This window comes from Danio rerio, chromosome 13 (assembly GCF_052040795.2).
Source record: "Danio rerio strain M-AB ecotype USA chromosome 13, GRCz13ab, whole genome shotgun sequence".
NCBI lineage: Eukaryota > Metazoa > Chordata > Actinopteri > Cypriniformes > Danionidae > Danio > Danio rerio.
In genome coordinates, this window is record NC_141033.1 from 47,347,293 (window position 1) to 47,635,650 (window position 288,358).

General features: G+C 37.1%; 11 protein-coding genes, 4 long non-coding RNA genes and 4 other non-coding genes across 52 annotated transcripts in view; 1 reads left to right on the forward strand and 18 right to left on the reverse strand.

Annotated features, from left to right (window-relative positions):
* LOC141377066 (uncharacterized) overlaps positions 1-5,555 on the reverse strand; it is a 12,870-nt gene extending 7,315 nt beyond the window's left edge. The window contains exon 1 of the long non-coding RNA XR_015506376.1: positions 5,290-5,555. This is a non-coding gene — a long non-coding RNA (uncharacterized LOC141377066). The remainder of the gene's footprint in view (positions 1-5,289) is intronic.
* Positions 5,556-13,947: 8,392 nt separating this feature from the next.
* On the reverse strand, positions 13,948-76,152 carry zfand3 (zinc finger, AN1-type domain 3). Of its 20 annotated transcripts, XR_015505275.1 has the most exons (10): positions 76,074-76,152; positions 73,934-74,031; positions 63,253-63,440; positions 27,827-27,867; positions 27,556-27,735; positions 27,061-27,126; positions 24,295-24,462; positions 21,241-21,377; positions 14,803-15,341; positions 13,948-14,745 (listed from the first exon to the last, which is right to left on the reverse strand). XR_015505275.1 is itself a non-coding variant. In XM_087278155.1 (9 exons), exons 5-9 carry the CDS (start codon positions 27,852-27,854, stop codon positions 15,187-15,189), a joined length of 597 nt encoding a protein of 198 aa, XP_087134281.1. In that variant the 5' UTR covers positions 27,855-27,867; positions 63,253-63,452; positions 67,202-67,325; positions 73,934-74,031; positions 76,074-76,152; the 3' UTR covers positions 13,948-15,186.
* LOC147841190 (uncharacterized) lies at positions 28,127-36,689 on the reverse strand. The gene is made up of 2 exons (XR_015506377.1): positions 34,891-36,689; positions 28,127-33,820 (listed from the first exon to the last, which is right to left on the reverse strand). It is a non-coding gene; the product is annotated as an uncharacterized LOC147841190 (long non-coding RNA).
* Positions 72,367-72,439, reverse strand: trnav-cac (transfer RNA valine (anticodon CAC)). The gene has a single exon. It is a non-coding gene; the product is annotated as a tRNA-Val (tRNA).
* Positions 72,948-73,020, reverse strand: trnav-aac (transfer RNA valine (anticodon AAC)). Its single transcript has one exon. It is a non-coding gene; the product is annotated as a tRNA-Val (tRNA).
* On the reverse strand, positions 73,694-73,766 carry trnav-cac (transfer RNA valine (anticodon CAC)). The gene has a single exon. It is a non-coding gene; the product is annotated as a tRNA-Val (tRNA).
* On the reverse strand, positions 74,272-74,344 carry trnav-aac (transfer RNA valine (anticodon AAC)). Its single transcript has one exon. It is a non-coding gene; the product is annotated as a tRNA-Val (tRNA).
* A 2,623-nt stretch (positions 76,153-78,775) lies between the features above and the next one.
* Positions 78,776-98,658, reverse strand: btbd9 (BTB domain containing 9). Of its 2 annotated transcripts, none has more exons than XM_087278004.1 (11): positions 98,468-98,658; positions 95,183-95,394; positions 91,788-92,151; positions 91,318-91,585; positions 90,823-91,045; positions 88,109-88,228; positions 87,041-87,150; positions 85,651-85,840; positions 83,075-83,182; positions 82,876-82,954; positions 78,776-79,589 (listed from the first exon to the last, which is right to left on the reverse strand). In XM_087278004.1, exons 2-11 carry the CDS (start codon positions 95,365-95,367, stop codon positions 79,428-79,430), a joined length of 1,809 nt encoding a protein of 602 aa, XP_087134130.1. In that variant the 5' UTR covers positions 95,368-95,394; positions 98,468-98,658; the 3' UTR covers positions 78,776-79,427.
* Positions 98,659-104,279: 5,621 nt separating this feature from the next.
* glo1 (glyoxalase 1) lies at positions 104,280-124,858 on the reverse strand. Of its 2 annotated transcripts, none has more exons than XM_087277639.1 (6): positions 124,630-124,843; positions 122,430-122,512; positions 120,451-120,591; positions 111,418-111,485; positions 108,074-108,163; positions 104,280-105,180 (listed from the first exon to the last, which is right to left on the reverse strand). In XM_087277639.1, the coding sequence occupies exons 2-6, from the start codon at positions 122,504-122,506 to the stop codon at positions 105,089-105,091; spliced, it is 468 nt and encodes a 155-aa protein (XP_087133765.1). In that variant the 5' UTR covers positions 122,507-122,512; positions 124,630-124,843; the 3' UTR covers positions 104,280-105,088.
* A 1,196-nt stretch (positions 124,859-126,054) lies between these two features.
* si:dkeyp-2e4.8 lies at positions 126,055-140,557 on the reverse strand. Its single transcript, XM_087279932.1, has 3 exons — positions 140,477-140,557; positions 134,778-138,819; positions 126,055-129,352 (listed from the first exon to the last, which is right to left on the reverse strand). The coding sequence occupies exons 2-3, from the start codon at positions 135,564-135,566 to the stop codon at positions 128,711-128,713; spliced, it is 1,431 nt and encodes a 476-aa protein (XP_087136058.1). The 5' UTR covers positions 135,567-138,819; positions 140,477-140,557; the 3' UTR covers positions 126,055-128,710.
* LOC147834302 (uncharacterized) lies at positions 130,380-133,261 on the reverse strand. 2 transcript variants are annotated; one of them, XR_015506373.1, is made up of 2 exons: positions 131,629-133,261; positions 130,380-131,050 (listed from the first exon to the last, which is right to left on the reverse strand). It is a non-coding gene; the product is annotated as an uncharacterized LOC147834302 (long non-coding RNA). The 2 variants fall into 2 exon arrangements; XR_015506374.1 differs by having other exon boundaries at positions 131,508-131,726.
* A 3,119-nt stretch (positions 140,558-143,676) lies between the features above and the next one.
* si:dkeyp-2e4.6 lies at positions 143,677-147,422 on the reverse strand. Of its 2 annotated transcripts, none has more exon segments than NM_001128283.2 (2): positions 143,677-144,610; positions 147,344-147,400. In NM_001128283.2, coding segments are annotated over 2 exon segments (804 nt in total). In that variant the 5' UTR covers positions 147,379-147,400; the 3' UTR covers positions 143,677-143,841.
* Positions 147,423-147,988: 566 nt separating this feature from the next.
* On the reverse strand, positions 147,989-151,274 carry si:dkeyp-2e4.5. The gene is given in 2 exon segments (NM_001423541.2): positions 147,989-148,854; positions 151,153-151,274. A coding segment is annotated over 1 exon segment (744 nt). The 5' UTR covers positions 148,812-148,854; positions 151,153-151,274; the 3' UTR covers positions 147,989-148,067.
* On the reverse strand, positions 151,166-154,523 carry si:dkeyp-2e4.7. Of its 4 annotated transcripts, none has more exon segments than NM_001441599.1 (2): positions 151,166-153,049; positions 154,441-154,523. In NM_001441599.1, a coding segment is annotated over 1 exon segment (705 nt). In that variant the 5' UTR covers positions 153,020-153,049; positions 154,441-154,523; the 3' UTR covers positions 151,166-152,314.
* A 2,547-nt stretch (positions 154,524-157,070) lies between these two features.
* On the reverse strand, positions 157,071-161,466 carry si:dkeyp-2e4.3. Of its 3 annotated transcripts, XM_087277238.1 has the most exons (5): positions 161,399-161,436; positions 159,887-160,028; positions 159,147-159,266; positions 158,409-158,527; positions 157,071-158,043 (listed from the first exon to the last, which is right to left on the reverse strand). In XM_087277238.1, the coding sequence occupies exon 5, from the start codon at positions 158,018-158,020 to the stop codon at positions 157,259-157,261; it is 762 nt and encodes a 253-aa protein (XP_087133364.1). In that variant the 5' UTR covers positions 158,021-158,043; positions 158,409-158,527; positions 159,147-159,266; positions 159,887-160,028; positions 161,399-161,436; the 3' UTR covers positions 157,071-157,258.
* Positions 161,467-164,723: 3,257 nt separating this feature from the next.
* si:dkeyp-2e4.2 lies at positions 164,724-168,759 on the reverse strand. Its single transcript, NM_001128570.2, is given in 2 exon segments — positions 164,724-165,658; positions 168,676-168,759. A coding segment is annotated over 1 exon segment (756 nt). The 5' UTR covers positions 165,629-165,658; positions 168,676-168,759; the 3' UTR covers positions 164,724-164,872.
* Positions 168,760-173,521: 4,762 nt separating this feature from the next.
* Positions 173,522-205,390, forward strand: tslig1 (tRNA splicing ligase complex subunit 1). Of its 4 annotated transcripts, none has more exons than XM_087277910.1 (7): positions 173,522-173,662; positions 176,929-177,010; positions 177,258-177,379; positions 185,651-185,733; positions 185,816-185,868; positions 202,142-202,178; positions 204,699-205,390. In XM_087277910.1, the coding sequence occupies exons 3-7, from the start codon at positions 177,307-177,309 to the stop codon at positions 204,783-204,785; spliced, it is 333 nt and encodes a 110-aa protein (XP_087134036.1). In that variant the 5' UTR covers positions 173,522-173,662; positions 176,929-177,010; positions 177,258-177,306; the 3' UTR covers positions 204,786-205,390.
* On the reverse strand, positions 192,539-195,879 carry LOC147841191 (uncharacterized). Its single transcript, XR_015506378.1, has 2 exons — positions 192,957-195,879; positions 192,539-192,729 (listed from the first exon to the last, which is right to left on the reverse strand). It is a non-coding gene; the product is annotated as an uncharacterized LOC147841191 (long non-coding RNA).
* A 6,278-nt stretch (positions 205,391-211,668) lies between the features above and the next one.
* The window catches only part of LOC797620, a 102,113-nt gene continuing 25,423 nt past the window's right edge, over positions 211,669-288,358 (reverse strand). The window contains exons 2-4 of one of the 3 annotated variants that reach the window (XM_087279743.1): positions 261,597-261,944; positions 250,423-250,698; positions 211,669-213,749 (exon numbers count right to left, since the gene is read on the reverse strand). In XM_087279743.1, coding sequence (XP_087135869.1) covers positions 213,610-213,749; positions 250,423-250,698; positions 261,597-261,944 — 764 coding nt within the window. In that variant the 3' untranslated portion in view covers positions 211,669-213,609. Of the gene's footprint in view, positions 213,750-235,606; positions 236,046-249,395; positions 250,699-261,596; positions 261,945-288,358 lie in introns of those variants that run through there. The other 2 variants (XR_015506365.1, XR_015506366.1) reach the window with 2 other exon arrangements.

Consider the following 288,358-nt stretch of genomic DNA (forward strand, 5'->3'; position numbering starts at 1 on the left):
TTTCGCAGAACTGGGTTATGACTGAAATGCTGGATGGTACAAAAGCTACGACAACTTTCTTTTCGGAATAGGAGCAGAAAATGTGTGTGTGGGGGGGGGTTGTCACTGACAAGGACTGGGGGGTTTAGGAATGGATGGTGTTTGGTTTGTCGCAGACTAAAGTGAAGGTTGGGGGGGTTGTAGGGATTGTCATGGACGGAAGTTATCAGCAGGGTGGAGTGGAAGTTGTCTCAGATAGAAGTGGAGAGTAGGGAAGTCACGGATTTTGACTACACTCTCAGAAATAAAGGTACAGTAGCTGTCACTGGGGCAGTACCTTTTCAAAAGGTACATATTTGTACCTGAAGGGTCCACAATGGTTCCTCAAAGGTACATTTGGGCACTAATATACACCTTTGAGGTACTATTGTGGACTCTTTAGGTACAAATATGTATCTTTTGAAACGGTACTGCCCCAGTGACAGCTACTGTACCTTTATTTCTGAGAGTGTAGGTTTGATTAGGCCCCCTAATAGTAATTAAATAGAATCATCCTAACTCCCCCACCCCCAAGCGGCACCCCTGCCGGAAGGGTATCATTTGCGTAAAAACATATGCTGGAATAGTTGGCGGTTCATTCCACTGTGGCAACCCCTGATAATAAGGGACTAAGCTGAAGGAAAATGAATGATTGAATGAATATAGTTCACATATTGTAAGGATATAAAATCCAGTCTAAATTTATAAATCGAACCTTTCAGATTAGGGCTGCACATTAATTGGATAAAATGTGTCATGGAGGAAACTTAAGAGCGGGAGGGTGGGGTGGTGTCGTGGACGAAGAGGGTTGGGGAGTTGCCAGCGAAGAGGGTTGGGGAGTCGCGGAAGAAAGTGAAGAGCGGGGTTGCATGCGAGAAGAGGGATCGGTAAAATGAGGTGCCAGATCAGATGTTTCAGAGATTTCCGGCTCGTTCCGGCACAAAATAAGCCCTGCTGAAACAATATATTGTGATAAATATATTAAAGATATATATAAATATATATTAAAATAAATAAATATTTTCTTATAATTATAATACTTTCGTTCATCATTCAATTTCCTTCGGCTTAGTCCCTTATATCAGGGGTCACCACGGTGGAATAAACCGACGACTATTCCAGAATATGTTTGTGCAGCGGATGCTCTTCTATCCGCTACCAATATTAAAAAACATCCATACATACTCCCATTCTCACACATACACTTTGGCTAATTTAGCTCATTCAATTCACCTTTAACACGTCTTCGGAACGTGGGGAAAACCGGAGGACCCTGAGGAAACCCACACCAACACAGGGAGAGAATGTAAACTACACAGAAATGCCAACTGACCCAGCTGGGACTCAAACCAGCAACCTTCTTGCTGATTATAATAATTTTTGGGTGGTTATTTTGATGGTCAAAAGGGCATTGATGTGGGGATACTAAGTAGACAAAAAGGTTTCATCATCAAATCGATTCGCATTTGACGTGTTTTTTTTTTTGTACAAACTGTATATTCTATCCCCTTCCCCTAAAATCAACCCTCAAAGGAAACAATCTGCATTGTTACGTTGTCAAAATACACTGTGCGAAATCTACAAAAAAAAACAAAGGACCAAATGTCCCCACAAGTATAGAAATTCCAGTGAATTTTTCCCTAGTGGAGACATTTCCCCACAACATGAGGAATTTAAGATACACACGCACTCTCTCTCTCCCTCTCACAAACACACACTCTCGCTCACTCCATTAATCCAGTGGTAATTTGCCTTCACTTGCGACCAGTCTGAACAAATTGTTCTGTCTCAGGAAAACATTTGCAAGAAGCGCAAGAGAAACATGAGGCTAATTGTGAGAGAGGAGCATTAGGACGCAGCGGGACGCCTGTTACCGGATGCCGTAGAGAATCTGCCCGGATTACAATCGCATAACACCGGCCAAACGCTGCCCGACAAAGGAGGATCAGGATCTGAGTGGATTACAACTGGACACCACGGCCCTCAAATCACAACAATATCCCATCAAGATAAGACTTCATAGGGATTTAGGATCTGAGCGCGCTCACACTAAGTCCACACCAATGCACAATACCATTCTGGCAATACTTACACGTTCTAGTCTTTATCTGTATGCTACTCTGCTATGTTCAACACAAAGCCAATGGTCTGTGCATGCATTTGGCCAGCTGGGACTGGTGTGGCACGTATGCATTATTGCTCTTTTGTTGATTTTTGATTGCTTCAATTGTCTGAGATGAATTTAATCATTTTTAAGAATTGATTTAAAAAGAAAAAAACACTTCACCTATTACGAACACCCTCTTTTCTATTCATAAAAAAATAATTGCTCTGGTTTTCGAACACTTTAATTTCTATTATATTTGATATTTCTTTTAATGGAGTATTTGCACACAGACTTTTAATTTCAGCCTGCCTGCCCCAGCGCTTCTGGTCTTTTCATTATAAAATCGCCATGTTTAAAAACTGTTTTAAAGTCTGATTTCTTTAAAAATCTGTGATCTGTACTCCCTGATAGATATACGATATAAAGTGGGTCTCAGATCGGACAAGACACACAGCATTAAATTCCATTTCCCCTCCACCATCTCTTTAAAATATGACCGTTTATTTTACCCCAGTGTTTTCAGTGGAGTTTCTGTGCTCGCTTGCTGATCCTGACTGCGCTACAGTTCACAGTGTCTTTCATCTCGTTTTACACTTGAACAAATAAATGGATGCTTAGCCCCGATTTTGACTTCCCAAAAGGTTTTGAAAAACTGCTAATTTCCTTTAAAGACTAGGTGAGCAAAATAAATACATTTTCTACCACACTAAAGGCTTCTTTTCTCATTATGTAGATAGACATATTACATGTCACTTGTCGCATGTGTTTGGTTGTGAGACATAGTTTGGACAAAGTTGTCGGCAATTCTTTTCAATACTTCCAATCTACCCCAATCTATAGTCATCCGAAAACATCCATGACACGACTACTTTGAAAATCATGCAGTCCAAGTTCGGTTTAAGAATGTATTGTAAATACATTACAACATTAATGCTGTAAAAGGAAACTTATGAAATTGGAAATTGATTAAGCTTTCACCGAAAGTTTATTATCGTCTGAAAACACAGTAGCTGTTCAAATAGCACACTGAAAAAAAGAAAATCTCTGGTGCTCTATGACCATCACCTCATCTATCTTTGATTCTGTCTTTGTTTTTATTAAAAAAATAAATAATGCAGCACTTTCATATACCATCTTCTGTTTTGTTTATATATACACATTCGTAAAAATTATACACACATATGCATATATACACACACACACATACAATACATCCAGAAAGTATTCTTAGCGCTTGACTCTTTCCACATTTTTTTATGTTGCAGCCTTATTCCAAAATGGGTTGAATCGGTTTATTTCCTTACAATTCTACACACAATATCCCATAATGACAATGTAAAAAAAAAACAGTTTTTGAAATTGTTGCAAATTTAAAAAAGAAAAAAAAAAAACTGAAAAATCAAACAAAGCACCAAATATTTTTAACTCAACCATTGGGCTTTTTAGAGTGTATGTAAATCACATTTCAATAATAACATGACAAATCATATAAAATAATGTGGTATTATACAATCATATTTTTAAAAAATCTAATCAAAATCAGTTTTGTGCCAACCTCGCCAGATTCTTGTTCTACATGTTCAACCACTGTGCTTATTTTCATATCACATTATTGTTTAATTTTTTTTAAATAGCATGCTAAATTATGGAAATACAATGTTCTTTACAGTACAGTCACATTAGAAAAAATCATTTTAAATCTAATTGCCAACTCTACCAGTTGTGCATGGCCTTGTTCTACACCCCCAGTCTGCCAACTTTGGTATACTATTCGATCGCAGCGATCGCCCGAAACCCAGTCCATAGTAAAGTTCCTAACCCAGTGTAGCAGTCGATTCTGTTCCCTTATGGAATTCTAGTTCCCCCTCTAAGAAGCGTGTCCACTAACAGCACACCCAAACATAACTGGATGTAAGGAAAGCGAAAAGGGACAAAAGTGTTGGCAATGATTTCATGTCTTGCAATGTCAAAGTAGCGTAATAAAATTAATCTAACACTCCTATTACATATTTTCTGTGGTTCTTGTTTGTATTCTTAGCTTTTGTTTTAATCTCTTGAGCTTATGCACCCTAGTTTAATATTGCGCATAGGCCTGCAGTTATGTTAGTCCTTTTTATTTTCAAGTTCGTAAAAAATATGTACTTTTGGAACCACTTTGCTTTCTGTACATAAAGTTGTGTTTAGGTGTGTCTGCATACTCTGTTAGCGGACACACTTCGTAGAGGAGGAACTGGAATTCTAAAAGGAATTGGCGACAAATTGCCACCACAGTCACTGCTTTGTGCAGTGATGATGTTCATATTCATAAAAAGTCACTTAGGTTAGCGTTAATTTACCTGAATTTATTTTTATATATACATTTTAAACAGGGGTTACTGTGAACTGCCACGTTTAGAACGATTTACATATATGTAAATCGCTATCGTAACAACTAACAATAAGGGAGAGTGAGGGGAATGTACTATTTTTCATAAAAACTATTTTAAAGGTTAATGCTTTAGACTGAAATACTGTTTTACTATGGTAACTGACACACAAGTGTGACCTGCGTCAAAGACTGTAGAATACTCCCTTAAAGGGGCTTAGCCTGTGTTCAATATCAGTTGGTATTTTGTACAAAGAACTATAAAACAATTATAGCATATTGATACTTTTGATCCCTTCATTAGGGACAAACGTAACATGCTCATAAGTAACCAACAATACAAAATAAAATGATTATTTTTATTAATGGCAATGGGCAATAACTTGATAAAACATCTAAAAGGAAACACAGCAAACTCTTATGTGAAAGTAAAAAATAAATACAGATATTAGCAGTGGTAGTCTACTTTCCTTTGTCCTGACAGGAACTTATGTAAAATCCATTTATACCGGATTTAATTTAAACTGGAATTAAATTGCTAATGTAAGGCCTTTATGTAGCCCTTACCTGTAGATTAAGCCTTACTCTGATCAATTTTGGCTTTGTTCAGTTACTTTTATCACCGCTTGCATATGGTAAGAACTCAGTTAGGGCTGTTTATCTTTAGGCAGTCAAATTAAAGTGATTTGTTACATCAACAATTGTTTTAATCAAACTAATAACTGCAATAAAGGTGTGGGAGGAACCAACTTAGGCTATAAAGCACAACAGATTAATCAAATCCACTGATAATACTCACGCAAATCTTCGTGCTGTTGAGCTCATGGAATCCCTCCAAAATGACACCACTTCCTGAGGGACGACGTCATTAATGATGCGGCTGTTAATTTGTTTTAATTATATATATAAATAATTATATAGGGTGTCCAAACTCGGTCGTGTCTTGCAAAGTTTAGTCCCAGCCCCAATCTGACACACCTGGCCTTGCTAATCAAGCTCGAACTAGGCTTCTAGAAAATCCGTGCAGGTGTGCTGAAGTCTGCCGGGCGCCGGCCCTCCAAGACCGAGTTTGGGCACTCCTGGTGAAAAGGATGAACATTGAAAGCTATACAAAGGTCGACAACAAACATAGCATTTTAATTAAAGTTAAAATAAGTATATTTATAAATTGCACACTTCCCATGATAAGTTAGCATAACAAAACAAGACTAAAAAACATAACATATTAATATTAAAAAAGTAGGTCATAAAAAAAGAATTGCCTGTTCATTATTGCAATGTTAAAGGATAATAATCTGTACAAAAATTGACATGACTGTACAAAAGCAAAGAAGTTAAATACAGCAATCGTAAAATTCCTTGACTTTACAAGACTTTTCCAGAACTTTCAAGCACATTTTCATGACTTAATGTTTCATGTCTACATATAATAATAAGATCATTATTAAAATAAATTCATTATTAAATAAATAAAAATAATTTATTATTAATAAATAAGAAGAAAAATAATGATGTTCAAATTAATTACGGCATATCAAAGAACACGCAACAATCTATTTTGTTTAAACTTGTTTTTATATCTATGTAACATTGATTTTGATAATGCTAAAACAGCACTAACAATGTGAGAGCATATAAGGACGGAAAATAAGTAAAGATAACTATCCTATATTCAATTTATTGCTGCAATATATATTGTTTTAGCATCGATATCGCAATGTGTGAATCAGCAATAGTCACATCGCAGGATATGCAATGTTGGAATTATAGTTTAATATAGAATTTAATTAGAAATGTTTATCATCTAATCCAGTGGTTCTCAAACTTTTTTTATTAAGTAGCATCTCAGAATAAAATTGTCTCTCCAAGTACCACTATAATCGGTATTAAAATACAGTAGCGTAACAGGCCCAGTAAAGCAGCTACAGCACTGCACAGTTAAAAAATGAGGCAGATTAATTCCTATTATTAGGATTATGTATTATTGTCAGCCACTTTAAACATTATAAATAGTTTGAACAATACTCTGTACTGTGCTTATATGTATAAAAAGTCAACATTTAAATAATAATGTGCTTTTAAAAGTAAAAAAATTAGTAGGTTACTGTAATTAAAAAGTAAAAATAAAAAAAACTCATGTGCTTAAATTTAAAGTATTAACATATAGTGGCCTATTTATCATTACCTGGAAATGTTGGTGGACCTCATAAATACAGGCTATATGCCATCATATTCATATATAAATATTTTCTGATAAATTTTTAATATATATAACTTTACATATGACATATTTGATTCCTCCACGTACCACTAGTGGTACACGTACCAGTTTGAGAGCCACTGATCTAATCGATTTTTAAACAGATAGTTCACCCAAAAATTACCATTTTCATCACACCCTTCACTTGTTTTAAACATTTATGAGTTTTCTTATTAAATAGAACACAAAATCAAGACAATTTAATAACTCCTACAGTATTGAAACAAGTGAATTGTGAGTGAATAGTGAGTACATTTTATTTTTTTAATATTTAAGTTTTTATTGCAGAGAGATACAATTCACAACATCGGTAGACATATGCCACTTTTACAGTTTTTACAATTTAAATTCCCCAATCTGGGACCAAAGAGAAAACACAAATTTCTTCAGGACAGCAACGGAACAGATCCCTTTGCCTTATTTTCTATTATTCTAATCAAAACTATTTACAAAAAAAAAGAGAGTTAAAAAAACAGCTTTGCTGTCTGGACTGTATAGCTGGGGGATTTTCGGTTTTGTTCTCCGCCGCTCTTTAGCGGGATCGGGCGCGGCGGGCAGGAAACGGGGCGGGTCGGGCAGCGGGACAATAAATTCTTAATATAAGCGGGAGCGGTCGGGTTCGGGCTAAAACCTGGCGGGTGCGGGCGGGAGCGGGATTCAAAATTTAGTCCCGCGCAGATCTCTACTTCAGGGCCTGTGACTGTGTGAACATTTCAATATTTCAGAGTTTAAAACATCCGACCGCAAGAAATGTTTTGTAACTTTAATAAAGATTAAATAATATACAATGAAGACTATGCAGTGTTGATTATTCAATATCTGTACCTGAATATAGAATACCTGAAATCTATAATTAACTTTTATCTTTACTATATTTATCTATGCTTGTAATTATTTTTTATATATTATTCGAGATTTATTCCTTTACAAAATCCTTCAATCAATCCAAATAAACCTGTTAAATCATCTGGTAAAACTGTATTAACATTGCAATATACATCACAGCAATACAAAATACGGTAATGTCAGATTTTTCCAATCTCGCACAGCCCTAATTCAACTATATACAGATATTTGTTAAACTAATTTCCATGACTTTTCCAGATTTTCCATGACCATATAAACCCTGTAAATAGTTTGAAATTCACCCGTGCATGTTTATTTTATTGTCATATGGTTTCCATCTATTTGTTTATATATTATATTTATTATTATATTATATTCAATATATTACAAGCACATGTACTGCATTGCATATGACCCCACACTGAGTTCAAGCCTCTTATTTAATTGTTCAGTATGCTGTACTGCACAGCATGCATTGCCTTCAGCAGAGCGTTTCAGCACAATGAGCCACGTATTTATCAAGAATCAGTGTTTATGAGGAATATTTAGTCTCCGTTTATGTGATTGATCTGCCCATCTGCCTCGTGTGAGTCTGCCAGCGCTGCAGCGGAGCTCAATCTGAAGGTGAGATCTGATCAGAGATTTCAGTTTTGCTGACAGAGAGCTGAGAGACTGATGAAAACACTGAACTCCACTTACCTTACATTCAGCACACAAACACACACTGACAGACATTCTCCATGAACAAGGCACAAATATAGCCTGCAGACTGTATTTATTTATTTATAGTTACTTGCAAAGATGACCAGTAGCAATGTTTTGTTTTGTGTCAAAGACCAGTTCTTTTTAGTTTTGGCGTGAAAGTGATTTCTTACAAACAAATCATATACAATCACCGGCCACTTTATTAGGTACACCTTACTAGTACCAGGTTGGACCCCCTTTTTCAACAAAGTACTGGAAATATTCCTCAGAGATTTTGGTCCATATTGACATGATAGCATCACGCAGTTTCTGTAGATTTGTCGGCTGCACATCCATGATGCGAATTGCTTGTTTCACCATCCCAAAGGTGCTCTATTGGATTGAGCTCTGGTCACTGTGGAGGCCATTTGAGCACAATGTCAACACGATGAGAACATCGTCATGTTCAAGAAACCAGTTGGAGATGATTCACGCTTTTTGACATGATGTGTTAGGTAGGCTGTGGTGTTGACACAATGCTAAGTTGGTACTAATGGGCCCAAAGTGTGCAAAGAAAATATCCCCCACACCATAACATCACCCAGTGGCGCCCCCAGAAAATGTTCTTAGGGGTGGCCAGAAGAGGCCACACTCAAGCTTGGGGTGGCATAAAAAAATGATGAATTCAGTGTAATGTTATATTTTTGTTTCTGGAAAATGAAATAATGTGGTTTTAATTAATTTAATTAATTACTCTTAAAATATCACAAGTAATTCTTTAAAAAAAATCAATAAATCAAATTCAATAAAATAAAAATCTATATGTAGTTAAAAAATCAGGGGTGAATCAGCTACGTCAGTGGCACCAATCAATCCACCATAATTTAGTGGCTGCTCTTTATTTATTTATTAAAATATTGTTAATTTATGCAAGTACATTTAAATTAATAATATCAACAGCAAAATCATATTGGGGTGACCACAGGGGTGGCCAGACTCTAAACAGGGGTGGCCCTGGCACCGCTGACACAACCACCACCAGCCTGAACCGTTGATCCATGCTTTCATGTTGTTGATGCCAAATTCTGACCCTACCATTCGAATGTCGCAGCAGAAATCGAGACTCATCAGACCAGGCAACGTTTCTCCAATCTTCTATTGTTCAATTTTGGTGAGCCTGTGCAAATTGTAGCCTCAGTTTCCTGTTCTTAGCTGACAGGAGTGGCACCCAGTATGGTCTTCTGCTGCTGTAGCCCATCCGTCTCAAGGTTTGATGTGTTGTGCGTTCAGAGATGCTCTTCTGCAGACATCGATTGTAACGAGTGGTTATTTGAGTTACTTTTGCTTTTCTATCAGCTGGAACCAGTCTGGCCATTCTCCTCTGACATCAACAAGGCATTTGCACCCACAGAACTGTCGCTCACGGGATATTTTCATATTTTCTCTTCTTCAGATCATTCTCTGTAAATCATAGATTGGTTGTGCATGAAAATCCCAGTAGATCAGCAGTTTCTGCAATACTCAGACCAACCCGTCTGACACCAACAACCATGCCACGTTCAATCACTTAAATCCCCTTTCTTCTCCATTCTGATGCTCGGTTTGAACTGCAGCAGATCATCTTGACCAAGTATAAATGCATTGAGTTGCTGCCATGTGATTGACTGATAAGAAATTTGCGTTACCAAGCAGTTGGACAAGTGTACCTAATAAAGTGTAAATACGTTTAAAGGTTGAAAAAATAAACAAATTATTTCTGCACTTATTAATTTATCTAAAACAAGAAAATAAGTGATTATATTGTTCTAAGACAATAATTGTTCAATAGGTTTAGAACAACTTAGCTTAAAGGTTTTACACTTATTTTATATACGTAATTGCTTTGTTTCTTGAAAACAAGGCTATAAAAACAAGACTATACACTTGCAGTATGTGCGTAATTAAGGTTATATGTATAATATTTTTTATTAACAAAAAACTTTATATATTCAGTCTATTAAATGAATAATAATCATTATGTAAAAAAAAATGGGTGGAAAATTAGAAACTTCCGAGACTGAATAATTGTAGCTAATAGTTATCAACGGCTAAAAATGTTACAGCTAGTGTTTTTCTCATACTGATAAATTCCGGTGACCAGTTATTGTGAGTTTTTTCATACCCAGCAAGCATTTTTTGTTTTTAAAAGACGTCTAATAGATGCCTAAACATAGTCGTCTTGGCTAAAACAAGGGTAAATTTGGGCTGTCAGTGAAAATCTAATAGATGTCTAAGAAGAGACCAAAACTAGACTAGTCATCAAATAAACAGAATTGGATGACTACACATATAAAGTCTGCCTCATGTCTATTTGATGACTAGTCTAGTTGTGGGCTATTCCTAGATTTGTACTGACAGCCCAAGTTTAGCCTTGTCTTAGTCAAGATGACTGTTTAGAAGACTATTAGACATTTATGGAGTCAATCTAGGGCCATATTTACTTGCAAAATAAAAGAAAGCTTTGCATACAAATAAATTAGTGTGCAAAAATAAATAAATATAAAAAATAAATCTTCAAAAATCGTAAAGTAATTTTTATAAGAAATAAACATTTATTTTACTAACAAAAATAAAGAATTGCAAAAGAAACGTTAAGTTTTGAGAAATAAAAAAGAAATTTGCAATAGAAAAAAACTGCAAATAAAAATTAAGCAGTGCAAAAAAAAAAAAAATCTAAAATATTTACAATAAAAAAACTCGATATATTGCAATGCTCATTGTGATTTGCTTTTTTAGGCGACAGTGAGTTTGCGATGTTCTTTTCACGTTGCACTTCACGTTTCTGCATGTTTCACTTTGTGTCCCTGATTTGACAAGGGGCCATAAATGCTCAAGTTCCCTTGACTCATCGCAAACTCACTGTAGCCTAAAAAAATCAAAATAAGGCAATCCTATAAAAATATTTTGCTATAAATAAATAAATAAATAAATATATATATATATATATATATATATATATATATATATATATATATATATAAATATAATTTTTTTGTGAATATTTTAGTTTTTTTGCACTGCTTGATTTTTATTTGCGGTTCTTTTTTTGTTTGCAAATTTCATTTTTATTTCTCAACTTTTCCGTTTGCAGTTCTTTTTATATAACAAAATAATACTTGCTGGGTATGCTTAAAATGGCTAATAAAAATTGCATTACTTCAGGGAACTCCTGTCTCATTAAAATATAGTTATCGCAAATGCCCATCACAATGCATATTTACTGAGTAAACTGCTGGAGTTTTAGCTCCTATTAATAAATTCTGTACAAGTATTGCTCAATGGTTCTCTCAGATCCATGATCAAACTCCTCAACTGCAGGTTTCCCATCACTGACCTTAAACAACAGCGCTTTATGAATGGCCGCTGTCAGACTCATATTTGTGGGCTTCGTGATGCCGGTTTTGTTGAAAGTGGGTCACAGGTGTTCATTCCGTCCAGGGGAATTTATGAAGCCATTCTTCTGGGCCGCTAATTTCTGTCTGTCCTGTGGTTGTGCTTCCAGCTTTCGCGGCGAACCTATTTGTCAGAGGAATTCACATTTGGCTTATGCTGGTTGACAATTTTTCTTTTTAACCACATTAAAAATATGAAGCTATGCTCCAATTCTGGCTCTGTTTACTCCCTGAACCTGCATGTTCATATTTGTGGTATTTCTGGCACATAAAAACCTGAACTGCACACAATGTAAAAACAATCCCTTTATGTCTCCCAACGCAAATCAATCAAGGTAACCTAATGGTTTATACCATTTTAAGTGGATTGAACAGAAAAGAATGAAGCTTTTCCCCCTAAAAAAAACTCAAGATATGTGTTCTTTCAGCTCATTTTAAGTAGCTAAAACAAGCAGCAAAGGTATTTTCGTGAGTGCAGGTACTAGCAATGAACTTTTTTTTATTAATAAAAGCTTTACTGAAAGCATTTGTTCCAAGTCTGAGAATATCCAAGATATTAACACAACCAAATAGATCAAAAGTAAAAGGTTTATGCAGTTAAAAACGTTTTCTATTGCAAAATAGTGATGATCCTTTGAGTTTTCTATTTATCAAATAACCCTAAAAATATACATATACCATCCATTCATTTTGCTTCAGCATAGTCCCTTTATTTATCAGGGGTCGGCACAGCGGAGTGAACCACCAACTATTCCAGCACATGCTTTATACAGCGGATGCTGTTCCAGCTGCAACCCAGTGCTGGGAAATACCCGTACACAACTTAGCTTATTCAATTCACCTATAGCACATGTCTTTGGACTGCGGGGGACAACGGAGAATCCAGAGGAAACCCATGCCAGCACTGGGAGAACATGCGAACTCCACACAGAAATGCCAACTGACCCAGTCCAGCACATGAACTAGCAACCTTCTTTCCGTAAGGCGACAGTGCTAACAACAACTTCATACTAATAAAATTAAATGTTATGCATTGTTGAGTTATGATGCTGAAAATTCATCTTGGCATCCCAGTATTTTTTTTGTTTGTTTGTTTTAAAATATATTAATATAGAATTTAAATTGTAATTATTAAAAAAAATGTTCTCATTTAAAAAATGTAAATGCAACCTTCTAAATGCCTTGAAATCTTACCAATCTCAAAACTTGTAGTATATGATTACAGTATACACTACCTGACAAAAGTCTTGTCGTCGACCCCAGTTGTAAAAGCAACACATAATAACTTGACTTCTAGTTGATCATTTGGAAAAGTGGCAGAAGGTGGAGTTTTCCCATGAATCATCTGTTGAGCTGCATCCCAATCATCACAAATACTGCAGAAAACCTGTTGGAATTAGCATGAACCCCAGATTCTAACAAAAATCTGTCAAATTTGGTGAAGGAAAAAACATGGTTTGGGGTTACATTCAGTATGGGGTAGTGGATGACAACATCAACAGCCGGAGGTATCAAGACGTTTGTGCTGCCCATTACATTACAAAACAGAGAAGAGGGGGAAATTCTTCAGCAGGATAGTGCTCCTTCTCATACTTCAGCCTCCTCATCAAAGTTCCTGAAAGCAAAGGTCAAGGTGCTCCAGGATTGGCCAGCCCAGTCACCAGACATGAACATTATTGAGCATGTCTGGGGTAAGATGAAAGAGAAGGCTTTTAAGATGAACCCAAATAATCTTGATGAACTCTGGGAGTCCTGCAAGAACGCTTTCTTTGCCATTCCAGATGACTTTATTAATCAGTGATTTGAGTCATTGCAGAAATGTGTGGATGCAGTCCTCCAAGCTCATGATGGAGTCAGACACAATATTCATTCTGTTTCCACTGCAGCGTAACTTTATATACTATATATTATGTCTGTTAATGACGAGTTTTGTTAAAGCAAGTCAGACCTTACTGTCCTAATTAAATAATTAAAAATCAAGGCATGATTCATCATATTTTATTTTGGTAAAATAAGCGAAATCAAGAGGCCTTTGCCTTTCATATATGCCACTTCTGATACCAAATGATCAACTAGAAGTCAAGTTATTATTTGCTTTTCGTAAAACTTGGATGGACGACAAGACTTTTGTCGGGTAGTGTGTAGTCATGAATTAGGTCTCTTTGCAGATTTCACACACATATTTAATAAAAATAAAGACCACACGTAAAGCAAACAAAGAAAATCATTCCACACGTCCTCTAATCCAGTTTTATTCTTTTTCAGCAAAAGAGGAAAGGGAAAAAAAGGAAAACGAGAAAACAAAAAAAGAAAGGCTACAGAATTTTATCTTATCCATATCTTCATTTTTGTATGTTTTTTTTAATGTTAACCTAAAAAGGGCAAAGTAATGCAGCTCTATGCTTAGAGTGAGAGTTAACCAGAAACACAAAGGAGGTTAAATAAGGATTTTTTTTTTCTTAAGATACACAATATTCATCTCTTTTTTTCAGTTCTGTCCACGTCGAAATCTCAACCGAAAACCGAAGTAGTAGCAAAACCAAAACAAATAAAATTAAAACAAAAGCGCAGGGTGGAGTCGGGGGGGGGGGGGGGGCTAAATTGAGACTCCGCCTTCCTCGTTCCCACCAGAGCTGAACACATCCCTCCATAATGCCATGATGAAAGGGAAGCAAAGAAAAGAAAGACGAAAAAATACAGAAAGAAAAGCTAGCATGAGCAGAAGCACAGGAACTAGTGAGAATAATGAGAGCAAAGAATGAGAGAGAGAAAAAAAAGCCGCCGAAATCTTCAGCTGCTTTAAAAGAGGCAGAGTGTATGACAACGCAAGGGCTGATGGGAGCTGTACGAGGTTACAGAGTGTGTTTATTCAGACCTGAACGAACTACAGTTCTCAGATGAGCTGTGGGCGGCCGTTTTTCCCAAGCCAAACCGATAGGGTACCGTTTGATTTCGCCAGAACGGCACATGAAAACACGGCTGTAAGTGCATATGTGTGAGCGAGTGTGTATGTGTGTGTAAAACGACCTCGGCTCTGAAGTGGCTCACACCAATAAGAGCCAAAACAGAGCCGAGGTTTATTTCCCGGGACAGGGGGTGACTCGTGTTATCCAGGTCACCCCTCTTCCCTCAGTTATCATCCGTCTGCGTGATGGAGCAGAAAAAAATCCCTAGAAGTCTGGACCGATCGATGTGTTTCCCCTGGAGTCGATCGCAGACCAGAGCAGTTCTCCGAAAAACGGGTCTGACCTGCTGACCTGCGCGTGTGAGGGACTGATAACAGAAAGTTAAGGCTGTGCGGGTTCGCCTGTGTTGCTGCTGAGGGGGTCACAGGTCAGAGGTCAGAGGTCAAGCAGGGGGTGCGGGGTCCTCTGAGATGTGTTGGAGGATAAAAGATGCCACTAATGGGTGAGTGTGATCGTTGGAAATGCATGTGTGTGTGTGCGTGTGTGTGTATATGTGTGTGGGTGTGTGTTCAAGAGCACTCCTCTCCAATGCGCTGGCAGGTTCGGCCCACCTTGCGGTCCAGTTTCACCATCTTCAGCACGGCTTCCTCTCGGCCGCGGCCCAGATGGTCAAACATACAGTCGTGCTGCTCTGGCAATCGGTGCAACATGCAGAACACATAACCTGGGAGCAAGAGAGACAGAGAAGCATCATAATGAGATGGAAGAACTGTATAACCTGCTCAAGGCTGCACTCAATTTAAAGAATGACTCACACATTTTTTGTAAATAGGCTAATTTTATGGATCCCCTAGAGGTAAACTGTTGAGTTTTACCATTTTTTAATTTAATTCGGTCATTTTTAGCTTAGCTTAGCATAGATCATTGAATCGGATTAGACCATTAGCATCATCTTGCTCAATTTTTAAAACAAGTTTTCTGTTTTTCTTTATTTTTTTCTTAATTTTTCTATTTATAAAGCTTTTGTAGTTACATGTTTTCTAGGCTGATATGGCTAGGAACTATACCAGGGTTTCTACAGGTTACATCAAATCAAATTTAAGACTTTTTAAGAACATTATAAATGAAATTTCAGACATACATAAGGATAAACTCTAAGGATTTTTTTCTAATGGCTCAATTAGAACTTTAAAAACATACGTTATTGTAAGAAAAACACATAAATTGTTCATAAATAAATAAAATATCTAGTAAAACTTTTATTAAGGTGGGGTTTTAGTGATCGGATGCATTGGGTAGCTTTACATGGACACAGGAAAATTAAGACCTTATTTAAAATGATTTAAGACCTACTTCATTGATTTTAAGACTTTTAAAGGCCTAAAATTAGTTTTTAAAAATTTAAGACGTTTTAAGACCCCACAGATACTCTGTATACTCTCATTTAGCGCCATAATCAAAAACCATCATTGAAACGGATTAGACCATTAGCATCATCTTGCTCAAAAATATCAAAAACGAGTTTAGATCATTGTCCTATTTATAACTTGACTTTTCTGTAGTTACATCATGTACTAATACAAATGAAAAATGAAAAGTTGCTATTTTACAGGCTGATATGGCTGAAAACTTTATCAGGGTTCCTACAGGTTTCATAAAGTCAAATTCAACACTTTTTAAGACCTTTTTAAAGACCATAATGAATTTAATTTCAGAGTTTCACCAGAATAAACGCTAAGGATTTTTTTCTGAATGGCCCAGTTAGAACATTAAATAAAACATATGTTAAGGAACAAACCATATTGGTAATAAATTGTTAATAAAGTAATAAAACATTTATTGAGGTGGAATGTTAGTGATTGGATGCATGTTGGCATGTTAAGACCTGTTTAAAATGATTTAAGACCTACAACATTGATTTCAAGACTTTTTAAGGCCTAAAATTTAGTTTTTAAAATTTAAGACTTTTTAGGACCCCACAGATACCTTGTATACTCACATTCTAGTGCCTCAATCAATGAAATTTTCTGGCATACTATGACTGCAGCAGGAGCAATGATATTACGCAGTACCTGAAAATAATCCCCAGTTAGGAAAACTGAGAAACAACACTGCAAAATATCCTTTTCCCTCGGGTGCAAACATGGTCTATTGTTTATTACGGAAGAATGAGAGTATAGTTCCTAGCCATATCGGCAGAGAAATTGCAGCTTTTCATTTTCCATCGTTACACAATAAAACTACAGACAAGTCAAGCTTTAAATAGAAAAACGATCTTATTGTTTTTTTTTTGTTGACATTTTTGAGTGAGATGCTAATGCTCTAAAATAATTCAATGATCTATGCCAAGCTAAAAGTGTTCCTGCCAGACTCAGAGACCTCAGACAGAGCGCTTTTAGCTTAGCTTAGCATAGATCATTGAATCGAATTAGACCATTAGCATCATCTTGCTCAAAAATATCATAAACGAGTTTGGATTATTTTCCTAATTATAACTTGACTCTTCTGTAGTTACATTGTGTAATAAAACAAATGTAAAGTTGCCCTTTTCTAGGCTGATATAGCAAGGAACTATACTCTCATTCTGGTGCCATAATCAAGAAATTTTTCTGGCATACTATGGCTGCAGCAGGAGCAATGATATTACACAGTGCCTAGAAATAATCCCCAGTTAGGTAAACTAGGTAACAGTGCTGCATAATATCATTGCGTAGCTGCAACCATTGTTCCTTTTTTATTACGCCAGAATAAGAGTATAGTTCCTAGCCATATCAGCTGAGAAACTGCAGCTTTTCACTTTCCATCGATACACAATGAAACTACAGACGAGTCGAGCTTCAGAATCGATTTTTTGACATTTTGAGGGTGATACTAATGGTTTAATCCCATTCAATGATCTATGCCAAGCTAAAAGCGTTTCCGTCAGATTGCGATCTCAGAGGAAGTTTATTACGCTAGAATGAGCGTATAGTTCCTAACCATAAGGGAGAGAAATAGCTTGAACAATGAAACTACAGATGAATCAAGATTTAAATAGGAAAATTATTTTAGAGCGCAATGCTAATGGTTTAATCTAATTCAATGATCTGTGATAAACTAAAAGTACTCCCGGAGATCAGTGGAAATGGATTAAAAAGGGTAAAACTTAACTGCTTAACTCTACATGAGATGAGCCTGTCAAGCCTATTTCCAAAAAAAAAAAAAAAAAAAAAGTGGAGTGTTCCTATAACGAATTTTAAAAGCATACTTGAGAGCACATCATGAGCGCACACACATCAGGAATGGCTTTTTCTTTATTACGTCACTGTTAACACTTCTGAAGTGTCGGTTTCTTTATTGAATGCCAGAGAGCTGGCAAAGAGATGTATAATGATCTTAGATCATTTCTAAGTGGGAAAAAAATACATTTCAGAGGTGCTTGCCCATGCAATGCATCGCTGACATGATGAAGTGGTGTTGTGGGTGGACACTGACTGGTCAAAGTGAAAAAAATGACTGATTCCTGAAGACAAATATGGCTCCGATGCAACCTTTAATGCAATTCAGCATGGGCGTTTTTTTAATAATACAAGGCTAAATAATATAAAACAAAAAAGCTAAAAAGTGAATACTTAATTGCTATTTACTCAAACATTTATGAGTTTCTTCTGTGATAAGATATTTTGAGGGCAGAATAACAGGAACCACTGACATCCACAGTATGAAAAACACATACTATGAAGTCTGGTTATTGGTTTCCAGCTTTATTCATTTAAAATGTCTTTGTGGTCAACCGAAGAAAGAAACTAAAAAGGTTTTAAACAAGTGAAGGGGAAGAAAATGATGACAGAATTTTCATTTTTGGGTGAACTAGCCATGTCAAAAAAAAAAAAAAATACCCAAGCCTCTATAATAGCGTCAACCATAGAGACAAATGGTGCAATGTGATAAAACTAAATACAATAGAAGCCACTACAATTAATGGTTTTGTTGACACTGAAAGCAGCACTTTAGACCCTCTACAGTTAGATATGGCTCTGGGCTCCCTATCAGAAAAATTCAATGAGATTTCTTTTTTTTTTCCCCACTCCAAAACTGATCAGTGTCAATTTACTTTTCTACTGTTTGACAAAAAAAAAAATGTCTGAAATTCAGATTGTGTGTGGCTCAGCTGTTAGAAGCTAAATAATTAAGGCTGCATGATATTGAAAAAACTAACATTGCAATATTTTTTTAATTCTGTGATATACGTTGCTATATGTACACAAATTCACTAGATGAGTTGAATAAATGTTTGTAATAATACAAAGTTTTTGTTTTGTAAAACAATTCAATAAAATGAACAATTATTAATGTTAAGTTACAGATATATTGTGCCCTAAAAATAAAGTAAAAATAAATAAATAAATAAATATATATATAATATTTTAAAAAATTTAGGAATTATTTATAAAATAAAATAAATACAAAAAAATCCCCAAGTTTCTTCAATATCCTAAAGATAGATATGGCTCTTGTCTCTCATTTGGTGCAATTCTATGGGATTTTTGGGGCCATTTTCTCCTTTCTCTTCCAATTTAGGGTTTTAATAATATGACAAAAAGCAGCATTGTCTTCAGATCAGCTGTTAGAGGCTAAATAATATGAAATGTGATAAAGAAAGAAAGGAATGATTGAAATACTAATAATTAAATAAATAAAAACAAAAAAGAAAAGGTACCACAACAAAAGAGTTTTTCTACATGACTTCTAAAGAGTTCTCCCACACATTTTGAGTAATAATTTATTATCAGACCACACTGAGAAAAAAAATATGTTAAAAAACACTACTAACCTTATATTAAGGCAATTAAAATATCCTATAATATACAAACAAGAAACTAGTAGCTACATAACTGAAAATAAAGCAATAAAATAAAGTTATAATTACGGTTGGGTCGATAGACAATGCCATGGTCCATCACCGATGGCCTTTAGACATCACGATGCTAAGCCGGCATCACAATCCTCCGCCTGCCCATGTAGCAGCAGCAACCCGCTCACGAAAAATACACACTTAGACCCCATTTGCACTAATTCGTATTGGAATGAAAACGCTCCACCTCCACATTGGCGTTTCATCTAGCATTTCAGAAGAGATCTCATCCACACTATACAGCTGAAAACGCGCATCACATAACCACACACACACTCTGGCATGCGCTGCAGCAGCATATGCACACGTCCGAGCTCTAGGCAGTCAGCGGGTGCTTTGAGCACAAAACCCCAAAGAGCAGTGCACGTTGGACAGTTTATCAAGGCTGTACCGCTGGATTGCGTCTCACTATAGTTGTTAAACGTGATATTTAATTCATCTTATCTCCATCTAACGACTCTTCTGTCTTTTGAACCTATCAGTTAACGTGTCACAGCATCAGTAAACTGCTTTCGCTTTCACGTTCATACTTTGTAATTTTAACGAAAACCTCAGATATTGTTGGTTTGTACCTTTTTGTTGAACCAAAGTTTGTCGACGCCATTCTAACGACACAGATCACTCTGCCTATTCATACCAGAGTCCCGTAGAAAAAAGTAATTGACCGGTGGTAATTTGTGTGCAACTTATCTTTCTTTATGTATTTACAGTAGGCTACAAATAATTAATTCGTTATGAATTAATTATTCATAAATAATAAATTCACCGCAACATACAATGACGATGCCTTCGTCCATCGTGATGTTTCACATTAGACATCGTACGATGCCAAATTGGTCAACATCGCCCAACCTTAGTTATAATATTAAAATAACACACACAAACACTTTTATAACCATTCATTCTGAAATTAGCATTACAAAAACATAAGCTACAATTAAATTAGGGGAGACCACAGTGTTATATGATTAGTAAGGTGTTTTTAATATTATTTTAATTACAGGAAAACCAAACGTAGATTGACTTCTTAGGAAGTGTAAAAACTGAGATCCAAGTTCATTTAAATGTAAATAAAACCCGCTCTGTGCACACGGAGGAGAATCCATTTTGTCTTAAGAGCCTCATTAAGAAGAGAGTCGCGTTAAGAAGTTTAATATATTCATTAATACACATGGTGTTTTTAATGAGTCTGAGATGATTAAAAGCTTACAATGTTTCAATTACAGCAGCCACAGAAGAGCTGCACACACCAGTGCATAATATAGCACTATTCAGGAGCAACTTCGCAAAATGTGCTTATATATATATATATATATATATATATATATATATATATATATATATATATATATATAAATATATATATATATATATATATATATATAAATATATATATATATATATATATATATATATATATATATATATATATAAATATATATATATATATATATATACATATATATATATATATATATATATATATATATATATATATATATATACACATATATATATATATATATATATATATATATATATATATATATATATATTGTAGATTAACTATCATTTTTTAAAGAAAAACACTTTATATTCATGTGTTTAGGTGTATATTGCATAAAAGCTGAATGGCACTGTCTGGAGATGTGCATGAAGTCTTCAGATGTGCAACAATACACTTTGCCTCATATCATTATACATCATGTAAATGGATAAATGGACTAACCAGCAGGCGATCTCAAGCACACCATCTCATAATGTTGTTTTAGTCATTCTGAAAAGCCAAAGTCTGTCATCAAAATGATTTGGTTAAATTTCCTCCCAGAAATGACTCACAAGGTTGTGTTCCCAAACATCAGGCATCTGAACACAAGATAACATGACAGTGTTTGTGATCGCACATGTCGCCTGCCACTCTGAGGCAGGGCTTTTTCCCCTTCTTGCTGTTTCTTTTTTTTTTAATGCAGGACAAAAAGAGGTGGTTTTTCAATATTGCTAAGAATAGTACTTAAATTTTTCATTTTAATCATCCGTACTAAATTCTCAATGACGTTTAAACAAATGATTTGCGCATTATTCTTTTGTATAAGCTAAATTCACAATATACGAATCAGTCAAATATTCTCTAATGGCCTGTTTTCACTAAGAAGAAGGTTCAGTTCAGTACGGTATGCTTTTGTTTCCGTTTCCGCGGTCAGAAGAGTTGAACAATTCACATGTATGACTTTAAGACCTTTTTAAACACCAAATTTAAATTAATTTAATTGAATTAAATTAATATACACAACAACACCCCCCAACACAAAGGACTTTTTCTAATGGTCCAACTTTTCAATTTAAAATATTTAAGATCTTGGGTCTGTCAGACTGAAAATAATTGTTGTGGGGTAATGTGAAAAAAAAATTAGAGGCATTTTAAGGTCTTCTATAAAGCACACTTTATTCAAGACATGAATGTACTCAACGTCACTCTGAAGAGCAAAATAGAAAACTGTACTGAACCATTTCATTGGGACCCTTTCATAAGAGTATCAAGCAAAAAAAATCGCAGTGTTAAGACTCCATGAATGCTATTAGTTCACACAGAAACTTTCTCTCTCTCTCTCTCTCTCTCTCTCTGTGCAAACTTGAGAATGCAAAAGATGCAAAATGTGAACAGCCCATATGGCTTTCTGCTTCTAATGAGAACTGATGTCAAATTTTCTGGTAAACACCATGCCTACCAAGTAAAGGCTGATTTATACTGCTGCATTGAGTGCATACAGATGGATCGGAGTAGTGTAGTCACGATACTGGAATTTCGGTACCAATTGGTACTAAAATTTTAAAAACATCCATTTCTCAGTAACATTTCCTAAACAGAAATAACTATAACTGGCCGTGAAGGTCGTCAGTTTACTGCTTATCAACAAGTACTAACACACTGACAATGGAGAGCTTCAAAGTCGCGTTGACCAGCTGTCAATGAGCTGACATCCCAGCGGTCCACTGATCTACACGTGTTTAAAACACCCCAATGTCCCTGTATCTGTGTTTGTGTTCGGTGAACTGATGACCTTCACAGCCAATCAGTCTTTTCTGTTGAGCACATGAACACAATGGCCAATCAGAAGTGTTTAAGTATGTGCTCAAATGTTTCAGTACCGAAATTCCAGTATCGTATCAACACTAGTCCAGCTTAGCCTTTGCCGTGGCTGATGACAACCCTGATGCACATCTCTCAAAAAAATTTACCCACACATCACGATGACGCATATCGCTAGCTCTCTGATTGGTTGGCTTGGAAGCATTTTCGAGTGTGGGTGATGCCGAGAGCTGCAGGCCAATAGAGCGAGTGTTTAACAATTGTCAAGTCCCGTGGATGATTCCATGTGGATACTTTTGCTTTGTGTTTAATTTATGATTAAAGTTGTAGCATGTCTGCCGGTTACCACCTCTGAACGAATGAGTTTAAGCTACTTGTACAGTAAAGCAGCATTATAGGTATTTCCGGTGTAAACAAAACACCCACAAAGAAACTCGACACAGAAAAACATTGAGAAACCTCACTGCTATCTAGCGCTTCGGAAGTGTTATTGCAGAGCAACACAAACAGAACATATACAGTTGAAGTCAGAATTATTAGCCCCCCCGTTTATTTCCCCCCCAATTTCTGTTTAATGGAGGGAAGATTGTTTCAGCACATTTCCAAGCATAATAGTTTTAAAAACTTATTTCTAATAACTGATTTATTTTATCTTTGCCATGATGACAGTAAGTAATATTTTACTTTATATTTTTCAAGACACTTCTATACAACTTAAAGTGACATTTAAAGGCTTAACTAGGTTAATTAGGGTAACTAGGCAGGTTAGGGTAATTAGGCCAGTTATTGTATATTGATGGCTTGTTCTGTAGATTATCAGAAAAAAAAATTAGCTTAAAGGGGCTAATAATTTTGTCCCCAAAATGGGTTTTAAAAAATTAATAACTCCTTTTATTCTAGCCGAAATAAAACAAGTAAGACTTTCTCCAGAAGAAAAAATATTATCAGACATACTGTGAAAATTTCCTTGCTCTGTTAAAAATAATTTGGGAAATATTTAAAAAAGAAAATCAAAAGGGGGCTAATAATTCTGACTTCAACTGTATGTATAAATGCATAGCTATGCAATCACTTGAAGCAGAAGTATAATTCAGTCTTAAGAGTATGTTGGCAGTGAAATCGCAAGCCTGATAAAGGTGACCCATAGAGAGTCATACTGTAATGTACTGTACTGCTCAGTGGAAACAAGACATTTTACTTTACTGTAGATTTATAAAAAAGAATTTCTGAAGATTTTCTAACCCTAGGATGACAACTCAGCAGAGTTTCAATAACTGCAGGAGTGCTGTCTAAGACAAACCCCGGCGGGATAATGACTCAGATGCGAGCTGTCATAGGAACAGTCGGATCCATAAGTGTATTAGCAGAGCAGTGGGAATTGTGATTAGACTGATGACTTGCAATACCACCTTCAGTTTAACAAAACAAGACAAAAAAAATAACCAGCACAGTCAAGAGAACTGATGTTAGCTGCGCAATTATGTTTAAACGCTCACTTTATTTAAATGACTGAGGGGGGTTAAATATATTTTGAATTTTTTTTAGGGATCTGAAGCTCACATGAAATCGAGAATAGGTCAGAAGAAACAAGGAATCGTTCGTTGTCCTAAATAAAGCTGTCCTGACTTTAATGTGAGTCAGGAAGTGTCATTTTTCTCGTTGCATCGTCTGGCAGAAAATGACAGTGATACTAACCACAGCGACAGGACCCCAGCTCCTGTTGTACGAGCTCCAGTTTGGTTTGGCAGCGATGGCACCGCCGACGGTTCTTCTGCTTGGGAACCCGTGGAGAGTCTTCAGAACATGAGGCTTCTCCCACACGGACACGCTTCTCCGGGGACGACTCGCTCTCTGAACCTGAGGCTGAAACACACACACACACATATATATAATGCTTGCGCAGCTGCAATGGCATAACAATTACTGCTGAACGACCTGAGGCCTGCACCGTGATTCTGGCTGAACAAACTCAGAAATACAGCATTAGTTTTGAGTTGAAAAAATTAGGGCAGTCAGGCTTTGTTTTTAACTTTTAAAGCCAAGTTACTAAACTCCCAAAATCATTTTGCATATATTTGTAAAATATATGGACAAAATTCTGCACAGAAATAACAAAAAATGTCCACAGATTCTTTCTGGCCCTTGTTATTAGTTCTAGAGAAGAACACAAAAGCAGTTGAGTTAAACAGCGCTGTTTTCCTCTTCGTCTCATAAACAAATTAGGATAAAGTATTTTGTCCTCACACTTTGTCTGGAAGATTTGAGGTAACGAGGATGAATGCACTTCCTAGGTGGTTGCTAAGGTGTTATAAATGGAAATCAAAAAGCTGGTGACAAGGGACCAATTAAAGCATGGCATAAACCGGAATCTGTCTCAACCTACTTGTGATCAAATCGTTGCCTTTAAGACATCATACGTGAATTTAATATAGAAATCCAATTTTCACACTGTTCATTTTCATTTAAGACATAAACAACTGTGTTTATGTGTATATTTATTTTATAAATTTTAAAGGGACAGTTAACAATTCCTGCCATCGTTTGCTCACTCTAAAAACATACTCTAAAACTGTTCTTTCTGTTTAACATAAATATACACTCACCAGCCACTTTATTGGGTACACCTTACTGGTAGAGGGTTGAACTCTACTTTTGCCTTCAGAACTGCCTTAAACCTCCGTGGCACAGATTCAACAAGGTATTGGAAATATTCGTGAGATTTTGGTCCATGACAGCAACATGCAGTTGCTGCAGATTTGTTGGTTGCACATCCATGATGCGAATCTCCTGGTTCTCCACATACCAAAGGTGCTTTATTGGATAGAAATCTGGTGACTGTGGAGGCCATTTGAGTCAGTGAACTCATTGTCAGGTTCAAGAAACCAGTCTGAGATGATTCACTTTTATGATATGGCGAGTTATCCTGATGGAAGTAGCCATCAGAAGATGGGTACACTGTGGTCATAAAGGGATGGACATGGTCAGCAACAATACTCGGGTAGGCTGTGGTTGACACGATGCTCAATGGGTACTGATGGGCCCAAAGTGAGCCAAGAAAATATCCCTCACACCATTAAACCACCACTACCAGCCTGAACAACTGATACAAGGCAGGGTGGATCCATGCTTTTATGGTGTTAACGCCAAATTCTGACCCTATCATACGAATGTTGCAGCAGAAATCGAGACTTTTCAGACCAGGCAACGTTTTTTATTCTTCTATTTTCCAATTTCGGTGAGCCTGTGCGAATTGAAGCCTCAGTTTTCTGGAGTGTCACCAGGTGAGGTGTTCTGTTGCTGTAACCCATCCGCCTTAAGGTTAGACGTGTTGTGCGTTCAGAAATGCTCTTCTGCATATTATTATTGGAGTTACTGTTGCCTTTCTATCAGCTCCAACTAGTCTAGTTCAGATCATTCTCTGTAAACCTTAGAGATGGTTGTGTGTGAAAATCCCAGTAGATCAGCAGTTTCTGAAATACTCTAACCAGCCCGTCTGGCACCATCAACCATGCCATGTACAAAGACACTTAAATCATCTTTCTTCCCCATTCTGATGCTCGGTTTGAACTGCAGTAGATCGTCTTGACCATGTCTAAATGCATTGAGTTGCTGCCATGTGATTGACTGATTAGAAATTTGCGTTAACGAGCAGTTGGACAGGTGTAATAAAGTGGCCAGTGAGTGTATTCTGAAGAATGTCATTAACTTCAATAGTATTTTTGTTCCTACTATGGATGTCGATGGCTGCTTTTTTCCCAACATTCTTCAGAGTATCTTGTTTTGGTATCAATTACAGAAAGAAATCCCACTTGAGTGTGAGAAAGTGGTGATGAAATTTCATTTTTGTGTGAACCATCCATTTTAACATGCTTGAAACTGACTTTGTACATGGTCTGAGAAGCAGCTTGCAGTCTACTTCTTCAAAAGTGTGTTAATGTGCATCTTTTTTTATTAACATGTCAATAATTCTAAGCAGTCTGGATATATTTATATACACAAAAAAATCCATCATCAGACACTTCATAACAGCACCACAAAATAGACTGTCATACCAGCCAACCCTAAGAACTGAGTACATCATAAAGCCCCTGCAAAGAGACGGCGGAAAGTTTGCAAATGCTCCAGACAGCGGGTATGGCTTGACCACAGCTTCAACTCTATTGATTTAGCTCTTTCTGACCTTCGTTAGTCAGTCTAAACCACAGCTTTCGGTGCTTTTAGAGCTTTAAAACTCTTCTTCTTTCTGGATGGAGAGGTGGTAATGTATAGGGAGAGAGAGAGGGAGAGGGAAAAAATGATGCATCAATTTAAAAACCTAAAAAACTGGATTTGATTAACTTCAAACAGCTGCTTTGAGACTTCCAACCCCCATTTGTACACTGCTGTACATTTACAACTCAGCGGTGTGATGTGCTAGGCTATCAAAAGCTGCCAGACACACACACACATACACAAGTGTACCTGAGTCGCAGGGTCGTTTTGTAGGAGTGGATAGCGTGCCGCGAGCAGTGTCTGTACTGGAGACTTCTGGGAGAGAAAAACAGAGAATGAGAGAAGATTTAGATTTATGGCGAATGCATTTATTCATTGTGACTTTGCATTGCATTTATCAGTTCATGCATTCCCTGGAATTCAAACCCGTGACCTTGGTGTTGCTATTTTGGGGTGTTTTTTTTTTTTGTAACTCACCATTTGAGATGCAGAACTCTCAGCACTCAGACTTTCAGGTTGTCTCAAACTTTATTCAGCATATCATATTGCCCAAAACTAATAAACAAACACTATTATAACGTGTCAGATGATCTCTTTAATCTGCAATATTCTTTTTCAGCAGTCTATCATTTTCCATGACTGCTGTGTAATATTAAAACGATTAGGGCCCATCTGAGCGTAGACGCAACGCACGGCGAAATTTCATCTTCGTTATTAAAGCCAAGACAGAAATCATGTCCTCACCGTCCTGTGCAGGAAGAGGCGTGGCTTCTGTCGAGGGCTCCTCGGAGCTGGCTGGCTTGGAGGACAGGGTTTGGCTACTGCTGCTGCTCGTCTCATTACAGAAGACTGCTGATTGGCTATTGCTGGAGCTGGGGGCGGGTTCTGGAGTGCAGTCCTCGTCTGGCTGTTTCTTCTGTATGTCTGATGGAGAGAGCAGAGTGTGTGTGTGTGGGAGTCTCTCAAAACACTCTGATTCAAGTGCAATCTTGAGTATATAGACAAAGTAACTTACCAGCAAAACATTTGGAGCAAAGATTCATGGTTTTGCTGGACCTGGAGAATGAAAACAAAGAAATTCTCTTGAATAACAGTATAGAATGAACAGTGAATTTATATTGATGGGAATTCCCATCCTAATACTAAATTAAATATTTGAAACGTCAATTGGTAACCATTTATTTTAAGGTGTCCATGTTACATATGTTCCATGTGGTTTTTAAATAAATTACTATATATATATATATATATATATATATATATATATATATATATATATATATATATATATATATATATATATAGAATATATATATTTTTTTCTTTTTTTAAAGATTTATTTTTGGCCGTTTTGCCTTTATTGTGTGGATAGGTCAGTATTTTAGACAGGAAATGAAGTAGGAGAGAGAGAGAAGGGGTAGGGACGGAAAATGTCCCTTAGCCGGGACTCGAACTAGGGACGCCCTGAAGTGCTACTGCACCATATATCAGCGCGCTAACCACTAGGCTATTGCGCCAACGAGAAATTACTGGTAATTATGCTAAATTCTACATTACATTTAGCAGATGCTATTCTCCAAAATGACCTTTATGCAGCTCAGCATTAACCTAACATTTGGTGTGTGTAAAAAAATCCATTGTTCAGTTTATGCGGATTTAGGGTGCTTTCACACCTACACTTTTGTTTCGGAACGTGTCTCGATTGCCCAGTTAGCGCGGTTCGTTTGGCATATGTGAACAGGGCAATCGCGCTCTGTTCCGCGCCAAAGTAATCGCTCCGAGATCGCTTGAATGAGGTGGTCTCGGCTCGATTGAAACGAACCCAGGAGCGGTTCGATTACAGTGAGAAAGCGATCCGATCCGAGCGCGGTTATATCAGTGTTTTATGGATATGTAATAGGCATACGGCTATATGAAGAGAGAATTATGAGTATGGCGGGAAGTTTTGTGAGTCTCCGGATGCACGCAAATGAGTGATGATCTCCCTGTAATCTCGCGTCTCCCTCCCGGTCCTCAAATAGGCTGCGTCGCGCACCCTTCTCACCCCTCCCCACTGCATCTCTCCTCAGACACATCACGCACGCGCACCCTGTCAATCACCATCAAACCACCACCTCTCCTGACAGTTTAGCGGGACGCAGCAAAATAAACCCTGACACTCTGACCAATGAGAGGAGAGTTTACTCGCACGTGACTTGTTTTGGCTCTTTTGGTCCGATTATAAATTTTGCAATGTGAAAGCGAACCGCTCCAAGAGCAACAATGTAACAATTGCAATCTCTGTTTCGGAACAACTGAATCGATTCACGGGTGTGAAAGCACCCTTAAAAGAAGTGTTGTACAAAGATTATGATGTCTCTGATTTAGAAGAGAAGGTGTGCCGTATTTAGTGAGTCACGTGACTGCGAATCAGTTCAGTTCAGAATCAACTGAATGAATCAATCGAGAGTTAATCAGTTCAGGAATGGTGATGTGAAAACAGAGGTCCAACAATCTCATCTGTAACTCAACAAATACAGTAGATTACTGTCTCATCCTGCAGCACCTAAACTTTGTGAACTACAGAAGACTGTATTATAATCTGGATTGACAGCGGATGGGTTTTAATAATGCTTATACGCGGTGCTGAAGTCACACTTGTGACGATCCTTGAAAGTGCGTCATTGAGAAGTATATTACATTATACCCTTACGATTGTCAGTTATTTCTGTTGAACTGATGTACTACTGCTGCATTATTGATGTAATATTTCAGTATTTAATGATGTCTGCATTTTGATAATCCAAATGCATGTTGTATGGCTGTGAAAGCACATATGTAGTGCTGCTGGTGTCCATCATACAATGACGGGACTTTATTACTGACCACCTTAATTTTTTCATTATAGAACCGCACATGTGCAAGAGTCATATGAAGCAGCTTCATAATTATTCAGCAACATCCACTACTGACTGAAATTCCTGCCCTTCTCATCGCAAGAGGATTCATTGTGCACCAACGGCCCTGAGACTGTAGCTTAAAGACCAGCTTCATTTCGACCTCCAGGTATCTGAGGACTTTTTTTTATAAAAGTTTCTTCGTTGTTTGATTTGTGAGCAATCAACATTATACCTTTACAACTTATATTGTGAGCTTTTCTTTCATTATTATTTTGCGCAGGCCTACGCTCATTTGATATACTTTTTTTGTTTCCTTTGGATAATATCGTTATTTGATCATGAATACATCTAATTTGAGTAAACACCAACAATTTAGTACATCTGTGTTTTTTTTCACAGTTATAAAACATCAATAGTGTTAAAAAACATACTGAGACGAGTATGTTCTTCATAGCACGACTAAGCAAATATGAAGCACATGCCATTTTCCTTAGCATCTTACTTATTTCACAACACTGGACGTCTGAAGCAATACCAACATTTGATATAGGTGGATCATGGAGTTTAAACTGTGGTGCATTGTGATTATAGCGTAGAAAACTGAAGCCTATTGAATAATTTGTTTATTACTACAGTCGTACCACAACAAAAATATATAATTACTATAACAGTTTAATTGAAGTAATAATCTATAGTATGCTTCCAAACACTATAGTATTAGAACCACATGGTTGAAAACAACCTATAGCTCAGCAAAAGAAAGTTTAATTTGATTTATTCATTCATTTTCCTTTGGCTTAGTCCCTTTATTCATCAGGGGTCGCCACAGTAGAATGAACCGCCAACTTATCCAGCATGTTTTACACAGCTAATGCCCTTCCAGCTGCAACCCAGTATTCGGAAACACCCATACACTCATTCACTCACATAGACTACAGTCAAGTGTATTTAATTCACCTATAGTGCATGTCTTTGGACTGTGGGGGAAACTGGAGCACCCGAAGGAAACCCACACCAACGGGAGAACATGTAATCTCCACATAGAAATGCCAAACGGCCTAGCCGCGACTCGAACCAGCAACCTTCTAATTGTGCTAACCACCAAGCCTCCTTTAATTTCATGCAGAATTAATTAATTCTACTCACTGAAAAGAACTTGAAGGAGCCTCAGAAAAATTAGCTCCTAAAAACATACATCGCTACGACTTCCAATCAGATGTTCCTCTACACTAAACTAATACTTATTTAATGAGATATTTTAGTGGGCGCGTTTGAAAAAACTAATCTGAATAGTTTGCAGTGTGAACAACAAAGCATCAGTTGCCTCTTCAGTGAAGTGCTCTTCACAGTTTACCTGCAGGCTGAAGGCGGCGACATATCAAACACTTTATTTACACAGATGCATGCACTTCCTGCATGAGACTCAAAACTCTCGCTCTCTCAGGATGCCACAGGTTAGCAATGAAAACAACATCAACAGACCTTCTTCAACACAATCAAGAGCAATCATAATCAGCGCCCAATCAAGGAGGCGGAAGGAAGCATGGGGAGAGAGAGCAGAGCATTGTGGGTAGGAATAATGCATATTAAGAAGATGAGTCTTGAAGAGCATATCACCGCATGAACACATCAACGGGGCAGCCATAAAAAGATTTGAAAGATGTTACTCACAGTGCTGACAGTGTAACGCATGATGGTTATCATGGAGATAAGCTAATACAGTTAAATCTGCACCGGTGCTACCAAGCAAAAAGGTTAATTTCGAGCCCTGCACACACCATTACACCACCACCACCAGCCTGAACCATTGATACAAAGCAGGATGGATCAGTGGTTTCATGTTGTTGATGCCAAATTCATGTTCATGAAGGTCATTCTCCTCTGACGTCACATCAACAAGGCATTTGTGGCCACAGAACTGCCTCTCACAGGATATTTTCTCTTTTTTCAGACCATTCTCTGTAAACCCTAGAGATGGTTGTGCATGAAAATCCCAGTAGATCAGCAGTTTCTGAAATACTCAGACCAGCCCGTCTGGCACCAACAACCATGCCACATTCAAACTCATTTAAATCACCTTTCTTCCACATTCTGATGCTCGGTTTGAACTGCAGCAGATCATCTTGACCATGTCTACATGCCTAAATGCAGAGTTGCTGCCATGCGATTGGCTGACTAGAAATTTGGGTTAACGAGCAGTTGGACAGGTGTACCTAATAAAGTGACCGGTGAATGTATACCATGTGTACATACTTAATTTAGAGCAGTAATTTACATCCAAGCTTATCATCTTGTCAGAATCTTATGCCTAGTTCAGACTGCGTGATTTTAGCCCCGATTTTGGCTCGCCGACAGGTTTTGAGGAATCGCCGACAAATGCCTGAAATCACAGGCAAATCGCTGCTCGTGCACGTGAGTGACAATCACACAGTATGAACTATCAAAGACGCGATCTGAGAGAATCGCCGATGAGTCGCCGATGCCTGTGAGATATTTGGCGTGCTGAATATCTGGAGCTGTCGGCGATTCAAATCATGCCGTGTGAATTGAGTTTTGACTGAAAATAACATCAGCGATCACCTACAGCCAATGAGAGAGCAGCTTTCACTTGTGTATAACTGCTGCAGGTCAGCGGGAGGCTGGGGGAGAAGTTAAAAGCGCTCTTTTTCGGTTTATTTGGACCCACGAAATGGAGGAAAAACTAGTGGAGGTTTGACAGGGCTCAGGAGCAACTGTGTCTGTTTGACGTTTCATACAGAAAGAAATTAGTTTATTATCAACGTTGAGGAGAAATAGCTAATTCCCTTTAAACCCAGGTGAGCAAACATGTACATGTTCTACCCCATTAAAGGCTTCTTTCTCATTATGTAGTTAATAACAAAAGGTATACTACGTGTTTTTGGCTGTGAGACGTAGTTTGGACGAAGTTGTCGGCGATTCTCCCTATAGTAAAGTCATGCAATGTGAATGTCCATGTCGCCGAACCATCTTGCAGTGTAAACAAAGCAGCGACGAAACGCTAGCCCAGATAGTCATGCAGTGTGAAAACATCTGTGACACGACTAGTTTGAAAATCATGCAGTCTGAACTCGGCATTATACCTGCTAACTATAACTGGCTGATTAATGCTGTAGTGCCTGCCTATTTTAGTTGTGAACTTTGACTTGTCTCACAACTTGAAGTAAGGTAGAACTTGGCAATTAATCCGCAAACATAATTGAGCAAAGGTGCACATCTTCTCAGAAAAGCACAGTTGTGTGACCATAATAAATCTCCTCTAAAGGGCAGAGGGAGCTCTCGTTTGGAAACTCTGAATGCAGGTGCCATACCCATTAAAAACACAGAAAGTTTCTAATAGAGTTGTATTATAAACAAGACTGAACTGCTTTCATAGATTACGCTGAACTAATATTTACTTGACAACAAAGTCATCTCACAGAAGAATTCATTTCAAACCCTCGACTGAAGCTATGAAGTTTAGATACAAAGCATGTTATTATAGGTGGCATTTTGATGTGCAGCATTTACTAGAAACTACAGAAAAAGCTGCCATTATATCGCAGAATGATTATCTTAACGTCCAATTACATTTAATACTGAAGTCATCAAGCTGGGTAAAAAATATTGAACGTTAAAGAGCCCCTATTATGCATTATAAAAGATCATATTTTGGTTCTTGAAACACTTTCATGGTCTTATAATATGCATTTATTTTTACCTAATTATCCCAACGACTTCCATATGATTTTTTAAGTGATTCATTTGCTAAACCCCTCCTTAGCGCGAGGATAATCTGCACTGATTGGTCCAATGACCCATTCTGTTGTGATTGGTCGACTGGGTTCAGTGAGAGACGAACAGAAACGGCCAAGAAGTAGTCAGAGCAGAGTGTATATGTGTGAACCCAATGCAGGAATGCATTAAAGCAATGCAGTTTAACACCAGTATATTGCTCTATTCTTAACCCTAACCCCAAGTAATAACAACACACATTTAGTTTTAATCCACAAAGTGGCAAGTTTAGAACTATTTTGAAAACTGACTCCGTCACGAACAGCTGATGGTGGCCATGACAACAACAAATGACAGAGGACAGAGAGTTCGCAACATGTTATCAAAGTGGTTTTGGACTAGGGTTGTAACGGTATGAATTTTTCACGGTATGATAATCGTCTAAAACAATACCACGGTTTGACGGTTTCGCGGTATACGGTATGTTACAAATGTTACAAAATAATAGAACAGTGAAGCAAATTTGACATTTTCCAAATAATATTTTTTAGTTACTATAAACAACACCACTTACAATGAACAAATAAAAATAAGAAAATAATAAATAATGTGTCAAAGTCCAAATAAAGTCCAAATAAACATGGTGCAAATCCTCAGTAAAAAATAGATATAAATATTTACTATACTATAAATAGTTACATAACGAAACTAGATTCAATATGGAACATCCTTAGGTTTTATGTGCCAGCATGGATATGGTTGTCTATCTATATGGATTTGGATATGGTTGTCTGCAATGCAGACAAACAGCTGCATCTTCATTTGCGTCTTTTGAAAACAGCAAGAGCAGCAGTTCGTCTTTGCTGTGTCACTGTTTTGTCATGTTTCTGTGCTGCTGTGCATGCAAAAGTACTTAGTATGAGAATTATTTCATGCAAAACTTTTTTTTGCGTTTTATTTAGCCGCGCATAAATGTATGCCTATCTCTCATTCCGTGTTGTTCAAAAAGCTTGGTCCACAAACAAAAGCGAAACCTATGCTTATTGGTTGTGATATAGCGAGTTTGAACCAATCTGGGCATGGAGGAGGGATAATGCATCAATGTATCATGTCTGATTTGTCCGGAGACACAGTGACGAGCGTTTCTTTGTCAAATCAGCGTTGTCAAATGTTGATGACGTAACCGCACTGATTCCGGAGCCTCTGAAAGTCCGCGAATGTTATGTGATACAGCACTGGAAAGCTGAGATTCTCTTCTTTATGCCAATCTTTGAATTGTATGAATCGGATCAGCGGATCAAAAGTTATTAAACATTTAAGAGCAATACTTATTTTTAGCCGCGGGCGGCTGTCTCGGTCTTTAAGGGTTAAAACCGTTGATATGCAATTGTTCATGGTATGATAATCGTGCACGTTCAAATCGTGGTAAACCGTCATACCGGTATATTGTTACAACCCTATTTTGGACACAATATGTGAAATAGGCCATAGAGGATACAGTACAAGCACTGATCTATAACAAATAGGTGATTACAAGCTGACCGGCGCGATTACAAGTTACAATTAAACATACAATTAAACACATATTTTGCAAACTACAAAAAACAAGGCAACCATTTTAAACACACTTTACTTTGGAAGAAGAAACACTTAGAGGATCTGGATGAAAAAGAAAGTGGTCCATACAAAGTCTCATACATAAGTAGTCTTTGCTTTTCCTTCCTTTAATAACATACAGTCAGAAAAGTCCCAAGCTACAGGGTAGGTTATTGTATCAATCATCAGAAAAATGACAGGAACAAACACAGCCCACGGTTAGCTATACTGTGGTATTGTTGTGAAAATGAACTTTAACCCTTTATTCCCCACAGTTGCATGTGTGGCCATCTCTCAGTGTTAGTAATTTTCACGTCATGATCAATCACGTGATCCATCACACTACGCTAGTATCTGAAGGGAAAGGCACGTTCACGTTTTACCAGATCTGGCAGTTCATAATTGGAATTGTTTCGTGTCAACGTCAATACGAATAGGCAAAAGATCCAGACGAACAACGAATCATTTAAACCAGTGGTTCTTAAACTTTTTTTTATCAAGTACCACCCCAGAATAAAATTGCCTCTCCAAGTACCACTATAACCGGTATTGAAATACAGTAGCGTAACAGGCCCAGTAAAGCAGCTACAGCACTGCACAGTTAAAAAATGAGGCAGATTAATTTCTATTATTAAGATTATGTATTATTTTCAGCCACTTTAAACATTACAAATAGTTAAAACATTAACACTTTACTGTGCTTTTAAGTAAAAAACGAAAATTAAATAAAACTTCAACATTTAAATAATAATGTGCTTTTAAAAGTAAAAAATTGGTAGGTTACTGTTCTTAAAAAGTAAAAAAAAAACAAAACTTGTGCTTAAATTTAAAGTATTAACATAGTAGTCTATTTATTAACACTTGGAAATGTTGCCTGGACCTCATAAATACAGGCTATATGCCATCATATTCATATATAAATAATTTTTTTATACATTTTTAAATATATGTAACGTTACATATGACATATTTGATTCGTCCGCATACCACAAGAAGAAAGCCCACGCACCACTAGTGGTACACGTACCACAGTTTGAAAACCACTGATTTAAACGACTGAGTCGACTCTATTATTTAAAAATAAAAATATTATAATTTTAAACAAGGTGCATTTTCAGATTTAAACCTCAAGCTGGATGTTCTCATTCACTTGTGTGTCGCAAACTGCATGGAAGGTCATTTAAAAAAAAACAACAATAGGTGCTCTTTTTGTTTTTTCATCTCAATATATTGTCTGTGAATTGATCGCAACAGCATTGCAATCATAATGTATTGTACAAACAATTATTTTCCACAAGTCCGCTAATCACACGGTCACAACCTATTGGCAAATTGACCTGAAAGAATCACACTGGTAGTACTAGACCAATTACAGGGCAAATAACCCTACGAATCATACAGCTGCAGCTTTAACATACCTGACACATACATAGCATTGTAAACAAATTGTGCAACTTTTTTTAACCATTTAAAACAATGCCAACAGAGTTTATGTGTGTGTGTGTATGCATGTGTGTGTCTCTATGGTCTTTTCACAAGATTCCAAGCCAATCAAGCAGACCTCTCTCCGGATTAATCTGACATCTCCTGTTAAATGTCATCTGCAATTACTGCTTATGAAAAGAAGCAACATCCCAATCAAGACTCCAGCGCGCGCACACACCTCAGCCCACCTTCTGAAGAGTCAACAACCCCAAAGAAGACAAATCACATCACACCATTAATCAAGCCATTTTACTAAATAACCACAATAACACAGAGTCTAATTCAGAGATGTGATTGATGCAACGCTTCGTGCAGAATAAACCTCCCGCCAAATAATTGGATCCAAATGCATATCAAACAAAACAAAACTAACATTTGGATAAGTTTTCATTTATTCATTTACAGAAAACTTCAAAAACAAAAGATGCGTAATTAAATCTGAATGACTTTCAAATACAATTTAAACAACAACTCAGAAGTTGGGTTGTTTTTGGATCGTTAATTTATACGAATTTATACTCTTTGCATTACTTTATATCAATAATTTTCTCATCCAATTCCACATCATTAGTGTATTTTATGCTCATGTTTGGGGTTAGAACCTTAAATCTGACATAATAATAGTTTAAACTGATTCACCAGTGTTCATGAAGGACCAATAAAACCAAGAGTTTCTTATTTGTTGGAAATACACTCATATATGTATAAATTAGGGACCAGAGTATCCTATTAGAATACGTGTTTCCATTTTCAAATTTGAGATTTATATATTCTCGCGGGACGAGGCATGCACTTCCGGCAAGTCTGCAGTTTATAAAAGGTTTATTAATAAATATCCATATTAAACTTGAACACAACACTACACTTCCTTTGATCCACAGTAGGGCTGCATGGTTCTAAAATGAGAATCACTCTATATACAGTTAAAGTCAGAATAATTAGCCCCCTTTTAATTTTTATTTTCCTTATTAAATATTTCCCAAACGATTTTTAAGAGCAAGGAAATTTTTACAGTATGTCTGATAATATTTTTTCTTCTTGAGAAAGTCTTATTTGTTTTATTTCGGATAGAATAAAATCAGTTATTAATTTTTTAAAAACATTTTTGGGACAAAATTATTAGCCCCTTTAAGCTAATTTTTTCCCAATAATTTACAAAACAAACCATCGTTATACAATAATTTGCCTAATTACCCTAACCTACCTAGTTACCCTAATTAACCTAGTTAAGCCTTTAAAAGTCACTTTAAGCTGTATAGAAGTGTCTTGAAAAATATCAAGTAAAATATTATTTACTGTCATCATGTCAAAGATAAAATAAATCTGTTATAAGAAATAAGTTTTTAAAACTCTTATGCTTAGAAATGTGCTGAAACAATCTTCCCTCCATTAAACAGAAATTTGGGAAAAAAATAAACAGGGGCGCTAATAATTCAGGGGGGCTAATAATTATGACTTCAATTGTATATATATATATATATATATATATATATATATATATATATATATATATATATATATATATATATATAGTGCGAGATTCTTTTATCTTTGCCATGATGACAGCGCATAATATTTTACTAGATGTTTTTCAAAATACACGCAATCAGATTAAAGTGACATTGAAAGGCTTAATTAAAGTAATTAGGCAAGCCATTGTATAACAGTAGTTTCTTCTGCAGACAATCAAAATTCTATTGCTTAAGGGGGCCAATAATTTTGACCTTAAAATGGGTTTCAAAATGTTTAAACCTGCTTTTATTCTAGTCAAAATAAAACAAATAAGCCTAGAAGAAAAAAATATTATAGGAAATACTGTTAAAATTCCTTGCTGTTAAACATCATTTGGGAAATATTTATTTAAAAAAAATTTCTCAGGAGCGCTAATAATTTTGACTTCAATTGATAATCGTTTCGAATAATCATGATTACAATTATGACCAAAATAATCGTGATTATGATTTTTCCCAAAATCTAGCAGCCCTACTATTTTTTGCAAAAAACATGAGGCAACAATAAAAATAAAACAAAGCCTAAAAATGCCCAAGCGTTCTAAAGATGTGACATGCACATTTACCCTACTTGGCCTGAAATCGTTCATCTTTAGATGTGGAGCAATGCATGAATTTATAAAGAAAAAACGTTGTACACACCACTAGCTGAAATAATGACAAGCACACCCAAAGCAACTTCAAGCAACACTGCGAAAGCATCACATTCGGTGCATTCACCCAGAAGAATTTGCAGATGCGTTGAAAATTGCATTTTGAGTTTAATAGCTTAAGTTAATAACTACCGAAGCTCCAAGGATTAAAAAAAATGGTATTCCGACCAGACCCAATGCAAATGCACTGATTTACTCAGGACATTCCAGAAGCAGGAGCTGTTCAATAACAGCATGTGAAGTCCTACCAATGTCAATTGAATACACACAGATAAAATCAAGCCATGTGTGTTTGTGTTCTAAAGCAGCTCAGCAAGCAAAAGAAGTGCTGCATGTTTTAAATAGTATGTGCTGTTCAAGGTTTCCAACACTACGGTCTGATATTACAGCACTTACAATGAAAGGCAATTAAAGCAACATTCAACCGGTGAAGGTTTTCTTTAGAAATAATGAGAGTATTCTGTGGGAATCACAGGGGACGGTGTGTCCAAACACAACAGATGATCTCACCATCCACACTCGCTCCCGGCCCGCGCTGGCTCCCAAAAGATAATGCATGCTTGAAAATGGGAAGAGCAATGTGCTAACAGGTGTTAAAATAGGAGATGCCAGATGGAAGCACGGAAATGGAATGAAAAATGAAATGCCACAGCTGCCCTTCACACTTCAGCCCCTTTGAACTGCGACGCCCTCTATCTCTACACAGAGAAATGCCTTCGAAAACAGAGCAAACATCATTCATTTAGGATTATATAGACTCTCTAACAAAAAACAACATCATTTTGCCTATTTGATTTAATATTTAGGGTCCAGCTTATTAAAAACATAGGACAACAGCAACAAATAAACACAATTGTTCATGTGAACAAACTAAGTGGCATTGCACAAGTCTTTCAAACCTTTGGCATTAAGGATGAATGGTCCCCAACCCCCAGGCCATGGTCTGGAACCGGTCCGGGGATAAATTGGTACTGGGCGGCAAAAGAAATCATTATTCTGAACGAGCTTTTATTTTGAAAAATAAACGTATTCTCTGTTACATTTCTGTCACTTGAGCGTCAAAATTTAACCCACAAGCAGCAAAATGAGTAAGAAACAGACGTCTTTGGAAAAAAAAAAAAAAATCGCAAAGGGGAAAAGGCCCAGTGAAGGGCCCCACAAACTGCTAGGAAATAAACCCACAAGCCACTTGTCAACAAATTAGGTGAATCCAGCACATTTGTAGAAGATCAACAACTAGAGATCTTTCTCAGTGATCATTCACATATAATGTCTTTTCCGTGCACAAGTTCAATATTTCCCAATGGGACTTCCAGGCACACCCATTTGAAAACATGTTTAGACTGCTACAAGCGTGATAAGAACTGACCAATCAGCTTTATTTTTTGTATGGAATATACGCATTTCAGTAGACTAATTTTGTCAAACACTGCCGTGCTTTCTTCATAAATACATTTTTTTGTCCGCTGAGAAAAAGGTTGATAGTTGCCTAGCAATCTTTATACATGCTCTGGGGATAAAATTGTCAAGTGTTGACTGATCCGCAGTGACAAACAGATTAGGGACCAACCTAAACTAATATAGTTCAAACATATTTAATTCACTATTGGCCCGTTTTCACTGAGTGGTACTGTATGGGTCACCTTCATCAGCCTTGCCTTTCCACTGCCAAAAGGGTACCAATGGTGAGCGTGGTGTACGACAAAGTCGACGTCATTCTCGCTCGAGGAAATGTCAAAGTAAAGCTGTACGGGTTGTTTACATATCATATGAGAAGTACTTCTCAAAAAACAGATGCTTTATACACATAAATGATCACTACTAACCTTTATATGAACATGATTTGATTATAACTGCAGATCAATGCAAAATAGCCTACTGTAATGTCTGCGATTATATAAAATAAATAAATGCAACATATATGAACACATACAGACCCTTAGTCTCTGATATGTTACCAAAACAGAAAAATTGCACACAACATACATTTAGTCCTTATTTGGGTTCAAAAACAACACTCAACATACAGCCCAGTCAGTGCAAACCTCTCATCTGCATCTTTAATCTTTACAAGCACATGTAATCTCTTATTAGAAAGTAATTCTGTCATTCCGAGTTCAAAATAGTCCAAAAGGTGATGATAATAGTTAAACATGGCAGTCTGTTCATCTTTTAGGTTGCTTAAAGGGCCATGAAACCCCTCGTTTCAGCAGGGTGTTTTCACACCTCTACTTTGGAAAAAGTCAGAAAAGTGGGCGTGTCCAGCTCTGTTTAGGGGGAGTGTTGGAGGAAGAAAAGTGGGATGGTGTGGGAGTGTCTATTTGGGCACGCGTGAGTTTCAGAGTCAAAATACACACACACATACAGGAGAAAGTGATGGTGTTTAACCTACATGGACATCTGTAGTCAAATTATTTGCCAAATTATTAAATGGTGGACTTTAACTGCAGTTTGACTCTTTCATTCAGGGAATTCATTCATGCCCCTAGATTCGATATGAACAAGCTGAATAAACAAAGAGCGCTGGTCGCTCACTTACCAAATCTGTAGAGACAGGACAATCACCAGCAACTAGAGCGGCGTCTTTATGAAGAGAATACTACAAGCGAATCCGGATCTCAGCGTTTGCAGATGAGAACAGCTCTCAGGTAAACAATGTTCCTCCTTAGACACGCAAGTTATTGTTGTCGAACGTTGCGTACACTGTTAATCCACACGTGAGTCTGAGCTCTCACAGAGAGAAAATAAAAACGAAACTTAACTGCAGCAAACTATAAAAGCAACACTTCACGCTTGTTTTGCCAATACAATGTGGCGTCTCTGCCGTGTAAACACTGTGACAGTTATGAATATTAATGAAGTTGCACAATAGAGCGCGCTGATTGGTTTGAACCAAGCCTTACTCATGCATTAATGCATCACACTGTAAGACGTAATAAGACTCACTCTGGCACAGACGTCCAGTCTGCACGCTGGAATACACACTATTATGTCATGACCGTGACGCAACTTAAAAAATTCATTTCAAACCAGAAGTACGAATTTGCTTAAAATAACGCAAAAACAACCAATTTACACTTTTTAGTGAAATATAGGTGTCCTAATAGTGTTTTTAGCAGTGTGGGACACATATACGACTGTCAACAGCTCAAAAAATGTCTTTTGGTGTTTCGTGACCCTTTAAAGAATCATTTGCTCCTTTGTTTTTTCGCGCTTCAGTCTCGTGTTTGTCCATTTCTGCAAGAATGTCAGAAGAACATGCACGTTATTACCATAAGCTCAAGAAGTTCGTTATTTCAAACATAGACGCATGGCGAGTGGAATTAGGCCAAAATTTACACCAAAACAGACACAAGCACATAATTATCTAATTCGTAAATTGCTATTACACATACAACAAAATAACTATCAGTTTTATGAGTTTATAAAATCCACAGTAGGACAAATGAACACTATGGAATCAATGGCTTACTGGTTTCCAGCATTCCTCAAAATATCTTCATTTGTGCAAATGATTGCAGAATTTTAAATGTTGAATAAACTATCCCTTTAAAATACCCCATATACACCTGTTTTTAGAATCGTAAACTTGATTGGATTGATGAAAACGCTCTTTAAATCATATGTAAACAGCACTCATTTGGGCATCTCAAAAACTGCGTTTCCACATTAACATTTAAATATTTCAGCAATAAACCTGAGATATACTGTGCCACAATTGTTGTTTGCTTATACTTTAAGCTATATTTTAAGCATACATCTTAAAAAAATAAACATTAAATAGCAGAAATATAACAGCAGCAGCAGCGACAAAAATAGTTTGCTAATGCTTTTTTTTTGCTCTTTTAACTCATAAAAAACTTGTCCCATCATATTGTTTTTAAGCGATCACTATATACTTGGAGTCTTTGCTATTATCCATGTAATAGTTAACCACATTTTCAGATAACGTTCTTCAAAAAAACATGTGCTGAGTTCACTCACGTGATTTACTATCAGATACAAGGGTCTAATCTGGACATGTTAGTAAAGATGTGCTGTTATTTTACAACTCAAGAACACTCTTTTTCTTGACTCTGGTTATCAAAACAGAGCCACATTTGCTTGTGTCATGAAACACCAGTTGGGCAAGTCCACACAAGGTACAAGGTTGAAGAAAGAACCACTCACGTTTTCACACTTGAAACAGGTTAGCCGAAACCTTTTCTCAAGTATCGGTTTGCTTGAATTTTACGTTCTGCACAATCAAAACAACTGCCCTACAAGCATGTTGTTCATGTATGCCAAGCAAGACAAACATAGGCCTATCAGACCTAGGGATGCAACTGTTAGAGATTTTTGTTGTACGTATATAGCCTGAGGAATAATCATGCAATTATTAAATTTAAAAGCTTACTAGTTTAGAAAAATCACATGAAACCTACTTGTATTGTAAAGTGTTATTTATTGCTGCTCGGTAACCTAATAATACAGCACAAAATAATAATAATATAAACAAACAATAGTCAATTTCTCTTTGGACTTAAAAATAAGTGAAAAAAGTTTGGCAATTAAACATAAATACTTATTTTACACTGAAAATAAATGACAGAACAATGAATAAATAAATACAAATAAGAATAAATTAACACAATTTTATTTGTCTAATGTAAATCTAAACTACATATTTCTTATAACGTGACTCGCGGCATTCTTTCAACTAGATGTGCCTGGAAAGCATGAGAGTCGCTCCCAATATGTGCACACAAGTCGCATTGCTCCATAGGAAATATTGAACTTGTGTGCGCAAAATATGTGATATGTAAACGGTCCTGTCCTTAGTTAATAGCTGCAGTTAGTTAATCCAGTGTGTGTGTGTGTGTGTGTGTGTATTAGCCTCTGTGTACTAGCTCGTAAATTTAAACCAGCGCACAGTTGGCATAACTTTGTTAAGATGCAGCAGTTTTGTTCCAAGCAGAAGCCACGGTGTTGAGTGACGAATTAAAGCACGTCTAATAAATGAGTTGGTCAACCGTTGCCTAATCAAGACTTTGATAGAAAGCAAATTATTTATGGGCTCAATTCTTAATGACTTCACAAACTATCGGTGTGTGAAATGTGCTGTAACTTAGCTTAAATGCAATAGATATAAAGATATAAAGTAGCAAATGCAATAGCAAAATAGCAAGTAAAACAAAACAAAAATTTAAAGCAATGAATTTAACTTAATGATTTGACATTCATTCCATTGTCCACCTAGAAACTTAGAAATCCCAAAAAATTCTTCACTTTTAAAAAAAAGAGCTAGGTAATACACACAAAATGATAAATAAATAGATAAATAAATAAATGCATTTTACTAATATGCATCTTGGATGACTTCATATTTTTTAATGGCCGTTTTGGTAGAAAAAAAATTTATATATATATATATATATTGCAACAACTTGCATGTTAAAAATTTTAATGCAAAAACAAAATAAAGTTTTAATGGTTCAACAATATTTACAAAAGATTCAGAAGATTGCGTAATTGTCATGATTTATATTCACCAAACTAAACAAAAAAGTCATACAATGAACCATATACACTCACCAGCCACTTTATTAGGTACACCTTACTAGTAGCAGGTTGGACCCTCTTTTGCCTTCAGAACTGTCTTAATCATTCTTGGCATAAGTTGAAAAAGGCACTGAAAATATTTATTAGAGATTTTGGTCCATATTGACATGATAGCATCATGGATTTGCTGCAGAATTGTCTGCTGTACATTTGTGATATGAATCTCCCATTCCACCACAATCCAAAGATGCTCTATTGGATTGAGATCTGGTGATTGAGGAGGCCATTTGAGTACAGTGAACTCATTGATATGTTCAAGAAACCAGTCTGAGATGATTCGCACTTTATGACACAACCAGTCTGGCCATTCTCCTCTGACCTCTGGCACCAAGGCATTTGCGCCCACAGAACTGCCGCTCACTGGATATTTTCTCTTTTTCAGACCATTCTCTTCAAACCCTAGAAATTGTTGTATGTGTGTGTGAGTGTGAAAATCCCAGTAAATCAGCATTTTCTGAGATACTCAGTCCAGCCCGTCTGGCACAAACAACCATGCCACATTTAAAGTCACTTAAATTACCTTTCTTCTCTTTTCTGTTGCTTGGTCTAAACTGCAGCAGATCGTCTTGACCATGTCTACATGCCTAAATGCATTGAGTTGCTGCCATGTGATTGGCTGACTAGAAATGTGTTAACAAGCAGTTGGACAGGTGTACCTAATAAAGTGGCCGGTGAGTGTAGGTTCACTGATATTTTAATGTAAATTTCCATGAAGAAATTATGCAAACAGCATGAACTAACACACACACACACACACACACACACACACACACACACAAATCTATGATTCACCAACTATTTCAAACCTGTATGATTTACTATTCATTGAACAACAAATTAAGAACTTCTGCAACAAGTAATGACAAACCTACAATGACTTTCAGGTCTACAACTTCTTGTGAACTTAATCCTCAGATTGTGCTAAAAGAAAAAAGAAACACTAAATCTTCACTGTTAGGAAAAAAAAGTTACTTTAAAACATTGGAAAATCTTAGGTTAAATGACAACAGATGTTTGAGGTAAACAAACTTGTTTAACAAAGTTTAAATAGTAAGCCTCTAAGTTGCACACTACGCAGACAAGCAATTTGTTACTACAGTAAACTGATTTAAACAACTGATTTACAAAGCAAACAGAGACACTTTCAGAACATTACTGTATCACTGCATGTCTCCACCACAAATTAGTCAAAGTCTGAATGGAAAAGCAGTCAAGGAATTAAAATAGAGATGGCTAATGTGTCCCAGAGATTTAAACCACAGTCCATTAAACATCTGTGACATTCTTGGAAAAACACTGATTCCCTTATAAAGCCAGATATAGTGTGGTGTTTATGTGAATCTTCAACGACATCAACCATGTTACTTCAAAAAGAAGATTCCAAAATAAACCACAGCTACTATTTAGGAGTCCGTCAGCCACACAAACATGACACATTTAAGGCGTTGAGCTGAAAATGACGAGCAATTATGATGATAAAAAGGCTAATTTGTACAGTATTCATCACGTGTCAGCTTGATTATCTACACACACCTATGTACACACACACCTGAATACACTTTGACTTCATTCCAGAACTCATACCTGAAATACTAACCATGACAGCAGCCAATTTACCCTTCAGTAAGCCCAGTTTACACATGGTATAGAGATGTGTTTTCGTCAATTCAACTCCAAGTGGATAATGGTTTAAACGTGGTGTAAAACATTTTCATTTTGTCAATTTTTTGGACTTTCCTGTGGTAGTCAAAAATGTATTAAATTGGATTGCCCTCATAGTGTATGATGCTTTGGTTAAATGCATTCAAAGGGGGATAAAAGACCACCTACTCTCTGCCTACTGACCTTATTTGTGATCATTACGAAACAGTTAGTGACAAAGCACACTATTTCGGTCAAAATAGCAGTCGACATCTACACAATTTGCCTGCACGTTTGCTTTTCCAGCCGCCTCTAAGCCAAATCAACTGAATATCAGGTAAATATAAATGAAACTCAGTTTGTTCGTGCTCATCTTACTGAGTACCCCTGGGAAATAATTTAGAGCGTGATAAAATAACAAAAGTGGCCCAAACAGATGCATGTTCATTCCTGGTGGAAATGGTAATGCGCCTTGGCTGACCACTTGGCTAAACTTGCATGTGAACACCAGGTGGAAACAGGTCCTAAGGGTCATTACTATACTATTTATTTTACAACTGCTTAGTCAAAACAAACAGAAGTGAACTAGAGATTTCCATGAAAAATGGATTTTTCAGTAACCACACGGTATGAGTGGTAAAAAGTATTCTCATGTGAGCTGGAATGGAGCCCAAAATTGCTTTTTCCATTTGCATCTGCCATTTTCCACCACTTGCAGGGCCCACGTCTTCAAACAGGTAGTCCTAATCACATCTCACAACATTTTTTGAGACAATCTTGCTTTGTTAGATTGTTTATACCTTAGTATAGAAGCCATCTCTATCACAATCAGTTCCATAAATCCCTAAGCTAACATATCAAGGACATCCTCAACAGACTTAGGCCCCGTTTACACTAGTGCGTTTTAGTTTTAAAACGGCGTTTTAGAATGAAAACGATCCGCGTCCACACTCGCGTTTCACCCAGCGTTTCTGAACAGCTCTCCGTCCACACCAAAACGCTGAAAATGCACATCACGTGACCACACACACACTCTCAGGCAAGCGCTGTAGCCAATCTACCCAGATGAGAGCTGTGCTAGTCGGACTTCTCATCAAGCATCTCCCGCTGGATCTAACCTCACTATATTTATTAAACGGAATATTTCTTTCATCTTGTTGTCTTTATTTAACGACATATTCATTGGACATTGGAATCTATTACTTGTTCTCAGGTAACGTGTTTTGGCTAAGCGCAAAGATAAGTTAATGATTAATGTAAGCACGTACATTCTGTATATTGACTGATCGCTTGCCTTTATTTCCTATAATGTATAAACTTATTGTATGTTATACTTTTATAATGGCCATTATCGATTAAAACTGATATTCAGCAAAGAGAGGCTGTGTTTCGTATTTTCACTGAAATTGAAAGGAGGCAGTTGTTGTAGGCTCCGTTTTGTTATAAATATGCACACAGTGAAGATGACGCTCATATTTGCAGCACGGCGCCTCAACATTTCTGCTGTCTGTTTAGTTGTTAATATTAAAATGAAAATAGGCAGTTCCTTATATCATGTTTACATTTTATTGTTGAGAAAGTAAAACAACGTAGCCAGGGTGATGTGAATGAAGTTATAAAGTACACTGTTCCCTTTGAAGATTTACCCGTGTCCTCGGTATAGTCTGTTTTTCCATATCAAACTGAGAAGAAGAGACTGCAGCCATGATCAAACTTGCGAAGTTTTAACTTACACGGAGAAGATGCAGGACTGAACTGTGCGTGTTAGGCTACTTAATATTCAGGAAAAGCCCCAATCAGAGAGGCGAATGTCTGCAGCCCCGCCTCCGTTTTCAAATGTCTCCGTTTTCCATCATCCACACTGAGACGGAGCAGCTGCGTTTCAGAATGAAAACGGCCTCTCCAGCGTTTTCGAAACGCTCCGTTTTCGGCGCTCGAGAACTCCGGCGTAGTGTGGACGGATGGCGTAACCGTAGCAAAACTTATGCGTTTTCAAACTAAAACGCATTAGTGTAAACGGGACCTTAGTCTAATTTACACAAAACAACTGGGTTTTTAATAACGGCGTAGTCTCTGTGAGCTTTATGTGAATAAATCACCTGATAAAGTAGCCAATGAAACATGTAATGATGCATCATCAAAATTTAATTGAGGTAAAGTTGATTTTATGTTCGCACATTTGGGCTTTTACCTCCTTAATATAATTTCAGAAAAGTTTTTGTTGCAAATTCCAAAGAGGCAAATCAATTAGCCAATGACTATCAATACAAATTTGTTTACTGCTTGTTACACTAAAAAAAATGATATGTTGGCTTTAATTAACTTTTTTATGTCAACAGGCTCAACGTAACAGAGTTAAGTTACCTTAAAGAAAGAATATTTATTTAAGTAACCTTAAGTTATTTACATAAAGGTTATGTAATGTTGTTTAGTTCAATCAACACATTTATAATTTAGCTTTAACCTTCCTGTCGTGTTCAGGTCAAATCTGACCGATTTACAACTTAAATCACTCATAAATATTGTGTTTTACATCTGATTGCCTCAAGGCCTTATATAATCCTCCACACTATGCACTTGAACATTTAAAAGTGATGATATCCTCTTTCATTGAATTTTGAGTGTTTTAATCAACCTTGTTACACCAGAAATATTAGTTATAGTTAATTAATAGTTCATTAATAGTTAAGTAAAGTGCTATTGTTGTTTTGAAGTCGTACTTACATGCGATTTCAAATCGAATATTCAAAGTAGCATGTCTCAAATTGTCATTGTTTAAAAATAAACCAATGTGTGAATATAAATCCAAACAGAAGTGAACTAGAGATTTCCATGAAAAATTTATTTTTCAATAACCACATTCTTTGACATTATTGAATTAAATAATTAAACAAGTATTCGCATGTGAGCTGGAATGAGGTCCAACATTGCTTTTTCCATTTGCTTTTACCATTTCCCACCACTAGCAGGGCTCAAACGCCAAACAAATTAAAGTCTTCAAACGGGTAGCCCTAGTCACATCTCAAGTTTTTCTGCCAACCTTGCTTTGTTGGATTGTTTATACCTTAGTATAAAACCCGTTTCTATAGCACTTCATTCCATAAATCCCTAACCTAACAAATCAAGGACATCCTCAACAAACAGTCTAGTTTACACAAAACAACTGGGTATGTAATAGTGGCTGGGTAATGTAAGAGGAGCTTCATGTGAATAATTCACCTGATAAAGAAGCCAATGAAACATGCAATTACTGGTGTATCATCAAAATTCAATTGAGGCAAAGTTGATTTTATAGTCACATAGGGTTGCACAATTTACCGGTACTATGGTAGTATCCCGATAATTACTGCCAGTGCCACTGTAGTTTGTAAACAGTAGGATAGTCAGTAATGGTTTATCTACAATAGATAATGTTGCATGTGGTCAAGTCACTAAAATGCTCACACGATTGTGCAACAATAAACCATTTTATGTAAATAGTCTGCGGAGCCCTTCAAGTTTGCAAAACTGCGTAGAATTTGCATCTTTTATGGTAGCCTATTGCACATTTTCTAACGCTTCAGTTAGAATGTACATCTGAATCGGTTTATTTCTGTTCCTGTTTAGGGTTGGACGATGTCGACCAATTTGGCATTGTACGATGTCTAACGTGAAACATTGCGATGGACGATAAGTTACACACAAATTATCACCTGTCAATCACTTTTTCCGCAGGAATCTGGCATGAATAGGTAGAGTGATGTGCTGTGACACCTTACCTGACAGATTCAAAAGACTGAAGGGTCGTTAGATAGAGACAAGATTAATTAAAAATCACGTTTAACTATAGCGAGACATGATCCTTGATAAACTTTTCTGACGTGCACTGCTTTTTGGGTTGACTGCTGGAGCTCAGAGGCTGCAGTACATGAGTGTGAAAGGAGGGCTTTTCAGAAATGCTAGGTGAACCGCCAGTGTGAAAATGGATCATTTTTGTTCTAAAATGCCGTTTTAAAACTAAGACGTGATAGTGTAAAAGGGGCCGAGTGTATTTTTCGCGAGCGGGTTGCTGCTACGACAGGGGTGGGGCAGAAGATTGCAATGGCGGCTCAGCATCGTGACGTCTATCGGCCATAGGCGATGGCATCATCTATTGACCCAACCCTATTTCTTTTCATATGATTTATTAGACCACGACCATCTTTTAAAAAGAACGACTCACAAAGTGAAATGTTGAATTACTTTGGATTGTTACCTGATTAGACTGAAAAAAGTTGATGAATATTTGACCTCTTCATGTAGCCTAATTTTATTGGAAAAATGCTCTTTTGTAACAAATTTGATTCAGCATAATTATTATCTTTATTTTAATGTATTTTTGTTGGTCAGTTATCTACAAAATAAACAAAACAGTGAACAAATTTTACGTGAAGTGGGGTGCAAATAATACTTTTCGGCCTTTAAGGGAATTATAAAATACATTCAGGTAGGTCTATTATAACATAAAACATAGTATTTCGGACAAAAAAAATCTTTATAATTTGAGTTATAAATTACAGTATCGCAATACTACTTGGTATTGTGATACTTTAGCTGGTATTGTAAGATTAATCAATGGTATCAACAACCCCATAGTCAAGACACTTTTAACTCTCACCTTCTTAATATAATTTGAGAGAAACATTTGTTGCAAATTCCACATAAGAAAATCATATAATTAGCCAATGACTATCAATATAACTTTATAGTGCGAATGTAAAACCAACTCAATCAAAATTTGATCAGACTACAACTTAGTTATTATTATTTCCAATCCAAATAGCTAATGAAGGCTGCTGAATGATCAACTGTCAGTAGCCTGTCTTGGTCTAGACCAGCTCTGGAGCATTTGTTTGCAGAACACAGGGCATGAAGTGTCAAATGACGGCACATGTGCTCCTGAGTCCTGACACATGCAGGAGGAAAAGCTCCTATCATAATCCTTCAATTCATATACATGTAAAAAAAAAACTATGAAATTCTACCCAGACAGCATTTTAAGGCATTAAATATCAAATGCCATTCACTAGGTTTTGATTTACAGCACATGAATTACTTCCGCAGTAATGTCAAACTATGCTGTAAGCACCCACAACATCCAAAATGCTTTCTAGGTCAGAATCACACTAGGTTTAAATATGTATTTTATACTATAAAATCTGAAAATTGTAATTAAAGATTTTTGATTCAAAGAGGTCAGTGTTTAAATAGTGTATAAAAATGTAAAATATAATTAAAAGAGATCAATAAAAAATTATAATTAATAAAAAAAAAACAATTCTAAACAAATATATTAAACAATGTAAATAAAATAACGTACAACTTTCATTCCTTAATCCAATTAATTATTTCTACGAAAAAACAATTAGGCCATTCATTAACCTGGAAAATACAGTAACATCAATATTAGGATGGGTGTCCCTCACGTAGCAATGATTATATTTGTGGGTCAATGGCATCTAAAAGGCTTTGAACACTCAATGTCCCATGTGATGCTATAAAAATGATTATAAATACTTGCAGCTAACCATGTTCTAAGATTCAGACCAAAAACATTGCCATGTATAATGGTTAAAATGTTACACACGCAGGCACAAGCTAGTCGAGCAGGCAGCACAGTGGGTTTCCAATATAAAAAACACAACATTATGCTAGCTATAGATTTTGTAATAGAAAAAACGACGTCCATTATGATGTCATAAATACATGCAAATGTATATGCCGCTAAAACGGTCAGTTCATCATGAGCTGAAAAATACCAACATCAATCTATACTGTCAAATATGCTGTCCTGATAAGGTTTTCACAGCCAATGACTGTGTTGGAGGACAGTATGATATCACTGATCTGTCAGTCCAGCTCAGAAGACTCGTTAAAAATCATTAGATCACCCAAATCTGCTTTCTAATTAGCCTTGAAGTTGGAACGTGATATACTTTTGAAGGAAGTATATGTTTTATGCGTGTATTTGAGGGGAAACAGCAGCTGTGGATGTGAAAAACAGGAGTGGTTGTTCCCCACCCCCATCCATCGGCCTACAACAATGAACAACAAACACTGCACATTTCATTGAAATTTATCGTCTTACCCACATCAAATTCGCAGCACGGGTACACTCACGTGTAAACTGAATCATCTTACCCCCAAAATCCACAAGGGCAGCGGGGAGGAATACTAGGCGGCTTGCTGCGCTCGCTTCCTGTGTCCCCCATGGTGGCGATGTGAAGGCGGCAGGTTTCTGCAGGAAACTTCGGGGATCCGCTCGCGGCCTAGTGCTTGTGCGGGAATTCCTCGGCTCGAAGTTTGATGAAAAATACCTTACAACGAAATCCCCGAGCAGAAAATGCAGCGTAAGAACTGTAAGATGCGGACACGAGCGGCCGCTACTATAAATTCGAGGTAATTTTGACAAAATGTAAGAAACCAACGGCCGCGTACAGTCCGACGGACCGCACCGGGAGTCGAGGCCGATCAGCTGGCGAGTGGAAGATACCAACTCATGAATAGGGTTTTGTTAATCATGATTAAAACTCATTTAAATCCACATACGTCGGATTTGCTACTTATACACAAAAACGTATTATAAAGCTAAATGTATATCATGATGATCAAACGTCTGTACACCACATATTAAAATAGCGTTTTATTAATGTTTTAGAAAACCAACATTCCCCCAAAATAAAGTGGAGCCGTCCAAGCTGTATTCCTTGTTTGTAAAGGGGATTTGTGCTTTAAAGCTGTTTAAGTACAAGACCTGCTGTAGACCCTACATACGATGAACTGCTCTCGCGGTGGCCTTGAATACTTCACATATTTATGCAAGTTGTACACTATGACATTGGAAGTATGAAATATCATTACAAATACATGACATTGAATATCACACTAGCAGCACACTGGCTCAAGGCCATACCGTAATGTTTCTTTCTCTCAGCTAACTGGAAAGTAGATTCTACACATTGAACGGGTAAATACACAGTGAATTGCAGGCCTTTTAGAAGAGATCGCAAAAATTGCTTTAGAAATAGCTGACTAGCCCTAATTAAATGAGCATTTGAGTTGAAATGTTAGATACGATGCCTTGTGTATTTATACATTAGCACACTGACATTGTCAAGGCAACATAAATATACATCATTACAAGTCAGGTGTACTGTCAGACCGGAACAAAATAAAGCAATGCACAATTAGAGATTCTAACGGTAATTTAATACAGTACAGTTAATATACACACAAAATAGTATATTTAAACAAGTTAGCTGTTATACACTTTTTTAAAGTGATTATTTTTTATATGTTGGTAAAATCAATTGCTTTATAAGCACATATACACTGCACATGCTGACTTTTTATGACATTTCCAACGAAATTGACATAACAGCAAAAATGTATGTATCAAATAAATAATATTGTAAAATTATAGTCTAATACACATTTAATATAATTGTAATTTTAAATTGAAACTAGGGAGGCACCGACAGTATTTATTTGATCTATATTGATTTTACAACAGCAATCGGCAGATTGCAATACCAATATTGACACTTGCTCACTTATTTAAACTTTTGTCAATTACATTAGTTTTGATCCTTAAAGGGCACCTATGATGAAAATAATCTTTTGTAATCTTTTTTGGACAGAACTGTGTGTAGGTATAGTGTTCACAGTCATATTGGGGTGATAAAAAGACAGCAAGTTTTTTTATTTATTTCCTGACATTAAAATAGAATCCAAATCCCTCCCATTTTGAGGCCCACCACAAAGTGACATAGGAGTGTGGTTTCCCCGCCCACTGAAGTGATTAAAATGTTTTTGTAGTAACGCGTATATTTATATCCAGGCCTTTACATTAACTTTTTTGATCACCAGCCACTGTGTAGATTTCAACATTACTAGCCACTTGCCATTTTCACTAGCCACAATTTTGTTGTTTGGAAAATATATTTTATATAAATAAATGTGACTTTGACATGGTAAAATTACTTGATTTAGATGTTGTGTTGTCCACATGCTTCCTCATTAATTTCACTGTTTGTGTGTGTGTTGTGTATGAGCTTGCTCACTATGCATGAGCAAATGGGTTGTGTCGCATTGCAATTGGTTTTTATTTCACATGACTTTTTAGGGCTCAGAATTAAGGTTTTACCAAATTCACCTCTAACAACACCAAAAAGAAGTAATTATTTCTTAGCCACATATTTTAAATGTTTCAAAACAAGCAAATATAAAGCTGTATACATGTACTTTTTATTCAACAAAACTTTTTTTTTTTTTAAGTTAACATTTAAAAAGATTCTAAAGTATGCACAGTAATCTGTCCTGGCTAAAGGTCCCAGATCACCAGTTACTACACACAAATGGAGAGTTAATCTCATATTAAAGAAATGTTATGGTAAAGGATTATAATTAAACTATATTAACAAAATAACTGTAAGCAAAAGAAAGTAGGTAAAAACATACCACGAGTGATAATAAAAGGATGATCACCTGCCTGAGAATAATTAAAACGACTGCTGCTGCTTACAAAACGATATATATATATATATATATATATATATATATATATATATATATATATATATATATATATATATATATATATATATATTAGGGTTGTAACGGTATGAATTTTTCACGGTATGATAATCGTCTAAAACAATACCACGGTTTGACGGTTTCGCGGCATACGGTATTAAATAGTAATTCTCATAGCAAAGACCCTGAAAAGAATAAGAACACGTTTTCTGACTGAACAAAGGTTTTATTTCAACAAACTTTTGAAAGAACCATTTTAATAGAACTATAGAAGTCTTTTATAAAAATAAACTGAAAAATCTCCCATTTTAATAAATTAAATTAGAAGGAATAAACAAGCAAGGTCTTTTAAGATTAGACAAAAATAAACTTAAACTGTCCTTCCTTATAAGCAGGATAAATGGGAGACCAAAAGTGCAATACCAAGTTTATGGCTGTAAACATGTATTTAAAGCGTTGTTTTTTTCAGGTTGTGATGAAGAAATGTAAGCATGTTGAGATTTTCAGGACTTAATCTTGACCGCTGAGGTGAGAGAATGTGTCCACTTGTACAATGAACAAATAAAAAAATAATAAATAATGTGTCAAAGTCCAAATAAACATGGTGCAAATCCTCAGTAAAAAAATAGATATAAATATTTACTATACTATAAATAGTTACATAACGAAACTAGATTCAATATGGAACATCCTTAGGTTTTATGTGCCAGCATGGATATGGTTGTCTGTGGATATGGATTTTAGCTGCACCTTCATTTGTGTCTTTTGAAAACAGCAAGAGCAGCAGTTCCTCTTTGCTGTGTCACTGTTTTGTCATGTTTCTGTGCTGCTGTGCATGCAAAAGTACTTAGTATGAGAATTATTTCATGCAAAACTTTTTTTTTTTGCGTTCTCTGCGAATCTCTCATTCCGTGTTGTTCAAAAAGCTCATGTTGGTCCACAAACAAAAGCGAAACCTATGCTTATTGGTTGTGATATAGCGAGTTTGAACCAATCTGGGCATGGAGGAGGGACAATGCATCAATGCATCATGTCTGGTTTGTCCGGAGACACAGTGACGAGCGTTTCTTTGTCAAATCAGCGTTGTCAAATTTTGATGACGTAACCGCACTGATTCCGGAGCCTCTGAAAGTCCGCGAATGTTATGTGATACAGCACTGGAAAGCTGAGATTCTCTTCTTTATGCCAATCTTTGAATTGTATGAACCAGATCAGCGGATCAAAAGTTATTAAACATTTAAGAGCAATACTTATTTTTAGCCGCGGGCGGCTGTCTCGGTCTTTAAGGGTTAAAACCGTTGATATGCAATTGTTCATGGTATGATAATCGTGCACGTTCAAATCGTGGTAGACTCATACCGGTATATTGTTACAACCCTAATATATATATATATATATATATATATATATATATATATATATATATATATATATATATATATATATATATATATATATATATATATTTGTTTTTCAATCTTGATCTCCTAAAAAGCAGCAGGACTGTGGGTACACGGTGTGGGTAGTCTAGTCTTTTTCAAAGAGAACTGATCGCACCAGTTGCGCCTCCTTTACACACGGTTGTTTCGCGCAAGTATAAGGGAGCGCGCGCACGCTTTTTAACAGTCGCACGCATTACATCAACTGTGACGATCAAATGTGATCAAGAATGACTTGTCCAAGTTTAAAACGTCTTTAAAACAGTGCATGTTTGAAATGAATTACAGCAATTTTACCATCTTTACTTCATCATCACAGCCGCATATCAGAACAATTATAAAAGAAGACGCTTCAATTCCAGTTGTGGACATTAAATCAGGTTTATTTTGCACATTACTATAACGGCCATCCATACAGCAGTGAATAATAATGTATATTCTGTCACATTTGCTGTGCAAAAACAGTGCAAAGATAAACGAGCAGGCTGTGTGTGTGTGTGTGTGTGTGTGTGTGTGTGTGTAGTGGACTGTCTGTGTGTATGTGTGTGACCTTTGTAATGACATGGTGTGTGACTCGTTGCAGAAAGGCTTGAATTAACTCCACAACAAACACATTAAATAATCATTGGGAAAGTTCTAACTGTAGTATTTCTCACAAACGTTACACGAGATCTGCTTCCTTCATGTCTGTCACTGTGCTGTTTATCTGTCGCAGCTGAGGCGGAGATTGAGACACACTCTAACAGGCACATGGGAACGGTGGGCCGGGAGAACTTTAAAGGCACAGGTCACAAAAACAGCTACACTGAGTTACCGTACGTTCACACCGAAAGCGGCGAGAGCGTCCAAGGTCGCTCTGGCCGCCCTGGCGACAACGCTGTCTGCCTTCAGCTCCGGCGGTGAGAGCGTCAAAACTCGCTACATTGATCTCGTACTTAAAGGAGCCATTGCAGCATTATCAGTTACATTCCTGCATAAAACATGTTTTTAGCGTGAAAATGTTGCGCACTTCTTATCAAATTCATATAACAATGGAAGATCAAGTTGCATGTGGTGTGGCTTTGCTCTATTTATCCAATATGTGTCCATATGTCTGAAATATCCTGAAGCAGCTATACTGTTTTGTACTGTCACATCGCGTGGGATTCCCGCTTTTTAAAGATAAATTTACATAACATTGATGAACATCAGTAACTCGCCAGTAACTTATTTAATGTATGTTCCTGTAAGAAAACATTGTAAATAATTGGAAATCCGGCGACCGCAATAATCAAACCCGTGGGAACAACTGTGGTCGGAACCAAAGTTCACAGGTCTGTGTTCCCTGAACTGCTATCAAGCGGTGGACGTCTTTATTCTGATTGCTTGCCGCCGAACCGCGTCATAGCTCATTACCATAAAGTTGACTTCATTTCAACTCTCCTCGACGCTCACGCCGGCGAAGACGCGCCGCGCTGCTCCTCGCCGCTTATCGTCGCCTATCGCCGCCGGCTCTCATTGAAAATGAATGACTTCCGGCTATTTTGACGCTCTCGCCGCTTTCGGTGTGAACGTACGGTTAAGAGCAAAACTTTCCAATATTCTGAAAGGTATAACAAATAATCTGAAGGGTGTTTTGAGCTGAATCTTTAAAGACACATTCTGGAGACACAAAAGACTGATCTTAAATCTTGAAAAAGAGGTAAAATAGGAGCCCTTTAAAGTCTCAATACATCTGCATCATCCAATCATTTTAGTATACATATGCAAATGACCACCTGCCTAATTTGCTGTTTGCTCAACATGTGCTGACAAAACACCGAGCTGTTGAGGCATGGACTCCTCCAGATCTCAGACGATGTCTTGTGGTTTCTGGCATCAACACATTAGAAGCAGATCCTTCAAGTCCATTAGGTAACGAGGTGGAGCTGCTATGGATCAAACTTGTTTGGTCCACACCACACAACAGCTTAAGATCTGGAGAGGCCACGGCGAGCTTAAACTCTTCGTCATGTTCTTCAAACCACACCCAAACAATGTGCAGCTCAGCAGGGTGCTTCATCCTGCTGAAAGAGGGCTTTTCCACCATTGTCATTGATGGGTGTACCTGATACAACCAATGTTTATATAAACAGCAGGTGACAAACTTTCCTCAAATTGAAGGACTGGACCTAGGGTTTGCCAGCAGAACATTGCCTATAATATCCCACTATCCATAGACTTGTCGACATCCTACAGGCATCCTGGTGCCATTGTTTTTTCAGGTAAATGGTACACACAAACACAGTCATTCAGATGATGTAAAGAAAAATTGCATTCATCTGACATTCACACATAGAATTGGTCAGCAAATATCACAAGCCTGAATAGCTGAAAATCATCATAGGCATTTGATTTAATTGCAGAGTAGGGCAGCACAATATATCGTTTCAGAATCGATATTTCATTGTGCGCATACGAAAAAATGACACATCGCAGTATCTGGAGCCAGTTAAAAAGAAGCCAAGGTATATCCATAATAGAGTACATATTTATCATTTGCATGTGTTTGTAAGGATTTCGGAAGAGTTTAAAGCATTCAGAGATGAGAAATGTTTACTTTGTAGTTGGGCTGTTCGATTTTGGGACAAATCATAATCACGATTATATTGGTCATAATTGTAATCACAATTATTCAAAACGATTATCAGTTAAACTCAAAATTATCAGCGCTCCTGAGAATTTTTAAAAATAAATATTTCCCAAATCATGTTTAACAGAGCAAGGAATTTAACAGTATTTCCTATAATATTTTTATATTCTGGAGAATGGCTTATTTGTTTATTTTGGCTTGAATAAAAGCAGTTTTAAATATTTTGAAACCCATTTTAAGCTCGATATTATTAGCCCCCTTAAGCAATAAATATTTTTTGATTGTCTCCTGAAGAATCTACTGTTATTCAATGACTTGCTTAAATACCCTAATTAAGCCTTTGAATTGCACTTTAAATCTGAATGCTAGTATTTTGAAAATAGTCTAATATTATTTACTGTCATCATAGCAAAGATGAAAGAAATCAGTTATTAGAAATGAGTTATTAAACTTTTATGTTAAGAAATAAGTTGAAAAAAATTTTTCTTTCCATTAAACATTGGGCAGGAAAAAGGTTGCTAATATTCAGGAGGGATAATAATTTTGACTTTAACTGCATATATACAGTCATTTTCCACCCTGCAAAGGAAAGAGAAATAAATACAATAGAATAAAAATATGAAACAAAATGTGCTTTAAGCATCTTCACTCTAAGAAAAACACTTAAGCTACAAAAGTTCTTCAGTCGAAAGCACTGAGGGATTTTCTCATTTTGTTGTTTGATTAATAATCATAAAAACAGGCGGCAGCAGTGATATTTCGCACTGTCACTTTAATGGTTTCTCTTTTTACGTCTTTTTGATTCTTAACTCGTTTGTTTATAACACAAATGAGGGTTAATATGAATAATCACTAAACACCGCGTTTTGACACCTATTTGACTATTAAAACGCTCACATTAAGATGACTTTAGGTGTGTGCGCTGACTGCGCTCTGCTCGTTTCAGTGTGCGAATGAGACCGAATGCTGACCGCATGCTTCTGTGTGTGCCACACACACACACACACACACACACACACACATAAGCATGTGGTCTTTCGCACTGCTAAGTTAATAATCATTTATCTCGATTAATGGTTATTTATAATTGTTAAAAGCTAAAATCGAAATCGGATTTTCGATTAATTGCACAGCCCTAGTTTGTAGTTAAACAAAGATTAAATGTATAGAATTATTAATACGATGAAGACTATACAGTGCTATTTTACATGTGATTATTCAATATCTGAAGCCGAATACTATTAAGACTCCCAATAAATGTGTAAAGCACTGTTCATATGTTTATCTGTTGTATTTACCAGTGATTGAAATAGGCATGGGAAGATAACCAGTTTCAAGGTTTACTTTTTGGAAAAGTCAAGGTTTTGAAACCCCAAACATTTTCTTTTATACCGTTCCTAAGGTATATGTAAGTTGTTTTTTGTTATTGTGTTTTTTATGACTTTTTCCTTATTTATTTATTTTTTTAGGCCAACAGGATCTACAGCAAAATGACCCTCCATATCAAAAGCTACTGGTCAGCCGACGATTCTGTCAATACACAAACACAGTAGTCAACATTTGGCAAATCTAGTAAACCAGGGATTCTCAACCAATGGGCCGCGAGATAGCTTAAAATTAACCTAAATATTACACTATAATTATTTGATTTCATTATTAGATATGTCATATTAAAATGATCCAAGGAATGGCATTTCCCGCTTTCTGTGAATTGAATAAGTTAATTCAGATTCGGTACAAAAACAGCCTCACTGTTAAATGCATACTGTGGCTTAAATTTCCAACCGCTGCACATCAACTAGGACTATGTCATCGGTTGTAAAAATCAAACTGTCACGAAAATGTAAAGGTAACGATGATTAGTTATAATAACCAGCTCGTGTGTGCCTCATGTCCGCGACTCGAACTGTATCAAGTCGCACAGGTCCGTTGATTCACAAACTATTCGTGTTCTCTTTGTGTGAAAGCTTTAAAATATCTGCATAGTTGTCCAAATTAACATCCTGTGCGTGTTTTGTAGCGAACACGCGCCTGTACAGTAGTATCCAGCGAGACTTGGTGGGGTTTCAATAGTGAACAGCTGTTCACTGTTCCTGTTAGCTAACCCCAATAATGTCCAGCTACAAACCAAACCACCTTCAGATCGATGTGTTTCAAAAGATTTAGCATGTTTTTACTGTGTTTTACATTCATTTTTAATGTACATGAAGAATAGATTAATAGATAAATAGTAGTCAGTCTAATTCAAAGCAGAAACTTTATTTTTGCCATCTCCTTTTCTCCTGTCAGGTTTTTTATTGAAGAAAAGACCCAAATACTCTGCAGTTGTAAAAAATAACTGAAATAAAGAATTCAGGAGCTTTGAACCTATCTGTTTTTTTATATAAAAAATATATATTATTATATTTTACATTATATATATATATTAGGGGTGTCAAATCGAAATCGATCGAAATTTATGCTCAATTTCAATTATCGAATCAAAAAATAGAAACGTTGATGCTGCAATGCCCCCATGTCATGTCAGCTTGGCTTGCCAAGCGGGAAAAAAACAGGCTTGTTGAAGTGCTTGTTAAACTGCAGAAGCAGGAGACCCATTTACAGAGCTTAAACCCTTTCCTCTTTCAATGAAGTTGTCGGTGTGTAAGCATTTTGGATTTCCAGTGAGTAATGTTGACAACGTTCGTGTTGTTGACAAAAAACACAGTTTTGCAAGCTCTCCTATGTACGTATTACGTACGGTTCGTCCGATAGACAACACCGGCATCACGATCCTCCGCCCGGCCCTGTTGCAAATCCGCTCGCGAAAAGTACACACTCAGGCCCTGTTTACACTGTCTGTTTTTAAATGGCATTTCAGAACGACAACGATTTGACATCCACAGTGGCGTGTAGCATTTCTGAGCAGCCCTCCTTCCTCTCTACTTCCGAAAATGCACATCACGTGACCACACAGACAGACGCACACAGCCATATGAGCTTGAGACAGCAGGTCCAGGCAGTCAGAGGACTGCTTCAATCTTTCACTCACTTGTACTTAGTCATTTTAGCGAACACCTCAGATACTGTTGGCTGGTTCCTGTTGGTTGTGCGTTTTTTTTACCGACGCCATTATAACGACACAGATCACTGCCTATTCCCGAGTCCCGCAGAAAAAAGTGATTGACAGGTGGTAATTATGTGTGTATCTTGCCTTTATTCATTTACTGTATGATTTGTTTATGGGTAAAACAAAGACCATGCAGGTCAGGTAGTTTAAACGGTAGGCTACAAATAATTAATTAGTCATTAATTAATTATTTATAATCGAAAATCGAATCGAATCGTGCTTTTAGAATCGAAAATGTAATCGAATTGAGGATTTGGAGGATCGTGACACCCTTAATATATATATATATATATATATATATATATATATATATATATATATATATATATATATAGTTAAGTTTTTTATATAAAATGATGTATACATACTAAAAGAACAATAGAATGCAAAATAAATGTTTAGCTAATAAATAAAGCTTAAAAATAAGCATTTTCTCTAGACAATCAGTTTGGGTTCTCAAAATTTTTTTTCAGAGAATGAGGTGGGTCTCGAAGTGAAAAAGGTTGAGAACCCCTGTATTAAACAACCACCATAAGGCAAAAATGAAGATTGTTTTATAGTTTCAGGACAACTTTGATGAAGGTTTTGAATCACTTCAAATGTTGAATACTGTACAAGCATGCTATAGACCTAAAAAGTGCGATGCTGTGCATAATTTTAAGGGGTGGAATAATTGACCCTTCGTTAAGCCCCACCCTCCTTAGTTACTGTTGCTACACCTGTCAAGCTTTCATGCCTGCCACATCTATTAGTGTGTATGCGTGTGTAGGGTTTTGGCGAACAGGTGAGATATCTGAGAAAGCCAGACAAAAATGCAATGAATATCATGTGTACCATCTTTTTTCATTTTTATTCACAGGGTCCCTTTGGCCCCACCTGAAATATTATATCATCAAATAATTAGAAGTATTCAGCTTCAATGTGATCCATCTGACAAGACATACTGCAAACATACATGTCATTCCCATAAGAAATAATGACTATTGTCATTAGTGTTTTCAAACACTAAGGGCCCTATCATACACCCGGCCTAATAAGGCGCAAGGTTTGTTGCTATTTTTAGACCAGCGCAACACTAATTTTCATGTTATTTGCCACGTTGTTTAAATAGCAAATTCATGTGTGCTACTTATATGGAGATGTGTGCCGTGATATGGAGATGGTATGAAAGCCATGATTAAACTTTGGTTTGGTAAAGATGGTTACATTTTTTTTAAGGGCATCCTGGGATCGGTGCTCACTGAACAGTATAATGTACCCATCAATATTAAGACCGACACAGATGAAGCAGCAAGCTAGCTTTCCCATGTGGTCTCCGATCCAGGTAATGACCAAGCGCAGCCCTGCTTAACTTCAGTAGGTGACCATGTGAGAGTTGCAGGGAGCTAGTTGCCACACAAATCAAAGTGGTGTGATGGTTGTTTTAGCACTTCTATAATGGTTTAAAATGTTTGGCTGATTTACATGCTAATATTTAGATGAATCCCAAACTACACTATAAAACAACTTTGCCAACTTTTTCATACGGCTTAACAAAAATGGCACTGTTGTGTTGCAAATACCCAAAGCATGAATCTAAACTTTATCTGCAGAATTTGTAAAGCAAATTTAGTCAGTGTTTCATGACCTACCAGATGCTGAAGCGATGTGTTCAGTATCACCGTGTGCTGTGCAACCATGCGATGATGTACACGAGCAGAGGGGTGGAACGATTCCCTTTCAAAGCAACATCTCCCTCATCACTGGCAAAGTCCAGCCTGAGGCCTCCAGGTCTCCTGAGACACTCCACACAACTTCAAAGGGAAATTTCCCCTCGTTTCTACACACAGAACTTTAGGAATTAATGAGAAACTGTTTCAAAGATGACAGAACTATAATGTAGCTTCAGCTACTCAAGAGTGACACAGATTTGCAGCATTTCATTGACTTGAGTCGCGCGCAAACACTGAACAGTCGCTTAGGAAAATAACGGGCTGACTGATACACATATTCATTAAGGGTTTACAACAGTTCATGTCAACTTTTCAACTTTTTGCAGAGTTAGAAATCCCCCTGTACCCTCTGTGTTGTTTCCTGCCTGAAGAAAGACTACAAAGACGACACGCTCTCAAAGGAGGTTTGATTATTTAATGGGGGAAATCAGGAGGTGCGGTGCAGCGGGACCTTGTAGATGCATTGATGTGCAAAAAAAAAGACAGAAGCTCAAGGTGCCTGGAAGAGCAGGAAAACAACTGATAATTTTTCTGTGAATTGATGAACATGGGTGAACTTTCATGCTTTTCAATAGCGCTGCAACAAGGCCTTTGGGTAGAATATGCTTAGATTTAACTTTTATCAAGGTAGGCACATTCAAATGCTTCAATAAGTGCTGCATTGAAAGGTAAAGCTTTCAAAGCTACATGCAGTCTACTCAATGAAAATTAGATCTACTACATCTACAAACACATTTCAAGCAAATTAGTATGAAGTGTCTTGTGCTTGCATAGACTGGAATGTTTATGGTTTACATAAGCTCCATTTATGGCTTTTATTTATGATGTTTTTATTCCGTCTGATCATTATTAGACAATGCTAAATGCATGTGTACGTTCAATATTACTTCTGCAGAGTTATATTGAAAATGATGAAATATGTGGTCAAAAAGATGTGGTAAAAAGAGTCTTCATATCACTCAACATTATTAAATGAATAGTTTTGTTGGTGAGCTTTTAAAGAGCATTTTAGCCATATGTAGAACATTTTTTTCAACTATAGAGTACATTTTGTGTAATGGAAAGATTTCATTTGTGACCCTGGACCACAAAACCAGTCATAAGTGTCAGTTTTTAGAAATTTAGATGTATACATCACCTGAAAGCTAAACAGATGTGGGGTCGCCACAGCAGAATAAACCATCTTATCCAGCATAGCGGATGCTCTTCCAGCTGCAACCTAACACTGGAAAACACACATGCACTACTGCCAATTTAGCTTATTCAATTCACCTATAGCGCAAATCTTTGGACTGTGGGGGAAACCGGGGGAACTCACGCGAACACATGGAGAACTTGCAAACTCCACACAGAAATGCCAACTGACCCAGGCGGGTTCGCACAAGCGACCTACTTGCTGTGAGGCGATCGTGCTATTAACCGTGACACCCATAATAATTTAATTTTAATAATAGAAAATATAGGTCAGGTCAGCATCTTCAGCAGTAAATTAATGGAGAACTTTTAAGCAAATGTTACTGTAAGGACAGTAATTAAATTTTAGTTTTTGATCATGAAGTTATATTGAGATGGATTGTTGGTGATTGTAATATCCCTCTTATGAGAAACTTGAGTTTTAATGGCCAGATTGGGTAACTATACATGAACAAAGGAAAATTAAGACCTGTTAAAAATATTAAGACCTACAACACAACATTTCAGTAGATTAAAGACTTATAAAGGCCTAAATTTAGCTTTTGAAATTTAAGACTTTTTAATACCCCGCAGATACCCTGAGATAAGCTTACCACTGATGTGGCATGTTCCAGGACAGGACAATATTTGGCCAAAAAACTACAATTTGAAAATCTGGAATCTAAGGGTTTTGATCTAAGGGTTTTAACATGTATTTGTAAATGTATACGTAAAAGATGTCAAATGCAAATCAAAATACTGAGAAAATCACCTTTTCACTTGTCTAAATGAAGTGCTTAGCAATGTACATCACTAATCCAAAAAAGTTTATATTTACATGAAATCTTAATGAAAACATGGTCTTTAATTAATATTGTAATAATATTCAGCATAAAATAATATTATTTTTGACCCTTGTGGATGGATGGATGGATGGATGGATGAATCTTTTTAAAAGCTTTCTTAGCACCACCTTAAAGAAAGAAGATAGACAGACAAACAAATGGTTGGTTGGTGGGTAGGTAGGTAAGTAGATAGATAGATATTTTAAAAAGCTTTGTTTGCACCACTTTAGTGCAATAATAAAAAAAATGAGAGAGAAAGAATAAATGCCATGTGTGCTGCTCTAGATGTCAATACAGCTGCTTGATTCATGAGGGCCAATTTCAGAGAAGGGATGTTTAAGATACAAACACCCATGGATTTCATGGGAAATCTTTATGTGTGCATGTCTCTCCATAAACGAGTGCTCCTCTTATCCTTTAATTCCTTCCCAAGAAAAAGCGAGAGCTTTATTGACAGCGCGCTAGCAGTGTTTCAGTGTTTATAGGGTTGTGGATAGGATAACACAAAGCATCCCTCTTATGAGAAACTTTAATCGGGTTATAACTGGATTGGACTCTTGTTGCAGTAATGCAATGTCTACAGTAATGTATTATGAGGTTACGTGTGTGTAATGTGCCTCTCTAACTGTGTTTATCATAACTTAACAAGAATAAGTGTTGAATTATTACATTTCAATGTTGATATATATATATATATATATATGCTTTAAGAATCAAAGTAAAATGAAAATGTGTTTAAAGATACATTAAGATGCTACAAAAAATATAGTTTGAATGGTTTCATGGTTTATTGACCATTTTATCTGATTATTATCACTACTTAAAATAACTAGTCGAAGACAAAATTATCAGCTTGTGAAATGTAAGTTATTTTTCTTATTCAGAAGTCTTGTTTGAAAGTGTAAGGATTTCCTTTCAGTGATTTCTATTATATTTTTTTCTGCTGAAGAACGTTTTATTTATTTTATTTTAGCTGTAATAAAAATCAATTTGAAAACTGCTGGTGTAAATTTTATTAGCCCCTTATGGAATACATTTTTAGCTATTTAACTTATTTTATTTATATGTTTTGATTTTGCTAATGCCTTTCAAAATGAACAGCAAGTAGCAAAGATAAAGAGATGAAATTTGATGGGAAGACCAAAATTCAGAACAAATGGAAAAAATATAGACGAAACATTGTTTGTTGCTTTAAATTATACAATGTATAATGACAGCTATAATGAAAGCCACAATAAGCACATATAAGCACAGTAAACAGTCTGTTCAATCATTCTGACCGATGGCTGATATTAATGACTCCTGAAATCTAAACAGTTGTGTTCTGACCAATGAGATAAGAGTTTACCTGTACTCAACAAATGTTGGTCTGTTAGAAATACATCCCTGTAAAAGTGAACAGACCAAAGAAAATGCAGTATTGTGACCATTTTAACCATCATATCTATTGACCTTATTCTAAAATGCGGAAGTGCGCCTGTTTTCGCGATTGTCTTAGAACTTCCGTTTCAGTCGCCTATGGGAGAAATGACAAGGAATAATAAACGGCAAAAAACGGTCAAACTACTTGCTCTACAAACAAATGTTTGCATGACTATACAGACCAAGTAGAATAATACAACAAGGAAATATCAGTTTGCAAACAGCGAAACGAGCAGTTTTTAATGTCTAAAAATGAATGGAAGTGAATGAGACCGGAAGTCTCGTGCCAAAAAGATTCAAATGGCAGCGCCCGCTCGTCTGCGGAGAATAAGGTCGATATGTTATCATTAAAACAAAACAAAAAAAGCTTATAGTGGTGTCCAGAACACAATTTAAAGTGATAGTTCATCTTATTGATTGACTCATACTCAAGCAATCCAAAATGAAGACGGCTCTTTTCTTTAGTTAAACAGTAAAGAAGATTTTCAGCTGAGGCTCTGGTCCTCTGCTATCCATATAATGGAGGTCAGTGGATGCCATCATTTTGAGTATCTAAAAAACATAAGAAACAAACCATAATTACTATGAGCACCTTGTAATATACGTACGTATTCAAATATATGTCATTATGCGATGAGACAAACATAGTGCATACTTTGTCAATCTGTTAACCATTATGAATTGTTTTTTATTTTATTTTTTTTATTCAAAATGATGGCATGAACAGAACTAGCTTTTCTCTCCTGTCTGCCTGATTTGCTGAATTATTCCACAATCTGAAATATTGTGATGGATTTTTATCATATTTCTTATGACTTTTATTGTTCTATGTAGCTGTGTTAATCTGCTTTTGCAGTCTACATCTAAAAGGTGCTATAGAATTAAGTTGAATTAAACTAATCAGTTCGTATGTGCCCTATCATGCATTCTTATGCTGCGTTCACACCAGATGCGGAACGCGCATCAAGCGCGAGTGATTTACATGTTAAGTCAATGCAAACGTGCTAATAGAAATCCTGCAGCACGATACGTGCGAATGGCTCGGCGCGAATGACGCAAATGGCGCAGGGCGAATTGAGCGTTTTGCGTGTTTGACGCGCTTAACGAGCGTTTCGCGCGAATCTCTCGAATTCGAAAATCTGAACTTCAGCGTACATTCGCGCTGCGTTAACCAATCAGAAGCTTGCTCTTGTGGGGGCGTGATTGTGACGTAGAACCTGTTGTCGGTGTTCCGAGGGAAATCCTCCAGCCTTCACCGACAACAGTTCATCAAACTGGGCTTGGCTCAGTCAGAAGCACCGCTGAAAGCCTCTGTCATCCAGGTTAAGTTTCTGGAGGAGTTTATGAGCTCACAGAGCTGGATGCACCTCTGAAAGGATGTAGTGGACTCAGACACGACCCTAAATGTATCGACGCTGTTTTTCAGTCTTCATAATGCACATTAACACTGTTATTTTCTTCATAAAATCCATGTTAGCCATTTAGCTATGAAGCTAGAGTCTTCGGGCAGACAGAAGCCCTGGCAATCATGCGAATCTGCGTCTGTTCTGAAGTGAATTTGACACGCGATTGAAGGGGATTTGACGCGCGAATGAAGCAAGTAAACTCAAATGTTCACGCGGCTATTTACGTGCGTTCCGCGTCTGGTGTGAACACAGCATTAGGGATTTGATAAGTGGTCAGTCATGACACATTATTGTTTTCAGCTGGTATTAATATGCATTCAAACGCATCTTATGTGCCCACTTGCATTCAGATGTCTTTGAGACCCTTCTCTCTTCTCTTGCCACACTCAGTCTATATACCGCATTTGCAAGAGCTCTACAAGTAATGCATGAGTGCTATTGAATCAACAAACCCGTTTATGCAGCTTAAGAGCCAGTAAGAAGGCAAGCAAATGAAAATGATGTTGGCAGTAACTATGATTTCTTTATCATAAACCATGTGTTTTGGTTTAATGCAGTAAAACTTACTTTAATGCAGTTTCTCACAACACAACCAACACCAGTAAGTAGGAGGAGAGTAGGTGGTGTTTAGTGGTTTTTCAAATGCAGTAGGCCACAGAAGCATTTACACTACAAAAAAAGCAATCTGATCAAATGCATTTTCAACAACTCCTGGATGTGGTCAAAATTGAACAAGCTCAAAACATATTAGACCAACCTGATGGTAAGGGGCGGAACAGTGGCTCAGTGGTTAGCACTGTCACCTCACAGAAAGAGGGTTGCTGGTTTGAGTCCTGACTGGGCCAGTTGGCATTTCTGTGTGGAGGTTACATGTTCTCCTCCTGTTCATGTGGGTTTCCTCCGGGCGCTCTGGTTTCCCCCACAGTCCAAAGACATGTGGTACAGGTGTATTTAACAAAATTGGCCGTAGTGTATGAGTGAATATAAGAGTATATGGGTGTTTCTCAAACTCTCTGCTTAAAACATATGCTGGAATAGTTGGCGGTTCATTCCTCTGTGGTGACCTCAGATATATAAGGGAATTTAATGAATGGAGGGAATTGGATAAATGAATGGTACCAGTCTTTAGTGTCTTTCACCTATAATCGCACTGACATAAACTAGGGCTGCATGGTATTGAAAAAAATCTGACATTGCGATAGTTTGTTTTGATGCGATGCATATTGCAATATATACGTTCCGATATGAATAGAAATTTCTCCAGGTGATTTAAATAGCTCTATTTGGAAAGATTTCTTACATTTAGATTAACTGAGATGATTAAGTCAAGCAGTGTATCTCCATGAAAAAACAACAAGCATACATAATTAACATAGTAAAAATAAAAGTGAAACAAACAGTACCTTAGAGTTTTCTTGGGAATGTAACAGTATTCAAGTACAGAAATTAAACAATAAAATGAAAAATGGTTTTAAAAATAATAATAAAAAAAATAAAATTAAAAAAAAAAAATATATATATATATATATATATATATACACACATACATACATATTTAAAAATGGCGATTTATTCCTTTAAAATAAAGACTAAGCCGAAGAAAAATAAATGATGATATACTTAATAATAGTGATGTGATGTTGTGCATGTTGAGGCTTCGAAGCATGTATCAAAAAAACTATACATCTCTCAGTGAAACAGTGTACTGGAGCTTGATTCATTTTGCCATCATTACGTGATCAGTGACATCCGAAGCTTCATTTTTGCCTATACCCACATGACTGCTTAGAATTTTGATTCAAAGGTTTAAACACCCTCATGGGCAGGGCCAGACGGAATCTGCAGACATTTTTTGCTATTTCTGCGGAGAATTTTGGTAAAAATCTGCGGATTTCTGCGGAATTATTTTGGGAGTATCCAGTGGAGTATCATAACTAAAACCTTAATATATTAAACAACAAGTAATAAATTACTAAATAAAAACTGAATAAATTCATATTTACACATTTACTCAAGTAAATAAAAAGAATTAATAATGGCCTAAAAATCTCCAGAAATCTGCGGAATTCTGCATGCGCAGATTCCGTGTGGGCCTACTCATGGGTTAGTAAAGTGTATAGCGAGAGATGACCATGGATTACATACATTTCTACTGTTTCAAAGCACTGCACCGGTCCCACACACCAATTAATTTAGTAATTAAACTAAAATACAATAGTAATTTATGTTAAAAAGGTTTTGAACCATACTAAAGTGTATTAGCGTATTTTTTACAACTATCTTTAAAGAAAACCACTGTATATCATAGTATAGTGTTTAACGGAGGCCAGCTGGCGAGTGCAGTTCGAAAGCAACACTCTCATAGCCTCCTTAGAGCATTCGACTCCTGTGCAGGAATCGCTGGTTCGATCCCCACTTGGAACAGGACTAGGAATATGATAAATGTATATACTTTTGAACACCTTGGATTTATCGGTGGTAGTCATCGGTGGTGTAAAGTTATATACCTTATGTGTAAAAACTACAGTAATTGAGTAATTTGTTTATATTACAGTTGTATTATTACATGAATGAGTTGGTCAGCAGTGAACATTTGACATTTTTGAAACACAGTGCTCTCCTTCACTTTAACCAGAAGATGTCCTCATTGAGCTCTGATTTATTTTTCCGATACGATTGAGTCGAGAGCTTCACTTGTTCAGAAAGCTTCATTTCACCATCACTAAATAATATCTTTATATTTTCATTAAATAAGTCTAATTTTACGATGTATCTATTGCCGATACACACATTGCGATATTGATGCTTAAACAATATATTGTTCAGCTTTCAGACTATCTTCTATTATCCAATTTTGGTGAGCCTGTGCGAATTGTAGCTTCAGCTTCCTGTTCTTAGCTGACAGGAGTCACACTCTGTGTGGTCTTCTGCTGCTGTAGCCCATTAGCCTCAAGGTTGTATGTGTTTTACATTCAAAGTGACTTAATCACCTTTCTTCCCCCTTCTGATGCTCAGATTGAAATGCAGCAGATCGTCTTGACAATGTCTATATGCCTAAAAGCATTGAGTTGCTGTTATGTGATTGGTGGATTAGAAATTTGCGTTAACGAGCAGTTGGACAGGTGTACCTAATAAAGTGCCGGTGAGTGTATTTTTACAATGCTTGTTATATTTTTAATACATTTCATGCATAATTCCCTCTCCAACAAAATCACCCTAATCAATCTAATAAATTCTTTCCAAGTAGAGCTATTCAATTTATCTGGTGACATTGTGTTCATGTTGCAATTAAAAGAAAAAAAACATTGCAGAAAAATAAATATTGCAATGACTAATTTTTCCAATATTGTACAGCCCTAATTGCCACCGTTTCCAATGCAGCCTATTTGCCATCAGATTCATTATATTTAAATGAGCTGATGTAAAACCCTTCACTGCTTGACCTGTTAATGAGATATATTGGGTTTTGCTGGCACGCTGAGTTGCTCTGTTCTCTGTGCAAATAAACAGACTGCAGCCTCTGTGGCACAGTGTACAAGTGAAACGACCCAGCAAGCATCAGGGCGGGCCGCTCCGCCATCGCTCAAACCGCTGATCAAAGCGCCTCTAAACTGCCAGAAACTACAGAAGGCAAACAAAAGTATTGCAGTCTGCGAATACTCAGAAGAGAGGGGAGGAAAAAACAAAGGGAGATGGACAGAACACGTCCATGTCTGGTCACGTGAACCTGACTGTGCCTGACAGGTCATCGGTGCCAAAGCTGGAGTCTTATTAGAGATTTTAAAGGGCATGGGAAAAGGAGGAAGAAAGATCAAAGGGAATACAGAGGGAAAATCTGCAGGAAATGCAATGTAGAGACTGAGAGATGTTAAAGCAGGATGAGTGCAGGGATAATAATGAGACAGACAGAGGTCATGAGGATCAAATCCATCCTGTATTCAAGAATGTTTTAGAAAGATCAACATGGTGTAAGAACCAGATAAATCCAAGACCACATACATGACTGATTTTACTGCGCCATCTGGTGGAGGAGTGGCTGTTTTACAGCCACTCCTTATTTTTTTACAAATAAAAAAAGTCATTTAAAGTAGAGTGCAGGGCTGTGAAAATCAAAATTTAAGACTTTGGGTATATAAGAGAGGATGGAGCAATTTAGACTGTAAAATCAACTGAAAATTGCAAAACATTGTTTCCGCCCGGTTTCGAACCGGGGACCTTTCGCGTGTGAGGCGAACGTGATAACCACTACACTACAGAAACCTGCATGTATGAAGCCATGGAACATGCAAATAAAAAGGATCTGTGAAAGAAGTTGTGCAAGCTTTGTTTTGTTTATTCTTAAAAGAAATCTATAATCTCTACATTACTTTTATTATAGCCATTTTTTTTGAAGCAATACATCTGCAGTTTACAACTGATCTCACAGCTCTGGTGCAGTACCTAACACTGAACACTGAACCATTAGTAAGCCAAACTAGCCATTTAGCAGCATCAACTAAAACACTTTTGTTACATTCACTTCTTTTAAAGGCTTTTACTGTTGAAAAATATTAAAGATATTAACGTGATTGTTTCATTTGTGAAATCAATATTTAGCAATTTATCTTTCTTAAGTGTGCAGCACAAATATAAAAAGATTCCCCATGTAGATCCTCATACAAAGCATACAACAGGCAAAGTTTTAGTACTATGAACGTGGCGACCAGGTTTGGGCCGTCTAAGTCTTTAACATATGTAATAATACAGTTATTAAAAAAATAATAATAATTGTTTCCGCCCGGTTTCGAACCGGGGACCTTTCGCGTGTTAGGCGAACGTGATAACCACTACACTACGGAAACTCACATGCTTCTTCCTGCACCTCAGTTGTTTATGTTACTCAGAACCCCGACAAACACTCTTAATGAAAAAATGCTTGTGCTTAATTTTGGTCTATGTCTACATACAGTGTACCTGCCGTGTACTTCATTTAAATCAAGTTAAAGTTAGGTTTAGAGGTAGGGTATTTGCCTTGTTTTGCAGTGCAGAAGTAAGCTATTTTCAGCAAATACTTAAGACTTCTGATTAATTTACAAAGTAAATAACTAGGATTAACAAATTACACTAAAGCAGGGGTCACCAAACTCGGTCCTGGAGGGTCGGTTTCCCTACAGGGTTTAGCTCCAACTTGCCTCAACACACCTGCCAGGATTTTTCAAGTATACCTATTAAAACCTTGAATAGCTTGATGAGGTGTGTTTGATTAGGGTTGGAGCTAAAATCTGCATGACACTGGCTCTCCAGGAACAAGTTTGGTGACCCCTGCACTTAAGAGTCAAACCAGATGAAAGCAAAACCTCAGAAACTACTGATTTTATTGCACCATCTAGTGGAGGACTGGCTGTTTTACAATATTATTTTTAAGTCATTTAAATTAGATTACAGGCCTGTGAAAATAAATTTTTAAGACTATTGTTAGATTTTTTAAAAAGATGAAATAATTTAAGACTGTAAAATCTATTGAAATGAAAACATTGTTTCCGCCCGGTTTCGAACCGGGGACCTTTCGCGTGTGAGGCGAACGTGATAACCACTACACTACGGAAACCTGCATGGATGCACCCATGAAACAAAGCAACAAAAATGACCCGCCTGGCCAGGGACGTCTCAGTAAAAACTTTTAAAAAATAAAACTGTATTTCCTACATTTTTATTTTTGCTTTTGCTATAACAAAATTTTAAAGCTATACATCTGCAGCTAAAAACAATACTCACAGTTTAGGTTTGCTCACTCTGAACAGTGAGCATGTAGCCATTGAGTAGTTTTCAACATGAAGTTTTCTTCTCACTTCCTAAAAGGTCACTTCTTTCTTCTGTTGAACAAGATGAAGGACATTAACGTTATTGATTTCTGAAAACTTGACTTTAATATCAAGTTGGGGCAAAAAATAAGATCTGTCTTTATGACAAACAGTTAAAAACTGAAAATTGTGCAAAATATGAGCACTATGAACTTAGCGATGACATTAGATTAATAATGTCTAATTTAACTTAATAAATTCAATAATGTACAAGTAATAATCATACTATTTATTTTAAAAAATAACAATAATTGTTTCCGCCCGGTTTCGAACCGGGGACCTTTCGCGTGTTAGGCGAACGTGATAACCACTACACTACGGAAACCTGCATGCATTGTACATGCCAAAATATGGTTTTGTACTGTACAACCACAGAAGTATTTAATACACACTTTACAATAAAGTACTACTATATAGGATAAACAAAAAGGACGATGATATCCAGAGACAGATTTAGGCACTGTACCTAGTTATTACCCAGTCCATGACTATGATACGAATCAGTATGTAACATTACATGTGTAACAAACAGTACAATTCCCTGTTATTTCCTATTTCCATAAAACTGCATAAAATCACCCCTGGTTTAACAAAGATAAAAACTAGTCACTGAATAAACAGCTTGAATAAAAAGTTCTACCGGTCTAAACTTAAAATAACTTGCAGTGAAATATCTTAAAACATGTCCCTGCCCTTGATTTGTGTAAAGATGCAAACTAGTAATTCGTTTTTTTTTCTAAGTTATTTTTATAAAAGCTGCTTAAATACACTAATTAGCTAAAGCTTTGTGCTTGCTTAAGCTAACCAGTTCTTCACGTTTTAATATTAAATAGTCTATATAAAGACTATTTTTAATTCTGCATTTACATCAATTGCAGTTTTGGTTCCTCGACAATGTAGTTTTTCACTTGCTTGAGGGGGGTCAGTGGAGCTGCTTTTCAGTGGATCGTTCTTTACATTACACTAAAGCAATACTAATCTAACTAGTAACATTAACGTAAGTTCACCAGTAACGTTATCTTACTACCGCCTCTAACGTTACTCCTCTCTCTGCATCAAATGCTGAGTATGAACCATAATTTTATACATTTTATTTTTCCTTAGATATAAAGCTGCTTAATCTACATGGTAAACAGCAAAATGTTCAAGGACATACTCAAACGACACTACGGAAACCCGCATGCATTGTAGATGGCAAAATTTGGTAATTTACTGTACATCTACATAATGAGTATTTAATGCTCAGCTAACTAATAAAGTACTACTATATAGGATAAAGAATAAGGTAGATGATTTCCAGTGGTAGATTTAGGGACAGTATCTAACTTAGTTATTACCCAGTCCAAATGACACTAACGTTAAATATTTGAAGCAAAAAAAAAGTGCACGTTATAGGTTAACTTGCGTGATTCAGTAACTCAAGTTAGGCCTATAACGTAGAATATCTTAATTAATCGCACGAGATAAAAAAATAACATTATATTCGAAAATATATTTGAAAATTTAGTAAAGGAATGCTTTGGGAACGTTTTGGAAACATTTAAAGAACGTTTCCTGACTTTTCTCCTCAGAAGATTCTTGTTAATCCTTCCAGTCCAAAGATAAAACAAAATGCGTGTAACATATGCATGAAACACCATGATTTTGTCCTAATCTTAGACTATACAGTAGTAGTTAAGAGCCATTTCACTCAAATATCGCATGAATTACGTTAGTTTTATCAACCCAAATGTTACGTTAACTTATGTTAGTGTCCCGCGCGGTATGAGGCCTAACGTAACTTAGTCGTGAAATGTGGTCCAATTACGACAAATTAACGACTAAATTCAATCTTAAACTTAAGTCGCTGTACTGGATATTGTTTTATATGTTCTATAAGTTACATATGTATGTACATAATTGTAATTAGCATTCAGATTTGACTGACAACCGTGTTTTGATAAGACGTGAACGTAGTCTAATGAAATTCGACGGTTAGAGCAAGTTAGTAAAAAAAACAGTTTATCCTGCATGTAAAAACATATTTAAGTGTTTATGGATATACTTTGTTTTACCTTTCGTAACTCTGTTCGTGGTTTTGTCGACGAGAGCATGTCGCAGGACCCATTCATGTGGCAGCCGTTAAGAAAAGATTCGTTGTTCGATCTTAACCGTAAACAACTCAGTGTTTAGCGAATCTTTTAAGTGAACGAGTCTTCAAAATGTTGACTCAAATTGCTTTATATTAGGTTTAAATGTGTATGAATCTTCAAACATATATATATATATATATATATATATATATATATATATATATATATATATATATATATATATATATATATTGCATACATGGATTTCTGCTTAGTATATTTGATTTGTTTTATTCCAGCGAGATGAAAATACAAACACATTCAAGAAAATATTACAAAAGAAAGGAATATACAAGTTATAATCAGAGAAAAGGTAAATTAAGGTAAAATTAAAATGTATAGAAATGCATCAAAATAAATAAGATCATTGCAGGATCAAATTTGATTAATCAGTATTTTATATATGATGCTGTATGATTATTCAGAAGACCAAACTGAGCAAAACTATACCATTTCTTGCAGATGTTTTTGTTTATATGGCCAAACAATATAACAAAATTATAATTTTATTAGGCTAAAGCTTGTACCACTACTGATGCTGGCATTTTACGTTTGTAAAACAAAAGCATACACACATAATGTATGGATCCTCATGAAAAGCCCGAGTTGCTCCAGTAAATATGATCATCAACATAAAAGTTCTGCTTAAATATAATTTAATAAACAATCACTAGAGCAAAGGCCGCCTCCACATCTATACAGTACAAACTTTTATAATGATTTCCTATAGCTTGCCTGATAGTAAGTACAAATTATCACACATATGACCGGAGTAGGCATGTAGTAGGTTGTGTGCATAAATGTTTTGATCCAGTTCATCATTTAGAAATCCACATATCCATTAAGTATATAGGGTTAAGATGGTCCTTTAATCCTAATATTCAACTTAACACTCATGTCTGTCTGTCATTCTCTTCCCCCAGGCCTTAGGGAAGTCTCCTGATTGCTGTGAGGAAGTCTGATAGGATACGTCTTGTCTAATGAAGGTGGTATTATGGTGTCACTCAATCATGTCTGATTAAATCCCAGTATTTATTAACGCTCCACAGAGAAAGAAGCATGTTAATATGTGATCTGACTAAAGAAACCCATTCACACAATCTCCTGCTCATCATAGTCCATCGAATAAAACAAAATTACAACATGTTCATTTATGATTGTCCTGAAAAAGACTGAAGTCTAAATGCAAATGAATTATTTGATACACAGTGCATCCGGAAAGTATTCATAGAGCTTCACTTTTTCCACATTTATTTTATGTTACAACCTTGGGAATTTTTCCTCATTTCTCTTTGCAGTACCTCTCATGCTCTATTAGGTTGGGTGGGAAGTGATGGTGTACAGCCATTTTCAGATCTTCCCAGAAATGTTAATAGGATTTAGGTCTGGACTCTGGCTGAGCCACTCAAGGACATTTACCGAGTTATTGTACTCCATTGATATTTTGGCGGTGTGTTTTGGGTCATTGTCCTGCTGAAAGAAAAACCATCGCCCCAGTCTGAGGTCAAAAGCACTCTGAAGCAGGTTTTCATTCAGGATGTCTCTGTACATTGCTGCATTCATCTTTCCCTCTATCCTGACTAGTCTTCCAGTTCCTGCTGCTGAAAAACATCTCCACAGCATGATGCTGCCACCACCATGTTTCACTGTAGAGATGCTATTAGCCTGGTGATGAGCGTGCCTGGTATTCTTCAAATGTAACGCCTGGCATTCTCTCCAAAGAGTTAAATTTTAGTCTCATCAAACCAGAAAATTTCGTTTCTTATGGTCTGAGAGTCCTTCAGATGCCTTTAGGCAAATTCCAGGTGGGAAGTGGCTTACATCTGGCCACTCTAACATACAGACCTGATTGGTTGATTGCTGCACAGATGGTTATCCTTCTGTAAGGGTCTGCTCTCTCGACAGAATGCTGGAGCTCAGGCAGAGTGACTATCTGGTTATTGATTGCCTCCCTGACTAAGGCCCTTCTCCCCCGATGACTCAGCTTAGATGTCTGGCCAGCTCTAGGAAGAGTCCTGGTGGTTCCAAACATCTTTCACTTACGGATGGTGGAGGCCACTGTGCTCACTGGAACTTTCAGAGCAGCAGAAATTTTTCTGTAGCCTTCCCCAGCCTTGTGCCTCGAGACTGTCTCAGAGGTCTACAGACAATTCCTTTGTCTTCATGCTTGGTTTGTGCTTTGACATGCACTGGGACCTTATCTAGACAGGTTAATGCCTTTTTTAAATCATGTCCAATCAACTGAATTGTCCACAGGTGAACTCCAATTAAGCTGCTGAAACATCTCAAGAATGATCAGTGGAAACAGAATGTACCTGAGCTCAATTTAGAGCTTCACGGCAAAGCCTGTTAATACTTCGGTACATGTGATTTTTCAGATTTTTTATTTTTAATAAATTTGCAACAATTTCAAAAATTATTTTTTCACACTCATTATGGGGTATTGTGTGTAGAATGTTGAGGAAATAAACTAATTTAATTTATTTTGGAATAAGGCTTTGACATAAACAAATGTGGAAAAAGTGAAGCGCTATGAATACTTTCCCGATGCACTGTATATAACTACCTAATGTAGTAATTTAGGATGGTAAAATAAAACACATCTGTAAAGAGGAAATCAGAAATGTTTTATAAACATTTACTTTTTATTGTAAATGATCAAACTCCATGATTTGTTAAGTGTGAATTTTCATTTGGTAAAAGCTAGCCAGATGCCAACGTAAAAAAAAGAACCAAACAAACGTTGCATATAAGTAAATACAACCCAGGTTATATTAAATACTAATTTGCATGCAATAAGAACAAACATTGTTTGTGCAAACCACAATATACAGTTTTTTTATTGTTAATATAACTGACAGAGCTAATAAATAAATAAATACAATTAAATTCAAGAAACCAAACCTCTAAAAGTCAAATCAATCTGTTATACTTCATCCTAAATAATTGATTTTTAAATTTGGCGCATGACAACTACAATTGATTTTTTTATTATTACAATAAACAATTTTAATCTAACAAATAAGACGCTACTCCAAAACCCACTAAGTCTGCAATACTTTTATTGTTACGTTTTGTTTGTAGTTATCTTAACATAATAAAATAAGTGCATGTGACACCAGCATGTTATAATCAGCTCAAGTAATTTCTCATTATAAATATAAACAGTTCTTTCTGTAGCAGCACGTAACCTTAAGACAACCTTGTAAAATCAGCACCCCTAGCATGTCTTGTCATACTTATGCGAGCAAGTGGCATGAAGAATTCATCCAGAATCTAAGCGTGCGAAGATGACGACGAGGGTTTTTGGGCCATAAGGCTCTGTGAATAGGAGTTCTGGGAGCTGGTTTCTGGTTTTGGCTGATCTGGTCCAGGACTTCCTTCTTTAACAACTGTGTCCATTTGTGCAGGGCACTCAAAGTGAACGCAGTGAAACACCTGGTGGAGCAAAAAAAAAAAAAAGTGCATTTGGGTTTCATAATTTCAAAATAAAATGTGATTAATTTGACAATTAATGCATTTGATTAATTCACCATTAAAGAGAAGGTAATAGGGGTATTTGAAAAATCTCTTATTTGCAGTCTAATGTAGCTGTTCCTCAATATAAACAAAAGATAAGTCACAATAAGAGTGCATGATAAAGACAGAGTCAGCTCTGAATCACCTTAACGAGTCATTAGAATTTTGAATCTTTTACTTGTTATCAATCTACAATAATCGCAACAAACACGATTTAAGTGACACATTTGCGTAAGCCCCGTGACATTCACGTTAGCCCTGTCTGTGAAACATGAACACTCTAAAATGGGCGTTTTATTTTTGACATGCAATAGATACAAAAAAACCATCAAAATCTAACTGACCAATCAGAGCAGCACCGATTGTTATTGTGCATTCACACCAGACACGGATGAAGCATTAAGCATGAGTGATTTGCATGATAAGTCAATGCAAAGATGCGATCAGACATCTTGTGGCACTATTTGCGCAAATGAGGTGGATTGAATGACGTGATTTGCGCAAATAAAGTGATGCGAATTGCGTGTTTTGCTTGAGTTGAACAATCTGAACTTTGGCGGACATTCGTGCCACATTGCTCTTGTAGGGGCGTGGTTATGACGTATCGCCTGTAGTTGTTGTCCCAACATGGAACAACAGCTCATCAAACTGGGCTTGGCTCAGACTGAAGCACTGCTGAAAGCCTCCATTATCCAGGTGTAGTTTCTGGAGGAGTTGATGAACTCACAGAGCTGGGTGCACTTCTGAAAGGATCTAGTGGACTCAGACACGGCTCCGAACAAATCTTCGGTTTTTCAGCTTTCCTAAAGCACAGTTAATCTCTAAATAAAATCCATGTTAGCCAACCTTGCAGACAGAAGCCCCATCCATGACATGAATCCGTAACAATCATGAAGTGAATTTCATTTGCAAATAAGGCAAATTTGACGTGCAAATGAAGTGTGTAAACTCAAAATGTTCATGCTGTACGTGCGAATAGCACAATTTATTTATTTGCGCAGGCCACATCTGGTGTGAATGCCCCATGAGTGTGCCTCACACAGGTGAGTGTGCTTGACAAAGCACCTGTAGAAACACTCCTCACTCTCAATAAAAACAAAACACTTCCCATTACTCTAGCAATTAAATGTAAATGTACTCTTTTTACTTTTATATACATACAGTGGTCACTTGCTATAACGCAGTTCACATTTTGCAGCTTCACTGATTTTTTTTCTACATTTTGACATGCTTTTTTTAACAGCACATTGTGTTCTGCGTCCTGATTAGTGCATTTTGTTCTGCATCCTGACTGGCTGTAGACCATCGTCAATCTGTCTCCTCGTGCCGTGTCTCCTGTACACTACAGAATGTGTCTAGCTTGCCAAATTTACATAAATCTTCGATCGCTAGCAGTGTGACTCTGAAGAGCTGTACTGTATGTTTGCAAGTTAAACCATAATGTTGATGAAACATTCTGCACCAATGGCACCTGCGGCATCACCCAAAAAGCAGAAGAAGATGCTAGCCATTGCACAAAAAGTTGGACTTCTGGACATGCTAAAGAAAGGTAGAAGTTATGCGGCTGTAGGGTGCCATTACGGAATTTGGTTTCATTCTATAATTGGTTTAATTCTATAATATTGGACTTATATTTCTTTTTTTTTACCATAATATTTTTATTTTTCATTTTCAGTTTGTACACATTGAAATACAACATTTTACAAACATTTCACAACAATAATAACCTTGTTGCATTTACAAATTATACAAAATATAAGGATATATATATATATATATATAATAAAAACTAAAAGCAAACAACAAACGAGCAAACAACAAAAAATAAATAAATAAAATAAAAATAAATGAACATAAAACTGCTCCTCTTTGTTTTTTAATAATGGTAATCTATTCAAACATGACAATTATAATCATACTGAGTACTTGGCAAAGCAAATATATATATAAGTAATGTATCAATGCAAAACTATAAAGCTGGAACTGCATTATCCATCAAAAATTATTCATTAACTTCTTCCTCTGTTAATTCCACTTCTTTGATATAACTAAAGGACTCCATGATTTCAAATGGACTTATATTTCTATGAAGGTTTGAATTTTGAGAAGAGAGAAAAGTTTGAAAATGTTAAGGCCTGTCTGAGAAAAGTGTGTAATGAGGGGTTTTACAGCCTTAAAACATCTATACACTGCAAAAAGTGCTTTTCTTACTTACATTTTTCTAGTCCAAATATCAACAAATTCTTAAATCAAGAAGCATATTCTAGACAAGCAAAACATATTGTCTTGTTTTAAGAAATAATATGCCAAAATGAAGTGAGTTTTTCCTTAAATCAAGCTAAATAATCAGCCAAAGCAAAATAATCTTATCACAAATCGAAAAACAAGATTATTTTGCTTACACCGTTGGCAGATTATTTTGCTTGATTTGAGGACAAACTCACTTCATTTAGGCATATTATTTCTTAAAACAAGACAATATGTTTTGCTTGTCTAGAAAATGCTTCTTGAATTAAGAACTTTTAAATATTTGGACTAGAAACAACACAAAAAAATCAAAGTAAGAAAAGCATTTTTTGCAGTGTAACTTTTGTAAATAAAAGAAGCTATGTCACAGATTGCAGGTTATTTTTAACCCCCACGATAAACAAGAATAGTTGTTAAACGATGTATCAATAGACTTCATTATTTTGTAAATATTTATTTTCCCTCATCAACTTTAATCAAACAGCATAACCTTCCCTCCCCCTCGAAATTACTTTATCACTACCGGTCACATGGAATGCCTTTAGGGAGGGGCTTTCAGTAATTCTGCTCTGCCTTCATCCATTTGTTAATCTTCTTTCATTTTGTTAGCAACATCCAACAATCAAATTGGTTTCCAAAGGATGAAATCATGCACCACCCTACATTTTTATCTAATTTGAGGACTACTTATAGTGGATGTATGTCATGATAGAGGAAAAAAGGACAAACTTCACTTCAGTTTCATGTTGACTTTGAGCCCTGAATTAATTCTACTGAACTATATTTAATATAGCAAAATGATTCTATTATTAAATGCATTTTCTGGAAATAACATTGTTTCCTGTCCTTGCAATTAAACCTGTTGAAGGAGACTCTAACTCACTATTAGGGCGTTTTAAAATGTAATATGATCCACACTTTAAAAATAAACCAGGAAAAAGTCCCAGAAATCGCTCACCTCATTAGCTGTGTTGTGAGTTCCTACAATACGAATAAAAGAAGCAGGCTGTCTGTCAAACGTCAGAGTCTGCCATGACCTGGAAGAATAACAGGGTGCAAAAACAAACAATATGTTAAACACTGAAAGGATAACAACATAAACATTTTAATGCAAGCAAATAAGAGGTAACATTATAAAAAGAAAAGTAGTGACTTACCTGCACTCATCTTTAGTGCGGTCTACAATCTTCACCCAGTTTTGTTGATTGGTGGACAGCTCAACATAATAACTATAGCTCCTCTCATCACAGTCCCACAACAACAACCTACAGACAGATTTCACAGATTAAGACTGAGTATGTTTACATGTATACTGATATGCTGAATTATTATTAGTGGAATAACCTGTTGTTCCTGTTTACATGCAAACTAATAATCAAGCAAAGCAAGTGACAAAAAATATAAAAATATGAATATATAATACTGAATATTTAGGTCAGGTAAAATAAATAATTCAAAACTGAGGAAAAGTTTTACAAAATACTTTAACAGGACATCATAATCAAAATAACCAACCAGGACCACCATAAATTAAAAATAATGGTGGTTAATATGTTTAGATAGATTTATACTGGAATTCAGAATAGCTCAACACAAGTGTAAGAAACTCTCTCCTTCTACCACGGTCACAGTTTAAGGCTTATCACAGCATATCAACTGCAAAATGGTTGAAGACACGCTTTCTATGCTAATTAGTTCCATGTAAAATATCAGTAAACTGACCACTGCTTTAGTAAATATTACGTAGTCCCACACAGAATCTGGGCATACAGATTTTAAGCAAATCATTCAATCTATTTATTTACTCATTTAAAGTGTGTAAATATACAGTCACTGGCCACTTTGTTAGGTACACCTGTCCAACTGCTCATTAAGGGTGCTTTCACACCTACACTTTTGTTTCGGAACGTGTCTCGATTGCCCAGTTAGCGCGGTTCGTTTGGCATATTTGAACAGGGCAATCGCGCTCTGTTCCGCGCCAAAGTAATCGCTCCGAGATCGCTTGAGTGAGGTGGTCTCGGCTCGATTGAAACGAACCCTGGAGCGGTTCGATTACAGTGAGAAAGCGATCCGATCCGAGCGCGGTTATATCACAGTGTTTTATGGATATGTAATAGGCATACGGCGATATGAAGAGAGAATTATGAGTAGGGCGGGAAGTTTCGCGAGTCTCCGGATGCCCGCAAACGAGTGATGATCACCCGGTAATCTCGCGTCTCCCTCCCGGTCATCAAATAGGCTACGTCGCGCACCCTTCTCACCCCTCCCCACCGCATCTCTCCTTAGACACATCGTGCGCGCGCACCCTGTCAATCACCATCAAATCTCTACCTCTCCTGACAGCTTAGCGGGACGCTGCAAAATAAACCCTGACACTCTGACCAATGTGAGGAGAGTTTACTCGCACGTGACTTGTTTTAGCTCTTTTGGTCCGATTAGAACCTTTGCAATGTGAAATCTCTGTTTCGGAACAACTGAATCGATTCACAGGTGTGAAAGCACCCTAATGTACATTTCTAATCAGCCAATCACATGACAGCAACTCAATGCATTTAGGCATGTAGACATTGTCAAGAACGTGGCATGGTTGTTGGTGCCAGTCCTTTCAGCTAAGCACAGGAAACTGAGGCTACAATTCACACAGGCTCAACAAAATTGGACAATAGAAGATTGGAAAAAAGTTGCCTGGTCTGATGAGTCTCGATTTCTGCTGAATAGGGTCAGAATTTGGCATCAACAACATGAAAGCATGGATCCATCCTGCCTTGTATCAACGGTTCAGGCTGGTAGTGGTGGTGTAAAGCTGTGGGGGGTATTTTCTTGGAACATTTTGGTTCCATTAGTACCAATTGAGCATTGAGTCAATGCCACAGCCTACCCGAGTATTGCTGCTGACCATGTCCATCCCTTTATGACCACAGTTTGCCCATCTTCTGATGGCTACTTCCAGCAGGATAACACGCCATGTCATAAAATGTGAATCATCTCAGACTGGTTTCTTAAACATGACAATGAGTTCACTGTACTCAAATGGCCTCCACAGTCACCAGAACTCAATCTAATAGAGCACCTTTGAGATGTGGTGGAACAGGGGATTTGCATAATGGACAAGCAGCTGACAAATCTGCTGCAACTGCAAGATGCTATCATGTCAATATTTCCAGTACCTTGTTGAATCTATGCCATGATGGATTAAGGCAGTTCTAAGGGCAAAAGGTTGTCTAACCTAGTACTGTAAGGTGTACCAAATAAAGTGGTTGGGGAGTATATATTTATTCAGTTTTTATTTTTAATTCCAGTAATAATATTGCATAACATGCAAATGTTTTAATTGTTTTTGACTTATGTGCAATATAGTTTGTAAAGTACTATTCTCTGTCTTTCAGTAAATATATTAGAGACATGCTTTGTTTACCAAACAAGTGCATTTGCATTGAGAAAACCTTAAATGAAACTTAAAAAGTTATTATTCTCATGTTATTATCTCATGTGCTATATCTGTAGTTACTATACTCCAAGTCATTTAGCATAAATCCACAGACAAATTATGAGCAGACATCACAAAAAATGTGCACAGATTCTGTGTGGAACCAATCACACAATGTGTAATGTAGCAGCATTGACAGAGAATACAATTTTAGATGGATTTAAACCTATACTAACAACCCGCAAAGCTAAATTAGGAACATTTAAGACATCATAATAATAATAACTCTTGTGATAAACAAAATACCGCATGGAGCCCAGCATGTATGGCTGAGCAAGCTGGATGACGATGGCTCCAGAGCCCAGCTGGTGACAGGTGTATCCCGAGTCCCAGTCGTAATGGCTGGTGTCTCCATTCAGCAGGGCGTTTCTGCTGCGACTCACACCCTCCACCACACTGGCACATGCCTGCACGGTCGCCACGTTCTCTGTGGGAACTGCAGGGAGAAAAAGGCATGGGATAAGTTTCAGTAGGTGATGTAGAGTACCAATAGAGTCATCAAACCCCTTTAAAACATTTTCTTTATTTGTCATACAGCCTGAAATCCAATCACACTCTAAATAACTTTCCCATCCTTAGTTTTTGTAGCCTTCTTCTAATCCGTGCCTTTTTACAACTTTTCCCTGAAAGTCTTTTGAAAGCTGGTGTACTGTGAGTAAAGGTATAGATTTTCACAGATGATTTTCTATTGACCTTTTTCTTCATGTACGAGCGGTGCAGCCTTTGGAATCTTTTTTTTTGGCTTGACATTCGCTTCCACTGATTTTGAGACATTTCAAGAGTTCACACTTAGCTAATAATCAATAAAGCGTATTTGGCATGCTGTCCCGGGAGAGAGCCCTGAGCTCGTAATAACCTCGAGCACGGGGCTCCCTCCCGTTAGAAGGGCGAGAGGGGAAATCGAGGTCAGGTAGGTCTCGAGAACTCCCCTGCTTGTCACCGTGAGAAGTGTAAACTAAGGTTGTATTGGGTGATAATTTGGTTTAGTCGATTGGCTATGGTTTATGTTTTTGGACGGTGGGAGGAAACCGGGGAACCCAGAGAAAACCCACGCGAACGCAGGGAGAACATGTAAACTCCACACAGAAACATCAACCGGCCCGATGGGTTGGACCGGCGGTGTTCTTGCTGTGAGGCAACAGTGCTAGCCACTGGGCCACCGTGTCGCTCGATCAGAAAAAGTGGGAGGATGTAGGGGTGGAAAGGGGGGGAGCTTCAAGACGAAGATAACTGGAGTGAAAAACTCAGGATATTTATAATCCTTCCGTAATCATCTAATCGGGATGATTACGGAGCTAACAAGGAGCCAGCCGTGTTGATTATAAGCACGTGATCCTCTCGAAATTAGTTTATGAATAAACCACACTAAAAACAGCTGGTTATGCTGCTTGATGTTGCAAACTGACATGTTCTTATTATATTACTCTACTTTTTATGTATAGTCTTGAACACACTTGTCTGTAGAGTAAGTAGTTTGACTGTTTCTGTCATTTATTACTCAAAGTCATTTCTCCCGTAGGCAACTGAATCGTAAGTTCTAAAACAGTCACAAAAACGAGCATACTTTCGCATTGCAAAATAAGGTCAATAGGCACTGTAACTTAGGAAATTATGTTAATTAGAAAAACTGCATTACCCAATAAGCCTTTTTCCAGGGTGAAAGGTCGCAGTGTGTACATGCACTCCAGAGCCACCAAGTGAAACACTTTGTTGACGGTGTTATGTGTTCCCACAACACGAATAAACCTGTTCACCAAACAATACATAAACAAATAAGTTATGCAAGTCATTTCTGTCCTCTGCAGAGGATTTCAATTTTTAACATCGATCATAATATTAATACTGATAATAATGTATCTTGAGTAGCACATCAGCACATCAGAAAGATTTCTGAAGGATCATGTAACGCTCAAGACTGGAAAAGGGGTGGTTGTTTAATAATTGTATTATTTCAATGTATTCATATAAAAAAGCGACTTCATATTGTTATTATGTCTCACAGCATTTCAGATTTGACTCAATTAAATTTAGCTTTGGTGAATCTTACAAAGCCAAAAGTTTTATTATTAAAAAAAATGAGTAAATGCTTAGTGCAATTTAAAACTTCTGTGCCAGTTTAAAATAAACATCTATTAAATGCAGGCACATACTAGTGTTCATACCAAAACCCTCCCATTAAAAAAAAAATAATAATCTAAGGTTTTATTTCTTATAATTATTTTAATTTTAATTATTATAATTTCTTTTTTTTATGATTATTATGATTTTTAGTGTTTAATTTATTAAACTGAGGTCCAAATATATTTTACTGAGAAAGGAGTGCAATAAAATAATAACGTGCCCTTCAATATGCCACAATCCCGTACATTACATTTGGAGCTAAAAAAGTGAATACAGACTTAAATCTCTGCTTGGGTGTCAAGTTGTGTGTAAATGTACATTTTAGAAAAACATTTTCCATTTCCATTTGAGAAGTCAGTATTATATTACAGTAAGCAAATACTTCTCTATCACCAAAGCACTCTCTATTTTGTTTACACAATTAATTCTTAATGCTGCCTCAGAAATCTGTCTGAAATACATTTCATTGTCTGATTGCAAGGCAACAAGTCAGCTTCCTTATTTTATAAAAACAAAGCAAACAAAAAAAAAACACACTTATTAAAAAACAAAACTAGGATTTATATATTTTTATGTGTTCTACCTGCAGACTCGTGCTGGGAAATATAGTTGCTGCCATGAGCGGCACAAAAACTTGGAGTGATCCACCACACGGACCCAGTCCAGCTCATCCATAGACACCTCCACATAGTACGAGTATGATCTGCAGACATGAGTCAGGTTAATACCACATATGATGCTCGTTGCAAAATGTTTGTACACTTAAAATATTGCACATTCAAAAATAAGATACATGTAAACAATCTGAACCAAGCTTAAATCACAACATCTTTTATGATGAAAGACCAGTAGAATTATTTTTTTTATTAAAATATCCAAAACCACTAGAACAGTGTATTGTATATATACAGTTGAAGTCAGACTTATTAGCTCCCTTTTTAATTTTTCTTCTTTTTTAAATATTTCCCAAATTATGTTTAACAGAGCAAGGAAAGTATGTCTGATAATATTTTTTCTTGTGGAAAAAGTCTTATTTGTTTTATTTCGGCTAGAATAAATGCAGTTATTAATTTTTTTTAAACGCCATTTTAAGGTCAAAATTATTAGCCCCTTTAAGCTATATTTTTTTTTCGATAGACTACAGAACAAACCATCATACAATGACTTGCCTAATTACCCTATCCTGCCAAGTTAACCTAATTAACCTAGTTAAGCCTTGAATATATATAGAAGTGTCTTGTGTCTTCAAAAAATATCTAAAATATTATTTACTGTCATCATGGCAAAGTGAAAAAAATCAGTTATTAGAAATGAGTTATTAAAACCATTATGATAAGAAATGTGTTGACCAAGACTTAAAAAAAAATAAACAGGGACTAAAAATTCAGGGGGGCTAATAATTCTGACTTCAACTATATATATATATATATATATATATATATATATATATATATATATATATATATATATATATATATATATATATATATATATATATATATATATATATATATATATATATATATATATATATATATATATATATATATATATATATATATATATGTGTGTGTGTGTGTGTGTGTGTTAAATGTGTTTTTTTTTTATTTAACAGAAAAAAGATACTCATAATAGCATTGAGCCACCTGAAGGTGAGAAACTTTCTCAAAGTATGAGTAAAAAGTAGCCCTTTTAAAAGTACTTGTGAGTTGTGAGCATTACACTATGAAAGGCTCATGCATTTACATGCATTTTTGCAGGGATTTGTAAACGTAACATTCCATAGTGGATTTAGTTTTTGTTTAAGGTCATTTGGCAATTTCAGTCATCATACAGTAAACATCCTTCTCATCAGTGACATGCAGTCTAAACTAGTGGTGTAACGGATCACAAATCTCACGGTTCGGATCACTCTATGGTTTTTGAATCACGGACTGGACCATTTTTTCAGATCAGCAAAAATGTTATTTTCTTTCCATTTATACAAAAATAATACTGCAAAAACCATTGGGTTTAACAAAAAGAACTTAAAACCTGTAATTTTTATAAAAATAAAAATAAATAAAATAAAATAAGAACCAGCTGAAAAGGAAAATATTCAATATGAAAAATGATATTTGCTACTATTGCTAATAATGCTAAATATAGAAATCTAACATCTACAACAGATCCTATTTATTTTCAATTAATGATTCAACAATTCACACATCAAACTTATTAATTAAACTTATTAAAACCGATTCAGTGACATAATTTTGATGTTTTTTTGTTGCCACCTATTGGTTACACAATGTAATTGCTACAACATTCACCAGCGTCAAGTTCCATTAAACAGTAATTTGAATCTTTACCATAAACATCAGTGTTTGTATCTGAACTATAAACTGTTCTTCTGTGTTATTTAATAGTGTGTGATGAACTGAAAACGTAGAACAAACACAGATTTGAATGCAGCGCTTCGAAGGATCAATAAATATATGCAAATCATTATCATTTATCATTCATGTTGTGTGGGTTAGGATTGAGATCCCAATCTTTTAATTGTGCAGTTTTACACCGATTGCATTAATGCAGACTAAACAAACAGTGACAGAAAACACCTTTAAATAATATCCTATGAAAGCATTTAGGTCCCACCACAACTTTTTCTGTCATCATTATATTTTACAAGGAAGCCAAAATGCTTTCTTGAGTCTAAACCAGGGGTGGGCAATCTCGGTCCTGGAGGGCCGGTGTCCTGCACAGTTTAGCTCCAACCCTGATCAAACAGACTTCCCTATAGAGTTCAAGTGATCTTGAAGACACTGATTAGTTTGTTCAGGTGTGTTTGACTAGTGTTGGAACAAAACTCTGCAGGGACATCGGCCCTCGAGGATCAAGTTTGCCCATCCCTCGTCTCAACAGTCTCTGCGTCATTGCGTGTAAAGATTTTGGACATCTTCTTGAACACTTTTAATGCTTCCAGATGGTTTGCTGCGTTTATAAAGTGTCCATGTGTTCAGCCAGTTTAATCTAATTCGGTTTACTTTCTATGTGCGATTTGATTGGACAGGAATCACAGGACTGATTTTTCTACTTTAGCCAATCACCATAGACAAGAAAAAGTAAACAAGTGACTGTTGGTTGAAGGAAAGAGCTGAGTAAAAGTACTGATACTAAAAATGTACTCAAGGGAAAGCAAAAGTACCCCTTTTTAAAACTACTCAGTAATTATTCTTAAGAAAACTGCTCAATTAGAGTAATTTGAGTATTTGTGACGGGTTTACACCACTTACTATCTCTTTCTTATTTCATTACCTGCTGTCCTTGTCCCACAGCAGTAGGCGTATGTGGTTGACGATGGAAGGTTGGCCCAGGCGGACCTGAATGCCAGCGGCTCGGCCTTCCTCTTCTATGGGGTGTCTGGAGAAGCCGTGGTCCAGATCATAGTTCTGTGTGTCTCCATCCAGGAGGGCAGACTTCAGCTCTCCCTTCACCACCACAGCACCGTGCTTCATAGTGGCAATGTTCTCTTCTGGGACTACAACACCAAACACACAGCATGAATAAACTTTTGTCATAACTTTTATTGAGATAGAAAGATCGTGATTGGATGGGTGTTGGCCCGATTGGGTAGCTTTACATGGACATAGGAAAATTAGGACCTGTTTAAAATCATTTAAGACCTACAACACAATATTTCAGTGAATTTAAGACTTTTTTAAGGACTACAATTTTGATTTGGATAATATAACTGTTGCTTTTAATAACCTATTAAAAGTGTTACTTGTTTCTACAGAGTGATCAACGCACTCAGCATGCCGCGGTAGTTGAGATCCATGTCTCTGCTCTCGGAGCGAGTCTGTATGGCATCCAGCAGGTCGTCGGGACTGAGGAGGCCTGAGGGACGAACGACATTCAGCATTTCAGAGAGGGTCATCAAAGGAAGTCGGACAGCTGACATCACTTCCTTTGCCTCTGGGCCATCTCCATTGTGGTGACACCAGTGGCATAGAGCCTGAAAGATCTCCCTCTCACTCGAAGCGAACGAATCTCTCCTCACAACTGTCAACAGGGCAGACTGCAGACAAGAGTTTATGCATTAATCTTAATGATTTGGGCATCATGATATTGTGGAAAAAACTGTGTGATTTTTGTTTTTTCTGCAATATATATTGTCAGATAAAACAAATACAGGATTTTGAAAACAATTACATACGAGCACATATGGTTGGAAATGTTTCACTAACCAATTAAACTGTTATATTTACTCTGCCACTCACCTTTGAAAGAGTCAGAAAGCCGTCTGACTTTAACACTTCAACGGCGTTACGGTCCATGTAAGCCATGCAGGCCTCCGCCAAACCATTCAGACAGTAGAGACTGGCCACATCGAACACCAAACAGACGTTTCGCGTGCTCAATAAAGTGCGGAGGAACTCACAAATGGAGACCTCTAGTGGTTGGAGACCATAACGGTGCGCAAGTCCCAGGAAATCTAACAGTGTCTCTTCTCTGGCTTCACTCAGTGTGGCTCGGCCCGTGTACAGATACCGCAACAACATGGAAAAAGCCTCAGCGCGCGTTTCCTCCAACCTAACCTCCGCCTGCGCCCGGGACTCCCTCAGCCCTCCATACAGCAAAGCTCTGAGGAATTACAAAGAAAGACATAGAAGTAAAAGGCAGGGATTAAGAAAGACTCCTGCCAACATTAGGTTACAAAGCTTAGTTTATTAAAGGGTCACAAAACACCAAAACACATTTTTTGAGCTGTTGACAGTCGTATAAGTGTCCCACACTGCTAAAAACACTATTAGGACACCTATATTTCTCTAAAAAGTGTAAATTGGTTGTTTTTGCAATTGGTTGTTTGTTATTTCAAGCAAATTCGTACTTCCGGTTTGAAACAAATTTTTGAAGCTGCGTCACGGTCATGACATAATAGCGTTGTATTCCAGCATGCAGACTGGACGTCTGTGCCAGAGTGTGTCTTATTATGTCTTACAGTGTGATGCATTAATGCATGAGTAAAGCTTGGTTCAAACCAATCAGCGTGCTCTATTGTGCAACTTCATTAATATTCATTACTGTCATAGTGTTCAGACGGCAGAGACGCCACGTTGTGTTGGCAAAACAAGCGTGAAGTGTTGCTTTTATAGTTTGCTGCAGTTAAGTTTCGTTTTCATTTTCTCTCTGTGAGAGCTCAGACTCACGTGTGGATTAACAGTGTACGCGACGCTCGACAACAATAACTTACGTGTCTAAGGAGGATTATTGTTTACCTGAGAGCTGTTCTCATCTGCAAACGCTGAGATCCGGATTCGCTTGTAGTCTTCTCTTAATAAAGACGCGGCTCTAGTTGCTGTGGATTGTCCCGTCTCTACAGATTTGGTAAGTGAGCGACCAGTGCTGTTTGTTTATTCAGTTCATATTTTATTTGTATCAAACAAACTATTGCACCGAGTGTAAACAAGTTAGCTTTACAACCAAACTATAACCTCTTGTTGGATTTTGTGACCGGAATAACACACGCGGCTTTCTGACGCTACCTGCCGAGTGCATCTAAGTTTCCGGGAAATGCTGAGTTTTTTTTCTCTCATTCGCCGTGCGGTATCAAACATTGCATGAAAATACACGCTTAGAGCAGTTCCTCGAATCAAATATCTCGTTTGTGGCGAGGGACATGAATGAATTCCCTGAATGAAAGAGCTAAACTGCAGTTAAAGTCCACCATTTAATAATTTGGCAAATAATTCGACTACAGATGTCCATGTAAACAGTCCCTTTCTCCCCTGTTGGGTGTGTTTTGACTCTGAAATTCAGCGCGCCCAAATAGACACTCCCACACCAAGCCTCTTTTCTTCCTCCGACACTCCTCCCTAAACAGAGCTAGACACGCCCACTTTTCTGACTTTTTCCAAAGTAGAGGTGTGAAAACACTCTGCTGAAACGAGGGGGTTTCATGGCCCTTTAACAAGAAACAATTATGAAAGGTACAAGGTACTACTTTGCGACGTTATCTCAAAATTGATATTGAACAGAACTGAATCAACACTGAATCTGAATAGTGATGAAAGGGACTCATTTTTTGGCCATTACTCACTCTAAATCCATCCAACATGTAAATAAGTTTATTTTAGTAGAACATTATAGAAGAGTTTTAGTTGAAAACTTTTTGCTGAAATGGTTTCACATAATGCAAGTCAACAAGCTACCAACATTTTCAGAGTAAAATTTAGTACCCGTGGCTTCTGACAATACACTGAGTAGAGGTGTGAACCTATACTGGTCTCACGGTTCGGTTACGATTATCATGCCTTCGATTCGGTTCAATTCGATATCTCGGTGCATCACGGTGCATTGACGATGCTTTCCATATACAGTGTTATATTTTGGGGGGAGGCTATAACAAGCTGTCTGAATAAACACAGACACACAGCACCACACTGTCTCTCATTCAAACACATACACAAACATAGACAGCACCAAACAAACAAACACACGCACATGCACACGCGCACGCACACACACACACACACACACACACACACACACACACACACACACACACGGAGACAGGGAGAGCTGAAGCTGAGGGGAAAAAAAAAAAAAAGAAGCACTTTTTCGACGGTCCCTTACTGAGAGCTCCTCTCAGCACGAGCTCTCCCGGCTAAACACATATTGCGAGGGCTTAAACAGAGCAGTGCTCGTAATGTCGAGTGACAAAAAAAAGAAAAAGACAGCTGTGAAACATAACCAGCTTTGTCTTTTTGTAGGAAACACACTTTAGATCTTTTTAGGGTAAGAGGTTTTTGAGTTATTGCAGTCTATAACTGAATGTGTGTCAGGAATATCGAAAACTAAACCAACTGAACCGTGCTCATTTCTGGCGCTCCCCTGGATATACAGCGCCCTTAGCATTTGCCTATGGTGCCTATGCCACGGACCGGCCCTGATTTGGCTGAGTATTGTAAATACTCGCGCTCACCTCCCTCGCGACAGAGCGCATAGGAGATAAATGACGTCAGTACATAATAACCGGTTATGATTATTACTGAACAGATACCGAATTGTCCGCGTCTGCATCGCGGTGCACCGAAGAAACAATTAATTTTGACACCCAACACTGAGGAATAATGGAAGTAAAAAAAAACCTATAATTTAAAGATAATAGTACAGCTAATAACCTTCGGAGTTCCTTTACAGATGGTAATTTCTCTTCATAAGACCTCAATGTTTCATCAGGAGCCACAGGTATTATTTTTGTTTTGTCTATTTTTTGGCTCTCAAAGTGCCGGTAACCATTGACTTGCATATGCATTTCATGTATTACCAAGGATCACAGTTTCAGCTGAAAACCTTCTTTAATGTTCTACTGTAGAAAAAAAAGCACCCTTGTTAACAAATTTTATAATTTAAAGTACACAAATGACTCAAATGCACTTGAAATCATACATAATTACAGAATATTTTTTCTGTGACAAAAAAAATTCACTCTTTGAAGGTTAAACATTAGTTCTGAACTGTTTTCTGGTTAATTATCATCCCAACTTGACATTGCAGAACATGCCATGTGACTATTGCTGATATCGAATCTGAAACAATATAATGTGCAGCCCTACTTAAGGTGATTTCACCCAAAATCAGCCCAACAGACAAGTGATATCATCTCACAAACCTGAAATACTGGCAGCGGGCCGCTAGAATGACCCTGTGTGCAGGAAATCGCTTCTCCTCCACCACGAATGTGACATCGCTGTACTCTTCACCAGGAACTAAAGCACCGAGCTGCTCTGACAGGAGATGCAGGTGGTCGATCTCAGACGCGGAGTTCATCGGCCGCAGAGGATGACTGTCACTCATGACCACAGCTGGACAACACCTTCACAACTCAAACAAACATTTCAGCCAGTCAGTGAAAATAGTGAATAGTAAAGTAAATAAATAGCATTACCACTAAAGAAGTAGAGCACATATGAGAGTTATTTTATGGAAGAAAAATTGTCAAAAGTGTTTGAAAATATAAAGCTTGGTGAATAGTGAATTCTAGAAGGAATTTGTGGAATATGACGTATTGAACTTTAAATGAAATTATGTGTGAAATGTTTTAAGTTGAGCAAATTCAATGCATTCTTTTCTTTTCAGCTAGTGCTATTTGACAAGCTTTTTGTTCCAAAAACTTTTAGCATTACTCTTGTTCCATATATTTTTTTGTAATATGTGACTATGGATTGCTAAACCATCTTCTTTTGTGCCCCCAGAATATTTGTAGGAAAGGCCAACATTACATTATGGTCAAACAAATAATATTGTGGGTTTAAAATTATTTAATTTTTAGCAGAACACATATGAGAGGTAGGCATGGTCCGGTATGAGATTGTGACGGTATGATAACCTTGGATAAAAATATCACGGTTTCATGGTTGTACAGTTTTGTGATTTCCTGCTCTAAAATATATTATTTTTAAATGTCTGGCTGAAAAAAAAAATTACCCCTTTAAACACAATATTTTTTTAAAGAAATATTTAACATAATTTAGACCAGTAGCTTCTCATGTCCTTTTCTGCTGAAGATACTGTTGCCCTAAAAAAAACTAAATAAAATAGTCACAAAAAAAAACATGTAAACAAAAAAAAACTGTACATTTACTGTAGGAATGATATAACAGATAATTCTGTTATTGTCCCATACCAGATGAAAGGTATTTTATGGATTAAAAATAATGCCAAACCTATTTTAAATAAAAAGTTTGTCGAATAGCACTAAGTGAATTCTGGAAAATGAATATGAAATATTAAATATGAAGAAGTGTGTTAAATATTTTTAGATTAGTTTTAGTTTAAATAAACTAAAGTTATGTTCATTGCATTACATGGCAAAAACTGGTTAATTCAACTAATTATTTTACTTGTGCTATACAACAAGTATTTTATTTCAAATACTTTTGGCATTATTTTTGTTCCACAATATTTTCAATTATCTTCATTTTATAATATGTGATCCAAGTTTGCAAAACCATCCTCTTTTGGGGCTCCAGAATATTTGTAAGAATAGCGAAAATTACATTATGGTCAAACATACATTATGGTTGCTGATTATAATAATAATAATTATTATTATTACTAATATGCAGAAGGATAACACATATAGGAGTTTTTTTATAGAACAAAAACATTGCCAAAGGTATTTGGGAAAAAAAGGCTTGTCAAATAGTGAATTCTGGAAGGTGAATATGACATATTAAACTTAAATACTGAACATGTCTGTGAAATATTTTTAGTTGAAATATTTACAGCTTAAATAAACAGCTATGATAAATTTCAGGCCTAAAAATCCTGGCAAATCAAGTTATTAAAATTCAAGAATTTGTTGATTCAATGCATTATTTTCTTTTCAGTTAGTGCTACTCAAACTTTTATTTCAAATACTTTTGGCATTTATTTTGTTACATATTATTGTACATTTTACATCCGTAAAATGTGTAGCAATAGCCAAAAATACATTATTGCCAAACAAAACACATAGTGGATAAAAACATTGGTGGGTCAAAATGATTGATTATTACTAATACTACTATTGCTATTACTATTATTAGTATTACTACTATATGGGAGTTATTTTATGGAACAAAAATAATGTCAAATGAATTTAAAATAAAAAGTTTGTCAAATAGTGAGCTTTGGAAAGTGAATATGAAATAGTTAACAAGTCTGTGAAATATTTATAGTTGAAATATTCAAAGCTTAAATAAATAGCTATCTTAAATTTCAGGACCTAAAAAAAATCTAACCCTGGCAAAAATACCAAACTAAAAAATTCATTTTGATAAAACTAAATACATTGAGGGGAATAATTGATTTCTTTTACGCCAAAAATCATCAGAATATTAAGCAAAGAAGATCATGTTCAATGAAGATTTTTAAATTCATTAATTCTCAAAAGAGCTTAGTCCCTTTATTAATCTGAGGTCGCCACAGCAGAATGAACCACCAATTTATCCAGCATAAGTTTTACACAGCAGGTGCCCTTCAAGCCGCAACCCATCTCTGGGAAACATCCATACACACACACTACGGACAATTTAGCCAACCCAATTCACCTGCACCGCATGTCTTTGGACTATGGGGGAAACCGGAGCATCCGGAGGAAACCCACACAAATGCAGGGAGAACATGCAAACTCTACACAGAAACACCAACTAACCCAGCCGAGGCTCTAACCAGTGACCTTCTTGCTGTGAGGCGACAGCACTACCAACTGCTACATTGCTCAGAGCTTAATTTGGCACCTTGCTTCAAGGGCCATTTTTTCAGTATTTGGATAATTTTTAATTCTCAGATTCCAGATTTTCAAATAGTCGTATCTCAGTCAAACATCAATGGAAAGCTTACATATTCAGGTCTTATATGGTAAATATAAATCGCAATTGTCACCAGTCCAGGGACATTTGAACTACATTTACCTTAAGCAAAATGTTGTCTTATTTTAAAACACAATTATCACAAATAAAATACCATAAATGCATTTGAATTTTTTTAAATACAGTAGGCACTTTCTTGTGCTTCATTAATAAAATGATGAATATCTATAAGGTTAATATTATGTCCGATTAAGGCATGTGGTGTTCAATATTAATACTTACGAATATAATTATGTAATAGTAATGTAAGATACATAATTATTGAATATAGAGCACTGATAACTATAAAAACGTGATTATAAGTCCCAACACTGTTAATGTGTGTTTTAAATGGCTGTTTTAGCTTAAATAAACATAAAACAAAAACATCAGCGATATAATGCCTTGCCAATCATATTATGATCAATTAGAACATATAAATGAGTGAAAGATACACTGAAATATGAACATTTGTTTAAAAACATCCACAGACCCCTCGGTCACACAATATAATATGCAATGTTATCGTCAAACTGACACATGTCGAGAACATTCTGACTCACCGATACCAATACAGATTTAATCAGTCTCCGGCTGAAGCAGACCGAGAAGGAAACGGTATTTTGATTCCAGCAAACGTATTTCGTTGATATTTCTTTCAAATATTATATTGAATATGTTAAATACACATTCGTGACGAACAACAAATCCATCGGATCCAAGTTCCAACCGTAAAGCCTCTACCGGATGTTTTGACGTCGCAGATGTGTGACGTGTTTAAGTCACAGCGCCGCTAGCGAACATATGAGGTATATAGTCTCTTATCCTCCGGGCCGATAGAAGAACGATTGACTTTTCTGCACTATTTTGAGGTAAATTGTATGATTGAATAACAGTTTTATTCAAATTAAAAAAGGGCGACAGGATGGCACTGTCGCCTCACAGCAAGAAAGTCGCTGGTTCGAGCCCCGGCTGGGTCAGTTGGCATTTCTGTGTAGAGTTTGCATGTTCCCCCTGTGTTCTCCTAAACCTGAACAAACCTCAGTTGGTGTTATCTGTTTCTCTGGATTCAAGCCTAATAATCACAAAATTAGATCTTTAATCTTAAAAGAAAATATGTCTATACCATGTTATTTTTTACTGGAACAATATATTTAATAATAAATACTAGACTCTAGTATGGACATCACCTCAAACATTTTTTATTACAATAAGGCGAAAAAAATTTCATTTAAAGTGCTTCATAAAGTTTATCCTACAAAATAATTTCTACAAAAATGTAAAATTGATATTGAGTTAGAATGCTGTTTTTGTGAAAGCTTTAATGGAAATATTTCACATTTATTTTGGTTTTGCCAAAACACTCGACTTTTTGGATCAATGTTGAAGCTTTTATTGCTCATATTTTAAAATTAATTTCCTAGTCTTATAAACAGGATTTTGGGTTTTTTATGTTAAGGATCGCTTTTTAAAAGATGCTGGTTTTATTATAAACTTTATTTTATTATTATGTAAATTTCACATACATAAATCCAAGTTTTCCAAAAGCAAACTTCTCTTCATGGTGCTAGAAAAAGAGATTCAAATGTATATAAAAGTGATTTCCAAGTCTAAAAATAGGAAAGCAATTAAAACAATCGATATATGCTCCTCTTTTAACATTTTTACATAAAACATGTTTGTATACATGCATTTCCTGTAGTAAAAGTGCACTAATAACTCTTGTTAATAACTAAAATTGAAGAATGTGCGTAATATATTTGTATGTATTTGATAATTATATACCCTCACCTCTGTTTTTTTCTCTCTTCTTTTCTCCTTTAATTTTTTTTTCTCACTTAAGTCATTCTTGTTAAGAAATGTAAAGTGATTGTATTGTATAAGAAAAACTGTACATGCTGGTTCTTGTTAATAAAATAAAAAATAAATAAATAAAAATGTTCTCCCCGTGTTGCCGTGGGTGCTCCGGTTTCTCCCACAGTCCAAAGACATGCACTTTAGGTGAATCAAATAAGCTAAATTGACCGTAGCATATTAGTGGGTGTATTAATGAGTGTGTATGGATGTTTCCCAGTACTGGATTGCAGCTGGAAGGGTATCTGCTGTGTAAAGCATATGCTGGATAAGTTGGCGGTTCATTAATTTGTGGCAGCCCCTGATAAAGATGACAAAAAATGAATGACCGAATATATTATATGAACTTATCTGCATACTTTTGTTAATTGTATTTTGTTAAATTGTTTTAGCACACCAAATCAGCTTAATGAGAGATAAAAATGAAGGTAATTATATATATTTTGCAATAAAAAAATTATATCAGATAATATTTATTTCATTTCAAGTCACAAAAAAATACATTTGTGTTTATATTTAGTCGGGATTATTCTGTAATGCTTTAAATCTGTTAATTACATCACCTGTTACAACATGCATTAGATTAATACACGGGATAATAATTATATTAATCACAAATGTATGATGTTGATTCATTTATATAATAAGCACTGAAAAATAACTTACTTCTTAATAATAATAGGCACAAATTATTCATAATTGCTGAACAAAAATACTTGACACAGAAACTGTGTGTACTATTGCATGGATAGGGATAATAATCAGGGGCCGATACACATTGACGATCAGGGGGGTCAGCTTTTTTGGTATGTTAGTTCATATGATACATGCTTCATTAAATCCAATATATATGTTTGACATCTACTTTAATAATAAAACGTAGTTAAGTTTTCAGTGTTTTGTGGGATATTTAGTGCATTCAGACCTAGTGTCCTCTGATTGGCTATTTCAGAGGTTTCTGTAGGTCAAATTATACAAACTATGCAGCTAATTTGACTTTACTTTTAGGTTATATATGAAAACAAACACCTGTTTAACAAGTAAAGTGTCTTGTGAACACTCACCACGTCTATCTGTGCTTTAGAATGGCCAGTTTCAGACTTGTTAAATGATTTTTTTCTCTCGCATAGACTGATTATGCATTCACAATGGTATGAACATTGTAGGAGTGGTCAGATGTATATTTAAATGATCTCTTATTCATTCATTCATTTTCTTTTCGGCTTAGTCCCTTTATTAATCTGGGTTCGCTACAGCAGAATGAACCGCCAACTTATATTTTACGCAGCGGATGCCCTTCCAGCTGCAACCTATCACTGGGAAACATCCATACACACTCATTTACTATGGTCAATTTAGCTTACCCAATTTACTTATACCTCATGTCTTTGGACTTGGGAGGGAAAATGGAGCACCCGGCGGAAACCCACACCAACACGGGGAGAACATGCAAACTCCACACAGAAATGCCAACTGACTCAGATGAGGCTCGACCCAGCGTCTTTCTTGCTGAGGCGAAAGCGCTACCCACTGCGCCACCATGGTCTCTCATTTTAATTATTGTTACTAATGCTTAAGATACAGATCAGAGCAAACTATTTCTCAGTATTTAATGGGCTGACCCCCATACATGTTGTTTTAATGTCCTTTAGAGAGGGTTCAAGAAAAAATTAGGGGGGTCAATCCCCCCCAAACCCCCCTGTAATTCGCACCCTGATAATAATTTTAATTTTACTTCATTCATTCATTTTCCTTTGGCGTACTCCCTTTATCCATCAAGGGTCACCACAGCGGAATGCACCGTCAACTTATCCAGCATATGTTTTACACAGCGGATGCCCTTCCAGCTTCAGTAGTGGGAAACACCCATACACACTCATACACTACAGCCAATTTAGTGTATTCAGTTCACCTATAGCGCATGTGTTTGGACTGTATGGGAAACCAGAGCACCAGGAGGAAACCCACACCAACACAGGTTGAACATCCACACAGAAATGCCAACTGGGACTTGAACCAGCGACCATCTTGCTGTGAGGCGACAGTGCTAACCACTGAGCCACCATGTCACCTAACTATAATTTATCATTTAATTTTTAAAATTGTAATTTATTTAAATGTATAATTTAATAATAATAATAATAATAATATAGGTAATGTAGGTATGGATAGGGATTATAATTTGAATTCTACTTGTATTTTCCTACTTATATTTCAATCTTTGTTGTATTAACACGTGCTTTACAAATAAGATGAGCATTGAACATTACTTGATTAAAATTTTACACAAAAATGCAGATTGTTTTAAAATCTTCTGGATATTTTTTGCAAATACTGAAAAGTTCAAGAAAATAAAAAAGTCTAAACTCTAAAAAATACGGGGTTATTTTTTTCTACCCAAATCTTGGGTTGAGGCATTTGGGTAATTTTGGGGAGTTATTTTCAGAGTCTTGGGTAGTTTCCCAGCTCTTTAGGTCAAACCAACTCACAGCAGGGGCTGATTGGGATACTACATATTTTATACTAATTTGCTTAAATGCAATCAAAATAGTGCAACATTAACGCAGATTCCTGTCGTTTTCGGAGGATTAAATTGAGATTTATGCTCATAGCAGCCCTTAGTCAGACCTTTCTGAATTAAAAAAATCCTTACTACCACCTTTTGTACACCTGTAATCAAAGCTGCACACCCCTCACCGTACTTCAGTGATGCAGAGTCAAAACAACACAATTGCTGGGTCATCTTTCGCAGACATTTTAGGATCAAATTAACCTATTCTACAAGTACAAAATAACCAATTTTTGGGTAGAAAAACAAACCATTTATGGGGTTAAAAATAATAACCAAATTACTTGCGTTAATTTAACCCCTGATGTGTTCTGTCCCATATTTACCCAGCAGTAGGGTTAAAAACAAGCCAATTTGGGTAGTTTGGGTAGCAATTTAATTATATAAAATAAAGCGTATTATTATTTATTTTTAAAGTATATTAACATAGCATATTATATTTTGGTCACACTTTATTTTGATGGTACATTTCTTGAATTTAAGTTACATTGCATCTACATGCCAACTAATTCTCATTAGATTATAAGTAGAATGTTAGGTTGGGGTTAGTGTAAATTGACATGTACTTGCAAAGTTTCTTATAGTCAGTTAAATGTCTGTTGAATGTCTGTATCAACAGATATTAAGTAGACAGTCTACTATTACATCAAACACATCAACTAATACATACTACTAATCAAAAATAAAGTGTTACCTATATTTTTGTTAACTGTGTATAGCACAGTTGGCCAACCCTGTTCCTGGAGAGCCACCTTCCTGCAGATTTCAGTTGCTACCCATATCAAACACACCTGCCTGTAATTATCACGAGGTGTTCAGGTCCTAATTAATTGGTTCAGGTGTGTTTGATATGGGCAGCAACTGAAATCTGTAGGAAGGTGGCTTTCCAGGAACAGGGTTGGCCACCCCTGGTTTATAGTTTTGGCACACCAAATTAGCTTAGGTGGCATAGAGGCCGCTGGTTCGAGTCCTGGCTGGCTTTATCCTACCCATCAGATTACGCTACCAACAATGTACTTGAATGGTTCTGAGGTTAGAGTGATATAAAGGCTTCATATCACACTACTCTGCTTTAAAATTTACACTGGTAGCAGAGTCTGCTGCGCGGCATACTGCGTCATTAAATTGTGCCACATACTTTTTAAATGGGAGGTAGGACAATCTGACAAGGTAGGTCAAATCGACAGAACACCGGTTTCCCACACAGTCCAAACACATGCGCTATAAGTGAATTTAATACACTTAACTGTATGTATGTAAGTGTATGGGTGTTTCCCAGTACTAAATTACAGCTGGAAGGGATGTGTAAAACATAAGCTGGATGAGTTGGCAGTTCATTCCGCTGTGGCCATCCCTGATAAATAAGGGACTAACCCATAGGGAAACGAATAAAGTTAGATTAATGAAATAAGACTACTAAGACGAAGGTAATTTAAAAAAAATGCATCAGGTAATATTTCATTTCAAGTCACGATGAAAATCTACATGTATTTAGAAATGTAGTTAACATTTAATTTAAACTGAAAAGTTCAAGGAAAAAAAATTAAAACTAAACACTGAAGGATGAATACTGATGTAACCAGCTGCCTTGTTTGTCATAACACTCATCTAGAAACTGGTTGGATTGTTGCCTAGCAAGATTTTTTTTTAATTTGCCTTACACATTTTGCAACCTCACATACTTCCCTAATGTTTCCAAGGCTTTGTGTGCAGCTTACTTTGCTTAAAGTCGCATATAAATGCTAGTGAACAGTTTGAGCTCTTAATCTATTTAAACTGCAAAAATTGCAAACCTTATGATGCCCTGGCACGCTCAAACATGCAAAGTATGCTATAAGAAGAAATCAGAAGATAAATCTGTGATCTTTACATAGTTCATGCTACACGTATTACTGCAAATGAAAGTACTTCTGCTCTCGTTCAAACAGACAGCAAAAGAATGCCACAACAAAGCACTTTCCTTGGTTTATTTGAACAAATATAGGCAGGGTTTTAGGGTCAGATATGAAGGATGTATTGTATTAACTTAAAAAATACTCTATTTTGACAAAGTAGAAGCTTTAGGAGGAGAATGACATCCTTTCAAATATATTCCTATTTTAACAAAGTGTAATTTAAAGAGACAGTACACTCAAAACTGTAAATGCTGCTATCATTTACTCCTTTGAGTTTCTTTCCTCTGTTGAACACAAAGATAAAAAGAAAATGTTGATAATGAACAGACATTGATTTATGTCTTAGTATTTTGTGTTCATACACTGTAAAAAAAAAAGCAAGATTCCACACAATTCAGTGGTTTATGTTAAATCAATTAAGTTAACTTAACAAATTTTAGTAGACTGAACATAAAACAATTAAGTTGTCCCCCCAAAAAACGCAAAAGTTATGTAGTTTCAGCTCATTTTAAAGCGCAAAGTCATCTTTTTTAATGTGTTCTACAGATATCAATGACTGATTTCCCCCCCAACATTCTTCAAAATATCTTCTTTTGTGTTTAACAGTGTAGAACTACTTAAATGTGAGTAAATAGTTTAATTTTTGAGTGAACTATCCCTTTGAGCTGACTGAATGAGGGTCTCTAATGCATTCATTCAAAAAGTGACTATCTGATGACATTGTTGCATTATATTGTTAGATGTAAACACTGTTAGTCTTCACTGCACTGCTTTGCAGAGAGCAACCACCCTTCCTCAAATCACCCATATGTCCTTTATTTATATAGCTAGTTTTTTCGGATCAGGTCACAGCATAACAATGATCTTTACGAAGTGATGGACACCATGTTATTGGGGCTGAGAATCTCAATCCAGTAACCGTCAGGATCCTGGATAAAGGCCAGACCCTTCATTTTACCTGCAGGAGAGAGACACAAATGAAATAAATGTGTAAAAAATGTACACAGTTGAAGTCAACATTATTAGGACTTGCGTGAATTTTTTTCTATTTCAAATATTTCCCAAATGATGTTTAACAGAGCAAGTAATTCACAGTATTTCCTATAATATTATTTCTTCCAGAGAAAGTCTTGTTTGTTTTATTTCGCCTAAAATAAAAGTAGCTTAGAATTTTTTTTAAAACCATTTTAAGGTCAATATTATTAGTCCCCTTATGCAATATTGGTTTTGGATTGTCTACAGAAAAATTAGTTGCACAATTACCTAATTAACCTAGTTAAGCCTATAAATGTCACTTTAAGCTGTATAAAAGTGTCTTGAAAATTATCTAGTCAGATATTATTTACTGTCATCAAGGCAAAGATAAAATAAATCAGTTATTAGAAATGAGTTATTAAAACTATTATGTTTATAAATGTGTTTACAAATATTCTTTCCAATAAACAGAAATGGGGGGGCTAATAATTCAGACTTTAACTGTACATTGAAATATCAATATTAGGGCTGTGCAATTAATCGAAAATCCGATTTCGATTTCGGCTTTTAACGATTATGAAAAGCCATTAATCGAGATAAACGATTATTCCATCACGTACCGCCCCCTTTCCAGTTGTACACGTGTGAAAACTCTTTGCCTCTGCAAAGTTCAGTTCCATGTCAAAATGACTAAAAGCATGTGCTGTAATGTAACTTTTGCAGCACGGGATGCACATCTTTCATATTTTTTAAAGCGCTAAAGTGCTGTTGTGTGTGTGCGCGCCGTGCATAGCCTCGGACAGGTAGCGTGTGTGTTGCTACACATCTAACGCAATCTTAATGTGAGCGCTTTAATGGTGAAATACATGCACATTTGTGTCAGAGCGCGGATTCATATTAACCATAGACTGTAAAATATATGGACTTAGTATCCGTGATGTCACCCATAGGTTTCTGAAGAGCGCAAAAGAAGCCACAAGTAGGCGCGGCCAACCGTCGCCATTTTGTTCGCGCGTCATCACACCCACGGCGGGATACCAAACAAGGGCAAAGAGGCGGAGAGTGGGCGGAGCTACAGACACTGCTGGCATTTTGCTTGGACCTGGTTCAGACACACTTTGCTTTGGGAGAACGCTTAATACTTTATCACCTGCGACTCGTTTGTATTCTGACCACTTGTGCTTGGTTGTATACTATATCAATAAAGTGTTTAGACTTTTAAACACACACTGCTGTAATACATTGAGCCACTAAACATTGTTCTTATGACGTTTTTCAACAAGAGGAAAACGCGAATTACTTCCAAACACTTCAGATGTAGTCTGTGTTAGTTAATGTAAGACTATTGATGAAATCCAGCATAACACTGTATGACAACGCTTCAGATGTCTGTTCTAGAGCCTACAGCTAATCAATCTGTCAGATTCTGGAGTGCATTACAGCTCTAAATATAAATATAAACGATAAATGATCTTTAAATAAAACAAATACATGTATAGAGATGGTATACAAGTATATAACTTTACTCACATGGGAAACGGAGGCCATGTGAATGGTTTGTGAGCACAGTTAAGTGCACTCAGCATGCCATGCCATCTGATAATTGTAGGAAACAAGTCCAAAAGGCAGTTGACTGTGTAAAGCCACATGAAACAACACAGAAATACGATAAATATGCCGAGTTCAGTGGCTAATCTGCAGGATTCAGCTGAGGTGACGTGACGGCGACCAGTGAGACCAAGCTGTCACTCAAGTGGCCACTCCCTTAATTATGCAAACTTAATATAACTTAATATAAAGGAAATGGATGAGTTATAAAAAAATTCACCCCCCTCACAGTTGTCATGAAGGGTAATATTACCTTTATTAACCAAAATCTTTTTTTGTACCAGGCTGTAAACACCTTTTTTTCTGCTGTAAAGTTGGCCATGCTAACAGTGGGCTCAATTGAAATTTGCTCTATTTTGCAGCCAGGAGCGGCCACGACTAGCGGAATTTCGGATGAATTGCAGTTTTAGTTACTTCCGTATTGGCTTCCTGAGGTAGAGCGGGAGGTTGCCGCTTGATATTAACCCTCATATGTTTAATAAACAAACAAGTTGAGAATCAAAAGACACGAGAAAGAGAAACCATATCAGAACCACACTATTCTTAAAGTGACAGCGTGCAATATTCCTGCTGCTGCCGACCGTTTTTATTATTAATCAATAATAAAATTAAAAATACAGTGAAGATGCTTAAAGCACAGTTTAAACAACAGATTTAATAACTCATTTCTAATAACGGATTTCTTTTATCTTTGCTATGATGACAGTACATTATATTTTACTAGATGTTTTTCAAGATACTAGTATTCAGCTTAAAGTGACATTCAAAGGCTTAATTAGGGTAAATAGACAAGTCATTGTTTAACAGTAGTTTCTTCTGCAGACAATCAAACATATATATTGCTTAAAGGGGCTAATAATATTGAGCTATTAAAATAGGTTTCAAAATATGCAAACCTGCTTTTATTCTAGCTGAAACAAAACAAATAAGCCTCTCCAGAAGAAAAAAATATTATAGAAAATACTGTAAAAAAAAAAAAAAAAAAAAAAACCTCTGTTAAACATAATCTGGGAAATATTTATATATAAAAATAAATTCAAAGGAGGATGAATAATTTTGAGTTTAACTGATAATCGTTTTGAATAATCGTGATTACAATTATGACCAAAATAATCGTGATTATGATTTTCCAAAAATCGAGCAGCCCTAATAAATATTATAAATGTGTACATTGCTCACTACTTGTTTAGAAACAGTTTAGCTAATTTATTACTTGTGGAGAAACATGCAAAAAAATAAATAAATAAATAATAATAATAAAAACATACCCTCATCAGGCTTTTTTACAAAGGTCACTCCATTCTCTTCAAATAGCTTGCAGGCAGCATAGACATCCGGTACTGCAATTCCAATATGGCCTAAAATAAATAGAAAAATGTTAGATTATTTACATACTTTAATTTAGTTATTAGTAATGGGCCCTTATTGACGTTATCGTGCTGAGTTAACGCGAGACTTTTATCGGGCGATAAAAAAAATATCACCGTTAATCTATTCTAAAAGTTGTGTTGGGAGCTGGGTGTATTCTATTCCATTCTATTTTATCCTTCTGAATCAAATCAGCAGGATGCCGTTCTGGATCCTTCACTTACTTTGAAGACACTACCGACTACGTTTACATGGACATCTGTAATCTAGTTATTTGCCTTAATAGACAATAACATGATTAAGGTGTTTACGTGAAGTGCTTTCATTAGAGAGTTTCCTGTAATTTTGGGTGACTTTAACTGCAGTTCGGCATTATCACATTCACTCATGAACATTTCATTCATGCCCCCGTGACAAACTGGGGTATTAGACGCAAATAAGGACTGGTGAGAGTGTTATGGAATATAATAACGCACGGCAAACGGAAAGAAAAAAAACTTCCACATTTCGTGATCTGTGTGTGTGTGTGTGTGTGTGTGTGTGTGTGTGTGTGTGTGTGTGTTAGAGCTGCACAATTAACCGTTAAAAGATCGCGATCTCGATTCGACCCCCTAGACGATCTTAATCCAGCATTTCTACGATTCTGCCAATCATTTTTTCAAGTTCAGGAGAGAAGAAAAGGCGGCTGCACGAGTCTTTTCATTATTTCACACACGTTGCTCAGTGACATTAGCCCCTTTCACACAGTGATACCGGTAAATATCTGGAAAATTTACGGAACGACTTTACCGGTATATTCAAAAAAGCGCTGTTCACACAGACGAGGACATTACGGAAATTTTCCGGAAAAGAGCATTCACACATCCATTCCAAAATACCGGTAAATTCTGACATCATTCACCACAAATGAGCTTTAAACGGCTGCGCTTTTATTTGTAAACATTTGACTACATTACAAACTCTGTGGATGATCAATATTGTGAACAACTTTCGCAGGATCACTTTCGCATGTCGAGATGTTCATAATATGTGCGTGTGCAGGCGCTCCCAGGCACATGCAAAGCTTGAAGGTAAACAAACAACGGCTTATCATAAGCATCTCATCGATGATTATTTACACAGTTGGCATTAAGAAGAACATATAAACATGATCTGACTAACTCCTAGCAGCTAAATGTGTCTGGGAAAATATTCAAAGGCTTTTATTCTCAAACCGCGCGGATGTAAATGCGTCTGACTGTTGTGATTGGCTAAAGCAGACGTCTCACGTCAGCACGTTCTAGACGTGCACACGCTTATTCCAGCAATCTGTCTTCTGCATTCACATAGCGCAGCATTCCGGCAAATTGCCGGTAATGTTACAACTTCTCTTTCCGGAAAATAGCCAGAACGAATTTACCGGTATTTTCAAAAAGGACCTGTTCACACATACAACCTTTCCGGAAAATTGCCGGTAATTTTCCGGAAAGGTCTGTATGTGTGAAAGGGGCTATAGACACCTCCAAATGATGTTGAATGAGTCACATACTGTATTTATAAGGTATAATTCACCTAAAAATGTCATTTCGAAATCACACGTGAGCTGTTGTCTCAGAGAGGCCTACTTAATGATAGACGCGCGCGCGTCTACTTTAGTGAACAGAACCTGCATATGTTGCGAGTAACAGGTAATACAGTTGTAAATAATATTAATTTTGTGGCACAGAGTGATCGTTTGGGAGCCATGCGCGAAGTATGAACAAGCACTTAGAAGTCAAAATGAAACAGAAAGTGTGCACTTCATTTAAATACTCATATCACATTTTAGAGTTATGATTACGACAAGCATTTGATATGTTTTTTCTTTCATAATGAACACAGTTGTGCATGAGAATAAATGTTTACAGTCAGTATAACTACTCTAGCCTATATATGGTTGAATATAATCTGATAATGGCAAATGTCTGATTTTACCAGTGAATAAATTGGTCTAATATGACAGATTGCAAGCATATATCTGAAACATAATACTTCAACATCAGAATTATTATAAGAAGAAACCAGTAGACCTACACATAATATTATTATCGATGTTGTGCCATATGTTTGTTTTTACCATACCTTTATTTTACATCTACAGAATCGTGAGAAAATTGTGATCTTTATTTTAAGCAAAAAAAATAAATAAATAAAAAATAATAACAATAAAAAAATCGTGATTCTCATTTTAGCCAGAATTGTGCAGCTCTAGTGTGTGTGTGCGGTCCTGTATTGACAGCCATGTGTGTGGATCTTGTTGGAAAATATGGTGTCCTACATGATGGTAATAGTTTGATTGCAGTGTTTACTTCAATAATGCCACTAATATCTGCATACTCCACACGTCTTAATTCCATTTCTGTTTAGGTCAGTTATGACTTCAAAAATAGAACTTGTGTAGGCCTACACAGTTCAAAATTCATGTTTAACTGAATAAACAGTCAGTAAACACAAGTACATCTTATTGAACATCATTTATTTTCATCACCAATTAATTATCATAGTAGAACAGTTTCTCAAGCAGTTTGTGATGCATTTTGGAAATGACTCCTGGTCTAATGCGCCACCAGGCTTGAGAAACCCATTCTCAAAGACTTACTTTTAGTCATTATTTGGGTAGCACACATATTCTGAATGCCTTCGACAGAATTCAAATAAGCCATTTAATCTAAATCAATTCCAAGATTACAGTAAGATTAATCTAGATTTTAAAAATGATCTATGCCCATCTATAGCTATTACACAATACTTTGATTTAGGACTATATTTTTGCACATATACCAGCACAATCAGAACAAATGTAAAATTCTGAAGAATTATTTTTTTTAAAGTCCATAACAAACATTTTAATGCACTTTTTCTGACCACTAGGACTTCAAATCCTTTGTGAACTGCATTAAAGATTCATTAAGCAAGATTTCAAAAATGCTTTTTTTCAGCAGACCAATGCTGCGTCCCAATTAGCATACTATCCGTCCTAAATAGTAATTGAAAATAAAATTATGTATGTAGAAAAGAGTATGCCAAAAATTCCCAGATGGTAAGGGTGTGACGAGACGCTTACTAATATTTGCTATTATATGAATGTTTTGTTTGGGAGCTTTCAAATATCATCGTTGGCGAAATTCACTAAGTGAAGCTTTAAGCTGGATGTTTTATGGTATTTTATATTAAAGCTAATATGTTGATAAAACAATAGAGAAAATGTCACAAATGCTATATTTACCAAAGCCTCTTGGGTCTGAGTTGCCGTTGTGGTAAGACTGGCTGTCATCCGTTTCTGAGCCCCAGTTACTAATAAAAAAAAAAGACAAAGAAGAAATAGCACATGAAAACAGCTCTATGCAGAAAGTCAGCCATCAAATTTAGATATCTGGACCGGCTATTTAAATATTCTACAGCCTGACTTACAACTGATGATGTATTTTTATCCAATCACAAATGGAACCAAGAAAGGTCTAGTCTTTTAGGAGTAAAAATGAGCCGAGTATTGCCAAAATTATTGAAATGTTTTAAAACAATGTTCCTCAAAGAAGGAGAGGAAGACATTTAGATATATCACCATCAACAGTGCAGAACATAAATAAAAGATTCAAGGAATCTGGAGGAACTTCAATGCATAAGGGACAAGTGCGCAAGCCTAAGCTGAACTACACTAGCTATGTTTCCATCCACCTATTTTATACCTATTTTTATTTTATTTTATTTTGCAAATGCCCATAAAAAAAAAAACAGTTGATGGAAACGCCATGATGCGCATACATTTTTAAAATGCGCATAAAAAACTTATGCGCCTAATAGGGTTGTAACAATATACCGGTATGACGGTCTACCACGATTTGAACGTGCACGATTATCATACCATGAACAATTGCATATCAACGGTTTTAACCCTTAAAGACCGAGACAGCCGCCCGCGGCTAAAAAAAAGTATTGCTCTTAAATGTTTAATAACTTTTGATCCGCTGATCTGGTTCATACAATTCAAATATTGGCATAAAGAAGAGAATCTCAGCTTTCCAGTGCTGTATCACATAACATTCGCGGACTTTCAGAGGCTCCGGAATCAGTGCGGTTACATCATCAAAATTTGACAACGCTGATTTGACAAAGAAACGCTCGTCACTGTGTCTTCGGACAAACCAGACATGATACATTGATGCAATGTCCCTCCTCCATGCCCAGATTGGTTTAAACTCGCTATATTACAACCAATAAGCATAGGTTTCGCTTTTGTTTGTGGACCAACACTAAGCTTTTTGAACAACACAGAATGAGAAATAGGCATACATTTATGCGCGGCTGAATAAAACGCAAAAAAAAGTTTTGCATGAAATAATTCTCATACTAAGTACTTTTGCATGCACAGAAACATGACAAAACAGTGACACAGCAAAGACGAACTGCTGCTCTTGCTGTTTTCAAAAGACGCAAATGAAGGTGCAGCTGTTTGTCTGCATTGCAGACAACCATATCCAAATCCATATCCACAGACAACCATATCCATGCTGGCACATAAAACCTAAGGATGTTCCATATTGAATCTAGTTTCATTATGTAACTATTTATAGTATAGTAAATATTTATATCTATTTTTTACTGAGGATTTGCACCATGTTTATTTGGACTTTATTTGGACTTTGACACATTATTTATTATTTTCTTATTTTTTTATTTGTTCATTGTAAGTGGTGTTGTTTATAGTAACTGAAACTATATTATTTGGAAAAAGTCAAATTTGCTTCACTGTTCTATTATTTTGTAACATTTGTAACATACCGTATACCGCGAAACCGTCAAATCGTGGTATTGTTTTAGACGATTATCATACCGTAAAAAATTCATACCGTTACAACCCTAGCGCCTAACTGGGTAGGATAAACTTTTTATTCGATAAGAAAAGATGCGCATAAACTGCGATGGAAACACTTTTAATGCACAAACTCCAGCATGCGCATTAAAAAAGGTCATGTGATTTTGTTAAAACAGATCATGTGATGCTCAAAAGGTGTATGAATGGACAAAACGTCAGGCTGAGCACATTATAAAACATCTGAAATGTTGTTTTGGTCATAATAAAACGCCTTACCATTTCAGTATTAATGTTATTATATTATTAATGACCTCCAGAATCAAGAGCGCCTGTGCTCCACGTCTGACACCTTCAAACGCCACTGCGAACTCACTGCATGTCAGGATTGTCTTCTGAGGCGCATTCATTTAGAAAAGATCGATGCAGCTTCTCCTACTGCAGCAAAGGCAGTTTTTACTGTTGATATTTGGCGCCAGTTAATCAGGAAGTGACGATTTTGGTCGATTTGACTCGTTGGATGGAAACGCTGCTTCATTCGCACAACTTTTATGCGATAATCCAGTTTTGCGCATGAAGTTTATTCACATTTTTGGATGGAAACATAGCTACTGATCAATCGATTCCTTAGGTGACACTGAATCAAGAATCCTCGTTCATCTATAAGCCATTTCAACACATAGGCTCAGGACTACTTTGGCAAACCTTTGTCAAGTACCACGATTCATAGTTACATCCACAAATGCCAGTTAAAACTGTACTGTGCCAAAAGAAAGCCCTATGTTAACTGTGTCTAGAAGCACCATAAACTTCTCTGGGCTCGAGGCATCTGGGATGGACCATCAAACAATGGAAATGTGTATTGCGTTCAGATGAATAAGTATTTCCGGTATTTTATGGGAGAAATGGATGTCATGTGCTCCGGACAAAAAAATGGCATCATCCAGACCAGGGGTCACCAATCCTGGTCCTGGAGGGCAGGTGTCCCTGCAGGGTTTAGCTCCAACTTCCTCAACACACCTGCCTGGTTGTTTCAAGTATACCTAGTAAGACCTTGATTAGCTTGTTCAGGTGTGTTTGATTAGGCTTGGAGCTAAAATCTGCAGGGCACCGGCCCTCCAGGAACAAGTTTGATGACCCCTGATCCAGACTGGGACAGCAACAAGTTCAAAAGCCAGGGTCTGTCATGGCTGTGTCACATAGACTGTAAAATATATGGACGTAGTATTCGTGACGTCACCCATAGGTTTCTGAAGAGCGCAAAAGAAGCCACAAGTAGGCGCGGCCAACCGTCGCCATTTTGTTCGCGCATCATCACACCCACGGCGGGATACCAAACAAGGGCAAAGAGGCGGAGAGTGGGCGGAGCTACAGACACTGCTGGCATTAAGCTTGGACCTGGTTCAGACACACTTTACTTTGGGAGAACGCTTAATACTTTATCACCTGTGACTCGTTTGTATTCTGACCACTTGTGCTTGGCTGTACACTATACCAATAAAGTGTTTAGACTTTAAAAACACTGTTGTAGTACATTGAGCCACTAAACATTGTTCTTATGACGTTTTTCAACAGGAGGAAAACGCAAATTACTTTCTAAACACTTCAGATGTAGTCTGTGTTAGTTAATGTAAGACTATTGATGAAATCCAGCATAACACTGTATGACAACGCTTCAGATGACTGTTCTAGAGCCCACAGCTAATCAATCTGTCAGATTCTGGAGTGCATTACAGCTCTAAATATAAATTTAAACGATAAATGATCTTAAATAAAACAAATACATGTATAGAGATGGTATATAAGTATATAACTTTACTCACATGGGAAATGGAGGCCACGTGAATGGTTTGTGAGCACAATTAAGTGCACTCAGCATGCCATGCCATCTAATAATTGTAGAAAACAAGTCCAAAAGGCAGTTGACTGTGTAAAGCCACATAAAACAACAAAGAAATACGATAAATATGCCAAGTTCAGTGGCTAATCTGCAGGATTCAGCTGAGGTGACGGGACGGCGACCAACGAGACCTAGCTGTCACTCAAGTGGCCACGCCCTTAAATATGCAAACTTATTATAACTTATTATAAAGGAAACGGATGAGTTATAAAAAAATTCACCACCTCACAGTTGTCATGAAGGGTAATATTACCTGTATTAACCAAAATCTTTTTTTGTACCAGGCTGTAAACACCTTTTTTTCTGCTGTAAAGTTGGCCATTCTAATAGTGGGCTCAATTGAAATTTGCTCTATTTTGCAGCCAGGAGCGGCCAGGACTAGCGGAATTTTGGATGAATTGCAGTTTTAGTTACTTCCGTATTGGCTTCCTGAGGTAGAGCGGGAGGTTGCTGCTTGCTGTGTCAGTGCCCTTGGCAAAAGTAACTTGCACTTCTATGATAGCACTAACAATTATTTTTTATTTGCATTTTCTATACTGTCCTAACTTTTTCATATTTAGGGTTTTATAGAGTGAAGGAACTATGACGTCAATTTGTACGCAAAAACCTGAAAGCGAGTTAGCATTTTAGCAGTTCTGGTTCCCTCGTTCCCTCGTTTTTTCAATAGGATTCAGTTAAATCACTTAAATAAGGTTCGTGGCCAACACTTATAAAGGCTGTTGAGACAGATTATTTTGTTGATCATTTATTTCAATTAAAGTATATTATGAAGATACTGCTTACCAGTGCAGTTTATCTGTTTCCTTCTCTTAGTAATGCAAACGTGTGAATAAATGTTTAAGAAATACACACAAATTAACTGTCATTTTAATGTGATCCAGTGATTTTTTGGTTGTTTTTTCTTCATCTGAACACATTTACCTCTGTCATAACTGCAGTATTTACACTCCTCCATTAAATGTATAGCAGATGTGACTGTATGGGCTGCTTTTCGCTGTACTTCGGGACATAAAAAGATTATCTCTATCCATGATGGAACTAGCAGGCATCTAGATTTGTCCCTCACGCCTCATTTCTGTCACCTGTTAAGGTAAGCAGACTGTATGCACGCGAGTGATACACTTATTTAAATATGTCTTATGATAATACTATGTAGGCAAAATTATACATGCATGTTTAAAACTTTTACAACAACCTTAAAGCAAAACAAAATGTATTTCCCAATCAAAACATGATCTAAAAGGCACGTAGGTCTATACAGATGTGTTTTTGCGCATGTATTGGTTTATAATATATAGCGTGCATTATAATATAATAAACAAAGAGATTAACTCTTTGTCATGGAGCATATTTCTAAAAATAAGCAAGAAAAGTTGTGTGTAGTAGGGTGGTGCTGATGTCACAGACGAGCGCCCTGAATGCACTGTAGTCCATTTATAACCTAATGTTAGCTTTTCAGTTCTTGCGTTTGTATTTAAGATCCAAAAGTGCTAAAAGTTGTATTTTGGTGTGAGGATTATCCGGCTGGACAAAACGTGTAAGTGTAATGAACAGTGTTTGAACACAGAGCTTATTATTTGCAATCTTCGAAAAGCCTATGGGAAAATCCTATAGGGATTTTATTGAGGAAACCAGTTTTATGCTAGCAGCCGATTAGCCTACAAGACGACGTCATAGTTCCTCCACTCTATTACTTTCTTTGACTTCCTGCACTGGGAAAATTTAATGCAAGTTATAGATGTTGAGTTTTGTGATAAAGCTATTTGCTTGCGATATAAAATTTCCCTAGAGAAATACTATTTTTTTCACCATTTTTATTAACATTTTTTTATTTATTTACGTCAAACAGTAAAATAAAAAAAGTTAAATAAACCGTAAACATTCAAATAAACAGTTAATACATATTTTTCTTCAATCTTAAATTCTAAAACCTATTTCTAACGTCATGTCATGGAGCAAACATTAAGATTTTTAAACATAAATAATAATAACATTTTTAAACTTAAATGAATCACTTTTGGGGTTTTTTCTTTGCTTGTCTCTACTCACACCCTTATTATTTACTTCCATCTTTCTGCTGTAATGCACTAAAATAGGTTCACCTTTAGACCAGTTGAACCAATTGAGCTGTTTTCGGTGGTCTGGTTTCATTTTAGTTTAGTCAATAGCACTTACTGGAGAAGTGGGTAGAAAAAGAGTAAGACTCCATCTTATTGGTGAAATCTAGATAAACCACCAATGCATGCACGCAACAGACATAATACTTGACAATGCTTGACTTAATGCACCTCTTTGTGATCCAGATATTGCATATGCTGCTATCGTGGTTTTAGATATATTGTGCAGCCCTATTACTTTCCCTATTCCACTCTAAAACTGTATTTCCTCTTTGCCTGTCCTTTGTATTGAGAAATTGTACACATACACAAATATACACACTGTTTAACTAACTGATACACGTCACAGCATTTACATATTGTTGCTTCTCTTGCATTTACATATTGTTGTGATTTAAAGTGCTTCTATTATAATCATTTGCAAGTCGCTTATAAGGATAAAAAGTATCTGCTAAATGAATAAATGTAAATGTTTATGTGGTCAAACGCATTCAAACAGCCACAAAATAAAATGTTGTGATAAACTGCACCAAAATATTGCACACACTAGGGTTGTGCCGATTGACGATAGTATCGTGTATCGACGATAGGCAAAGATATCGCCAAGAGCTGAAACCTATGACGATTTTAAAGACAATATTTAGCTCATTTCGCATTTACATAGACCTATTACAGGTTTTAATTGCATTATTGAATAAAATGAACAGTATTTTTATTTTTAAACATCGTCATTAATAATAAATTAACTGTAAATAATTTGACAGCTTCAGCTGTTCACATCAACATCACCTGACCGACACTTTCGGACAAAAATGAATCATTTCGATTGCTCTCTCTCGCAGCGCGAGCTACACGTGAGGGCACAGTTAAATCTCATAGCAAATTAGTTTGCAACTTTGTTGCCTAAAAATAATAGGCTAAATAGTAAAACTGGATTTAATTAACAAACAAGTTAAATAAAACGATTTGTAAAAATAAAACAACTGAAAAAGAAAATGAAAGAATTTTGAAACCAGCTCAAATATTCTGGAATAAGACGTGTTGCGGTCATTGATCATTTGATACTCCTTGGACAGCACTCCCGCAAGATTATCTCTTGCTTTAACAAAAAAGCTATTTATTATCTTTTTTATATGTTATTAATAGCCTATTTAAGTTTTAAGGGGGCTATGGACTATATTTTCAGTGCATGCATTGACTGCTCCTTCAAATACACGGAATATACTTGTTTATTTGTGTTTAATTCGATAGATTGATAATCACGGACATGCGCATTATTCAGAAAATAACCTATTTATTTAATTTAAAAATAGGCTAATTAATTTAGGTCAAATAGGCTATTTAATAAGAGCAATTGCCGACTCGCCGCAGCCATGTCTAAAATGAAACTTATCCGAAAACAATAAACACATGGGCTGTTTCTCAATTCCAAGAACGCAGAGAACGGACTTGTGTTCTTGTGGAGACCGGTCTTGCCAGGTGTACTCGGAAGAACGAACTCAGGAGACCGCGAGGGCAGAGAACGCGTCCTTTGAGAATTGAGATGCTGCGTTCTTCCTGATGGTCACGTGACCTTCACGTGTTTTAAATGGTAAATTATTTAAACATTACAGCCTTCATACAACAATTTATTGTTTTTCCCCTTTTCAAAATATATACTTCGCATAAAAGCATTATAAATATATGTTGCACACTATAAATAAAACAGATTTTAATACGAATTTCAGCAAACAAACACTCTTAATGTGTTTATTCCTTTATTAAGATGTCCATGGTGATGTTTACTTTTACCGTTTCATTTAGGGAAACTCCTGAGGTAAATAAATGACATCTCTGAACTTTAATAAGAAATCTAAATAAAATGCTGCGCTTCCCACCTCCAGTCGCAATGACTTCTGGGACTTCCAGAGCGAGTTCGGTGCTCAAGTCTGCATCGTTGCGTCCTCAATATCAAGAACACATCCGGGAAGTTTCACGCGTCCTTGCGATATTGATTATTGGAACTGAACTTTGGCAGCTGATGATGACGTTACACGAGAACACGAGGACGCAAGACCGCTGAAGAACGCATATTGAGAAACAGCCATAGCCTATGCCAAGCGCAATAATTGTGTTAGATCTTAGCAAATACAACTGTGCCACTGTTGATGACGTTTGTGATGATTAGACCTGAAGCCGCGCTGCGCTCAACTGAACAAAAACATTGAAAACTTCACCGCATAGTCACGTGCGGGCGGCGAGTCCTCCATCCACCTTTCGTCTGAAAGAATCTTAGAGCATCGTTTCTTCCGTCCCTATATAAATATCATTTCATTTGCTTTCATCAATGTATATTATATCCATTTTGCAGCAGTCCCGCGGGCCGAGGATAACGGCATGAACCCGAAGTCACCATCAAATCCTGTCCCGCGCCGCACTGTTGCATTGAGTCTTGTTTGAAATAATTTCAGTGTAAGCGCCTATTTAGCTTTAAGAGCGCAGTGATTTGCATTGGTTTGAATTATTATCCAAGATCAAACCTCATGCAAATAAAGTAGGTTATTAAATAAGTAAAAAAATCAGCCAAAAGGTTATTAAATATCTTTAGATATAGTTAAATATAATTATCAAATATTATATATATACATAAACGTAACACTGTCGTGCCCCTATGCGATAGTATCGTGTATCGCGATCTCACAGGGGGACGATATGGCGATCTGAAAATTTAGGGTGCTTTCACACCTACACTTTTGTTTCGGAACGTGTCTCGTTTGCCCAGTTAGCGCGGTTCGTTTGGCATATTTGAACAGGGCAATCGCGCTCTGTTCCGCGCCAAAGTAATCGCTCCGAGATCGCTTGAATGAGGTGGTCTCGGCTCGATTGAAACGAACCCTGGAGCGGTTCAATCAGTGAGAAAGCGATCCGATCCGAGCACGGTTATATCACAGTGTTTTATGGATATGTAATAGGCTTACGGCTGTATGAAGAGAGAATTATGAGTATGGCGGGAAGTTTCGCGAGTCTCCGGATGCACGCAAACGAGTGATGATCTCCCGGTAATCTCGCGTCTCCCTCCCGGTCCTCACCGGGCATCGTCGTGCACCCTTCTCACCCCTCCCCACCGCATCTCTCCTCAGACACGTCGCGCGCGCACCCTGTCAATCACCACTAAACCACCACCTCTCCTGACAGCTTAGCGGGACGCTGCAAAATAAACCCTGACACTCTGACCAATGTAAGGAGAGTTTACTCGCACGTGACTTGTTTTAGCTCTTTTGGTCCGATTAGAAACTTTGCAATGTGAAAGCGAACCGCTCCAAGAGCAAAGTGCAACAATGTAACAATTGTAATCTCTGTTTCGGAACAACTGAATCGATTCACAGGTGTGAAAGCACCCTTAGTATATCGCCCAACACTAGCACACACACACACACACACACACACACTTACTGAGTGAGCTCTATAGTGGCTCTACGGGAGAACGTCCAGGCCGTCCTCTCCTTCACATCTGCAGGGATCTCTTTCTTATCTTCGTAACCCAGAAAGTAGAGGGTGAAGCGCATCGAGGGGAAATCAAACTTCTGTAACAGCCTACAAATAAAACATCCACACATTAAGGCCACCTCAATGCTTCACTGATCTTCACTTTTAAGCAGGGGTACACAAAATGCATAAGTGCATGCACGGTTAAAGGGTTAGTTCGATTACTTTTGTGTGGCAAAAACACCACAACAGTTCAGGGTGCACGTTTACTATGGGCAATAGGTCAGCAGCACAGCACAAGCATTATATTGCTCATAATAAATGCGCACCATGTGGAAGACTAAAGTTTTTGGTGCGCAAAAGTGTTCTTGGAGCTTCGTATCATTACAGTTGAATCACATAAAATCTTTTGACAACGTTTTCGGTTCCTCTTCTGGACTCTTTTTGCAGTCTATGGAGGTTGAGAGAGCTTTGGGATTTTATCTAAAATAACTTAATTTGTGTTCTGAAGATGAATGAAGGTCTCAGGGGATTGAAATGACTTGAGGATGAGTAATTAATAATGCAACTGTCATTTTAGGGTAAACTAATAATTTAAAATAAAAAAATGCAGGACTACGACGGAGCTAAAGAAGCACTTTTGCATAGCAACTCTTGCCATTTTGGAACCTCATCAACCAAGTGCAAAATGTGTAGAGTGTAAAATTATGCACATGTTTTCCTTATATAAATTAATTTGTTTAGGATGTAGCGGTGCCGGCATGCTTTGGATTTAGTTCATGTTACCTCAGATTTAATTCAATTGGGTGTGAATCGAATGGCATGGGACATAGAATATGGGCTTGTGCAAGTTTACATGCTTGTGGTTTGGAAGAAGAATGTAATATAAAGCTGTTCTCTGTGTGCAGATTTAGTTGCAGTCAATGTCGGACTTTACAAAGAAGTTGCTTCCAATGAACTTCAGATGGTGGCAACCGGGATCTCTCTAGTGCACAAACTGTGGACCGGCCACAACCTAGAAAACTGATTCACCTGATAGAAATCTTATATGTGACATGCAAATCACATATTTAGAATACAAGTTCATATTTAGATTTTAAAGATATGCAGCACATATATATGCTCATAAACATACACCTACTGGCCACTTTATTAGGTACAACTTACTAGTACCCAAGTACCTTCTGCCTTTAGAACTGTGTTAATCCTTCATGGCATAGATCCATAAAATTCCTCAGAGATTTTGGTTCATATTGACACGAAATCCAATTCCTGTGTGAATTGTAGCCTCAGTTTTCTGTTCTTAGCTGATAGGAGTGGCACCCGGTGTGGTCTTCAGCTGCTATAGCCCATTCGTCTCAAGGTTGGACTTGTGTGTTCAGAGATGCTCTTCTGCAGACCTCGGTTGTAACGAGTGCTTATTTGAGTGACTGTTGCCTTTTTATCATCTGGAACCAGTCTGGCCATTCTCCTCTGGCATCAACAAGGCATTTGCGCCCACAGAACTGTCGCTCACTGGATATTTTCTCTTCTTCAGACCATTCTCTGTAAACCCTAGCACCAACAACCATGCCACGTTCAAAGTCGTTAACAAGCAGTTGGACAGGTGTACCTAACAAAGTGGCCAGTGTGCAACATATATTTCAAAACATTGCAAAAATGATTATTTATATATGCATAGTCAATGCAAACTGGACAGCGCCAATGCAAAATGCAATGCGCATGTGTTGCGAATGCACAGAATTTTAATCTTTTTGGAAACATGCTTTAAGAAACAGAGCAATCACATTAGATTGGGGCATTTAATCAATACAGCTAAAATTGTATTTTGTTTCTACGTGCACTTTTTGAACATTTGGGCTTTTATAAATTAATTAAGACTAACATAAATCAGTCCAAGACACTGTGTGTTGTGAGATCAGTCTCTTTTACACTAGTACACTCACGTCATTCCCAGGATCCGTGTGTAGAAATCCAGGGATTTAACCGGATCCTTCACCCGCAGCATTGTCTGCTGCATCATGAAGTCCTACAGGAGACAAATTAAATGTATAATTTATTAATTAATGCAAAAAAGTTAAAACACAAAAAATATAATCTACAAGACAGAGACCCAAAAAGGGGAACAAAAAGATAATTTTGAAAAGCACATTATTTTCGTCCTCTGAAAGCATTTGAGAGTCTTTGTTTTTTTTAATTTTGTTTTGTTTTGGATCTTTGTCTTGCTGAAATGTCCACCCTGGTTTCATCTTCATCATCATGCTAATATAAATGTTGGACTGAAGCAGTTGATTTTCATTTAAAATGAGGAAGGGCAGAGGATTGCAAAAGAACTACTGAGAGACTTCAGCTGCTGCTTGGGCTTTCACTACCTTTCTACCCCTCCCTTTCTTCATGTGTTCAATACTTTTTCCCAGCATCATTTCATTTTATTACACATAACTTCATTTATAAACTAATTAGATTAGTTTTCTTTGCATGAATGGATTTCTTTGATTGTTTTCCAGGGAAAACTTCAAGCCAACAGCACCTTTAGAAATAATTTTTTTTTTTTTAGAAAAACAGTGAACAGCTGTTCTCTGTGTGCAGACTGAGTCGCAGTCAATGTTGGACTTTACAAAGAAGTTGCTTCCAATTGCTCTTCTGTATACCTTGGTTGTAGTGAGCGGTTATTTGAGTTACTGTTGCCTTTCTATCAGCTGGAACATGTCTGGCCATTCTCCTCTGACATTGCGAAGGCATTTGCGACCACAGAACTGCCACTAACTGCATATTCTCTGGTTTTTGAACCATTCTCTGTAAACCCAAGAGATCGTGCATTAAAATCCCAGTAGATCAGCAGTTTCTAAAATACTCAGACCAGCTCTTCTGGTACCAACAACCATGCCACGTTTAAAGTCACTTACTTATGTTGGAATATAAGGTCAATTCCATGCGTGTTCAATAAGAAAAGGTCTGGAGAGGGTTTTCTTCAATGCCAAAAATATTAGTAATTTATTAGATACAAATGAATAATTCGATGACAGAGCTCTGGGTTACGTAACGTTACCCCAATGCAATACAAGAATTACATTCAAGAGGTTCGCAACTAACATACATTTCCTTGACTCCAGCATATATACACAACTGATATTAACAGGTGGAGTTTTTGTGTAACGTCACTCATCAGTCATTCTGCAGTCCTTTGGATCTTGTACCCAGACATACTTCCTCTTTCTGCAACCTTTCTCTGCATACCAGAACTGAACAGTTACGTGCATCTTAAATATATTTCACAACTTCTACAAGCATCATGCTCCTTGTGACATGTCTTGACTTTGTTTTTTCCACACTTACATCACCTTTCTTCTGCATGTTGATGCTAGGCTTGAACTGCAGCAGATCGTCTTGACCATGTCTACATGCCTAAATGCACTGAGTTGCTGCCATGTGATTGGCTGATTAGAAATTTAAGTTAACAAGCAGTTGGACAGGTATACCTGATAAAGTGGCCGGTGAGTGTATATAAAACGGTAATGCAAGAATATTCCTTTTTAAATACTTGTTCAATCCATTTCTTGTCTAAATCTTTGTGAAAATTCCCTGATATCTCAATATGTAGCATTCTAGTTAAAGTATGGGACACCAGAGAAGTCACAGGTCAGGATTTCCTGACTTTAAAATGTCAAAGGTCGTTGGAGAATCTTATATCAACCTGCATTACAAACAGAACCACCCATATGTTCATTTTCTTTCTCATATGACTCAGCAATATTACATTACAACATTACACAAATATATACTTGATCAAAGTCTGCTGAGATGCTAACAGAGAGGCTGAGAAAGCTCTATTGAATAGCATTTATGTGTTGTGAATCTATTTTTTCCTGCAGTATTGTGATTGTTGAGGTAAAGTTGATTTTATATTCGCACATTCTCATTAATAATATCATTTTAGAAAAGTATTCTTTGCAATAGGTAAATCATACAAGCAGCCAATGACTATCATCATTGTTTAGAGTCAATAATATAGTGCTAATGTTGTTTTGAAGTCATACTTACATGCGATTTCTGCCCCAATATTTAAAGTAGCTTGGTAAACAATATAAAGAAGTTGTGACTGATCATAAAATGAACGAATTCGTGCGAATAAGAATCCAACTTTACCTCAATTGTTGAGAGTTAACGTTGTACTTAAAGCAGAACAGGGGGAAAGCGACGATCTTCGTGTTTGATCGACAGGTTCCGCCCGAGTTCATGATCCAAAAAAAAGCGTCTTACTTTAGTGATGGAGCTTCCCTCTTTACACGCGGCGGCTGCAGCCTCGTTTGTCACCCCTTGGTCGGTCATTTTTAGGTGTGTTTCGGCCTAATGGTCACCTGGCGGCTGACAGACAGTCCGACGGAAAGACACCTCGCGGAGGGGCGGGGCTACTCAGAGCAGCGTCAGTGGTATGACGTGTCTGTGGGAGGAGCGATGATGGAGTATATGATGAAATGGCGCTGTGCTTTCACTTCTATTCCTGCAGAGGGCGAGAGTCATGTTTATCAGAAAGTGAATTTGCCAAACGCATTCATTCAAATATACACTCAGCACTTCAGTTTATTTTTATAAACAGGTACTGTTGTCGTGGTTCATTATAATACAGACACAATTTCACTTCTCATATCTAACAGTTATTGAATTGAGTGTTTTTACCTATTTAGTATAGATAGACAGATAGATATATTGATGGCTAGCTAGCTGGATAGATAAATTGTTGGTGAGCTAACTATTTAAGTTGGAATGATTATATTTAAATGACAAAAATGTGTGAAAAGCCCTTTTATTCCTTCTGTAGTTCACCCAAAAAGTATAAATATCTCACCATTTGCTACACGATTTAATCTGCACGATGCACATGTCTGCAGAAGAGCGTTTCTGAACGCACAACACATCCAACCTTGAGCCGGATGAGCTACAGCAGCAGAAGATCACGCCGGGTGCCACTTCTGCCAGATAAGAACAGGAAACTGAGGCTACTATTCATACAGGCTCACCAAAATTGGACAATAGAGGATTGGAAAACGTTGCCTGGTCTGATGAGTCTCGATTTCTGCTGTGACATTCAGATAGTAGGGTCAGAATTTGGCGTCAACAACATGAAAGCATAAATCCATCCTGCCTTGTATCAAGATCAGTTGTACAATGAATCATTTACTTGAGACTCACTCTGAACAAATCATTTGGATCAATTTAGTTGTTTTTAATTTGTTTAATTCTGTCTAAATATGTCGACAGACACAGCTCACTCTGGTAAACACAACAAACAGAGAAGGCATTTGACAGAATCTCAATTTCTTGTTGCTATAATTGTATTTTTTATAACATATCGTCACAATATTGTCCCAAACTGCACACAACAAAAAGAAAAAAGGTACAGGTAATAACAAAAAGTTCACTACATTTATGTGCATTACCTTATTGTATATCAATGTTTAGATTAAGCAAATTAAATTAAATTGTAAAAGAACGATCAACCAAAACTTCACAATACGCTTTCACTAGTTTGTATTCATCTTAAATATACACAAATGCAAACTTGATTGTAAATGTTTTTAAATATGCTAATTTATTATGAATCATTGCACACAATTAATAATTAATAAAATAATAAACCATTTAACAGTGAGTTTAATTGCATAAATTCAACAAATGCAGTCTTATTGTAAAGTGTCAATCAACATTAAACAGTCAGATTTTTAATCAAGCTGCTGGACATATGTTCTAGCGCATGATAAACGTAAAAATGTTAGGTGCAGTGGTGAACATGAAAAAGACAATCACAAAATTCTTAACATTTCCGGAAAGCATAAATAACAAATAACTTTGTGGTACTTTGAGGTCACGTAGACCATAACGGTACGTATTTATCATCATAACACAGATATTTTGAATGTTTGAATTAGTAAATTTCCTATTCCCACATGCACTGCTGATTCACTAATATAATTAAAAGACAACTAAATCAAACTAATCTCTACTGCAATCAAACGACAACCTCAAACCATGCAGTTCTGAGTGTCACACAGGTGAGTGGGCTTGACAAACCACCTGTAAAAACATACTCTCCAATACTTTAACTGACACTTGCACCAGGTTTTGCACCCAACACTTTCTTACAATCACTATATATCTAAAATATAAATAGTCAGTGGGGTTGACAAACCATCTGTAGAAATCCAGTTTCTCATCTCTCAGACATTTTAATCAACACTTGCACCATTTTTTGTAGGTTTGCACTCTTGTAAGAAAGAGTCATATATAAAGTGTGCTTGACAAACCACACGTAGAAACAGTACTCAAAAAACACCCCCTCCTCCTAACTCTAGCACTCAATTCTGAACACCGACACTTCCTATTGAGGTAAAGTTGGTTTTACATTGGCATTTATATTCTGACTTTCTCATTAACAATATAACTTCAGAAAAGTATTCTCTGCAAAATCTAAGTAGGGAAATCATATTAGCAGGCAACGACTAAAGTACAACATTTTTCAGTCAATAATGTAGCACTAATGTTGTTTTGAAGTCATACTTAGGGGAGAGCGGGGCTAAAAGTAACGCAGGGTTAAATATAACACATAAGGTATTTGCTAAGGGTTAACCGTGGCATGCTTCAGAGGTTTTCACCACAGTGTCAGCAGATGTCTTCCTGAGAATTATTGAAAAATTTTGGTAAAATGTAGATGAGAAACACAGGAGAAACCATTTTTGCAGCATAAAATAATTTATTATAGTCAATATTTTTTTATTTAAAAGAAAAAATCTGTGAAAGTATGAATATGAAATCCTATATTGTTGTGATTACCGTCTTCTAGACTAAAAGATGAAACCATTTTGAAATATGCAAAAAAAATAATAATAAAAAAAACAGACTGCTAGCCGTGTTTTGAGAAAAAAAAAAAAACACGACAGCGGGGTTAGTTGTAACAGGGTGCTACATTTAAGCCACTTTTTTTTTTTGAGTGTAATGTTAAGAACTTTTTAAATAAAAACTGTTTTTAAATAGATTTCTTTTTTATTGCTAATACTACAAATAAATGCATTGTATAATAATGGATGATAATCAATATAAATCCAAGTGTGTTTATCAAATAAATGAATAAACATGGGGGCGAATTAGCTACTGCTGTTGCCTCACAGCAAGAAGGTTGCTGGGTCGATCTTCGGCTCAGTTGGCGTTTCTGTGTGAAGTTTGCATGTTCTCCCTGCATTCGCGTGTCGTGGGTTTCCTCCGGGTGCTCCGGTTTCCCCTACAGTCCAAAGACATTTGGTACAGGTGAATTGGGTAGGCTAAATTGTCCGGCGTTTGTTGACTAACAATAATCAAATGCCGAGCGTGACGCATGCTTTCTGTTTATACTAGAATGCGCATGCCCAGAGTGCGTGAATGGTCACGTGATATACGTTTTTGGTGGCGTAGTGTGGACGGAGAAATGTTCAGAAACGCTGGGTGAAACGCTAGTGTGGACGCGGATCGTTTTTGATCTAAAACGCCGTTTTAAAACTAAAACGCACTAGTGTAAACGGGGCCTAAGTGTGCATGTTTGTGGATGTTTCCCAGGGATGGGTTGCGCTGGAAGGACATCCGCTGCGTAAAAATGTGCTGGACAAGTTGGCGGTTCATTCCGCTGTGGCGACCCCGGATTAATTAAGGGACTAAGCCAACAAGAAAATGAATGAATAAGAAAAACATACTGTGCTATGTAGAATAAAAAATAACTTGAGCTAAGTACTGAGGAAATAAAGCGACTGTTTAATGTTAAACTAAATTTAAATTAACTGTGTGTAATCTGCAGTTTAAAGCATGTATTACAACTAACTCTCTGTCTGTCACAACTTTCTGTGCTCATTTGTAGAAGAGGCTTGTGTTTTGTTGGTAAAAAAAAACTAATGGTTTGTCTAACCTCTACACTTTGCTTATTATTTGACGAAAACCAAAAAGTGTTATTATGTGCCCTGCTCTCCCATACATATTTGGTAAACATTATACAGAAATGGTCACTGGTCAAAAAGTGCGAATACAAAACCAACTTTACCTCAATACAGTTTCTTGTGTATAAATAGCACTTCTCATGAGTATTGCCTTTTGTTTTATCGCGGAATGCCTCCTCAACTGTAAATAGCTTCTGCTAAATGACAATGTAAACAAATGCATTTCAACGTGGTCAATAAGAAACTCGTGACATGCATTATCGCTTATTATATTAGCTTTTGGCTGAGTGTCGTTTAACATGCATGTCAAAGCTGTATTTATAGGGGAAAGTCTTTCCACAGTGTGGACAGGAGTAAGGTCTCTCTCCTGTGTGAATCCGCATGTGCTTCTCCATCGTCGTGCGCCGTGAAAACCCATTTCCACACACAGGGCAGCTGATCTGCTTCCCAGAATGGCAGTCCTTGTGGTGTCTGTTCAGATTGGTTTGACTGAAGAAGGTTTTGTCGCAGTGAGAGCAGGCGAACGGCCTTTCTCCTCTGTGTTTGTATAAATGACTCTGCAGAGAGGTTGAACAGTGGAACTTCTTCCCACACTGATCACAGGGGTAGTTCTTCGCGTCTTTTCGTTTCTCGCCCGTGTGGATGAACCTGTGAACTTTAAGCCATGCTTTACAGCGAAACCCGGTCCCACAGAGCTCACAGACGAACGGCGTCTCTCCGGTGTGTATGCGCATGTGACTCGCCATATGTGTTTTTCGGCTGAACTCTTTGCCACACAGTTTACAGGTTAACTTTTTAACAGGAGTCTTCGACGGACCTTCCCGTTCCGCAGTAGGCTCTTGCTTTTTAACAGCATGCTTCATGATTAATGTCGATTCAGTTAGGACACCAAACGGCAACCTTAAAATGACGAACTAAATTGGAGAAGCAAAACAATCCGGTTTATTCCAACAGAGTCCAACTAACTGGTAAAAGTCACCGCCCCGGACACTTGAAGCTATGGTCTGGTCTTTCCTGCAGGGTTGCCAGATTTTCGAAAACTCCAAAACAAAACTACCCTTATCATAGCACAAATCAAAATATTCCACTACTCCTATATTTTGTATAAATAAATCCTTATTGGTATGACAAACGTGTCGCCAAAGCATTTATAAAGTTTACATTAAAAATAACATACGTATATGACATACAGTAAATAGTAGTAGCATAAAAGGCTATGGTGCGGTCTCTGCAGGGTTGCTAGATTTTCACAAAAAACAATATCAATGCAGTCAGGAGGACACCAAGAGAAACGGCAACCTTGAAATGACGAACTTGAGAAGCAAAACAGTCCGGTTTATTCCAACAGAGGCAACTAACTGGTAAAAGTCACCACCCCCGATTCTTGAAGCTATGGTCTGGTCTTTCCTGAAGGGTTGCCAGATTTTCGCAACAAAACTAGCCTGATAATATCACAAATCAAAATATTTCACTAACGTTACCCATCCGTCAACCACATATTTTATTGAACAAATTGCAATATATATATATATATATATATATATATATATATATATATATATATACACACATATATATATATATATATATACATATATATATATATATATATATATATATATATACATATATATATATATATATATATATATATATATATATATACATATATATATATATATATATATATATATACACACACATATATATATATATATATATATATATATATATATATATATATATATATATATATATATATTATATATATATATAACAAAGTAAATAGTAAAATATGAGTAGTTTCTCTTAAATTCAATTAATTTTATTGACATGACATACATGGGAGAGGCTGTGGTCACGTCTTTCCTGAAGGGATGCCAGATTTTCGCAACAAAACTAGCCTGATAATATCACAAATCAAAAATATTCCACTACCCATCCGTCAAATACATATTTTATTGAACAAATTGCTATATATATGACAAAGTAAACAGTAAATATGATTAGTTTCTCTTAAATTCAATTAATTTTATTGACATGACATACATGGGAGAGGCTGTGGTCTTTCCTGAAGGGTTGCCAGATTTTCGCAACAAAACTAGCCTGATAATATCACAAATCAAAATATACCACTAGCCTACGTCTTATTTATCAAATACATATTTTGCATAATAAATGACTTCATTGACATGATGGCATGTGATGCCACTGTGACCAAAACAATGCTGAATATAGCATTTCAGTAAACTGACTTGCAAGTAAAAAATAGTGGGAAAAAGATCTCTTAAACAAAGTATAACTTTGTATAAAATATAATTTTGCATATAAAAGTGTTAGTACAGGTTGTAATAGAACGTAATCACACTCAAAACAACTGGGAAAAAAACTGTGATAAAAGGAAACCATGTGCACTCACAATCATTACTAAAAATATATATATAAAGAACAAAGATTAATAAAAAGGGTGCGGCTCAAAAGCAATAAACTTTCCAGTAACACTGACAAATCTTGGAGCAATGGAAACAATCAAGAAAACAAGTCTGCAGTTTTCAAAATGCATCTATATAATGAATGGATTCTGAACTTAGTATTTAACAGTAGAAGGAGCTCTAGGCTAGTTTTTAACAGCAGACGACACTCAGGGCTAATTTTCAACACATCAGATGGCGCTGTAGGCTAGTTTTTGACAGCAGATGTCGCTCTGAGTTATTTTCATTTACAGCAAATGGCACTCTAGACTTGTTTTTAACAGGAAATGGTGCTCTAGGCTAGCTTTTAACAGCAGATGTTGCTCTAGGCTAGTTTTTAACAGGAGAGGGTGCTCTAGGCTAGTTTTTAACAGCAGACGTCGCTCTAGGCTAGCTTTTAACAGGAGAGGGTGCTCTAGGCTAGTTTTTAACAGCAGACGTCGCTCTTGGCTAGCTTTTTTGACAGCAGCTGGCGCTCTAGGATAGTTTTTAACAGGAGATTGCACTCTAGGCTAGTTTGTAACAGCAGATGTAGCTCTAGGCTAGTTTTCCTTACAGCAAATGGTGCACTAGGCTAGTTTTTAACAGGAGATGGAGCTCTAGGTTAGTTTTAACAGCAGACATCAATCTAGGCTAGTTTTTAACAGCAGACGTCGCTCTTGGCTAGCTTTTTTGACAGCAGCTGGCGCTCTAGGATAGTTTTTAACAGGAGATTGCACTCTAGGCTAGTTTGTAACAGCAGATGTAGCTCTAGGCTAGTTTTCCTTACAGCAAATGGTGCTCTAGGCTAGTTTCTAACAGGAGATTGTGCTCTAGGCTAGTTTTTAACAGCAGACATCAATCTAGGCTAGTTTTTAACAGCAGATGTAGCTCTAGGCTAGTTTTCCTTACAGCAAATGGTGCTCTAGGCTAGTTTTTAACAGGAGATGGTGCTCTAGGTTAGTTTTAATAGCAGACGTCGCTCTAGGCTAGTTTTCTTGACAGCAGATGGTTCTCTAGGCTAGTTTTTAACAGGAGATGGCCCGTTAGGCTAGTTTTTGACAGCAGATGTTGCTCTGGGCTAAATTTCTATACAGCATATGGCACTCTAGGATAGCTTTTTTCCAGCAGATGGTGCTGTATGCTTTACAAACAGCCATACTCTTCTTGCATCCAATTCCTAACAAACACCACTTGAACCAAAAGTGATCATCACCAAATTTCAGAAAGGGAATGACAAGAGTGTTCACAGTGAGCTGTGTTTACATTAAACTTGTGACAGTAAAAGCCATCTTATCTGACTCGCCAAACTAACAAGTGCTCCTCCTGATCAGCATTTGAGTTTACATTTAGGACATTTACATTTTTTAAAGTTCCATCTGCTATTTAAAACCAACCTAGAGCGCATCTGCTGTTAAAAAAACTAGCTTAGAGTGCCATTTGCTCTTTAAAAACATGTGCTGTGTCCCAATTACGCCCTAAAAAATTGTGTACTTTTTTGTAAAGGTAAAGTATATACTTTTGAGTGTGTAACAGAAGAGTATGCAAACTTTGGGACATGCTACTTCCCTGTTAACAGATCATTACGTTGCTTAGTTATGTCCCTTGTCAATCATCTTGACACATCATCCACACTTCTTTCATATTTAATGACCTACCTTATTGGAGAAGCAGCGGCAGGATAATCTGCCATTCACAAGTCTTTCATGCAGAAAATCTCCCCAGTTCTTTGGGTAACTATGCATTCAGAAGTTAGTGTCCAAACACATCTTTATATAAGTTCAACATGAAATACAACACAGGAAACAAGGTTTAAATATGTTCCAGTTGGATAGATATTGATTAACAGTCATTCAAAGAACTTTACCGAAGCCTCTCTACTTGACGATTGGTCTCGTGTGTCACCAAGTTTGTGGTTTGTTTACACTTTTTACCCTAGTTTGTAGTTCTAATCAAATTCACATCCAATGTGCAATGTGTTGTGGGCAATATTAGCAGTTAAAGTATGGACGCTTCTACATTTCCAATTTTTACATCCGGGAAATTTTGGCATACTCTTCAACATACTATGGTTTGGGACATACTAATTCTACTTTTGAACACTATTTAGGATAGATAGTATGCAAATTGGGACACAGCACTAGACTAGAGCACCATCCACTGTTAAAAACTACCCTAGATCTCCATCTACTGTAAAGACACTTAGCCTAGAGTTCCATCTGCTGTTTTAAAACTAGCCTAGAGTATCATCTGCTGTTAAAACTAGCATAGAGTGCCATCTGCTGTTAAAGAAACTAGCCTAGAGTGCCATCTGCTGTTTAAAAACAAGCCTAGGGCATCATCTGCTGTTTAAAAACTAGCCTAGAACACCATCTGCTGTTAAAAACTAGCCTAGAGCGCCATCCGCTGTTTAAAACTAGCCTAGAGCGCCATCTGCTGTTTAAAACTAGCCTAGAATGCCATCTGCTGTTTAAAACTAGCCTAGAGCGCCATCTGCTGTTTAAAACGAGCCTAGAATGCCATCTGCTGTTTAAAACTACCCTAGAGTGCCATCTGCTTTTGAAAAACTAGCCCAGAGCATTATTTACTGTTTAGAAATTAGCCTAGAGTGCCATTCGACGTAAAGCACTAGCCTAGAGTAGTGTACACTGTTAAAAACTAGCCTAGAGCTCCATCTGCTGTTAAAAACTAGCCTAGAGCGCCATCTGCTGTTTAAAACTAGCCTAGAGCGCCATCTGCTGTTTAAAACAAGCCTAGAATGCCATCTGCTGTTTAAAACTACCCTAGAGTGCCATCTGCTCTTGAAAAACTAGCCCAGAGCATTATTTACTGTTTAGAAATTAGCCTAGAGTGCCATCCGCCGTAAAGCACTAGCCTAGAGTAGTGTACACGGTTAAAAACTAGCCTGGAGCTCCATCTGCTGTTAAAAACTAGCCTAGAGTGCCATCTGCTGCTTAAAAACTAGCCTAGAGCACCATCTGCTGTTTAAAAACTAGCCTAGAGCGCCATCTGCTGTTACAACAAGCCTAGAGTGCCATCTGCTGTTAATAAACTAGCTTAGAGCGCCATCTGCTGTTTTAAAACAAGCCTAGTGCACCATCTGCTGTTTCAACACTAGCCTAGAGCGCCATCTGCTGTTTTAAAACTAGCCTAGAACAACATATGCAGTTGAAATACTAGCCTAGAGCACCATCTGCAGTTTAAAAAGTAGCCTAGAGCATCACCTGCTGTTAAAACTAGCCTAGAGCACCATCTGCTGTTAAAACAAGCCTAGAGCATTATCTGCGGTTAAAACTAGCCTAAAGCGCTACCTGCTGTTTATAAACTAGCTTAGAGTGCCATCTGCTGTTAAAAACTAGCATAGAGCACCATCTGCTGTTAAAACTAGCCTAGAGCTCCATCTGCTGTTTATAAACTAGCTTAGAGTGCCATCTGCTGTTAAAAACTAGCCTAGAGCATCATCTGCTGTTTTAAAACTAGCCTAGAACAACATATGCAGTTGAAATACTAGCATAGAGCACCATCTGCAGTTTAAAAAGTAGCCTAGAGCATCATCTGCTGTTAAAACTAGCCTAGAGCACCATCTGCTGTTAAAACTAGCCTAGAGCATCATCTGCTGTTAAAACTAGCCTAAAGCGCCACCTGCTGTTTATAAACTAGCTTAGAGCGCCATCTGCTGTTAAAAAACTAGCCTAGAGCATCATCTGCTGTTAAAACTAGCCTAGAGCGCCATCTGCTGTTTATAAACTAGCTTAGAGTGCCATCTGCTGTTAAAAACTAGCATAGAGCGCCATCTGTTGCTAAAAAAAGTTTACAATTGTTTCAAGAGAGAATATAGATGCATTTTGAAACCGTTTAGATTTTTCGGCACAACTCTAATGAACGCTCAACCTTTGGCCGAGTGCGTTTTAAGATGCATTTTCAAGGTGTATTTTAAAGGGAAAGTCTTTCCACATTCAGGACAGGAGTAAGGTCTCTCTCCTGTGTGAAGCCGCATGTGTTTCTCCAGCGAATAAAGGCGTGAGAATCCACTCTCGCACACAGGGCAGCTGAACGGTTTGCCGTCTGAATGAGCATCGACCTGGTGGCGTTTCAGATTGGTTTGACTGAAGAAGGTTTTGTCACACAGAACGCAGGCGAACGGCCTCTCGCCTTTGTGTTGATATAAGTGACTCTGGAGAGCGGTGGAACCAACAAACTTCTTCCCGCACTGATCACAGCTAAATTTCTTTACAAGCTTGCGTTTGACGCCCATGTGGATGCTACTGTGCAGTTTAAGCCAGTCTTTCCGCCTGAAGGCTCTTCCACAGAGTTCACAGACGTACGGCGCTTCTCCTGTGTGTATTCGCATGTGCGTCCCTAGGTTTGAGCTGTGGCGATACTCAATGCCACACAGTTTACACACGTACTTTTTACCAGGAGTTTTTCTGCTTCGTTTTTTCCGTTTGCCAGATTTGGAGACGGATGCTTCCGGTTCAGTGTCTGAAGAACTTTGATCTGATTCTTGAATAGTTTTAACTTCATATTTCAGTCGCTGGCAAAAGAGTGCAGCTGATCCTTCAATTTTACTCAGAACCAAAGTTTCCACATCATTATTAGTGGATTCAGACTCCTGAAAGGACTCTTCGTTTTTGATCACAGGCTTCATATTGATGCAGTCCGGACTCCAAGCCAACATCTAGTGAAACAGACTGAAATGAGAGGTAAACATTCTTCAGCTCATTAAACCCAAATTTTGCATTTATTAATAATACAGAAAGTTTTTGATATAGCTCTTTGTTTAATTGTGAATTCTCCTACACAACAAGTATTAGCAATTCCATGCGAATGTCAACCTTGCCATGAAAAAAAATTAAATTTAAACCAAAATAATGAAACCCTTTCCAGGTTTTTTGTGCAAGTATTTTACAGTACTTTTGAAATACTCAAAAATATCTCTATCAGTGTTTTCAAACTACTATATTTGATTTATCAAAATCACACAAAGTGACAATTTCACATCTGTGACTTCCAAAACGGAGAAATGTCACATCCATAACCAAGATGAATGCAAAAATGTTAAACAAAATAAAATCAATGACTTAAAATCAATGAGCCGTCTCTTATCATTTTGATTAGCATTGTTTCTTTTGGGTTGTGCAGTTTAATTAACTGAATTTCTACAAAGTATTTTGTATACTGTAAACTGCAGACTTTTTTGTCACATCCATAATGCATGTTTATTTTCCTCATTTTAAATGCAAAACTGTTTACAGATTGATATTTTTCAGATCACATAATTCTGTGATGATTAGTAGTTTTGTCAAATATAAACAGATGTTTCGATATAATGTTAACATATGAAGAGTTCAGAATCAGATGCAAAACCCCCTAAATCCATCAGACCTCTTTTCTTGTAAATGAGCATTTTCTATCAGGCTCCTCTGATTAGGTTCAAACGTTTCATTTTATAGATAATGAAAAGGTTATTAGCTGGTAAATAAAATACTTTTTTTTTCAAAAATGTCACTTTAGAAAATTCTTTGTTTTTTAACAAGGTAAATTTTATTTTGCGCCAAAACCAGCCTTCTGGTTCTAAAAACTTCTAAATCAACCTATTGAGACTCGACAGTGTAATTAGCTGAAAATCACTAAAGATGCAATTAGAAATTATTTTACCAAAAATAAAACACATTACGGCTCAATAGCCTAGTGGTTAGCGCACCGACATACGGTGCAATAGCACGTCAGGGCGTCGCAAGTTCGAATCAACATTTCCCTACCTTCTCTCTCTCTCTCTCTCTCTCTCTCTCTCTCTCTCCCACTTCGCTTCCTGTCTCAATACTGTCCTATCTAATAATAAAAGCAAAAAGGCCAAAAATAAATCTTAAAAAAAATAAATAAATAAATAAAACACATTACACAAACCACCTAAAATTAAAAACACATAAATCTGTCAAGTAAGTTAGGGTTCACTTCGCTGTGGTAAACCAGGGAAAAAGCAGAAGGAAAATGAATGGAATCAAGTAAGTGCATTAATCAATAACACTAAAGCTGACATAATTAAATCTTAACAATCTGTTTTTATTTCTAATATTTGTGATTTAGATTTAATGCAAGTAGAACAATGTAAACATTGTAAGCTAAGCTTGGTAGATTCAAATAATGTAGTGTAAAACGTTGTGAAACATCAATTATCTGTGCTTTGTCCATTAATATAAAAAGCTTATCAGATCTAAAGGTATTACGAAGTATTATAAATAATGTATAGTTTTATACATTATATTAGTCCTTTAAAAAAATAGCTTACATTAGCAAATAAAACAAGGCCTACTGGGCAGAAAGGGGATGCCTCTCAGACAATTTTCAAGAAGTCATTCATTCATTTTCAACATACTCAAGGTCATACTCATACTCTTGGTTTCCTTTTCAGCTCGTTTATCCTCAGCATCCACATGGATAAAAGAACGGCATCTTAACTTTGTCTTTTGTGAAACGGAGTTGCTGTTTAATGTATAGTAAATCGTACTCATGCATGTTACATTTTCGACTGTACATTGTGTTTCCTTTTTCTTATAATAATGCATAAGTTTTGAGGTAAGGGACGTTTTCATTTGACATTCACTGACAGTCAGACAGGCTCATCCAATTCATCAAACTCAGTCTTTTAAAATCGAAAGCTGAATAAAGCAGTCTCCTCATAAAAGCTGGCATATCACCGTGCTACTACAATGAAGACATATGACTCGATTTGCGCCTTCTGATTGGTTCTCGGGATATATCGGCTTGCTGTAAAGTGGTGTTTAGAGGCTTTTGCCAACAAACTGCTATTTCTGAATGGGTTGACTCTGCAGTTTAGATAATTTGAAGCAAATCTATTGGTTGATGGTGTACTACATGCCTAAAGCATTCACTCAATGTCATTATCTCATTTTCGGCGGAAGTGGCGTTTAGCGGCTTTTGTCTGAACACTTCATATACTTTCCCTCTGAACTCGTGCTTTGAATTTTTACTTAAAATGTCACATCCATAACGCGGGAATTGCTCACGTCTACTAAAAATGTTTCATTTTTAAAAGCTAAATAGCTAAAATTGTTGGTTGTTTTAGAAAAAACACTGGCTAGTCTAGTGTAAAGCATTGCTTAATATAGCAACAAAATTCTATTCTACATTAATTAATAATAAAGAAAGCTCTTGAGATACTTGCACCACATTTAAAATTCAACAGATAAATGAGCTGTTCAACAATAAAAGGAATTGAGTGTACCCTATTAGTGAACACAAACAGAAGTTATTAGGCATCAGTGCTTTAACAACTTAAAAACAGGAAAGAGTCAACAGATGGAACTCATTGGACCAATGAAGAGACTAATTTCATAATACGAACGAATATATAAATATTGTTTATACAGGAAATTAAAACAGCTGACACTGGGCCAGATGTGTTTTCAAAAGGTACACATTTGGCCTCTAAATTGCGTATATTACAATCACAAATAAGAAAATTAAAAATGTTTTGTCCTTGTGTTCTCTATAGGGGAGTATTTCAATTAAAGATCACATAATAAAATAATAAACAACATTAATATTAAAATGACACACATTTGGTTCAGATGCAAGACAAAAAAAGTAATAATAGTAATAATAATGAAGATGATGATTAGGTAGGGCGAGGCAGTAGGTAGTGCTGTCGCCTCCCAGCAAGAAGGTCGCTGGGTCGATCCTCGGCTCAGTTAGCGTTTCTGTGTGGAGTTTGCATGTTCTCCCCGCGTTCTCGTGGGTTTCCTCCGGGTGTCCAAAGACATGCGGTACAGATGAATTGGGTAGGCTAAATTGTCCATAGTGTTTGAGTGTGTATGTGAATGTGTGTGTGGATGTTTCCCAGAGATGGGTTGCGGCTGGAAGGGCATCCACATTACAAGCTACTGGTCAGTGCGTGATTCAAGAAATATCTGAAAAACAAATCTCTTATAAACCAACATCCAACATGCTGTAGTGCTGAACAGTGCAGCGGCTTTACTTTATATCCAAAGAAAAGAAAGATATCCAAAGATGTTTTTTTTCAAGTGGAAAAGAAATCTGTTTTTGAAACTATTAAAGACAGCAGAAGTCATTGACTTATTTGAATTAATTAGGTCAACATCTTACTGCTTTCAAAATATTTTAAATAATAAAAATATATTTATCATGTTCAATGGGGTTGTTTTTTTTACCCAGACTTTTTAAAATAACTTATTTTAGAGCAGTGATCACAATACTGTGACATCCCGAAACTGATATTTTTGCCCAAGGTTATCATACCATCAGAAGCTTATACCGGCCCATGCCTAATTGCCAGTGTCACTCAATCTAGTAGCAAGCAGCAGCAAAGTACAATTTCCGAGTTGTTTGCTAATATAAGTTAAAAACTTTTCAGTTCCTTTTTAACTAACACTCACTGTAGTAAGAAGCTACAATACAGATTAATGAGCTGAAGCTTGACAACAAAATTAAATTGGAAATCAAATCGAAATCGCAATAGCTGTACAAAAAAAATGCAATTAGATGTTTTTCCAAATCGCACAGCCCTAACGGTGGATGTGTTTTTTTTAGGAGATTTGTTTTTCAGTTGTTTCCTGAATCATAGATTGAGTTGTAACTTGTGATGTGGAGGGTCCTTTTCTATTGCTTACAAATACCTTAGGAACGGTATAACAGAACATTTTTGCGGTTTTTAAAACCTTAAAATCAGTTATCGTCCCATGCCTAATGAGACAGAGAGAGTTTTAATTTTATTGCCATTTCATCTTCTATGGCTATGTCATGGCAAAAAAAAAAAAAAAAACAGATCAAGTTTACCACATTTTATAAATACTACTTTTCTATAATTATAAAAATATTCTTACAATTAAAAGTAATCAACAGTGATAAATAATATACAAGGTAAAATACATAAATAAAAATAATAATAATATATGATAAAAAATCTAAAACAGTTTTTTAAGGTTTGCCATGTCTAATGATGACAAATAAAAATTTAATTTTAATGTCACATCTTAATTATGCTCAACGTGTGGAATTTAACGCAACGATTTAGAAACACATGGTGAAAGCAATAACTAGAAATAGACATAAAGAATCATAAAATGTATTAATAATTTATATTTTATTTTTCATAATTACACGGCACACAAAGACAAACAATAACAAAGCAAATAAAAAATGTAAATAATAATAGTAGATGAAAACTAAAGTTTACATAATTATATACAAATAAAAAAACATTTTACTTCTATAAACATATATCTAATAAAACTCCCTGTTTAATTCAGTTAGTGGCCACTGCAGTATTTACACTAACGTTAAAGATACAATCACATTGCTTTGTAATGATTATATGCTGGGTCAGTTTCTTCTCGTTTTAAGTAAGCAAATAAGTAACTTAATGAATAAACAAAAACACAATTCATTCATCAGTACAGAAACTGCAGTTATCGCGTGAAACTTTTCCTCACACCTCCACACACGACAATGTTTTTGTCGTATTTGTTCGTCGTTTGTCAACTCACAGCGCGAGGACACATTACTAAAACACGGTGTATATGTGTGCTGTAACAATAAAGCACTTACTTGTACACAAGCGACATTTATCTTTCTTCCAGAGAAAAATCCAATCTGGTCCGTTTACAACTTTCTCATGCATGTTTCTTCTTCTTCTTCGCTTCACAGTAGATCATGGTGACCACTGAAACAGCGCCCTCCGGCCATTAAGAGGAACTACACATTCACAGCCACAGCAGTTTGTCACTGAACGACACTGAATACGGTTTTGCATAAATGTAAGTGCTAGGTTTAAGACTTGAGCGTACATGTCAGGGGTAGAGGATTTTTCTTTTCAGCAAATTGCCATTTTTTTTTGTTTTTAATTATCAAATGCATTTTTAAAGAGCCACTGGGGGTGTGGGTATATAACAAAACATTTATTTATTTATTTATTTATTTATTTATTTATTTATTTATAAACATAATGTTTATATGTGCTCAACTCCAACAATATCTCCAATGATTACTTAGGCATCAACCACACAAAAGACAGAAATAACAGGAGGATATTTCTGTGGTCAGAATTATTTAAATTGAAATTCAGCAAACACACACACACACAAACACACACACACACACACACACACACACACACACACACACACACACACACACACACACACACACACAAAGAGTACTTGTCTACTTCAAGAATATCTTGCTCTCCAGCAGACATCTTATCAGAATGGTACAATAAACATCCTTCCACTGGTAGCTAACGAAGCATAGAAATGCTCCTTCATACAACAGAAATAGAGAAATAAAATGTTAAATAATTTAGTCTTTGGCCGTACTCACACTAGGTACAGTTGCCTCGAACCGGGCCAAAGCACGCTTGTCCCCCCTCCCGTCTCCCCCGACGGCCCGCGCTCACACCATATCGGGCCTCGGCACGCTTACGTCATCGCTGCTGCGCTGTTCAGAAGCGCTCTCTATGGCAAGCCTTTTTAGCATTTAAATCTTTGCTCTGACTCCATAAATATATTTAGAGATATCTCTAATTATATTTTGACTAGTCATAATTATAATTCGACTAGTCAGAATAACAATTAGAGATATCTGCAACTGCAATTGTACTAGTACGAAATCAGATTGGAGATATCTGCAAATATATTATGACAAGTCATATTCCTCTATTGACTTCCATTGAAAAATATTTGCAGATATCTCTAAATAAGTTTTGACTAGTCACAATTGTAATTAGAGATATCTCTAACTGAGTTTTTACTAGTCATACATTTGGAGATGTCTTTAATTCGTCATATTTAGAGATATTTACAAATATATTTGAAATTTACTAATAGTCGAATTACAGTTGTAGATATCTTGAATTTGATTTTTGACGAGTCAAAACTCAGAGATATCTGCAAATATTTTTCAATGGAAGTCAATGGAGGAATATGACTAGTCATAATATATTTGCAGATATCTCCAATCTGATTTCGTACTAGTACAATTGTAATTGCAGATATCTCTAATTGTCATTCTGACTAGTCGAATTATAATTATGACTTGTCAAAATATATAATTATATCTCTAAATATATTTATGGATAGTCAGAACAAGGTTTAAATGTTAAAACGGCTTGCCATACGCTCTCACTCAGCAGCACAGTGGAAATTTCTCTAGTTATATCCTTTCAGTCGTTTGTTATGCAGTGACATGCAGTCAAATATTTATCCAAACAGTCCTTGGGGATGCGGGGACACGCAGTCAGATATTTTACCGAACAGATCCGCCACTTTTGGCGCTCATAAACAATCATTAAGCTCTCGTGCTGCAGGAATGAGGAGGTCTGCTGAAGGCGCGCAGCTGGCGTGCTGTGAGGAGTTCTCGTCTTTAATAAACTACGGCAGTTTGCGATCACTGAACAGTAAGAATGATTAATAATCCATATCAAACAGTCCCTTAAAAATCACGTCTCGCTTTCGGTTTTGGGCTTTGGCGCGTTTCGCGCTCACATACAAGCGTACCGCGCCAAAGCCCAAGTGTACCGCGCTCAGGCACACCTCTTCCAACCGGGCCAGGGCCGGCCAAGTGAACCGTGCTTGAGCGCGATTCAGTGCACTCACACTTCTCAAACGATCCGGGAAACGGGCCTGGGCACGGTACGGATGGCATAGTGTGAGTAGGCCCTCAGTTTCACGTGAAAGGTCTTAGTGGCCTCTTCAATGGGCCTGAGGAAAATTTGCATACAGAAAAAGCGATGACATGAAAAGGGATGACACTAATCATAGTCTAAGACCAGAGTTGTCCAAAATCTCATTTTATTAATGCGGTTGATTTTTTTTTTTAAAATAGTCTTTCTTAATCATGCCTATATTTCATTTTAATCTCCTCGTAAAAAGATGAAGGATGCAAGACCTTTTAAAATGAGACCTTACAACGTGTATGCCTTTAAAGCCCTGAGGAGGGCAGCAATGCGCCTTCATGATTCCAGTTTACCGCAAATATCAAAAGAAGAGGATGGTTGTAAACAGACCCGACGATGTTAGATCAATATTTGATTTGCACTTGAGTCCTTAAGTATTGTTCAAATTATTAACAGTGTGTATCAGCAAATCTCTGAATGAGTATTATTAAACATATCCCGTGTTTCTTCTGTGTCTCACAACTTAATCATAAGTGTCGTGTGAACAAGTTAATTAAACTTTCTGAACTGTGTGACCAATATTAGGTTAAATTAGAACATTATTTACTCACTTGTAATAGGTTCTCCATCTGTTTCCCTGCTGAAAAATCCAGCTTATACCAGCCTAGGCTGGTTAAACTAAATTGGCCGTAGTATGCTGGGTTGCAGATTGAAGGGCATCCGCTGTGTAAAACATATACTGGATAATTTGGCAGTTCATTCCACTGTGGCGACCCCTGATGAATAAAGGGACTAAGCCGAAAAGAAAATGAATGAATTAAATATTTATTCAAATGATGTATTTTGTGTTTTGCTGTATTTTAAGATGCATTTATTCAAGTGATGCAAAGCTGAGTTTTCAGCATCATTACTGCAGCAGTCTTATTAAGAAATCTTTCTAATATGCTGATCTAGTGATCAATTATTATTCACTATTATCAGTTCTCAGATATTAAATATTAGTAATACGGAAACTGATACATTATCAGTCATAGGTTTGCAGTGAAGTGGCAGTAAAGACATTTATAATATAACATCCTCATGTACAGAATGATAAACATATTGCTCAGTTAATTAATAATAAAAACAACAAGTCTTTAGGTTAAGGATGTGATCAGATTCACTGAACAACTGTGATAAAAAGAAACCATGTAATAAAATAAGAAGACTCAGAAGGAACGACCAGAAATTAATGATGTTATTGAGATGACAAAATTAACAGGAACACATTTGGTGTGGATTTCTGTGCATTACATCATCTTCAGGCTGAGTGTCGTTTAAGATGCATTTCAAAGCTGTATTTATAGGGGAAAGTCTTCCCACAGTGTGGACAGGAGTAAGGTCTCTCTCCTGTGTGAATCCGCATGTGTTTCAGCAATGAAGTGCGCCGTGTGAATCCATTTCCACACAAAGAGCAGCTGTGCTTTTTTTCTGAATGACAGTCATTGATGTGTCGATACAGATCAGAATGACTGAAGAAGCTTTTGTCACACTGAACGCAGGGGAACGGCCTCTCACCTTTGTGTTTATTTAAATGGCTTCGGAGAGCTGTGGAACCATGAAACTTCTTCTCACACTGATCACAGCTGAATTTCTTCTTGCGTTTGCGTTTGACACCAGTATGAACGCTGATGTGCAGTTTAAGCCAATCTTGACGTTTGAACCCTTTCCCACAGATTTCACAGACGTATGGCGTCTCTTCTGTGTGTATTCGCATGTGACGCACCATATTTGAATTATAAGTAAACTCAAAACCACACAGCTTACAGACAAACTTTTTACCAGGGGTTGGAGATGTGGAGATGGGAAGCTCATCTTCTGTGTCAGTATCTGGTGAACTTTGATCTGATGTTTCATCAGTTTTTACTCGATATTTCAGCCGTCTGCAAAAGAGAGCAGCCGATCCTTCTGTTTTACTCAGAACCAAAGTTTCTACATCATTATAAGTGGATTTGGACTCTGGATCTCCCTGATAAGACTCTTCATTGTTGATCACAGGCTTCATATTGATGCAGGCTGGACTCCAACATCTAATGAAACAGATTAGAGAGAAGAAAGCATTCAGAGTTATTCTTCAGCTGTGTTTCTCATTACACACTGATTTATTAAATATGAGTAATAAACCCTGCTGGAAAAAAAACAGCTTAAACCAGCCTAAGCTGGTTGGCTGGTAGACCAGCCAGGTTTGCAAGGGTTTTGGCCGTTTCCAGCCTGGTCTTAGCTGCTCAGGCTGAAAAATGACCAGCTAAAACCAGCCTGATTTAAGCTGGACATAGCTGGTTTTGGCTGCGCTCCCAGTCTGACCAGCTAAGACAGCCAAAACCCTTCTAAAACCAGGTTTTAGCCAGCCAACCAGTCTAGGTCGAAGTCTGAACACTTACTTAATATCAAAGGTTGTAACACAATAAATGTAGTTTGTGTGAAAATAAACAAGTTATTAGGCATCAGTGATCTACAACCTATCTATTATCTACAAATAGAGCTTAGAGCACCAATGGTAGATTTTGTTTGTAGATGCAAGTATGCACACATTGTTATATAGGAAACAAAAAATTGCACATGGACCTCACTCATCAAAATAATCCATCATTGTGGATTGCTGAAACAAACTTATTTTGAGTCGTGTATGAACTGTTGTGTTGGTCTGAGTGAGTTTTGTAGATGAGCTGAACTGTATAGAGGTAAAGTTGGTTTTATATTCGGATATTGAATAATAAATGAATAGCTCTTTATATTTTAGATATATTGATAATATTATAGATTGGTTTGGCAAAAGTTCATTACACCTAAATATTGGGAAAACAAAAGAGTTATGTCTGGGGAGTCAAACCAGAAGAGTAGATACTGGACTCTTTAAACCAGTCACCATAAACGGACAAATAGTAGAGCAGGTTTCAAATTTCAAGTATTTAGGCACAATTATTGACAATAAATTGAATTTTAATAGTAATGTAGAGGCGGAAAGCAAGTCAGCGCCTCTATCTCCTCCGCAAATTGAGAAGTTTTAATGTTAGTACACAGACTTTAAACTTGGCATATAGATCACTTATAGAGAGTGTTCTCACATATAATATTGTTTCATGGTTTGGTAACACAACACTTAAACAGAAAAAGAAATTAGCGCAAATTATCAATCAGGCAAATAAGATAACTGGTCACAAACATCATTCATTGCAGATTTTATTTGACTCTTATGGAAAAAAGAGCAGTTGTGCTTTTTAAAGATAATACACACCTCCTTCACCCAGCATTTGAATTGCTACCATTAGGACGCAGGTTTAGAATTCCTAAAGCACGAAGAAATGCCTATAAAAAGTAATTTATCCCAATGGCAGTTGTTGTTCTAAACCGGATCAATGTTTGTAGTGAATGAGGTGGTTACCATGTATGATTTGCAGTATTGTGTATGGGGCTAATTTGGTTTTTAAACTTTTAACTTATGTTGTTGTGTTGATAAGTGTTATTGTGTCGTTGTTGTATGTTTGTAATTGTTGTCCTAAATCCAGTGTTGTAGAAAAATTTCCTTTCTGTGTCAAGCAGAACGGACAGTTAAGTTTAAACTAAACATATTCACACTTTCTCCTTAATGATTTCAGAAAAGTAAGGTGTACAAACTCTAAGTAGGGAAATCATATTAGCAGTAAATGACTACGATTGCATCAGAGCGAATGGGCAAAGGGCTGGTCCTTCCCCCATAGAGGAAAAGTTGGTTTTATATTTGCACATTCGTTCATTTAGCAGTCTCTGTATTGTTTAGATTCTTTGAATATTCGATCAGAATTAGCATGCAAGTATGATTTCTAAACAACATTAACATTCCCTGCTAAAAAAAATCCAGCTTAAACCAGCCTTGGATGGTTGGCTGGTTTTAGCTGGTCAACCAGGCTGGTTTTAGAGGGGTTTTGACCACTTCCAGGCTGGTTTTAGCTGGTCAGGCTGAGAGATGACCAGCTAAAAACAGCTTGACCAGCCTAGCCAGGCTGGGAGTGCAGCCAAAACCAGCTATGTCCAGCTTAAACCAGGATAGTCAAGCTGGTTTTAGCTGGTCACTTTCCAGCCTGACCAGCCAGGACAAGTGGCCAAAACCCCTCTAAAACAAGCCTGGTTGACCAGCTAAAACCAGCCAACCACCCAAGGCTGGTGATATTTTTCAGCAGGGTTATCTAATTGACTGTGGCCAATGTTGTACTTTGATAGTCATTTACTGCTAATATGATTTCCCTATTTAGAATTTGTAAACATTACTTTTCTGAAATGACATTATTAAGGAGAAGGTGTGAATATCCGATTAAATAAAAAACTTTATATTTAAACTGTTTAGTCTAGAGTCATGGTGGTAATGAACACTGAACAGTTTTGAACACTTGGCTTCAGTATTGTACAATGTTAGCGGTTGAAATGGTAAAGAAAGCAGCGTTTGTTTCATGGCAACATTAAAATGATGCTGCAAATGTACATCATATGTCCTTCTAATACGTTAGTTTAATAGTTCTTATGCTAATGTCAACTAAAATTCCCAACTATGTGTTAAATGGTACTGATTATATATCCAAAACATTCCAACATATCTAAAAACATGAACTTCGTAATGTTTATCGTCCTGTTGAAGTCTTCTGCACCTTCTCTTAAAATCACCCGTTGCAAAGCTCAGAAATGTCAGTTTAGTATTTACAAGACACTTGTACAACAAGGTATATTTGTGCTTGTAGACTCAATGAGAAACCTGCTGAAACTGTTTTAAAACCGAAAAATAAAGCACTTACATACAAATCAACAACTTTCTCCTCAGGGCGACCATCTTCTTCTTCTGACATCTATTTTAGACGCATAGAGGCGCTCTGCTGCCCTCCTCAGGTCTTTAAGTGTCTTGCGTATTTCCTTTAGAAGTGGAGACAAAATAATTTCTGAATTGAAAAGCTTCCAGTGGGATTGACTTCATATGGAAAGTTGCTCAAATGGAAAAATTGTTATAATTTACTCAAATAACTTCATTTATTTGCTGAAAACGGAAATATTCAAATAAGGTATTTTGTGTTTTGCTGTATTTTAAGATGTCATTTATTCAAGTGATGCAAACCTGAGTTTTCAGCATCATTACTGCAGCAGTCTTATTAAGAAATCTTTCTAATATGCTGATCTAATGATCAATTACTATTCACTATTATCAGTTCTCAGATATTAAATATTAATAATATGGAAACTGATACATTATCAGTCATAGGTTTGCAGTGAAGTGGCAGTAAAGACATTTATAATGTAACATCCTCATGTACAGAATGATAAACATAATGCTCAGTTAATTAATAATAAAAACAACAAGTCTTTAGGTTAAGGATGTGATCAGATTCACTGAACAACTATGATAAAATGAAACCATGTAATAAAATAAGAAGACTCAGAAGGAACAATTAGAAATTAATGATGTTATTGAGATGACAAAATAAACAGGAACACATTTGGTGTGGATTTCTGTGCATTACATCATCTTCAGGCTGAGTGTCGTTTAAGATGCATGTCAAAGCTGTATTTATAGGGGAAAGTCTTCCCACAGTGTGGACAGGAGTAAGGCCTCTCTCCTGTGTGAATCCGCATGTGTTTCAGCAATGAAGTGCGGCGTGAGAATTCATTTCCACATAAAGAGCAGCTGTGCTGTTTTTCCGAATGACAGTGCTTGATGTGTCGATACAGATCAGAATGACTGAAGAAGCTTTTGTCACACTGAACGCAGGGGAACGGCCTCTCGCCTCTGTGCTTATTTAAATGGCTTTGGAGAGCTGTGGAACCATGAAACTTCTTCTCACACTGATCACAGCCGAATGTCTTCTTGCGTTTGCGTTTGACACCAGTATGGACCCGAAAGTGTTCTTTAAGCCAGTCTTGACGTTGGAACCCTTTCCCACAGATTTCACAGACGTATGGCGTCTCTCCTGTGTGTATTCGCATGTGGCGCACCATATTTGAATGATAAGTAAACTCAAAACCACACAGCTTACAGACAAACTTTTTACCAGGGGTTGGAGATGTGGAGATGGGAAGCTCATCTTCTGTGTCAGTATCTGATGAACTTTGATCTGATGTTTCATCAGTTTTTACTCGATATTTCAGCCGTCTGCAAAAGAGAGCAGCCGATCCTTCTGTTTTACTCAGAACCAAAGTTTCCACATCATTATTAGTGGATTTGGACTCTGGATCTCCCTGAAGTGACTCTTCATTGTTGATCACAGGCTTCATATCGATGCAGTCCGGACTTCAAGCAAACATCTAGTGAAACAGACTGAATAAAGACATAAACATTCAGAGTTATTCTTCAGCTGTGTTTCTCATTACACATGCCAAATTGAATAAAATGTCACAGATAAGACCAAAAAACTAAAAACTCATAAAAGAACAAATTATGTTATCCGACTATTCAAAAACATTGCCTTTATATATATATATATATATATATATATATATATATATATATATATATATATATATATATATATATATATACACATATATATATATGTGTGTGTGTGTGATTGTGTGTGTGTAGGTTATAAGGTGTTTTTTTTAAATGCGGACCTCCTCTATTAAAACACACACACATTTATATATACATATGAGCAATTCCGTGCAAATGTCAACCCTGCCAAGAAAAAAATTAAGTTTTCACCAAAATACAGAAATTGTTTCTGGGTTTTTTGGGTAAGCAAGTATTTTACAGTACTTTAGAAATACTCAAAAATGTCTCTGTCAATGTTTTTAAACTATTATATTTGATTTACAAAGTTACACAAGTGACAATTTCACATCTGTCACATCCATAACGAAATAAATCCCTCATAAATGTGAAAATATTAAATTAAATAAAACCAATAACTTTTGTTTTATAGAGACCCAACTCTTGTCTTTCTGATTAGCATTGTTTCTTTTGGGTTGTGCAGTTTAATTCACAGAATTTCTACAAAGTGTTTTGTACACTGTAAACCCACAGACTTTTTGTCACATCCATAACGGATGTTCATTTTCCACATTTAAAATCTAAAACATGTTTACAGATTGATATTTTCTTGCTCCTATAACTCTGTGCTCAGTTGTTCTGGAAAACATAAACAAAAGTTTCAATATAATGTTAACATAAACTTTCCATGTGAATTTATGGTTTGAGTTTTACTGCAAATGTCTCGTCCATAATGCTGGAATTGCTCACACACACACACACACACACACACACACACACACACACACACACACACACACACACACACACACACACACACACACACACACACACACACACACACACACTAATACGGAACCCCGGAAGGGACGTAGTGGAGGAGAAAAAAAATGGGTGGGTAAAAAAAAAATAATGGGTGAAAGAAAAAAAATGGGTGGGAGGAAAATATATATTTCTAAGTTTTTTGCGTTCTCTCGCAAAGATGTTTTGCGTTCTCTCGCAAAACTGTTTTTCCACAAACACTTCCTGTTCACTGCACTCACATAAACCCTCCCGTTTTTGCTGAAATTCTCCCGTATTTTACCATTCTATCCCACTTTCTTTACATTACTGTGCGATGATTGTCGCCTTTCACTTTGCAACCTCTGAACCAGTGAATGCATGTTTAAGCGCTGACTGACAGACGCGCTCCATACAATAAACTGATCCCAGATCAGCGTCTGTACACGCCATTTAAAGGGACACTTCTGTTATCAAACAAGTGCGCAGCAAATGAATCTCATGTTTTGTTTAGTTTGATAACAGAGGTGTCTCTGTAAAAATGCACAGATCTATAATGAAAGCAGTCCATTACTTTAGAAACTGTTTGTGCTCATTTAAGAGAAAATAAGCTGTTTAAAATAAAACATGCAGGACGGAGATAGTTCATATTATTCAGTGTATTTGTCTGTTTAAACATACACCCGCTCCTCTGTAAATGGCGTGTACAGACGCTGATCTGGGATCAGTTTATTGTACGAAGCGCGTCTGTCAGTCAGCGCTTATACATGCATTCACTGGTTCATAGGTAGCATACGCACAGTAATGTGAAGAAAGTGGGATAGAATGGTAAAATACGGGAGAATTTCGGCAAAAACGGGAGGGTTTACGTGAGTGCAGTGAACAGGAAGTGTTTGTGGAGAAACAGTTTTGCGAGAGAACGCAAAACATCTTTGCGAGGGAACGCAAAACTTTGCGAGAGAACGCAAAAAACTTAGAAATATATATTTTCCTCCCACCCATTTTTTTTCTTTCACCCATTATTTTTTTTTCACCCACCCATTTTTTTTCTCCTCCACTACGTCCCTTCCGGGGTTCCGTACACACACATATACATATATATATATATATATATATATATATATATATATATATATATATATATATATATATATATGTATTTCTCCTAAAATCATTAGTTTGTTACAAAGCTCTGAAAAGTTAACTTAGTTCTCCTTTAACTCAACACACTTGTTAAGATTTTGCTGAGAGACACGGACGAAACTTGCAATATTTTTGTAGCTACTTATACACACATTCAGAAACGTCCTGATCCACAGGTTTAACACTGAACAATAAAAGACTTACATGCCAATCAATCAATCAATCAAGAATAATCATTTATTTTGCCAACATCGTTGGGTCATGATTATCCTCTTTTGTGCGATCATCTTCTTCTTCTTCTGATATTTGGGCAGACTTGACTCATAAAGGCGCTTTGCTGCCATCCGCAGGTCTTTAAGAGGGTCTTCCAGTGCTTTATTGCAGTCTTGGCAGACCAAGGAGAAGCTGCATTTTTGCCACCAACTGATTTAGAGTGTGGATAGTTTTAAAGAAAACTAAAACATTTACGTAAAAAAACATTAATTGAAAACTAGATTCTGTCAATAAATCCTGTCTTTCAAGTAATTAAATAAGTTTTGCACTTTACATTGCACTGAACCATTTCAACAACACTTTTAAAGAGAAATGTTTAAACCAGGAGACCTAATTCATGAATTGAAATCTCCTCCTTTTATATGCTTGACAAACTAAAATAGTTAGCAGTTTCTGAATGTCCACACATTTGTATCCCAGTTTCACGCTTCACTATTTTGTGCAGTGTAGTTCAGTGTTGTATGAGCTATTCTTAATCTTGATATCTTTCTTCCAACCTCCATATCTTTTCCTCTCGTTTCCAACACACTGTTAAATCTGAAACAGATGTCTTCCTTTAGAGCCGTTGATCCATGATGTTTGCCATTTCTTTCTTCCATTAAACTTAATCTTTTGAGTTCTGATTGCTGCATTCATTTCTATTTGCTCATGTTTTACTGCTTTCTTTGCAGGAATATCTACTTCATTTCCCTCAACACCTACATGTGCTGGCACCATAAAAATGTTACCAGTCTTTGAAAGGGTCTTGGGTGTTTCCTCTTTTTGTCATTAATTTTTCCAGTTATTTTGCACCCCATGTTGCTTTGGTGGAAACCAGTGCATTTAATTTCAGTCATGAAGACTGCTTCATAGTATGCTGGTGCAGCTGAAAATGTGACCTCCACAGGACAGTAATGAGATGCAGATTCAGAGTTGTAAAAATCCACAAGGTGGTTTTTAATTAACAAACAATATAAATATTACAAACACAGCAAGTAGCTGAGCAGTTCACAGTGTAAAACTAGATTGTCGTCAATCTGGCAACTTGCATGGAGTCATCATAGGAGAGACAAAGTGAATATTTTTCCGTATTTTTCATTTGTACTACAATATCTCATTTATCTCTCCTACATACAGCACCTTTAACATGCATTTCAAAGCTGTATTTATAGGGGAAAGTCTTCTCACAGTGTGGACAGGAGTAAGGTCTCTCTCCTGTGTGGATCCGCATGTGTTTCTGCAGTAAAGAGCGGCGAGAAAATTCATTTCCACACAAATAGCAGCCGTGCTTTTTTTCTGAATGACAGTCTCTGAGGTGTTGATTAAGATCATGTTGATTGAAGTAGGTTTTGTCGCACTGAACGCAGGCGAACGGCCTCTCGCCTCTGTGCTTATTTAAATGACCTTGAAGAACAGAGGAGCACTCAAACTTCATTTCACACTGATCACAGCTCAATCTCTTCTTGCGCTTGCGTTTGACACCAGTATGGATGTAAAAGTGTTCTTTAAGCCAGTGTTTACGTTTGAACGCTTTACCACAGAGTTCACAGACATAGGGCGCTTCTCCTGTGTGTATTCGCATGATGAAGTCTTCACCAGGAGTTGGAGATGTGGAGATGGGAAGCTCATCTTCTGTGTCAGTATCTGATGAACTTTGATCTGATGTTTCATCAGTTTTTACTCGATATTTCAGCCGTCTGCAAAAGAGAGCAGCCGATCCTTCTGTTTTACTCAGAACCAAAGTTTCCACATCATTATTAGTGGATTTGGACTCTGGATCTCCCTGAAGAGACTCTTCATTTTTGATCACAGGCTTCATATTGATGCAGTCCGGACTTCAAGCAAACATCTAGTGAAACAGATTGAAGAGAGAAGTAAACATTCAGAGTTATTCTTCAGCTGTGTTTCTCATTACACATGCCAAATTGTATAAAACGCCATAGATAACACCAAAAAAAACTCTTAATAGAACAAATTATGTAATCCAACTGTTCAAAAACATTGCCTTATATATATATATATATATATATATATATATATATATATATATATATATATATATATATATATATATATAGTATATGTGTAGGTAATGAAGTGCTTTGTTAATTGCAGACCTCCTCTATATATATATATATATACATATATATATATATATATATATATATATATATATATATATATATATATATATATATATATATATATATATATATATATATATTTATATTTATATATATATATCATTCATTCATTTTCTTGTCGGCTTAGTCCCTTTATTAATCCGGGGTCGCCACAGCAGAATAAACCATATACGTGTATATATATATATATATATATATATATATATATATATATATATATATATATATATATATATATATATATATATGCAAATGTCAACCTTGCCATGAAAAAAATTAAGTTTTCACCAAAGTACAGAAGCCGTTTCTGGGTTTTTTGGGTAAGCAAGTATTTTACAGTACTTTAGAAATACTCAAAAATGTCTTTGTCATTGTTTTCAAACTGATATATTTGATTTACCAAAGTCACACAAGTGGCAATTTCACATCTGTCACATCCATAACGGAGAGACGTCACATTCATAACAACACTTTTTACATAAATGTGAAAATATTAAATAAAATAAAACCAATCTTTTTTTTTTATAGAGACCCAACTCTTGTCTTTCTGATTAGCATTGTTTCTTTTGCGCTGTGCAGTTTAATTCACAGAATTTCTACAAAGTGTTTTGTACACTGTAAACCCACAGACTTTTTGTCACATCCATAACGCATGTTTATTTTCCACATTTAAAATATAAAACATGTTTACAGATTGATATTTTCTTGCTTCTATAACTCTGTGCTCAGTTGTTCTGGAAAACATAAACAAAAGTTTCAATATAATGTTAACATAAACTTTCCATGTGAATTTATTTTATTTATAGTTTTTACTGCAAATGTCTCGTATATTATGCTGGAATTGCTCATATATATATATATATATATATATATATATATATATATATATATATATATATATATATATATATATATATATATATAAATCATTAGTTTGTTACAAAGCTCAAAGTTAACTTCCTCCATTAACTCCACACTTGTTAAGATTTCTAAGAGACACAGAGAAAATATACAATACTTGTGTAGCTACTTATACACACATTCAGAAACCTCCTGATCCACAGAATTAACACTGAACAATAAAAGACTTACATGCCTATTAATCAATCAAGAGTTATTTATTTTGCCAACATCGTTGGGTCATGATTGTCCTGTTTTGTACGAGCATCTTCTTCTTCTTCTGATATTTGGGCAGACTTGTCTTATAAAGGCGCTTTGCTGCCATCCGCAGGTCTTTAAGAGGGTCTTCTAGTGCTTTATTGCAGTTTTGGCAGACCAATGTTGACAGTTTTGAAAGAAAACTAAAATATTCATGTAAAAAAATCATTAATTAAAAAACTGGATTCTGTCTATAAATCTTCTCTTTTAAGTAATTAAATAAGTTTTGCACTTTAAATTGCACTGAACCATTTCCTAAAGAGAAATGTTCAAACCAGGAGACCTAATTCATGAATTAATTGAAATCTCTCCCTTTTTATACCCTTGACAAACTAAAATATAGTTAGCAGTTTCTGAATGTCCACACACTTGGATCCCAGTCTCAGGCTTCACTAATTTGTGCAGATTGTACTTCAGTGTTGTATGAGCTATTCTTAATCTTGATGATATCTTTTCCTCTCATTTCCAGCACATTAAATATGAAATAGATGTTTTCATTAAGACTCGTTGCTCTGGAATGTTGGGCATTTCTTCCTTAAACTGTAAAAAAGATTTTTGGGGCTTGTAAATAAAGATAGCATAATCCAAATACATTTTACAAATGAATCATATTTTGTCTTTTTTACTTCAAAATGTCATGTTTAATTCAATAAGCTACTTAATATTTATTTTTAATCTATTGTGCTTAAAATACAATAGTAAATCCAGATGGATATATCCAAGTAATATTAACTTAGTGTACTAGGTACTAAGTCACTAAGTATTTCACGTCTTACAGTTTGTCTGAAATACACTGCCACAGTCAGTTATTCTCCTTTAGATATGCGTGTCTTTGTTTTGGTCTCTAAATCTGCCAGTTTACCCAATTATATGGAAAACACACATTGAGTGGGTTTGTTTTCGTTTACACCAGAGATTGTATTTTTTACGGAGGTTGCGTCTTTTTGGAGTTAACAAGAAGCTCATGATGTTGTTTTATAAAGCAGTTCTTGAAAGTGTAAGAGAAAATGATGACGAAGAAAATCTCAATGAAGATGTTTATTCAGCATAGCAGTCTCAAAATACATGGCAGTAGCTTGGGTTCACCATGAACCCTGAACATTCTTAAACTCAAACCTTTATACTGTTTTTGATGTTGCATTTAGATGTTAATGAAGTTGCTCCTTGGCTGTTGACCCAGCTGTTCTCTCTATCATGTTAATGCAGTTTCAACACTATTGATGAGATTGTTCTCTGTGTACCACACCCATCCCCATTCTACAATTGTTACCATTTGGTCGAGATGTAGTCACCTCAAACAATGCAGAGACAAGACCCTGTTGACTTCTCTTTTCTCTCATAAGTCAGCCCTTTTGGGAAATAAGCATCAAGCATTGTCAGGTATGGTATTACAGTGTGGTTTGGCAACCTATCAGTGTAAATCTAAACTGATGCATCTCTTAAAGACAGCATGGAAAATTGTCGGGCACGACGAATATTTTAATCCTCAAGTTTTATATGAGAACTGTGTCCTCTATCAGGTGGAAAGGATTGTAAATGATCCAACTCATTTTTTGTTTCCACATTACGAACTGCTTCCCTCTAGTAGAAGATATAGAGTCCCAAAGTTTAGGTTAAACCGCTATAAGAAATCCTTTGTATCTGTGTCAGTGGGTTTATTTAATAAGAGTATATCTTAATTATTCATTCATTCATTTTCTTGTCGGCTTAGTCCCCCCATCAATCCGGGGTCGCCACAGCGAAATGAACCGCCAACTTATCCAGCAAGTTTTTACGCAGCGGATGCCCTTCCAGCTGCAACCCATCTCTGGGAAACATACACACACATTCACACACACACACTCATACACAACGGACAATTTAGCCTACCCAAATCACCAGTACCGCATGTCTTTGGACTGTGGGGGAAACCGGGGCACCCGGAGGAAACCCACGAAGGCAGGGAGAACATGCAAACTCCACACAGAAATGCCAATTGAGCCGAGGTTCGAACCAGCGACCTTCTCCTCGCCCTATATCTTAATTAGCACTATAAATTTTGTAATTGTTGTATTTTCTGTTATTTTTTATTGCTTGTTTTAGTGAGTGTCTGCAGCAATATGGCGATGCCCATAACAAATCTCCTGTCAAGGACAATAAAGTTTTATTACTACTACTACTACTACTATATTTCACCCAATGTTGCTTTGGTGGAAAACAGCACATGTAATTTCAGTCATGAAGCCTGCTTTAACGTATGTGGGTGCAGCCAAAAATATTTAGGTATTTAATTAGTATTTAGGTACTTCCATTGAAATTAATCGTTTGAGTTCTGATTGCTACATTAATTTTATTTGCTGATGTTTTACTGCCTTCTTTGCTAGAATATCTATTTCTTCATTTCCCTCAATTCCTACATGTGCTAGCTGTTGTTTCCTCTGGATGTTTCCTCTTTTTATTTATTTATTTGCCAGTTTTATTGTCGCTTTGGTGGAAAACAGCGCATTTCATTCTGGTCATGAAGGCTGCTTCATAGTATGCTGGTGCAGCTGAAAATGTGACCTCCACAGGACAGTAATGAGATGCAGATTCAGAGTTGTAAAAATCCACAAGGTGGTTTTAATTAGCAAACAATATAAATATTACAAACACAGCAAGTAGCTGAGCAGTTCACAGTGTAAAACTAGATTGTCATCAATCTGGCAACTTACATGGAGTCATAATAGGAGAGACAAAGTGAATATTTTTTCCATATTTTTCATTTGTACTACAATATCTCATTTATCTCTCCTACATACAGCACTTTTAACATGCATGTCAAAGCTGTATTTATAGGAGAAAGTCTTCTCACAGTGTGGACAGGAGTAAGGTCTCTCTCCTGTGTGGATCCGCATGTGTTTCTGCAACGAAAAGTGGCGTGTGAATTCATGTCCACACAAAGAGCAGCTGTACTTTTTATCTGAATGACAGTCCTTGAGGTGTCGACAAAGATCAGACCTACTGAAGTAGGTTTTATTGCACTGAATGCAGGCGAACGGCCTCTCGCCTCTGTGCTTATTTAAATGGTACTGAAGATCAGTAGGACCATCAAACTTCTTCTCACACTGATCACAGCTGAATTTCTTCTCACGCTTGCGTTTGCGTTTGATACCAGTATGAACGCTACTGTGCAGTTTAAGCCAGTCTTTGCGTCTGAACGCTTTCCCACAGACTTCACAGACATACGGCGTCTCTCCTGTGTGTATTCGCATGTGACGCACCATACTTATGTTACTACCAAACTCTGAGCCACACAGCTTACAGACAAACTTTTTACCAGGGGTTGGAGATGTGGAGATGGGAAGCTCATCTTCTGTGTCAGTATCTGATGAACTTTGATCTGATGTTTCATCAGTTTTTACTCGATATTTCAGCCGTCTGCAAAAGAGAGCAGCCGATCCTTCTGTTTTACTCAGAACCAAAGTTTCCACATCATCATTAATGGATTCAGATTTTGGAGCTCCCTGAAAAGACTCTTCATTATTGATCACAGGCTTCATATCGATGCAGTCTGGTTTGAAATCTAATGAAACAGATTAAAAAGAGAAGTAAACATTCAGAGTTTCTCATTACACATGTCAAATTGAAATAAAAAGCCATAGATAAGACTAAAAAGAAGTCATAATATGGAACGAGTCCTATTTAGACTATTCAAAAACATTGCCTCCATAACATTTATTTTTGATAAATCGCCTACTTCAGAAGTCTAATGCACCTTCTCCTAAACATCATCAGTTTGTTACAAAGCTCAGAAAAGTTCACTTGGTTGTTCTCTGTTTACTCAGCTTTTGCTGAGACACGAAGAAAACACAGGATTTTTGTATACTTATACACACATTCAGAAACCTCCTGATCCACAGATTTAACTCTGAACAATAAAAGACTTACATGTCGATCAACAAGAATTCCTCCTCCATTCATTCATCATCTCTGATATTTGCAGCAGACTAAACCCGTAAAGGCACTTTTCCTCTTCTTTGTTTACTGGCCGTTCACCCCTTAGGATCCTATAAGGAAAACCCAAAGCATCACAGAAATTGGTGAGCACATGTGGCATGTCAATGTGAAGAAACATGCAAAATTTTGTGGAGATCGCACTATAGGTGGCGCTACAATAGTAGAAATGGTCCTAAAAACATGCTAAAATGGCTTAAAAATGCAGTAAATGTGCTTCATTTACACACTTTTACAAGTTTAGTAAAATCTTATAACTTTAATTATTTACATGTAATTTTTTTTGTCCATCATGGATGTTTTAAAGGTCTCAAAAACACATATTTTCAATATTCTATCTTTTTAGCCACTATAACAGACTTTTAATTGTCACCTACCATATTTAACCACTAGAGGTTTATATGAGATAGGATAGAGGTAATATGGAACTATTCAAAAACATTGTCTCCATAACATTTATTTTTTGATAAATCGCCTCCTTCGGAAGTCTAATGCACCTTCTCCTAAAAATCATTAGCTTGTTACAAAGCTCAGAAAAGTTCACTTGGTTGTTCTCTGTTAACTCAGCTTTTGCTGAGAGACACGAAGAAAACACGAGATTTTTGTATACTTATACACACATTCAGAAACCTCCTGATCCACAGTTTTAACTCTGAACAATAAAAGACTTACATGTCGATCAACAAGAATTCCTCCTCCATTCATTCATCATCTTCTGATATTTGCAGCAGACTAAACCCGTAAAGGCACTTTTCCTCTTCTTTGTTTACTGGCCGTTCACTCCTTAGGATCCTATAAGGAAAACCCAAAGCATCACAGAAATTGATGAGCACATGTGGCATGTCAATGTGAAGAAACATGCTAAATTTTGTGGAGATCGGGCTATAGGTGGCGCTACAATAGTAGAAATGGTCCTAAAAACATGCTAAAATGGCTTAAAAATGCAGTAAATGTGCTTCATTTACACACTTTTACAAGTTTAGTACAATCTTATAACTTCAATTATTTGCATGTAATTTTTTTTGTCCATCATGGATGTTTTAAAGGTCTCAAAAACACATATTTTCAATATTCTATCATTTTAGCAACTATAACACAGACTTTTAATTGTCACCTACCATATTTAACCACTAGAGGTTTATATGAGATAGGATAGAGGTAATATGGAACTATTCAAAAACATTGCCTCCATAACATTTATTTTTGATAAATCGCCTCCTTCAGAAGTCTAATGCACCTTCTCCTAAAAATCATTAGTTTGTTACAAAGCTCAGAAAAGTTCACTTGGTTGTTCTCTGTTTACTCAGCTTTTGCTGAGAGACACGAAGAAAACACAGGATTTTTGTATACTTATACACACATTCAGAAACCTCCTGATCCACAGTTTTAACTCTGAACAATAAAAGACTTACATGTCGATCAACAAGAATTCCTCCTCCATTCATTCATCAGCTTCTGATATTTGCAGCAGACTAAACCCGTAAAGGCACTTTTCCTCTTCTTTGTTTACTGGCCGTTCACTCCTTAGGATCCTACTACTGAAAAATCCAGCAACTAACATAATATCCAGTAGCGTTAATAAAGTATTACCACCACCTACTGTACTTCTTATGCACTTAAATGATTGATCTGTGTTGTCTGGGTAGCTTGGGGAATAAAATAAATAATTAAAAAATAACTGGGAAGTGACCCATCCACCTCAGAGCATCAGTTCTCAGGCCAAAGCTGGACAAGTAGGTATTGCTGCAGCCTGGAGACCTCCAAGTGGGAGGGACTTAGACCACAAGTAGGTTGGGTTTAGGTGGTGGAGGTGGAGCAGTTACTAATAAAACACATCAGGTTACTGTGAGGTTGGGTTTAGGTGTAGACGTTAATAAAACACAGCAGGTTACTGTGAGGTTGGGTTTAGGTGTAGACGTTAATAAAACACAGCAGGTTACTGTGAGGTTGGGTTTAGGCTTAGACATTCATAACACACAATATTGGACTCTGTGTCATGTACAAAACTAAATAAATAAATAAAAACTCCAGGTTTGTACAGCCCACTTGGAGCTTGAAGGCCCACCTGGAGCCCCAACAACACCCTACAATTAAAATTAAGTCTTCACCAAACTACAGAAACTGTTTCTGGGGATTTTGTGAAAGCAAGTACAGTACTTTAGAAATACTCAAAAATGTCTCTGTCAATGTTTTCAAACTATTATATTTGATTTATAAAGTTACACAAGTGGCAATTTCACATCTTTCACATCCATAACGGAGAGATGTCACATTCATAACAACACTTTTTCCTCATAAATGTGAAAATATTAAATAAAATAAAACCATTTTTGTTTTATAGAGACCCAACTCTTGTCTTTTTGATTAGCATTGTTTCTTTTGGGTTGTGCAGTTTAATTCACAGAATTTCTTCAAAGTGTTTTGTACACTGTAAACCGACAGACTTTTTGTCACATCCATAACACATGCTTACTTTCCACATTTAAAATATAAAAACATGTTTACAGATTGATATTTTTCTTGCTTCTATAACTCTGTGCTCAGTTGCTCTAGAAAATAAAAACAAAAGTTTCAATATAATGTTAACATATACTTTCCATGTGAATTTATGTTTTGAGTTTTTACAGCAAATGTCTCGTATATTATGCTGGAATTGCTCATATATATATATATATATATATATATATATATACACTGTATATAAATCGCCTCCTTTGGAAGTCTTATGCACTTTCTCTCAAAACTCAAAATCATTAGTTTGTTACAAAGCTCTCAAAGGTTAACTTAGTTCTCCATTAACTCAAAACTTGTTAAGATTTTGCTGAGAGACACGGAGAAAACTTGCAATATTTGTGTAGCTACTTATACACACATTCAGAAACGTCCTGATCCACAGAATTAACAATGAACAATAAAAGATTTACATGCCATGTCCTGTTTTGTACGATCTTCTTCTTCTTCTGATATTTGGGCAGACTTGACTCATAAAGGCGCTTTGCTGCCATCCGCAGGTCTTTAAGAGGGTCTTCCAGTGCTTTTTTGCAGTTTTGGCAGACCAAGGAGAAGCTGCATTTTCGCCACCAACTGATTTAGAGTGTGGATAGTTTTAAAGAAAACTAAAATATTTATGTAAAAAATAATAATAAAAAAACTGTATTCTGTCCTTAAATCTAGTGTCTTTCAAGTAATCCTGTCTTTTTGCACTTTACATTACACTGAACCATTTCAACAACACTTTTAAAGAGAAATGTTCAAACCAGGAGACCTAATTCATGAATTAATTGAAATCTCTCCCTTTTTGACAAACTAAAATAGAGTTAGCAGTTTCTAAATGTCCACACTTGTCACATTTCCTAGTTTAATGCTTCTCTATTTTGTGCAGATTGTAGTTCAGTGTTGTATGACCTATTCTAGGAATTGAGTTTGAGACCTATGGTTTATACTCTTCTCAAGCTAGAAGGCGCTTTTTTGCCCCCTCAGGACTTTTTAAAGGTTCAGGACACCCTGGAGAACTTTTTTTTTTATATATTAACAGATGTGTGTGTGTTGAGCATCAGTTAAGACAATGTTAGCACCTGTCAGCTTTAATTGTGGGGAAAACTGGATAATTTTGAGCTTTTGTCAGCTAATTTCAGCTTCCGGGTTAAAAATGATTTTTAGGGCGGGATCAAAATCTGCGACGTAGCACAGTACTGCAAGTGCAATGATGACGCGTCGGTTTCTCATTATTATTCATAGCGGAGTTTTCTTATCCTATGAGAAGAGCCGGCTGCTTAATTATTCATGAGACCTGCCAGACCTGCCAGTGTCAAGCCCGAGCTGAGAGACACGAAAACCACGGCACAGTATTTAGCCATTCATGAAGGCTCATATGCATTTGTTTCCATCATCCACGGGGTTTGTTGCATGTTTTCCCCCGCGATCTTGTCAGGGCCGATCATACAGCAAAGCTGTGTGTGCTGCTAGCATTTTTGTCGGGAGAGCAGCACGAGAATTAGAGAATGGCGGACGCTGTCTTTTATCAGGAGTTCGTTCACATTCAGACACATCGCCGTGCTGCTGTGTTTGCCTAAATCCTCCAGATTACCAGCAGGGCTAATGGTTAAAATAGACAGCTCAGGAGACCTGCTGCACTGAGTCTGCTGTATACGGGGATTGAGGGAGAATAACAAATGCAGCAGGGCATTAAATCACTGTTCATTTCTTTGCATTTAAACTTTGTAAACTATAAACTCATGCGTCTCCTCACGGTTTGTGTCTCATTTTGTGAGCTAACTGACAACAACAGTTGGTTCACTCATGTTCTCCCCTGCTGGCTACGCCCACTCCTGCCCGATGCTCGCGGAGCTCCACGCCCATTAATCATGCATCTTTTGAAAAAATTCTGAAGTAGACTTTTACCGAAAGTGGGGGGTGTCATGGCCCTTTAAAGGGTCTTCCTCTTCTTCTGGTGTTTTATTGCAGTTTTGACAGACTAAGAAAAGATGCACTTCCACCACCTAGTGATTTGGAGTGTGGAGTATGCATCGTTTTGGAAGAAAATTAACATAAATTTATACATGCATGTATATGAAATAAAAACTGGATTCTGCCCATAAATCATGTGTATTTCAAGTAAGTTTTGCACTTTACATTGCACTAAACCATTTCCTAACAACACTTTTAACCACTTAAACCCGGTACCGGGTCCGTGACGTCATCGACTTTCACTTTCAGATTTAAAGGGCTAGTGTTGCACCAGACCCCCGTAAGTGGTGTCGTTTGAAAGTGTAGAATCTATATTTTATGCACATATGCATCACTTTGGTTTTTATTCTACTGAATAAAAGTTATTTACACTTAAATACACAGTATTTTGGATACCCAGGCTGGGTATTGAACATTGGTTCATTTTCATATTTTTTATATGACACATGTACAAGATATAGCGTAAATGAAAGCTCTTGCCGGTGCTCATACAGTTCTAGCATTCTTTTTATCGAATTATATTCATATGCCAAAAACTTGTTGGATTAATTGTGGTGTTTCCATGGCGCAGAAATGTAAACAATACATTTATGATCAATAAGCAGCCCCAGATAGCACAGACAGCTGTCATCTCTTACCTTATACTGTGCGCTTCAGGGCTATTCTCCTCTGTTTGTGAGGTGATGTGCATAAGTAATCCTTTTATATGTCTGATGTGGTCCAAACACAATGAATTATGTTTGATCAAACAAAAGAATAGTGAAAAATGTAAACAAGGATCAGTCTCTGTGGCTTGTATAGCACCTCTCATCAGTTGGAATACAATAACTTTTGCAAAGATTATGGTAGAGACATTTTTCTTTTTCCCTATGATTACAGACATGTGCTGGAACCACCAAAATTAATTACAGCACGCTAGACCACACAGAACATAAAAGGTACACTTTCAAATTTGAGTTTATAAAAAAAAAATTACAAAAAGCGCCTCTTTTTTTAGGTGTTTATTATAACACAGACGACATATACAGATATTTTAAACAAGTGTTTTATGAAAATTCAAAGGGTTTTCTTTAAAATGATACCAAATTTTTGCATTTACACCTCTGCATGTGGATTTGGGAAGCTTTTAAATTTGGGTAGGCAAAATCCAGGCGGAAATCCCAAAATAACAGCAGAGTTTAAGTGGTTAAAGAGAACTGTTCAAACCCAGCAGTCCTAATTCATTAATTAACTGAAATCTCTCTTTTATATGCTTGACTATTTAAAATCATATAGTTTGCAGTTTTACTGTCTACATTTGTCTCATTTCCCAGTTTCATGCTTCACTATTTTGTGCAGTGTAGTTCAGTGTTGTATGAGCTATTCTTAATCTTGATATCTTTCTTCCAACCTCCATATCTTTTCCTCTCGTTTCCAACACACTGTTAAATCTGAAACAGATGTCTTCCTTTAGACCCGTTGATACATGATGTTTGCCATTTCTTCCTTCCATCAAACTTATTCTTTTAAGTTCTGATTGCTGCATTCATTTCTGTTTGCTGATGTTTTACTGCTTTCTTTGCTGGAATATCTACTTCATTTCCCTCAACACCGACATGTGCTGGCACCATAAAAATGTTACCAGTCTTTAAAAGGGTCTTGGGTGTTTCCTATTTTTATTATTTATTTTCACATGTCGCTTTGCTGGAAAACAGCGTATTTCATTTCAGTCATGAAGGCTGCTTCATAGTATGCGGGTGCAGTTAAAAATGCAGGACAGCAATGAGATGCAGATTCAGAGTTAAACCCACAAGGTGGTTTTTAATTAACAAATAATCTACAAAATACAAACAGACTCGACTGTTGTCAATCTGGCGACTTCCGTGGAGTCATCAGGAGGGATCAAGTGAAAAAAACAAAACTCCAATATTTTATATTTGTACTACAATATCTCAGCTGTCACTCCTACATACAGCACCTTTAACATGCATTTTCATGCTGTGTTTATAGGAGAAAGTCTTCCCACAGTGTGGACAGGAGTACGGTCTCTCTCCTGTGTGGATCCGCATGTGTTTCTGCAGTGAAGACTGGCGTGTGAATTCATTTCCACACAAATAGCAGCCGTGCTTTTTATCTGAATGACAGTCTCTGAGGTGTTGATTAAGATCATGTTGATTGAAGTAGGTTTTGTCACACTGAACGCAGGCGAACGGCCTCTCGCCTCTGTGCTTATTTAAATGGCTTCGGAGAGCAGTGGAGCTATTAAACTTCATCTCACACTGATCACAGCTCAATCTCTTTTCCCGCTTGCGTTTGTTGCCAGTATGGACACGAAAGTGTTCTTTAAGCCAACCTTGACGTTTGAACCCTTTCCCACAGACTTCACAGATGTACGGCGTCTCTCCTGTGTGTATTCGCATGTGACGCACCATACTTATGTTACTACCAAACTCAGAGCCACACAGCTTACAGATTAAGTCTTCACCAGGGGTTGGAGATGTGGAGATGGGAAGCTCATCTTCTGTGTCAGTATCTGATGAACTTTGATCTGATGTTTGATCAGTTTTTACTCGATATTTCAGCCGTCTGCAAAAGAGAGCAGCCGATCCTTCTGTTTTACTCAGAACCAAAGTTTCTACATCATTATTAGTGGATTTGGACTCTGGATCTCCCTGAAGAGACTCTTCATTTTTGATCACAGGCTTCATATTAATGCAGACCAGATTTCAAGCCAACGTCTAATGAAACAGATTAGAGAGAAGAAAGCATTCAGAGTTATTCTTCAGTTTCTCATTACACAGATTACCCAAATATGAATAATAAAGAAACCTCTAATGATGTCTGAACACTTATTTAATATCAAAGCTTGCAGCACAAGAAATAGCGTATCAAACACTATAGAAATATTATTGAACATAATCAAAATGTTTTTAGCATCAGTGCTGTAATCTGTATCTGATTTGATGTCTGCTGCTTCTGTGAGAAACACTCTCAAATCTTGAGGTTTTGATGAAGACAGACTTTAACGTCAGTAACAACGAAGCTAAAAAACTCAACCTAGTCTGTGTTTGCCAGTGTTGCCAGATTGGAAATGTCAAAGTATCATACCAGAACCTCAAAATTATCGTATTTTGGAGGAAAATTATCGTACACGAGCCAAACTGAGAGTATACAGCTATTATCTAGACACAGCGTTTTGACACAACGTGCAAATGACCACAATACGTTAAAAAAACTAGGTACCTTAATGGGAAGGTTCAAACTCCACCTCTGAGTTGCTGTCATTGAATGTTGCCACATGTTGAGGGATTTATTTTCTGAGGTGTGCATGCTTTGTTTTGATGAGACTAACTTTGTAAAAAAACATGTTCACAAGACGCATTTGAATGGGGAAAAACAAGAACATCAAGGGAAAACTCCCGTCCTTCTCACCTTCCTTTACAGCATGAATTGTTTTAACATTATTGCTTAAAAGATCGACCTCGAACTGAAAACTACTGACCTAACCACGGGCACGCACAGCAGGAGCGTTAACTCGTGAGAGAGAGCCATTCTCCACGTTGATTGGCTGAGAAGAGGCAACGTAAGATGAGATAGAAAACGTGCCTAACTTCACCTACTCCTCACAGTACAGAAAAGATGCAGCTGGATCAATAAGTAAAGAAGCCGAAGATTACAATGAAGTTTCTTTTAAATGCCATAAAATTCTGAAATTATCGTACATTATAGGATTTTTCTCATTATTGATCGTACATCGTACAGAGGGCGAAATTATCGTACAAATACGATAGTTATCGTACGTCTGGCAACACTGGTGTTTGCAGACTGTTATTCAGTTTTTCCTGGCAACTATAGGGTATACGCTGAAGCATGCTAATAGGACTTTTAATTTGCCAGTAACCTGGGTTAAGCGCTTCAGGCGAACTGAATGCCAATGCAAAAACCGGCGCGTTTAAGGACTGTTTTCTTTAAAAATTAGCTATCTCCACTGGCTGAGTGATATCCGATATAAAGTGGGTCTCAGATTGTACAAGAAGCTCTGCATTAAATTACATTTTCCCCCGCCATATCTTTGTAATCTAAGCATTCATTTTACCCTATAATATTCAATGGAGCTTCTGCGCTAGCCTGCCGATTCTGACAGGTGCGTGTGAGTAAACGGTTTTTGTCTCGTTTTACGCTTGAGCAACTAAATGAATGCCAAAGTTTATTTAACCGAATGTGTTTTAATTACATTACAACATCGATGCTGTAAAAGGAACTGTATAAAATGGAAAAAAGTTCACAATAACAGGTCACTGGATGTTTATCAGTATGGGAAAAGCACTAGCTCGGCATATACCCTATTTGTCCCTCCATACATGTATTCATTTTAGTAAGGCAGCATAGGTTCATATTAGCAGAATATCCTGATTATGGATAACTCAGAATAACCAGATTATTCCTTTACAGAGCTCTTTTAGTCATAAAGATGGTGAATTACACACAGTTATAGGGTGTTTGTACAGTATGATTAAAATATCAAGGTATCCTTGTATGGTGATTACTGCTCTAAAATATGATCTTTTTTTAAATGTCTGGGTAAAAAACAACAGCGTTTTCCCATTGAACATAATATGTATTATTTTTAGAAACATTTAAAACATTTTGGAGCAGTCAACATGTCCGGCTAAATAATTAAAATAAGTGATTGACTTCTGCTGTCTTCATTAGTTTCAAAAACACGGATTTCTTTACAACTTGAAATTCATCTCTGGATAAAGTAAGTCACTGCACTGTTCAGGTCTATCGCATGCTGGATGTTGGTGCATAAGCAATTTGTTTTTCATATATTTCCTGAATCGTAATAAAAAGGTGTGTGGGGGGGAGGGGGTCTATCACTGTATAAATAAATTACTTAATAAATAAAAATACAATAATTATAACATTATGTATATGAAGTCTACATTTGAAAGTATGTAAACAAATACAAAATACATGTAAAACTGTACATAAATAATGACAGCCAAAACACACACGTGTAATGTCTGCTGTGCGCTGACATACACATGTCTGAGTGAAGATATTCACATAACCATATGGCATGAACTCCAGAAGGTTTATCAGTATATATCCCATCATGTGTTATTTTATATATATATATATATATATATATATATATATATATATATATATATATATATATATATATATATATATATATATATATATATTATCAGCACAGTCACTTCACAGTCAGAACACAACTAGCGTTTTCTCTAATTAATTCATGTTTATTTATACAGTGCTTTTTACAATGTAGAATGTGACAAAGCAGTTTAACATAATTCTAGAAAAGTCCAGATTACAGAGTTGAAGTTTAGTTTAGTTAGTTCAGTGTGGTTTAAGTTTCACTGCTGAGAGTTCAAATTAATTTAAACAACCATAATGAAAATATCAATGAAAATATTGCACGTAACAAAATAAAAGTCTTATTTAATTCTGCTCTGAAGATATAATATCTGAAAACAGGTTCCCTTTGATATATTTATTTCTCGCCAAGTAATTTCATTTGGAAGTTTTTTATTTTCAATTTCACTTTAAAAGAAAAGCACCTGTTTGTTAAAAAGCCCAGAAAAGTTAACTTGGTTCTTCTCTGTTAACTCAGTATTTACAACTTTGCTAAGAGACATAAAGAAAGCACGATATTTTTTGTACCTTTAGTGTCAGAAACCTACTGATACACAACTCGAAAATTTAACAGCAAAGGACTCACTTGCAAATCAAAACCTGTGCAAAATCGTCAGGTCTGTTTACAACTGTCCTCTTCCATTCAATCATCTTCTTCTTCTGATATTTGAGGTAGACCAGACTTATAAAGGCGCATTGCTGCCCTCCTCAGGTCTTGGGTGTGCGTGTGTGCGCGAGTCAATCTAGGGCCATATGTACAGTTAAAGTCAGAATTATTAGCTTTTTATTTTTTCCCAAAATTTCTGTTTTCAAATTATAATAGTTTTAATAACTCATCTCTAATAATTGATTTATTTTATCTTCGCCATGATGACAGTAAATAATATTTGACTAGATACTTTTCAAGACACTTCTATACAGCTTAAAGTGACATTTAAAGGCTTAACTAGGTTAATTAGGTTAACTAGGCAGGTTAGTGGATAATTAGGCAAGTTATTGTAACGATGGTTTGTTCTGTAGATTATCAAAAATAAAATAGCCTAAAGGGGCTCATAATTTTGGAGAAATGGTGTTTAAAAAAATAAAAACTGCTTTTATTCTAGCCGAAATAAAACAAATAAGACTTTCTTCAGAAAAATAAATACTATCAGATGTAATGTGAAATATGCTTTGCCCTGTTAAACATCATTTGGGAAATATTTAAAAAAGAAAAGACAATTCAAAGGGGGGCTAATAATTATGACTTTAATTGTACTTGCAAAATAAAAGAAAGCTTTGCATACAAAAAAAAAAAATTGTATTGAGCAAAAAAATAAATAAAATATAAATGCAAATCTCAAAAAATTGCAAAGCGAAATTTTTTTTTTGAATAATAAAGATGAAATTCACAAAAAAACTGCAAATAAAACCAAAAAGTGTAAAAAAAAAAAACAAAAAAAAACAATGATAATAAAAAATACAATATATAGCATTGCCTCATTTTGATTTGCTTTTGAGACAGTGAGTTTTCGATGCTGTTTCATTTTGCACTTAACATTTTTGCATGTTTCAATTTGTGGCCCTGATTTGATCATCCTGGCAAAAAAAAAAAAAAAAACTGTTATTAGAGATGAGTTATTAAAACTATTATGATTAGAAATTAGAATTATAAGGTTCTATTTGTCATTTTTGTCAAAATCGAGTTATTGACATATTCCTATTAAATGACAACTTATTTGCAATATTTGCACTACATTCTTTATATGAATTGTTTACATTTTAATACTTCTTATTTAAAAAACAAGTTTTACACACATATTGTTTGCTATGGAATGTGAAAACTTTAAAGCTCAGTATCTTAAAATCATTCAGAACGCAGATAGAACCTTATAATTTCAAGGGGATGATGTGTCGAAAAAATCTTCTCTCCCTTTAACCGAAATTGGGGGAAAAAATAAACAGGGGGGCAAATAATTCAGGGGGGCTAACGATTCTGACTTCAACTGTATGTACATATAATATAGGAAAACGGGCAATTTTATATATGTCACATATATCAAAAACCTCTATCAAAATCTGAATTAAAACATACGTTTATAGAGGTTCTTTCCATGTGGGAAGAAATGGCCCAGATGACACTTCTGACCAATTAAAACCGGAAACGGGAAGAAGCCTGAGAGCGTTATCTTTAGAAAAACTTATTCTTTGCCAACTATGAGCTATGAACTTGGAGGACGAGACTTCTAGAAGACTGCCCGAATGTTGATGTAACACTTTGCTATGTTTTTATTCAAACGGATCACCCAAGAGAGAGAGAACAAAAAGAGACTTTAGATATCTTTAGATATCCTCAAGTATATCAAACACCGATTGTTAGTTTGCTGTGTATTTACTCAAAGGGATTTCTTCTATGTATTACAGATATCCTCAAGTATATCAAACTTAACCGACATAGAAAAATTTCTCTGGCCCAGCTCTGGCCCACACAATTAGGTTTTGCTTGGCCCACATGCCGTAGTGAATTACGATACATGACTGGACCAAGTCTGACTTCCAGACAAGGGCCAAACATGGACCATATTTGGGTCAAGTCTCAGCCAAGCTAATAACCCATAACTCGGCCTGGACTGGGCCAGATAGGTTGATGTGTCACAATTGCAATGAAATTAATAAACCCATGAAGCATTGAGAAGTAAACACACTATGGTTGTGCTTTTTTAAATTTTATTTAAGGCAACCTGAATGGTAGATTTTTTTTTGTTATTCAAAAATAATTTAAATGTATTTTAAATGTGGACCAACACAGGCCAAACTTACCAGGCTCCATATTTAGTTTTAACATCTGGGCTAAATACTACACTTTACATCTGGCCCAAATCTTGTGTGCCGCTTTAAAGACGGTGCCACGTCTGCCAAACCGATAAGGGTCTGGATTTAGTGCAATCTGGGCTGCATCCAATGCTTTTTAATGGGCTCACCTAACCCCACCCCTAACCCTACCCTTCACAGTGACGTCACTCGCTCCATTTGAGTGCATTGTGTTTGACATTACATTGTTGAGTGATGCAATCTTAGCTTGCATCATAAAGGCTGCATCCAGATATTATTGGCCAAACCTGGGCTATGTTTGGCCCACATGTTGTATGCCAATACCGGATGAATGCCTCCTGTGCCAGCTTTATGCCAAATCTGGGTTAGCATTCATTGCTACCTCGGTAGATATCCTCAAGTATAACAAACACTGATTGTTACTTTGCTTTGTATTTACTCAAAGAGATTTCTTCTATGTATCAGACATCCTTAAGAATATCAAACGTTAGATATCCTCAGGTATATCAAACATTGATAGCTTGAAACCTTAAACATCTGTATTCAAGGCTTGTATACTGTATAACAGGCTGGAGCAGCACGCTTAACTGACTTCTTCATACTTATAGTCTTAGGCCCTTTATAGTCATTGGAGGATGATGTAAAGGATTTTGTTTTGTTGTTGTGATTGTTTATTTCTTCTTTTTGACTGGATTTATTTTATTAACAAAAGTGCATTTTATTTATTTTCTTCACTGGAGTGGACATTAGGTTCAGAACATATCAAGATACCTTGTGTGGTGAGGTATGAATATAATTTTAACATTACACAAGATGGTACTAACAAAACTCTATCTTGGAAATATAGCCAAGAGAGGATTCTGGTTTCTTTATTTAATTAGGGTATTAAATAAAGGCATCCAGCACAATATTAAAGCTCAGTTAGATTATCATCATCATTTTCTTGTCGGATTAGTCCCTTTTATTAATCCGGGGTCACCACAGCGGAATGAACCACCAACTTATCCAGCAAGTTCTTACGCAGCGGATGCCCTTCCAGCCGCAACCCATCTTTAGGAAAAACCCACGGCAGGGGGAACATGCAAACTCCACACAAGAAACGCCAACTGAGCCAAGATTCGAACCAGTGACTCAGCGACCTTCTTGCTGTGAGGCGACAGCACTACCTACTGCGCCACTGCCTCGCCCTCAGTTAGATTATTTGTATTTATTTATTTGTTTGGAAAAACGTCTGATGGCCACTTCCAGCAGGATAACACGCCATGTCATAAGACGCAAATCATCTCAGACTGGTTTCTTGAACATGACAATGAGTTCACTACTCAAATGGCCTCCACAGTCACCATTCCTCAATCCAATAGAGCACCTTTGGGATGTGGTGGAACGAGAGATTCACATCATAGATGTGCAGCCGAAACATCAGCAGCAACTGCGTGATGCTATCATGTCAATTCAGACCAAAATCTCTAAGAAAAATACCTTTCCAATATCTTGTTGAATCTATGCCATGAAGAATTAAGGCAGTTTTGAAGACAAAAGCGGGTCCAATGTGGTACTAGTAAGGTGTACCTAATAAAGTGGCCGGTGAGTGTACATGTACAGCTATCACCACAACCTTCACATCATTCTAAATCTCTTCTCAGAGTGAATGGCAAGCCAAATTAAAGGTTACCATGGGCCAACATTAATCCGCAGGCCCTACTTTGGACATCTCTGATCTAGATAAACTGGGAAATTCCAGGTTGTCTCCTAATTTTTGTTCTTGATATAGACGTTCAGTTGGATTATTTTTATTTATTGATTTGTTTGTATTATTGCTGAATACATAAAATACAATATCAATGAGTGACATTGACAAAAATAACAGAACAATAAGGAACAATAGAAATAATAACAATAACCTCAAGAAAGCAAGAGAGAGAAAAAAACAGAAAAGCATTAAAGTGTTTTGCATTTACAAGGGTTTATTTAAGATTACTTATACAAAGACCTAAATAGCAGAGCAGATGTTAACAGATTTAAGCTTTCTTAGCTTTCTTCTCCTGAAGTCAACTTTATATAATTATCTGTATCTTTTAAGAAGACCACAAAGACCGGTTTACAATTTGAGAATTTACTTTTGTGAACATAAAATTTGCTTAATAAATAATTTATAAAAAAACAAAACAAAACATTATTTTCTTTTGTGTGGTGCGAGTTAAAATACCCAAATATAATCATTTTTAGCTCAGTTTGATTAAAAGAAGTTAGAACAGTTGCATCATGATGACGTGCTACTGCATTTATAGCATTTATATCATTACAACCTTTATTTTTTTGTTAATTTTTGTTATTTTATTTATTTATATAGGTTGTATTATTAACAAAGATGGAAATATTGTGAATGTATGCAATTCCATTGTTACACAGTCTTTTGTGTAATTCTAAAAAAGTATTAATGCCTTTCTGTTACCGTTCAAGCATTGCTAATAAATATATATATATATATATATAAATATAAAAAAGAAGCCTGTCTGCATCACATACTGGACTTTTATTCTGAAAGTCGCACTCTTAAATGACCAAAATACACAGTTTCAGCCTTCACACTGTACGAAAAGCATGTTTTCACGGAAATAACACTCGCAGAGTCATAAAATTAGTCAGAGCAGAACAATGAATGACCGAGAACTTGATCTCACTGAAGAGCAAAAAGCACTTAAAGCTAAATATCCTCCAATCACCAAGAAATATGAGTGTAAGTGGAATCAACTTCTGTTCCGCATGTATCATCATGTAAACCCAGAAACGAACAAACCTACGTAACTAAATGGAAACGTGCTAAAAAGTGTAATAGTCGTCGTATATAGGTATTAATTTAAGACAATTGCTTGACAGGAACATTACAGAAAAACAGTATTAACTGCGAATGCACGAATTATTGCAGCGTGAATGTTTATGAAAATAAATCACGTGGCGTGACGTTACGTGCAGGATTACGTCAGCACGTATCATTCTATTATTATTATTTTTTTGTTGAGGTTGTAAATCTTTAAATATCTTTACACATTACCCCAAGATTAATACTGATAAATTGTGTACGAAAAAATGTCCAGTGTTATTTGTTTATTTGTAAAGCATTAAATATAATGCATCTGTATAATGTGTGTGCTAAATATGGTGCTAAAGTGCTTCTTTTATTCTAGGTTTAGCAAATTAGGTCTACTAGGAGTTATATTCTCATTTTTAATTAGTAAATTAGACTCTTTTATTATTGAATACAAGAAAAATAACATCACTGCATTGAGGAGAAAATCCAATAACAAAAAATAGTAAAGAGAAGAAAAAAAAAACACTTTACAAAACCTCAATCATTAAGAAAAAAGATGATCATACGCTTTAAGAAACTTATTCTTATTATTATTGATAAGCTTAAGAGATTCAATACTGAACGAATTTTCAGCAAAGAAAAGTATCTAGGTATTGCCTTTAGGAACTTATTTTTGTGTATAAAAATGTACAGCGTAACAAAGAAATTAACTATAAGATGAAAAGCATGATCATTACCAGAGAAATACAGAAATATATACTTTATAGACACATTTAAATCATATTTAAATAAGGATAATAAATAAAAATAATGTTGTTACAAAGAAGTTTAACATGAGTGCAGTTATAGAATAAGGGAAATAAAAGTTGCTTTATTTATATTGCAGAAAGTACACACATTAGATATATCAAAATAATCAGCAATTTAGGAAATTGCAGGATATACATTATGCAAAATCTTAAAATGTATCTCTCATATTTTGTTGGATATGCTAAACATTTCAGGTAATAACCATGCTCTCATCCATTGAATACTTTCAGAACAATTGTTCCAGAAAAATGTACATCTTGGGGATGTTTATACAGAATAATGTAACAATCGTCTGACATTTTTTTATCCAAAAAGACACTCCATCCTAGAAAATTTTAGGTGTAATTGTTTTCCTCTCATTAAAGTAAAGAAATGTTTTAAAGTAAAGAGTAAAGTAAAGAACTGTTATTGTCAATGTAGTTATACAACGAAATTTGTTTGGTAACTCACAGAGACCAGCAGCAATATAAAAAGAGAGAAAACAAACAATAGACATAATACTAAAAATATAAGATGTAAAATAAAAAATACTAAATGTAATCAGTCACAGTATTTACATTGTGGCAAATGAGTGCAAACATGAATATCCATAAAGTGTGTTTGTGCATTAGCAGCAGAACATCAGGAAGATAGATAGTGAGTGAGTGAGGGGGGGGGGGGGGGGGGGTGACTGTTAATGTGTACGAAGAGGAGGGGTGGCACAGGCTACAGCTCTGGGGAAGAAGCTGCTCCTTAGCCTGTTTGTGCGGGTCTTCATTGCCTTATATCTTTTCACAACAAAGAAATTAACTATAAGATGGAAAGCATGATCATTACCAGAGAAATACAGAAATATATACTTTATAGACACATTTAAATCATATTTAAATAAGGATAATAAATAAAAATAATGTTGTTACAAAGAAGTTTAACATGAGTGCAGTTATAGAATAAGGGAAATAAAATTTGCTTTATTTATATTGCAGAAAGTACACAAATAAGATATATCAAAATAATAATTGTAATTGTTTTCCTCTCATTAAAGTAAAGAAATGTTTTAAAGTAAAGAGTAAAGTAAAGAACTGTTATTGTCATTGTAGTTATACAACGAAATTTGTTTGGTAACTCACAGAGACCAGCAGCAATATAAAAAGAGAGAAAACAAACAATAGACATAATACTAAAATATAAGATGCAAGATAAAATATACTAAATGTATTAAGTCACATAAAACAAACAATAGACATAATACTAAAAATATAAGATGTAAAATAAAAAATACTAAATGTAATCAGTCACAGTATTTACATTGTGGCAAATGAATGCAAACATGAATATCCATAAAGTGTCTTTGTGCATTAGCAGCAGAACATCAGGAAGATAGTGAGTGAGTGGGGGGGTGGGGGTGACTGTTAATGTGTACGAAGAGGAGGGGTGGCACAGGCTACAGGTCTGGGGAAGAAGCTGCTCCTTAGCCTGTTTGTGCGGGTCTTAATTGCCTTATATCTTTCCCCTGATGGGAGTAGTGCAAAAAGTTTGTGTCCTGGATGAGTAGGGTCCTTGATGTTGCTAGCTCTCCTCTGTAGGCGGCTAGGGTAGACTGTATCGAGGTTTGGGAGTTTAATTCCTATGATCCTCTGTGCAGTCTTAACAGTCAGGGTTAGAGCTCTCTGGTTTTCTGCAGTGCAGCTTGTGTACCACACTGTGATGCAGTGACAGAGGATGCTCTCTATCGTGCTCCTGTAGAAATTTAGTAAGAGCTGGGTCGGTACTCTTGTTTTCTTGAGTTTTCTTAAGAAGAAAAGTCTCTGTTGTTTAAATAAATACACATAACTTGGTAATAAACTCTTTAAGTAAAAGCGTCATTTTGCTAAAAAAAAGTATGACGTAATAAACCCTCGTTTGCTGAAGTGAGTCAAGATTTGAATCACTGATTCGAAACCAAAGATCTGAAAGGCGGCATCGAAGCTTCACATTTGAAGTCATTATTACGTAATTTGGTGATACAATTATAGACCATTTTGAGGAATGTAAACAAAAACAATAGTCCCAACGTATTTCCTGTTTTACATTTTTAATTTCTAGAGCTTCCGAGAATCCAAAAAGAGCCACATATTGATAAATAACGTTATGATAGCTGTTTTAACATTAAGTTATGATTGAATTTCCTCTTGTTACTGATGTGAAATAGTTTGATAACTAGCAGGAAACGGTCATGAGCACATTGAAATGGTCTCGACAAGCGGTTATTCTTTTGTATAAACGTATATTAAACCCAGTGTTAGGTAAGGTTGTTCATCATTTAATAATGCAGCATATCACAGACTGATACACAGATAAAGACCAAAATTCTTAAGCTCAATGTTTATTCATTTATTTTAATACTATATATATATATATATAATATTATATATATATTATGTGTTTGTGTAGATTTTTAGGGTTTGACTGTAAATCATCATCTGAGCAATATTTGATCTTCTGTTTCAGATCTCGACCACACTGCAGACGTCCAGTAAGTATTTACCTGTGAAAGGTGTTCTGTTATTTTTAGTAAATATAACGGAAATAGTAAGAAATGAATCTTGGCTAAGACAAACACTCGAGTGAAAACTGAGGCTAAAGGAAAAGTGAGTCACTTGTGCACTGCTCATATCACTAAATGGACCATTAATGGAAGATTTAAAGCTTGCAAATGTGTGTAAATATATGCGGAGTCACACTACAACCCTGTGGACATTTCATCTCTTTATTCATCACAGGATTCATTCATGGGGTAACTCTCTAGAGGAGGCCTTTGAGCAGTGTGCCATGGGCATGTTTGGCTACATGACGGATACAGAAACGGTGGAGCCCATCGATACTGTAGAAGTGGAGTCAGAAGGTGGGAAAAACAAACATATCTTTTTTTATCTCTGCCGTTACAAACTTAAAGTGTGTTTAAATAAAGTCCCTGTAATGGAAAGTTTGTCATCATTTACTCTCACCCATCTGCATTTATTCACTGAAAGGCTTTTTCTTTTTCAAGTATTTCCCAAAATGATGTTAACAGAGCAAAGAATATTTCACATTATGTCTGATAGTATTTCGTCTTCTTGAGAAAGGCTTATTTGTTTTATTTTGGCTAGAATAAAAGCTCATTTTAAATTTTTAAACACCATTTTAAGGTCAAAATTATTAGCCCTTAGGCAATTTTTTTTCATTGTCTACAGAAGAAACCATCATCATATAATGACCTGCCTAATTACTATGGAGTTAATCTAGGGCCATATATACAGTACTTGCAAAATACAAAACTTACAAAAAATAAAGTATTGGGCAAAAAATAAATTAATAAATAACTGCAAATCTCCAAAAATAGCAAAGCGAAAATACATTTTTGAGAAATAAAGATAAAATTTACAAAAAAACAAAAAAAAAACCTGCAAATAAAAATCATACGGTACAAAAAAAAAAAACTAAAATATTTGCAATAAAAAAGCCATAGATTGCAGTGCTCATTTTAATGAGCATTTTAGGCAACAGTGAGTTTGCGATGCTGTTTTCACGTTGCACTTTACGTTTCTGCGTCTTTCACTTTGTGATCCTGATTTCAAAGTGGGCCACAAAGTGAAACGCGCAGAAACGTGAAGTGTAAAGTAAAAACAGCATCGCAAAATCACTGTTGCCTAAAATGCAAATCAAAATGAGGCAATACTATAAAAATGTTTTGCTAACATATATAGTTTTTTCTTAAAAATTGCAAATATTTAAGTTTTTTTTGTGCATTACTTGATTTTTAATTGCAATTCTTGAAAATTTTATTTTTTTTTCTCAACTTAATTTTCTCTTCGCAATATTTTATTTTTGTTTAAAAAGTCATTGAAAGTGCTTAAATCTGGTGTCCATGACGGAGTGGGAACTGTAGTGGTTTTCTTGGTTTTTCTCTTACTAAATCAAACTCAGTCTGGAGGTTATGAATATCAGAAGAATATACTTTATTGTCGACAACAAAGGAGAACTTTCAGGAGACCCCCAGTAGCATCTCTGTCTGAAAAATCCTGTCTCACTAATGAGCTGGCTTTACTTAAATACCCTTTTACACCCCTAGTTTTCTTTTGTTCTCCATATATTACACAAGATCCCTCCTAGTTTAACCCTTGACCCCAAATTCCACCTCTATCATCTGTTTTTCCCTTATTTCTACATGTCACACAAATTCCACCTAGGTTAACCCCTGACCTCAATTTCCACCTAGGTTAACCCCTGACCCAAACCTGGTAACTATATAACTTATCCAGTTCTTGTGATATGGTAATTCTTCTAATGGTTTGCAAGTCTACAAGCAGATTATATACATACAATTTGAATATATATATTAACTTCACACTTTAAAGAGTATAAAATCCACTTCAGAACCCTGACAGTTGTATTTTGTTGGTGGTTTATAACCTGCCTATTATTGAGATATAGTTTGTTTATTAGTACTTTTAAAGTACATATTCTGCATGATCTTATTTTGCATCTCTAAAACTGACTACTACCTAAATAACTATTAATTAGCATCATCTTAGAAGTCTATTGAGCTAAAAGCCTAAGCTTATTAACAGCGAGAATTGTATCTTAAAATAAAGTGAGGATACTTCTTTCAAAACCCTTAACAAAAAAAATCTCAAATGTTATATTTATTTTGGTCAGTAGTGCTGGAGTTCATTATTAATGATTAATGGACATTTTAAAGTGCATTTTCAAAAATAAATTATGCTTCAGAATGTTTGTGTAACACAAAGGATAACCTTCCAGACACAGAAATGGATGATTTATTAGCTGAAGGGATTCAAAACAGCACTACATAAATAAACCCTCCTTATACATGTCATATTGTTCATGCACAGAGAGACGAGCCTTATCAGCATGTTCCTAAAGCCAATTAGAGCCTTAAATGGTTAATAGGAAATAACACAGAAAACTCCCTTCCTCTCTTTTCTTTAATCAGCCTTGTGGTGTTTGTATCACATTTTTGTCCTAGGGTAACTTACAGAATCGTTGAGCAATCGTTGGACTCCCTTTTGCCTTCAGAACTGCTTTAATGCTTCATGGCATAGATTCAACAAGGTACTGGAAATATTCCTCAGAGATTTTTCCCTATATTTACATGATAGCATCACGCAGTTGCTGCAGATTTGTCGGCTGCACATCCATGAAGCGAATCTCCCGTTCCACCACATCCCAAAGGAGCTCTATTGGATTGAGTTCTGGTGACTGTGGAGGCCAATTGAGTAAAGTGAACTCATTTTCATGTTTATTTGCGCTTTATGACATGGCTTGTCATAATGATGTCATATTAGATATGCGTGAAAGTCCCAGTTGATCAGCAGTTTCTGAAATACTCAGACCAGCTTGTCTGGCACCAGCAACCACCATGCTACGTTCAAAGTCACTTAAATCCCCTTTCTTCTCCATTCTGATGCTCGGTTTAAACTGCAGCAGATCGTCTTGACCATGTCTACATGCCTAAAGGCACTGAGATGCTGCCATGTGATTGGCTGATTAGAAATTCGCGTTAACGAGAAGTTGGACAGGTGTACCTAATAAAGTGGCCTGTGAGTGTAATGTACTTACTGTGTTCATAATGTATTGCAGAACACTTCTGGTCCAGTTGAAGTGGGATATGGAAAGGTTTAAGGGTGGGTTATGGTGTAAGGGATGGTCAACAGTGTAATTACATACAGATGCAAATACATGTTGTTTTGTGCCGGCTCAAGCACGCAACAAAATGAAGGGAACCAAACCAAGTTGAATGAAAAAAATGCAAAAAGATATTTATTTAAAGCGATCAAAACCAAACTAATAAAATAAAGTGCAAAGGGGTATCAAAGTAACCAAATGAAATGTCTAACATAACATGTAACTGTCAAAACAACAACAAATTATATAGGAGCAAAGTTCAAAATAAACAAAAGTAATATAGGCAGTGGGTAAGCCAAAGGAAGTCAAAGGAAAAAAACGATCCTCCAAAGCAGTCTTGCAAACACATCTGGGCAGCTCCTTAAATAAGCTGTAAGATTAGCCGCACCTGCGGCACTATAATGATTCACATACAACGCCAGAAAATGGAAGGAACCAATCACAAACCCATAACACATGTATTTACACAATAAGCACATAGTAACAAGTGATTCATTTCAAGGAAGCACATAGGCAAAAAACTAATATAAAGTGTCACCATTTCTTGACAAACAATGTTTTTTTTTAATCCAACCATAAAGACTTGTGGGATTTTTCTAGACAAAACCACAGCAGTTTGCACAAATTAAACCGTCTTTGTAGAGCAGACATTACAACATGTCTTAACACTGTATAAACAATAGAGTTAAAGAAATAAAACCTCATTTACTCACCCACCTTAAGTCATGCAAATAAGTTTGACCTGCTTTTTTCCCATAAAAGGAGGGGGACAAACTTGTAATTATGTGTCATGGGATTAGAACTATTTAATAAAAGTAGGTTTAAATTGTCGTGTGCAATGCATTATCAAAATCACAAACGAAGTTCATGATATATTACGTTAGCTTTTGTAGAAAGCACTTACAACAATATGTGTCAAAGATGAAATGGAGGTTTTTAAGGATTGATATGACAGTGTAATACAGCTTTACATTCTGTTTTTGGTTTCCTTGTACATTTTAATGTTATTTATTTATTTATTTATTTTTGGAACTGTGCTTTTTTTTTAAAGTTTTTTTTTAACATAGTATAAAAAAACATTTTCTTAGAATGTTTACAATCAGAATGTTATTTATTAATTAAATAAATAATTAATTAATTTATTTATTTGTAGCAATATTGACTTTTTTAATGTCATTCAGAGTGTAGCAATAGTTCACACATTAAAAACATATTTTTAGGCATATATAGAGCAAGAATATTTTGATGTTATATTAAATGACTATATATAAATATTTGCATAGAAATTTAATTCATTGACATTTATGTCTAATCTTCATACTTTGAATCTGCCCTTTAAACTAATAGACTGTAAAAATAATTAACTTAAACAAATTGAGTAAAACTAATGATATATTCATTTTCTTTTCAGCTTATGTCCCTTTATTAGTCCCTTAGGTCTTGCCACAGCAGAATGAACCACCAACCTAATGATATATATATATATATATATATATATAAATGACATTTGGCTTAGTAATATGCGTTGCTGAAAACTTAAATATGGACAACTTTGCTTGTTTTTTTAATATCTAGATTTATTTTTTTCACCCTCAGAACAGATAACTCTGGAAAAAAGAAAGTAAACCCATTGCCTAAAAGCAACAAGTTGACTTTACTTAACAAAGCGAGTAAGCACGTTATAGCTTGGAACTGTTAGGTTGATTTAACTAAATCTTTGTAATTATTCACATAGTTCATTTACTTGCTAATTTTAGGACTTTTTAAAAGTAAAGTCAATTAATCAGTTAAAAAACAAAATGTTTACTCACTTATTTTAAGTAAAGTCAAGTAATAATTGTTCATAGTGTAGGTTTTGACTAATTTTCATCATGGCCACAGCCATGTCACCCTGCAGCCCGTGACCAGTTACTTACTGAAGCTAAGCAGGGCTGAGCCTGGTCAGTACCTGGATGGGAGATCACATGAGAAAACTAGGTTGCCCTGGAAGTGGTGTTAGTGAGGCCAGCAGGGGCGCTCAACCTGCGGTCTGTGTGAGTCCTAACGCCCCAGTATAGTGAGGTGGACACAATACGTCCTGTCAGTGAGCGCTGTCTTTCGGATGAGATGTTAAACCGAGGTCCTGATTCTCTGTTGTCATTAAAAATCCAATGGAACTTCTCATAAAGAGTAGGGGTAACCCCAATGTCCTGACCAAATTCCCTTAATCAGCTCTTATCCATCATGATTGTGCAGTGCTTCGGTTGTATGGCAATACACAGTTCATGTCCTATATAAATACACACATTACATTACGTTTAAAATACAACATTTAGCATGATTACATATTCTTTTATGTAAATGCAGGTCGGATTAACCATGTTTCAAGGATATATACATTTACATTTAGTCATTTAGCAGACGCTTTTATTTTTATTTTTAATTTTTTTTATATATATTATGCTGAATGAAAAAGGAAGACTAATTTGGTTTATGAGCTATGTTTGTTTAGTTTTTTTTTACATTTTATTTCCCCCCAAAAGTTGTTTAAAACAGATACTTTACTTTAATTCAGTATGTCCATGCACATCAAAATAATATTTGTTTTTTCTTTTAAGTACTGTGTGCATTTAAAGGACAGTTCACACAATACAAATCTTTATCAGTTTTTTGATTTTGTTATCAAAATTTGTTGAATATATGTTAGAGATATAAAAGCAACAAGTGTCATCTATTAAATTAACCTGATAGTGTATATTAATATATATAAGAGTTCCTATTAACTATATATATATATATATATATATATATATATATATATATATATATATATATATATATATATATATATACGCTCTGCACTGTATTTCCAACGGTAACAGTGATGATTTAAATGCCAACTGAAGAAACGGTCAAGTGAATGTATATTATATGTATCAACATAACAACTAACAAAGGGATTTTTAATTAAGGGTGAGTAAATGATGACAGATTTTTTGGTTTTGGGTAACTTTGCCTTTAGTTAACAGTGCAGAGGAAAAGAACAAAAACACCATGTTTATACATTGCAGCTATTTAAATCATGTTTATTTTCAGCTGCTGTTGAAAGTGTGGAAATAACCAAAATTAAATATTCCAAGGCATTGTGTGACTGAGAAATAGGCGTAATGTGTTTTTAAATGAGTCACAAGAAGCACAATTAAATTGCTTAAATATTCTGTTTGTTCTTTTCCCAGCAAGACTGAAATAACTATTTTATCATTCAAGAAAAACAAGTCGCATATAAAACTTTTGTCACTTCATTGTTAAAGCAGATGCACTTCCAGGGCTGCCGCAATAACTTTAAACTGAAATTGAGTCATCTTAAAGAGACAGTACACACCAAAAATTAAAATTAAACAATTTACTCATCTAAAACCTGAAGATTTTTTTTGAAGAAAGCTGAAAACCTGTAACCACTGACTTTCCTAATGTTTATTTTTCTACTATGAAAGTCAATGGTTACAGGTTTGCAGTTTTCTTTCAAAATATCTTCAGGTTTTGGATGAATAAATAACAGAATCTTCATTTTTGGGGTGTACTGTCGATTTAAGAAAACTTAATTTAAGTTTAAAGTTATTGCGGTAGCCCTGAAAGTGTGTCAGCTTGAACTACAAAGTTTAATATGCTACTTTATTTCAGAATAAAGAAACTCATTAAGGCGTGAAACTATTTAAAGGAGATTAAATAGTGGGTAAATTTTTCTTTTGGGGTGAACTATCCTTTTAAATTCAACTTTGTCTAAGGCTGTAATAAAATACTGCGGTCACACTTTACAATAAGGTTCATTAGTTAATGTTAATTAATGCATTTACTAACATAAACAAACAATGAACAACACATCTATTACTGTATTTGTTCATGTTAGTTAACGTTAGTTGATGAAAATACAGTCGTTCATTGTTAGGTCATGTTAACTCATGGTGCATTAACTAATGTTAACAAGCACTTGGATGTTAATAATGCATTAGTAAATGTTCAATTATGATTAATAAATGCTGTACAAGTGTTGTTCATGATTAGTTCATGTTAGTAAATGCATTAACTAATGAACCTTATTGTAAAGTGTTACCAATACTGCTCTAAAACTTAGGGGTAGGAAGATGAAATCCGGACATGACAGGAAAGAAATTTATTGCCTTTTTTATTTCTTGAAATATTTTATTTGGTTGTTTTATAGCATGTTAATGAAAAATCAAACATGGATAACATGTAGAAAATTACTTATAAAAGGAAATTGGCAACTATGAACTTTGGCAACTATAGTTGCCGGTGGCCTTAAATGGGTTATAGTTTAAGCTGACACACTTTCAGGGCTCCCTCAACCACTTTAAACTGAAATTAAGTTATCTTAAAAAGACAGTGCCCCCCCCCCCCCCCCCCCCCCAAAAAAAAAGAAAATTAAACAATTTACTTATGTAAAATCTGAAGATATTTCGAATACAGCTGAAAAGCTGTAACCACTGACTTTCATAATGTTTGTTTTTCCTACTATGAAAGTCGATGAATACAGGTTTGCAGTTTTCTTTCAAAATATCTTCAGGTTTTGGATCGAGCAAATAGTTGAATTTTCATTTTGGGGTGTACTGTCTCTTTAAGATATCTCAATTTCAGTTTGCAGCCCTGAAAGTGTGCTGCTTAAACTACAAAGCGACAAAAGTTTAAAGAGACAGTACACTCCAAAAATGAATATTCAATTATTTACTCATCCTCCACTTGAGTTTCTTACTTCTGTTGAACACAAAGAAAGAAATACTGAAGAATGATTGTATTCTTTGTTCCTATTATGGAAGTCAGACCTCACATTCTTCAAATCATCTTCTTTTGTGTTCAATTGAATAAAAAACTCTTAAAAGTTTGGAGTAAACGATGAAGAAATATTCAATTTTGAGTGAACTATCCCATTAGTCCCTTGTTTATCAGGGGTCGCCACAGCAGAATGAACCGCCAGCTATTTTAGCATATGTTTTACACATGCGGATGCCCTTCCAGCCACAACCCAGTACTTGAAAACACCAATAAACTCACATTCACACACATACACTACGGCCAATTTAGTTTATTCAATTCTTCAAAGCGCATGTCTTTGGACTATGGACCGGAGGAAACCCACGCCAACACAGAAATGCCAACTGGCCCAGCCGGGTCTCGAACTAGTGAATTTCTTGCTGTGAAGACCACAGAGCCATCATATCGCATACTATCCCATTAACATAATAAAAAAGACCAATAAATAAATAAAACAGAAAACTATGAAGCTTATTTCTTTTAAATACAGCAAAATATAAAGTGTTAGTAACCAATATTCATCGCTTGTGAATTCTGTCTTACACAACGGCTCTTTTAGGAGTCAAAAGCCTGTTTCGTTGATCTAGAAAAGCAGAAAAAGTGAATCATTGTCTTCATGATGCTCTGTGTGGGAACAGGACTGGTTAGACCAGATGGTAACTTTATCTTGTGTTTGTTTCAGGAGATGATATGGAGTCACTTCTTTACCACTTTCTGGATGACTGGCTCTTCAAATTCAGCGCCGATATCTTCTTCATCCCACGGGTATCATACACACAGTACGCACATTGAGCTCACATCCTCTTTCCATGTTCTCCAACAAGCACACCCTTTTCCTGTTTTTCAGGAGGTGAAGGTGTTACACATTGACAGAATGCGCTACAAGATCCGCTCAATAGGGTGAGTGCAGACTCTGTGTAGTAATACATGGCTCTCATGGGTGCAGAAAATCATAGAAAATGCTGACATTTTATCTTAAAGGACACCTATGATCAAAATCATCATTTGTAAGCTGTTTGGACAGCACTGTGTGCAGGTATAGTGTGTCCACAGTCATACTGGGCTGATATAAACACAACATGTCTCTTTTTTTTAAATTGCCTGATGTTGAAGTAAGATCCAAATCCCCCCCATTTCTCACAGCTGCATCTTAACATGTCTCCGTAGTAACGCGTACAATAATATCAACAAGACAGGACATGCGCAAAGCAACTGGGATTAAAAGATGGGTTTAGCTCTCTGTGATCATCAATCATCATCAAATGTGATCAAGAATGACGTGTACAAGTTTAAAATGTTTTTAAAACAGTGCATGTTTGTAATGAATTACAGCAATTTTACTGTCTTTACTTTAGCACCACCGTCGCTTGTCAGTACAATTATAAAAGAAGACGATTCAATCCCGGTATGTGGAGGTTAAATCAGGTTTATTTTGTACACTAACTTAACGGATGTCCATACAGCAGTGCATATCCTGTCACATTTTCCATGCAAAAACAGTGCAAAGGTAAGCACACACGCTGTGTGTGTGTGTGTGTGTGTGTGTGTGTGTGTGTGTGTGTGTGTGTGTGTGTGTGTGTGTGTGTGTGTGTGTATGTGTGTGTGTGTGTGTGTGTGTGTGTGTGCAGGGGCAGACTGGGACAAAAATTTAGCCCTGGCACTGTATAGCCCCACCCATGGGCACACACATCCACTTCTTATATTGGTGTACAGATGGTGAAATAATATAGGCAGTACCATATCATATGCAATAGATATTTAAACATTTAATGTATGTGACTGGAACAAAAACAACCCGTTAATAACAAATTTATACATACAGTAAAAATGAAATAAAAAACAATCTGTGAATCTTGCCCTTTACAGAAAGTCTGAAATTACTATAGAAATGGGCCACTTGTTCAATAAAATGCCACATTCTAGGGACATTCCTAGCTAACAAATAAACATAACATTTGTCATGACCTGTCAGTCAAAAGCATCTCGCTATAGCTACTTAATTTATATTATAGCCAAATAATTTTTTTTTGCTGTATAAGCTGTTTATTTTGACATTCTTTTAACATCTAGGCTCATTGTTGATTATACAGATTTATATTTTAAATATATTTTAAATGAGCTGTTCATCTTCTGTGATTGTGACCATCTGTTTGTAAAAACAGTGATATTTCAGTTGCATCCACTCTCACACTAAAAAAATAGCATAGTAATTTATAGTAATATATAGTGTTGAAAAAAAAGTATTGTTTATAAAAATGTCATAAAAAGCCTATTTAAATTCTATAGTTACTATGGCATCACAACAATAAGCATAACCCAATACTGAAAAAACAATTCAAAACACTATAATATTTACTATAAATTATCATGGTATTTTTTTCTTGAGGTCATTGATCTGTGATAAAAAAAATTTAAAAAAAATGTCGATCTCTGCCACTGGTGCTGTTTCCAGGTGGCAAAACAGTGAAATTCGGGAAGTGTCCGACTTTTGATGTATTATTATTATTATTATCATTATCATCTTCATTATCATAGTATTCACATCTTGCAAGAGATAAATGCTGCCTGCATGTAAAAACAATACATAAAAAAAAAATTATTAAAAAAACTGACCGACCCACATTTGAAACATGGTCCAGCCCTTCTGGCATTTGCCAGAATTGCCAGATGGCCAATCTGCCCCTGTGTGTGTGTGTGTGTGTGTGTGTGTGTGTGTGTGTGTGAACTTTGTAACAACATTGTGTGGTACTCGTTGCAGAAAGGCTTGAATTAACTTCACAACAGACACAAAGGACTTATCTTAAATCATGAAAAAGGGGTAAAATATGTGCCCTTTAAATGATTTATCTCATTAATCTTTTATCTTAACTAGTGTTTTTAACCCTCCTGTTGTTTTAGGATTCTGTGCACTGTTTGTCCTAAGGGTCATAAATGAGCCGCCTCCACTTAACCTCTAATATAAAGCAGCTACATTTAATTTCAATCCTCAAATCTATTTTGCATGAAGAAACAACCTCATCTTCATCACAAACACTGTGAATATTTGGATATTCCCTCATCTATGTGTAGTATTTCATCAATGTTTAATCAGAGAGCAACACTCGGTTTTTGACTAAAGTGAAAGGTTTATTTTCTAATGGTAAAATACCGGCATAAGCCATTCATTCATTTCTCTTCAACTTAGTCCCTTATTTATCAGGGGCCGTCACAGCGGAATGAACCACCAACTATTCCAGCATATGTTTGATGCAGCTGATGCCCTTCCAGCTGCAACCCAGTACTGGGAAACACCCATACACTTATATTCTCACACACACACACACACACACACACACACACACACACACACTTATACATTACGGCCAATTTTGTTAACCCTTTTCACCTATAGCGCATGTCTTTGGACTGTGGGGGAAATGGGAGCACCCAGAGAACATGCATGGAGTTATAAACATGGAGAGAACATGCAAACTCCACACAGAAATGCCAACTGGACCAGCCAGGCTCTAACCACAGTGACCTTCTTGGTGTAAAAATGATTTTATAGGTGACGTGTTGTACGTAGCGAAAGCACCACACTCGGCACATAGCATGAGGACGACACTATTAAAAGAAGTCACAGCTTTCCTGCTCCCCAAGTGCGCACACACACACACACACACACATTTCTCGAATTATTGGAGAAGTGTGAGTGCTCTGAATCGGCTCGGACAGGGTTCACTTGGCCGGCCCTGGCCCGGTTGGAGGAGGTGTGTCAGAGCGCGGTTCACTTGGGTTTTGCCGCGGTATGCTTGTAGTGTGAGTGCAAAGTGCGCCTGAGCCCGAAACTGAAGACGAGAAGTGACTTTTAGAGACTGTTTTATATGGATTTATTAATCATTCTTACTGTTCAATGAAGGCAAACTGTCATAGAATATTAAATACGCAAACCCCTCACTGCACGACAGCTGCACCTTCAGCAAATCTCCTAATACCTGCAGCACGAGGAGTTTATTTTTTGTTTATGAGCGTCAAAAGTGGAGGATCTGTTCGGCAAAATATTTGACTGCATGTCACTGCATCCTAAATAACTAAAACGACAACTGAAAAAATCTCCTCTGTGCTGAGTAAAATTGTTTACTGAACAGTGATGACGTAAGCGTGCCCAGGCCCAAATGTAATGTAAGTGCGGGCTTTCAGGGGAGACGGGAGGGGGACAAGTGTGCTTCGGCCCGGTTCAAGTCAACTGTACATAGTGTGAATACGCCCTAAGACAAAATACTGTCCTATTAACTTTTAACAGAGTATCTCACCAGATGACTGTAGGGTTTAAGGCATAATGAACACATGGTCACACGGTTCACCCAAAAAATGAAAATTCTTTCATCGTTTACTTGTTGCTATTTCCAAACCTGTTATGAGATTTTTTTGTTCAAAAGAAGATAGTTTGAAGAATGTTGAAAACCTGTAACTGTTGACTTCAATAGTATTTGTTTTTCCGACTATGAAAGTGATTGGTTACAGGTTTTTGGCTATCTTCAATACATCTTCTTTTGTGTTAAACAGATGGAAAAAAACACATACAGGTTTGAAACTGCTGAAGTGAAAGTAAATAGTGAGTAAAGTTTCATTTTGGGGTCAACTTTCCCTTTTGTAATAATAATTTGACTTGATCAAAGGGTGTAATTAAATACTCCAAAAACAGCAGAACGTTTAGCAGAACACCAGCTATTAGGCATTCACAAAACACAACATCACATGATTTCTTTTGAACACTATAACGGATAACATCTAATATATTATGATGAAGTATGTATGTGCATGCAGATATGCAATTCGCCACACTTCTAAAGTGCTAGAAAAGTTGGAAAAGTGCTTGTAAAGGGCTTACAGGGACACTCAAAAATGAAAATTCTGTCATTTCCAGACACATTTGAGATTTATTTGTTCAGTTGACCACAAAAGAAGATATTTTGAAGAATGCTGAAACCCTGTAACCATTGACTTCAATAGTATGTGTTTTTCTGACTATAAAAAGTTTCTGCAGGATTCACGAAGACAAATTTAAGACTTTTAAACAACTTTTTAAGATCATTGTGAATGAAATTACAGACTTATGCAGGATTCATTCATTCATTTTCTTTTCGGCTTGGTCACTTTTTTAATCCGGGGTCGCCACAGCGGAATGAACCGCCAACTTATCCAGCAAGTTTTTACGCAGCGGATGCCCTTCCAGCCGCAACCCATCTCTGGATAACATGCACACACACACACTCATACACTACGGACAATTTAGCCTACCCAATTCACCTGTACCGCATGTCTTTGGACTGTGGGGGAAACCAGAGCACCCGGAGGAAACCCACGTGCAAACCCACATGCAAACTCCAGCTGACCCAGCCAAGGCTTGAACCAGCGACCTTCTTGCTGTGAAGCGACAATATATATTATAAAGCACAATAACTAAACCATATTGGTAAATAGAGTTATTGTACTGAGTTTTGTTAGGAGATGTAGATCCATTGGTGATTGAATACGTGTTGGCCAGATTGGCCACCTTTCCATGAACATAGGAAAATTAAGACCTGTTTACAATTATTTAAGACCTGCAAGACAACATTTTAGTGAATTCAAGACTTTTTAAGGCGTAAAATTGTTTTGGAAATTTATAACATTTTAGGGCCCCATGTACACCCCAAAGTGTAAAAGTCAATAGTTACAGGTTTTCAGCTTTCTTCAAAACATCTTCTTTTGTGTTAAACAGAAGAAAAAAAAAGCACATACAGGTTTGAAAGTGCTTGAAGCAGAGTAGATAGTGAGTAATTTTCATTTTGGAGTCAACTATCCCTTTAAATTCGACTTCATCTACGGGTGTAAGAACCATGTAATAAGATATAGCACTAGAACTCCACTGACAGTCCAAAAACAGAAGTATGTTTAGCAGAACACCAGCTATTTGTGTGTGAAACTAAATGAACAACTGTTTTGTAATCTGCCAGACAGTAAAGTCATGTGATGATTCATTTTGAAGATGATTGAAAAACTGATTGCAGATCTGCATAATCGATTAAATGACAGGTAGCATGAAAGCTGGCTGAGTCATTTTATTCTAGGAAATATTTCTTCGGGTTTTCCCCCCCTGAAATGAATTGAGAAAGTTAATGAGTCTCTGACAGAGTAAGTATAACAGTGGCTTTCATGCTTGTAAAATTGCTCAGCTGCTGTAATACAACCGCATTCACTGTTGTTGAGCTGTAGTGAATGAAAAAGGATGAGTCTTGACAGAATAAGGACAACAGTCGCTTTCATACCTGTAAACTGCTCAGCCGCTGAAATAAATACCACATTCACTGTTGTTGAGCTGTAAACAGATGAGTGGTTCACACAAACAATAGCCGTCTGTTTTCTAATACGCTAGTCTTGAGAGATAATTATACTTTTAAACAATAGACAATAGAAGCAATCACATCTAACAAAGGAGCGTTTATATATTAAAAATTATGGTGAATTTAATTTTATGGAAGACTATTTCTGCCAAAGGATAAACGCTTAAAGATTTTTTAATTGTTTTTTTTAAAGGGATTTTTAAACATATTTCGACACTGTGGGTCAGTGGTTTGTATGTCGCCTCACAGCAGGAAGATTGCTGGTTCGAGTCTCGGCTGGGCCAGTTCTGCATGTTCTCCCAGTGTTTCCCCCACAGTCCTAAGACATGCGCCCTAGATGAATTTGGTAAAGTGTTTGTGCAAATGTGAGAGTGTATGGGTGTTTCCCAGTACTGGGTTGCATCTGGAAGGGCATTCGCTGTGTAAAACATAAGCCGGAATAGTTGGTGGTTCATTTCGCTGTGGCGACCCCTGATAAACAAAGGGATTAAGCTGAAGGAAAATGAACGATTAAATTAAATTCGCCTTTATTTCTATAGCGCTTTTACAATGTAGATTGTGTCAAACCTTGGGATCATCTCGTTGCTGGTCTTGGATCGAATAAGTAGCGCTGCGTAGTCTGAGGGCCTCGGGATGAGTGTCCCCAGGTGGAAAGAGAATAAAGAGAATAATTAGCGTAGCTGCAGTTCATAGTGTATATAAACAAGATGCAGAAACCTGTGTGGAGCACATTCATATATCATACCGCTAAGTTAGGCACTGAGTGTATGCTTTGCTAAAAAGATAGATCTTTAATCTAGTTTTAAATTGGGAGATTGTGTCAGAGCCTTGGATGTTATCAGGAAGGCTATTCCAGAGTTTAGGAGCCATAAATGAGAAGGCTCGACCTCCTTTACTTGACTTTGCTATTCTAGGTACTACCAGGAGCCCTGACCTTTGAGATCTTAAAGAGCGAGTTGGATTGTAGCCAGACAGAAGGTTGGTTAGATAAACGGGAGCTAGATTATTTAAAGTTTTATAGGTAAGAAGCAATATTTTAAATTAAATACAAAACTTAACAGACAGCCAGTGTAAGGAGGATAAAATTGGGGTGATATGATCATAAACACTGAATAAATTCTGAGTTTTTACCCTATTTAATTTTAAAGATATCAACAATTACGTACAGTTTCCATATCACAATTCAGATATTTTTTTGTAAAAAAAAAAAAAAAAAACGCAAGGGAACAAAAACTATTGCAAAATACAAACCTATAATTCCGAATTGTAAGCTATATATAAAGAGTTCAGATCTAAAAACCTCTAAGTGCCATCTGAAAATTTCTTCTAAAATGAGCATTTTGGCAAGCCCCTGTGTGTATTTCCAGTAAATGCACTTTTATGGCAAAAAAATTGGCTCTTTGCATTGCCTTTAAAGTAAAATAACTGAACAAAAATATTGGAGGCTGAGGAAAAATGCTCATTTTAGGGAAAAATTTTAGATGGCCCTTAGAGGTTTTGCATCTGAACTCTTCATATGAGTTTTGTGAAATCAAATCAGGCTTTCTGACTTTTTTCTCACAATTACGATTTGATTTTTTCTTCACATTTTTTCTCTTCAGAATTATGAGTTTGTAAATTGACATTGTAATATCTAATAAAACAATTAAAGCAAAAAAATCTAAATTGTGATATATACAGTGCAGTTTAAAGCAATATTATGGGCAATTTAATTTTATGGAAGACCATTTCTGCCAAAAGAAAAACACTTAAAAGGGACGTTTAAATTGATAATTTTGTTGCTTTTTTTCAATAAATTCTGAACATAATAATCAATAATTATGGACAGTTTGCATATCACAATTCAGATATTTTTTGTTTCTGAGAAAAAAGTCAAAATCGCAAGGGAACAAACATTGCAAGATGCAAACAATTCAGAGTTTTGCTAGATAAATTCTGAATTTCTGACTTTTTCAGAACAGTTGAGATTCTGTTTTAATTTTTCACATTTCTCCCTCAGAATTATGAGGGAGAAATCTAAAATTTAAGATGCTGAGTCACAAAAAGATCTAAATTGTAATAAATACAATAAAAAAATTCTATTTTTAGCCCCCATGTGAAATATTTATTCTTTTTCAAAGGACAAGGATGTTTTTCACAGTATTTCTAATGACATTTTCCACTGAAGAATGTCTTATTTCTTTTAGTTTGGACTAAAACAAGTTTTTCAACATGTAAAAACTGCTGTGCTCAATATTATAGCCCCCTTATGCTCAGTTCAGACTGCACCATTTTCAAAGTAGTCTTGTCACAGATGTTTTCACACTGCATGACTGTCTAGGGTAGCATTCAGTGGCTGTTGTGTTTACACTGGGAGTTGGATCGGCGATGGGGTTTCACGCTGCAAAACTTTACAATAGGAGAATCGCTGACAACTTTGTCTCACAAAGCAAACACACGCGAGAAGTGAAATAAAAACAACGCGAGGTCATGTAGTATATCTTTTTATATTAACTACATAATGTGAAAGAAGCCTTTAGTGGGGTAGAAATGTGCTTATTTTGCTCACCTGGCCTTTGAAGGTAATCAGCAATTTCTCCTCAACCTTTTTTCCTTTTCGACCTGGTTGTGTTGTTGCTCAGATGTCACGTCAAACAGACACTGGCGCTCCTGCCAAATTTGCACTCAATTTTCCTCCATTTCTTGGGTCCAAATAGACTGAGAAGACACTTTGGAGTTCTCCCCCAACCTCCCACTAGCCTGCAGATACCTACTAGTGGATGCTGCTCTCTCATCGGCTGTAGGTGATCGCAGATGTTATTTTCAATCTGGACATATTTCACACGGCATGATTTTGAATCGCTGACAGCTCCAGATATTTAGCATGCCAAATATCTCACGGGTGTCAGTGACTCATTGGGTATTCTCTCAAATGGTGTCATTGATAGTTCACAATGTGTGATTTTTACTCATAGAAACGAGCACCGATTTGCCAGTGATTTCAGGCATTTGTCTGCAATTACTCAAAACCCGTCAATGAGTCAATTGATTCATTGGGGCTCAAACCATGGAGTCTGAACTCTGCATTAAGAAAAATATAATTATTTAACTGCGTTTGTTCTGAATGATTGCTAATTTGCCACAATCTGACTTTAAATTGCAATTCTCAGGATTTAAAAAATGGACTTGAAATCCAGAGGTGTAAAGAGTACCTGAAAACCTTACTTGAGTAAACGTACAGATACCTTACCGAAAAACTACTCTGTTACAAGTTACAAGTCTCCAATTCCAATAAGACTTGAGAAAAAGTATTAAAGTATCCAATTTTAAAAGAACTTAAGTACTTTAATCATACTTAATGTAGGCTCTAAGATCACCAAAAAAGGTTTTATTTTGTAATATAGACCTTTTTCTTGGAACGCAAAATGACCCATTATGCTTTGCGTGTATGCGCAAGGAGAATGCGAAGAACTTCCGGTCGGCAGCTGATGCGTGTAAACAGTCACATTTGGACAGCTTTGAAACGATAGTTTTAATCTATTTTACCTGCTTTTATCATCTTTGAACTATTACTGTTGTCCATCAGCACCATCTCCTGGACTGATCATTTAAAGAAATGCGATCTAATAGGATGGAAAACAGCTGCTGTGAGGCGTTTTCCCCTCGTTTTCAGACGGCATCTTCTGCCGTTTAAATGAAGCCTTGTCATCGCTAAAGTCAACATTTTCTCTTTATTTCAAATATATAACCAGCCCAAACAAATGTAGTTCACCAAAATGTTGGACACACACACGAAAATATAGGCTAGTGTCATTTCAAAATGACAGAAAAACACAAACCGTGGTAAAAACAACACATGAAATAAAACACAAACGGCTCGCGATTAGAATGAACAGCAAATCAGCCAGCAGAGTATCAATAACAGACTTTTATTGGTCATTTTTGTAAATTGCACAACTTTCATACCTGTTAAGTTTCATGCCAGTACTCTGGTTTTCTCTCTCTCTCTCTCTCTCTCTCTCTCTGCGCTGTGCTAACAGCTGACAGGCCGGGAACGCACACACACACTATTTCTGACGGCAAGCACGTGAACTACAGTAGGAGAACGTTTTTCTCGTATTTCTGACGTGCTTGAACCACATGTGACCGATTATAACGGCTTTAAAAGATACATTTCTAAGTTGTGTGTCACAAAAACGCTCTGTTATCCATTAAAAACGTTATTGAAACCCATTTTCGGAGCGCAAATTACCAGTTGTACACGCTGTAAACGGAAGTTTTTCGCATTCTACCGGAAGACGCTGGTCGCTATGGCGCCCTCCATGCAGCAGCCATGAAAAAAGTCTATAGAATTTAATTTAACACATCAATGTTTCAAAATGGCAGAACAAAATATATTTTAATAAAATAGAACAAAAGGCCTGAGTCAATCTCAAAAGTTTGAAAAAGGCACAAACATATTTTTCAACTTCGTAAACTACATATAATGAAAAATACATCACAAACTCACAGCTAAATGCACCTGATGCAAAATGTACAATTTCAGTGATACATTTATTCACGTTGCACAAAAATAATTAAGCAAAAACATAGTCATGTCATGTTGCAGAAGTTTTGCCATATCATTAACTGTAATAACTTTTGGTAACATTATGCTTACAATACCATTTTGAAGTCAGACAGAATTTGACAAAATTCACATTAAATGAACATTAAATAGACTCTTAGCTCAATGGGCTTTCCCAAATTTGACAATAAATTCTTAAAAGTACTTATTTTTGTGGTTTGTGGCGAACAAAGTAGCACCACATCCTGTAAGAGCCATTCTGTATATCGGCATATGATATCCTCGTCCCCCCAACAAATTAGCCATGGTAGATAAAGAGGCCGACTTGTCACGCACTATCACAATGTAATGAGTAACGGTAAGTGTCCGTTCAATTGTAGTAGAGTAAAGAGTACATATATTTAATCAAAAAAGTAGTCAAGTAGAGAGTAAGAGTTGCTTGTATTTTTAATACTCAGTATAAGTACAAAGTAGCCAAAAAAAAAACATATATATATATATATATATATATATATATATATATATATATATATATATTTAAAATAAATTCTTTATTCTGTGACAAAAACAAGCTTTATTTTTTACATCAAGCAAAAATAAATGACACAAATATTGTCAAACTGCTTTTTTAAATAAATTTTATTGTATTTTATTTTCATTTATTTAAAAACAACACACACACAGGCTGTATTGCATTAGTTAGAGCCATATCCGACTTTCTCTTCCTTTTTATGAACAAACACATGTATTAAACATGGAGTCTGAGTCACTGTTCTCTCAGTATGTTTCAAAAATTTTCTAGAAGCTTTCAGAAGGTCAGACGCTCCTTTAATAAAGCTCTACTGTTCAGTTTCCTTTAAACGATGTCCTGCATTCCTGTAAAAGGGTCTGGCTGTAGTGTGTAAACTGGAAGAGGCACCTTCAGGGTCTGTTTACTGAAAATCCAAGTTTTGAATTGGATTCAGGAAAGGAAATGTTAAAGGGATAGTTCACCCAAAAATGCACTCATTTCCTTACCCTCAGCTTGTTCCAAACCAATACAAATTGTTTTATTATAATTTAATAATGTGCACGTTTTGTAAAGCTGCTTCGGAATGACAATTATTTTGAAAAGATCTATACAAATACACTTTAATTTATTTTAATATACAATTTAATTAATAATAATAATAATTTTATTGTATTTATTTTTTATTTTATTCGTAAGTGGCACCTTTCTAGACACCCAAGGTTGCCTTACAACAAGCATCAACAGCCATAACAGAACCAATTAAAAACAATTAATAAAACATTACCAAACAAGCATTTTAAACACACAAGTGAATAGAGTACAAACACACCGTGAATATAAAATAACATGATAAAAATTAGTCAAAAGAAAGCCTGCTTAAAAAGACGGGTCTTTAGACGAGATTTAAAAGTGTGAAGACTATCACTGCTCTTTAGATCCAGGGGAAGAGAGTTCCATAGCCGAGGAGCTAAAAGATCTGACTCCCATTGTGCTTAATCGAGTGTGAGGTGGCACCAGGGAGAAAGAGTTGGCTGATCTAAGAGAACCAGAAGGGGTATAAATATGGAGAAGTTTAGTGAGATATTGAGGAGTAAGATTATGAAGTGTCTTGAAAGTTATAAGCAATATTTTAAAATCAATATGAAACTTTACCGGAAGCCAGTGAAGCTGATAGTGAAGTCTTGTGAGGTGCTCATGAGATGAGATGACACGAGCTGCATGATTCTGAACCAGTTGGAGTTTATGGAGAAGTTTAGAAGGAAGCCCAGAGAGAAGTGCATTACAGTAGTCAAGACGTGAAGTAACTAATGCATGGATGAGATTTGCTGTGTTATTGGTTGTGAAAGAAGGGCGAAGACAAGTGATATTAGTTGAAATAGGCAGTTCGTGTAATATTAATAATGTGTTTTAAATCATTTCTAATAACTGGTAATGGTCCTGATTCTCAGAGGTTTTGGAATATCATCAAAACCAATTCATCATTTACATTTCTCTTTATGCATATTGACTTGCATTTTATGTTTGTGGCTCTGTGAATATTGTACATGTTTGCTGTATTGTGTTTTATTCTTGACTGTTTTTATTTTTGTATTTTTTAATGTAAAGCCTTACCATGGACGAGGGCTGCAAATTAGCTTTATGCTATATGCCCTATGTACGCAACATTGGTTATCTTTGTATAACAATGTCAAGTGTATTGTCCCTTTAAAATAAACAAGCAAAATAAAAAAATAAAAAATATATTATTTTGACTGCTTCAAATATCTTGGAACATGGTTGTAGATGATAAACTGTCATTTGAAACCCACATAAATTATTTGCTTAAAGGTTCAGGACACCCTGGAGAACTTTTTTATATATTAACAGATGTGTGTGTGTTGAGCATCAGTTAAGACAATGTTAGCACTTTAATTGTGGGGAAAACTGGATAATTTTGAGCTTTTGTCAGCTAATTTCAGCTTCCGGGTTTAAAATGATTTTTGGGGCGGGATCAAAATCGGCGACGTAGCACAGTACTGCAAGTGCAATGATGACGCGTCGGTTTCTTATTATTATTCATAGCGGAGTTTTCTTATCCTATGAGAAGAGCCGGCTGCTTAATTATTTATGAGACCTGCCAGACCTGCCAGAGTCAAGCCTGAGCTGAGAGACACGGCACAGTATTTAGCCGTTCATGAAGGCTCATATGCTTTTGTTTCCATGATCCACGGGGTTTGTTGCATGTTTTCTCCAGCGATCTTGTCAGGGCCAATAATACAGCAAAGCTGTGTGTGTGCTGCTAGCATTTTTATCGGGAGAGCAGCACGAGAATTAGAGAATGGCGGACGCTGTCTTTTATCAGGAGTTCGTTCACATTCAGACACATCACTGTGCTGCTGTGTTTGCCTAAATCCTCCAGATTACCAGCAGGGCTAATGGTTAAAATAGACAGCTCAGGAGACCTGCTGCACTGAGTCTGCTGGATACGGGGATTGAGGGAGAAGTCCTCATTTATAGTGTTTACATGAACTCACTTATCTTTATAATGATATAAATTGTGGTTGTCTGTATATGAAATTACGAATAACAAATATAGCAGGACATTAAATCACTGTTCATTTCTTTGCATTTGAACTTTGTAAACTATAAACTCATGCGTCTCTTCACAGTTTGTCTCATTTTGTGAGCTAGCTTCGTTCGCTCACGTTCTCCCCTGCTGGCCACGCCCACTCCTGCCCGATGCTCGCGGAGCTCCACGCCCATTAATCATGCATCTTTTGAAAAAATTCTGAAGTAGACTTTAACCGAAAGTGGGGGGTGTCATGGCCCTTTAAAAAGGTTAAAGGTTCTTTACAGAAACAAATCTTCCTTTATGCACTCTTCAAAGCACCATTTGTTCAACTTTCCAATTCTGGATGATGGGGATTTAATTTACAGATCAGCTTCAAAAACTCTCCTTCACAAACTGGATGTTATTTACCATGCAGCAATTGGTTTTTATTACTGGTGCGCCATTTAATAATTGCCACTCTCATCTTTACTCTTTATTGAATTGGCCTTCCCTTCAATCATGTCGGCAAATTCTTTGGTTTCTGTTCGTTTACAAAACTCTTATTGGGTAAACTCCACTATTTACAGTCACTTCTTAACATTCAGGAAACATGTCGAAATCTGCACTCTATTAGTTTTATTAACCTTTGCATACACTCTCAGAAATAAAGGTACAGGAGCTGTCTTCTTTTTAAAAGACACATATTGGTACCCAAAGAGTCAACAGTGGTACATAAAAGGTGCATAGTAGTACCCAAATGTACCTATAAATTACATTTTAAAGTACCATTATGGTACAAATATGCACTGTTTGAAAAGTTACTGCCCCAATGAGCTTCTGTACCTTTATTTCTGAGAGTGTACCCAAAGTTCATTTGGTCGTTACTCCTTTCAGCTTTCTGCTGCTGATGCTTGGAATAACCTGCAACATACTTTAGAGCTCAACACTTTTATTTCATTATCATCATTTAAAAATTCAATCCAGTCAATAGTACAAGAGAACTGTGCTTGTTTTTAGTTTTTTCTTGGTTTTATATATCAATATCAATATCAATTTTATATTATCAATATTTATGAAATTTTTATTGTATTGTGTCCCTGCTGCTTTGTACTGGATCTGCTTTTTATGTTGCCTCTTGGCCAGGTCGTCATTGTTCTGTAGACAATTCAAACAAATATTGCCTAAGGGGACAAATAATATCTACCCTAAATGGTTTTAAAAACATTAAAAACTGACTTTATTCCAGTCGAAATAAAACAAAGTTTTCTCCAGAAGAATAAATATTATCAGAAATACTGTGAAAAATTCCTTGCTCTGTTAAACATCATTTGGGAAACATTTAAAAAAAAAGAAAGCAAAATTCACAGGAGGGAGAATAATTCTGACTTCAACTCTAGGTGATTCTAAAGTGTCCGAAGCAAGTAATTCAAGTCTTACTTTCTACACAAACCTAGTATATACTATATCCAGTATATGGTTGAATGTTCAGTTTTGCCCCTCAAATACTGTAGTAGTTGTATCTGAAGCCTGGAAGAGCTTGGTTTTATGTCTGCTCTCTGTGCTGCAAGGACAAATCAATTATGCATGCTTGCACTTCCAAAGGATGTTGATTCCCGATGGACTTTTTTTTTCATTTTCCACATTTTTCAGCAGCTAAGGTCATCATATTAAGTCATATACATGTCGAAAGTAAGATAAAGTGATGAAGAGAGCCGTGAATGGGAGCTTGACAAATATCTGAAAAATGTTTGTCTGTGGTCCTTTAAGATAATCAAATATCCCTTTTTACGTAGTAGACTCTTTATTAAAGTATTGTCTTATATTAAAATCAGAGTATTAGTGTCCATGTAAACATACTTAGATAATGTGCCAGATGATGTCACAAGCTTTTAAAGACAGTCCATTCCTCATCTTTAAGGAGATTCGATGAGCCCTCACATTTCATAAATTTGACGCGTTTCTCTCCTGCACGCAACTTTTGTAGCATCTGCTGCATGTTGGTGTGTCAGAATCCTTACTTGTAACATATAGCCATACCGTAGAATGCTTAGTTTAGGCAAATTAGATGAATACGATCATGCGTGTTGATGCAGTGAATCGCTCACCGCATGCGCCATACTGCGCGCCTTGCTTACTATAAGCTACAATAACAAACGCCTGACATCGCTGACATCCGTATCCCTCAAAGTTGTTTGGAATTAAACATTTAGAGATGTTGTGACACAACGCTTTCTCACAAGTGTCTTTAATGCACCCCTTTATGCTTCTTAAGCGTGTCACACATCGAATGCGCCGCTCAGAGCCGCGGCACGGAGCGCACATGACAGTTGATAGTATCACACACCAGACGTGCACATTCGCATGTTATTTAAAATGAAACTATTCAGATGGCGCTCTGTGGCATGGCAGAAATATGAACAGTCCATAGTAGTGACTGGACGGCGCGGACAGCTGCTGATTTGCGAATTCTAAAATGCATCGTGCTGCGCGTCGCCGAGCGGCGCTTCCGGTGCACGAACTGCTTTACGTTCTTGTTATAGCACCCAAATTAGGATTAGGATTAAATTTAGCACCGAAATTCATATGCTAATTTGATCCGGTGCATACAGGTTCCAAAGGTACCGTGGCACAGAGTTTCAGTACCCAACCCTACTTGTAAGCAATGTGCTCAATAACTGTACTTTCATACTTAGTAAATGATTTATTTTTCATTACTAAATTAAGTATCACATTATTTACAAACCAGTTGTATTTAGGAGTAGTTTAGGGTTTTTAGGCTAATTCAGAATGAGTTAGTAAATGATTAATAAACTATTGAAATCAACATTGATTATTATTCAGGCATATACTAATAGTTAACTAATATGTTAATAAACGCTTTATTAACTCAACTTCAACTTTAAAAATGTAAGTGTTAAAATAGGAGTCTCCTGGAAAAAAGGTTGGGAACCACTGCCCTAGTGGACACACTATACATATTTCATCATAGGTGCCATTCAAATGTGTGAAAAAAAGTATACAAACCCATTTTTTAACATAATAAACTATAATAAATTAAATATATACACAGCAGTCTACCCAGTGTCCTCACGATATGTGGTCTGTAAATACTTGTTGTTTTTGAAATTTAAGCTTTAAGACACCCTGAAGCTGACTGCCATTGAAATGTGTCATGACTTTGTTGTGTCCATTGTGTAACTGCGGTCTTTGTGTTCTTATAGTTGGGGTGAAGAATTCAGCATCAATAAGCACCCACAGGTTTGTTGTCCAGATGTGTGCGACTGCCAACACTAGAGTAGTGTCTGAAATGAAGAAACATCTGTGGTTAATTTGCTTTACGGGCTGTGAATCGCATCGAGTTAAACAGTAGCTATCCACTGGGATTATGGTCAAATGCTTTACCATGGGATTACTCACCCATCTTCTGTTCAGGATACAAATGTGTTTTGTAGATTGCAGAAGCGATTAAATGACCACAGACTACAATAAATGCCCTAGATGGAGTTGTTATGCATTTATAAAATATTATCTTGTAGAACTGTGTCTGGTCCATTTAAAAATACATTTCTACTATCGGTACACATACAGTGGAACTCTCCTGTTTGTTTTTACATAATTTTCTGTTTAACAGAGAAGATTATTTCAACACATTTCTACACATTATAGTTTTAATAACTTATTTCTAATAACTGATTTATTTTATGTTTGCCATGATGACAGTAAATAATATTTTACTAGATGTTTTTCAAAGATACTAGTATTCAGCTTAAAGTGACATTTAAAGGCTTAACTAGGTTAATTAGGCAAGTTAAGGTAATTAGGCAAGTAATTGTATAACAATGGTCTGTTCTGTTAACTATCTGAAAACAAATATTGCTTAAGGAGCTAATAATAGTACCTTTAAATAGATTTTTTTTTAAATTAATAACTTATTTTATTTTATCCGAAATAAAACAAATAAGACTTTTTCCAGAGGAAAAAATATTATTGTAAATACTGTGAAAATTTTCTGACTCACAGGAGGGTGAATAATGTTTACTTCAACTGTATTTCAAAATATCTAATTATTATTCTTTTGGATTTGCTGAAATTGTTCTCCTTTGTTTGTTTTTTTTTCTTTGTTTTGTACTTTTTTTCTTTACTGCTGCTTTCATGTACATAAGGTTACGGTCAAATACACTCAAGGGCCACTTTATTAGGTACAACTGCTCATTAACGCAAATTTCCAATCAGCCAATCACATGGCAGCAAGTCAATGCATTTAGGCGTGTGGACATGGTCCAGACGATCTGCTGCAGTTCGCACAGAGCAACAGAATGGGGAAGAAAGGTTATATAAGTGACTTTGAACGTGGCATGGTTGTTGGTGCCAGATGGGCTGGACTGAGTATTTCAGAAACTGCTGATCTACTGGGATTTTCAAGCACAACCATCTCAGGGTTTACAGAGAAGAAAAAGATAAAATATCCAGTGAGCGGCAGTTCTGTGGGCACAAATGCTTTGTTGATGCTAGAAGTCAGAGGAGAATGGCCAGACTGGCAACATGTCCAACCTTAAGGCAGATGGGCTACAGCAGCAGAAGACCACACCAGGTGCCACTCCTGTCAGCTAAGAACAGGAAACTGAGGCTACAATTCACACAGACTCACCAAAATTGGACAGTAGAAGATTGGAAAAATGTTATCTGGTCTGATGAGTCTCGATTGCCACATTCAGATGGTCGGGTCAGAATTTGGCACCAACAACATGAAAGCATGGAGACATTCTGCCTTGTATCAAGGGTTCAGGCTGGGGGTGGTGTAATGGTGTTGTAGATATTTTCTTGGGACACTTTGGGCCTATTAGTACCAATTGAGTACCGTGTCAACACCACAGCCTACCTGAGTATTGTTGCTGACCATGTCCATCACTTTATGACCACAGTGAATCCATCTTCTGAAGGCTACTTCCGGCAGGATAACGCACCATGTCAAAGCGCCAATCATCTCAGACTGGTTTCTTGAACATGACAATGAGTTCACTGTACTCAAATGGCCTCCACAGTCACCAGATCTAAATCCAATAGAGCACCTTTGGGATTTGGTGGAACTAGTAATTCAAATAATGGATATGCAGCCGACAAATCTGCAGCAACTGCATGATGCTATCACGTCAAATTGGACCAAAATCACAGGAATATTTCCAGTACCTAATTAAATCTATGCCATAACGGATTAAAACAGTTCTGAAGACAAAAGTGGGTCCAACCCGGTACTAGTAAGGTGTACCTAATAAAGTGGCCAGTGAGTGTATATTGCAAAATAAAAACATATATCGCAATGTTAAATTTTTCCACTACCGTGCAGCCCTAGCACCTTTTAAAGTCCTGTACTGTTATTTTGTGTGGAAAGCTTTCATTCTTAGAAATGTCTTTCCCGTAAGCACAGCCTTTAAAGTCATCTGCAAACCATGTGCTGCTAGATAAATATCTTCAATATCTTTATTCTGAAATTAAAACATCTGACGCACATTTTTATAGATCTTCAGCCAAAGTACAGAGATTTAGGAAGTGTATGCAAACAAGAACTGCATTTATTCTTTTGAGCAGATCGTTCGTGTCAGAAATGATGCAAATCAGCGGTGAATAATAGACTAAAGCTGTTTATTAAAGCTGCACCGTTTTTAGTCAGGCACATTTTTTCCTATAAACATCTAAATCTCCTGTGCCTAAATCTCCAGTTTAATATACACAGACGGCAGACTGCAGAGATTTAAAAGCTTTTATTGCTTTGCTTTTCAGGGTACAGAAGTCAAAGCCATCACCTATTCTGCAATGCAGATTCATGAGACAGAACAGCCAGAGATCTTCGTCATCATCGACATCTGAACAAACATTAATTAAAAAATAAATGAAATACCTCGTAAACTAACATGACAAGTTTCTACCTTCTAGAAATGCACATTTTTTGGAAACTCCTGTTGTACTGCGTGGCTAAAATACTATGAATTTGACAGATTTTCAACATTAATATTCGAATGCTTTTATTTTCTGATTCAGAAACTCATCTATACAAAAACACATCATACAGAATAATGATTGATTTAGATCAGCTTTGGTCTTGATTTTGCTATTTAAATAAAGATTTATAAATGTTTGTATTGATTAAAAATGCTTTAAACATGACAGAAATAAAATATAAAAGCAGTTAAAAGTTTATTGAAATGCTTTCATTTTCTGATCTAGAGTCTTATCTATACAAAAAGAAATACTGCTGATGCAGGATAATGTTTGCTTGTTATGCGATTGGTCTTGATTTTGCAATTTCGATTATCATTTTTTAAATAATTTGTGTTGATTAAAGTTTTTAATTTTTAAAATTCAACTCTGAAACTGGACTGACACTGTTTCAGTTTACTAGAACTTCTATGTTAAGCTGCTTTGACAATCTACATTGTAAAAATACTATAGAAATAAAGATGAATTGAATATTAGTTATTGGCTGTTTCTCAATATGTGTTCTTCAGCGGTCTTGCGTCCTCGTGTTCTCGTGAAAAGTCATCATCAGCTGCCTAAGTTCAGTTCCAATACTCAAGACCGCAAGTACGGAGGACGCGTGAAACTTCCCGGATGTGTTCTTGATATCGAGGACGCACTGATGCAGACTTGAGCACCGAACTCCCTCTGGAAGTCCCAGAAGTCATTGCGACTGGAGGTGGGAAGCGCTGCATTTTATTTAGATTTATTATTTAAGTTCAGAGATATCACTTATTTACCTCAGGAGTTTCCCTAAATGAAACGGTGAAATTAAACATTAACATGGACATCTTAATAAAGGAATAAACACATTAAGGGTGTTTGTTTGCTGAAATTCATATTAAATTTTGTTTTATTTATATTGTGCAGAGTATATTTATAATGCTTTTATGCACAGTTTATATTTTGAAGAGGGGAAAAACAATAAATCGTGGTTTGAGTGCTGTAATGTTTAAATAATTTTCATTTAAAACACGTGAAGGTCACGTGACCATCAGGAAGAACGCAGCATCTCATTTCTGAAAGGACGCATTCTCTGCCCTCGCGGTCTCCTGAGTTCGTTCTTCCGAGGACACCTGGCAAGACCGCTCTCCACAAGAACGCAAGTCCGTTCTCTGCGTTCTTGGAATTGAGAAACAGCCTTTGATTTTTTGATACACTCAAAATTGACTTGAATGAACTGTCAACTATTCCAATACGTTTTACGCAGTGGATGCCCTTCCAGCCGCCACCCAGCTCTGGGAAACACTCATAAACACTCATACAGTACAGCCAATTTAGTTTATTCAATTCACCTATGCATGTCTTTGGAGTAAACCCACATAAACACAGGGAGAACATGCAAACTCCACACAGAACTGGCAACCTGTCCAGCCGGGACTTAAACCAATGACCATCTTGCTGTGAAGTGACAGTGCTAACCACTGAACCACCGTGCCGCTCTCAAAAATGACTTCAAACTTCTAATTTAAAATGAGTTGAAACATCTCAATTCTAAAGTTTTTTTTGGGGACAACTTAATTCTTTTATGTCCAATCCACTTTAATTTGTAAAAACGATGAAGTTAACTGAAGGAATTGTGTGGAGCTCAGCATTTATTTTTTACAGTGTGTTACTGAGCAGAAGTTGTACTGAATGTTAATGTTTCCAAACTATTGAGCAGTGCTGTTTCTATATAACATGTAAATGTTTATGCTACAATGAAAGTAAATAACCCAGGCTCATTTTGAATACGTACCTCAATCTACATTTCTAGAGATCATCAAATACATCTCAAGCCTGGTTTATACTTCTGCGTCAAGTGACCGGCGCATGCAGCGCGTAGCTGTGCATTTATAATTCTGCGCGCTGTCTCCGTTGGTCTGCATTAACACTTCCGAAACGCTAGTTGGCAGTGAGGTGTAAATGTTCTTCTGTGTCAGGAACCGGCGGACGTGCAGCAGCTTTAACTATGAGGTAAACACAAAAAAAACTTTCCATCCGGAGCTCCTTCACGGGACTTCACACTTGTAAACAATCGCTCCATCAGGCTCGCACCATTCACGCGGCTCTCAGTCCCGCCTAGACTCGTCAGCGCTACCAAGCCGACCAATCACAGAGCTTTCGCAACGCGTTGTTGCGACGTGTAGTTACATTTTTTGAGAGGTGCACGTCAGTGACGGCGACGGCCATGGCGAAGGGCTATGCGTCAGCGCCGTAGCATACGCCGGCGTTTGACGCAGAAGTATAAATCAGCCTTCAGGAGCTACGATTTTTGCAGCTTTTGTTTTTGCGAATCCACCAGAGGCTGCTGTTGAGTTGACTAACTGACCAATCAATCGACTGTGTTTTCTCTTATCAAGGCAGCGCCACCGGCATTTTAGCTACACATGTGTAGTTGCCCAATCGCCCGCTCTACAACTGACTGAGTGCGAGAATGGGCATCATTGTGTCTGCGCTCTTGGTCAGTTTATGGGTCATTGAGGGGGGTTAATAGCCACGTCTTTAATGGATAACCGCGGTCTCCTGATATGCAGTTAAATAATTGCGCTCGCTCACTAAAATAAAATAAAAACAGCTGGAATAATATCTTTAATTACATCACTCACCAAGAAGCCACCCATCGCGCACCCTGCCACCTTTAAGCCTTCGAATTCGACCATTGACAATGTCCTCTAATAAGACCAACACTGCCATTGCCAAAGACTAGGGGTTGTATACATTTGCAAATGCTTTAAAACGTTCTAAATCACATGATTGGTAAAAAAAAATTATATATTTTGTGTCATCTAACCCATTTTATCAATTATAAGTTAATAGCAATGTTTTTCACGTGTGTTGGAGCGATAGTTTGACATAATTTAACATAATTGCCTCTAGTAGTCGCCAATGGAAATAAAACACACACAGGAAATACACGTACGCCAGACATGAAGTTGGTGCAGACCAACGCACACTCTCACGTTAATTTCATCGTTAGTAAATCCAAACGTTTTTGTGCGTACGCAGTGTTGATATGTAAGGCCCCAGGTCACAGGTCCGCCGACGTAAGCAGTGAGCCACTGCAGAAACTGATAACCACAGAATAGCCGTCCACATGGACATAAGTGGCGCCCTATAAAGTTTTAAAGATGAAGTGCAGCCATACATACCTCTGGCTACATAATTTGCGCTCTTCAGAAATGTATATAGCGGCACGTTTTCAGAATGAGTCAATGATGCAAGTAAACCTCTTCAGTCAGTCTGTGCACAATAAAATCCTTCAAGCATACACAGTCAGAAAATGTTCGTGTTCTCTTTCACACACACAAATGAACAAACATGGTCACTAATGCTTTGATGTAGAACCATCTTATATGTAAAATTAAAGCTGAAATGTGTCGTTTTTATGGCGCCAAACAATAATAACTCCAGGTAATAATGATTAATAGTAAATATATATAACTAATAGTGTTATTTCACACTATTTATGGTACACAACTATGGTTGGATATATAATTTTGAATACATTCAAAAGCAGCTCTTGGGTGCCATTAACCCAAAGCATCTTGTGTCTAAAAATGTAAAATGCAGCAATGATACTAACGAAATCGCAGCACAGAGCACGAGGGTAAACAGAAGCTCACAAAGTTGGCCCCGCCTAAGTTCTTCTGATTGGTCCACTGATTTGGCACTGATATTGAAGAGCGGCTGCATGCAAAAGTTGAAGATATTTTAACTTGACACTGCATTTAAAAAATGGGGCAATTGTGTCCGCCAGTTGTAAAGACGTTATCATAAGGAGCCATTCACACAGAACACAATCTACAAACATGACACGTTGCGTCCCAAATTACATTTACATGCTAGATTCTTAATCAGAGTATTGTTTCAGTCATATTACTAGTGCATATAAAAGTACTCAATGATGAGAGGCATCCTTTAACAAACACAAAGCTTAATTAGTTTCAATACATTATACCATCATAAAAACAATGCACTTACATTGGAGATAAGGATTAAATATTAAATATCATTGATTCAATGCCTAGAATGCATATGCGTGGCTGTCATCACGGGACAGTGTAGAGGAGAAAGAGAGAGGTGCACTGTAAAACCCAACAGTCAACTTTATCAAATGAAAAGAGTGTAGTTCACTTAAAATGTACTGAAAGTTAATTCTACTCATTTGAAAAGAATTTTGAACTCAGGGTTGAAGGTAATGAGTTCATTAAATACCTCATTACTTCAACTTAAATGGAGTCCGTTCACAATACTCAAATAGATTAGTTTTTTTTTAACTCAAATGGTTTGTTGCAATCGGTTTACTCAAACGGTTTGAGTTGCCATAACTTATTGAGTTTTACAGTACTCAGTTGGTTTGAGTTCTCTTCATTTATTGGGTTTTACTTTGCTCAAATTGCTTCGTTTACTCAAATGGATTAAGTTCCCTACTCATTAGGATTAGCTTTTAAACTCTGGTATCAGCCAGAATAGCAAAGTCCACTAAAGGAGGTCGAGCCTTCTCATTTATGGCCCTCAAACTCTGGAACTAAAACATATGGAATACTCCCGGAAGAAAATGAGATTGTTGGCGTGTATGCACTATTTACTAATACACTATAGGGTTCGGGGATGTGATTTTTCTGTACACAGATTTCCGTATTTTATGAGCTCAAAGGGGCGACCACTGTAATTTTAAACCTAAATGGTTTGTGGCAATCAGTTTCCTCAAACGACTCTGGTTTTACAGTGTGGGGAGAGATGGCGAGTCGCTCACCAAGTAATCTGGTCTTGAAAAAGAACACAACTCCTGCAGTTTGGCAGTACTTCGGGTTTTGACGGAACGAGAAGGGAAAGGCGGTAAATACAGATGAGGCAATTTGCAAATTGTGCAACAAAAAGGTGACCGCGAGAGAGGGAAATGCCTAAGGTCGCATGTACAGTATTCAGTTTCTGAATGGTTTAGGCACAAGTCAACAGTTTGGTGACGCTGTCTGAGCCGTACATCATCATTTTTTGTGTGAGGTTATGAGCTTCATAGAAGATCTGGCAACTTGACGAACGGGAGATCAGGGCTTCTGGTAGAAGCCAGAATAGCAAAGTCCACTAAAGGAGGTCGAGCCTTCTCATTTATGGCCCTCAAACTCTGGAACTAAAACATATGGAATACTCCCGGAAAAAACGAGATTGTTGGTAGGTATGCACTATTTACTAATACACTATAGGGTTCGGGGATGTGATTTTTCTGTACAAAGATTTCTGTATTTTATGAGCTCAAAGGGGCAACCACTGTAATTTGTCCTTCTTTTTTGAAGGAGGAGGGGGGTGGGGGTCTCAGTGAGGTTCATTGTCATCAGAGCAGAAGACCTGATTGATGGTTTGCTCTTTTATTGTTCATTATTGTGCACAAAAAGGAGCATACAAAAAGGGTACATATCAGGACCTTAAAAGTACAAATCCTCTTAAAATTTTTAGGCACTAATTTATACTTTTGAGGTACCAAAATGAACTCTTTAAATACAAACATGTACCTTTTAAAAAGGAGACACACTCTGAGAGTGTATGGTAATCAATTTCTGAATGGTTTAGGCACCACCCAACAGTTTGGTCATGCCGTCTTACATCATTTTTTTATTATGCACGATAATACCAATACACCTTTAAAATGTTACCATCAGGTCGTTGATAGCCTATTGTGTTCCAAGATGCTTAAAAAATAGGACAAAATAATCACTTCAAGCAATTAGGTTACTAAATTCCTCCTCTATCAGTAGCAGTTGATGGCCAGTATACTTGATATTTATTTGGAGTAGGGGTTTCGTGGTACTTTAGATTTTAAATTATTTATTTACATAAATGCCAAATGTGAAATGTCAGATGTGTCTGTAAGTGTACGCTGCAAATGAAATCTCTCTATGGGGACAAATAAAGTTAATTAACTAATTTATACACATGCTAATATATTTTAAAAATACAGTATTTGTAGCTGTATTTACAAACTGCTTAACAAATAATGAATTAACTATTTGCTAATGCTAAATAAATGAGTCATAATGTGTAGTTAATAAAAAGTGTTGCCCTTTTATCATATGCTGTGTTCCAGATGTTTTTCTACTTTTTAAGAGGAAATAACATCTAGTACGCTGCCAGAAAGCAAGTCAGAAAGTAGAGCTGAGAAAACAGAGCCACAGTCCTCAGTGAGACATTTCATTTCTCATCACTTCCCAGATGAATGCTTGTTCTGATTCAGCATAATAATAATGCTCTGTTCCTGACACATTCAGACTTCGGAATTTCAGCACTGAAGTCAGAAGATTTCAATGTGTTCCAGTCAATCACGCCTCAAAGTTTCATTTTCACCTAGTAAGATGTGAATGGTATTATGTTCAAAATGTAAAGAATAGGCTGTTTTTACGCACTCAAACATGCTGTTTATGAGTTTAGTCTGGTCACAATTTCAAATTGCATTCCAGTTGATGTTTACCAGTTGCCAAATAAGTTACATAAATGACCAAACTAACAAACAATCATGAGTACAACCACATTCACCATCTGGAGGGGAAAATAATCACTTGCGTAGGAGAATTTTGCTTACAAAATCCAAAATAAACAAAGCAATACAACCTTAGCAACCGACTGCTTCGTCATTCAACATTAAGTGCGCTGTGTTCAGCATTACACACTTACAGTATGTTTATCGGTTGAATGTGTGCATCATCCAGGTATTTAAAGTGAATTTTTAGTGTGAAAATAGAAGATCTGGCAACTTGACAAATGGGAGGATCAGGGGGCTGTTCCATAAACCAAGCTTAGAGAAAAAGTCAGACTTATTTTGGTAAGTCAGGTTAATAATGGCAGATTCTGTTTCATAAATCAAATTTATGAGTTTAAACTCAGTTACTCTGGCAACTTATGCTGAGAAACTAGCCTGGTCCTGGGCAGGTTAACTCTCAGGCTAAGTCTTAAGTTTATTTAAGTTTATTTATTTATTTATTTAAATTGAATTAACATTCGCCTGCTGTAATTTGATGCCATTTTATTTCAATTAACCTCTTAATAATGATTAAAACTTTATAGTCATTTAATAGTAAATATATATATATATATACATTTCAATGAACATTTCAACTAAATTGTATATATTTTTTTTTATGTTTAAGTTGATTTTTTTCCCTGTTAATTCAAATTTAATTTAGTTTTTTCCCGCAATTAAACACATTTTTGGACTGATCTTCAGTTTATTTTTTGTTAAATTAGTTTAAAATTTGGTTTTGATACTGAACACAACTAAATATATTATTGTAGCTGTGAGGGGCTAGATATATATGTATATATGAATTACAAAAATGTAACAAAGTAAATAATATTAAGAAAGCACTGACTGATATAAAGAAGTAGGCTACATTTCTTAATGAATGACTTTAAAGCATCAAACCCTGAGTGGAATAATCGGGAGATGGATCTGGGCTGAGCAGTACCCTTACTTCAATATAAAGATATTTTCCCACGGGGCGCGGGAAACACAAGTGTCAAAGGGAAAGCAGTAATTTGCAGCAGCTTCGGTAGCAAATTAAAAATCCTGCCGCTTGTGCGTGCCAGGCTCTTTGTAGCCATTATTTCAAACTTAAACTTTTGTTATTAATATTAATATTTATTATTATTATTATGTTTGAACTCTAAACACAAGCGGTTCATTCACTGTGAACGTATCTGTCTCAATTCAGAGTTCTTTCATCGTAGCTGCCATGGTTGCGCACAACATAATTGATGAATCTTTGCTCAACCTTTAGCATTTTATGACAGTAATGTGAACAAGCAGTTATCTAGATTATTGAAACTGAACTCAGATTTAGTTAGATCAAATGATCTTCAACTTGCTTTTATGGAATCAATTGAAGCGTGGAGGTTTAGTTCGGCTAAGTGAAGTCAGGCTTTTGATTTTAATCCCCGATTTTCTAAGTGACTTTTATGAAACAGCCCCCAGGGTTTCTGATGGTAGTTTGAATATCAAAGTCCACTAAAGGAGGTTGAGACTTCTCATTTATGGCTCCCAAACTCTGAAACTGAAAATTACAGGAGACTCCCGAAAAAACGAGATTGTGGGCGGGTATGCACTATTTACTGATACTATATAGGGTTGTCAAAACAAATGTAATTTCGAATATTTGTCGAATATATAAAGGTAAATAAAGGTTCACACAAATTTTTGGTGCGTCACTATTGATTGTACAAAAGGGCATAGAATTGTGCATAAGTATGTGATTTGGGACGCAAATTTAACATAAAAAATGCCTTCACGTTACGTTAACATAAAAAATAACATAATGCCAACTTGCGGCTGTAAACGGTGCCTCAAAACCTGGCCCCACCTCAGCTTTGGAAAATATTGATGAGTGACTGCATGTAAAAGTTGAAATATTTTTAACATGAAATGTTTTTTAAAAATGTAATCACTTCATAAAGACACAAACATAAAAATCACCAAGAAAAAAAAAACTTTGTGTGAACGGCCCCTTATTAAACACTTCTCATCCCTAACTCTTTTCATGAAGGCTCAACAAAAATCACACATTTCAGCATTACCGCTGGCATATTGGAATGACATGCAGTTGAGCAGCAGAGGCATGTTTCAAATACAAAAATACAATCCCAAACGGTTGTTGGAAGCATTTTGTGATTGGCAGTAGTTGTTAATACATTTCAGCAGGATTTCATTTTAGTGATGATTGTTCATTGTGGGCTTGTGCGCAGGTTTGCCATGAAAGTAAAAGTATAAGAGAACGCCGGTTGATAATAGGAGACACGAGCAAAGTACAGACAGAACAGCAACTGATGAGCTGGAGCTTTGGCCTTCATCTGAAAACACACACAAGAGAAAGACATTGATAACATACACATGTTGAGGACTGATGATATTTTCAAACAGTTCCAAGGCTTTTCCAAACAGGATACTTGATACAAGTGATAAATCATTTATTTATTTTTTTTTTAATTTTAAGGTTATTTTATATGTTTGAAGTCTCATGCTCACCAATGCTGCATTTATTCCAGATTTCTAAACTGTGAAATATCACTACAGTTTATCAACAATATTGTAAATCAATGTATTTTAAAATTAACATTATTTTTCATCAATCACATCATGATCCTAGACCAGAGGTGCCTAAACTGGGATCTGGAGTCCTACAACAAACCTGCCAACACTCCCGTTTTTCCCCTGGAGTCTCCCGTATTTCAGACCCATCTCCCATACTACCGAAATTCCACCCCCCCAGCTTTTTGGTACAGTCCCCATGCGCACCAAACCCAAAGCGCAACCATCTCCATAGTGCGCGCAACAATTGTTGGCAGGTATGTCCTCCATAGCTTACCTCCAACTTCCTTCAACACGCTTGCCTGGAAGATTCTACCTAGAAAGAGCTTAATTAGCTGGTTCAGGTATGTTTATTTGGGGTTGAAACTAAAATATACAAGAAGCCGGCACTCCAGGACCGAATTCTTTTGTTATATTATGACAGTGTTTTCCTCTGTATTTCCTTCCTCATCAACGCTGCATTTATCCCAGATTTCTAAACTGTGAAACATCATTACAGTTCATTAATAATATTGTAAATGAATATATATTAAAATGCCATTCATTCATTTGAAACTGTATAATCATTTACCCCTAATAGTAACTCGTTAGTCCTTCAGGAAAACATTTCAATATGCAGATTATTTTTGTGTAGTTCTGTAATGAATAATTAATCGTTTTAATTAATCCTTGGTTATTTTAATACATCAGCACATACAATACAGTCCCAGCTATAGTAGGAAAAAAGGGAAATATACAAACAATAGGATAAAACAGTCAGGCTAGGAGCAAAACTATAAACCACAGAATAGAAAATCAGGAGAAATTATTGCTGTAATCCCAAAAAAGGTGTCCATGGCTGCCAAAAGTCATCTGACTTGTGATGTATGTCATATGTGAGTTTCTCTAGTGGAAATAACTTACATACTTGAGACAAGCACATTTAAAAGGAGGGTTACCTGAGTGAGCTACGCATTGATGAATTTGCTCTTCAGTGTTTGAACTCTCAGTTATGATTTAATCACACTGAACTGAGCTAAACTGAACTGAACTTAAACACTAAAACCTGAACCACACTGTTCCAGTTACTGAACCACACTGTCCCAGTTACTATGACCATTTATGTGAAGCTGCTTTGACACAATCTACATTGTAAAAGCGCTATACAAATAAAGCTGAATTGAATTGAATTGAGATGACCACAATAAAAGTATGCATTTTTTGCCAGATAGAGCAAGATTAAAAACAAATGTCCAACACATTCTCTACTCCACCATAGAACAAATCAAATTCCAGAGAAAGACCATGAAAACAGATACTGAAGTGTGTTTTAAACTATAATTTAATACAGATATAATACAAGACTGCATGCAAGTCATGAGCTAGTTTTCATTCCAATGAACTGAAAGGACTCTGAAAGTTCATTCAAAGTCTCGGACAGTAAATATATGAGTGAGATGAGGATAGAAAAGCTTACAGACTAATAATTAAATAATAAATAAATAGCTACGGCGTCGCAGTGGCGCAGTAGGTAGTGCTGTCTTCTCACAGCAAGAAGGTCGCTGGTTCGAGCCTCGGCTGGGTCAGTTGGCGTTTCTATGTGTAGTTTGCATGTTCTCCCTGCGTTCACATGGATTTCCTCCGGGTGCTCCGGTTTCCCCCATAGTCCAAAGACATGCGGTACAGGTGAATTGGCTAGGCTAAATTGTCCATAGTGTATATGTGTGTGTGTGTGTGTGTGTGTGTGTGCGTGCATGTTTCCCAGCTTGAAGGGCATCCGCTGCGTAAAAATGTGCTGATAAGTTGACGGTTCATTCCGCTGTGGCGACCCTGGATTAATAAAGGGACTAAGCCGACAAGTAAATGAATGAATGAATAAATTGTTACATTTTTTTATAATGATCAGTCTTTAAGGTTGTTTTAAATGTCATTGATGTGTCTCATGCTCATTAACGTAGCTTTTATTCCAGATTTCTAAACTGAGGAACATTACAGTTCATTAACATGTTTATAAATAAATATATATTTTAAAATGCCATTTATTCGTTTGAAATTGTTACATCCTTTCTCCTCTAGACTCACTCTATAGTCCTTCAGAAATGTTTTTAATATGCAGATCATTTTTGTGTAGTTATGTAATGAAGAAGAAGAATAAAATCCTTTTGTTACAGGCTTTTTTTAACACAAATTTGGATTAAATATTAAAAAACAACCGCTGAATAAAAAAACATGAATAAAAAGTCACTCTACAGTCCTTCAGAAATCATTCTAACCTGTAGATTAATATTTTTTGTGTAGTTCTGTAATGAATTGGAAGAATAAAAATGTTCTGTGACTGTTTCAAGTACTGAACATGATCTAGGATGTGACATCATGGGCTTTCATTCTTTCTTTAAACAATTATCAAGGTCTGCCAAAAAGTTACAATAACATCAGATCTTCTGCAGAATTTCCTCAGCGTCATTGACGGCACAGCCTGAGACATCTATTATACTCTCGCCAATTTGGCATGAAGTGAATGCAAGGTTTTTTACACTCAAACTATTACACTGTACACTTAAAAAAATGTAACGACAAAAATTCAAACATAGTTTTACATTGCTTTCACTTATTTTAATGAGTTAATAAGGTTTCAGCAACATATTTTAAGCTACTCAAAGTTTAACTTGATGTTTTTAGTCAGTTCAATTGATGCTAGTTGAGATGACGAGAAAAGTTCATTTGATTCAACTAAAACATTTAGGGCAGAAAGAATTTTATTTACAGTGTATAATAGTGACCCTTTTTTGAAGTTTCCCAAAGCACATAAATCCTTTGTAAAGCTAGTCCAAACACCACCAGGAGGTTAATGAATGTCTTGTGGAGCGGATTGATGTGTTTTTTGTGGCAACAATATTTAAAAATCACTTAATTCTGCTGCCGAATGCATGTTCTTGACAATTTTTTGGCTGAACTCTGACATACGACACATTCAAAGCAGAAGAGTAATGCCCTGTATCATGTCACTTATCCGTTCTTTAGCCAGAAAACTATCATTAAGACAATAGTCTGTTCTTCCAGGCAAACCATGGTCAAGATAACGGCAAAAAAAAATCTTTAAATAATGCGATGTTTGTCGTCATCATCTTACTACGAGCCATGTCTATTCCCAGAGTTTCCATTTGTACAGTGGGAGGAAATAAATATTGAACATGTCACCATTTTTCTTAAAAAACATATTTCTGAAGGTGCAATTGATTTAAAATTTTAACCGGATGTTGATAACAACCAAATAAATTTATGTATGCAAACGAAACAAATCTAATTAGCTTACAAAGGAAGTTATATGTAATAGAATGAAATGACACAGAGGAAAAGTATTGAACACATGAAGAAAGGGAGGTGTAGAAATGCATGGAAGGCCCAGACAGCAGCTGAAATCTCAAAGTAGTTCTTTAGCAATCCTTTCTCAGTGTAAATCAGTGTAGCATGATAATGAAGATGAACCCAGGGTGGACATTTCAGCAAGACAATGATCCAAAAGACAGCCAAGGAAACTCTCAAATGCTTTCAGAGAAAGAACATCAAGCTGTAAAATGACTTGAATCCAATAGAAAATACAATTTAAAGCTCAGATTTGATAGACGAGATCCACAGAACCATCAAGATTTTTACACTCTGTTGATGCCTGTGAAAAACTCACACCTGAGCAATTCATGTGCCTTCATTCCCCAAATGTCTTCAAGCTGCCATCACCACAAAAGCCTTTTATATAAAGTATTAAATACACTTCAGTAGTTCAGTACTTTCTCCTTATGTCATTCCAATGTCATTACACAAAACTAATATGTAATAAAGCAACAGCTCCTTTAAAAACATTATTTCCATGGAAAAAACATGACGTGTTCAATACTAATCTAAACGTCACGAGTTACACTTTGAGTCAAAGGAAGCTTTCGTTTTTGAAAAAAACTTCATAAAATGGCCACAACTCAACGCCACAGCATGGAAGAGCCAGGATAAATGTAAAACTACTCCGACTGTGTTTGTCTGAATCATATAAACCAAGAACAGCTTGAGGGTGAGTAAACAAATGATTAATTTGTAGTAGAACTAGCATGTTTGTTAGACAAGAGAATTATTTGAGAGGCAAGTAGTAGTTTGGGATTTTTACTACTAATAACGTCCTTAATTTTACAGTAGGATATGGCTAGTCTTGGTAGTCAGAATGGCCACAGTATAGAGTGCAAGTACTAAATCTTACTAATAAAAAACATCTCTAATAAACATGTACTGGTATGAACAAGTGCTAGTATGTATATAAAAGGAACAAGGACCTGATTAATAAATACTGGTATCTAATGAGTGCTAGTATGCAAGGATTCAATAGTTGTATCTTTTTAAAATGTACTATCTAAAAAATAAGAACTAGTAGCTAATAAATGGAGTGCTTAATGGAAGAATATTACACTAGTAGCTAAAATAAGAAGTAAATCCTGATTTTTTTCAACACAAATTTGGATTAAACATAGAAAAAACAACCACTGGATTAAGGAAAATGTAATAATATTTAAACACAGCCATTGGGTTTGTTTATATTTGTCCCAGATTTGGGTTGAAATTGCATGAAAACAATTACTGTGAAAACAGATCCTGAAATGTATTTTAAACTAATTTAATACATGATACAAGACTGCATGTAAGTCATGAGTTAGTTTTCCTTCCAATGAACTGAAAGGACTCTGAAAGGTCAATCAAAGTCAGTAAAAATGAGTGAGATCAAGATGGAAAAGCTTACACACTAATTCTTTTGGGAGAATTAGTCACTATACAGATTTGGCTAGTTTAGGGGGCACCAAACTCAGGTCTGGAGGGTCGGTGTCCCTGCAGGGTTTAGCTCCAACTAGATTCAACACACCTGCCTGACTATTTCAAGTATACCTAGTAAGACCTTGATTGGCTTGCTCAGTTGTGTTTAATTAGGGTTGGAGCTAAAATCTGCAGGACACCGACCCTCCAAATACAAGTTTGGTGACCCCTGGGCTAGCTGAACATGTTGGCTACGCTTAAAAAATGTTGTTTACTGTTTAACTACTATTTAAAATGAGCTGAAATTATAACAACTTAATTGTTTTATGTTCAATCCACTTACATTTGTAAAAACAATTAAGGTTAACTCAATTCCTTCATGTTGCCTCACCACAAATCGGTTCTGTGGATGCCAGCATTTTTTACAGTGTAGGAGTGTGTGACATTTCTTGCGTACAGTAATTCAATTCATCTGCATTTCTTTAGCGCTTTTACAGTGTAGATTGTGTCAAGGCAGCTTCACATAAATTATAGTAATTTAAAACAGTGTCAGTTCAGTTTTCAGTGTTGAGGTTTAGTTCAGTTCAGTAATGTCGTAACTGTTGTTTTAATGATGTCATGAGCTGACATAAGTCACTTGTGAGTCCAATAGGATGAACACTAATGGGGTGTTTCCCACTATCAGCCAACAAACTTTTTTTTTGTTAACAAAAAGCTGGAGCGGAACATGTGTACATTTTGTTGCTAAATGCTTCATTCAGAGACAGGGGGTCCATTCTTCGTACCTCACTTAAATGATCCAGGATGATTTGACAGATCCTGGACTTTTTAGTCTTGATAGCTGATCTCTGGCTAATTTTGGTCATGAAGTTCACAAATGAGATTAAAATGTCTAGATGAACTGATCCGAGATCACTATGCGTGTTGTGAAGGACAGATCTGTTGATCCTCAAAATCATGATCAGCAACGCAACGATTGGCTGATGGCACAGCAGAGTAATGACATCATCTGATTAATAATCAATCTGAAAATTAGATCAAATTTGTAGTAACCTTCCACATTTGTCACCTCAGAATTATAAGGTTGTATCTGCTACTGAATGATTTTGAGATATTGAGCTTCAAAGTTTTGTCATTCCACACAGCAAACAATATGTGTGTAACAGTTCTCATTCACACTTTAACATGACTGAGACCCTAAATGTACTCTAAATGTAAATTATCAAAGTTCTCTAACATTTGCAAATTGGGGTAAAACCATAGACTGTAAAATATATGGACGTGGTATCCGTGACGTCACCCATAGGTTTCTGAAGAGCGCAAAAGAAGCCACAAGTAGGCACGGCCAACCATCGCCATTTTGTTCACACATCATTACACCCATGGCGGGATATCAAACAAGGGTAAAGAGGCGTGGAGTGAGCGGAGTTACAGACACTGCTGGCATTTTGCTTGGACCTGGTTCAGACACACTTTACTTTGGGAGAACGCTTAATACTTTATCACCTGTGACTTGTTTGTGTTCTTACCACATGTGTTTGGCTGTACACTATACCAATAAAGTGTTTAGACTTTTAAAAATACTGTAGTAATACATTGAGTCACTAAGTATTGTTCTTATGATGTTTTTCTACAGGAGGAAAACGCGAATGACTTCCAAACACAAACACTTCAGATATAGTCTGTGTTAGTAAATGCAGGACTATTGATGAAATCCAGCATAACACTGTATGATAACGCTTCAGATGACTGTTCTACAGCCCACAGCTAATCAATCTGTCAGATTCTGGAGGGCATTACAGCTCTAAAGAACATTACAAATGACAAATGATCTTAAATAAAACAAATGCATTAATAGAGATGGTTTACAAGTATATAACTTTACTCACATGGGAAACGTGAATGGTTTGTGAGCACAATTGAGTGCACACAGCATCCCATTTCATCTGATAATTGTAGGAAATAATCCCAAAAGGAAACTGACAGTGTAAAGCCACATAAAACAAGACAAAAATATGATGTATATGCCAAGTTCAGTAGCTAATCTGCCGGAGTCAGCCGAGGAGACGTGACGGCGACCAGCGAGACCTAACTGTCAATCAAGTGGCCACGCCCTTAATTATGCAAACTTAATATAACCTAATATACGGGAAACTGGAAAAATTCACCACCCTCACAGTTGTCATGATGGGCAATATTAGCTGTATGAACTAAAATCGTTCTTTGTACCAGGCTGTAAACACCTTTTTTTCTGCTGTAAAGTTGGCCATTCTAACAGTGGGCTCAATTAAATTTTGCTCTATTATGGAGCCAGGACTAGCAGAATTTCGATGAATTGCAGTTTAAGTTACTTCCGTATTGGCCTCCCGAGGGAGAGCGGGAGGTTGCCGCTTGGGTAAAACAAACATGGTAAATGGGGATAGAACCTTCTCATTCTGAAAAGTCATTTTCCGCTGGGAATAATAAGGTTCTATCTGGCCGATCGTTAATTGAAGGACTGCCTATTAAGAAATACAAATCACAAAATATATAAATTGGTGTTGTAACAATATGTTGATGGTTGAGAAAGTAACATTTTTGCTTTCTTTAACATATATTTAATGTTTTAGGATGAATATTTTTTTCTTGATCAAATTAAGCATACAAGGCTGTGCTAAATATTTTATACAGTGCAGATGTTAATGTAATTAATATGGTAATATTTATTAAATTGTATCCTTTATATGAACTATTGAACTTTATTTATTGAATTATGTCTCATGAATTAAATTAAGTATTTGCTTAATATCAAATTTAAAGACTTTAAAAGAAAACAGACAATGAGCAAATGAGTTTAATAAACACTGAAACATGTTTCACTGACTATATATACACACACACAAATAAAAATATTTCACATTATATACATTTTTTTAATAACCGTTTCTTTTTCAACAATGTCAAGTTTAACATTTTATCTCGATGTCAAAAACTGCTACCAAATCATCACATTTACACTCATCTTTTCAGTTTTAGGTTTCTTCTCAATTTTGTGTTGTGTGGCATTTTTTAGTCGACTTTAGTGATTTTAGTTGACTTTAGTGATTTTGTGTTTCTTTTTGGTCTTTCTCACTGTCAATGGAGCAGTCCGGAAAATGACAAAGAAAGCTGATCCTGATTGGTCCTTGTGTGTGCATTTGAAATGCAGGCTAGAGTTCGACTTTGTAGATAAAACTTTGTTGTTTTTTTAAATAGAAAGTCTTAAAATGTAAACAACTTATAAAAAACACTACATAATGTCTATAAGTTGTCATTTAATAAGAATATGAGAATAACTCAATTTTGACAAAAATGACAGATAGAACCTTATAATTCTAAGGTGACGATTTGTTGTGAGCTGCAGGCTTTACACTTACATTTCAAGAGTATTTACAATTTATTTCCCTTTACATTTAGAGTGGATTTTCTAGTAGCCTATGCCTATTCAAGTTTCATAATCGGCGTAAGAAATATCAGGCTGTTTACCTTAATTTTGCATCAAAAAAGCAAACTGGTTTTAAATTAGTGTATGGAGAGGAAATGACCGAGTTTTGAATTTTGAGTGAACAATATCTCTTTAACCCCTGATCCACACGTCTAAAATATAAGAATCAGCCATTTCTGACTCATCAAAATGTTTTGAATGGAAGGAAAGTATCTGCTGCTGACAAATCTGTTAGTCAGCCCTGAATTCTGTTGAAATCCCCAAAAGATTCTCAGTACTCAACATATCTGATGCGGTTTTCAGTTTTACAAACACAGCTTTTTTTTTTTTGCTACATCATATAGGAGTAGTATTTTACACCTACTGCTCTGTAACCAAAGCTTATTTGGAAAAAAAAGCTTTAAAATGCAACGCCTGCCAATTTCCTTAAAATGTTCCCCAGTGGAAATGCAATCTGACGTTGTAAAACAATGAGTCTTGCTTGAACTTGCATTATAGCCCATTGTTTAGGGCTGACAATTTAAGCTTGTGTCACAATGAAACATTGTGTATGTTATTCTAACGCCTGTTTCACACTGCAAGCGTCAGCGGCGCGTGAGCAGAGCGTGAGCAGCGCGTATGTCGAGCAGTAGCAGCACGCAGGCGTTTGCCTTTCACACCAGCTGCGTCTGCAGCGCGCAGCTCTTCGGCAGCTGCTGCAGAGATCAACCTATCTCTGTCTATTCTATCTAGTTATCCATGTCTCTCTATATACAAATACACTTTTTAAACTTTTCATCTGCACCAAGGCCCCCCCTATGCTGTTTCTTTAACCTGCAAATGTTTATTTTACACATTTTATAGATCAAATAGTACTGTATGCTGAGAAGTGTCTACAGTCATAGGACAATCGCCTGTGATATCATGTCATTTGTTTTTTGATTATCAGGTTATTGTAGACCTAGTTATAATAATATTTATACTATATAGTTATAATGATATTTATACATGATCAAACTAGTATTACTTTCTCCGCTTCAGTGCTGTCCAGCGGCAGAATAACAGCTCGATAATTCATGCTCGTGCAGATGATGAGACGGACAAAAGTAACCAATGCATGCCATTCTTTTACTTATTTTCGTGTTGTCAGATTCACAGAGCAAACAGCTCCCGGTAGGAATAACTCGAGTGAACATAAAACAAAAAGCCGATTAAAACTTTCTTCCTCTGCTCAGCTGCACAGAACACAGCGAGCTCACATAATCCAGCATGCGTGTCGAACTACACTACCCACAATACACTTCGCTATGGACTACAAATCCCGTAAATATTCCAATTCCCCTCTCCTACAACACTAGTGTGCAACTTAAGCAAAAATGATAGTAAAATAGTTTTACATTTGGTTTTGTAGTTCGGGCCTAAATAAATGTTTGTTGCCGTTTTTAATCGTTTTAAGTTCATTTGAATGACTATATATAAACCATTTGACATTATTAACGCATTTATTGGGTAAAATTGCTAGTTTTTACTGTCATTCAATGTGTTTTGGTCATTCTCAATGCACTGTCACTTTAATTGAGCGTGAGCAGCGCGTCAAAAATAGACCCAGCGCCGAAACTATCGCTGCACTGCTGCTTCGGCGACGCTCACGCCTCGCTCTGACGCGCTGCTGCTGCGTGCGGTATGAAAGCTCTAATCTGTTAACATGGACGCCGAAAACACACGCGCTGCTCACGCTCTGATCACGCGCCGCTGACGCTTGCAGTGTGAAACAGGCGTAAGAGCGAACATTTATGGCAAGCAGTTTTTACATTTAATTTTTTCAACTCATCTTTATTTTCATTCTGCTTCTGACAAAGTAGATTGTGTCGAAGCAGCTATACAGTAGATGAAGTACCAGTAAATTAAAACAAAACTGAAATAAACTATTATATATTTGTTTGTAATTAGTATTAATTTTTTTAATAAGTACTAATTGCAAGAAAGGAAGTCAAGAAAGAAAGTTATTTTTGTATTTTATGTTTCTTTTATTATTGTGTACATAAAGCTCTTTGAATAACCATTGTGTATAAAATGTTATATAAATTAACTTGCCTTGCCTAAGTAGATTTGTGTATTATTCATCAGTAAATAGTTCTTATTCTCGAGTTAAAAAACATCTTTTTAAACGTTTCTAATACTCATTCATTTGATACTAACCATATAGCGAGAAGCAAAAGTTTACTTCACTATAATGCATTTAAATTCTAATTATGACTTGACTATATCTTGAATAAAACCTGATTATATATTGTTAAAAAGGTCTTCTGAAGGCATATTTTACTGTTGTTATTTTTTGTCTTATTATTTAGGAAGAGTAATATAGATCAAAATACATTTACTTTCACCTTTCAACCTGTGAGACCATATGGGGTTACATATTTAAACCATAATGTGATAGTCTAATCATAAATTATACATCATTAGAAAGCTTGACATTTCTAGTTTTCAAATCTGGTGACTGATTTTTGATAGATTACCGAGCAATAGTTGTTTATTAACTTGTGGCAAGGATAGTCAGAGTCGTAAAGCATTACTTTGCTACAGCAATCCACATGTACATTTAAAAAAATGTTTTTTAGAGGCTTAATTAAAATCACAATCACCAAACTGCCCAGCTACTTCAGAATTTAATGCCTACTTTACAAATATTTTCAAAAAGTATAGAAAAAAAAAAATCCTTAAAATATTCCTAAAATATGCACAAAAATAGGGGGCACCCTCATATAGTCACCAATGGAAACTGTATGTGGTCACGTTTGGTACTGCAGCCAAACAAAATCTTAGTGGAAGCTTGTTTTTAGAGAGATCAACTATAAATTTGGAATATAAATCATTCAGATATTTAGCTTCGATTTTCTGTCACATTTGACCTAAAACAGGCTTTGCAAAAGATATATTTAAACATCTCTAGTACTCATTCATTTGATACTAACCCTATAGCAAGAAACTAGTGAAGTAAGTTTACTTCACTATAATGCAAATAAATTCTAATCTAATCATTACTAAACCATTTGGGGTTACATATAAAAACCATTATGTGATAGTCTAATCATAAATTATATATCATTAGAAAGCTTGACATTTTAGTTTCCAAATCTGCTGATTAATTATTTATAGATTACAGAGCAATAGTTATTTATTAACCTGTGACAAGAATACTCAGAGTCGTAACGCACTACTTTGCTACAGCAATCCACATGTACATTTAAAAAAAATGTTTTTTAGAGTCTAAATTTATATCAAATATCTCCAAACTGCCCAGACTACTTCAGAATTCAATGCCTACTTTACAAATATTGTAAAAAAATATGATTTGTATTCCTTAAAATATGTACAGAAATAAGGGGCGCCCTCATATAGTCACTACAGGAAACGTTCGAGGTTACAGAAGTAACCCTTCGTTCCCCGAGGAGGGGAACGGAAGTGCCATGAATGGGAGGATTCGGATCAGAAGCCGCTTATCTGGAGAGTATTGAACGGGCCAATGAATGAAATTAATTGGCAGCGTAAGCTTGCGCAGGTGTGCGACATCTGCAATTATCTCAGCATATAAGCACACCTGAAGCCAGCAGACGCCATCCTTTTAAGCTGAAGAGACTTTCAAACAGCTAAGGGACAGTCATTATGGCGACGGAATATGGCACTTCCGTTCCCCTCCTCGGGGAACGAAGGGTTACTTCTGTAACCTCGAACGTTCCCCTTCGGTTGGGGAACTTCAGTGCCATGAATGGGAGAATATGGAAAGCGCCATAATGACTGCACCTTACCAACACCCCCGATGAGGAGATAGTCAAGCAAGCGTGACGCACCCACATCATGGGGGGCGCGGTCCTCCAACGTGTCCCTGGCCCTAATTTATCCTACTTCAACAGAAGTTTTACGGATTTAGATATATTTTTTGGGAAGTCGTGAGCATCTAGATAATTCTAGGAAATACGACAGTACGTTGGGAAGCGTGCAATCCCGATAGGGAGGACGCTGCGGAGGCCATCCGTTACCCAAGGGGGGGATAGATGGCAGAATTTACCTATGGACTAGCCCTAAAAAGGGGGAGTACGCATAGCAAAAGAGTGGTTAGCGGAGAGGGAAGACACGGGTCCGCCCAGGGGGGGGACTTAACCGTGGCGGAATAAGCATATGGGATCGCCTAGTGGGGATCACGCATAGCAGGCACCTATACCCAAAACGCGGGCTGACCAGCGGGCAGACCTACAACGTAGTGGGCCAGCAAGTGACTCCTCCGCTGAGTCAGTGCTGGGGGCCACGGAGGAATCTGCAGGGCTCACCTGACGGGGAACTTTACTGACAGATAAAAAAGGCGCACGTACCTCCGTGTTTAGGGAGAATGGCGCCGCAAGCGTGTTTCAACACCCTACCGAGTTGTCTCCTCAATCACCAAAGGGTTACCTAATACCCTTGAGGAAACCGGCTCCACTCGCAGATTGTAAAACCTTGCAAATGTGTTGGGTGTCGCCCAGCCCGCAGCTCTACAGATGTCTGTTAGAGAGGCGCCGCGTGCACGCGCCCAAGAGGATGCAACGCTCCGAGTGGAGTGTGCACGTACTCCCGGGGGACACGGCTGACCTCGACTCGAATAAGCGAGTGAAATGGCATCCACAATCCAGTGGGATAATCTTTGTTTCGATACGGCACTTCCCTGCTGCCGACCGCCATAACAGACAAAGAGCTGCTCAGATGATCTAAAATTCTGAGTACGGTCCACATAAATGCGCAGAGCGCGAACTGGACAAAGTAAAGAAAGGGCTGGGTCTGCCTCCTCCGGGGGCAGCGCTTGCAGGTTCACTACCTGATCTCTAAAGGGGGTGGTAGGAACCTTGGGCACATAACCGGGGCGGGGTCTCAGGATAACGTGAGAGTAATCCGGCCCGAATTCCAGGCACGAGTCACTGACCGAAAATGCCTCCAGGTCCCCGACCCTCTTGATGGAGGCCAACGCAACCAGCAGAGCTGTCTTCAGGGACAGAAATCTTAGAGATACTGATTCGAGTGGCTCAAAGGGATCGGATCGCAGACTCCTGAGAACGAGGGCGAGATCCCAAGAGGGCATGAGAGGGGGGCGAGATGGATTAATTCGCCTAGCACCCCTAAGGAACTGGATGACCAGGTTATGCTTTCCCACGGTGCCGCCAGCTACCGCGCTATGATAAGCGGAGATGGCGGCCACGTAAACCTTGAGAGTGGAGGGCGACAGCCTGCTGTCCAACTTCTCTTGAAGGAAAGAGAGCACAACACTAATCTGGCAATTTCGGGGGTCTTCTCTGCGAGAGACGCACCATTCAGTGAATAGACTCCACTTCAGGGCGTAGGCGCGCCTCGTGGAGGGGGCTCTAGCCTGAGTGATGGTATTAACCACCGCAGTCGGTAGGTTACCTAAGTCTTCCTCGCGTCTAGGGACCACACGTGGAGGTTCCAAAGATCGGGGCGAGGGTGCCAGATGGTGCCCTGTCCCTGAGAGAGTAGGTCCTCATTCAAAGGGATCCGCCAGGGGAGGGCCGTCGCGAGGAGTGAGAGCTCTGATATCCAGGCCCGGTTGGGCCAAAGGGGCGCAACTAGCAGAACCTGTTCCTCGTCCTCCCTGACCTTGCACAGAAACTGCGCGAGCAGGCTCACTGGGGGAAACGCATACTTGCGCATGCCCCGAGGCCAGCTGTGGGCCAGTGCATCCGTGCCGAGAGAGCCCTCGGTCAGAGAAAAAAACAACTGGCAGTGAGCGTTCTCGGGGGAAGCAAACAGATCGATCTGGGCCTCCCCGAATCGCGCCCATATCAGCTGAACAGACTCGGGGTGGAGTCTCCATTCTCCAGGGCGTAACAGCTGTCGTGAGAGCGCATCGGCTGCACGATTGAGCGTGCCTGGGACGTGAATGGCGCGCAGCGATTTCAGCCGTGGGTGACTCCAGAGGAGCAGACGGCGGGCGAGCTGAGACATGCGGCGAGAGCGCATACCCCCCATGCGGTTGATATACGCCGCCGCCGCCGTACTGTCCGTCCTGACCAGCACGTGTTGCCGCTCCAGCACCGGTAAAAAGCGGTGGAGAGCGAGGAACACTGCCAACAGCTCTAGGCGATTGATATGCCAATGCAGCTGGGCACCCTTCCAGAGGCCCGCAGCCGCATGCCTGCGACACACGGCCCCCCAACCCGTGTTGGAAGCGTCTGTTGAAACAACAACATGGCTGGACGCCTGTCCTAGAGGCACACCGGCCTGTAGGAACGAGGGGTCGTTCCAAGGGCTGAGGGCGCGGCGACACAGCGCAGTAACCGAGACCCGGTGTGTGCCCGCGTGCCATGCGCGTCTGGGGACCCGATCGTGAAGCCAGTGCTGAAGTGGTCTCATATGGAGCAACCCGAGCGGCGTGACGGCGGCTGCGGATGCCATATGCCCCAGGAGCCTCTGAAAGAACTTCAGTGGGACCACTAGTTTGCTGTCGAGCTCCCTCAGACAGTTCAGCAACAGGCGAGCGCGTTCCTCGGAGAGGTGCGCTACCATGGTGATCGAGTCCAGCTCCATCCCGAGAAAAGAAATCCTCTGCACGGGGGCGAGTTTGCTCTTTTCTCGGTTGACCTGAAGCCCCAGTAGGCGGAGATGCCGAAGCACCTCGTCCCTGTGCATAATCAATTGCTCCCGCGAGTGGGCTAAAATCAGCCAGTCGTCGAGATAACTGAGTATGCGAATGCCCGCGAGCCGAAGGGGCGCTAGGGCACCCTCCGCGAGTTTGGTGAAGACCCGCGGAGACAGAGAGAGCCCGAAGGGGAGGACCTTGTACTGCCACGCTCGACCCTCGAACGCAAACCGCAGAAATTGGCGGTGGCGTGGAAGAATGGAGACATGGAAATACGCGTCCTTCAGGTCTATGGCTGCAAACCAATCCCGAGGACGAACGCATTGGAGAATGCGCCTCTGCGTGAGCATTCTGAACGGCAGCTTGTGCAGACAGTGGTTCAAAACGCGCAGATCTAGGATTGGCCGTGACCCACCGCTCTTTTTGGGTACGATGAAGTATGGGCTGTAAAACCCACTCTCCATCTCGGCTGGAGGAACCGGCTCGATTGCACCCTTCGCCAGGAGGGCAGCAATCTCCTCTCGCAAGACAGGGGCGGACAGGGGGTTGACCCTGGAGAAATACACGCCCGTAAACTTGGGGGGCCGTTTCGCGAACTGAATCGCGTAACCGAGTCTGATTGTGCGTATGAGCCACCGCGAGGGGCTGGCCCGCGCTAACCAGGCAGGCAGAGCCCTCGCTAATGGAGTCATCGCTACAATCGCTGACGTACCAGCGGTGGGGCAGCGCGGAGTGGGTGTGCTGATCCGGGAAGCACGAGGGTCCCGCGGAAGAGCTGGAGGAGAGCGATTCGCTCTGGCTCCGCACCCTGACTCCGGAGAGGGGGCTGGAGGGCTGAGGGAAGGGAGACCGTCCCCCCAGCGCTCGTGAGCCACTGGCGAAGCACGTAGAGTCTGCGAGCCGGAAGGCAGCGCGTCCCGGACTGGCAGAACTCGTGCAGTCACATCCGGGGAAGGGAAAAAGTGCTCTTTTACTGATGTTTTGGTGGCACTGAAAAGTACCGTTGTTATCGGGGCCCCGCCCTCCAGCGGGGAAAGAGCAAGTTTCCTCTTCTCCGGATGGCCTGTCTCAGGGACGCTTCGCGGTCCGTTTACCGGACTTAACGGCGCCCTGGGCAGGAGGGGCTGCCTGCTTTCGAGGTGAACGCCGCGCCCGCTTGGCCGGAGGCGCAGGCGGGGGCGGGGCAGCACTCGTTGGCGGGCGCCCTCGGCGAGGAACAGCGGAGGTGGATGGCTCGGCGGGCGGAGCGGGCTTACGGCTACGCCGATAGATGACATTTTCCATCGCATCCGACTGCTCTTTCACCGCCTTGAATTCCTGGGTGAATTCACCGACGGTGTCGCCGAACAGGCCAGCCTGGGATATGGGCGAGTCAAGAAAGCGAACTTTGTCAACGTCGCGCATATCGGCCAGGTTTAGCCAGAGGTGGCGTTCCTGAACCACAAGTGTGGACATTGTCCTCCCCAGCGCACACGCGGCGGACTTAGTAGTCCGAAGAGCATAGTCGGTCGCGGTGCGCAGCTCATGTAATAAGCTTGGGTTGGACCCGCCCTCGTGCAGCTCGGCCAGCGCCTGCGCTTGGTAGCGCTGGTAGGTGGCCATCGCGTGCAAAGCAGAAGCAGCCTGGCCCGCAGCCTTATAAGCTCTGGCTCCGAGGGAGGCAGACAACCTACAGGCTTTGGACGGGAGGCGGGGCAAACCCCGCCACGTAGAGGCGCCGCGCGGACAAAGATTGACCGCGATAGCGCGCTCCACTGACGGGATCGCCTCATACCCCCTGGCAGCTCCGCCGTCAAGGGCGGTGAGGGCGGAGGCACTCGCAGCACGGGCAGAGAAAGGTGCCCTCCAGGACTGCGTGAGCCTACTGTGCACTTCCGGGAAGAAGGGGACGAGAGGCTTCGAAGGCTTCGCCTTCTGGTCCTCTACGTAGCACCCATCTAGTCGGTCCGGCCGCGGAGCTGGGGGATAAACCATCTCCAACCCCACGGCCGAAGCAGCCCGGGAAAGCACGGCTAACATGTCCGCTTCGGGATCCGATTTGACAGCGCTCACCTGCCCGGAGGGGGCGAGCGGGTCCGGATCTTCGTCGGACAGTGAAAGCCCACCCTCCGATGCCGCGGAGGACATCTGATCTCCGGTGTCAGCGAGTGTGAGAGCTACCATCTGGTTAGACGGATCACTCTCACCACCCGAAGCTTGGATGGAGCGCCGTGAGGAGCGAGAGGTCCGCGAGCCCGTGGGCGGCGGATTAGCTCCCGCTGAAACCCTCAGATCTGCCCGAGCGCCCGCTGCTTTTTTAGAACAGGAGGCAACTGGGGTGGCTCGCTCTCTTGCGAAAGTTAGCCGCGATCTTAGCTGTGCAACGGTCATGGCATCGCAATGACGACATGAACCGCCCGCGAGCACCGCATTAACATGCTGGACCCCCAAACATGCAATGCAGTGATCGTGTCCATCATCCGGAGACAGGAAACCCCCGCATCCAGAAACGCACAGTCGGAGCGCCATCCTGAAAAGGACGTGCTGCACGACTGTGTTGCTCTTTTAGGAAAGTTGCAACTATACGCACCGCTCTGGAGGACCGGACCCAAAGAACCGCAGGCAAGGGAGTAACCCAGCTCGACCGTCTGCCACCGCGAAGACCCACTCTGGACCGGGAGACACACTCGTTCGCTCTGAAGTGCTGATCAGCAAGAGGAACCCTCATCGACTCACTCAGAAAGGATCTGAAGCGAAAAGGATGGCGTCTGCTGGCTTCAGGTGTGCTTATATGCTGAGATAATTGCAGATGTCGCACACCTGCGCAAGCTTACGCTGCCAATTAATTTCATTCATTGGCCCGTTCAATACTCTCCAGATAAGCGGCTTCTGATCCGAATCCTCCCATTCATGGCACTGAAGTTCCCCAACCGAAGGGGAACTGTATCTGTTCACGTTTGGAACTGCAGCCTAACAAAATCTTACTCAAAGCTTGTTTTTTTGAGAGATCAACTATAAATTCGGAATATAAATTGTTCAATTATTTAGCTTTGATTTTCTCACAGTTGAGCTAAAACAAGTTTTGTAAAAGATATATTTCATTTAAAAAACACATTTATATTATTATTATTTTCTTAAGCGTAAAGGCACATTCATTGTTTTATTTTATTTTTTTAACTTAAGTAAACTAAAGTAAAAGCTCCTTAATATTCTTTAAAATAAGACCAATGCTTAAATCTATGCACCAAAGCATTGAAAGGGCAGCACAGTGGCACAGTGGGTAGTGCTGTCACCTTACAACAAGAAGGTCACTCTTTCGAGTATTGGCTAAGCCAGTAAGGCATTTCAGTGTGTAATTTGCACGTTCTCCCCATGTTGGGTCGGTTTCCCCCACAGTCCAAAGACATGTGCTCTGGATGAATTGGGTAAGCTAAATTGTCAGTAGTGTATGTGTGTATGTCCTGGTCCTCCAGGTTGGGGGTTGAGAGTTGGGCTAACAACCTACCTCATAAAAACTAGATGTTACGAAACACTAACATGGATTGGCTTAATATCAACTTCGGTATAAACGACCCTGGTAATAAGTAAAGCATTGAAGATCAGCAAGCATGTGTATGTTCAAAACAGTTCAGGGCTAAAACAGATACTACATGAATGCTGCAAATGATTTGGAGGGGAAAATAAGAAGTGTTTTGGGGATTTTCAAGAATCCTGCATGAAGCATTTAAAGAAGCATTTCAGGAAAAATGCCTGATTCAACTAGTGTTTTAGACTAGATACTCATTCAAAACTGTCCCTGGGAAAAATTAATGTAATGTGACAGACAAAATCCCACTAACCATCAGACAAAAGGACTGTTTGTACCTACAAAAACCCACACATAGCTTAACATACAAGGCTGAAGTCTAGTCTAGTCTAAACTGTATGGCTGAGCTGTCTTAACTCAAAACAACTTGCAGTGAGAGATCGTAAATTGTGCCACTGTTTTGTCTTCGTGTTTTTGAAACACTGAGATTTATTGCTCTGCATGCCTCAAGCTCCAAAACAAATGACCATGTCCTTGTAATGAGCAGATTAGCTTCCATCTAAAGCAGAAAATTTGTATAATATAAACAAACCGTAATACAGCTTGAATACTCTTGATTATTCTTGACAGTGATTGGCAGGTACTAATGCGTACACCTCTTCTGTTTTGGCATAGTGTTTATCTTAAAGAGCCCATATTATGGGTTTTTGAAAAATCCCCTCCATGTAGTGTGTAACACAGCTCTAAGTGAAGTGAAGTATCCAGCTAAGGCTTAAATCTGTTAGTGTACAGTGTATAAACTGTTGATTCATGTATAAAAGAGTCGACTCATAGTGCTTCAAACGAGTCGCCTTGATACCGATTCATTAGGTGTTTCGCCATGACGTACGAACGAAACCAAGTTATTCACGTGCACGCGCAAACCCGGGAGATTTCAAACCTGAGGCCCTGCCCTCTGACGCAGAAACCCAGACACACACACACACACCCACAAACACACACACACACAAACATGCCGGTCTATTAAAGTCATACTGCAGATGGATATATTGAGTCTCTACCCAAAGATGAAACCTCAGCATTATAGCCAAGCAGTTGGAAACTACTGGAAACTTCTGGAAACTACATGCTACAAAGAATACTTCATCTGCGTTTGTTAAAGGAAGGATCAGTAAAGAGTAACTTACTGATGGACGTCAGGATGGATTTCTTCCTCCATTTCTCCAGTGTAAGTACGTGCGATTAAAGTTGCCTCGTTGACTCTAGCTTGCAAATGTATTTAGTTGTGATTTGTTACTTGTAACCGCGTGTACTGTATCAGGTTAACTGGCTATATTCTCTTATCGCGTGCAAAGTCACGTTAAAAACGCGACGCGTGCTGCTTTGTTAACGGAGTTCCATGGACGAGGAGTAGTGTGCGTGTCTGTGTGTGCGTGTGTGCGCGCTGTCGTCCGGAGGTGTGTGTGTGTGTGTGTGTGTGTGTGTGTGTGTGTGTGTGTGTGTGTGTGTGTGTGTGTGTGTGTGTGTGTGTGTGCACGCGCGCGCGCGCGCGTTGTCGTCCGGAGCAGGGTTAAGTGCGTGTGTGTGTGTGTGCAATATGTGTGTGTGTGTTTGTGAAAAGAGCAGAGTGAGAAGCTAGGAGATCTCCGCAACTGTTTTTGAAGTTTTTGCTCAATAAAATAGTTAGTCGTCTGAATTTTCAAGTCAATAGTCTGTATTTACATTGACCCACTGGCAGCTAAAATCCACGCCTACACTATCGAGCGTGTATGAACTGTGATTACTTTTATATTGCTGATTAGCTGTTTGGCATTTCACTCTCTGACTAAAGGCAGTCGACCAATCGCAACAGACTGTCATTGGTCCAATCAGCGCAGATTAGCTTCGCGCTAAGGAGGGATTTGGGAACAAATGAATCACTGGACGATTCATACAGGAGTCGCTGGGATAATTAGGTAAAAATAAATGCAGATTATAAGACCACGAAAGTGTTTTTTGACCTCGCATGCATATTAGACTGTTGTTGGAGACCCTTACAACCAAGATATGACCCTATTTCATGTATAATATGGGCTCTTTAATGTAGTTCAAACAATTGGAACTACTTTATCTGTGCAGTTCCCGGGAAATAATACAAAGTTCATAAGCCAATGAGAATCAAGCATTTGACAGTACCGTAACATTCATTCATTCAATTTCCTTCAGCTTAGCCCCTTATTTATCAGGGTCTACCACAGGGTGGAAATGAACCGCCAAATATTCCGGCATATGTGTTTTACACAGTGGATGCCCTTCCAGCCGCATCCCAATTCTGTAAAAGCACCATAATATAAAATGATTATTACAGGACACATTTACACTAGCAAAAACTTGCATATTAGAATGAAAACACTGCTTGTCCAGACTGGTGTTTTCACCGAGTTTGAGAAAACGATCTACATGCACAATATGAAGCCTAAAATGCATGAAACAAGACTATTCATGATCACTAGGCATGCACTTATTTTGAAGGCATTCGTAATTGCATTCTGCCGGTTGTGCAATAGCCATATCAAAGGAGCTTGATGAATCAGGGAACGATATGTAATAGTCCAGCAAATTGTAACATGTAACCCAACAGCTAACACTTAAACTAAGCATCCGTCAATATAAATCAGGATATGGGAGGCTGATATAACTACAGTGGCAATTTATTCAAAAGATATGAATATTCCTTCACATCTCGAGTCGTCTTCATTCGCCATATAGGTCAGATATTGTCAAGTATTGTCACTGTAAGGCCCAAACCCAATTCTATTTTTGTACCCTTGCCCCTTGGCCCTTAAAACAGAGTGTGATGGGCTTCAAAATTTACCCCTAAGAAATGGGACAGCATTACAGCACCTGTCCACATCATATGTCATCGCGATCTCTTGCTCCATGCCAGATCAGACGATCGCGACTCCTGTAGTTATTCCAGTTGTGTGATTTTTTGGTATTTACCTTCAGGAACTCACTGAACTCTTATATCATGTTATCATAATGATCTAATGTTGCAATAAGATCGTAACTGTACTGTTTATTTGCACAGTGGCCATGTTCATCCATGTAAACACACCAAAAACAACATTAACATTAAAGCAGACACTGTAAAAAGCTCATTCTCAGCCACTAGAATTTTCTGACAGGGTAATTCAGAGTCAGAATGTTGTGGCACAGCTGCTATACAGGAGGCATTATTAGGGATTATAGATAGTGAAACTTAGCGGTTTTTATTTTAGTGTTTTTTTTTTTTTTTTTTAGTATGACGGTAAAACACGAACACGTTATGAATATATTAAAACGTGCTTGTTTGTTGTAAAGAAATCGTAATAATGACACAAAAAAATGTAACAATTTTCTTTTTGGCTTAGTCCTTTTATTAATCAGGGGTCGCCACGTTGGAATGAACCGCCAACTTATCCAGCAAATATTTTACACAGCGGATGCCCTTCCAGCTGCAACCCATCTCTGGGAAACATCCATACACACATTTTAATACAGTACTAAACCATGTAAAATTTTAATTTACCACAAATTAATAAGCCGAACACACAAGTAATCTCTGTGCAATATGAGTGGCTACGGTGACATTTTAAATATCTCTCTTGGCACAAAATGTCATGTTATCAGGAGTTGCCATAGCGAAATGAACTGCCAACTATTCTGGCATATGTTTTATACAGCAGCTACCCTTCCAACTGCAACCCAGTACTGGGAAACACCCATACACTCTCATTCACACACACACACCCATACACTATGATCAGTTTAGTTTATTCAATTAACATAAACCGCATATCTTCGGACTGTGGGGGAAACGGGAGAACCCGGAGGAAATTTACGCCAACACAGGGAGAGCATGCAAACTCCACACGGAAATGTCAACTGAGCCAGCCAAGGCTCAAACCAGAGACCTTCTTGCTGTGAGGCGGCAGTGCTCACCACTGAACCACCGTGACAATGAGAATGTCAAAGCTAATGATTGTGAAATGCCTAAAGAGTTACTAATGTACTAAACTACGTAAAATTTACATTTACCACAAAGCATAAGCCAAACACACAAGTAATCCTTGTGCAATAGGAGTGGCTACAATGACATTTTGAATATTTCTCTTGGCACAAAATGTGATTGCTTGCCATTACTACTGTGGACAATCTCTGAAAGGATCTGATTTGAGGGGGGAAAAAAACGTTTGCATGCAAAAGACTTGTAAAGCAGTACAAAAATAACACAAACAACAGCTGGAATGCCTGACAATGATAATGATCTGCTGAAATAAGTCCTCCCTAAAGGCTTTCATGATAATACAACACATCAGTCCCTAGTAAACTGCACACTTTGAGATCAAACCGATATGACTGAGTGAGAGCATAATTCCAAGCCATATTAGCTTAGCAACTTTTCATTTTCAGCCAGACTTAGTACATGATGCAACTACAGAAGAGTCAAGTGTTAGATGGTCAAGTTTTTTCCTCTCTGTTGTCACCACTGGCTTGCATGGTTCGAGATCTGTAGAGCTGCGCATCGATGGATTTGCTCTTCAGTCTTTGGACTCTCAGTAGAAATTATTAAACCACACTGAACTGAGCTGAACTGAACTTAAACACTGAAAACAGAACTACACTATTTCTATTTACTATGATCTTCTATGTAAAGCTGCTTTGACACAATCTACATTGTAAAAGCGCTATACAAATAAAGGTGAATTCAGTTTAATTAAATTGAATTAATTGGGAAAATTATCATAACTAAAATGGTCATTTATGAGCAAGATGCTAATGGTCTAATCCAATTAAATGATCTATGCTAAGCTAAGTGTCAGCATGGTTAAAACATACTATAGTATTTACAATAAATTACTCTAGTGTATTATGACGTATGTGTCTGACAACTAAAAATAGATCTGGTAACAGATATTACAGCCTGACACTTTTTTACCTTGCACTTTTTAGTTATTAACATTTATTATTTATGATATACACTACCTGACAAGACTTGTCGTCAATCTCAGTTGTAAGAGCAACAAATAATAACTTGACTTCTATTTAATCATTAGGAAAAGTGGCTCAAGATCGATTTTTCAGATGAATCATCTGCTGAGCTGCATCCCAATCATCACAAATACTGCAGAAGACCTATTGGGAATAGCATGGACCCAAGATTCTGATAGAAATCAGTCAAGTTTGGTGAAGGACAAATCATCGTTTGGTGTTACATTCAGTATGGGGGCGTGCGAGAGATCTGCAGAGTGGATGGCAACATCAACAGCCTGAGGTATCAAGACATTTGTGCTGCCCATTACATTACAAACTACAGGAGAGGGCAAATTCTTCAGCAGGATAGCGCTTCTCATCATACTTCAGCCTCCACACCTAAGTTTCTGAAAGCAAAGAAGGTGCTCCAGAATTGAATGAACTCTGGGAGTCCTGCAAGAATGCTTTCTTTGCCATTCCAGATGACTTTATTAATAAGTGATTTAAGTCATTGCAGAGATGTGTGGATGCAGTCTTAAAAGCTCTTGGGAGTCATGCACATTATTCATTCTGTTTCCACTGCAGCATGACTTTATATTCTATACTGGACATTATTTCTTATAAGTGAGAAGACTTTTGTCTAAGCAAAGTCAGACCTTACTGTCATAATTCAATAATTAAAAATCAAGGCATGATCATATTTTTTTGTGGTAAAAAAAAAAGCGTAATCTAGAGGCCTTTGCCTTTCATATAAGCCACTTCTGATACCAAATGATCAACTAGAAGTCCAGTTATTATTTGTTGTTCCTAAAACGGTCAGACTTTTGTCAGGTAGTGTACATTCTCACATTGCCTAATTATTAAATTGTTAAAATGACTGTAATTAAAAGAAACATTCTTATCTTATCTTGCAATATGATACTATTATATTATCATTCTGGCATTATATAATGAGTGGCATAAAATGGCCTTAAAATGACAATAATAGCGTTTATCACAGTATAGTTTGGTGCAATATATCATGACAAGCCTGCTAAGAGTAGCCCTTTTTGTCCATTCATTCATTTTTTTTTCGTCCATTTAATAATCTGGGGTTGCCACAGTGGAATGAGCCGCCAACTTACCCAGCATATGTTTTAGCAGCGGATGCCCTTCCAACTGAAACCCATCTCTATCCAATTTAGGCTAAAATAACACCAATACTATTCAACTCTACACTGTAAAACCCAAGTTAAAGTAACTCAAACCGTTTGAGGAAACCGATTGCAACAAACTATTTAAGTTCAAAAACGAATCCTAATGAATACTGTGAACTTAACCCATTTGAGTAAACGAAGCAATCTGAGCCCAGTAAAACAAAATAATTAAAGCAAACCAACTAAGTACTGTAAAACCCGATAAGTTAAGGCAACTCAAACTGTTTAAGGAAACCGATTGCTATAAACCAGGGGTGTCAAACTCAATCCCTGGAGGGCCGAAGCCCTGCACAGTTTAGTTCCAACCCTGCTCCAACACACTTACCTGTAGGTTTCAAACAAGCCTGAAGGACTCAATTAGTGTAATCAGGTGTGTTTAATTAGGGCTGGAACTAAACTGTGCAGAGCTGCGGCCCTTATGGAACTGAGTTTGACACCTGTGCTATAAACCATTTGAGTTAAACTAGGGGTGTCCGCACTCTGTCCTGGAGGGCCGGTGTCCAGAAGAGTTTAGCTCCAACCCTAATCAAACACACCCAAAGAAGCTAATCAAGCTCTTACTAGGTATACTAGAAACTTCCAGGCAGGTGTGTTGAAGCAAGTTGAAGCTAAAGTCAGCAGGACACCGGCTCTTCAGGACACCCTTGAGTTAAACTAATCTATATGAGTACTGTGAACTTGCACCATTTAAGTTGAAGTAATGAGGTATTAAATTAACTCACTACCTTTAACACTGTGTTCAAAACTCATGTCAAATGAGTAGAACTAACTTTCAGTCAATTTTGAGTTAACTGTACTCATTTCATTTGATAAAGTTGACAGTTTTACAGTGTGGGAATGATGTAAAATCTGCCTTAAAGATATTGACTGTTTGTTAAATATGCTGAATGTTTATTTCTGGAATTCCAATAGGAAATTGCTGAGAAACTGAGATAACACATCTCACCAATCAAACATGCTTTGAATGTGGGATTTAAGCTAGAGATAAACAATAGCTTTCCTGCATGAGGGCAAATGTCCCTCTCACAACATTAACTTCAATTTGAGATTTCAGTGCCAAGTACCACCCTCTAGTGTGTGTGTGTGTGTGTGTGTGTGTGTGTGTGTGTGTGTGTGTGTGATTTTATGTGATGATACACAGATCAATCTGTCAAAAAACATTAAAAGTCAATTTCATTTCATTTGAATTTTGCTTTGGCTTAGTCCCTTTATTTATCAGGAGTCGCCACAGCGGAATGAACCGCCAACTCTTCCAGAATATGTTTTACACAGCAGATATGCTTCTAGCTGCAACCCAGTACGGGGAAACACCCATACACTCTCACATTCACACGCATACACTATGGCCATTAGCTTATTCAATTCACCTGTAGCGCATGTCTTTGGACTGTGGGAGCACCTGGAGGAAACCCACACCAACACGGCGAGAACATGCAAACTCAAAAATGCCAACTGACCCAGCCAGGACTCAAACCAGTGAGCTCAAACCTTCTTGCTTTGAGGTGACAGTGCTAACCACTGAGCCACCATGTAGCCCGGGACAGTTCATCCCAAAATAAAAAATATCGTCATCATTTACTCATCAATTGTCTCAAACCTTTATGAGTTTTACAATAGAAGATATTTTGAAAAATGTTGTCTTCCATCGACTTCCAGAGTATTTGTTTGTGTTACCATGTCAATGGTTACCAGCTTACAACATTGATCTAAATGTCTTCATGCGTTTAAAAGAAAACAGAAAAAAAAAGTTTGGAACCAGCTAAACACGAGTAAACAGTGACTACATTTCTATTTTTGGATAAGCTAATTCTCTCAAGATTTTACAATAAATCCAAAATTCTGGTGCCTGTGTGTTGACATACATCATCTCAGTCTCACATTACTTCACTGGCGGCCCGTCAAGTCTCATATTAATTTTAAGACATTGATTTTAACATTTTAAGCGGTTCACGATTCTGCTCCCAGTTACATTTGTTATTAGATCTCTATTTCTTCTGCCTGATGCTGTTTATGTTCTGCCTCGGGTCCTACACTGTTTCAGCCTCGTTTTCAAACTCAGCATGATGGGAGGTAGGGCGTTCTCTTCCAGAGCACCCAAACTGTGGAACGCTCTTCCCACAAACACTAGGAATGCTGGTTCCTTAGCTACGTAAAACTCATCTTTTTAGGACTGTTTTTAATTTGTGATATCATTTTTTATTCTCACTGTGTTTTTTTAACTGTATTCTTTATTGTTTTATTGTGCTTTGTTGTTTTTTTTACTGTTTTGTAAGCGCTTTGGGTCTTAGAAAAGCATAAATATACAATATATATATACAATTTATTATAAGTACAATTTATTATTATTATTAAGCTATTCCTTTAATATTGAAAAAAATATACAGTTTGGGAAAGAATCATGTCATTTAAATGATCCTTTTTGAACTGAGATGCAATAAATTCAGTATTATTCACACTGTAAACAGTAAACTATTAACAATTTTAAATAATAAGTATGGGTTAATATCTGTTGATACTGCTCCTTTAACAAACATTTAACTGACTATAAGAAACTTTGCAAGTACATGTCAACTTATACTAACCCCAACCCCAATCTAACAGTCTACTTATAATCTAATGAGAATTAGTTGGCATGTAGATGCATCGTAACTTAAATTCAACAAACAGAACATCAAAATAAAGTGACCCAAACCTTTTCTATTTTATCAGACCTCGGACTAAAAGCTTGTCTGTTAGACTCAGCCTGGTCAAAAGAAATGTAATATGCATTTTTGTAAAATAATTTAGTATTTTATGTCATTATTGTATTTATTTTATTTATTTATTTTTTTGTTTCTTGAAATGTATAATTTTTTTATTAAAATTTTTCAAATTATTAGGATTCAATTAGGATTCAAATTATGTATGATGGAAATCCTATTATTCAGTGTAATTTTCTGGCATGTTTTTGCACGAAAAATGTTTAATAAAAATATATGTGTAAAAAAGGTATATAATATATAGAAAATTAAGTCTGTAAAATAATTGAAAATGCACTGGCAGTAAATTACAAGGTTTTAATAGCGTTACTATGACCCAGACAATATATCACTTTAAACTATTAAAAATGTTAATAAAAGTCACTTTTTTAAACTTTTCAATGTCGAAAGGTTTCGTACGAAAGGTTAAGGTACCATAATGTGATTTCAAAGCATAAATGAACAGGGGAAAATAAAAACATGAATTACAAAATAAGGAAAACTGCTAATTTATGGATGATTTTACAGTGGAGCACCTCGCTTTCTCATGAACATGCAAAAAAAGTAAGTGTACTGACAAGTTTACCAAAAACCAGCCTGATCTCACGAGAAAACGTAAGTATTTTACGTTTTGCCAGTTTAGTGGCTAATTCGTACGAATTCGTACGATTTCAGTCGTACGAAATGATATGATTTTAAAAAGGAGGCATGGCACCTAACCCCACCCCTAACCCTAACCGTCATTGAGAGAAAAGCAAATCGTACTAAATTGTACGAATTAGATCGTACGAATTCATACGCATTAGCCACTAAATGAAAAAGTTACGAATTGCCGTGAGATTGTGTTGCCAAAAACATACTTTAAAGGGTTAGAAACACCAAAACACAGTTTTTGAGCTGTTGACAGCCATATGTGTCCCACGCAGCTAAAAAGTGAAAATAGGTTGTTTTTGCGTTATTTAAAGCAAATTCATTCTTCCGTTTAAAACAAATTTTCGAAGCTGAGTCACACCAATTAGATAGTTGCGTGTATTCCAGTGTGTAGACTGGCTGTCTGTGCCTGAGAGTACTTTGTGATGTCTCGGAGTGTGCTGCATTCATTCATGAGAAAAACTTGGCTCAAACCAATCAGCGCCCTATATGAGGTGCAACTTCATTAATATGCACGATGGCTTCGAAGACTGTTTTTAGCTGAAACAGTGTTCAGACGGCAGAGACGCGCCACGTAGTGTTGCCAAAACAAGTGGAGTGGAAGAACAAGAACTGTTTGGAGACACTGGTCGTCCGTGTTGCATTTTTAAATGTGCTGCAACGAAGGTTTTGTTTTTATTTTCCCGCTATGAGAGCGCAGTTGTACTCACGAGTGGATTACAGTACACGCGGCAGAAATGCGTTTGTAAGGAACATTGGTTTACCCGAGAGCTTTTCGCATCTGGAAATGGTGAAATCCGGATTTGCCGCTCGTCTCCTTTTAAAAAAGACGCAGTTCCAGTTGGTGTTGATTGTCCTGTCTCTACAGATTTGGTAAGTAAGCGATCAGTGATCTTTCATTCCACCATCATTATATACAATCACTGCCTTTCTCCCCAGCGTCTGTGTTTTGCTTCTGTGAAAATCAGCGCGTGCCCAAATGGAAACTCCCATTTTTATTCAAATCCTTCCCTCTTTCCCTCCTCCGACACTCCCACCTGAGCAGAGCTAGACACACCCACTTTCCTGACTTTTTCCAAACTAGAGGTTTAAAAACACCCTGCTCAAACAGGGGGGTTTCATGGCTGTTTAAGTAACCTATTTCAGAGTTGGATTCATCATCTGAAAAGTGCAACGAAATGTATCCGGAGCAATGTATTTGACTTTTTGCAAAAATGTAGGTTGAGGCAAGTATTTTCAGTGAGTCTGGGGTGTGTACTTGGCAGCCTTCAACCTCTCATTCCATGAAATATAGCAGGACTAGACAGGCTTCCTCTGTGCAATATTATACTGGCTGTGAGCAAAAAAAAAACTTCCACAAATCTTATTTCAGCAAAAAAAAGGCATTAAGCCTTCTGCTGACTCTCCAATATTTTTGTTGGTCTTATTAGAAAGAAAAAGGTGTTTTAAATTCACTGTTTAATAGAAAACCTGGGCTTTGTTTTCACTACAAGTCTAAATGCACAGCTTTGATCTTGCTTGTTTCCATTCCCTTTAGACATGTATTTACACTAATTTACAATACATTTTGTTAATCAGATTAGAAAGGAATGCTACATATGAAAGTAAATGTTATCTTAAACACATCCAAGTGCAGTGGGAAATGCATACACAGGGTTCGCTGACTGAACTCATGTGGTTGAATGAGTTCAAGCAGTCAAAATGCCAAGATGTGTACTCCTACTGAGCACATTCTGTGATGTGCACTGGTATTTTGAACTTTGCAGTCAGTAATGTGGTGATGGCAGCTTAAAGATGACTCTCATAGAGAATGAAGTCACATGCATTGCTCAAGGGAGTGTTAATTCACAGACTTCAACAGTGTAAAAATCTTGATGTTCTGTGGATTTTTTCGATCCCGTCTGATCTTTTAATTTGTCAGGTGATTGGCCGGACCATTCTACAGCTTGATTTTCTTTCTCTGAAAGCATTTGAGAGTGCCCTTGGCTGTATTTTGGATCATTGTCCTGGTGAAATGTCCACTCTGGTTTCATCTTCATCATCCTGCTAAAATAGATGGACTGAAACAGCTGATATACATTTACAATGAGGAAGGGCAGAGGGTTGCTGAAGAGCTACTGAGAGATTTCAGCTGCTGTCTGGGCTTTCCATGCATTTCTACACCTTCCTTTCTTCATGTGTTCAATCATTTTTCCCAGTGCCATTTCATTTTATTACAAATAACTTTATTTATAAACTAGTTAAATTTGTTTTTCTTTTCATATTTAAATTTGTTGGTTGTTACAACATCTGTTGAACATTTAAAGTCAGCAGCACCTTTAGAATATATGTTTTCTGAGAAAAATGGTGACATGTTCAATACTTATTTCGCCCACTATCTAATAAATAAAAGCGTGTTATTGTTCTTTAAAAAATATTATGAAAGCAAGCACTTCAGCTTTGGAATGTTATGTAGTACCCATGGGAACTGGATGTGTTTAGCTAAGAATGTGCTATATTTAAAACTATATTTGTGGATCAGTTTCAGTCCTCTCCTCTCTTTTCCCATCCCTGAATCTCTGTGCTGGTCGTGGGAAAACAAAAAGTTGTAAGTGGAAGTTTGTTTTCACATGACCTCCACGTTAAAACTGTCTAAACACAAAATGTGTGATTTTGGAATATTTTCATCTGATGATTTGACATTTTATCAACATGAGGATGCTCCATCACCACGTTTCATGCGTGTTTTATATGTATTCCATATATCATTACTATACCATTACTGTTTTTGTTAGGGGAACACTTGTGCCAGTAAAAAGTCTAATGTGTGTGCTGGTAATTCTAGTGCAGAGATGCCCAAAGTAGGGACCGTGGGCCAGAGTTGACCCATGGTAACCTTTGATTTGGCCTGCCATCTTAAAAGAGAGGTAGAATGAATTCTCTCTATCCTCTTTTTCCACCAGGGGGATACTCATCCCGAGGTCCTCAGATTATGCGGAGTCACTGATTGGATCCAAGAGATGATCCCAAGGTTTCCATATCCGGGACCAGGCCATATCCTGAGCTGCTGCTGCGCAGATGGTCATGGGGGAGTGGAGAACATGAGTCTGATTCCTGCGACGCTCCAGGGACAGACGAGTCTTCGCTGAGGCCATCTTCCAGCCTTCACCGCGGTGACTGAAGCTCTGCACAAGACTTTTGGCCAGCGGAGAAATTAAAATGGTCGTGCCCAACTGAGTCTGGTTCTCTCAAGGTTTATTTTCTTCACTCTCCTATCAGGTGAAGTTTTTTTTCCCTCTCAGCTGTCACCACTGGCTCGCATGGTTCAGGATTGGTAGAGCTACGCATCGATGAATTTGCTCTTCAGTGTTTGAACTCTCAGTAATGATTTTAATCACACTGAACTGAGCTAAACTGAACTGAACTTAAACACTAAAAACTGAACTACACTGTTCCAGTTACTATGACCATTTATGTAAAGCTGCTTTGACACAATTTACATTGTAAAAGCGCTATACAAATAAAGCTGAATTGAATTGAATTGAAATGATGGGGAGGTGGCTGGGGCGAATCCCTTTGACATAATTCATCATTTAGAATCTTTTGTGTCTTAGTTTGATTCTGAGCTACAAAAGAGTCAACTGAAATTAAATGATTCAGTTAAATGTTGTAAATGAATCAGACTTTTAAAATGTAAATACTGTCACTTGATGTACATCTGACATCTGCCAGCATATCAAGTTAAAAGCAGGAGCAGCTTGATTGCATTCAGCATTGAACTCTATTGTGTTATAAATGTTTATGTATTTACAGTAATAAGTTATAAAATGTTAATAATGATACCGCATTAATTAATATGATTTAAAGCAACCAATTTATTGTAATACGGTTTAGTATATATTAGACCCACAACTCTTAGTCAGCTCTGGTTTTTGGCCCTTTAAAAGAAAAAGTTTGGCCACCCCTGCTTTAGTTCAATAGTATAGAGTGCTTCAACATTGCTCATGTCAAACACACTCAATTTAAATCATCATCTCATTAGAAGAGACGTGCAGACCTGAAAAATACGTGCTTTTGGAAACTGCCTCTGTGACTTTTCTTGATACCAAAAACTAAATGGTTATGGTCATGACTATAACATTCATGGTCAGAAATATTTGCCATGGGAAATGATAGGAAAATACCAACAATATGAAAATAGAGATCAACATGTTGGTCTGCCACAGACATCATGAAAAACCACAGTAGTGAAAGAATGTAACTCTACAGTAAAATAAATAAAACACAAACACACAAAGACAGACAGTGAGTCTGCAGAGTGAAGGCCTTTCATATCTAGCATGATAACTGTAGAGTATAAGATAATGATAAAAACATTGCTTTAAAAATCAGTCTGGTTTGTGCCAATAGCCTAGTGGTTAAGGCCCAATTCCAATTATACCCCTTAAGCCTGGTTTATACTCTACTCGTCCGCTTGTTCGCTTGAGTGTGCGCGGCGAATGTGACGTCATCGCGGAGTTTGCGGAGGTTCGATTTGGGAGCGCGCGGCAGGATTTCGGCTGGCGGTGCGCAGGGCATTTTTTGAGACTCAAGCGAAGAGTGCGCGCGGCGCCGCAACTGATTTGAGTTGAACATGAACCACTTTGAAGAGATTTTATCTGAAACAGTATGACTGAACACACATCTTATGACCCGTGATCAGAGAGATAACCGGAGAATCAATAATTCTTGGCCAGAAATTGCAACAGCCGTGGGAAAGGAGAAAGTTTTTGTTTAAAGGTTTGGAAAAACCTGAAGAATAAGTTTATTAAAACCAAAAGATGCCATGGCAAAATGTACACAATTACAGAATATGTTTTTCCACCAGTCATAGGTTTTGCACTGATGTATTTTGTTTAATTTTGTATTTAAAACAATTTAATAGTTACAAAACTATAATGAAATCACAAAATTATTTTTGATAACTGGAAAGGAACACAATATACTGATGGTCTGTTTCTCTGGGCTTTATTGTTGATAATGGTCAGGAATGTTGGACCATCACTGCCTATTTAGCATAAGAAGAGGACAGAAACTAGCCAGACAGTAATGTGTGAATTGTGGAGCAATCTAAAAATATCAGTATTTTTTAGTGAGTATGCTTTTGTGCTTTTATTTTTGTGATAATAAAACATTTATTTGTAGAGCAACTCATGTTCTGTTGTCATTAATATTTTAATAAATTGTAATAGATATACTGTTCGAGATATGAACAAAAACAAGTGATGACCAATAATTATTTGCTAAAAATAGCAACAGCAGTGAGAAAGGAGGAAAGTTTATGTTAAAAAGTTTGGAAAAACCTGAGGGATGCTTGTTTATGCCAAAAGAGGCCATGACAAAAGTGGAGACCCGGGTACACAATTACTGAAATATGTTTTTTCATCAGTATAGGTTTTACACTGATGTATTTATTTGTGGATCGGGCCAAATCTAAAAAAAAAAAAAAAAAACATCAGTATTTTTTAGTAAGTGTACTTTTTTTGCTTTTATTCTTGCTATAATAAAAATATATTTGTAGAGTTACTCATGTTTTCTTGTGATTGATATTGTAATAAACTTTAAATGGTAAAACTGTCCGAGATATGAACAAAAGCAGGTGATACATCAAAGTTTAATAAAATTTTTTGAATGGTTATAAAAATGCTTATAATCATTATAGTAATATATTAAAAACAATACAAAATAATTAGTTTAAAAGTATTGAATGATATTAATGATATGACGTACTTCTGGAAAGTTCCTACTTCTCTGTTTATCCGTCTGATTTTACGGTGGGTTTCTTTTGACCGGCCCCTGTCGTTTTAAAGAATATCACAACGGTGAACGCGGCGAGTGTAAAAGCTTTGTCCGTTTCGCGCAGTCGGCGGAGGTGCGCGATGCGGCGCGAGTATAATTCGCCCTTTAGCCCTTCCCCTTACCCCTATCCCTCATTTTGTGCATGCACATGAAGGGGTAGGGGTGTCCCAATTCTCTTTATCTTGAAGGCGTAGGGCTAAGGGGAAGGGCTAGATAACCCTTGAAAGAGAGAATTTTCAGGACCACACTCGAAACCAATTGGGTTAGAAAATTTCTCAGAATATTTCCCGGAGATGGGTTGCGGCTGTAAGGGCATCCGCTGCGTAAAAACTTGCTGGATAAGTTGGTGGTTCATTCCGCTGTGGCGACCCCAGATTAATAAAGGGAATAAGCCGACATGAAAATGAATGAATGAATTTCCCAGAATACACAAGCCACAACAGGAGGATAGAAACACCTGGAGGTCAAGAGATGCACAAATTAGCATTTTTTGTCATTATTACAAATTTTTACAACAAACAAACACGTTTTATTTTAATCATAACCGCGTTCATGTTTTACCGTCACGTTTAAAAAAAAAAAACCCTCTAAAATAAAAAAATGCTAAATTTGGCTATCTATAATCGCTAATAATAACTCCTGTACAGCCGTCATTCTGACACTCGATGACACTCGAATACCCTGTCAGAAAAGTCTAGTGGCTGGGAATGAGCTTTTTACAGTGTCTGCTTTAATGTTAATGTTGTTTTTGGTGTGTTTAAATAGATGAGTATGGCCACTGTGTTAAATGCACAGTACAGTTATGAGCTTATTGCCACATTAGATCGTTATGATAACATGATATAAGAGTTCAGTGATTTCCTGAAAATAAAAACCAAAAAATAGCACAACTGGAATAACTACAGCAGTCATGATTGCCTGAACTCATATGAAGCAAGAGATCGCGATGACATATGATGAGGTGTGAAGGTGTTGTAGTGCTGTCCCATTTCTTAGGGGTACATTTTGAAGCCCTTTCCCCTTCACATTCTGTTTCAAGGGCCAGGGGGAAAAGGAAGGGATAGGGGTACAAAAATAGAATTGGGATTGGGCCTAAATGTGCCGACATATAGCACGAAGGTGCTCACAACGACCCAAGTTCAATTCCTGGCTTGAGGTCTAATGCTGATCCTTCCCCTCTAACTGCTCCCAATAATTTCCTGTCTGTCCTCCACTATCCCATCACAATAAAAGGTAAAAAAAATAATAAAAAATGTTCTGAATGTAAGGGTGTTTTCACAATAGCACTTTTGGTCAGCACCCGGGTTCGTTTGACAAGTTCGGTACATTGAGCTAGTGTGAACACCCACAAACTGTACCCAAGTCCATCTGAAAGAGGTGGTCTGGGGTACAGTTCATGCAAAGTGGTCCAGTTCACTTTTGATATGAAGTGGTCAGCTCAGTGGTTAGCACTGTCACCTTACAGCAAGTAGGTAGCTGGTTCTACCCCTGGCTGGATCAATTGGCATTTCTGCATAGAGTTTGCATGTTCTCCCCGTTTGCTCCGGTTTCCCCCACAGTCCAAAGACATGCTCTATAGGTGAATTAGATTAAGTAAAATTGGCCGTAGTTTGTGAATGCAAGAGAGTATGGGTGTTTTCCAATACTGGGTTGCAGTTGGAAGGACATCCGCTATGTAAAACATATGATGGAATAGTTGGTGGTTCATTCGGCTGTGGCAACGCCTGATAAATAAGAAACCAAGCTGAAAGAAAATGACTGAATGAATGGTCAGATGAGCAAGTAGCACACTGAGGACATCAACAAGGAAGTCATGCCCAATGAAAATCATAAACTAAAAAACTAATTTTGTATAATTCTTCAGTGTAGATGCAAATATATTAATGATTATCTTTATATTTATAGTTATCATGCTTGATATGTATGCGCCTTAACTTCTGAAAAATTCCTCTTTGTATATAAATGCCATTTTGTAATATATTCAGACAGAATACTGTTGTTGTTTTTTTGGAAACAGCCTCTGTGACTTTTCTTGATACCAAAAAAACCTAAATGGTAATAAAATGCTCATGTTAAGAACATTCATGGTCAGAAATATCTGAAAAATGAATAGGAAATACCAACAATATGAAAATAGAGATGAATATGTTGGTCTGCCACAGACATCACGAAAAACCACAGAATGAATGAATGTAACTCTACAGTAAAATAGATAAAACACACACAAACACACAAAGACAGACAGTGAGTCTGCAGAGTGAAGGCCTTTCATATCTAGCATGATAACTGCAGAGTATAAGATAATGATAAAAATATTGCTTTAAAAATCAGTCTGAATGTAAGGGTGTTTTCACACTAGCACTTTTGGTCAGCACCCGGGTTCGTTTGATGAGTTCGGTACGTTTAGCTAGTGTGAACACCCACAAATTGTACCCGAGTCTGCCTAACATGATCTAGTGGGTTGTCTACTGTCAGCTTTAACGTGCACGTTCGTGATTTCAGGAGGCGTGGCTTTGGAAAACAGGAGAGGGACTGTGTTTTAAAGGCAGATCACCTACTACCCCTTTCAGTAAATGCATTGGTGAGCATTAAACTTCTTTAGAAAAGAGTAAAAATTCTTCTCTGAACATTTTTAGAACAGTAAACAAGTATCCTGGAAATGTGCACAGTAAAACATGCCAATAAATGATCACGCTTACCAAAGTTGAGGATAAGATGCCTCTGTAGCTCCTGATGCGCAACAGTGTTTTTTAGCATAAATGTGATGTTTATTGCTGGATTCTCGGTCACGTAGCTGCTTTTAAGGTAGTACAGGCCTTCATCTGATGTATTCGAAACCTCCTGATGGTTGGTGAGATTCTGCCCTCCTGAATTCAGCCACAAGACCTCTGGCTTCGGGAAGCCCTCTGTCTCGTACTGGACAGTCACGTTGGAGGATTTGAGATGGATGCTTAACCTCGGTTCTGAATAAGGGGCTGGAGAAACAAAACACACACATTCTCAATAAGTCAAAGCATAATCATGGATCCTTTTACCAAGACTGTTATGACGCGTTTAATTCAAGACCCAGCCTCCTGCTCTCCCTCGTGCAGCAAAGATGGAAGTAACTGAAACTGCAATTCATCAAAATTCTGCTAGGCCTGGCTCCATATAGAGCAAATTTCAATTGAGCCCACTGTTAGAATGGCCAACTTTACAGCAAAAAAAAAAAGGGTGTTTACAACCTGGTACAAAGGACGATTTTGGTTCATATAGCTAATATTATCCTTCATGACAACTGTGAGGGAGGATTTTTTATTAACTCATCTGTTTCCTTTATATTAGGTTATACTAAGTGTGCATAATTAAGGGCGTGGCCACTTGAGTGACAGCAAGGTTTCACTGGTCGCTGTCACTTCACCTCAGCTGATTCCGGCTGATTAGACACTGAACTCGACATATACATCATATTTTTGTGTTGTTTTATGTGACTTTACACTGTCAAATGCCTTTTGGATTTATTTCTTACAATTATGATATGGCATGGCATGCTGTGTGCACATAATTGTACTCACAAACCATTCACATGGCTTCCATTTCCCAGCCGAGTGAAATTATAAACTCATATACCATCTCTATACATGTATTTGTTTTATTTAAGATCATTTATAATGTTCTTTAGACCTGCAATGCACTTCAGAATCTGACAAATTGATTAGCTGTAGATCAATAATTTTAAGCGTTATGCCTGGATTTCACCAATAGTCCTGCATTTACTAACACAGACTATATCTGAAGTGTTTAAAAGAAATTTGCATTTGCAATGTCATAAGAACAATCTTTAGTGATTCAATCTATTACAAAAGTGTTTTTAACAGTCTAAACACATTAAAGACATAGTATACAACCAAGTACATGTGGTCAGAAGCAGAACACAAACGAGTCTCAGTTAAGGAAGTATTAATGCTAGCAGAATGCTAGCATGCGTCTGCAGCTCCGCCTCTTTGCCCTTGTTTGGTATCCCCCGGTTGGTGCAATGAGGCGCAAACAAAATGGTAATGGTTGGCTACGCCTACTTATAGATTCTTTTGCGTTTTTCAGAAACCTATGGGTGACGTCACGGACACTACACACATATCTTTTACAGTCTATAGTTTAATTGTCATCAGCATCTTAAGTCCTTTTTTTAAGTATTCAGATATTTTTTAAATGTATGAACAATTTATATGCATTTATGCATGTATTATATCACCTTTGCATCAAATTGCAAAATAAAATAAACAAATTACCTCTTATGCAAGGTGTTTGTAATGCAAAGTCTATGGGGGTGGGACTATAAATCTGACATGGTTCTCTTGTCTGGCTGGCGTCTCACACAATTTTCCTCCCTTTTCTGAAAGTCTTGATAACTTCATCCTTACGTTTTTCTTTTATTATTTCAGCAAATAGGATTGTAAAAAAATGTTTTGTTGTACTCTCCCAAGTTTACCCAACTATGAAGACTTAAAAACTCAAAAATGTGAGAGGGTTCATTCTAAATCATATCTTCACAAATGTAAGATTTGAGATACCACAGACACTTTAATGTTGTTGACAATACAAGTATGGGCTGGAAACACAGAGACCGTTTGCTCGTTACCTCACTATGTGGGAATGTGGGAAAGCTCACTCCTCTCCTTTCTTCCTGAGCCCCCCTTCCTGACCCTTACTTTACCGTATCCATCAGATCAGATCACTCACATTTCAGATAAACTGTCCAAGTTTTTGATATGGTGTATCTTGTAGCTCTATATTCATGTTTGGTATCATTTTAAATGTCTCTGTGTGATTGGTAAGGTGGTCTCAAATTCATTGTAATATTTCACAATTCACTTGAATATGTTGATCTGGTTTTCGGCTTTGATAAAATCTTTAATGACCCACAGAAACCTCAACTGGCCTGTTAGAGACTTGGACGTTCTTGCTGTGAGGCAACATTGCTAACCACTGGGTCGCCGTGCCGCCCTATTAAAGGCTGATTTATACTTCTGCGTCAAACATCGGCGTATGCTACGGCGCTGACGCATAGCCCTTCGCCGTGGCCGTCACTGACGTGCACCTCTCAAAAAATGTAACTACACGTCACAACAACGCGTAGCGCAAGCTCTGTGTTTGGTCGGCTTGGTATCGCTGACGAGTCGGGGCGGGATCGAGAGCCGCGCGAATGGCGCGAACCCAATGTAGCGATTGTGGAGTACCGTGAAGGAGCTCAGGATGGAAAGTTTATGTTTTGTGCTTATCTCATAGTTAAAGTTGCTGCAAGTCCGCCGGTTCCTGCCTCAAAATGAGCGAGTTTGAGCTACTTGTACATCCCGGAAGTGTTCAGTAAAAGCAAAAAAGCAGCGAAGAAACTCGACACAGAGGAACATTTACACCTCACTGCCAACTAGCGTTTCGGAAGTGATAATGCAGACCAACAGAGACAGCGCGCAGAAGTATAAATGCACAGCCACGCGTGCTGTTTATCATACTGATATTCATGTCATACTTCTGTGATGTCCCAGCAGGCACAGGACATCAACATGACATCAGATTAATGTTGTACCCCAGCGTCGTGAGACATTGCATCTTGTTTGGCAATGAAAATCAGGTTGATGTCAGAACCCAACGTCAATGTCCAACATCGAACAGTCATTGCATTTGTTGCAAATATCAATGTCTAATGATGTTACAGCTTGACGTTGTGTGAACGGTGATGTCTATCAGATTTTGGTTGCCAAACCTGAAGAATAAAAGTCAATATTTAACGTCAATATGATGTTGGTTTAAGATGTTGGCGCGACGTTGGATTTTGGTCACTTTCCAAAACAATTTAAAATCAACCAAATATCACCGTCATACAACGTCATTATTGGACGTCAAAATAACATTGTCCTTAGATGCTGGTGACCTAAATCTTACCAAACATTAATGTCTTATGACATTGTGTCTGCTGGGGGGTTTTAACATTTAACAAAGTCGGTTTGAAATCAAAATGTACAATGTTTACTATGCTAGTGCACCTTGTTATTTATTAAGTGAACAATTAATCAGTGCAAGTTAATTCCACATGTGCATGGTGTCTCAGTGGTACTCAGCGGCACTGTCACCGCACAGCAAGAAGGTCGCTGGTTCGAGTCCCGGCTCGGCCAGTTGACATTTCCTCCTGGTGCTACGGTTTGCCCCACAGTATACAGACATGCGCTATAAGTGAATTGGGTTAACAAAATTGTCTGTAGTGTATGAGTGTGTGTGAATGTGAGAGTGTATGGGTGTTTTCCAGAACTGGGTTGCGGAAGGAAGGGCATCTGCTGCGTAAAACATACGTTGGAATGATTGGAGGTTCATTCTGTTGTGGTGACCCCTGATAATCAGGGATTAGGCTGAAGGAAAATAATGAATGAATGTTTCCCAGAGATGATTTGCAGCTGGAAGGGCATCCGCTGCGTAAAATATACGCTGGATAAGTTGGCAGTTCATTCCGCTGTGAAGAACCCAGATTAATAAAGGGACTAAGCTGAAAAGATGAAAAGAAAATGAATGAACAAATGAATTTTTCACTGAAAAAAAAGTTGTTTTGGTAATCTTCAATCCAAGTCTTCGTGTTTGGAGTGGCCAAAGTTTGATGTTATTGGCCACAATATTCTTAACCCCACCCTCTGAAAGGTCTTTGTATGGAGAAGTCAGAAATGTTTGTGTTTTTTTTTCTCATATTGGTGTCTGAAAAATTCAGTATGCACATAACCCTCACATTGAGTCCAGTGTGTATTAAATATTCAGAGTCAACGCAAGTCAGTTCAAGCACTGATGCTTTGTTCTTATTTCTTCTTCTTCCAAAAAGAATAAGTACAAAGAAATATTGTTTTTATCCAACCCACTGCACAGAGAAGGAGAGTTTACATCCTTATCAAAGAGCTTTGCACTGCAGGATTATCCCTAAATTCAGGGTTTATTTCAGCAAATCAGTGGAATTTTAATACTTTGCTTGTGAAACTTCAGCTGAAACAACTTTCCATAAACGACTCCTGAAGAGGGACTGGCAGCACATCAAATACACACACATGCTAAATTTAACATCCAGCACATTCTGACTTTATATTATTGTCTTTAGTCTTTTGTAAAAAAAAAATATATATAATTATTATATATTGTGGTGAGTATACTGATGCCACGTCGCCTTGGTACCGGATTCAACCGAGCTGTCACCTCATCACAGCGGATCGGTCACAGCTAGTGCTCATCAAGAGGCACAGATATAAGCCACCACCAAACAGGAGGACGAGCTTCATTTAACCAATGATTTCTTGCGCTAACATCTGTGTCTCTCTCACAACAATATATACATATAATATATACACTAGAAAATATGTTTTGTAATATTTTAATCCTTTATATTTATATCCTATATATATATTCTTATTATATTCTATATATATCCTTACTATTAATTTTTTTCATAAGTAAAGATATTTGCCTATTGCTCTCTTGTGCGTATTAAGCAGTGCATAAGCGAGGCGCAACTCTGCGCAGGAGTTTAGACCGGGTTAGTTTTGGTCTAATGAAAAATCTATTATAGTTTCTCAAAATAGCGACGCGCCAGCGGTCCGTCTCAGAACGCCTTCCCTTTTTAGACCAGAACGCCTATGGGCGCACAAAAGAGCGCTAATGCATTTGCTATTTAAAAAGCGTAGCGCAACACCTCAAAACGACTCTTGCGCCAAGCTGAAACTACCAAAAGACTATTGCACCGCGCCTTGCGCCACACTGCGCTGGGTGTATGACAGGGCCCTAAATCACCAAAAAACAGTTTCAGATTAATATCTTCTCTAATGTTCTATTGAGTAAAAAAAGGGGCATTTCCATCAAGCTTTAATGCTGCTGACTGTAGTATCAGTGTTTTGCATTGATGCAGGGTAACAGAAACCCAACCAATGACATCTTGAATGACCTCAGAGGAAGCAATTTCAATAACATTGTTACGTAATGTAAATAAGTGGTTGCCGAAGTGCTTTAAAACATTACAGTACTGGCTTGGAATGACATGAGGGAAAGAGTAAATAATGACAACTAGTGCTTGAATATCCTACACAGGATGACATGAATTGTTATTGTATTTGGCACAGAAGAAAGACTAAATAGAGACGTTTCGAAACAAGGCCCAGACTAACCACTGAGAGCACACTGAATAATGAAGGGGACTTGAGGATGGAGAGAAAGCAGCCAAATTTATCTTTAGATTTTTTAAGTAATGTTTTATAAAAATTTCTGTAGGAGAATATGCGGAGATGTTTCAACAATTTTAACACATCTTTGACAATCTTTCTATTATCCAATCAGCATTAGACAAAACTCCCATCAATACCAAACTCATCCTACATTCATTATCTCACGACTTTAGCATGCCTCCACCACCCCGACACGTCATCTCATATGGCCCGTTTCCACTCAGTGGTTTGGTACGGTATGGTTCAGTTTGCTATGATTTTATGGCCATTTTCACTGTCAAAAGGCGTACCGAACCAAACCACACCACTTTTTCAGCACCCTTTCGAAAGGGTACTAAACATGAGAAAGGTGAATGTGAATACAGTCTTAAAAATAAAGGTACGTTCTTATTGAATCTTTAGCATACTTTTTAGTGTGTTTCTTTTGTGACCTGATGAAGACTTTGTAAGTTGAAATGCTGTCCAACTAAATTTGTGCTTTGGGAGCTGTGTGGCAGTGTGTTGATTTTATTCAGCTGGATAACTCTCATGAACTGAGGAATGCCTGCCAAAGCAAATGACAGGAGAGCCAGTCTATGACTTGTAGGTGTTGGTTTTGTGGGTCAGCCTTTGTACAGAGCACAAATGATTCTCAGAACCACATAAAGGAGGCTGAAAAGGACAGTGCTTTACCACAGGGCTGAAAGAGGACAGATCTCTGCTGGCATTTAATCTGGTGTCTGGTTTACAGCCCTGGGAATTTTCCGGAAAGGTTGTATGTGTGAACAGGTCCTTTTTGAAAATACCGGTAAATTCGTTCTGGCTATTTTCCGGAAAGAGAAGTTGTAACATTACCGGCAATTTGCCGGAATGCTGTGCTGTGTGAACGCAGAAGGAAGATTGCCGTAATAAGCGCGTGCACGTCTAGAACGTGCTGACGTGAGACGTCTGCTTTAGCATATCACAACAGTCAGACGCATTTACGTCCGCGCGGTTTATGAGAATAAAAGCCTTTGAATATTTTTCCAGACACATTTAGCTACTAGAAGTTAGTCAGATCACGTTTATATGTTCTTCTTTATGGTAACTGTGTAAATAATCATCGATGAGATGCTTATGATAAGCCGTTGTTTGTTTACCTTCAAGCTTTGCGTGTACCTGTGAAACAGCCTGTGAGCGCATGCACACGCACATATTATGAACATCTCGACATGCGAAAGTGATCCTGCGAAAGTTGTTCACAATATTGATCATCCACAGAGTTTGTAATGCAGTCAAATGTTTACAAATACAAGCGCAGCCGTTTAAAGCTCATTTGTGGTTATTGATGTCAGAATTTACCGGTATTTTGGAATGGATGTGTGAATGCTCTTTTCCGGAAAAATTCCGTAACGTCCTCGCCTGTGTGAACAGCGCTTTTTTATATATACCGGTAAAGTCGTTCCGTAAATTTTCCGGATATTTACCGGTATCACTGTGTGAAAGGGGCTAAAGCTGTAAATGTGCGTACGCAGTAAGAAATTCAGATGTATGAAACACTGCGGACACTGAATCCCATGCATGTTCTCTTTGTACATCTGAATTAACGTGAAACTGAGCACACGTGCACGAGTACAAAACCCCTCCCTGCCTCCTCCTAAATATGGTAATGACTCTACTTTTTTGAAACCAAACGAAAAAGCAATGGCAAAACCAAGCAAGAAGAGAAACTTCACAGGTGACTTGGAGGTGCTCCTATCAGAGGTAGACCAAAGAAAAACTGTGTTATGTGCAAGTTTGTCCTCTGGAATTAATAACAAAAGAAAAAAAATAGAGTGGGAGAGTAACGCAGTGGAGTCTGAACATCACACTGTGAGTGAATTTTAAAAAATTGGTCCAATGTAGAGGTGCACCGTCAAGGTGTGAACCGAAAAGGCGGGGGAACAGGGGATGCTGAACTAACAACCTTACATCAGACAGACATTACCGACATTACATTTTGGTTACTTTCCAACGCAACCTAAAAACAAGCAAATATCAACGTCTAATAATTTTGGTTCCCATACCTGACGAATAAGTGTCAGTATTTGGCGAGTATATGACGTTGGTTTAAGATGTTGGCTCAACGTTGGATTTTGGTCACAACACAACCTCAAATCAACATCATTTCACGTCATTATTAAACATCAAAATAACATTATCCTTAGATGCTGAAAACCTAAATCGAACCTCATATTAATGTTATTGTGTGTCTGCTGGGATCAGTGACATGCAATCTAAACTCCCTCTCGCTCATTGTGTGTAAAGATTTTGGACATCTGGGACATTTTTTAATGCTTCCAAATGGTTTGCTGCATTTATAAAGTGCCCATCTCTTGAAATTGTTCAATATGATGCGATTTACTGTCTATGTGCGATTTGATTGGACTGGAATCATAGTGACTGCAGGTTGAAGGAAAGTAGTGGATTAAAAGTACCGATACTGCACTAAAAATGTACTCGAGGGAAAGTGAAAAGTACACATTTTAAAAATGACTTAATAAATTACAGTAGACACAGATATTAATCATGATGCAAAGGCATTCACACAGGAACCAGTTGGTTATACACAGACGTCAGGTGTGCACACACACACTGGTGCATAACTGCAGACACACCAGTCAGGTGTAAGTAGAACAAAATTGCAACGGTTTAGTTTACCTGTCACTAATAAATATAGAAGGCAATGTTGCAGTAAGAGGAGGAGAAAGAATCAGAGGAAAAGGAGTATACAGGAGCACAGGAGACAGGGAATGGGGAGGAGGTAGACCTGGAGAAGGACCTGGACAAAGAAAATTTGGAGTAATAATAACAATAATATGGATAATACAGTTTTTTTTTTGTTTGCTTACACACTAAAATATTAGTTTTTTCAACAATTGGCAAACTTGACCTTCAATAAGCAAAATGCAAGGTTAGATTTGCACAACTGTCAGCTTCAAACATTTGCAAAACATTACACACAGTGATTTGCAAACCACTCAACACACTTTTATACATGCAAATGCATTCAAATGAACACACACACATTAATCAGTTAGTTATACACAGCTAGTCAGGTGTGCACATCTAAAATAGAATTGGTTAAGTTTACCTGTCATCAATAAATATGGAAGGAAATGTTGAAGAAAGTGGAAGAGGAAAGATGAGAGGAAAAGAGGTATACAAGAGGACAGAAGACAGGGAACAAGTAGACTTGGAGGAGAACCTGGACAAAGAAAATAAGAAAAAATATTAATAATAATGATGATAGTATAGACAATAATATGGATACAGATATAACTAAAAAAATGATACAATCCAAATAAAAAGAAAATATGAAAAAAACTATAAGTGAGACGAAATAATAATGACCTAAAAAACAGGAAGCACTGAGGTGCGCGGAAATTCAAAAATAAATAAGAATGATACATGATTTTGATATGAGATGAGCTTATATGAAAAGAAAACTTAATTTAAATACATTTAAAGGTGCACTAGGTCATTTTCCACAATGCTAACAGCTTAGCATAAATCTCTGAATTAGTCCCTCCCCTGCCGTCTAGAGCCACGCCCCCTTAAACACGAGCACAGCAAAAGAACCCTCTCTCAGACCTCAAAATATCAGACCTCGAGAACTGTTATGGAATTCATTGAGGCCAGACCATGAGAATTGTTATCCAATAAATCAATAAACTTTCTTATCTGAAGAAAAGGACATGCGAGAAAGAGCCCAGAACTGCATGTGACAAATTCTTGCCATCTTTCTTGCTGAGTTTGGACTTAGAAAACATTTCTCTAACAAATGAACCGTTCATTGCTCTCAGGCAGAAATGTGTATAAGGGTGCGAGTCTGTATCCAGACCGGTCTGTATTGCAGAGCTCTGAAGCTCAACACTATGTATAATTTGGACAATCCTTTAGATTTATCTTTAAGTAATTAATGCTGTTTATTGTTTGATTCTATCATTTTTTTCTGGAAAGTAATGTGTTTTGTTTGGATTCATTCTGAGTTCTCCAAAAATCATTATGTCCTGTAGATTAAAGTGGGGGAAAAAAGGGATGAACATGTCATGTGATTTCCTGGGAATAATATTTCTAAAGGAGCTGTTGACATGGAATTGAACCCGATTTTGGTAAAAACCCAAACAACACACACATGAAAAATGAGTTCTGTGTAATAACAATGAAATGACACACAGACAAAGTGCTGAACCACTGAAGTGTATTTAATACTCTAATAGATCAATTTTAATATATATATTTAATATATAAAAGGCTTTTCTGGCGATGACAGCCTAAAAACGCCTTTCATGGGGAGAATGAAGTCATATGAAGTGCTCAGGTGTGAATTTATTCATAGACTTAAACAGAGTATAAAAGTCTTGATAGTTCTGTGGGTCTCGTCTATCAAATCTGATCTCTAATTAGTATTTTCTATTGGATTCAAGTGAGGTGATTGGCTCGGCCATTCTACAGCAAAAAAAAAAAAGCTTACTTACATACATATATTTCAACATTTAAATCAGCCCCTGAAATAATCTGCATGTGCGTTACTTTTGACTGAGAGAAACCGAAAGTAACCCAAACACATACACTGTAAGCCCGGACAGGTTGATTGAACTTAAAAAATTTATGGAAACTCGCTGCCCTAAAAAAGCTAATTTCGTCTTGTTGAAAAAACAATACTTTTTAAGTTTATTGTATTTCAGTTTTCAAATGCATTTAATTAAATATTTAGTTGACTGAAATAAAGGTTTTTAGTACAACACTATAGAAATCTTAGGTACAATAAACCTAAAAAGTATTGTTTTTTCAACAAGACGAAATTAGCTTTTTTAGGGCAGCGAGTTTCCATAAATGTTTTAAGTTCAATCAACCTAAACTAGAAACATAAAATCTTGACCCGAATGTTATGACAGAAATAATTTTAAACTTAGCTATTCACTATAAATGATTTAATGAAAATACCCCTAATTACAAACAAGGACAAAGAATAATAATTTACTTTACACTTGATTTAAAATCATTTAGAAATATCACTCCGAAACAAGTGACAAAACAAGGAAATGCCTTGTATAACAGATTGTCAATATTTATTGTTATAAATCTTATTAAAACACTTGTTTAAAATATTTAAATACATTTTTACAAACATATCCAAATAACAAACAACCACTAGATATTATTACATTGTAACATTATGGAATATTTACACTTGCCAAACACTAAGGCATAGTTTTAAGTTTTTTTTAACTCACAGTTAGGTACAGTGCTTTAAATGTCCAGTAGGGGGGTCAAAAAAGCGGCTATATGCGACTGCAATGATAGTGAATCAAAAATACATGTTTTGGCAGGCAGAATCTCATTATATTTTTGACGTCAGTTTGAGACCCATGCTTTAAATTAGTTCATAAATTATAAATGTGATCCATACTTATAATTAGACATACATTATAAATTTGATGGTCACCTAAAATTGGACTGAGATTGAATTCAGAACTGCAAATGAATATAAATAAAGGTTAAAGAATTCCTCACAGAAGTGCTACAAAAGGCTAAGCATTTAACCTTCGACCATTCGTCTAATTCTGTCGTTAGGCTGATAGAGTGAAGCCCTACAACAACAATTCAATAAGTCATAAAATAAGAAATAATTCAGCATTTTGGCGTACCTGCGTAAATGAGTTGTAAAGTTCCTTTGTCAGTTCCTTTGGTGTTGCTCACTACGCACTCGTATATCCCAGCATCCTTCAGTCCAAAACTTGCTATACTCAGAGATGCGTTTCCTTTAGCAGTTTCGTTGTAATTTAAGTGTGTGCGATTGAAATAATCAGCACTCTGTCTCTTCAGCTGGTCCTTCTGGTGGTAGTAGCTGTGAACGACACGCATGTCTTCCACCCGCTGCCACGTGATCACCAGACTTGAGGGGTTCGAGTCCGACTCAAAAAAGCATGAAAGCAATGCCGTCGCTCCACGCACAGCGAGTACAGGATAAGAAGGCACATTGACGGAAAACAGGTCTGGAAAAGAAGAAAGAGTACATTTAGACAGGATGATTGCAGAAAGTGCATGTTTGCCATCTAGTGATGGGAATTTTGGATCATTTTACTGGCTCAGACCTTTGAGTCGCGTTCATCAAGATGAGAACGAATCTTTTTTTGAGTCATTTCATTCATTCATTCATTTTCTTGTCAGCTTAGTCCCTTTATTAATCCGGGGTCGCCACAGCGGAATGAACCGCCAACTTATTAGTTTTTACGCAGCGGATGCCCTTCCTGCCGCAACCCATCCCTGGGAAACATTCACACACACACACTCATACACTACAGACAATTTAGCCTACCTAATTCACCTGTACCGCATGTCTTTGGACTGTGGGGGAAACCAGAGCACCCGGAGGAAACCCACGTGAAGGCAGGGAGAACATGCAAACTCCACACAGAAACGCCAACTGAGCCGAGGTTTGAACCAGCGACCTTCTTGCTGTGAGGCGACAGCACTACCTACTGCGCCACTGCCTCGCCTCATTTCATTCACTTAGTTCAATATGCCAAAATAACATTATACGAGATGCTTTCGGACACATCTACAACAAGCTCAAACGTTGAACACACTACAAATAAATCACAACTAGAATGCTACTATACAATGCAATGCTACTATACAAAGAAAGAGAAAATAATGCTTCATTGTTTACTTGGTGTTTTGTCTATGATTAGCTCAGCTCACGTCTTCTACCATGTCTTCGAATTTAAGTAGTTTGTTTACCCAACACTGACAGTCCCATATAAGCTTAACCAATGATTAGTTCACCTTTTGAGTCTTCGGGTTTTTGAGTTCTTCGTTCATCAAGTGACAGCACGCAAAGAGATTTCCTCTAGGATTTTTCCCAGCTGTGGCGGCAGGCCTTTTTGCACAGATCTACCAATTACCTGTGGCGTTATTTCAATGACAAATGTCATGAGCGCAGTATTAGAAATTGAGATCGCATTTATGAAATAGCCTATGAGAATGTGAATCTCTTTGCTTGCGCATCGATTTCCTCTGCTCGGCTGAACTTTGGTCACCTTACATCACTACCTAAATCTAACCTAATATTACATCTTGTGTATATGACGTTGTGTGTCTGCTGGGCAATAACTAAATGCACTACATAATGTTACGTTTACACACATTCACAGATAACATGTAAACACATCAGCTTTTTACAGTGTAATACTCATTACTCTTGAGTACTTTTGAAAGGGTTATTTTTACTCATACTTTGAGTACGATTTAACAGATACTTTTACTCTACTTGCACTACATTTTTAGACAAGTAAAGGCACTTTTGAGTATGATTTTTCAGTACCAGTACCAGTATTTTTCAGAGATCACTCAGATCTTTAGGATCATATAAACTAGAAGTTCCAAGAGTTCAGTCAAAGCAGGGTGAATCTGCCTTCAGCCACTATGCTCCTCACTGCTGGAATCAGCTTCCAGAAATGATCAGATGTGCTCCAACATTAGGCACATTCAAATCAAGACTGAAAACACATCTGTTTAGCTGTGCCTTTACTGAATGAGCACTGTGCTGCGTCCGACAGATCGCACTATTATGTTTTTCGTTTTCTTTTTCATTCTTTTATAACCTATTTTAACTCATTTTAATTTGTTTTTATCTGTTTTTAATAATTTTTATTGTCTGCATTTTATGTTCCTAAACTTGTCTTTTTTATTCCTGTTTATGTAAAGCACTTTGAATTGCCACTGTGTATGAAATGTGCTATATAAATAAACTTGCCTTGCCTTGCCTTGCCTTACCCTTTCCACTACTGCATGCATGATATAATCAGACCTTTGCGCTTAAGTTAAATAAAAATACAAATGTGTTTAAACTTTTATTAGAAAAAATCTTGTTGAACCAACTCAATTGCATGTAATTGTGTAAATGTTTTTATTTAGTTGGTGCTAAACAAATTTATTGGATGGAAATCCTGCCCTCAATTAAGTTCATCCAATGAGTTATTTTTTTGAGCGCATGCTTCGTGTGTTGGCAGCTTAATCAGCAAAAATGCAGTTTGTTGCTTTGCTCAGTGAGCAATATCCCGTCTTAAAATAAGAATATCATGAAATATACATTTAGGATAACTTCCAATAAAACTAAGAGACTTCGAAATGCACGACACAAAATAGACAAACATGATATCATCAGACCTTTGAGTTTAAGCTAAATAAAAATACAAAAGAGTTATTTTTTTTTTGTGTAAGGGTCCTATATATCTATATACAGAAAAAAAGTTAATTATTGTTTCATAATTTAAAGAAATAACACATTGTTTCCATAAATAAAACCTTTTAAAACTGCAGCTTGGAAGGTCAACCCACTGAGCATCATGGGAGTCCACTATATAAAGAAAAATCCTTGATGTCTTCCTAAAAAACATCATTTCTTTTTGACGAAAAAAAGAAAATATTGAACATAATGAATGAAAAGGGGTGAGTGAATCACCGAGAAGTTTTCATTCTTGAAGTGAGCTAACCATAACAACCTTGTAGAAATGTATCTATATTATTATTATTATTAATATAAAGACGATGCAGTGGTGCAGAAAGTAGTGCTGTCGCCTCACAGCAAGAAGGTTGCTGGTTCGATCCTCTGCGTTTCTATGTGGAGTTTGCATGTTCTCCCTGCGTTCACGTGGGTTTCCTCCGGGGGCTCCGGTTTCCCCCACAGTCCAAAGATGTGCTGTACAGGTGAATTAGGCTAAATTTTCCGTAGTGTATGAGTGTGTGTGTGAATGAGTGCGTGTGTGGATGGATGTTTTGCAGAGATGGGAAGGGCATCTGCTGCGTAAAAACATGCTGGCTAAGTTGGTGGTTCACTCCGCTCTCATGACCCCAGATTAATAAAGGGACTAAGCCGAATGAATGAGTTATTATTATTATTATTACTACCAACAACATCTAAAGATAGCATGACCATTGTTGCGATCATGTATCGTCAAGTCTTGGATGTTTTGACATCCCCTACACTATTTATCTGCCTTTTCAGGAAGATTGACTTTCTCTGAGATTGTGTAACACGTTTTGTGCTGGCTTTTCAATCACGCAAAGATTTTGGACAAAAGATACGCAATGTGTGCAGGTCTCCAAAATCTCTGCCTGCCTGATTCTGCCAGCACGTGTTAAATACCAGAAAAGCTTTTAAGCTTTAACCTGAAGGCTAAACACAGACACAAAACGAAAGTGAAAGTCAACATAATAGTCTGTAGCTGGGTTTTATAAGTAGAATGAACAGTTGACTGAGCTCTGATAATGAGGCCTGCTTTAAACCTTCTTACTTCTGCATGACTTCACAAACCACCAGCTCAAAAACAACAGAGAGAGAGAGAGAGAGAGAGAGAGAGAGAGAGAGAGAGAGAGAGAGAGACTGATTCGTTTTACACACAATTCCTTAAAAGATTTCCACAAAAGTTGCTGTTATTTGTGATGAATGAATTAGATGTACAGAAACAGGAATTCTATATTAATTTATAGTAATAATAAATGTTTAGAATAAAATAATCATTCAGAATTTCACATTAAAATGTTATCATTAGGATTTTTATTTATTTAATCAATTATTTATTTGCATAAAATGATTAACATAGAATAAAATAAAAATTCTCAGATGAAATATAAAAGAAACAGTTGTATAGAAGTAAAACCTGCAGGGTTTAGCTCCAACTTGCCTCAACACACCTGCCTGGGTGTTTCAAGTATACCTAAGGCCTTGATTAGCCTGTTCAGGTGTGTTTGATTAGGGTTGGAGCTAAATTCTGCAGGACACCAGACCTCCAGGAATAAGTTTGATGATCCCTGGTCTATAATATAACTTGTAGAACAGGGGTGTCAAACTCAGTTCCTGGAGGGTGGCAGCCCTGCACGTTTTAATTTCAACCCTGCTTCAACACCAACACAGGCTCATTTTAAAAACAAATCGCTATGCACACTTCTGATGATCGCCAAATACGTCCCTGGAGCTACATTTATTAGCATTTTTTGTTTGACCAGCAGAGGTCGCTGTTGTGTACGCTTTTTCAGATTTCAAATTTTTCTTGCGAGTGCCAGTCCCATCTGCTGTTCTCTTGAATCCACCAAAGGCTGCTGTCGACTGACTGAATGACTGACTGACTGAGCGATCAACTGACCAACCCTCCTTCTTCCCTAAACTCAACAAAAGCACAGACGAAACAGCGATTGAAGTCAGCTGACATATATGATGAGCTACCAGACAAACTGGTAAGAGCAGGAAAGCCGTCCATATGAAGGTAAGTGGTCAGCTGGTAAGTGCGAAAAGGAACGGCGTCATACCGCTCCGAATCGTTTGTTTTAAAGACGAAATGCAGCCATATGTACTTCTGGCTACATAATTGGCGATCTCCAGAAATGTACATAGGGGTACGTTAATCCACCAAAGGCTGCTGTCGACTGACTGAATGACTGACTGACTGAGCGATCAACTGACCAACCCTCCTTCTTCCCTAAACTCAACGCATAGCCCTTCGCCGTGGCCATCGCCGTCACTGACGTGCACCTCTCAAAAAATGTAACTACACGTCGCAACAACGCGTAGCGCAAGCTCTGTGATTGGTCGGCTTGGTAGCGCTGACGAGTCGGGGCAGGACCGAGAGCCGTGCGAATGGCGCGAGCGATTGTTTACAAGTGTGGAGTACTGTGAAGGAGCTCCGGATGGAAAGTTTTGTTTTGTGTTTACCTCATAGTTAAAGTTGTTGCACGTCCGCCGGTTCCTGCCTCAAAATGAGCGAGTTTGAGCTACTTGTACATCCCGGAAGTGTTCAGGAAAAGCAAAAAAGCAGCGAAGAAACTCGACACAGAGGAACATTTACACCTCACTGCCAACTAGCGTTTCGGAAGTGTTAATGCAGACCAACAGAGACAGCGTGCAGAAGTATAAATGCACAGCCACGCGCGTTGCATGCGCCATGGGTTACGCCGGTCACTTGACGCAGAAGTATAAATCAGGCTTAACCTGTAGGTTTCAAACTAGCCTAAAGGACTCGATTAGTTTGATCAGGTGTGTTGATTAAAGTGGAAACTAAAGTGTGCAGAGCTGCGGCCCTCCAGGAACTGAGTTTGACACCTGTGTTATAGGTAAATGAAAAAAACATTTTAGATCTCTCAATTTCTCTGGATTCACTAGATTTATTAGGTATAGTATGAGCAGAATGTTATAATATCTATAAAGATGTGATAAAAATGTCTTTCCGATTTCAATAAACTTTTGATAATTAGAGCCTTTTTTCCACCAGAAAATGACAATTGGTTAAAATAACAAATGTTTTAATTTCAGTAGTATCTGGATGCAGCCTTTATGATGAAAGCTGAGACTGCATCACTCAGCGATGCAATGTCAGACACAATGCACTCAAATGGAGCTAGTGACATCACTGTGACGGGTGACGGGTAGGGTTAGGTGAGCCCATTAAAAAGGATTGGATGCAGCTCAGATTGCACTGCACCAGATCTGCAGCCAGACCCCTCTCTTTAATTTGTTGTGATTGAACATCTAATGTCAAAACATTGGTATTACGCCAATAAAAAGCTCTAAATGCGTACATTCAAATTGTGAATTTGGAAGAAATGTTATTAGTATTTAACTGAATGAAAACGAAATTAAAGTTTACTCAAAGACAAAATTACAAGTCATAATTTTTTTACTAATTACACGATGTATGTGTGTGTGTGTGTGTGTGTGTGTGTGTGTGTGTGTGTGTGTGTGTGTATGTTTCTGGTTGTTTTATTAGCCAGTATTTGATGTAACCTTCCTTGGCATCAACAAACCTGAATAGATTTGTTGAGACTGTCCTATATTTTGCAGAAAAATAAATATCAGGCTTCTCTAAGCACTGTCCATGGTTGTTCTTGAATATTTAAATATATTATTTTTATATTAGAATATTCAGGTCTGGACTTTGTGGAGGCCATTTCATGACTGTTGTTGTTTTATATTTTATCCCCCCTCCAACAAATATGATTTAATTGCATTAGCAGTGTGTTTTTGATCAGTATCATACTAAAAAATAAAACCATTACAAATGGTGCTTCATAGAAAGGATGACATAACAGATTAAAACATGTCTTTGCAGACAATATTGCCTGAAGCACTGGCAAAAATGAAGCCCAAACCAGGACAAGCACACTCCAGCATGTTTTACTGAAATGCTCATTCTTTATTTCTCGCCAATTCTTAAACCGACAAATCTCAACTGCTTGTATTGTAATAAAGAAAATAACAGAAAATTATATGTATTTATATATGTGTTTATATATCAAAACTTCTTGTTGTCCAACTCTCATTCTTGTCTTGGGAATATTTAATATTTTTAAAAACTTTTTTGATCCACTTCAAATGTTGACTACAGTATATACATGTACAGTTGAAGACCTCCCGTGAATTTGGTCGTTTTCAAATTGCTATTAACTGATGTTTAATAGACCCAGGAATAATTCACAGTATTTAGTTTTTTTGTCTCAGTGCCTCTATAATATTCAGGTCTGGACTTTGTGGAGGCCATTTCATGACTGCTGTTGTTTTATCTTCTATCCCCCCTCCAACAAATATGATTTAATTGCATTAGCAGTGGGTTTTGGAGCCAGGCCCGGATTGGCTAATCCGTTAAATTGGGCCGGTCTGTTTTTTGGCCGTGAGGGCCGATGTCCCTAGCTGCTTGCACTCTCAGCAGTTGCACTTTATTAATTTATTTGTTCATTTGACCATAACCTCACTCTTTTTATTCATTATTTTGCTGCAGCTCCGCTCTTTTTATTTATTTTCTCGCAGCCCTGTGAGCTAAATGCAGCCCGCAGGTTAATGATGATCAAAAATTGATAAAATAAAATATGTTTTTTTTCAGTGTTAAGACATAAAATACTGTTTGGGTTACTTATGTAGGGATACATATTTTTTTTTGTGTGTGTGAGACGACTGTTACAAAGGACTGGATATCTATAAAGAATTAATGTTCCCATATTTATGAAAAACATTTGTAGTTCTAAAGCAGCTGTGTCCTTGAAAAAGACATGTTAGTGTCATTTGAAACTGAATTGGAAATGACGTTATTTTAATATTGTCAGTCGTCGACTAAGGTGGGCCGGTCTAAGGCTTGAAACTCCAGAGCTAAAAAGGAGTCCCACTCCGGCCCTGTTTGGAGCATTATCATACTGAAAAATAAAACCATTATAAATGCTTCTTAATAGAAAGGATGGCATAACAGATGTCTTATAACATGTCTTTGCAGAGAATATTGCCTAGAGCACTGGCAAAAAATGTGTCATCAGCTATTTTCTTCCCCCACATATGATTTGATTGCATTAGTATTGTGTTTGGGAAAACTTTTATACTGAAAAAAAAAACCATTACAAATGGTGCTTCATAGAAAGGATGGCATAATGGATTAAAACATGTCTTTGCAGACAATATTGCCAACAGCACTAAGGGAAATAAACCCAGGACAAACACACTCCAGCATGTTTCACTAAAACGCTCATTCTTTTTGTCTCTCCAACTCTTTCACAGGTCTTAAACAAACAGACCGGTGTTTTAATAAAAATGTTAGATAATTGTATGTATTTATATGCATGTATATCAAAACCTCTCATCAAAGTTTCCTAAAACTATTGCGTAACCCCAATGCTTATCTTAAGGATTTGTAAAAAAAAAAAAATCCACTTCAAATGTTGTCTACAGTATAGTCATCCTGTGAATTTTGTCTTTCAAATTAATCCCAATTGATGTTTAGTAGAGCAAGACATATTCAGAATAGTTTGTTCTTTGTCTCAGTGCCTCTGTAATATTCAGGTCTGTACTTAGTGGAGGCCATTTCATGATTGTCAAGGTTTATCAGCTTCACCTCAAATATAAATGGATTGCATTAGTAGTGTGTTTGGGATCATTATCATACTGAAAATTAAAACCATTACAGATGTTGCTTCATAGAAAGGGATGGCATAATGGATTAAAACATGTCTTTGCAGACAATATTGCCAACAGCACTAAGGGAAATAAACCCAGGACAAACACACTCCAGCATGTTTCACTAAAACGCTCATTCTTTTTGTCTCTCCAACTCTTTCACAGGTCTTAAACAAACAGACCGGTATTTTAATAAAAATGTTAGATAATTGTATGTATTTATATGCATGTATATCAAAACCTCTCATCAAAGTTGTCCTAAAACTGTTGCGTAACCCCAATGCTTATCTTAAGGATTTGTAAAAAAAAAAATCCACTTCAAATGTTGTCTACAGTATAGTCATCCTGTGAATTTTGTCTTTTTCAAATTAATCCCAATTGATGTTTAGTAGAGCAAGACATATTCAGAATAGTTTGTTCTTTGTCTCAGTGCCTCTGTAATATTCAGGTCTGTACTTAGTGGAGGCCATTTCATGATTGTCAAGGTTTATCAGCTTCACCTCAAATATAAATGGATTGCATTAGTAGTGTGTTTGGGATCATTATCATACTGAAAATTAAAACCATTACAGATGTTGCTTCATAGAAAGGGATGGCATAATGGATTAAAACATGTCTTTGCAGACAATATTGCCAACAGCACTGCCAGAAACAAAACCCAAATCATGACACTCCAGCATGTTTCACTGAATCAATCAATCTTTATCTCTCTCCAACTCTTAAACAGACCAAAACAATTTCAGACTAGTTGTATAAATACAATTATATGTATTTGTATATGTATGTATATCAAAACTTCTCTTCAAACCTCTCATTGTCCGAAAAATTAAGCAACACCCATTTTTGTCATGACTTTTTTTGATGCACTTCAAATGTTGACTACTGTATAGACATGTATTCTGTATATATAAACATTATACCAATTTGCCATCACTAAAACTACTAATGTAATTCTGAACCGAAGCTTTGGATAGTGCTGTATATACAATATGTAATATAATACTGTCATTAAAAAGCAATAAAGGGGCACTCCTATTCTGAAGTTGGGTTGCACAATATATTGTTTCAGCATCAATTTCGCAATGTGTGAACGCACATTGCAGAATCTGCCACAATGACGAATCGGGATTATATTTGAGCAGACACTGCATTTCAAAATATTGTTGGGTTATTGCAAAGTTTAACCTTAGTGGGAGAGATTTTATTCACATGTGTTTTTAAGGCCTGTGACCCTTCGAGCATGTCAAGCCAATTTAAACCATTTTACCCACAGTACATTATTCATTCCATCTTCTTTAGCTCAGTCTCTTATATATCAGGGGTTTGCCACAGTTGAATAAACCGCCAACTATCCTGGTATATGTTTTATGCAGCAGATGCCCTTATAGTTGAAACCCAGTACTGGGAAACACCCATACTCCCTCACATTCACACACACACTCATCCACTATGGCCAATTTTGTTGACCCTGATTCACCTAGTGCATGTCTTCGGATGCACAGTACATTATAACTATAGCTACAGTTTCAAGAGTTCACTCTTGGATACTGCTTGATAATAATAGCAGGTTTGGAATTCTGTCCCAGGAGAGAACCCTGAGCTCGGAGATAATTGGGCCCAGGGCTACAGCCTGGTCAATGAGCATATATGGGGGTCCAAGATCAGGTAGGTCTTAAGAGCTCCCCCTGATAAAGCAAGAAAAAGGAGGAGATGGGGTAAAAGGGGGGATTCTTCCAAAACAAAGAAAGGGAAGTAAGGCGAAATCAGCCTATTTATTGTAAGCTTGAATCAGTTTGATTGAATTATTGCTGATTATGGATGATGGGCAAGCTGCAATCAATCACGTCACATGCTCCTCTCAAAACTTGTTTATAAAACTTCACGTATTGCAAAATATATACAGTTCAAGTCAGAATTATTAAAAATTATTTCTGTTTAACGGAGAGCAGATTTTTTCAACACATTTCTAAACATAATAGTTTTAATAACTCGTTTATAATAACTGATTTATTTTATCTTTGCCATGATGACAGTAAATAATATTTGACTAGATATTTTTGAAGACACTTCTATACAGCTTAAAGAGATATTTAATGACTTAACTGGGTTAACTAGGCAGGTTAGGGCAGTTAGGCAAATTATTGTATAACAATGGTTTGTTCTGTAGACTATCTGAAAAATCTATAGCTTAAAGGGGCTAATAGGTTTGACCTTAAAATGCTTCCTAATAAAATAAAAACTGCTTTTATTCTAGCCAAAATAAAACAAATAAGACTTTTTCCAGAAGAAAAAATATTATCAGACATACTGTGAAAATGTCCTTGCTCTGTTAAACATCATTTGGAAAATATTTTAAAAAGAAAAAAAAAAATTCAAGTGGGGGGGTAATAATTGTGATTTCAAATGTATCTATCTCGCAGAAAAATAAAATACTGCGATGTCCGAGATTTTTCCAATATCATGCAGCCTGAATTTCCAGACTAAATGTTGCACCAAAACATTTGTGACTTTAATAGAAAATAATTTTACTGATTTTTTTTTTTTTATACAATGAAGATAGTGCTTTTTTACATTTGATTAATAATTCTGAACCTGAATACAGTCTGACTCTCCAATAGTATCTGGATGCAGACTTGAATTTTCTCATTTCTCTGATTTTCTCAGAGATGCAATGTCAGACACAATGCACTCAAAACGTCACTGTTAGGGGTAGGGTTAGTTGTGAGCATTAAAAAGCATTGCATGCAGGTTGCAACTGCACAGGGTCTGTATCTATCCAGACCCCTCTCCGACTCTCTGGAAAAGTATAAAGCACTATTTATTTCATTTATCTTTGCTCTATTGTATGCTTATATGCTTGCAATTGACAAAATCATCTGAAGCATTTGTAAAATTATAGATTTTTTTCCAAATTATATATATATATATATATATATATATATATATATATATATATATATATATATATATATATATATATATATATATATATATATATATTAGGGATGTAACGGTATTGTAAATACCGTCATACCGCAATATTAATTTTTTTCGATATCACCGAAGTCGCATGACTCGGTAAAACTATAGGTCTTCTGAGAAAATTTGCTCAGGCGAATGAAGCGAACGGGAGGTAGCGAAAACTACAATTGCCATCAGCCCATGCTTGACCATCATCCCTTGCGGTCTGTTGTCGCTACAGATCCAGTAATGCGGAAATGGAGTGTGCTGCTAGAAGCGGGGATGAAAAGAGCTGGAAAACTCTAAGGCCCTGTTTACACTAATGCGTTTTAGTTTGAAAACGCATAAGTTTTGCTATCCAGTAAAACTTACGGTTTCACGGCTGGAGAGGCCGTTTTTATTCTGAAACGCTGCTGCTCCGTCTCAGTGTGGATGATGGAAAACGGAGACATCTAAAAACGGAAGCGGGGCTGCAGACATTCGCCTCTCTGATTGGGGCTTTTCCTGAATATTAAGTAGCCTAACACGCACAGTTCAGTCCTGCATCCTCTCCTTGTAAGTTCAGACTTCGCAAGTTTGATCAAGGCTGCAGTCTCTTCTTCTCAGTTTGATATGGAAAAGCAGATTATACCGAGGACACGGGTAAATCTTCAAAGGGAACAGTGTACTTTATAACTTCATTCACATCACCCTGGCTTCGTTGTTTCACTTTGTCAACAATAAAATTTAAACATGATTTAAGGAACTGCCTATTTTCATTTTAATATTAGCAACTTAGACAGCAGACATGTTGAGGCGTCGTGCTGCATAAGATGAGCGTCATCTTCACTGTGTGGATATTTATAACAAAACGGAGCCGATAACAACTGCCTCCTTTCAATTTCAGTGAAAATACGAAACACAGCCTCTCTTTTGCTGAGTATCAGTTTTAAGAATCGATAATGGCCATTTTAAAAGTATAACATACAATAAGTTTATACATTATAGGAAATAAAGGCAAGCGATCAGTCAATATACAGAATGTAGGCTACGTGGTTACATTAATCATTAACTTATCTTTGCGCTCAGCCAAAACACGTTACCTGAGAACAAGTAATAGATTCCAATGACCAAAGTCAGGGATTATGTCGTTAGATAAAGACAACAAGATAAATGAAATATTCCGTTTAATAAATATAGTGAGATTAGATCCAGCGGGAGATGCTTGATGAGAAATCCGACTAGCAGAGCTCTCATCTGGGTAGATGGGCTGAGTGTGATTAAATGTTGAATGTGATGAGTTTTCAACAATACTAAATTGAAACTTTATTTTTTACATGGTTTAATATTTTTTTTGTTATTAAAATTGAAGTTCCTGTTTCAAAGCTTACAGATAGATGGCTAATTTGTATGTCATTGACACTTTTGGCACTTTTTTGGAGTATTTTCATAAGTTTTGTTTTTTCCTGTAAATGATTCAATAAATACCGTACCGTGACATTCATACCGAGGTATTACCGTACCGTGAAATTCTGATACCGTTACATCCCTAATATATATATATATATATATATATACACACACATATATATATACAGTTGAAGTCAGAATAATTAGCCCCCCTGAATTATTAGTGCCCGTTTATTTTTTTCCCCAATTTCTGTTCTGTTCTGGGAAGATTGTTTCAGCACATTTCTAAGCATAAAAGTTTTAAAAACTTATTTCGAATAACTGATTTATTTTATCTTTGCCATGATGACAGTAAATAATATTTTACTAGATATTTTTCAAGACACATCTATACAGCTTAAAGTGACATTAAAAGGCTTAACTAGGTTAATAAGGTGAACTAGGTAGGTTAGGGTAATTAGGCCAGTTATTGTATATTGATGGTTTGTTCTGTAGATTATCGGGAAAAAAAATTAGCTTAAAGGGGCTAATACTTTTGTCCCAAAAATGTTTTTTAAAGAATTAATAACCGCTTTTATTCTAGCCGAAATAAAACAAATAAGACTTTCTCCAAAAGAAAAAAATATTATCAGACTTACTGTGAAAATTTCATTGCTCTGTTAAACATCATTTGGGAAATATAAAAAAAAAGAAAAAAAATCAAAAGGGGGCTAATAATTCTGACTTCAACTGTATCTATAAAAGCAGAAAAATAAAATATATGTCAAGCAGCCCTCAGGGAACTGAATTGGACACCTGTTTTTTTTTTTTTTTTTGATACCTTGTTTTTAATCTTTTCTATTGTATCAGACTACACTGAAATACTACACTGAGTCCACAAAAATCCCCCTCCTTAGGGGAAAATAAAGTATACAATATCCACCTGTGCTGACAGAGACGCTGCCATTCTTCTCATAACACAGATGAAATAAACAGGGATATAAAAGAAACTCCAAGAGGGCCAAATTACATCTAGTCCAGGTGTATTTAATTTGCTTTAAAAAAAATAAATGTATACATATACACGCACAAGATCAAATAAAATAAAGACCTGGAGCTGGAACTTCCAAACCTTAGTATAAAAGCAAGTTATTAAATTTCATCAAGCTAAGAATCCCTCTTAGCCCCCAGTTCCTTAAGACAGCTCTAGAGGTCTGTATGATTAAAAGACAGCTCCAGAGGTCTGTATGAATAAGAGTAGTCAGTTTTTTTAAAATAGAGAGCAGATACTTTTTTAAAAAATAGGCTTATTTTACAACTTAACTTTAACACTCGAGTTTTACCATTTTTGAATCCAGCTGATCCCTGGGAGCGCTTTTAGCTTAGCGTGAACCATTGAATCGAATTAGACCATTAGCATCGTGTTCAAAAATTATTTAATAAAAGGATTTTGATCATTTTCCTATTTAAAGCTCGAGTCTTTTGTAGTGGCATCATGTGCGAAGACTGACAGAATGGTAAAAGTTGCTATTTTCTAGGCGGATGAGTCTAGAATCTTTCCTTTGCTGCAGTACCATGGCTGCAGTAGGAGCAATGATATTACGCAGTGCCTGAAAGTAGTATTTGTGTAACATAATTGTGGCTGCTTGATAAATAGGTCCTAGTGGATGCGTTTTAAAATAATGATGTAACTCGCTGATGAACTGGCATACGATGCATCATTTGGGAAATGAATGATGTCAACATAGGCTCATTCTGAAAACATCCTCCTATATACATTTCTGATCGCAAATTATGTAGCCAGAGGAATGTATGGTATTGTCTTTAAAATGAACGCAGTATGACACCGTTCCCTTTTCAGGCTTACCAGCTTTTTCTCTGTTACCAGTTTGTCCAGTGGCTTATCACGTATGTCGGTGGACTTGAGACATGAAGAGGAGCTGACCGTGATGACAGGTCTGGCAAAGAATGGTTCCAGAAAGCAGGTAAGACAAAAGCAAAAGCCAAAAAATGAAATAAACAAGTAAACAACAGGGTGAGAATGTGGTAAAAGAGGACCTTTCTTTTCTGGATTGCTTTTCAAAACACTGGCTGTTTTTCAATTCCAAGAACAAAGAGAACGGACTTGCTGTCATGATTACCAGCGATTTCATAGGATCGCTGGATTTCACTAACAATAACCATGGACTACAAATCAGCCATTTCTGGACTACATTTTCATACATGCACTCCGGTCACACTCGCACATGCTTCCTTATCTAGACTGACTACTCGCACCACCTGAGGATTGTCAGAGACTGATTGCACACACCATATAAGCAGCACACTCACTCACACTGCCGAGTCCTGTTATCTGTATAGTAACACTAGAACGCGGTTTCCTTGTCTTGTTTCTCCGTGTTTTGACCTTAGCCTAGTTTATCCTTTTGTCCTTGTTTGCCGCCTGCCTTCTGACCTGTTGCCTGTTATTCGACTACGATTCTGGACTGTCTCCATATACCGGTTTGCAACTGTATTGACCAATGCTTGCCTGACCACTGATTAAACCTGCATTTAGATCCAACTTCGAGTTGTCAGTGTCACTTCCCCGGGGTTACACTTGCGTTCTTGTGGAGACCGGTCTTGCCAGGTGTCCTCGGAAGAACGAACTCGGGAGACCGCAAGAACAGAAAACGGGTCTTGTGAGAAATGAGATGCTGCGTTCTTCCTGATGGTCACATGACCTACACACATTTTTTAAGGAAAGTTATTTAAACATTACAGCATTCATAAAACCATTTATTGTTTTTTCCCATTTTCAAAATATATATTCTGAATAAAAACATTATAATATGTGTTGCACAATATAAATAAAACAGAATTTAATACAAATTTCAGCAAACAAACACCTTTTAATGTGTTCATTCCTTTATTAAGATGTCCATGGTGATGTTTATATTCACCATTTCATTCATTCATTTTCTTTTTGGCTTAGTCCCTTTATTAATCTGGGGTCGCCACAGCAGAATGATCCGCCAACTAATCCAGCATGTTTTTACGCAGCGGATGCCCTTCCAGCCACAACCCATCCCTGGGAAACATCTATACACACTCATTCATACTTCCACCCATACACTAGGGAAAATTTAGCCTACCCAGTTCACCTGTTCCACATGTCTTTGGACTGTGGGGGAAACCGGAGCACCCAGAGGAAACCCACGCAAACAAAGGGAGAACATGCAAACTTCACACAGAAATGCCAACTGACCCAGCCAAGGCTTGAACCAGCGACCTTCTTGCTGTGAGGCGACAGCACTACCTACTGCACCACCAGTCGCCATATTCACCATTTCATTTAGGGAAACTCTTGAGGTAAATAAGTGATATCTCTGAACTTAAATAATAAATCTAAATGAAATGCTGCACTTCCCACCTCCAGTCGCAATGACTTCTGGTACTTCTAGAGCGAGATTGGTGCTCATGTCTGCATTGTCCTTGATACCAAGAACACATCCGGGAAGTTTCACGTATCCCCCGTTCCTGAGTATGTTAACTGAACTTTGGCAGCTGATGATGACGTTACATGACAACACGAGGACACAAAATCGCCGAAGAACACATATTGAGAAACATCCACTGTCAGCTGGGTTTAGGGAAGTGGGTGGGGGAAAGGATCAGTCGGTTGGTTCCTGCTCCTGGCACGTGTTTGGCGCTCTCCAGAAATGTCTATAGGGGTACATAATTAGAATGAGTCTGCTTGATTATATGATGTCAAACTACAAAAATATTTAAAAAGCCACTTAAATTGTTGATTTTTCAACATCAAAAGTGGACAGAGCAGAGATCAACATCCCATAACGCTATTTACAACCGTAAATATACGAAAAACAGAAAAAAAAGAAGAAAAAAAACTTCATGAAGTGTGTAATAAAAATAACTTTGGAAGCAAATTACATAAAATACAAGCAAGACAACTTTAATCTTAAAACCTTTAAAAGTGTTTAAAATAAATAGGGCATGGCGAGGGTAACTCAGAATAGGACACAGCCAGGAACGACTGCTTCAAACTACAGGTCTAGAGGGTTCAACCACACAAGTTTGCGATGCTGTCTGTAAATGTTCATTTGGGAACCACCCAAACACAGATTTATGTTTGCAATAATGGAAATTGCCAGCTAGGCTGTCTGTCTATTGATGGTTTTGAAAAACACACCTCAGGTGGGATCCATCTTTAAAACAGGCCTTCCAGTAAAAGCACCTTTAAAGTCAAGGAAACAGCAGTGCTTATATATAATGTTAGACTTGGCTTGACTTCAATTTCCACTTTTTAGCACCAGACGATGTACCAGATGTAAATTTCGTCTGCTAAGGTGTTCTGGGTGGTAACTAAAAGTTATTTCCACAGCAAGGCTTTTCAAAGCAAAAAACCTTAGTGCAATGGAAATGTCCCATGGAGGTCTTTCCTGAACCCGTAGATGTAAAATAAAGAGCTTTTATTCTAAGGAGTCATTGAGATGTGTTTACCTCAGTGCAAAGAACATGAAACATCGAAAGACATGTATTATACTATAGAAAGAGCACTTTTTGTGGAATAGAAAGAGCTTCACGCTTCAGATTTGGGAAGGAACATTTTCATAATTCCTGTAACTATTGTCAAACTGGTTAACAGCAACACATTCATACAGTGATTTAAACACCAGTAAGGTGTCTAGACGAACTTCAAAACACATTCTTAGAGAGATACACTGTGCAAAACATATGTGCAGGCCCGTATCCAAGAGGGGTTTGAGTGGTTTGGAAGACTTACCCCTCACTGACTTCACTCCTTTTTTGGCCATTTCAATAAAAAGTAATCAAAACATAATAATAATAATATTAATAATAATAATAATAGCATCACTTTGGCAGATTGAGTTGTAATATCGTCGCTGGTTGGAGCCCCGGCTGGGTCAGTTGACATTTCTGTGTGGAGTTTGCATGTTCTCCCTGTGTTTGCAAGAGTTTCCTATCCAAGTCCAAAAACATGTAATATAGGTGAATTGGGTAGGCTAAATTGTCCGTAGTGTATGAGTGTGTATGGGTGTTTCCTAGTAATGGGATGCCGCTGGAAGGGCATCCGCTGCGTAAAAAAATATGCTGGATAAGTTGGCGATTCATTCCGCTTTGGTGACCCCAGATTAATAAAGGGACTAAGCTGAAGAGAAAATTAATGAATTAAATGTTTCAATTAAATGTTCAGATTTTTAAAAATTGTAAATATGTCACTTGAAGATTGAAACAAAGGGACGCTTTTCGTTTGCGTTTAACGTCAGCGTTTTTCAAGACGTTTTTCCGGATTCAAACCCAAGCAATTTTCACCGTGCCGAACAGAAGAGTATGCAAAATCACTCCTTGACGTTTGATGGCGCTACACAACTTTAAGTTTCTGACACCCGCTTTGAACACAGAAGAAGACAAAGTCAATAGTATCTGGATGCAGCCTTTATGGTGCAAGCTGAGATTGCATCACTCAGCGATGCAAAGTCAGACACAATGCACTCAATGGAGTGAGTGACATCACTGTGTCGGGTAGGGTTAGGTGAGCGCATTAAAAAGCATTGGATGCAGCTTAGATTGCACTGCACCAAGTCTGTAGCCAGACCCCTCTCGACAAAGTTGACACACTTGTTGTTATGGATGGTTCAAGTAGCAGCTCCAGCGATGAAGAAATAATTATTGTTCACCAGAGCAATAAACAGCTCCACGTTCATATCGCCTCTGGGCATCTTCTTCAATGAACCACAAAGCAAAAGTTCCGGGAGTCTCTATACATTTGCGGGACTCATAATGCCCGCAAACGAGTGATAATCTCCTGAAAATCGCACATCTCCCTCCCGGTCCTCAAATAAGTCGCGCACCCTTCTCATCCCCGGATCCCTCCCCGCTCTTCAGATTTTCACATGATGACGATGCCATGGTCCATCGCGATGTTTCACATTACACATCGTACAATGCCAAATTGGTCGACATCACCCAAACCTATTCTATACTGTACATTATTTCTGTTAAGTGACAAGACTTTTGTCTAAGCAAAGTCAGACCTTACTGTCCTAATTAAATCATGAAAAATCAAGGCATGATCATATTGTGGTAAAATAAGAGTAATCTAGAGGCCTTTGCCTTTCATATAAGCCACTTCTGATACCAAATGATCAACTAGAAGTCAAGTTATTATTTGCTGTTCCTAAAACTTGGATAGGCTACTAGACTATTGTCAGGTAGTGTACGGTTGAGGGCAAAATTATTACCTCTCCTGTACACAATATATATATTTCAATAATTTGTAATATTTAATGAATTAAAGAAATTTTCACAGTATTTCCTATAATACTCTTTCTTCTGGAGAAAGTCTTATTAGTTTAATTTCGGCTAAAATAAACGCAGTTTTTAATTACTTTAAAACCATTTATTTTAAGGTCAATATTATTAGCCTATATATTATATCATTAGTTAGGGAAATGACTTGCCTAATTACCCTAACTTGCCAAATTAACCAAATTAAACCTTTAAATGTCACTTTAAGCTGAATACTAGTATCCTGAAAAATATCTAGTAAAATATTATGTCTTGTTATCATGGCAAAGATAAAATAAATCAGTTATTAAAACTATTATCTTGTATAATGTGCTAACAAAAAACCTTCTCTCCGTTAAACAGAAAGTAGGGGAAAACATAAAAGAGTTTAATATTTAACAGGAGGGCTAATAATTCTGATGTGAACTATACTTTAAAATAATTGTATCATATATTGTGATGTAATGCTTCCCATTTGAAATAAATGCTTTGTATCTGAAATAATCTGTAGAAATATTTCTCATTATTATTATTAGTAGTAGTAGTAGTAAAATACATATATTTCACTGCATTTATCCAGTCCATTTCTGAACTCTGAATGTCTTGAAGAGTGTTTCCATCCACACATATGACCTTTGACTATTGTTTCAACAGCATGTGCAAAAGCTTAAGCCTTTTATATAAACTGCATTTTCAGCTGATTCTTGTTTACATGATCTGCCTCTTCAAAGCCTCCCTTGTGCACAGTTGCCACATCAGCACAGCATGACACCATTCATTAAAGCAAATCACTACTGATCTAATTACCACTCCTAAAGGTACAGTAAACAGCTTTATTACATCCATTTACTAAAGCAGCTTCTTTTAAATCAAACTCCCTTCTTACCGTCTTAATGCTTAACTTCCTTCTCTGCTGTTTGGGTATGAAAAAGATCTGCACATGTGCCAAGCACAAAATCACCCCAAACAGATTAGTAGGACTTGGGTTTTCTTCCTGAATGCGTCATAATATGCTTAATTATAGAATATTCAGTGTGGGCATGGCTTGGTTAATGTTTATCAACTTAATAATATAAACAATAATAACGAGAAATGTTTTTTCAGTTTCTTTGACATACAAAACGTGTATTTTAAATTGGAAGTATATGGAAGTACTAAGAGGCCATGCATTGAAATATTGTTTCTCTCTTGTTGACTCATGATCACGACCTAAATATCTTGTGATCTCGACTTTACAACTCGTTTACTCTTGATAGAGACTTTTATTTTCTCATGACGTCAACATTACAAAAAAGTTATCTTCTTGTTATCATGACTTATTTATTTTATTCATTCATTCACTCATTCATTTTCAACTGCTTTTCTGGGGCCGGGTACCGGGGCAGCAGTCTTAGGAGAGGACCCTAGACTTCCCTCTCCCCAGACACTTCCTCCAGCTCCTCCGAGGGGATCCTGAGGCATACCCAGGCCAGCAGAGAGACATCGTCCCTCCAGCGTGTCCTGGGTCTTCCCCGAGGCCTCCTCCCGGTAGGAAATCCCTGGAACACCTCCGTAGGTCGGGTAGCATCTAGGAGGCATCCGAAACAGATGCCCGAGCCACCTCATTAGCAGAAAATAAATTAGCAAGCAGTTTAGCTTAATAAAATTAATAGCTATAATAAAGAAATAGAATCAAGTTATCAAATCTAATTAATATTTTCTCCACTGTTTAACTGACACATTCTGTGTTTAATTAAATTAAATAACAGAGGTATCACTTTAAAAATGCACACATCTAACGTTATAATGAAAGCATTCGCCTGCTTTCCTAACTTTTTATTCTCATTTAGGACCAAATAATTTGTGTTAGAAAAAAACTCCACCATGATCGACTCCTTTAGATGTTATTATTATTAGTTATGTGTATGTCTGTTCAAACATGCACCCAAAACCCAGACTTTCGCTCCGCTTCAAATCGCGTGTACAGAATCCGTTTGGGAAACAGGGTCTATTTATCGCTATGGAACGCGTCAGCTGACAGTCACGCACCACTATATGACTATTTTGAGGATTGCATATTGAGGGGTGATGGCACCTGTAATGAAAAGGAAGGGAATCGCGCTGTTTTTATATTTATTTCAAAGTGTTTTCATGCCTTAATAAAATAAAAGCACAGAACAGATTCACATTTAAGAGCAAAGGTGGTGGTTCGGCGGTATGGGTTGCATATATTATGGCCACCCTTCATAGAAAGATTGTAAATATACGGCAAATACCTTTACAGGATGATACCTGGATAAAACTGTAAAAATACGGGAGAATTTCGGCAAAAACGGGAGGGTTGAAAGGTATGCATTACAAGAATTATTATTATTAGAAAACAAGAGAGCAGACATATTTTAACGCATGGCCTCTTAGGACTAGAAAGTAGAAATATCATATCACAAAATATTACACTTTTTGAGGGTGTAAGAGGACAAATTATCATATGCATTTGTTTATATGACAAAACATGCTTTTTGACTCAAGAAGGTCCATACTGACTACAAAGGCAGATACTGATAAGATCAGGGCATGTTGTGTGGACTTTGGGGGTTTTATGGTGTGGTCACATGTTGATTGGTCAGTTTGAATGTCTCAGCATTAGTGGTCACATGGTCAAGAAAGATACAAGATAGGTGGTAAACTCGAGCTCTCTCTCTTTTACTGCCCTCTCTTTTCCTGGCCTGGTTCTCTCCTGCTCTGCTCCTCTCCTCCTCTGGAGTCTATCTTCTCTGACTCTACTGCTATCAGGCTTTTGGGCCTGCTCTCTTTGTCTCTCTCTCCCTCCCTCTGTGTCTCTCCTTCTACCTCTGGTAACTTATATTTTACATTTAAGCTGGGTACAATTTATACCATATGTTTTATCATTTCATATTTTATCATTTTATACAGTATTTTGTAATTAATTCAGTTGTAACCATAGAGAATTATTGTCATTAAATCATTTCATTTTTAAGTATTTGTGAATTGCTTTTGATTTAACATCAACACTTAATTGTTCCATATTGCAATATAATACAATCACATAATATCAACGCTCTTCCACATTTATAGCTATTAATACTGCCCTTATTTCCGTTTTTGGTACGTGATTGCAGAAGAATGGTTTGACTAGAAATGTACAGTTTTTTACCATCATGCTGATAACTTTTTAGTCGCTCGGCAGAACTACAGTTCGAACCGCTGTGGTTTAAAGACCGTTCTTACAAGGGTTTTTTCATATCCCAATGCAGAAAACACGGTCACAAACATTAAAATGTCACTGTGAGAAACTAAAAACAATAAGCTTAATCATTCTGAATGTTTTGACAAGTGGTGTAATAATATAAACACAAACAAACCACAAAAGACACATTTCATTTGAACATGTGATTTGTTTCTCAACCATTTACTGCAACAGCAGTGAACATTTTATGTTGTTTTTTGGGCTTTTGACATGATCATGGGTGTGTTTGACTGATGGGTTCAATGAGAGTTTAAAACTGCTGTAACCACACTATTCTGGTACATTCCCGCCCGGAAACCCAACCACAACTGTCTCTCACAACCCAAAATGCCCTCTAATTTAACTGTTTTCGCAAACACAAAAATAAACTCTGAATAATAAACCCTTTTCCCAATAATTACAATTGATTGAGCTGCCATCTGTGTATTACAGTATACTTATGAGATTTCCCTCCAGCCACGACTACCGTAGAAGGATTTTACTTTTCCAGGACAACCTATTGGTGTAATTATTTTTTAACATAATTTATTTATTTATTTTAATTATTTTTTAGGGGTTTTCAACTTTATTGATAGGACAGTGGAGATGGACAAACAGGAAAGTGTGGTGAGCAGAGATAGGGGAAGGATCGGCAAAGGACCTCGAGCTGGGAATCGAACTCGGGTCGCCGCAAGCACCTAGATGCTATGTGTCAACATTTTTTCAACATCATTAATACAGTGCTACATGATCCTTCGGAAATTATTCTAACATGCAAATCATACACCGTCGGGAAACACTTCTTATCAATATTGTAAACAATTTATTATTTGTTGTAAAAACCTTTAGGTTTGCTTGATGAATATACAGTTTTAAAGGGCACCTTCACTCTCAGAAATAAAGGTACAGGAGCTGTTACTGGGGCAGTACCTTTTCAAAAGATACATATTTGTACCCAAAGAGTCCACAGTGGTACCTCAAAGGTGCATATTAGTGCCCAAATGTACCTAAAAATTACCTTTGAGGTACCGTTATTGACCCTTCAGGTACAAATATCTATCTTTTGAAAAGGTACTACCCCAGTCACAGCTCCTGTACCTTTAATTCTGAGAGTGTATGATGAAAACCGGAGCACCTGGAGGAAACCCACACGAACATAGTGAGAACATGCAAACTTCACACAGAAATGACAACTGACCAAGCCAGGGCTCAAACCAGCAACCTTAAAGGCTGATTTATACTTCTGCGTCAAACACCGGCGTATGCTACGGCGCTGATGCATAGCCCTTCGCCGTGGCCATCGCCGTCACTGACGTGCACCTCTCAAAAAATGTAACTACACATCGCAACGACGCGTAGCGTAAGCTCTGTGATTGGTCGGCTTGGTAGCGCTGACGAGTCTGGGCGGGACCGAGAGCTGTGCGAATGGCGCGAGCGATTGTTTACAAGTGTGGAGTCCCGTGAAGGAGCTCCGGATGGAAAGTTTTGTTTTGTGTTTACCTCATAGTTAAAGTTGTTGCACGTCCGCCGGTTCCTGCCTCAAAATGAGCGAGTTTGAGCCACTTGTACATCCCGGAAGTGTTCAGGAAAAGCAAAAAAGCAGAGAAGAAACTCGACACAGAGGAACATTTACACCTCACTGCCAACTAGCGAACAACAACAATAGAGAGTGCTTTGAACCCGAATAGCCTCTGGTGCCTAGACTGTAGCCCCACACAAGAATTTTGGCCAGAGGAGAAAAGGTTGTGCCTGATTTTTTTTCCTTCAATCCGTTGGTTAAAGTTTTTTTTTCTTTGCCAATGTGGCCCAAGACTTGCTTGGTTTGGTTTGTATAGCTGCGCAGTGATGGATTTGCTCTTTAGTGTTTGAACTTTCAGTAGTGATAATTAAACCACACTAAACTGAGCTAAACTGAACTTAAACTCTGAAATCTGAACTTTACTAAATTTCTATGTTAAGCTGCTTTGAAACAATCTACATTGTAAATATTATATATATATATATAAAAAATTTTTAATATACATATTTTTTAATATACATTGTAAGTATATATATATATATATATATATATATATATATATATATATATATATATATATATATATATATATATATATATATATATATTAAATAAAATGGCAAGACCTTCTTTTCTTTGCTAAAAAACATGACGGAATCAAGGCTGAATGGGAACAAAAGGGAACAAAAGGCAAGGCAGTTAAAACAGCAGGCAGAGCCCAAGGAAATCATGCATGCAGAGTAGGGTTGTAACAATATACCGGTATGACGGTTTACCACGATTTGAACGTGCACGATTATCATACCATGAACAATTGCATATCAACGGTTTTAACCCTTAAAGACCGAGACAGCCGCCCGCGGCTAAAAAGAAGTATTGCTCTTAAATGTTTAATAACTTTTGATCCGCTGATCCGATTCATACAATTCAAAGATTGGCATAAAGAAGAGAATCTCAGCTTTCCAGTGATGTATCACATAACATTCGCGGACTTTCAGAGGCTCCGGAATCAGTGCGGTTACGTCATCAACATTTGACAACGCTGATTTGACAAAGAAACGCTCGTCACTGTGTCTCCGGACATATCAGACATGATACATTGATGCATTGTCCCTCCTCCATGCCCAGATAGGTTCAAACTCGCTATATCACAACCAATAAGCATAGGTTTCGCTTTTGTTTGTGGACCAAGCTTTTTGAACAACACGGAATGAGAGATAGGCATACATTTATGCGCGGCTAAATAAAACGCAAAAAAAAAAAGTTTTGCATGAAATAATTCTCATACTAAGTACTTTTGCATGCACAGCAGAACAGAAACATGACAAAACAGTGATGCAGCAAAGACGAACTGCTGCTCTTGCTGTTTTCAAAAGACGCAAATGAAGGTGCAGCTGTTTGTCTGCATTGCATACAACCACATCCATATCCATGCTGGCACATAAAACCTAAGGATGTTCCATATTGAATCTAGTTTCGTTATGTAACTATTTATAGTATAGTAAATATTTATATCTATTTTTTACTGAGGATTTGCACCATGTTTATTTGGAATTTATTTGGACTTTGACACATTATTTATTATTTTCTTATTTTTTATTTGTTCATTGTAAGTGGTGTTGTTTATAGTAACTAAAAATATATTATTTGGAAAAAGTCAAATTTGCTTTACTGTTCTATTATTTTGTAACATTTGTAACATACCGTATACCGCGAAACCGTCAAACCGTGGTATTGTTTTAGACGATTATCATACCGTGAAAAATTCATACCGTTACAACCCTAATGCAGAAGTTGCCATGCCACACAACACAAAAAAGACTGGCCCAGCATGAGACAGTGGAAAAACACAGCTTCATTAAATGTTGACTCAGTCCATTTCTGTGTGGAGTTTGCATGCTCTCCCTGTGTTGGCATGGGTTTCCTCCGAGTGCTCCAGTTTCCCCCAAAGACATGAGCTACAGGTGAATTGAATAAACTAAATTGGTCGCAGTGTGAGTGTGTGCACATGAGTGTGGATGGACGCTTCCCAGTGCTGGGTTGCAGATAGAAGGGCAACCGCTGTATAAAACATATGCTGGATAAGTTGGCGTTTCATTCTGCTGTGATAAACCCCTGATGAATAAAGAGACTAAGCTGGAGGAAAATGAATGAATGATTGAGTCCTCCATGTATAAGGAAGAAAATGTCCCACAGTGCAAAAATGCTGGGTTCCACACAATCGATTTGTGTTGGGGCAACATAAATTTGTAAAAACAATTATGTTAACTTAATTGTTTTATGTTCAGTCAACTTAAATCAATTAAGTTGTGAAACTCCACAGAGAACTCTCACCCGGGAAGAGAACCACAGGGCGCCCAATTCTGTGATTTAAAGATGCCATGAAGAGGGACATGAAAGCCCTGGACAAAAACACAGTCCTCGAAAGACCTCGCAGCAGACCGCCTGAAGTAAAGGTGCACCCTGACCAAACAACTCAAGTCAGGTGAAAAGGACATGATGCGTGCATCAGAGTTTGCTGAAAGGTGTGGAACAACGACAGCCAGGGAGCCAGCTATCAATGCGACATCTGCGGCAAAGAATGCCTCTGCCGTATTGGTCTCTTTAGCCACCCACGACGCTGTCTCAGACAATCAGCCATGACTCAAGATAAGAATTAGGATACATCATCCATGGTCAACACTGACTGACAGAGGCCTACTACTACATTGACTGAAAATGCTGATGCACCTCCGGGTGCTCCGGATTCCCCCACAAGTCCAAAGATAAGCGGGACAGGTAAATTGGGTAGGCTAAATTGTCTGTAATGTATATGTGTGAATGAGTGTGTATGGACATTTCCCAGTGATGGGATAACATATGCTGGATACGTTGGCAGTTCATTCCGCTGTGGTGACCCCTGATTAATAAAGCCGAAGGAAAATTAACGACTACACAAAGCATTAAAACAGTAATAAAAAATCTCAATTTTAAATAAATATTTTTCCATGTGCAATATTTCCTATATTATTAGTCTTTATACTGTATTTCAATGAAATAAATGTAGCCTTGGTGGCACTGAGAAGTCTTTTAAATACCTGAAAAATAAATA

Excerpts from the sequence above, each read along its gene's own strand:
- zfand3 (XM_087278152.1), bottom strand. The coding sequence starts at position 73,974 with ATGGCTACATGCTCACTGTTCAGAGTGAGCAAACCTAAACT. Across the intron at positions 27,868-73,933 it reads AGAGTGAGCAAACCTAAACT|GTCCAGCAAAACCATGAATC; the intron begins GTGAGTATTGTT and ends TTCATTCTCCAG. Across the intron at positions 27,127-27,555 it reads GCCTCTTCCTGCACAGGACG|AAGTCTCCAGTACAGACACT; the intron begins GTGAGGACATGA and ends TTTCTCTCCCAG.
- si:dkeyp-2e4.3 (XM_087277238.1), bottom strand. The coding sequence starts at position 158,020 with ATGAAGCCTGTGATCAATAATGAAGAGTCTTTTCAGGGAGCTCCAAAA.
- btbd9 (XM_087278004.1), bottom strand. The coding sequence starts at position 95,367 with ATGAGTGACAGTCATCCTCTGCGGCCGATGAACTCCGCGTCTGAGATC. Across the intron at positions 92,152-95,182 it reads GCCCGCTGCCAGTATTTCAG|AGCTTTGCTGTATGGAGGGC; the intron begins GTTTGTGAGATG and ends GTAATTCCTCAG. Across the intron at positions 82,955-83,074 it reads CGCACTAAAGATGAGTGCAG|GTCATGGCAGACTCTGACGT; the intron begins GTAAGTCACTAC and ends TTATTCTTCCAG.
- si:dkeyp-2e4.8 (XM_087279932.1), bottom strand. The coding sequence starts at position 135,566 with ATGTTGGCTTGGAGTCCGGACTGCATCAATATGAAGCCTGTGATCAAA. Across the intron at positions 129,353-134,777 it reads AAACGCACTCGGCCAAAGGT|TTCGTCATTTTAAGGTTGCC; the intron begins TGAGCGTTCATT and ends TCTCCAATTTAG.
- glo1 (XM_087277639.1), bottom strand. The coding sequence starts at position 122,506 with ATGATGCAGCAGACAATGCTGCGGGTGAAGGATCCGGTTAAATCCCTG. Across the intron at positions 111,486-120,450 it reads GCCACTATAGAGCTCACTCA|TAACTGGGGCTCAGAAACGG; the intron begins GTAAGTGTGTGT and ends TTTTTTTATTAG. Across the intron at positions 105,181-108,073 it reads TGTAAAAAAGCCTGATGAGG|GTAAAATGAAGGGTCTGGCC; the intron begins GTATGTTTTTAT and ends TCTCTCCTGCAG.
- tslig1 (XM_087277908.1), top strand. The coding sequence starts at position 173,553 with ATGAATGACCGAGAACTTGATCTCACTGAAGAGCAAAAAGCACTTAAA. Across the intron at positions 173,635-176,985 it reads AATCACCAAGAAATATGAGT|ATCTCGACCACACTGCAGAC; the intron begins GTAAGTGGAATC and ends CTTCTGTTTCAG. Across the intron at positions 185,734-185,815 it reads ATATCTTCTTCATCCCACGG|GAGGTGAAGGTGTTACACAT; the intron begins GTATCATACACA and ends CCTGTTTTTCAG.